Source organism: Berghia stephanieae, chromosome 6, assembly GCF_034508935.2.
Source record: "Berghia stephanieae isolate SIO BIC M18660-M18661 chromosome 6, UCSD_Bste_1.3, whole genome shotgun sequence".
Classification (NCBI taxonomy): Eukaryota; Metazoa; Mollusca; class Gastropoda; order Nudibranchia; family Aeolidiidae; genus Berghia; species Berghia stephanieae.
This window is the reverse complement of record NC_088365.1, coordinates 8,286,464-8,551,463: the sequence shown is the minus strand read 5'-3', so window position 1 is coordinate 8,551,463 and position 265,000 is coordinate 8,286,464. Positions and strand designations below refer to the sequence as shown.

The 265,000-nt window shown below is 34.8% G+C and overlaps 13 protein-coding genes and 1 long non-coding RNA gene across 27 annotated transcripts in view; 8 read left to right on the top strand and 6 right to left on the bottom strand.

Annotated features, from left to right (window-relative positions):
- Positions 1-15,511: 15,511 nt before the first annotated feature.
- Positions 15,512-21,650, bottom strand: LOC144974435 (dual specificity tyrosine-phosphorylation-regulated kinase 2-like). Its single transcript, XM_078917302.1, has one exon. The coding sequence runs from the start codon at positions 21,415-21,417 to the stop codon at positions 19,723-19,725; it is 1,695 nt and encodes a 564-aa protein (XP_078773428.1). The 5' UTR covers positions 21,418-21,650; the 3' UTR covers positions 15,512-19,722.
- Positions 21,651-29,723: 8,073 nt separating this feature from the next.
- LOC144974434 (coatomer subunit gamma-2-like) lies at positions 29,724-53,958 on the top strand. The gene is made up of 21 exons (XM_078917299.1): positions 29,724-29,929; positions 31,236-31,285; positions 32,450-32,530; positions 33,481-33,552; positions 34,016-34,095; positions 34,426-34,501; positions 35,070-35,162; positions 40,622-40,711; positions 41,054-41,170; positions 41,371-41,613; positions 42,196-42,480; positions 43,096-43,174; positions 43,965-44,129; positions 44,981-45,160; positions 46,759-46,881; positions 47,311-47,405; positions 48,227-48,352; positions 49,037-49,205; positions 50,977-51,074; positions 51,530-51,668; positions 52,658-53,958. Exons 1-21 carry the CDS (start codon positions 29,890-29,892, stop codon positions 52,888-52,890), a joined length of 2,634 nt encoding a protein of 877 aa, XP_078773425.1. The 5' UTR covers positions 29,724-29,889; the 3' UTR covers positions 52,891-53,958.
- Positions 53,959-55,402: 1,444 nt separating this feature from the next.
- On the bottom strand, positions 55,403-67,362 carry LOC144974433 (pre-mRNA-splicing factor ISY1 homolog). Its single transcript, XM_078917298.1, has 11 exons — positions 67,225-67,362; positions 65,495-65,517; positions 63,926-63,977; positions 62,620-62,728; positions 62,083-62,195; positions 60,594-60,655; positions 59,736-59,791; positions 58,343-58,465; positions 57,411-57,526; positions 56,796-56,909; positions 55,403-55,916 (listed from the first exon to the last, which is right to left on the bottom strand). The coding sequence occupies exons 1-11, from the start codon at positions 67,225-67,227 to the stop codon at positions 55,800-55,802; spliced, it is 888 nt and encodes a 295-aa protein (XP_078773424.1). The 5' UTR covers positions 67,228-67,362; the 3' UTR covers positions 55,403-55,799.
- A 10,017-nt stretch (positions 67,363-77,379) lies between these two features.
- LOC144974432 (adiponectin receptor protein-like) lies at positions 77,380-98,537 on the bottom strand. The gene is made up of 7 exons (XM_078917297.1): positions 98,427-98,537; positions 89,657-90,153; positions 86,371-86,542; positions 85,126-85,306; positions 84,535-84,722; positions 83,148-83,341; positions 77,380-82,376 (listed from the first exon to the last, which is right to left on the bottom strand). Exons 2-7 carry the CDS (start codon positions 89,972-89,974, stop codon positions 82,251-82,253), a joined length of 1,179 nt encoding a protein of 392 aa, XP_078773423.1. The 5' UTR covers positions 89,975-90,153; positions 98,427-98,537; the 3' UTR covers positions 77,380-82,250.
- A 68-nt stretch (positions 98,538-98,605) lies between these two features.
- Positions 98,606-125,527, top strand: LOC144974430 (uncharacterized). Of its 2 annotated transcripts, XM_078917295.1 has the most exons (16): positions 98,606-98,886; positions 99,700-100,078; positions 101,177-101,323; positions 102,270-102,338; positions 103,247-103,356; positions 104,408-104,515; positions 105,515-105,608; positions 106,610-106,740; positions 107,508-107,594; positions 113,192-113,307; positions 113,920-113,998; positions 114,561-114,650; positions 119,760-119,864; positions 120,927-121,085; positions 121,885-121,946; positions 122,250-125,527. In XM_078917295.1, exons 2-16 carry the CDS (start codon positions 99,766-99,768, stop codon positions 122,380-122,382), a joined length of 1,803 nt encoding a protein of 600 aa, XP_078773421.1. In that variant the 5' UTR covers positions 98,606-98,886; positions 99,700-99,765; the 3' UTR covers positions 122,383-125,527. The 2 variants fall into 2 exon arrangements, with proteins under 2 accessions (XP_078773421.1, XP_078773422.1); XM_078917296.1 differs by lacking the exon at positions 104,408-104,515 and having other exon boundaries at positions 98,610-98,886.
- An 8,503-nt stretch (positions 125,528-134,030) lies between these two features.
- Positions 134,031-142,162, bottom strand: LOC144974429 (kelch-like protein 36). 2 transcript variants are annotated; one of them, XM_078917293.1, is made up of 7 exons: positions 141,970-142,162; positions 140,030-140,143; positions 138,763-138,840; positions 138,116-138,310; positions 137,461-137,729; positions 136,466-136,659; positions 134,031-135,699 (listed from the first exon to the last, which is right to left on the bottom strand). In XM_078917293.1, exons 2-7 carry the CDS (start codon positions 140,135-140,137, stop codon positions 134,783-134,785), a joined length of 1,761 nt encoding a protein of 586 aa, XP_078773419.1. In that variant the 5' UTR covers positions 140,138-140,143; positions 141,970-142,162; the 3' UTR covers positions 134,031-134,782. The 2 variants fall into 2 exon arrangements, with proteins under 2 accessions (XP_078773419.1, XP_078773420.1); XM_078917294.1 differs by having other exon boundaries at positions 142,123-142,132.
- Positions 142,163-142,969: 807 nt separating this feature from the next.
- Positions 142,970-160,768, top strand: LOC144974428 (traB domain-containing protein-like). 4 transcript variants are annotated; one of them, XR_013645744.1, is made up of 10 exons: positions 142,970-143,158; positions 146,362-146,523; positions 147,367-147,557; positions 148,113-148,253; positions 148,800-148,910; positions 149,355-149,497; positions 149,946-150,118; positions 150,859-150,958; positions 152,189-152,392; positions 157,305-160,768. XR_013645744.1 is itself a non-coding variant. In XM_078917291.1 (9 exons), exons 2-9 carry the CDS (start codon positions 146,367-146,369, stop codon positions 152,334-152,336), a joined length of 1,164 nt encoding a protein of 387 aa, XP_078773417.1. In that variant the 5' UTR covers positions 142,970-143,158; positions 146,362-146,366; the 3' UTR covers positions 152,337-155,360. The 4 variants fall into 4 exon arrangements, 2 of the variants coding, with proteins under 2 accessions (XP_078773417.1, XP_078773418.1); XR_013645745.1 differs by having other exon boundaries at positions 142,975-143,026; positions 157,305-157,954; XM_078917291.1 differs by lacking the exon at positions 157,305-160,768 and having other exon boundaries at positions 152,189-155,360.
- A 10,415-nt stretch (positions 160,769-171,183) lies between these two features.
- LOC144975526 (uncharacterized) lies at positions 171,184-174,054 on the top strand. Its single transcript, XM_078919691.1, has one exon. The coding sequence runs from the start codon at positions 171,184-171,186 to the stop codon at positions 174,052-174,054; it is 2,871 nt and encodes a 956-aa protein (XP_078775817.1).
- A 10,384-nt stretch (positions 174,055-184,438) lies between these two features.
- LOC144974426 (AP-4 complex subunit epsilon-1-like) lies at positions 184,439-195,204 on the bottom strand. Of its 3 annotated transcripts, none has more exons than XM_078917286.1 (2): positions 194,925-195,204; positions 184,439-188,253 (listed from the first exon to the last, which is right to left on the bottom strand). In XM_078917286.1, the coding sequence occupies exon 2, from the start codon at positions 188,042-188,044 to the stop codon at positions 185,120-185,122; it is 2,925 nt and encodes a 974-aa protein (XP_078773412.1). In that variant the 5' UTR covers positions 188,045-188,253; positions 194,925-195,204; the 3' UTR covers positions 184,439-185,119. The 3 variants fall into 3 exon arrangements, with proteins under 3 accessions (XP_078773412.1, XP_078773411.1, XP_078773413.1); XM_078917285.1 differs by having other exon boundaries at positions 194,997-195,204; XM_078917287.1 differs by lacking the exon at positions 194,925-195,204 and adding an exon at positions 189,897-190,245.
- On the top strand, positions 192,365-203,412 carry LOC144974427 (N-alpha-acetyltransferase 10-like). 2 transcript variants are annotated; one of them, XM_078917290.1, is made up of 7 exons: positions 192,365-192,482; positions 197,849-197,947; positions 199,010-199,068; positions 199,586-199,634; positions 199,988-200,148; positions 201,829-201,913; positions 203,211-203,412. In XM_078917290.1, the coding sequence occupies exons 1-7, from the start codon at positions 192,462-192,464 to the stop codon at positions 203,271-203,273; spliced, it is 537 nt and encodes a 178-aa protein (XP_078773416.1). In that variant the 5' UTR covers positions 192,365-192,461; the 3' UTR covers positions 203,274-203,412. The 2 variants fall into 2 exon arrangements, with proteins under 2 accessions (XP_078773416.1, XP_078773414.1); XM_078917288.1 differs by lacking the exon at positions 192,365-192,482 and adding an exon at positions 195,419-195,549.
- A 7,321-nt stretch (positions 203,413-210,733) lies between these two features.
- On the top strand, positions 210,734-218,896 carry LOC144974424 (uncharacterized). The gene is made up of 5 exons (XM_078917284.1): positions 210,734-211,203; positions 214,514-214,836; positions 215,755-215,874; positions 216,548-216,685; positions 217,260-218,896. The coding sequence occupies exons 1-5, from the start codon at positions 210,864-210,866 to the stop codon at positions 218,793-218,795; spliced, it is 2,457 nt and encodes an 818-aa protein (XP_078773410.1). The 5' UTR covers positions 210,734-210,863; the 3' UTR covers positions 218,796-218,896.
- A 3,343-nt stretch (positions 218,897-222,239) lies between these two features.
- Positions 222,240-245,707, top strand: LOC144974423 (uncharacterized). The gene is made up of 2 exons (XR_013645743.1): positions 222,240-223,478; positions 242,330-245,707. It is a non-coding gene; the product is annotated as an uncharacterized LOC144974423 (long non-coding RNA).
- LOC144974422 (uncharacterized) lies at positions 231,087-239,524 on the top strand. 2 transcript variants are annotated; one of them, XM_078917282.1, is made up of 5 exons: positions 231,087-231,458; positions 232,925-234,270; positions 234,846-235,105; positions 235,487-235,678; positions 238,242-239,524. In XM_078917282.1, exons 2-5 carry the CDS (start codon positions 232,965-232,967, stop codon positions 239,367-239,369), a joined length of 2,886 nt encoding a protein of 961 aa, XP_078773408.1. In that variant the 5' UTR covers positions 231,087-231,458; positions 232,925-232,964; the 3' UTR covers positions 239,370-239,524. The 2 variants fall into 2 exon arrangements, with proteins under 2 accessions (XP_078773408.1, XP_078773409.1); XM_078917283.1 differs by having other exon boundaries at positions 231,103-231,315; positions 238,242-239,498.
- Positions 245,708-257,272: 11,565 nt separating the features above from the next.
- LOC144974421 (uncharacterized) overlaps positions 257,273-265,000 on the bottom strand; it is a 75,971-nt gene continuing 68,243 nt past the window's right edge. For all 5 annotated transcript variants that reach the window (XM_078917279.1, XM_078917278.1, XM_078917280.1 and 2 more), the window contains 6 exons: positions 262,237-263,066; positions 261,538-261,690; positions 260,173-260,363; positions 259,745-259,857; positions 258,944-259,062; positions 257,273-257,647 (listed from right to left, as the gene is read on the bottom strand). In XM_078917279.1, the coding sequence (XP_078773405.1) occupies positions 257,468-257,647; positions 258,944-259,062; positions 259,745-259,857; positions 260,173-260,363; positions 261,538-261,690; positions 262,237-263,066 (1,586 nt within the window). In that variant the 3' untranslated portion in view covers positions 257,273-257,467. The remainder of the gene's footprint in view (positions 257,648-258,943; positions 259,063-259,744; positions 259,858-260,172; positions 260,364-261,537; positions 261,691-262,236; positions 263,067-265,000) is intronic.

Sequence of the window (265,000 nt, the reverse complement as noted above, 5' to 3'; positions counted from 1 at the left end):
GAAGAGGAGTCGCGTCAATTTCATGCGACTTCATTTTTCCCTAACACTAATCTAGCTGCATTGTTCTGAATGACTAGCAATGTTTTTACTTTTTAATTTGATACACCCGACAGTACTAATGAAGCTATAGGGAATGAGATTAGCGGAAGAGTAGCGTCCCTTGATTCGACGTCACCCATAGTCTGTGACGTCATCGGCGGAAAAGTTATTAGAGAGAGAACGTCATCCGCGATGACGAGAGACGCATGCGCACAACCAACATGACGTTCTCTCTCTAATAACTTTTCCGCCGGTGACGTCACAGACTATGGGTGACGTCCAATCAAGGGACGCTACTCTTCCGCTAATCGCATTCCCTATAAGTTTTTGGCATGTTTCTTTTGATATGAATTTCCGAATGTTACTAATAATTTTCTTTAATTCAAATAATAGCTTCTTTTTCAGAGAGGTAACCTGGCGTCCCGTTGTAAGATCGATGTCTGGCAAGCAACACTCCAAGATGTTTTACCTGGTTAACGAAATATATAGAGCATCCATTTACATTCACTCCCCCTTCACACGCTTTTCCCCTCATTCTCTCATCGCCCACAAACAAAATTTCTGTCTTTTCATCATTCAATCTCAAACAATTTCCTTTCATCCATGCCTTGACGTCTTCAATGCATTTTTCAGATTTTTGTTTCTTGATCGATAAAGGATAAGCAATACTTAAGTCATAAATTTGAGTGTCATCTGCATAGAAGTGGTGCATTAAGCAGTGAGAGTTTACCTTATCCCCAAGTGGAAAAGTATACAGAGTGAAGAGGACAGGACCAAATACAGATCCCTGAGGAACCCCAAATAAGAGTAGTTGTTGCTCAGATTGAGCACCATCAATAGAGACAAACTGGTTATGTCCACAAGGTGCGGCTATGTGGTCTAGTGATATGACACTCGCTTTCGGGTCGGAAGGTCCTGGTTCGAGCCTCGGGCTCGGCGCATAGTTGAGTCCTTGGAAAAGGCTCTTTACTCACATTCTCTCAACGTACTCAGGTGTAAAATGAGTACCTGGCCGTTAACAGAGTTGTCTTTGTCCGAAAAATTGTAATATCGCCTAACAGGCGTCATGTCCCGTCCTACATGTTAAATACTGCTGTTCACCAGGGACCCCTTGTAAAGCGCTTTGAGCATATTTAGTGGATATTGCGCTATATAAAGCTCAAAAAGGTAGGACCGAAACCAATCGAGTGCACTGCCGGCAATACCAAATACGAACTATTGCTACTATGAACTATTGCTGCCATAGATTTAAACAGAACAGACAGAATTTATTTCAAGCTGAAAATAGATTTTAGATAAAACAAATGAATAAAACTATTGATCAACAGATCAATAAATACACGTAGAACGACTTGAGTAACCTGAATAATGATCAGTTATGATTTAATCCATCTATCAATTTTCTTTTATCAAAATGAAGTATTTTTTGAAGTAATCCTTTTTCCTCCTACACACTAACTACTAATAAACTAGGTTTTCTCTCTCTCTCTCTCTCTCTCTCTCTCTCTCTCTCTCTCTCTCTCTCTCTCTCTCTCTCTCTCTCTCTCCAACATGCCATCATTTTTGTTTTATGGCTCTTTGCCATGGATTTACCGTGCTCAATGCAACTCACAATGTTTCATTTATTCCCCTAGCAGGCCATTCGGAGCCACACTTCCATTTCATGCAGTGCCAATAGTCTGTAAGGCGTGCATTTTGTACAACGCACTTACAATATTCGTCACTGCTAATAGTCAGTTTCTCGTTTGCACCTGATTCAAGTGGGGGTAATGTATGCACAGTGCCTTACCCAAAGACAAATCGTCAAGACTAAAATTTTCGACGATCATTTACCCCATTCAGACACTGACCACTCTTAACATGATTGACTTCAAACTTTGTGACAAGACGAGAGACTGTATCTCTGGGCCATCGAGCGAAGCCATCGTTTAGTTATAGCGTGGCCTTCGTATAACGAAGGTCACGGTTATAGCCTGACACTGAAACCCAAAAAGTCTGGCCTCTGGACGTCATTATTTGGTTTTTGCACCGCTTAGTGAGTTGTTAGTAGTGCTCATTGAAACAAGTGGTCCCATTGGTTGAACTATTGAATACAACTCACGATTTGTTTTCTTTTGTGGCCAAAGACTGGCATTTTGACGTCATTTTTTGGTCAATGTCAAGCTATAAGTCAACGATGGCTACGCACCGAGCCACAGATGATAGGGAATCAATATCCAAGAATTACATACTAGTTCCAGCATCTGATGCCTGAACTTAAGCGAGATCGGGATTATTTTTGCCAAATTGGGGGTCTTTCTTGTAATAATACAATCCAACCTGTGAAAGACGGAACTTAATGGGCCCGGGGAAAAATTTCGTTCTAGTAGACAGGTTTTCGCCTTACATATGTTTTCATTTCGCTTCACGAAGACTCATTAAGTTCACATCGCATTATGTATCCATGCTCACAACCTTTGAAAACCACATTTCAGTAAGATAACGCAAACAAACGATAGAAACTTGTCTGTAATTATTTTTCTTGATAGTGCTAGAGAGAAAAAAATGTGGGTGTTTTTTTTTTTGTATTTTGTTGTTGCGTTTGTTTGTTTCTCTTTGTTTTGTTGCTGTTATTGTTGACATGAATGTTGACCCTTTCCTTCTAACGTTTTCTATGCTTGCTTATGGTGTGTTCTACCTATTTGTGAAAGGAGTCCAAATACGAGAAATACTGACACTGTTACAAAAATACAAGATCTTGCAATTGATTCTAATCTTTGATATTCAGTTACCAACCAATCGTCCGTTAATCTAGTTCCCAATAGTAGCCAACGAGCAATAAAACAGATTGAACCAATCTCCTTAATCCATTTCTTAACATGGCCTTTTTTATAGTTAAATTTTTTTATTTTTTTTTAAATTAACAAATAAAAAACTTTCTTTAGGGCGTTTGCGAGACTGGGTAATTTCAGCGCCATTAAAAGAACAGTGGTTTGATAGATTAAGGATCTGCTGTTAGAAGCACACACAAATGATAAAGACAAAAGGGACTAGATAGTTCAAATAAAGAATAAAGGTAGAAGTACATTCGAAGAGCGATCAATCAATATGTTTTAGTTTGTTATTTGTTTTGTTTGTGTTTTACGACACTTGCGATCCATCTAGGTCATTTCGGCGACAGTAAAAAAGGAAGAAAATGGGCTAGTCAAACAGTCTGGATTTACAATTGAAAGCACACGAGGTTTGCTCAAATAAGGAAAAGATGTAGATTCCAAGAGCACACTATCAATGTTCTTAGTTTGAGATCACTAAACGTCTACTCCATACACAAGCATAACATTCCACTTAGAGGAACACACTTAACGGTTTTATAATCATTATATATTTAAAACAAAAAATATATCAGTAGCATTTACAATGATAAAAAAAATATCACCTTCCAAAACTAACTCTAGACATTTGACTGTTTCCCTCTCAACCAAGGACTCCGGCATAAGCCAGGACAAAACCAAGTAATCCCATTCCAAGACAATGATAGAAGCAACTCAGAATACAGATATATGAAGGACAGAAGACACAGCAAGTGACTTCCTGCTAGTGCCGCGCTGAAGACCGGTCTAGACCGCGGTCCGACGGTCTTTTAGCTGTGAACCGAAGACCGGTCCCTTAGGGGAAGATCGGCGGCGGTCCTCATTTCTTATCACCTTTCAACTAGTGCGGGGCGGTCCTTGCAAGGACCACGGTCCTACGGTCTCGCGCCATAGCCTACTACTTCCCCAGCGCAGGGTTGCCAGATTATTTTTCAACAAAATGCCAGGGGAAGACTCAAAAAATGCCTAAAACACTCAAAAAGATGCCAAAGTCTGTTGACTCCCACCCCCACTAAGAAAACTACTCACTTTTGATAGACAATTTACTATCATATCCTGGTGGCTTGCGTGTTTTCTTTTCTTTTTCTTTTTTTTTTTTTTTTTTTTTTTGTTTTTTTTTTTTTTGAATTATACTAAATTTCCTGTTGGGGTAATTATTTACCTACTGACTACTAAGTGGAGTGCTAAACCACTACACCACGGTTGGATTTTAAGAATGAAAAAGAAATGTGAAGATGTTTGTTTTTACGCGTTTAGAAATAATTAAGAAAAGGTGTCATTTGAAGTATAATATACAAGAAAAGAAAATGCCAAATGAAAATGCCAAATGCCAAATGATTTTTCTAATGCCAAACGGTTTTCAAAAATGCCAGATTTTTGGAATCTGACATATTTAAAATGCCAAACTGGCAACCCTGCCCCAGCGATTCGTTGCTTCGGTTGCCTATCTTCCACCAATCACCACCCATCCCACTTAATTAATCGCACCCACCCCCCTTTGCCATACACTAAACGACCCAGACGACCATACAGGCAGACGACCACCAACCTCCACTCCGCAAACCGCCCTTTCGTGTGTGAGATGGGGGAACAGGAGGCGCACGCCTGGACGATTCCATTATACGGGGTAAATTTCAAAATTTACTACACCATAATGATCGCAATGACAATGATCTATGGTGAAGGCATGACCCCTCTTCTCTAATGGGTTATTGTTTGAAATGTATGTGACTACTAAAGATGTGTGTGTTTGTGTGTGTGTGTGTGTGTGTGTTTGTGTGTGTGTCGAACCTAGCAAGTAGCAAATCCGATTTTTTGTTTTCTTTTGTCCATCTCTTGTCACCACTCCTTTCTATCGCAGTGTTGTCATTTAAAATAATACAATAATATTAAAATTTCGTTGGTGTTTTTACTAATCAAATAATATGAGTTTCATTAGTTTCTTCCTTCCAAAAAACCCAGTTATAACGTCTGAATTTTAAAAAAGTCCAATAGAATATTTGGGGACCCCGATAGCTCAGTTGATAGAGCACTCTCTTTATACGCAAAGGGCCAGAGATCGATCCCGGGTGCAGTCGATTTTTTTCTGAATCCCTGTCTACTCAGCAATGAATGGGTAGCTGAGTTTGTTAGATCTGGCGAAAAGTCACCATCGACCCCTCTTATTACCTCATCCACCCCCTCTTATTATAACTTCACGTCTCTCTCTTACTCTTCAATGCTCGCTGCCCTCTAATGTGTGTGTGTGTGGGGGGGGGGGGGTAGGAGTTGCGTGTGTGTATCAACGCCACGAACAATCGATCAACGCCTTGGGCGATGCCATTATCTCCGTTAATGGGGATAAATTTCAAATTTTATTAAATTATCGAAGTAACAATGAAGTACGGTGAGCAAATAAAGAAGGCATCACCCCTCTTCTCTAATTAGGTTACAATTTGAAATGAGTGTGACTACTCCGTGTGTTTTACTCCTGTAGACCACGGTTTTCATCGTGTAGCGGTCTTTAACGGTTCAAGAATGAACGATCCCATGGTCTCAAAGGTCAAACCGGTTCGAATTTCCAACAGTCTCTCAGGAATGTTCAATGTCGAAAAGGACCGGTCCTTGCGGTCTTCATTTCCCAAGGACCGTAGGACCGTGGTCCTTAAGCTTGCCAAGGACCGCCCCGCACTACTTCCTGCCCACCATGGGAGGTCAAAAGACCCCATCCAGAGTATGTCTTACTTTGATACCTGATAGAAAGGATACTGCCTTTAGGGATATGTTATATTATTTTTAAAATAAAAAATAGTGCCCAGTACAAAATAGAAAGATTATTTAGAAAACAGGAATAATAAATAAATTGACTGCTTCCCTTTTGGATACAGATTCCAGCATGGGCTATGGCAAAACCAGGACAAGGACAGACATATGCGTGGAAAATGAGAACAGATATGTTTTTTAGCGTTTTATGGCGCTTGCAACACATTAAGGTCATATCAGCGCCAGTAAAAAGGAAGAAAATGGGATGGTAAAAAGTTCTAGAATTACAATTAGAGCACCCAAGAAAAAGGTAAGACAAAGGGGAATTGGTTAAAATAGGAAACAGAGAGCACACAATCAAAGTACTCAGTTTGAGATCACCTAAAAGTCTCATTCAGACACAAGCACAGGTCCCCACAAAGAGGAATACACTCAAATGTTAACAAAGCATATATAATATGTAAATAAAATATAACACAGTGTATAACAGATGATTTACAAGGGAAAGAAATATCATCTCCCAAAAATAACTATACATTTGACTGTTTTCCTCCCAGGTAGGGTAAGTGGCCAGTGACAGGACAAAACCAAGTAATCTCATTCCAAGACAAATACAGAAAGAATGTTGGAATACAGACATACAGAAAAGTGAGTGGAGCAGGCACTAATGTTGGTAACAACAAGATATGAAGTGAGTAGAAAAGTGCCAGAAGACAATAGAGAATAAAAATTTTTTTCGCGGCGGTGGTGGGGTTTGAACCTGCGACCTTATTGGTACGACAACTCCGCCTGGCAGGTGAGAGCGTGGCTCTACCGTGTGAGCTATCCACGAACACAAAAATATTCGTTTCAAACCCAAAGTCATTTCTAGATCCATCTCTCACCCACTTCTTGAGATCGCCGATTCGTTCACCACCATCGCGAAGTAATTTTGACCAGCAGTTAAGCTTAATAGCCAATATTCTCATCACAAACATATAACATAGAAACGATTGAGACATTGAGTATGCTCCGGTGTATGGGGTGAATTTTTAATTCAGAAAAGTGAGTGGAGCAGGCACTAATGTTGGTAACAACAAGATATGAAGTGAGTAGAAAAGTGCCAGAAGACAATAGAGAATAAAAAAATTTTTCGCGGCGGTGGTGGGGTTTGAACCTGCGACCTTATTGGTACGACAACTCCGCCTGGCAGGTGAGAGCGTGGCTCTACCGTGTGAGCTATCCACGAACACAAAAATATTCGTTTCAAACCCAAAGTCAATTCTAGATCCCTCTCTCACCCACTTCTTGAGATCGCCGACTCGTTCACCACCATCGCGAAGTAATTTTGACCAGCAGTTAAGCTTAATAGCCAATATTCTCATCACAAACATATAACATAGAAACGATTGAGACATTGAGTATGCTCCGGTGTATGGGTGAATTTTTTATTCAGAAAAGTGAGTGGAGCAGGCACTAATGTTGGTAACAACAAGATATGAAGTGAGTAGAAAAGTGCCAGAAGACAATAGAGAATAAAAAATTTTTATTCTCTATTGTCTTCTGGCACTTTTCTACTCACTTCATATCTTGTTGTTACCAACATTAGTGCCTGCTCCACTCACTTTTCTGAATTAAAAATTCACCCCATACACCGGAGCATACTCAATGTCTCAATCGTTTCTATGTTATATGTTTGTGATGAGAATATTGGCTATTAAGCTTAACTGCTGGTCAAAATTACTTCGCGATGGTGGTGAACGAATCGGCGGTCTCAAGAAGTGGTGAGAGAGGGATCTAGAAATGACTTTGGGTTTGAAACGAATATTTTTGTGTTCGTGGATAGCTCACACGGTAGAGCCACGCTCTCACCTGCCAGGCGGAGTTGTCGTACCAATAAGGTCGCAGGTTCAAACCCCACCACCGCCGCGAAAATTTTTTATTCTCTATTGTCTTCTGGCACTTTTCTACTCACTTCATATCTTGTTGTTACCAACATTAGTGCCTGCTCCACTCACTTTTCTGAATTAAAAATTCACCCCATACACCGGAGCATACTCAATGTCTCAATCGTTTCTATGTTATATGTTTGTGATGAGAATATTGGCTATTAAGCTTAACTGCTGGTCAAAATTACTTCGCGATGGTGGTGAACGAATCGGCGATCTCAAGAAGTGGGTGAGAGAGGGATCTAGAAATGACTTTGGGTTTGAAACGAATATTATTGTGTTCGTGGATAGCTCACACGGTAGAGCCACGCTCTCACCTGCCAGGCGGAGTTGTCGTACCAATAAGGTCGCAGGTTCAAACCCCACCACCGCCGCGAAAAAAATTTTTATTCTCTATTGTCTTCTGGCACTTTTCTACTCACTTCATATCTTGTTAATACAGACATAGGGGGATAGAATACACAGTATGTACCTATCTGACCACTATGGGAGGTCAGGAATCCCACCCCGGGAAAAGGTAATAAAAGGGGGAACTGGGAACAAAATATGGATCAGATATAGATTCCAAGAGCATACCAATACCATAATTGTACTTAGCCAAGTTTGAGATCACCTGTCTCATCTGGACACTAGCACAATATCCAAGAGGAATACACTCGAATGCTTACATTATACTTTCATGATAACAAATCTTACAATGCATGACAGAGAGTTGACTTACAAGGGCAAAAATACCATCTCCCAAAACAAAAACTATGCATTTGACTGTTCCCTCCCAGCCAAGGACACAGGCCCTGACAAAACCAAGTAATCTCATTCCAAGACACAGACAGAAAGCAAATTGGAAAACAGATATAAGGGGATAGAAGACAGTATCAGTAAGTGCCACCTTGCCCACTGAGGGCGAGGGAGGCCAGGAACCCCGCCCGGTTCCAACTGTCCTCCGCAGCAAAAAGGATCCAAGCCAAGACATTGGAAAAGAATGCCTTTCTTTCTTGTTTGTTTGTTTTATTCATTTTATCTATCTTTTTAAATTTTGTTTGTTTGCTTTTTAAAAAATGAGAAAGAAAAGTTAAAAAATAAAAACACAATCCAAGGCCAAAATTTTCAAACACTTTTATTGTTTTTTTGTTTAATTCATGTCCAACATACATCTCGCCAAATCATGTTATATATTTTGTAGCATTTCCACTTCTACGTTTTGAAAAAAAAATATATTGTATTTACAACTGGTACATATGAAATACAAAATATAAAATGTGCTCCTGCTTGAGTGTGTGATCGTTAGACTAAAACAAGTGACAGTACTAGGAACTAGTAGTATACAGGAGTAGAATTAGTGTTTTATTATCTAATGAATATAAAAACAATTGTCATACAAAATACCGGAAATGGTCATTACCACAAAAGTTAAAGTGCGCCAAATTATGAAATCTAAATATCGAACTGTCGAAGGAGGATCAGGTTTGATACTAAGAGGAGCAATACGATACTACTGCAGTGGTTATCAATTTTCAAAAAAGAAATAAAAATAATAATAATTAATTCGACAGCATCGACTGTAATAATAATATAAGGGTCTAATATTTATAGAACGGATCAACTAATGTAAAGACAAGACTAATAGTTGAAATTGAAAATTACTAAATCAATAACTAATTCTCCTTTTTGTGACCCTACGACATTTTACTACCCTGACGTTGGATCATGTATGGTGTGAAGACTAATACAAAAATGTTGTTTTGTGTTTTTTTTTAATACAGTAAAACCTTGTTGATTCATTGTGACCTTGTCAAAGTTGGCGATATAACGAGTGTGTGGCCTTACACTTATATGTAATAGTGAATTTTTATACAATATGGGCCCGTGACTAAAGTGGCGATAAGCTAAGCGAGAGGTTGCTGGTGTATTGGGGTTTAGCTGACACTTTTCAACAATTTTAACCTACGCACTAATATACAATAAATGCATGTTTCGGAAAACTATTGATTCGCCAATTATACTTCAATGTATCCTAAATTAACTTTGTTATATTTGTTATGTTTGGACTTAAAAATAATAATGTTCTTTCTTTTGGCTTTTACCCTGAGGAATAACAATTAATTCGTTTATTTAAAATAAACAAGTTTAAAGAATCAACTTCAACAGAAGGGTTACAGAGGTTGACAACATGATATTAAAGCGCCATTTAGTGTCTCTGCGCACGCTGTATGTGACTGATTATGAATAATTGACAACAATAAGGAACGATAAGATAATCTTTTTTTATATATCATGGCAGGAAGTAAAAAAAAATTAAAAAAAAAAAGAAGTTTGTATATCACGGCCCAGTGACCAGGTCAAATTACAATCACCGTAACATTTATGCATTTTAAAAAAGTCATACAATAAATAATTTGTGACATCTAGCCCTCGCGGTGCCGAAAGACAATAATTTTGTTTGATGAAACTGATATTTATATTTTACTTTGATACCAGACTTGAAATACTACCAACCACTAGCTGATTTTTTTTTAACGAATAAGAACAAAACAAAACAAAAATTGGACTAGGTGTTAACATAATAATCATAATTGGATTATAATGTATTTAATGCTAGTAAAAATATTCATGATATTTCGATTATGGTCACAATATGAACGCAAAACTTTAGCTTAACTTTATTTAATTAATTGAATTATGCTGTCACGACACCCTAAACAAACATTTAGATTACACAAAAGACAAGGGGACACGTATAACTTATTGCACTCTTACTATACAACCATGACATAAGAAAATAGCATAAGTTACATAAAACTTAAATAATACTTATTTATACATAACGTTCTCTTCAAAACTTGGAATGTACAAAAACAACTGCAAAACTAGAACACGATCACAATGCAGGCCCTATTATGTATAGTAGTATACTTGGGGGAAAAAGAGAACCCCCCCCCTAAAAAAAATAAAATAAATAAATGAATAAATAAATAAATGAATAAACAAATAAAAATAAACAGGAAAAAGAGGGAACGGTGGGTTTGAATAAAGAAGGGAGATAAGGAGAGCACAATTACCGCTACACTCAACTCATTAATCTGATTAGAAGGTAAGCAGCAGTTGAGCCTGGCTCTTGCCTGACTAATCAGCTTAATTATGATTATTATAACAATATACCATTTGATATACAGTACAGCTCCTGGCAATCAATGCGTGAAGTAGACGAATTTATTCTCAATGAATTGCTCCAACTCCCAGTAACAATAAAACAAATATTAAAAACAGATCAGTGCTACAGTTCTGTAGGTTTTAAAAGGGGAAGAAATGCGACAGTAGTAAAAAAGAAAACCTAGAATTACAAGTAAATGTACCTAAGAAAAAATAATACTTGGGGAACTGGCTCAAATGGGGAATAGATGTAAATTCCAAGGGCGCACTATAATAAGTGTACTTAGTTTGGGATCACCTCAACGTCTCATTCAGACACAAGCCCATGACCCCACTGAGAGGAAAACACTCAAATATTTACAGAATGTATCCAAAACAGAAAACATATCTATTAAAACATAAAAGATAGATGATTTACAAGGAAAATCAAATCACCTCCCGAAATTAAAACTAAACATTTGATTGTTTCCCTCTCAGCTAAGGATCCAGGACAAAACCAAGCAATACCATTCCAAGACATTTTTTTTTAAAAATAAAAACATATTTTTAAGTCTCTATCAATGTTTCACATTTATATGATATAGATGTTTTTTATTTTATCTTCTTTTGAGTAATAACTGAAAATGTGTCTGTCTGTTTGTTTGTGTGGTGTGTGTGTTAATGATATTATAGATTGCCATTCTTGCAACTGTGAAGCGCACAGAGCATGGCCTAGTCATGGTTATGCGCTATACAAGTGCTATACATTATTGTTATTTAAAGACAGAAAGCAAAGATGTAAGGAGATAGTAGACACAACAAAGAAGTATATGATAAGCAAAAACAAAAAATAAAAAAATAAAAAAAAGAGAATAGGGTGTAAAAATATTATTTTTATCATTAACTATACGCATGGTAACAAATTGTAGTCATTATGTTATGAAACCAACTGACAAATAAAGATTAAAAAAAAATAAAATAAAATAAAAAATAAAAAACACTGGCGATTCATTATTAATTAGGCTTATGAGACAAACTTACAGATGGTTGAAACATTTGGTTAAGTTTGTCAAATGCATTTCGTAATCTAAAGAAATTAATTTTCTTCAATAATAAATTTTCAAAAATTAAACAAAATTAAAATACAAAAACAAAAAACATTCAAAACAAATTCTCAAATGGAATTGTTTTAAAACTTATAAAATACACAATTAGACGATAGTTAAAATAATCAGTTTAATTTTAATAGTTCTAGAAAATCTGCCATATGAATTTGATTGCTTGCCCTTTTATGATTAAAAAAACTGTGTCAATGATGTGATACTGAGCTGCTTGAAGCTGTGGACTATAAAAAGTAATGAAAAAAAATAATATATATATATATATATAACAGTTTCAAAAAATAACAAAATACCAAAGTTAGAACATTTCAGGCTCAAAACTCTTCTTCGTTGTTTTGTTTTTGTTTTTAAGGGTTTTACGGCGCTTGCAACACATTTAGGTTATATCAGCGCCAGTAAAAAGGAAGAAAATGGGATAGTAAAAAGTTCTAGAATTACAATTTAAGCACCCAAGAGAAAGTAAGACAAAGGGGAATGGGAACAAATAGGGATCAGATGTAGATTCCAAGAGCATACCACCAATGTACTTAGTTTGAGATCACCTATGTCTCATCCGTACACAAGCACAAAATCCAACAAAGAGGAATACACTCAAATGCTTACATTATACATTAAAAATGACCAATATAATAATACATAACAGAGAGATGATTTACAAGGAAAAAAATATCATCTCCCAAAACAATAACTATGCATTTGACTGTTTCCCCCTCAGCCAGGACTCCGACGAGGGCCCGGAAAAAACCAAGTAATCTCATTCCAAGACAAAGACAGAAAGCTTGTTGGATAAGATATAAGGGGATAGAAGACACAGTATGTACCTCCCTGCCCGCTATGGGAGGTCAGGATCCCCACCCAGAAAACTCTTCTTCAGTCAATCACAAAAACAATTAAAACATCAATACACCACTTAAAATCCAGACAGACGGTAGAAAAGTTTCGGCACTTCTTGATCTTGTTGGCAAGTATGATCTTGAAATGTCGTTTTAAGTTGATGTATTACTGTTTTTTTATTCTTTTTGTTATTGACCGAAGAAGGGTTATAAGCCAAAAAACGTTCTGAGTTTGGTATGTTTGCTCTTTGAAGCTGCTATATCAACTTTTGTTCGTTTCTTTTCTCTGTTAAAAAAAAAAAAACGTGGAATATTATCAAAGTAAAAAATAAGAAATCCTGTTAAAAATATGGAGTAATTTTTATTTCAAAGGACAGAGCACACATTGTATCAACCCATCAAACTAAAAAAAAAAAAGAAACAAAAAGAAAACACCCATCATAATTTAAACCCAACAAAACTCATCTACATATATTTATGTTGTTTTTTTTTTTAATTATTTAATTTAAAATCGAAACAGCTGACTTTTTAAGTCCATTGGTCTTATCTCATGAATGACCTGGTGACAGATGTTGTTATTGGATCAGAAAGGGGAGCTTTTTGACAAGAAAATTCACCACAAGCTGCCTGTAGGTCAGTTAAAATATTCAGACGCTTTTCTACATAAAAGAACTCGGTGTCAATAACATAAACATGTCACATACAACAGAAACCTAACCATTACACCTGGCAGTTTTTAACCATTACCAAAAACGAAAGAATCGCTGATTAAGGTCACGAGACAATAAAACACACATATCAATTTCATAATTAATGTTAATGTTATTTGTGTGTCACTGCAATAAATTCTTATGTGACCATGAGGTACTAAGAGTGATAAATCAAGAAATATAAATTCACTAAAAATTCACAGATGTATGTGTGTATATGAAAGCGACAGCAAATAGAGATAATAAGAATTATTCCTTGGCCTTAATCTATCAATAAGTAACTTGTATCTCTTTATTTTCTTTTAATTCATTTTATTTTTTAAATTTCTTCTCTCTCTCTCTCTCTCTTTGTAAAAATATATTTATTGTCATTTAACCCTATTTGATACAATACTATTTAAGGTGTCTAATTAGGGAAATACATGTTACATAAATAGGTCACTTAACACAATGCCATGTACTAGTACTAGTATAAAACCAGTAGTCATTCATTCGACTAATGAGTATGTTAGGAGTTGCCACAACAATAACAAAAAATAAAAATAAAATGCGGACTAATTAATGAGTATGTCGAACAATAATGTTGGTACACGTTACACATAGACGTGGATACAGTGCTTGTTTATAATTAGGAATATCGTGTCACACATACTGTAAAACACATAATAATAATAATAATAATAATAATAATAATAATAATAATAATAATAATAATAATAATAATAATAATAATAATAATAATATCATTATTATTATTAATAATAAATAATAATAATAATAATAATAATAATAATAATAATAATAATAATAATAATAATAATAATAATAATAATAATAATAATAATAATAGTAATAATAACATACACGTGTATATATATCATTTTATATCTATATACAAATGTTTAAAACATACAAAGGTACTTACAACAATCAAGGAATAACAACATTTTCTATACATTATTCCTGTGTGGGTATTCAAAGGCCCAGATTCATTAACCAATGCTCATTTAATTAATATCTCTAGCTTTCTATAAGCAATAACTGTGAATCTGAGCAAAAGCATACCTTATATAAATCCAATACAAAATATATCTTTAAAAAAAACATTACAATTACAGTAATTAGCACAGAGCTGCATGCATATGTCGAACAACCTGCATTGAAATGGAATTTCTGAAATCAACTTAAGGATCTCCAGCTGGATTTTGTGTTTTCTAAGGGTACGGCTATATGACTTTGTTCGTGTTTGACAAATACATGCAGTGCTGCAACGGTTGTATTAATGGTGGGTAATCGTATGAATACCCATGTATTTTTCATAACGATAAAGGGAGGCCATTCCAGGAAAGGCTATCACAACATTGCTTCAAGAAGGAAGTAGGTAAATGGACGGCATGTCTATATTTTCTTTTGAGGCAAGAGGAAAATATAGAATTAATTAGAAGAAGATGGGGAAGAAAGGGGTGAAAAAAAAAAGAAGAGGAAGAGGAAATACAAAAGGGAAAAATCAATATTGAAATGAATTGTTCAAGAGCTAAAAAAAAAACTGCACACAAAGATGTATGATAATAGATGAAAACTCCCCTACCCTTTTTAGTAAGAAAGGACAGGGGTTTGTTACAATTATCTAACGAAAGCAAATGATTCTACTCTAATATTTATTTTAATAAAGATGGGATGAGAAAAAAAGATGAATGAATGGAGAAGGTTATGACTCTCCAAGCTATTTATCGGTGTTAAATTCAAAAAGGTAATATTTTAGATTAATTCAGTTCTTTAGATTTAAGAACTAAAATCTATAAAACTAACCTATAGGACAAGAAAAGATTCAGAGTCGAGAGCAAATTTTATCTTCCTAAGAAAAGGTAGAAAGGTAAAGACTAGAATGAATTTCAAAATTATACATCATGGCAACAAATAACAGTAACCGTCTTTCATTTTTACAAACACCAAATAGTCTAGAGTAAAATAATAATTTTAAAAATAATAATAATAATGAGCTGGGACGTAGTAAGAAGCTCTTGAGTAATTTTTTGGTATTTCATGACTTTGTTTTCAGAGTGCATTACTGCAAGTTTATTGGTTTACTGACCTTCACATGAGGAAAAACTGAAATTTGGCCATTATAAAAAACTAAATTTTATCATATGTTTTCTATCATTTTATCTATGTCTGTGGCTGGCCTCTACGTTTGTCTTAAGCTGATTTCTGATAAAAATATGAAACTTTATCAAAGAATGGGAAAAATAAAAATTTAAGATATCAAAATAGAGATTGAAATCTTTTCAAATTAAAATATAACCCTCTTCCTGCAAGTTCCAATTAGATATTGTATCAATACTGGATGGTAACAACAAGAATAAAAATAAAAGCATCACTAGAGAGCCAGTATGATTTCACTAGAGTAAACATTCAACTTTCATATAATACATCGGAGTGACATGATGATAGGACGGGTTAAAGTTTGCTCTACTAGACAAGCAACTAAAGAAATAGTACTAATAGTAGCACAAATTTCAGGAGACTTCAGCCAATTCTGAGAAAAATGCATTTAAATTGATAAATGTCGAGTATTTCATCATGCTACATAATTACTGGCTGCCCATGTATCACAGAGAGAAGAAAAAAAAAGTTACCTTACACCTTAAAATTTTAGATCATGCACTGCCTCAGTTCTGAGTCATAATGAAATATTTAGTATTTAATATATGGTATAAAGCGATCTCCATTTTCTTGCTTTCTTTCCATTTTTTTCTTCTTTTGTTTGTTTCATTGCAACGGTGATAAAACAAGTACAATTCAACATTATCATTATCAGAGCTGGAGGTGTTAATATGACACAAAGCATTATATAAGCCATGTAACTTTTTCTCCATTTTGTTTTCAGCTTCATGTAACATTAAATGTTTAAAAATAGATTGTCTTTGTCATTGAAATATTACCTGTAAAAACACAATGCACCATAATGAATGTGAAGTGACCGATGCAAAGCAGGTTCGATGATAATGATGATTAAGACAGTGAGGAATGCGACATCTTTATTGCATGTGATAGGAAAGGTTTCAATAATCAAGCATTGGAACTATGTAGCTGGAATGCAACACGAAAATAGGGCAGTCGGGTGGAAAAAGAGACAGACAGAAAATGGTTATTTAATGGAAAGTGATTCAAGAGTGTTTGGACATATAATATGTGGTAATTTTAGTTAACATCTTGCCCCTAAAAATTTCTAAGAAATATAACATAAATAACCCATCCGATGGAAGAAAATAAATTTGAGGACATCTGGTTCAACCACCATCGGGTTCAAATTAATTTTCTTCAGGAAATTTGTTTAATATGAATTCCACAATAATCCACATGACCATGCATTTCATGCTGCAGCAAACAATTTAAAATTTCTTTGATGTTTACAAAATTTGGTCCAGCAAACAAAGGAAAGATTCTTCCTTCTTTACAATATCTCTACAACTCATCTATATGAGTTAACCAAGTAATGATAGAATGACACACTAAGTTATTGTTATTACTTGGTTGTTAGTTTTATGAGTTATCATACACTAGAAACACCTGATTCCCCCCAAATGGCCAATAACAATCATCAAAAGGTGGGAAACTGAGATAATGTGTATGTTTCAAAAGTGCGAAAGGTACATGTCTATATACATATTAATAGAAATGTTATGCAATTAACTAAAAACAATGATATAACGTAATATTTTGTTCAATTCATTGTCATAGGGATTTCGATTCAGCAATATACAAAACTGTACATCTCAATCTTATCATTAACAGAGATAAAAATCATCACGCAAATGTTGCAAAACATTGGATCGTACATACTTCCCAATTGATCAATAAATAAGTTGGGTCACTTTACAGCAAAAACAAAAAAAAAATTGAGAGACATTTAGTTGCCCATAATTATTACTGTTGTCCTAGGAAACGAACTATTTTTGATAATTGCATTGTCCATAAAAAAAAAAAAAAGTCCTTTAACTAAGTCAACCATAATACCAATACCAATTTTTAAAAAACCCAAAAAAAAAACCATACAATGTAATTGTGGAAATAGGCAGTATAATTAATAATTTAAAATAGGCAGGGAATATATTGAAATTGGAATCAATAGTCAATGGAATTCTTCATTGCTTTTGCCACTCCTAACTAAAGTATATTAAAAATTATATCATATTTCATAAAGTAAATTTAATTTAGGAAGGCAAACTGTAACTAAGAAAAAGTAAAAGTAAAGCAAGCTGGGTAAGAGTCAAGTGAACAACTATTAAACCTCATTGTAGTGTATAAAAATTTTGTAGCGTTAAGATATGATCCTACTGAGGAGATTAAAGTATACTTATGTTTTATTCAGTTTTACAGAATACAATTTTAATTACAGTGTCCGCGAATGTCTTGAAAATTGTATCTTTAAAATCTCATCAGTTGGAGAATGCTATCTGTAATTATATATATTCCGTTTGCGGGGGTAAAAATGTAATAAAAATGAAGAGTGTGAATGAAATATCACTGCTCAGTAGTTGGCTATCATAACTCAATGAGTTGTTGCATTGATAAGAAGACCAGATAGCAAGGGGGAAAGAATAAAAATCAGATATCAAGTGAAAGTTGCCTAATATTAATAAAATCATTTTTTTAAAAATAGATCTGTTTGATCTTTTCAGTGCCTCACAAGAAAAGGGAAAGTGATCAGAGATTAGGATCGACCAATAAAATACTGACAAATGGCAATTTTTTGCACATTATTGCACGTCGACATATTAAAGAGTAGTTAGATAAGAATTATAGTAAGGACAAAACTAAAACAAAAAGCGGATTTACTGAAATAAACATATCTCAAACCAACAAATCAGCTTCAGCTTATAGTATGTTTAGAGATCAAAAAGTTTATAAAAGAATAAAATAATATAACCTTAATGTATTAACAAAAGGGAAAAAATGACTAAACTAAAAAATCTTATCAAACGAATCACAAAAGATTTAACGTTTACAAAAAACAAGATTGAAAACAAAGATTGATCAAAACACAAGAAACTGTACACATGTCTAATGTAATGCAAGAGAAATGGCCAAAATCAACACAATACAAAATAGAGGGCAATGGAATGATAACAGGTAGAATCAGGAATATATGTATGGGATGTGTTGATTATTTTGATTTAAATCTGAGTGATAAAAATATAATCACATTCTTAATATCTTTTAATTTATAACACACATGATTTAAAGCTTAAGTAAATGAGAATAAGACTATTGCTTTAAAAGTGTTCTAAACATCTCACCAAAGGCCATCAAATTTGTATTCAAATTTTGCATACAGCTTATAAAATATTAGTAAGCTTGAGCAGGGTTACATTTTTTTTAAAAATAAAAAACTCCACAATTAGAAAATTAGGATAATTGACTGCCTATTAAACACTGAGATTCTGAAAGAACTCATATAGATGGCAATTGGGGGGCAAACTGTTGTTTAAAGTTCACAACACCGGATAAATTAATGTATTTTTTAAAAGTTGCAATCTTCTTCAATTTCAAAACTTTGCTAACGACACACTGTTCGTCAATACAATTAAATATGATATATATGTCACAGAGAATCCCTTGAAAAAAAAAACAAAAAAAAACTTTCCTTTCTTCTATGTTAAACCAATTCAATGCAAAAATAACAATAAGCTTCTAACATTCTGTACAAATAACTAAAAATACAGAAATACTTTATAAATTGCGAGACCAGCGAAATTTCACAACTGATTTGGGTATAGTATTCGACATAAAAATGAATTATAACACAAATAACTCAATAAAATGGAGGAAAGCGTTAATAATGAGATTTTTTATCATTTTAATTCATGTCACAGTATAGCCTCACCGTTATAATCATAAAATATGCACTTTTGATTTACATCCTATATGTATATTACTTTAAAATTCTTATTGTCAAAACTTGGGATAAAACTTAAATAATAATTATCAAATAAAACAAATGAAGTAGTTTGGCGCTTATCTGAATTAAAGTAAAACTAATGAATGATCACTATCAAACAAATTGTCCCCTTTTTAAAAATCCAAATAATAGTGTCAAGAAACAATTAATCAATACCATAATAAAAATGTACACGTCACACAGAAAATATAAAATACACTATTCACTTGATAATTTTTATACACTCTTAAAAATGAAGATCTTGGTCAAGCTATAAAAACATAGCGAGTAATATTTTGGGTCTAAATATGATTGTTGTTAAAAAATAGAACAGTAACAGCAATTTTAGGTCAGATGGAAAACCTGTCTTTGATACAAATTGATCATAATGGATATACCTTGTAGTTATTACTGACACAGTCAAAGGGAATTACATTGTGGATCCAATCTGAGGAAGTTTGGTACGTGTATTCAATCCTGAGGCGAGATCATCTTGTATCGCTAGTTGACGAGTTTTACCACTTGCTGTTGTGATTGTTCCATTGGTCAGTTTTGGCATGCCACTGCTACGATTCCCTGATGAATTTCTTCTTAAAGCAGAGTCTGATTTTGCTTCACTATTGTATTGTGGCGGTCTGGGTAGTCTACGTCTCAACCAAGGGTGTCGTAGAGCTTGGGTTGGAGTTAAACGTTGTTGTGGATCCCAATCTAAAGCCCTTCTCATGAAATCCAGAAACATTGGATCGTCACAACCTTTAAGAGCTGTAACCAGATCTTTATTTCCAGGTGGACCTCGAGTTTTCCCTCTACGAGATCGACCCCCTTGTAATACTGTGCTTCCATCAGGTAAAGTATTAACAGTGCAATACCGAGGATATCCTTTTGATGAGATAAAGTTACGTGCACGTTTTGCTTGATCAAGAAGCTTTTGTGGAGGCATGCCAAGAAGTTCGATGATACATGCCAGCTGATCCCCTTCATCTTCCCCTGGAAACAAAGGGTAGCCTGTTAAAAGTTCAGCCAAAATACAACCTAAACTCCACATGTCAATTGGCAAGCCATATTTTGCCCCAACAATTACCTCAGGAGCTCTGTAAAAACGTGACTGAATATAAGTGTAAATTCGTTGATGCTCATAGCAACTGGAGCCAAAGTCAATCACTTTGATTCCACTTCTACCTTGTTGCTTGAGCAAAATGTTCTCTGGTTTGAGATCACAATGAATTATTCGATTTTTGAAGAGAGCATCGAGGCACTGCAAGATTGAATGTGCAAATTTTCGAACCAACTGCAAACTGAAACCTTGGAATTTGTTCTTTTTGATGAGTTCATACAAGTTCATGCTAAGCAATTCAAAAGTAATACAGATGTGGTTTCGGAATGAAAAGTTTTCATACATATGCACAATGTTCATATTATTGTCTTTGTCTTGTTTCTTCAAGTGTTCTAGAATACGAATTTCTTCTTGAGCCTGTCTGTGAAATCTCTTCTCGTTCCTCACCATTTTCAATGCAACATGAATTTGATTTTTATGATCATATGCTTTGACCACTTGACCAAAACTACCTTTCCCAATAACTTTTAACACCTCAAAACGATAAGATATATGGTCATGCGGTACATGCATGTAAGATCCATTTTCATCATCGTAACCATTGTTATTTGAGCCCCCAATAACCCCTTGTTTCTTCTTTGCATTTTGACCAACGAAATAAACATCCGGATAACTGAAGATTTCATGATGTTCGTACGAGCTCAATTTATGCATGTACTGCTTCATTGCTAATTCTGGACTCAGTCTGTTTCCTCTCCGAACCCCAGATCCTTTACTTCCAGCACTTCCAGCGCTAGAAGTTGGTCGAGTAGCTGCTTGGGGTGTTTGAGATTGATCCTCGGCGCCGCCATTTTGAATAATTTCTCGTTTGTCGGGAGCCGTGTGATGTTTATTATGCTCTTCAAACAATTGTTGAACCTTCACACCATGTCCACTATTTCCTCCCCCTACTGTTTGGCTCGATAGGGGCGGTAGATGATGCGAATGACTGCCTTCCATGGCGTTATACATATTGTTTCCAAACAGTCTTCGCTGCTGTTGCACGGGCAAGGGCTTTACCTTAGTTGCCATAATTCCATACTTCGAAAAATAATTATTGTACCACGAGCCTCACATATATTTGGCTTGTTTCCACTACATAATTCAACTTACTGTAGATGAAAGGTACATCAGAGTCAATAAAGGAAGATATTAAATGGAAAACAACACAAATCCTATGATTATTATCTCCTTGTGTTGGTACATAAATGAATGGCCTCCGTGGTTGCCTAGCACGACCCCTTTCCGCTAACGTCAAGACTGATGACGTCATGGAAACTGTGGTCACATGGTCAATAAACCTGTCCCATCAGCTGGAATCGGGCCCTAATGCCAAGATAAGACCTTTTTACTGTCCATCACTGCTTGGTCAGTTTCTGAATTCAATTTCAATTCAATTTGAAATAATATAAAATCAAACTCCTGCAACTTATTTTAGCACCATGTTTCAGTCTAATTTAATTTTTCGACAGCAATAAAAGATCAAAGCCTGACGCACAACAAAGCCGAATTCAAGATGCTTTCTTTTTTTCAGAATGCCCTCAACCGACGTGCATTTATTTGAAGGTCTGATAACCCTATTCATTATGGGCTCGTTGTTGTAATGGAAATCCATAAACATAAAGGCTTCTATATCTATGTGGAAATCTAAAAAAAAAATGACTCAAAATATTGTTCATTATAGCACTGTTTTAAACTAGGCCCATAATCGGGTTCGAATGTCAGACCTGCATATTTATACACATCGCCCTCAACTATTCAATCTGTATCAATAAATAATAGATACACCATAAAGTTAAAATATTGAAGACATCAATAAATTTTCACATACCTTCTCAACTTCCAGTGGCGGGGCTCTATAGGATGGGTTGGCGCCATGAACCTCTTATATTTAGAAATAAAAAGAGCATAATTAAAAATAGATATGTATTATCCTATATATATATATATATATATATATATATATATATATATATATATATATATATATATATATATACTGCCTTTTGTCAAAAGCCTGACCAATACTGCCTTTTCAATAAAACGCGCACATCAGGGGACTAATGCAATGCCGCTATGGGACTGACTACTCTCATCACCTTTTGGAACCAACAAAAAACCGCACCTCCTACACTATAATCGGCAGTCGGACGACAGCTGATTGACCCTGGAAAAGAATTCATCATTTCCATCTCAGTATCAAGAAAATAATCGTTTTGTGTTAAAACAGACAATTCCATGTTTTCACTATACGTATAATAAATGAGTTCTGTCTTATTTTGGTCTGAAATATTGGAATATATATTTTATATTTGTCACCTCTGGTATACGTAATCTTGGAAAATGTAAACAAAATGGTTGGATTTATATTATTTATATTATCTATTATCCTGTAGAGCTGAATTAAGTCTCCCCTAATTCTTTTGTATGTGAGACTAGGTAGATCGAGGAATGCTAAACGTTCGTCATATGACATGTTCTCAAGCCCGGGAAGCATTTTGTTGCTCGTCTTTGAATATTTTCAAGACCTATTGACTGCCTTAGATATATTGGGCTCCAAACATTGTTCCCGTACTCAAGAACAGGTCTTATAATTATAATAGCTTTAAATAACGAAAGAAACATGCTATTATCCAAGAAGTAAAACTCCTGTACCGTATTTGATTCCCAACATGCGATTAGCTTTTGTTGTACAATCATTGATATGCACATCGAAGTTCAAATGTGGGTCATACACAACACCAAGATCCCTTTCAAAATTTGTATCAGGCAAAAAATTTGAATTAGAGTTATCTCAGTAATAGATGTGATTAGGATTTTTCTTTCCCCCCCCCCCCCCCCTCTCTCTCTCTCTCTCTCTCTCTCTCTCTCTCTCTCACACACACACACACACACGCACAGTTACATAAGCACTTACGCACACGCACACATACACACACTCTAACACACGCACACACACACACACACAATATAATATATATATATATATATATATATATATATATATATATATATATGTGTGTGTTGGGAATCAATATATATATATATATATATATATATATATATATATATATATAATATATATATATATATATAAAACACGCACAAAACACACACGCATATTCATTTACAGAGGCCCAGGCACCCACGTTATCCTAAGTTTTTCGCGTAGATTCTTCTTTTTCCGCGGATGAACAAAAATAAGTCATTTGAACACGCAGCTCATTGTCCAACCTATCTTTCTGGGTTATTTTGTACATTTTCAATATTTTCTATTAGAGTGGCTAGGATCCCGTGCAAAGGGACAGTGGTCTTAAATAATATCTTATTGCTCAATTTAGCTACTTTTTGAGAATACGCAGAATGTAGGCTACACGTCGGATCTAGCCCATCGGTTCTCAACCACCAAACACGAAAAGAAATTCGTCCGTCCGCGTTACTAAAACAAAAAACAAAAAAACAAAAACAAAACAAAAATAAAATAATAATCCCCGTCAGCTAAGAAAAGGTGCAAAAAAAAAAAAAACAACAAACAAACAAAAAAATACCTGTTGGTTCCGCTAAATTGGCTCACGCTTGCGATGGCACGTGTACACAAAATAAAAACACTTTGAAGAAATTTTCGAGGTTGCTTTAGGTATATCTTATCCCTTCTTTGTAGAAGTATGGGCTGTTCTTTGCATATCTTTTAATATTGTCTGTGTTGATCTATGTTGAAGGGCATAATCTGTGGTCACCCAACTCAGTGTTCAGTTCATTGTCTCATTGGAGTACTTAGCTTCAATGAAACTTTCTTCTACGTTAAAGGACTAATTCACACCAAAAAAATATATATCTTTTTTAAAAATTTGAGCTTTATATAGCGCAATATCCACTAAATGTGCTCAAAGCGCTTTACAAGGGGTCCCTGGTCAACAACAACATTTAACATGTGGGACGGGACATGACCGCATGCTAGGCGATATTACAATTTTTCGGACAAAGACAATACTGTTAACGGCCAGGTACTCAATTTACACCTGAGTACGATGAGATAATGTGAGTAAAGAGCCTTTTCCAAGGACTCAACTATGCGCCGAGCGCGAGGCTCGAACCCAGGACCTTCCGATCCGAAAGCGAGTGTAATACCACTAGACCACATAGCCGCACAAGCGAAGTGAAAATTGTATTTTGCAATTCGAAGTTGACCATAAAATTCCAGACTGTTCCAGGCGTTGTGCCAAGTATGAAATTACAACATGATCACCTTCTTCACGCAGATGAGTGAGATGGTTATTTTGTAGGTGAGTTCTTTCTCGCTTTTTAAACTTATTGCCGATCGCCTCCTAATCTTCGGACTGGGACGCATTGGCAGCGTCTCTTAATACGCTTCAATAGTAATGACGTCACTTCCCTCGTAATGACGCATGGTAACTTAGTAACTAGCTCTAAACTATCGGAACAATGGCGGACGCCCTTATGAAATACTTCTCCGACGAGCATAAAAGTGTATCCAGAGGAGAAAAACATTATAAATATGATCATGTTTTGACTTTTATACATTCTGATCACATGACATATGAAAAGTTATAGCCAGCATGAAGAATAAAAAGTACCCATTTTCTTTGTTTAGAACCAGGCTGCTCGCCGTTGCTGGGCAACGTGACATCAGACTAGTGAAGTTCTTTCCATTGATGACGGTCTGCTGCGATGGATCTCAGGTATTCTAAATCATTTTCACATTTCAGTTTTGTGTGTCATCGAGGCGCTTGGGGTCATTATTTATCTTAGTACATAGATATAATATATGCTTGTTGTGGGTCTGCCTTTGTGTGTTTGTTTTGTCCGCTTGGTATAAAGAAAAACGTCATTGCCCTTTTGCTGGAATATTCCCATCTCTCCTTAAAATATGTCCAAATTGTCTCCATCTTGTTTCCAAATTTTGAATCGATAGCGGTGTTTCTTCGCATTTTGTGTACAGCAATTTGTCAACTTATTTTGATTGGGTATTGGATATTTAGAATTCTCCTGAGCTGTTTCCGATGGAAGGCATCTAGTTTATCTTCTTCACTTATTGTTAGTGTCCATATTCCACGGATGTTTAAAAAAAAGTACTCATTTAATAAGGCCCTTGTATAGCTTAATTTTTGTTTTCCTTTTCAGTTTGTAGTTTCTCAGCCATACGTGTGTTAGCTTAGAGAGATAAGACAGATGCCTTCAACGAGGCGCGAGTACTTCCGGATAATCGTTTGAAAAAGGAAGATACAGTCGTTTCCAAATTCGAACAAGTGTGTGTCTGTGTTGATATTGACCAGCAGAAGAATTATTTGGCATTGCAAGCCATCACTTAAATGCTTTAGCTGACATTTTGACCATTATTTTCCCGAGAAATAAGTTCCCCGACGAGACCTATGGATCTACGACCCGTTTATTTAGGATATTAACTCATGTGACCGCAATCAACAATGCAAATTATGGTAACAACAAAAAAACAACAACAACAAAATTCCTCTCTCATTTCTAGATATCCTTTTACAACAACTACCCGTCTCTAAGCAGAGAGAGAAAAACAGCATTAAAATTGTAAGTGATTATAATATTTTCAACCAGCTACCTGAAAGGAATTATTTTCACGTTTGGCTCTATCAAAATTAAGAGGAGAAAACAGATTAAATTAATACTAAAGTACAGCAACGACTTTCAGAAACATCTTTGTCTTCTCATCAGAAACATCTTTGTCTTTTCGTTAGTCGAAAATATTCGCAAAGAAGCAGCAACATTGGATATCGCAAAATAGGTTTATATTCTGATACCTTTTTTTGTTTTATGTTGTCTTTTTTGTTGTTGTTGTTTTGTTTGTTTTTGTCATCATTGATCGAATCGAATGATAGCGCGCGCATGTGTGTAAGCATATATATATATAATATATATATATATATATATATATATATATATATGTGTGTGTGTTGTGTGTGAGTGTGTGTGTGTGTGTGTGTGTGTGTGTTAACTAGTTACATCTAATTCGGAAGTAGTAAGAGGTCGTTTTTCGTTTTCTATGGGAATTGTGTGTTCTCCCTTGCTTATGTTTTCATTATTAGTATGCACACTTCTTTCTCTCCCTATCATTGACATTGAATTCGATTGGCCATATTGCCGGTTTTCTCTGTGTCTTTTTGTGGTTGTGATGTTAGTGCTATCGAATTATCAAGACAAGCTTTCTCATTTACACGAAACAGTTGATTTGTTGTCTCTACTCTAAAAGACAATGGTCCAGTTTGCCCCCAATTTCTATTATTACTGGTATAGTCTCTAACTAAGACATTACCATTGTCTTTAATTTCCCTTTTCTGGGCATTCTTATCATGATATGTCTTTCGGTTTTCTTGACTTTTATTTACTTTTTCAATCGCATAAGGATATAATAAATCTAAATGTGTGGGAAATTTTCACCCTAGCAGAAGCTCAGATGATGACAGATGGGTTACTAAATGAGGGATATCGCGGTAGCGAATTAAAAATCTAAAGTCTCTTTGTTCAAGGGATCCTGAAATAATTTTCTTTAAAGCATTTTGAAAAGTTTGCACTACCCTAGTTTGCACTACCCGCTCTGCTGTACCATTTAGGCACCATTATCAGTCATAATTATTTTAGGGAGGCCAAAATTAGAAAAATATCTGTCTCAAGCACAAAATAGTGGTTCTGGTTGTAATGTTTGGTAAAATTTTAACGTATATCCTCTTGGAATGCCCCGCGAAATCCAAAAATAGTCTTTCTCATGGTTCTGTAAGTCACTCCATGGGATGAAGAGGAGCTTTAGTATGTGTTTTTTGATAAGCCTGACACATTTGACATAATTGAACTAACATCTCTATTTCTTCACCAATCCTTGGCCATCATACCCAACTTCTTGCCAGGGCTTTCATCCTGACTATTCCTAAGTGTGTTTCATGTAACAATTCTAATACTTTTTTTATGCAAGGACAAGGGAATAAGTCTGTGTCCCCATAAAAGACGGGAAATTTTCAATGCTAAGCTCATTCTTTCTGTTTCGGAATCAGTGGCGGCTGGTGATAGTGGGCAGATTGGGCAAAGACCATTCTGTTTTTTTTTTTTGTTTTTTTTTATTTTTGTTTTTGTTTTTGTTTTGTTTTGTTGTTGTTTTTTGTTTTGAAAGTTACAAGATTATTACTTAATTTAAACAAGTTAAATTCAGCTGGTAAAACTTAAATTTGATTCTTCGCGCTATGATTAAGTTCGATGTGTTTCAGATGTATCGTGAATAATCACGCACTCCACAATGCAAAAAGCCGGAAACGCTCCTGCTAATTTTACCCCCACCTTCCCTTCACTTCTCCCCCGCTCTCACCTCCGTAACCGTCTCGGCGCGTAGCCATCGTAAGCCTGACACTGACCAAAAAATGACGTCAAAATGCCAGTCTTTTGCCACAAAAGAAAACAAATCGTGAGTTGTATTCAATAGTTCAACCAATGAAATAACTTGTTTCCTTGAACTCACTAGACGCTACACAAACCTAAAAAAAAATGACGTCAAACTGCCAGTCCTGGAGGGTTCCAGTGTCAGGCTATATGTTAACGATGGTTACGCTCGGCGTGACACCGTTACGATGTTATGTCTGACCGCTGTCTAAGTAGGGCTACATGTAAGAATTTCTGATATACCCGACTTCAAACCTGAACCTATGAACAATACCTAGAATGTGTTGTTTAACGGAATATAGAACTTAAATATCGCTCGGCTTGTGGTGATACTATTAAACCAAGCTGTCAAAACTTTTAAAAAAAAAAAAAAAAGGGGGGGGGGGCGAGTGAGTGAGAGAGCGCGCGCGCGCGTGTGTGCATGTGTTAGAGAGAGGGTGGGAGAGAGAGAGAGAGAGAGAGAGAGAGAGAGAGAGAGAGAGAGAGAGAGAGAGGGGGGGGAGAGAGAATAAGAAATTAAAAAAAAAATTAATAGGAAAATAAATATAATTTAAAGCTGTTTGAGGAAGGAAATAGATTGAGTTGGGCATATTTAATTGCTTTTAGAAAAATCTGTTTGTTTTTTATGTGTTTTGTTTTGTTGGGGGAGGAGGGGGGGGGGTGTTGTTGTTATTTTCTTTTTTTTTTTTTTGAATATGTAATTCAAATATAAACATTTATATGTCTTATAGCGCCTGCTGTGTATATGTTACAGTCACGTCGGTGCCGATCAGGCGCTATAAGACATATAAATGTTTATATTTGAATTGCATATTTAAAAATCAAAACAAATAACAACAACAAAACCACCCCCCCCCCCCACACACACACACCCCCACCCAACAACACAAAACACGTCCAAAAAAAAAAAAAAAACAAAAAAAAATAGATTTAAAAAAAGCAATTAAATATGCCAAACTCAATCTATTTCCTTCCTCAAAGAGCTTTAAATAATATTTATTTTCATATTATTTTTTTATATTTCTTATTCTCTCTCCCCCCCCCCCCCCCCTCTCTCTCTCTCTAACACACACACACACACACACACACACACACGCTCTCACTCACTCCCCCCCCCCCCCTCCCCTTAATTTTTTTTCTTTTAGATTTGACAGCTTGGCTCAGCGATGCGGTCTTCGCTTCCTACCCGAAAGGTACCGAGTTCAAATACCTCTGCGCTATGTGGCCTTGAGCAAGTCACCTCGCCCTCGCTCAGTTCGCGGCTTTGCACTGCGGCCGACGCCTCTTTGACTAAATACTAAAGACAAATTTCTCTTTTAGGATGAATAAAGGGAATTTTATTTATTTATTTATTTTATTTCCTTATTTATTCTTTTTGTTTTAAAGCTTACTAACTAAACTAGCCCCATAATTGGGTTCGGATGTCAGTCCTGCATATGTACACGTCGGGTTGGAGCAAAGGCGACGTGCACTTATTTGCAGGTCTGATAGCCCAATTCCTTATGGGCTCATTGTTGAAATGGAAATCTCAAAAAATGACGGAAATATTGTCCATTACAAACTAGGCCCATATGTGGGTTTGGATGTCAGACCTGGATAATGAACACGTCGAGCAAAGGGATTCAACTCTTGACATTACCGGTGTCACCGAGAATGACGTGGAGGGCTGGGCATTAGTATTAGAATGAGTTGTAATCATAAATTAGAGTATTTATTATTGTCAAGTTAACAATATTTTCTAACTTTTTAAATTTGAACCATAAAAACTGGTATCTATATCAGAATAGCTAAATATGAAAAATAAATTTACCGAGTTATTTTATTCTGAAAAATAATATGCGAATATGTGTGTCTCATGACTCTCAGTATTTGTATGTAGTCTGCGATTATATTTAGTTAAACCAGAAAATACAAATAAATACACGCCCATCCCACCCGAATTTTATTGAGTGTGTAGTTTACTGTCTATGGACTGCTGTACACCAAACACCGAACGGAATTGAACCTCAAATTCTTGTCCATTACAACCAATAGATTATTTCATTATAAATCTTCCGTTGCATAAATTCCATTTACCTCACACCCGTCATGTTGTCATTAAAAAGAGATAAGAAAGAAGAGGAAGAAGGTAAGTCAAAAGTGCTCCCAACCATCCTCTCATCATCAGTCAGTCTTCAGTAAGTATCATCAGTTCATTCTCATTCTTATCATCTGAATCTGAAGTCTGATGAGAGTCAATGAAAGTTCCATTTCCAACCTCAACACATCTCATTAATATATTATCAGTACGTGTTTATAAATATATTTTCTCGAGTATATGGAATTAAAAGCTGTAGTAAATTGCCGTGACTGCCCGAACTTTGTATTCTGGCAGTAGGTGGGTCCGTGAGCTTTGCCTGTCCTGTTCAGAATGTGAATCACTGTTCATGCTCACCCGGAGACATCATCGCAATCAATGATGGATAGGCCTAAATTCATGAATCGTAGCTAGGTTACCACTCTAGAAAAATAGGGGAGGCCTTCCGAAAGCTCATACATAATAATAATCTAATCTTTATTGTCCAAATAAAAGGCAATTCATGTGTGAGGTAAACAATGAAATGCTCAAACAGTTTGGTTCTCATGGTATGAACATCAACACATTTACAAATACAGACACAGACGTACACAAACATACACGCAAGCACATTTGTTTCTACACATGTATATACAAGAAATGAGCGTACGTACGTACATACATACATATATACACATACATACACACACAGACAGACAGACAGAACGATATGATTTATTTGCTGGGACAGCAGATAACCATATATTATAAATATTATGTCTTTTTACCTGTTCTGTGTATTTAATAGAAAAAAAAGTATTCCTTTTTTTTTATAATGTTCTAGTAGGGGGTTTGGGAGGAGGAAACCTTTTTAAAAAAAAGTCTCCCCCCTCCCAAACTAGTACTAGAACATATGTTTAAAAAAAAGAATACTGGGGATGAAGGAGCTTTCGGATGGCCTCCCAAAAATAGATTTTATTATTGTTAAGGATTCTAGTTTCAAGTTTTATTTCATGTGACCAACAAAATGAATTAAAAAGATTGGTTAGAGTTAGACATAGACTTAGCCATTTGTTGTCATCCACAATTTCTAGACATCCGACTTATTTTTAGTTTTGTCGTACAGTCTCAACAAAATTGTTGCTTCTTTTATTTCATTTAAAATTAAATTTGGGCTAAATTAAGTTCGTTTACTTGAGGCGGGGTGGGTTGAGGTTTTTGATCACAATAACATTTTAATAAAATGAATGAAATTCTGTAAATTATTTATCGTTTACTATTGCTACCCTCATCTGATTATAATTATAATTTCTCTGATTATATACCTGAATATACCTCTTGTTCATCATTTTTTTTTTCTTCTCCTACATTGCATCAGGTGGGGGAAATCCATTTAACAACTTGGAAAAGAGTTCTGTCTTACAGGAGGTATGTTTTTGCAAAGATATGATTTAAATCTCAATTACATCTTGATCCAGTAGAGCATTGCTCCCATTGCCCTCTCAGAAGGACTCTGCTACTCCATCCTGCTGGGGCCTCAGTGGTCCCTTGAACTTGAACCCAGCTTTTTGTAGTGGTGCCATGTCCAAAGCGTCCTTTCCCAATTTTCACCCACTCATTTCCCGCCCCCTCCCCTCTAAATTCACTACCTCATTTTTTGTTGTAAAGTAAAGTGTTGCAAGCAGATTGAAAAGTACTACCTCTGTGCGGCTATTATGTGGTCTTGTAACACTCTCTTTTGGATCGGAAGGTCCTGGGTTCAAGCCTTGCTAGGCGCATAGTTGAGTCCTTAGAAAAGGCTCCTTACTCACATTCTCTCACCTTGCTCAGGTGTAAAATGAGCCTGGCCGTTAACAGAGTTGTAAAATTGTAATATTGCCTAACAAGCCTCATGTCATGTCCGACATAATAAGTGTTACTGTTGGCTAGGAACCCTTTGTAAAGTGCTTTGAGCATTGAGCATGGTTAGTGGATAGTGCTCTATATAAGAGCTCAATCTTTAACTCTAAAACCATTGTAACTATATTATGCTCTTGATATTAGAGATGTCTTATTGTCTTTTAAGAATTTCTATTGTCTGATATAGTGTTCCTGGAATTTGAAGGTTTTATCATTATCAGTAGCTAAACATGTTTCTGAAATTTGAAATTGGGGGTGGGCATGCCTGTTGTTCACTTTCATCCAAAAAATTGGCTTTTGTAAGATTATAATGATGATGATAATGATAATAATAAGAAAGTTTTGGTTATTTGATTATTTTGAGATAAAGGTGAGGTTTAACCGTTAAAAAAAAAAAGTATTTATCAATTATGTGGTCATATTGATAATAACTTGTGTAGAACAATATCAAATGAAATCTGAATATTTTTTCATGAAAACCTATATAAAAGACTATCAGCAAATTGTTGGAAAAGTTTAGAATCCCAGCCAACTTTTCCTACCCTCTTTGATCGCAGTAGGTTCAACTGCTTAACCTCATATCTTGATTTAAAACACACACACACACACACACACACACATAATATACACTGGTTTTCATGGCATAGCTTAATGCTAAGTCCTTTTTATTGTAATTTTATCCTCTCTATATAGGCAAGAACCTTCAATGAAACGCCTATCAACCCCAGAAAATGTGGACACATTCTTACCAAGCTCTTGTATGTCATCAATCAGGTAATTTGCTTGTTAAATATGGAGTACCTACAGTCCATTTACATCCAAAAAGTTTATTTTGATTGATTTTATTACAGAACATTTCTTTACTGTAATTTTGTAGTTGATTTTAAATTTGTTTGGGTCCAACTTAAACAAGTTTGTTCAGCAGGTCTCATTTGATAACAATATATATGCAATTGTACATCTTTCTAGTCTCTCACACCAATCTGCTCCCATGAACACATAAACTTAACTTGAAGCAATATATCCTTGCAATTTACAAAACATAGACTGGACAAACGAGATATCACACTTTAAATATTTCTCCATCTAATGTCGATAGTCACCTTTACCAGACCTGCCTAATACCCAGAAAAATGTGCAGAATTACGAAATTTTGGCGCCAATTTCAGAACTTGATGAACATTTCCAAGTCATTGAAGCCAGAGTGCATAATTTAAATGATTTTGAAGTATTTTCTAATCATTTTGAGAATAAATTGTTGATCTGTACAGTTACCTATTATAGCGACTACAATTTTTATCTCATAAAAACTACGAATTTTGACATTTTAGGCAGGTTTGCCTTTGCTCAATTTTGACAAATACTTTTTTGCTTTTGGAACAACCTCAGGCTTCTGAGTAATATTGAGACCTTTAAAAATACACTTCAGAATATCATGGAAGTACCATAATTTATACATAAATTTATTTATTTGTTTGAAATGCACATTTATGACAATAATCAATCTGAGTCAGTATTTTTTTTTTTTTTTTGGTGTGTTTAAAAAAAATAATTTTTAGAATAATGGATGCGTCTTTTCCTTTACACATTTTTATGCACTGATTTATGTCCTTTTATTTATTTTTTGTGTGCTTTTCTTACTGTTTAGTACGCTAGGCTGACACAATTGGATTTTGATGTCATTTCTTTAATATTATTATACATCCCATGCTTTTCTTCCACAGGGAGAAGTTATTGGCACCACAGAGGCTACTGAAGCTTTCTTTGCCATGACCAAGCTTTTTCAATCCAAAGATGTAAGTTGTTTAGTATTATTAAAGTTAAATTTTCCCTTTGAAGTTTGCACCAGTTGTGTGTTGGTCTTTATTCATATTTTTTAATTAATGAATAAACGAGTGACTTTGTGAGCAAGCCAAAGGTGTTTAAGTAATTAACTCCCCTTTTGATTGAAAGTGGGAGTCTAAATCCTGTTGAGGCACTTGTATTTTTATTTCTTTATTTTTTAAATATCTTTAGGCCTTAAAACTAATTAATGAACTCTAAATAGAGTTAGTGCTTCTTTATAGCCTGTCACCGATATGTATTATTTAGCTAACTTTGAAACTTCTGTAATATCCGTTATTTGAATATAAAAAGTATTTTTGGTAACCTTTTAAAAATTCTTGTTTCCTTTATTGATTTATTTTTTTCTTACTCTCACGAATTAATTAGTTGGTATTGTTTTATATAAATTTAGAAGAAAAAATTAATTCCTTTCAGCCAATCATAAGACGCTTGGTGTATTTGGGAATCAAAGAAATGTCAAAGATTGCTCAAGATGTCATTATCGTCACCAGCAGGTAAGAGAAATTGAATAATTTGTTAATCATTACCTTCTGTTCTTTGAATGTTCCAATTCTCAGATAATTTTGTGGTTTACTGATAGCATGCCTGACTGGTAATCAGGAGTTAGATCTACAGTTAAGGAAGCTTTTTAATTAAAGTTTTCATAATAACTATTCATTTCTTGTTTACAGGTTTATTTTAAACATTAAACCAACCAAAAGTTTGCCACTTCTGAATGTCGTGCCTTGATTTTGACTCGCTATTTATTATATGTTTAGATTTATTTTATTTTTATTTACCCTCTATTTATTACACTGATATTACTGTTGGGATACTGTTTGCAGCTTGATGAAGGATATGACAGGCAAAGAGGATCAGTTTAGAGGACCTGCCATCCGTGCACTCAGCTCCATAACTGATGTAAGTTGGGTGATATCTGTTCGTAGATAATTATTTGCTCTGTTTCAAATGGCTCTATCGATGCCTATCAATTTATCTATAAATGATTATGCACCTCTAGTATTGACAATCATTTATAACACTTTAATGATTGTTAAAAATATCAGTATCTCTCTTTCTCTCGTCATTAAATTTTAATGTATCTTAACATCTTGTAACGCGTATAAGTGTATACACATCCCATTTCCCTGCAGTCACTCACACCATCTGCCTGTGTTTAATATTAAGAAATTGTGCTATGTTACTCTTATTTATAAAAACGACAGATATAAATTAAGCTTTGTAGAAAATTTTATCATGAAGTCATGGTACATGTTTCCAAAAGTTATAAATTTCATATATCTTGGAATTTTAAAAAAAAATGCCAACTTTTGACTCTCTGCTGAACACAATGACTTAATAATTTTTACTTGAGATTAGAACTTGCCATTTGATATTAAAGCGACTTAGAGCAGTTCAAAATTCAGGGGGGAAATTAACGCAAATATTTTGTATATAATGTGAAATCATTTTGTAATTCTTTAATCAGGGTAGTATGCTGCAAAGTATTGAACGTTATATGAAGCAAGCCATTGTGGACAAGGTGCCTGGTGTGTCCAGTGCTGCCCTCGTATCTGCACTGGTAAGTTGAATTGTATGGAATAATTGAATTATTATTATTATTATTATTATTATTATTATTATTATTATTATTATTATTATTATTATTATTATTGTATTTTATATTCTATTATTATTGCCATTTTAAAAAGAGATCCTTTTTTTCTTTTCCATTCTCTTTGGCATTTACCTTTATAGTAAGTCATCTAATTTGGGAGATAAAGAGACTGCCGTTGGATTGATATGATAAATGGAGGTTACTTTGTAATAGAACACTGGTAGCAGAGAAGACTAAGTTTCACTCTGGTTGTCTTGGGTTTACTTAAATTGTTGACATTTAAAAGTCAATATTTACGTTGTCAATTGTCCCCATGGAGTCTTTAAAAAATTCTGTGAAACTTTCTCTTGAATGTCATAGCAATGGCATCAGAGAGATTTTATGTTGTGAAATTCTTCAAGTACTCAAAAAAATAAATAATAATAAATAAATAAAAAAAAAACAAAACAAATATATATATACATATATTACATTTTATTCTAAAGTTTAGCTACTGATATTCAATGATTTTTTAAACTCTGCAATTGTGACCATTTGTAAACATACCAAGCCAGACGAGCCTTATGATATATACAGAGCTGCCAACCTACCGCTAACAAAGCGGAATTGTCCGCTTTTCACATGATTGTCCGCTTTTCCGCTTTTTTCCTCATTTTGTCCGCTTTTTATTCAGCCGTCGGTCTCGGATTGGCTATTTAGTCAATTGTATATTGCGTGGCTCAAAAAAATAATTTTACTCACTTCAATTCAAGTCATATAGAGCAGTAAAGTTAGGTGCCCCAAACGTAAACAATAACAAGTTGCTAGTGATTTCCGTTAGGGACCGAATAATTTACGCACAATATAGGTCTCCCAATTTTGTAGTTTGAGTTGTAGGCAATACACTTTCAGTATTGAAAACATGTTTACATAAAATCTAACAGTTGCAGAAATAATAATATAAGGCTAAATTATTATGAAAATCAGGCTCCGAATAATTCTCGTTTTGTTCACACCAGCGCAATAATTTGCTCTGGTCTAAAAATAGATAGACTGTAACTTTTGATAAATTTTAGAAAATTTTACCTTTTGTTCCATAAAATATCCATATCTAGACATTATTTGATGCATGATCGAGTATTTATGAATATGTGTTTCTTTTGCCACCTAACAGCCAAATTTTAAAGGTTATTTTTTTTCTATTATTTACATTGGAACGTGAGCTGTCAAGACAGGAACATGTGGTTTGCCACGTGCTTCTCGACCTTTGTTTACGTATGGGGCACCTAACTTTACTGCTCTATTTTATGTGCTGTGCGATTACACTAATATCTGGTATCGATACCGTATATTCCAGAATATATTACTATAGAACAGTAAAGGAAGGTGCCCGAAACGTAAACAAAGGTCGAGAAGCACGTGGCAAACCACATGTTCCTGTCTTGACAGCTCACGTTCCAATGTAAATAATAGAAAAAAAATAACCTTTAAAATTTGGCTGTTAGGTGGCAAAAGAAACACATATTCATAAATACTCGATCATGCATCAAATAATGTCTAGATATGGATATTTTATGGAACAAAAGGTAAAATTTTCTAAAATTTATCAAAAGTTACAGTCTATCTATTTTTAGACCAGAGCAAATTATTGCGCTGGTGTGAACAAAACGAGAATTATTCGGAGCCTGATTTTCATAATAATTTAGCCTTATATTATTATTTCTGCAAATGTTAGATTTTATGTAAACATATTTTCAATACTGAAAGTGTATTGCCTACTACTCAAACTACAAAATTGGGAGACCTATATTGTGCGTAAATTATTCCGGTCCCTAACGGAAATCACTAGCAACTTGTTATTGTTTACGTTTGGGGCACCTTCCTTTACTGTTCTATATACCATTACTATTCCTGTGGTATCGAATATTTAATTTTATGTAGTTGAGTAATGATTGTAACTCAATAGAACAGTAAAGTTGATGCCCCAAACGTAAACAATAACAAGTTGCTAGTGATTTCCGTTAGGGACCGGAATAATTTACGCACAATATAGGTCTCCCAATTTTGTAGTTTGAGTTGTGGGCAATACACTTTCAGTATTGAAAATATGTTTACATAAAATCTAACAGTTGCAGAAATAATAATATAAGACTAAATTATTATGAAAATCAGGCTCCGAATAATTCTCGTTTTGTTCACACCAGCGCAATAATTTGCTCTGGTCTAAAAATAGATAGACGTAACTTTTGATAAATTTTACCTTTTGTTCCATAAAATATCCATATCTAGACATTATTTGATGCATGATCGAGTATTTATGAATATGTGTTTCTTTTGCCACCTAACAGCCAAATTTTAAAGGTTATTTTCTTTCTATTATTTACATTGGAACGTGAGCTGTCAAGACAGGAACATGTGGTTTGCCATGTGCTTCTCGACCTTTGTTTACGTTTGGGGCATCAACTTTACTGTTCTATACTCACATTTACCAATGAAATCAATGTGTAAAGTGAAGCTGAACAATGATCACTTCCCTGTTTGCTCCACGTGTGTGATTCAGTCTTTGTTGCTGTTTGGACATTGGAACATCTTCCGTGCCTTAGACTTCTAGATTAGACTAACCACTCTCTCCATCTTGAAAGCTCTTCGTCTATTTTTGGGATTTTATTTCTGCATCTTGAAACATCTTCATCTACTTTTGTGATTTTATTTCTGCATCTTGAAACATCTTCATCTACTTTTGTGATTTTATTTCTGCATCTTGAAACATCTTCATCTACTTTTGTGATTTTATTTCTGCATCTTGAAACATCTTCATCTACTTTTGTGATTTTATTTCTCCATCTTGAAACATCTTCATCTACTTTTGTGATTTTATTTCTGCATCTTGAAACATCTTCATCTACTTTTGTGATTTTATTTCTGCATCTTGAAACATCTTCATCTACTTTTGTGATTTTATTTCGGCCATTGCTCATTGCATTTTTGGGATAGTTTTTAAATTCTTAGACATTTGAACTGTGTTGTGTTAATACTATTATTAATAATGGATAAGCGTGGACCTGAAGATTCTCTTGAATCACTTGAGCCTCTCTCTAAAAAAAACAAAGGTAGGCGGAAAATATTCGCAATCGTGGAAACAAGAGTATGAAAAACAGTTTAGTGGAATTCATCGTTCCGATGAGTTCAGCAATGGCATTTTGTGCATTCTGTTCCTGCCATTTCAGTTTACGTTCGGGTGGTGCTTATGACATTAAAAAACACTGTGCTACACAAAAACATATCAATGCAAGCAAGGCACCTGCCTCTACATCTTCATTGACATCATTTTTCAAAGCCAAACCGGTTGAGGAAGATTTCAGTGTCATTAGGGCGGAGGTTATGTTCACAAAGTTTCTAGTTGAAAAGAATCTTCCTCTTGCCATCGCCGATGATGCAGGTGATCTGTTTAAGTCAATGTTTCCTTCGTGTGAGGTGGCAAAAAAGTATGGGTGTGGGAGGACAAAGACAACGGCTATCCTTCATCAGATGGCCAATGAAGAAAAAGAAAAAACTGTTAAAGGGATTAATTCTTGTGGTGTGTTTTCTCTGAGTACAGATGGAGGCAATGATTCTAAGGAGAAACTGTTTCCCGTTATCGTTCAGTATGCTGATAAAGAGAAAGAAGAAGTGGTGACAGAGGTAGTTTCTGTTGATAGCTTGTCTACCAGTACAGCCACTGGCAAAGACATCTTTGAACATTTGAAAAAGACTTTGTGTGATGTTAATCTCGATTTGAATAATTGCATAAGTTTTAGTGCTGACAATGCTTCTGTCATGGTGGGTGAAAAGTTTGGTGTCTCTGCATTTCTTCGTGAGGAAAATGAGAATATCATTGTTGTTGGCTGTCCTTGCCATAGGATTAATTTAGCTGCATTGAAAGCTGCCAATACACTTCCACACAAACTGGATCAACTTCTAATAGACATTTACTTCTTCCTTGATAAGTCGTCAAAGAGAGTTGCCCGATTGAAGGAACTTCAGGAAATTCTTGGTTGTTGCAGTCACGAAGTGTTAAAACGTGTTAACACAAGATGGCTCTCTCTTGGACCTTGTATATCTCGTCTGTTAGAACTCTGGGAACCAATATCGGCCTTGTTTATGGAGTTGTCAGAAGAGACAATTTCAAAGTCAACTTCCTCTAAAGCACAAGGTATTTTGAAGAAGCTTTTGAGTGACGAGGTAAAGGCATATGCCATGTTTTTGGACAATGTTGTAGGGGTGTTTGAGAATGCTAATGTCATCAGAGCCTCTCATTCATAAAATGGCTGACATCATGAAGTCCATTATTCATGATTTATGTTTACGTTTCGTAAAACCCTCTTATCTGCAAGGTAAAGATTTGCTGCAAATTGATGTCAATGACACAAAAAATCTCCTGCAATCAAGTGAAATTGATGTTGGATATAGATGTAGGAAATTGTGAAGGAACTTGGAGACGATGCCAAAAAACAATTTTATAAGTCTGTTAGAGACTACTTGAAAACAGCTGTTGTCTATCTCCAATCAAAGTGTAATTTAGACTCAGAACCAATCATGCATGCATCTGTTGCTAATCCAGACAACAAAGTCGTGGCTAGGATGGCATCTTTAGAATATTTTGTGGAGAGATTTCCATCTTTAGTTCCCTGTGAAGAAGGCCAGTGTACTGATGAGGTCATGGATATTCTCTTCAGACAGTTTAGAGATTGGCAATCATCTGCAATGCCCCTGCTCAATGGAGAAAGAGTGGATAAATACTGGTTTCGTCTTGCTAATGCAAAAACACAAACTGGCTCTGCTAGGTTTCATTTGCTTAGTCGTTCCATGCTGGGAATACTTTCCATCTTCCATTCAAATGCAGCATGTGAAAGACTATTCAGCTTAGCCAGGAGGAATAGGACTGATTTTAGGGCCAGCATGTCGAACAAATTGCTAGAGTCCATCAGTATTTGCAAAGCAAAATGGAGTCATAAATCATTTAAGAACCCTATCTCCAAGGAGCTTCTCATCAAGGCCAAGTCTGCGACTGCAGCTTCCTTGAAAAAGGACTAAACCAGTGTCATATACTGGACTGTATATAATGTAAATATTATGTAAATATTTGAATTAAATATAAATTAAAATGAGTGAAGTGAAGACTTTAGGTGTGCATAAACATGAGAAGAACAAAGAAGTGCAACAGTAACGCTTTGAGACAATTTTACTCATAAACTGGAGTGGCTATTATAACAGACTTGGGTGTATGGACATTTATGGATAACCTGCAAATTTAGGGAATGTAAGTACTTTTGTTTGTTTGTTGTACTTGAATCTTCCTCTTTTTCCTTAAATCTTCCTCTTTTTGGCAACCAATCTTCCTCTTTCTGTCAGGAGAGGTTTCTGTATATAAGAATTTAAAACCGTTTTTATGTTTCTTTATCCAGCACTTAGGCAAGTCTGGCAGTCATGAGATTGTTAAAAGATGGATGAATGAAGCCCAGGAGGCTGTTAACAGTGATAACGTTATGGTGCAGGTAAGTCTATACACATCAGACTGTTTAATCTTCTATACTTTTGAGAAATTTATTTTGTTTTGATATTCAGAAATTGTAACCATGATAATAAGATGTTAAAAATGTGTTAAAATTTTATTTATAATGTCTTTGTTACATCAGCAGTTCTTGACTAGTTTGGTCTATTTTAGATGTCGAGATAGTAATTTGTTTTATAATTATTTACAAAAAAAAAAAGATAAAATTAAAGGAGAAAAAAATGGTATGGCTATACTTTGTATTATGTCTTTTTAAAGAATTTATAATACATCATTCTTTTGTAGTTCAGTGTTAAATTTTTGTTTTTGAATTTCCTCTCCACAGTTTCATGCCCTCGGACTGTTATATCACATTCGTAAGTCTGATAAGCTGGCTGTGAACAAGCTTGTGAGCAAATTCAGCAAGCACACCCTCAAGTCACCTTATGCTTATTGTCTTTTGGTATGTTTGTATACAATTTTATGTTCTTATTTTGTAAATGAATAAATTTACTCATGCCTTTTCGTTAATTTAAAATAAAAATACCCGATTCTTGGAAGTATTGGAGCAATTTTACTTAATTAATATTTTGTTACATTTGTTCAAATTTATTAAAATGTAATACACTTGTTGTTTAATTTAAACAATTTTTTTTCCATCAGATTCGTATAGCTTCCAAACTGATTGAGGAAGAGAACTCTGGGTCAGACAGTCCCATGTTTGATTTTATTGAGAGCTGTCTGAGACACAAATCAGAAATGGTCATCTATGAAGCAGCTCATGCTATCGTGCAGCTGAAGAACACAACTGCTAAAGATCTTGCACCTGCAGTGTCAGTTCTCCAGCTTTTCTGCAGCTCGCCAAGGCCTACTCTGAGATTTGCAGCTGTTAGAACTCTGAACAAGGTTAGAAAGTCCTCTTTTAACCTCATGATAGGAATATGAAAATCAAACCCCACATATATTGTTGCATAAAGTTTTTTTTAAAATGGGCACGTGTATTGATATTAAGTTAGATGTTCAAATAGTTGTATCGAAAGATCATTTAAAGTTAATTTTTCGAAGTTTGAAACAGAGCAAGTGAAACCTTTGCCAATTTAGCGATGAAAACAACTACCAATGTTCGGCGATGATCAATTTGATGAATTGCACATGTTTACCTATACATATGCTCTTAATAAAACAGAATATAACTAGGACTTTTCTTCTTCTGGTCATATTGAATGTTTTGAAATTATTTTTACTTTAAAGAAATTGTTAAACTTAAAGACAAAAGCACAAGTCTTGGAATAACCCAACTTACGATTTAAAAGAAGTTTTTACAATGTTCGTCATGATTATGATTAAAATCACTCTTTGATCTGGGTTCTCTATGACATCTTAAAGTTCATTTTTTTCAATAGAATAACTTATTTTCATTCACAATTGATGCACATTCAAAAATAAATGATTTACAATTTTTTTTTTTCTCTTTTCCAATTCTTTCAGGTTGCCATCAAACATCCTGCTGCTGTGACAGCTTGCAATTTGGATTTGGAAAATCTGATCACCGATGTCAACAGGAGTATTGCCACCCTGGCCATCACAACTCTGCTCAAGACTGGCAATGAAAGCAGTGTGGACCGGCTGATGAAGCAAATCTCCACATTCATGTCAGAAATTTCAGATGAATTCAAGATTGTCGTAGTCCAGGCCATCAAATCCCTGTGTGCCAAGTTCCCACGCAAGCACAATGTGCTCATGACTTTCCTGGCCCAGATGCTAAGAGATGAAGTGAGTTTTGAATTGCGTTTTTTTACCCAAAGTGGAAAATTTTTCTCTTTCAATAGCTGACAGAATGAAACGCATAACCATCAAAATTTTGTGTTGACATGTTGTTCAAATGAAAAGAAAATTGTGTTATTGGCAAAAGGTATTGTTTGTGTCATGGAGTTTTGCCTTTTTATTGGCAAGTGGCTGCTGTTAGGAAAACAATATATTGTATGTTTTAGAAAAGTAGTTGTCGTTATAGGTAACCAGAGGGTGACAAGTCTTATCACTCTGTAGGCATTGCAAAATATCTTGGGGAAAATCTGTCCAAAGTTTTGGCTCTTAAATTTTATACCAAGAATCAGAATACGGATTCCATCTCTTTAAAGCTTGTACTGATGCAAATTTTAAAAGAAGAGCCTTCATGTAATGCAACATGCGCTAAAATGTGCCAAAAGTTCTTTACAACTGAAAGTGTAGGACGAGACATGATGCCTGTAAGACCTTAATTTTATTTATTAATTTTTTTTTTCAACGGAGACAACGGCAATGAAATAAAATCATGAGAATGAATGTTTGAATATTTAGAAACTTGCTTGCTTATCACCATTTATATTATCGTTTTCTTGATTTCTTCAGGGTGGTTTTGATTACAAGAGAGAGATTGTGGATTGCATTATTTCCACCATTGAAGAGAATCCAGAAGCCAAAGAAGCTGGTGTGTGTTTTGTCATTTCATATTAATATTTAACGATTTAAAAAAAAATGTGTGTCTTATTGCCAGAAATTGTACACTTGAGTGGATCATATGGTTTTTCCAGACTTAAACTTAGCTCAAGTTTCAAGTTTTTGTTTGAATTGATTATATGACTGATAATAGGTGCTTCTATGACGATAAGTAAAACTTGTGGTGACCTGATAAAATGAGCCACATAATAAAAAAAAAATAAATTAATCTCTGAATTGTTGCAGGGCAATCTCCTCGTGTAATATGCAATTTAAATTATTAAAATGTCTTAATTAGGGATAAAGTAATTGAAGAAAAAGAAAATGTTTTAAGCGGGTGGTTGGATGGGAGCATCACCATTGAATCATATACCTATGATGTTCCCATGGGTGTACGATCCGATAGTGATGTCGTTTCTTCTTCTCTTTACTAGCCTATCCTGCTTCTTTGGTTTGTGATTGTATTTTTGACAGGGATTTTTTTTTTTTTCTGTAAATCTTCTGCCTGTTTGTTCTTGGTTATTTATAATTTAGCTTATGATATCTTTAGGTTATGATTTTGATTTACATTTGTACTATTTTTGTTAGATTGCTTGTTTTTTTGTTTCAGCAGTCTCTCATATAACCTCAATTGTGTTGGAAGAGACCTAAAGCAACAAACAAAAAATGTTTTAAAAAAACTATATTTTTGCTCTTACCCAAAAAACAGTCAACACACCTGACACCTTTTATCAACACACCTGACACATATGAGTGATGTAAACTTTATTTTTTTTTCCAAGGCCTGGCTCATCTTTGCGAGTTTATTGAGGATTGTGAGCACACTGTTCTTGCTACTAAGATTTTGCACCTTCTGGGCAAGGAAGGACCAAGGACGCCCACGCCATCTAAGTACATTCGGTTCATCTACAATCGAGTCATTCTAGAAAATGCTGCTGTGCGTGCAGGTAACTTTGCATTTTGTCTCTTAATTTTGCTGATACAAAATTTACTAAGATTCATTTAAAAAAGAAATCATGATTTTGGAGTTTTTATTAATTTTTTTTTTTCTTTTTAGGTCTCTCCAGTGCATTATCATTATTCACTTATCTAGACTTTTGATATTCTTTTTCTGTGTAAAATTATGGTTGACATGTATGATGACTTTAGAGGTACTTTTGTAATGCAGTTGTCTTATTTTCAAATTGGAAGTGTGATTATAAAGGAGTGAGGCCATGACTACTACCAAATCATCTATTATGGCGGAGTCAAATTGGAACTCCTTTTGACCATGTGGTATTTTACTGAGTCAGATGAGGAAATGTGAAAGACAGAAAGTAAAGTGCCTTTATGGGTTTGATGACGATGGTAGTTGGGTGAGAGGGGGAGGGGGGGGGGGGGGGGGGGAAGAAAGAAGAGATTGGTTTAATTTGAACACATATACATAGAAATTGCAAGTAGTTACCCAGTAGCTAAGGAATTTTACACTATCACTATTAATATGTTATTATTTCAGTTTTAATTATTTCTTTGTATTGTTGATTCAGCAATAAGTATAGAGAATTAGATACATTTAAAAAGGATCCCCCCCCCCCCACCCAGATAAATACATTTTATTTATTTTATGAATGTGCAGAATTTGATATGAACAAGAGCTACTAAAATATCAAAGAAAGTATCTGTTGTTCTTGGTCGTATTAATTAGCCTAAATAAGTTTAGCGCACCTCGACTCACAGTTTCTTACTCTGAGAATAGAATTGACTGTCCATCATCTATGTTCTAGTTAAACTAAAACAATTTATATTATTTTAATTTTAGCTGCTGTTTCTGCTATTGCCAAATTTGGAGCACACTGCGAAGATTTGGTGAACAGCTGCATTGTGTTGCTAGAAAGGTGTCAACTTGATTCTGATGATGAAGTGAGGGACAGAGCAACTTTCTACGTCAACATTCTCAAGCACAAGCAGAAGGCTCTTAACTCTGCCTTCATTCTCAACGGTAAGAAGTTAACAATGGTAGACTTGAACATAAAACAGAAAATGAAGGTGTTTTTTTTTTTAATCTTAAAAGTCTTGATCTGTTTAAAAAAGGTCTAACCATGCAATGGTATTAAATTTATTCCGAATTTAATGCATGAATTGGATTTAATCTGTTTATCATAAGTATTTACTCAAAGTGCTCAAAGTGAGCACCCAAGGATCAGTAGGTGCAGCAAAGTGTCATTTTGATCCCTTATCTTATCTACCAGTGTCTGGGTGGGGTTCCTGACCTCCCATAGTGGGCAGGGGGGTACATACAGTGTCTTCTATCCCCCTATATCTGTTTTCCAACATGCTTTCTGTCTTTGTCTTGGGATGAGATTACTTGGTTTTGTCCTGGCCGTGGCTGGAGTCCTAGCTGGGAGGGAAACAGTCAAATGCATAGTTATTGTTTTGGGAGATGATATTTTTTTCCTTGTAAATCATCTTTCAGTTATTTATTATTAAATTTGTGTGTGCGGGTGTTGGATGGGAGCATCACCCTTGAATCATATACCTATGATGTTCGCATGGGTGTACGATCCGATAGTGATGTCGTTTCTTCTTCTCTTTACTAGCCTATCCTGCTTCTTTGTTTGTGATTGTATTTTTGACAGGGATATTTTTTTTCCTGTAAATCCTCTGCCTGTTTGTTCTTGGTTATTTATAATTTAGCTTATGATATCTTTAGGTTATGATTTTGATTGACATTTGTACTATTTTTGTTAGATTGCTTGTTTTTTTGTTTCAGCGGTCTCTCATATAACCTCAATTGTGTTGGAAAGACCTAAAGCAACAAACAAAAAAAAAAAAAAAAAAAAAAAAAAAATTAAATTTGTTATTTTGAATGTATAATGTAAGCATTTGAGTGTATTCCTCTTTGTTGGATTTTGTGCTTGTGTCCGGATGAGGCTTATAGGTGATTTCAAACTAAGTACATTGCTCTTGGAATCTATATCTGATCCCTATTTGTTCTCTTTACTTTTTCTTGGGTGCTTTAATTGTAATTCTAGAACTTTTTAATATCCCATTTTCTTCCTTTTTACTGGCGCTGATATAACCTAAATGTATTGCAAGTGCAGTAAAACCCTTAAAAACAAAAACAATAATTATCTACCAATGCTGATATGTTATCAGAAGCAAGACATATATTTTGCTGATTATATTCTCTTGTTTTGAAAGTTGACAATGAAAGCGATGCGCAATTATTTAAATGAAATTCCATCTCACAAATTCCTTGTTTTGCTTGCTACTAAAAAGAGAAACTGTTGCATTTAAATACAAAAAACTTGTGGATATTATGTTATCATTGGAATTTACTTGACACTGTATATTGGGAAAAACTGTAGGGTTAATGGATTATTACCTACTAAAAGGAGTGTGAGCTTGAATCTACTCTAGATAACCTGTCAAAATGAAGGTTCTATTTTGGGGGATGATTGTTTTGTCTTAAAATATAAGCCAGTGAAATGGTTGTTGTGTTTATTTTTATAGCACTTCATTTTCGAGCAACATTTTTTTTTTTGGACACTTATAGTTTATTTATTATATCAATGCTATATATTTTTTAATCTACAGGCCTTCAAGTGTCTGTGGTTGGACTTGAGAGATCTCTTCACCAGTACACTCTTGAGCCATCAGAAACAGCATTTGACATGAAGTCGGTGCCCCTTGCCACTCAGCCCATCACCGAACAGAAAGGTGAATTTGCAGTTAATAAAACGTTTATTTCATGTACTATGTGCCTTGTCCTGTCTTTAAAAAAAAAAAAGAATTGAATTAATTTTTTCCCATTTTCATTTCATACATCAAGAGCTTCAAATATTTAATTTAATTGATTTCTGCAAAATGTCATCTCCGATCTTCTATGATAAAATAAAATTCTGACCTTTGGAAACCCCCTTAGGTAGCTTGATAGAAAATTACCATCGGTTATCTCAGCTAGGGTTTTAATCTGTGCTAAAAAAAAGAAGCTTAATGAAGAATGAGAGAAATTGTGTGAAGCAAATGATGAGGAATTGTAAAAAAGTGTTTGAGTTTATGCTTTGGTTCATTGACAAAGGACTTTCAAATTAAAGACCCTATATAACATTGTCATAATTTTATATTTTTTAAAAATCACTTCTTTAGTTCGTGAAGTACCTGGTGAGACTGCAGCTGTCAAACCATCTCAAGACAAAGTGGCAGCTACCAGACAGGATGTCTACCAGGAACAATTGGCCCAGGTAAATGGATTTAGATCCTACTTGTGTTTGTTGTGTGGTTATAGCATCTTTGGTTCTTATCATATCGATCTAGGTTAATCTAGACCCACCACTGATGCAGATAAAGTTAGTAAATACAAATATTTTTATTTGCTAAATACTATACGGCCATATTGAAATTTTTGTCTACAACAGTTAAAAGGAAAATTGTTAAAATATTTTTAAATGATATCTACCATTTTACTCTGCTTCACACATTCTTAAGTGTTAAAAGTTTAATTTGGTTTAAAAGCACTTTTTTTAAAAAATTGGATTATTGAGTATAGATATAAACTTTAAAAAAAAAAAAATGTTTTGCCTGTTATCTATGGCAGGTCTGTTGTTGTGAGAAAAATAAAATTGTGATTATATTTATTACATTATGATTTTATGAGATTATTGTAATGATACTTATATATCACTTGTAAATATTCTCGCAAAGGATAATACAGTTGTGTCTCTCTGATCCGGAACTCCACAATTCGGATCCCTCCATTATCTGGACAGGTTGCCAGAGGAAGGATTTTTTCCCCCTTTATTTGTACACTTTAGGGACTAATTCCACTATCAGGATGTCTCTGTAATTCAGACAAAATGCTGGGAACGGAGGGTTTTGGATTGGAGAGACATGACTTTTATCATAATTTTGATGATTTATCAAAAGTGAGGCTAATGTTAGGATTAGTTATATACCCATCATATGTTTTACTTTCCGAACCACTGTACCTGTATCACTTTTGTTAATGTAAGACTTAGTGTAACAGACTTATAAGAATACTGTTCTCTCCGATCCTTCACTTCAGGTGCCAGAACTGTCCAACCTGGGTCCTCTATTCAAGTCTTCAGCACCAGTGGAAGTGACCGAGTCAGAGACCGAATACTACATACAGTGTGTGAAGCACAGCTTTACCAACTACATCGTGTTTCAGGTACAGAATAGTTCCAGTATGGTTATGCTGGCTCCAGCTCCAAATCTAATTAATATATAAAGTGCTGCTATTGGTTCTTGGTTGTATATTTTTACATTTTTGTGCATTTGCATATATATATATGTAAACATTGTCGCCATAGATTCTCAACTTTGTGTTTATACATTTTTATGCATGCCACGTCTGTAAACGAATTTCCATTTTTTTTAATGAATAAAGTATATATTATATTATTATTATTATATTATTATTATTATTATTATTATTATTATTATTTTTTTATTATTATTATTATTATTATTATTATTATTATTATTATTATTATTATTATTATTATTATTATTATTATGTTCATTTTCAAATGTTGTCCTTTTTATTTATCAGTATAGAATCAAGCAGAATAGTTTATTGATATATATGACTAAGATTATCATTTAAATATATATTTTATATATTTGAAAGTGATAATTCTAATCTTAATAATAATAACATTAAAAATTTTTTTTTTGGGTATTACTTAGTTGTTATCGCAAAGCTCATATTTGTCATACCGCTAGTGTTTCAGTGATTTAATTTTTCAAAATGGACGTTGATCTAATCTATTCAATGGATCTCATCCGTGCAACAATTTCAATATTTTAACATGATTTGAAAGAATGAAATCATTATTTATTTCCCCCTTAGTTTGATTGCACCAACACGCTTAATGACCAACTACTGGAAAATGTCACTGTAGAAATGGAGCCTGCTGATGGATTTGAAGTGGTGAAATATATCCCTTGCCCCAGTCTACCTTATAACAAGCCTGGCACTTCTTACACCATGGTCAAGATGCCAGCTGAACCGACACAGGGTAAGCCTTCAAAACGACATTTATATATATTATGTTCATGAGTCTTTTGATTTAGCTGGGAGGAAGACAGATTTCCCATATGACCACTCCTGTAAAGACTGATTGCCTAAATAAGCTCAGAAGACACCAGCAAAGCATCATCTTTCAACTAAGAACACAACACATACCGCTCAACAACCATTTAAGCAAAATTACATAAGACACATCCCCTTCCTGCCCCTTATGTTAACACGCCAATGAAACAGTAACACACCGCTTGCTTGAATGTCAACCTCTTGAAGACCTGAGATGCACATTCCTCCCACCAAATCCAAGCATCAGTAACACACTTTATAGTCACCTGGAACAACTACAAAACACGTCTAACTTCTACGTCATGGCACAAGACTGAAGGACTAGAGCTCAGGTGGTCGCTGGTTTGGATAAGTAAGTAAGTAGTGAGAGATGATATTTTTTTCTCTCATAAAGCATCTCGATGTAGGATATGCTGACTTGCTGACTTCTACAAAATATAATCATAGAACTGCAAATTTTTGTTCTAACAGTAGAACCACTGAAAAATCTTTATTTTATATTACAATAAAAATTGTTTAAAAGAAAATTGGGTGTCATTCTTGACAGTGTTTAAAGTGTTTAAAAGCATTATTCAATTTTGCTGAGGACAAATTTATCATTTTAAAAAGTTGATGAAGAGTGAATTCAAACTGCAAATTTTTAAAACTTTGAGTGGACAGGTCGGTATACATATTTCCTTTCATATTGATATATGTACTTTTTAACCATCTCAGTGTAGCCCTCTTGATGAGATTTGGTGTTAATGTCTAGGTGGGAGTTTTAGGTGTGCCTTTCTAGACACACGGATGGATTGTTCTTTGACTACCTTTGCAGAGCTGCCAACCTACCGCAAAAAATGCGGAATTGTACGCATTTTCAGCGATTGTACACTTGTACCCATTTTCAGTGTACGGAGTCACTTCAGTTTTCTTTAGTTGTTATTCATATTATTACTAGCCGATTGAGAAACCTTGGTGCCAAGTGGATATTCATATATTTTTTGACCAGTTATGATCTTCATGCTGGGAGGTAGAATTCTGAAAGGATTGGATTATAGTCTTGGGAACATCATTGTTGCTGCAATTGATCTTGTGCGGTGTGACTTTATGTTTCTTACTTTCACAATGGTTAGTTTCCGTCGATTTCAGGATTGTACCCATTTTTATGAAATCTCCCCCATTTTGAGGTCCCATTGTACACATTCTCATCAGATGGGGTTGGCAGCTCTGCCTTTGTTTTGTTTTAATAACCCCCCTTTTTCTTCATTTCTCTGTTATCTTTTCAACTTTTTCTTAATATTCCTTTTCTTACTGGTGCTGAATTGACTTAAAATGTTGCAAGCACCTTAAACCTCTAAAGACAAATTAAAGGATTTCTTTTATTTTTCTTTCTCCTCTGACGACCAATTAATGGTTGGATAAATGGATCTGTTATAAGAGTTTAGAGAGTCAGTTTCAACGCTAAATGGGTCTGACCAATATAATGCCGACAACAGGAACATTTCACTTCTTATGGTAGCAGAGCTTGTCACATAAAACTCACTAAAAGTCCCCCACTTCTCGAAGTGGAAGCTGAGCTGTTCATTCACAAATGCGTGTCTTATCTAATTTTTTTGTTTGTTAATTAAATTGAAGTAAAATGTACTTAAATAGTGTTGAGTTGATTGTTTTGTTTGTTTAAACTCATTTCATTTTTTCCCATTCATATTTGTCAACAGTGGCAGGTACATTTACTTGTACCCTGAAGTTTTTAGTGAAAGACTGTGATCCACAGACTGGTGAGCCAGATGATGAGGGTTATGACGATGAATATGTGGTAAGTGATTCATCCATCTTTTAAGAATGTGTCACCTTTATTTCACATCAAAGAGAAACAGAAAAATACTGTCTGTAAAATTAAATTCAGACACCTCCTTCCACTATGTGGCATGCCCAGTTTTGAGAGACTTGAATTAAATACGTTCACGAATGCACAAGAGCAGATAAAAAGCTGTAAAAGCCTACATAAATCTGGACTTATATCATATCATATCATATCAAGTACCATCCAGTCGGCTTACATTCTTTAATGATTTTTCACTTCATTTGTTTTCAACCGAACATTCTCGACAGATTCAATTATTTTCAAAAGTAAAGAACAGTTTTGGATTGTGATTTGTGATAGCAGCATTAAAGTGATGAAAGTTTTGATATGTCTGGAAAATGCCAAAAAATGTTATGTGAGTGGCATTTAAACATCTTGAATTTTTTTTTTTTTCTTATCATCATCAGCTTGAGGATGTAGAGGTGACTGTAGCTGACCATGTCCAGAAAGTCATCAAACCAAGCTTTTCAGCTTCCTGGGAGGAAGTGGGTCCTGAGAATGAATTGGAGGATACCTATGCTTTATCTACCATGAATAGCATTGAAGGTAAGATAGGTATTTGTATCAAATACAAATTGATGAGATTACAAGTACTGTTGCAGAGCGGTTGTCTCGATCATTATGGCCACTTCTGAATTAATTTCTTGGCTGCTTTCTATACTGTGGCTTTTGTGGGTTTATCAAAGTTTTGAGGTTTTTGAGTTACAATCTTTAAATATACAACCTCACCTTAAACCACGATGCAATGGCAAACATTCTGAAAACCTTTAATAGGGTCAATGAGTTTTTATATAATTTACCAGGTTTAGAACTTCCGACTAGTGATGATGGAATACATGTAGGAAGTGGTCCATAAAATGATAGAATATATATATGTGGGACGAAATCTTCAGTGGGGGAGTTGTAATTAATAATAGCAGTCAAGAAAATTTGGTAGAAGAATTCCATGCCCCCCTCCCCTTCTCGAATATTGCATGGAGCAATAACAGTCTGAAAAGGCTTGACATCAATGATTCTTCCTTTATTTTATATTCTGTAATATTTTAAAAATATATAATTTAAATTATATTTTTCTTTTACTTGTTCCACCGACTTTATTGATGAAGAGATCAGTGGTGTCGGTCTGTTGATTCTAATTGTGAGGCAAATTTGTTTTTCATTCATTATGGGGGCAGCGTGGCTCAGCGTTACAGTCTTTGCTTCATACCCAAAAGGTACTGGGTTCTACTACCTGCCTTGTTGTGTGGCCTTGAGCAAGTCACCTCGCCCTAGCTCACTTTGCGGTGCTGCACGGCGGCTGATGCCTGGGTTATTCCAGTCTTCCCTTGGAATAGACCCTTAAGACAAATTTCCCCTCGGGAATGAATTATTTATTTATTTTATTTAAACAACGTGAGGCATGTGTGTCATGTTTATTCTTTTATAAATATTAAAAACCCTAAATTAGGTCATGAATGTCTTATTTACTTGACATTTATTTATGAATTATCCACCATGTTTTCTTATCCTTTGTTTTTCTCATTTTGTGTTTACAGAAGCTATCAAGAATATAATCCAGTACATGGGCATGCAGCCTTGTGAACGTTCTGACAAAGTTCCTGAAGGAAAGAGTTCACACACTCTTTATCTGGCTGGAGTATTCCGTGGAGGTCATGATGCCTTGGTGAGAGCCAAGCTGGCCGTTGACTCGTCTGGTGTGACCATGCAACTCACTGTCAGATCCACTGACCCCAATGTGTCGGAAGTGTTGGCCACTGCTGTTGCCTAGAGAATTATACTGGATAGTTTCAAATATAAGACCAGTGCTACAAAGAGAGATGTCAATGTTTAAATACAGAAGCTTATTTATTTATTTTTTTTACAAAAGTTATACATATTGATTGCATTTCTTAAAATGATAAGCTCAGCCTCTAATATGGACAATGATAATTGTTTCTTTTCTGTTTGTATTGAAGAGAAAGCAACATTCATTTGAAGCATTTTTTGTGTGTGTCTGTTAAGCAACTTTAGAATGCTACTAAATCTTTGTGAAAATTTATGAGGGCTCAATCTGCATTCATATATTTAAAGTGTGATTCATTTCTGATAGAATACATATTTTTAAAATATGGATGTTAATTTGCTTTTAAAGATATAAACGGTATACGTTTCAATAACATGTTTTGCCTTGTATTGTTTACAAAAATAAATATGTGCAATTAACCCTTTGGTTTGTAATTCCTTTTCCTATTTTAAAGACAGAAGGCTTTGCAAATCCCAACTCCTGGCATTCGCTTTTCAATTAAACTTAAACATTGTCATCTCTTTGTTAGTAAATCGGATTTTGTTGTCTGTATGGACATCTATTTATTCAATCTAGATATCATATTTGTATGTGTTAAAATTATTGTGTTTGCACTTTTATTTTGAAGATATTAAGGTTTAGATATTCAAATGCTAGCCTAAGTTAGGTGTAAGTAATAATATCTTATAGATATTTGCACTGTAATCCAGGGTCACTAGTTTATTATACGGTTAGTTTTGATATGAAAAGAATCCAGGATTTAAAAATAAAATTGTCTACATCAATGGTCAAGTCTGACTTTTGTTTGCAACAAAACAGAAATGATTTAAATTCAAACAAGGACACCTAATTTTTTTTCATTTTCCAACGATTCCAAGATTCACGCTGTAGACATATTGGCTTGATATGAACGGGTTGAAATGGAAATGTTATCTCAAGTTTAGAAAATCTGTAATATTCAATGCTGTTGGGGTTTTTAATGTGATATTTTAATGGAAATATTCCCCTTGAGTATAAAATACAATCTCAATAAACTTGTGTGATAAAGGTTAATTCATCGTGTGTTCCTTTTTAAAAATTAATTCAAATTATTAATCATACGCTCTTCTGGTCAGTAAAAGAGTGCTAACGGGACACCTGGGTGGGGTTCCTGACTACCCATAGTGGGCAAGGAAGCACTCACTGTGTCTTCTGTCTCTTGTCTTGGAATGAGATCTCTTGGTTTTGTCCTGGTCCTGGCCGGATACCCTGGCTGAGAGGGAAACAATCAAATGTATAGTTAGTTTTGGGAGATGTTTTTTTTTTCTCCCTTGTAAATCATCTCTCTGTTATGCACTGTATTGTTTTATTAACGTGTTATATATGATTTGTAAACATTTGAGTGTATTCCTGTTAGTGGGGACCTGTGCTTGTGTCTGGATGAGACTTTTAGATGATCTCAAACTAAGTACTTTGATAGTGTACTCTTGGAATCTACATCTGTTTCCTATTTGAACCAATCCCCCTTTGTCTTAGCTTTTCTCGGGTGCTTTAATTGTAATTCTAGAATTTTTAACTATCCCATTTTCTTCCTTTTTACTGGCGCTGTGTTGTAAGCTGCAAAAAAAAATAAAAATTGAGCTTTATATAGTGCAATATCCACTAAATGTGCTCAAAGCGCTTTACAAGGGGTCCCATGTCAACAGCAACATTTAACATTTAGGACGGAACATGCCGCCTATTAGGCGATATTACAATTTTTCGGACAAAGAGAACACTGTTAACGGCCAGGTACTCATTTTACACCTGAGTAAAAGCCTTAAAAACAAACTACTGGGCCACATTGGGAGGGTCTTGAGCTGCCTCTTATATCCTTTTATAAGCAGGGGTAGTGGTGGCGATGAAGGCGGTTTTATTCCACTCTTTATCGTGTGATTGCGTAGCTGTTCATAGATCTGAGAGATAAATCTTCTTGGTTTCACTTTGCAGAAGTAGAAGTAAACCTTAGTGGTATGACTTGAGATGGGACAAGTCAGTATAGTTAATCATTTTGTCAAGCACAGGCTGTTTACCAGTATCAGCCAAATATGCCCAAACCCTTCAAATCATAGTGTCTTCAACGTTTTTGTCAAAGTGGAAAAGACCTGAATGACTCCCAATTAAATAGTTGGTAATAAAAGTTTGCCATTAAAAGAAAACAAGATGCATCTGACTGCACATTGTCCAGTCTGAACCGTGACTCTCTCCTTCCATATAAATTTAAGGTCAAAAAGCCTTACTTAAAATAGGAGAAGAAACAAAAAAAAAAGTAGGATTGGATGGACAGAGATTCAAGGTACCTGGCGGTATTTATAGGGAGAATAAAAATTAAAAATTGAGACCAGTAAAGAGAAAATTGAAACACAAGTAAAGTGTTATTCGATTTTATTCACGTAGTTTGTAACATTGTAACAAAAATTATTGTGCTGCCTACCTTATTCAGTCTCTCTCTCTTTCTCTCTCTCTCTCTCTCTCTTTCTCTCTCTCTCTCTCTATCTTTCTCTCTCTCTCTCTCTCTCTCTCTCTCTCTCTCTCTCTCTTGCACAGATACATAAGCACTCGTATACGCGGGAAAGCATATACATCAGTTAACAAATTGAGTGACATTATTGAGAAAATGTCCTTTCCATTCTATATGCAATGCAATATCAATCAAATTTTACTTTTCCAGAGACAAAGTGGTACTCATTTACACCTCGATGAGTGAAACATTGCCTAACCCTTTCCCTGTTAAAGAAGAGAAATAAGCGAAAGAATTATGTGAGAAAAATGAAATTTGTTGAGATAAATCCATATCTGAATATGTATAATCAATGTGAAAAATGGATGGGTGAAGTAGCATTGGTAGGATAATATTTTAAATTAATGTCTTATTGTCAGTCTCCCGATGTTTCCTTTGCTTCTTCCTCTGCCTCATCACCCTCTAAAAGACTTTCACTGGCATAACGTTGTATCAACTCCATTTTCTTTCGATGAACTAGCGCTTCTTCAATCTGGAAGGAAAGAAAAAAAAAAAAAATTAAACCACAGAGTTTCTAATAAAAGCATTTTATTTCCTAAAATCTATAGTCAGTAAGTAGTAATACAATGGTCACCTCTCTAAAAACTCATTTGGTTATAGCTCTCTCCAAATAATAGCCCTCACTCTAATGAAAGAATCTCACTCATTATCACTAATATTCCTAACCGAGAAGAGACACAAGAAAAGATTTTGCAACAAGGATCCTCCATCCAGATCTGTCGGCCTCAGTTTTCTTCATAACTGTTGGGCTGTCCATCCTATGGACTACCATTCCTATATATTAACCATCCAGCACTTTGTCCTCTTTTCTGATTCCCTCCAATGACTCTTGCGTGATGATTTTTGCCAATATCTTATGGGAAGAACCGCGCCAATCCAAGACAATTTTCTTCTTTTGACCAAAGACAAGTTGGATTCCAATGATTTCAATTTGATTCATATACTGTTAAAAAAATAGCAGAAGAATCTTACTCAAAATTTATAAGGCAAAATATCCCCCCCCCCCCCCCCCCCCCCCCCCCCCTCTACCCTTTCCAACATCTTTCTGCTTAATAGTCCTTTCCAGCTGTGAATATGATATTACCCGTGTCTCAGACTATTTGGTGATATCCACTGTTCTCAGTTTGTAAGAGTTGATTTGTATGACGAATAATAATAATAATAATAATAATAATAATAATAATAATAATAATAATAATAATATCAAACTAAAGTCAGTTAGTGTTACTTTACACATGATTTTGAATGGATAAAATTTTTAATCAAGTTATACCATGATTATCTGAAAAATAATTATATAAGCTACAGTATGCAAACCATAATTGAAGCACATATTCTTTAAAAAGCTGACCTCTTTTTGTGAAGGAACAGGGACATGAGCCTTAAAGCGTTGTGTCTCAGAAAAATCTGAATCAATGTCCATTCGTATTGGAAACGAATCTTCATCGTCTATATCTCCCATAATCTGAAATTAGGAGGATATTTGTGAAAAGGTTAAAGATGTTTTCTATGAAAAAAAAATAAATAAAAAAATAAAAAAAAACCCCAACTCCTCAAAAAACAAATTATTTCAAATCAATTGTAAAATCTGATAAAAATTGAAATAAAATTTTAATCAATCAATTAGGTTATTTTAAAAGGTGAAACTTCTGTTTCTAGGTATTTATGTCAGGTGATGACTTCCGAGACGAAGAGTTTAATACGGGAGTTATGAGAGATAAAAAATCCCAGTACCCCAACTTTAAGAGGGCTTCTATTGGACAACTTGCACTATATGAAAATGAATATTTGGTTTCCTGGGAAAACAAGTGAAGCATTGCGAATCACACTGACCAGGGAAATGTGCTGCAAAAATGTGCATAATTCGATTTGATCCACAAATCAATATAATCTCTTTTACCTATTCAAAAACATTAAAAAAGAAAATGCTTCAGAGATCAAGGATCATAAAAATGATATTTCTTACATTGGATGAAGTAGAAATTCCTTCATCGGTTTCATCGCTTGCATCTTTGTCTGAGATTTGACCTGTTTTTATTTGGTTTTGTTTTTCTTTCCAATCCCTCACTTTTTCCAATATTGCTGCAAGGCAGACAAAAATGTAAAAATCATAAAATTAAAACACAACATTCCAAACATAGTCATTTGAGCTATGACACAATGATGAAAGAAAGCATGAATTGGATCTTGGTTACTTGAGTGCAAAAACAAATTTGATGATGATGATAACTGACAAGCAAATTAATCAATGAAAATAACACGAATAATGTCAAAAACTGCTGAAAGCGTGCCTTAAAATTTTTTTTAAGAAGATACACATTTTTTAAATGGTCATGGTGAATTTAATTTATGAGAGAAAACATCTCAAAATACCTTTTTTTATAATTTAAATCTACTTGATTCAAATCAAATGATCCCAGCTAATTTGTGATAACTTTTACCATTTTCATAAACTTTATCTATATATGATTTTTAAATTATTTTTCAAAGATACATTTTGTCATTCTCTCATTAATGGTACTGACAACTACAAATTGTAAAATTTCCATAAATGGATAAATAAAGTTAATATTATCTTATTTTCGAATTTTTAAAAAAATGTAAAAATGTCTGTTTGACATTTACAAATTCATAAAATTCTAAATAAATTATGAATAACAAGTTCCGTTTTGTGATATTAATGTATGACATTTGGCCACTGGATTGAAGGTCTTTGGTTCAAGTCTCACTGTTGGCAGCACAAAGTTGAGTCCCAGGAAAAAAATTCTTTACTCACAAACTGTTGCCATATTAAGGTGAAAAATAAATATACCTGATCAGTGACAGCATAGTCTCTGGTGAAAAGAATAACAGCTCAATTTTTTTTCCTGTTAAAAAAAAAAATTCCATTCACCATACCTTTTCTTTCTGCCTCTACTTCAAGAGCAAGAATTATTCCATCATCTTCATCACGATATCCATAATAATCAGCGTCAATATTTTTCATCAATTCTGCTCTTGTCTTACGTGGTGGAGGAGGAGCTGAAAATATATACATAAAAATTAATTTATCATAAAGGTTCAGGTTAGAACAGAGTCGAAGACTAATATAAAACTAGTATTCATGGTTATGGAAGGGTTTTAGTCTTTACTAAAACGTGTACTTTAAGTTTTAAAAAATCAAACTAAAATAAATAAATAAATTTCAAAACTTGAGCTCAATGCACTTTACAAAATAACCAAATAAACAAAACAAAATTCCCTTTGAGTGATATGCTTTAAGATATTATATTTAAAGATTATTTGAAGGTCAAAGTTATTTATGTAAATTTGTTTTTAGAACTGATCTGACAACCCCGATATAGTTAGGTTTCAATAATAATAATAATAATAATAATAATAATAATAATAATAATAATAATAATAATAATAATAATAATAATAATAATAATAATAATAATAATAATAATAATACTATGATCTTTATTGTCCAGAAATGGCAATTCTTGTTTGGTTCCACTGCCTTGCTAAATCAGTTACAAGGCTAATTATCTATAAAAAGACATTCTCTCTCTTTATCTTTCTCTCTTCCTCACACAAACATACACACATATATAGGCCCATAAAAGGCATGCACCCACATAAGCAAATACTACTTCTACTACAACTACAACTACTACTACTACTACTACTACTACTACTAATAATAATAATAATAATAAAAATAATAATAATAATAATAATAATAATAATAATATAATAATAATAATAATAATAATAATAATAATAATAATAATAATAATAATACACTATGATTCCGCACACAACACTAAGGAATGTGATTGCCCGAGTCCACTGGACTGGACAGTCACGACTTGTTGATTATTTTATCTATTAATCAGTGTATTGCTTTTATCTGAGATGAAAAAAAAGCAGAAAACAAACCCTTGATCAAAGAGTCGCCTCTTGGTAAAAAAGTGATCTTTAATAATGTCCATGGAACAAGAATTCATCTCGGTTTCTGTAGCCTTGAACAAATTGCAACAATTGCTTGATATCATTGAATAGGATGCTAGTCTATTGTAAATTACTTTCTTTCAGATCTAATAGACCCAGCTGTCTGATAACTGCGATGGACAGAGGGTAAGAAAAATCTCAACCTGTATTTGACACGGGTCAATTTGTTTGCAATTCAAATGCCATCCCAACTGAAATAGTGACAATCTCTAATTCTTTTAAAACAATGCGAGTACATGGATGAAAGATAATTTCTAATAGCCTGGTGAAAGTAATCAATCAATTCTTTACTTACGTTCCTGTTCAAACAGTTCCCTCACGCCCGGTAAATCTTTGGCTGCTCCAAAATATCTGAGAAATAAAAGAGGTTTTAAAATTTCAAAATAAAATATACTCAAGAAATGATTTAGAGGTAAATTATATTACTCAAACTTGTGATAACAAAAGTAAATTAAAATGGCTCTTCCCCCCCCCCCCCCCCCCAAAAAAAAAAAAATAACAAAAAAAAAAAACAAACCAAACAAACAAGTAAACAAAAACAGTTAATCAACAATGAAACAAAAAATTAAATTATTCCATTTTCCATTTAATAGGTGATCTAATAGAGTGGATGTGAAGTCTGTTGTTCAGCAATATCATATCTTCTAAATGTAAAGATAGCCTAGGGTTCAGTGATATTACAGATTTTATATGTGAAGTTAGCCTGTGGCTCAGTGATATCACATATTCCATATGTGAAATCACCCTGTGATTCAGTGATATCACATATTCCATATATGAAATCACCCTGTGATTTAGTAATATCACATATTCCATATGTGAAATCACCCTGTGATTCAGTGATATCACATATTCCATATATGAAATCACCCTGTGATTTAGTAATATCACATATTCCATATGTGAAATCACCCTGTGATTCAGTGATATCACAAATTCAATCCTGATTGAGAAACTCTTATTATTCTGCAAACATAGGATAGGTATCTCCCCAACAGTCACTCTTTGATTCCAAACAGTTTTATTGAAAATATATAATTCAAATGCTTTTAAAAAAAGAAGTTCCAGATAGAAAAGAAGCAACAGATTATCTTAAATAAACAAAATATAACAGTAAAATTAAAAAAAACAAAACAGTAATAATAATATTTACTTATAGCCTTTATTTCCCGGCACTTCCTTGCCATCGGAGTCCAACATTTTGGGACCAGATTTCTGTGGGGGAAAAAAGTGACAAATGTACGATATTACAATTTTTGTTGCTCTCTTTTTCAAAAAGAAATGTAAAATGAACTTTCATTACTCTCGTGAACAAGCAAGAAATACGTTTACCATAGAACATACAGGAGACGGAATAAAATAAAAGTTAAAACCAAACTCAAACATTTGAGCCCCCCAGCTTTAAGAAAACAAAGGAAAATTATTCTTATTCATCTTCAAATAAATCAATGGACTCAGTCAGACTGAGTATTACTGTCAATGTGCATATCCAAAAGAAAAAGAAAAAAATATTTTACTTTCCTGATAATGTGTAGGGGTCACTATAGTTATACCATTCATAGCTTTGAATGGTATAGTATTCACTTCACACACAAAGGGACTGAGATTGGTTCTGGGTGAGATTTTTTTATGACCCCCATGTCCACTCAGCAGTACATTGAGTTACAGGGTCTGTTAGATCTGGTGAAAAGTGCTTTGCGATGACAATTGTCCTGTCCAAAGGTTAGCAAGCAATTGATATTGTCCATTTCACATTATAGAAACTGGGATAAACTCCGGCTCCATGGGCCTTAAGTTATGGCTCTGAAGGACTATCTGATAGTGTATTTTTATAGGTCCCAATATTGCACAAAAGCTTTATACCAGCAAGTAGATTTTTCCCTAAGCGGATCATATTTGAGTGAATAAAGATGATTGTTAACATTAGATGGAGGAATATCAGGGATGCCACCTGGCAAATTAAAAAAAAAGCCTGAAAAATTGTGCAAATATGCCATTTATTACATTGAGCATGGATTCAAAGTATCGAAGTGGAATACTGTTATAGTGTAGCACAGCAGGTACTTTTTAATGCAGTTGAGAGTAAATAACATACAAAAAATAACAGCAGACAGATTTTAAACTTAACTGATAAAAGAAAGAGCTGACATTTTTTTTCAAAGTAACGGGTTGCTTCTGGAACTTACATTTAAAAAACTATAATGACACTTTTGCAAAATGTGCAAGAAAGTCACAATCTCATTCTTTTTCTTCTTTTTTTTATTTTTTTTTTTTTATACTAAAACATTTTATTCCATACAGATTTTTTTAAAAAGAGCATTGACTAGCTTTGTTTTCAATACTGGTCTCATTGAAGTGTTGATATCAAGTCAGGTTTGAAATAAACTTTTCTGTTGTTGTTACTGGTTGAATCCATGTTGATCCTGTTGGAGTACTTTGTTCTATTTACAATGAGAGGTTTTGAGGTCAAGGTCATAAGGTAATTTAAGTTGATAGCTTATATTTTCTTCAGTTTGCCTTTAACAAATAGGTGCACCCTTTTGACTCTGTTTTCAAAGTGTACGGTGCAATTAATACAATGATTATAGTCTTTCTAAACTCCAGACTTAACTGTTCTGACACAATTCCATTTCTGAACTTACTCTGTAGTCAGGTCCTCCGAGGTCTTTAATTCTGTCTTCCCAATGGCCCTTCTCTCGAAGCAATTTGTTGATCTCATCATTCAAATCTCGAAGCTTGAATTCCCCTAAACCAGCTGCACATACATTAAAGACGAAAAATATGACAATATTCACACAATAGTGTGACAAGACTATTGAGAATAATAATAACAATAACAACAACAACAACAACAATAATAATAATAATAATAAATAATAATAATAATAATAAATAATAATAATAGATCTTTATTGTCCATAAATATGGCAATTTGTCATTTAGTTACATTTGTTATAACGTTATATGATAACTATAACATTGAACAGAGATTTCACTCCTACTTATTCTCTCTCTCTCTCTCTCTCTCTCTCTCTCTCTCTCTCTCTCTCTCTCCCTCTCTCTCTCTCTCTCTCTCTCTCTCTCTCTCTTCCTCTCTGAAAGGAAACAGACAGAATAAAAGAAATTTTCTTTTTGAAATTATGAATATTGAAAACTATCAAGTCACTCAAGTCACATACCATTTTGAATTTGGGCAACTTTGCGAGAAATCTCCCCTAAAATCTGTCGTCGCCATTTTTCTGCTTCATGAAGATCATCACAGTCTGTGGCTAAATATGGCCGTCGTTCCTGAAAATGTTGACGGAAATTTAAAAACAATTTTAAAACAAAAATGAACGAACAACAATGATCATGAATAGTACTAGATAATGCAAAACCAAGCAAACTCAAACTACACAAAGTATGAAAAGTGAGATTGAGGAAAAAACAGATAGGGCATTGGTGGCTCAGCAATACAGTGTCTCATCTTCTCACAAAAGTCAAGCAGTGTTAATCTTAGTCAGTTACTGACTGGTGGCAATGAATCGTAAAAAAAAAATAATTCTGCTACCTGTACTCTTTGAGTAAGGAAGTTTACATAGATAACCCCATCGACTTAGGTGTGAATGAGTACCTGGCTATTGTATAGGCAGTGACAAATATTGAAGAGTGTTGGCACAAAAAAAAAGGATGCCCAAGAGGCGATTTGTACTATAAGAAATGGAACAATGCTTCCATGAGACCTGCTGGAAAAATAAATGAAACATTGAAGTCCACCAAGCATAAAAATGCCCTGAATAAATGCTCAAGGTATGGCAGCAGCAGCCTCTTATGGTTTTCACACTACTATGTTATGACGATCGACCCAATCAGCAAAGTCTGGTCCGCATTCGTGCACCTTCCCAAACCCGCCGGGTAGCATCGTCACAACACACCGTTCGACTAGATGCTCTGCCGTCTCAGGTTCTTGCCCACAGCGGGTACATGTTGGACAGGTAGAAAGACCCCACCGATGAAGCGCACTGGCCGTGAGGCAGCTCCTCGACCGAAGCCGATTTGCAGTCACCCAGTGTCTCCTCTTACTGGTATCAAAGCCTGCCAAGCTTAGAGGAGGTTACGTCCCCGCCCCCACGAGGGATTGAATTCGTCCAAACCAAGGTATGGTAAAAGATTCCTTGCATACAGTGGAGTTTGAACGGATTGGAGTTATGAAATAAAATTGATAACAATTAGATAAGTGTGGAATTTATATCCACTCTCATTCATAAGTAGAAAAAAAAAAAAGGGGGGGGGGGGGAGGGAGGAAATAGATGATTTTCAGATTGATCCAACAAAACCAGTTTAAGACTAAATAGTAAATAGTGCACCATGAACTATTCTTTTTTAAATTTCAAAAGGAAAATATACAATTGAGATAAAAGTGTGTTAATCTAAACAAATACCATTGATGGTGATAATCAGTAATTAGACCATAAGTTTAGAAGAAATGTAATTAATAAAGCTTACCTTCTCTTTGATGACCCCAACTTGAGATGCCCTCCACCTCGCCAATGTTGTCCTGTGAAAAATTGGTTTATCATTGTCAATATCCAATTGTAAAATTGGACTATTAATTAATGATTATATATTTGTCAGAATTGGGTATGGCATCAACATCTGAAAAATTGAATGTGCTTCAGTGCCAGATAAAGCACACTCCAGGAATGGTGATGTCTTTGGCTATGTGAATTTATCTATGTGGTCTTGTGGTATGACACTCGCTTTCGAATCGGAAGGTCCTGGGTTCGAGCCTCGTTTGGCGCATAGTTGAGTCCTTGGAAAAGGCTCTTTACTCACATTCTCACCATACTGTGTAAAATGAGTACCTAGCTGTTAACAGAGTTGTCTCTGTCCAAAAAAATTATAACATCGCCTAACAGGCATCATGTCCCATCCTAAATGTTAAATGTTGCTGTTGGCCAGGGACCCCATGTAAAGCGCTTTGAGCACATTTAGTGGATATTGCGCTATATAAAAGTTCAATTTATCTACCTTTTCTGGTAACTGGGAGGATCTGTAGTTTCAAATAGCTTAATCCTTTGTAACTGTCCCATAGCATATTTTTGGGAGACAAAAATGTATCCTTTGAAATCAAGAAACACCCACATGCATTGAACATTGTTGTCACAAATATATGGAAAATTTGCTTTGTTCATGTATTTTCCGGAACAGAAACTTGGAACTATTAGAAATGAAGGATCCAATTGGATTCACACTATGATACAATATACTTTAGAAAAACACTGCACTTCTTTCATGTGAAAGGTTATAAAAAATGAAAAATAAAATTCTCTTTCAAAATCATATGTCACAAGGAGCCAGAAATATCCCAGTTTCTACAGTGTTAAATAGGCAGTGACAATTCCCTGGATCGGATGCTAATCTACTGCTAATTACTTTCCACCAGAGCTAATAGTTCTAGCTACCTAATCCCCTTCTTGGTGGAAAGAGGTGTCAGAAAATAGCTTGACTTTTTCTTGGATAGATATCAAGACCGCCCTTACAGTCGAATGCATTGGTATTACCTATTTCACAAAATACATTTTTATAATTTGATAATAATTTATAAAATCAAATAATGAAAAGTGAGATATTAAATAGGGCTAAAACAAACTAACAAATGCATTCAAATGCATGTGTGTGTGTGAGTTTGTGTGTGTAATTGGATGAATGTGAGCTTTTGTTCGTATGTCCGAATCTGCAGTGTGTAATGTTTTTTACTGATGGTCAATGTGAAGCGCTTCGAAGATTCTGCATAAGCGCTATATAAATGTACATTTATTATTATTATTATTATTATTATTCATATCAACAGGTCATATTTTGATGGCCTCTATTATATCAGCATTTTTGTAAAAACTATTAATGATCTCAAAATTTTGTTTCAAATTTCAGGTTCAGGATATGAATTTACCTTGGCATTTAAACAAACATAATGCATTGCACCTGAAGACTAGACCAAAAGAGAAGTTACGAAATAATAATCTAGTGACTTTTAAATACCAAAGCAACAGCAACAACAAAACTAATACTTACATGGCCTTTTCACTATTTCTTGCCTGAAAATAATATAGAAAAGAAAGATATAACTCAAAAGGTATAGTAATGATGATGATGATATTAACCCATTGCCGCCCAAATCGCCCGCTCAGAAAACATCTGCATAAGTCCGGATCGCCCGATATCGCCCGCCAGGTACCCAGTGTCATTGAACCTGTATATTAAAAATGTGTGTAGAACCACTTCTTTTTAATTGAAAAACGAAAGTAGAGAAAGAGTAAAAGCGAAACTAGCCGTTTCCCGATTGTTTTTATCTCAATTCGTTTGTCTGCTGCGATTTTTTGAAGTTTGTCGACCAAATCGGTTGTGGTAACGTCCTTTTTTTTTTTTTTTTTCTGGAATGGCGTTTGAATTACTCAATTCTCGGGCGTGATCAACGTTTTTTAATGGATAGTGATGATGATAGTACTCATTCAGACACTGAATCAGACATTGAGGTTGAGTTGGATGCGCATTTTGATGACATTGACAATGGGTTTCATGTGTTTTAATATTATTACATATTTTTCACTTTAACATTTTTTTTTTTCAAATCAAAATATGAATCAATAGTCAAAAACAATACATCAAATTAAAGGCCATTCATTCTTCTTTCCAAAACAGCTTTTATTTTGTTTCTAGCATGCCTCACATTCTTGCAATTAATTTTTTAATGAAGTGTACTATGACATTTGGAAGAGTTATCTCCCCTCGCATGGTCAGTGAGAGACATTTTTTCAGATTATGCCCGGGCAGCAATGGGTTAAACTGTATATTAGTAATAACAATGTGTCAGTCCGTGGTAACAATAAAATCATCAACCTCAACTGTTCAATAAATCTTTCTTGATTGTGGGGTATTTATACTTGATTCCTGATTTTGGTTTCACACAATCTGTTCATAGCTCTTCTTATCACACTCAAGTATCTGGGTTTATTTTTTTCTTCTCCTTCTTGAAAATGGTTTGAATGTCAAATGAAAGACGAAACTGAGGTCTGAGATTAAAAACTGGGTGGGGTTCCTGACCTCCCATAGTGGGCAGGGAGGTAGTTACTGTGTCTTCTATCCCCCTATATCTGTTTTCCAACTAGCTTTCTGTCTTTGTCTTGGAATGAGATTACTTGGTTTTGTCCTGCCCTGACCAGATACCCTTGGTGAGAGGGAAACAGTCAAATGTAGTAGAGTTAGTTTTGGGAGATTATATTTTTTTCCTTGTAATTGTAAATCATCTCTGTGTTATGCACAGTATTATGTTTTTTGATGACTTATTTACAAGACAAAAAAATATAATCTCCCAAAACTAGCTATACAATACATTTGAATTTGACTGTTTCCCTCCCAGCTTGGATCGGCCAGGGCCAGGACAAAACCAAGTTATCTCATTCCAAGACAAAGAAATAAAGCATGTTGGAAAACAGATATTGGGGGATAGAAGACACAGTAAGGGCCTTCTTGACCACAATGGGAGGCCAGGAATCATCCCACCCAGACAGCCAAGGTGGCAACTCCGTCTCTGTGTAAACAAAGCAAGATGGTGGCTGGGACCTCTCTCCTTTACCAATGCCCAGCTGCGAATCGCCAATTTCTGTATTTTTCACCAAGACTAATACTATGAAATTTTAATTTATCAATATAAATATCAGCAGGGAAGTCTTTTCAAATTCAAAATCAAAAGTCAAAATGCGTCAGTAGACGGTCAGTGATAGTGAATAGTCTGTCAAACTCACCATTTTGTGTTCGGAACAGATGTGTTCACAGCACTATTCCTGTTGTGAGCAACTGGTCTTTGGTTTTGTCAGTTTCACTTGATTCAATAAAAGAATATAATATGATAAGCGCAGCAGACTATGATACCAGGATTTGTCTTCTTCCAGGATGAATGAATTCGCGTTCAGCTTTCGTTTTCTCGGTCAATATAATGCCAGATCTTTATACTATCCCTATTATATTTACTTTTTTTATAGAGTGAAAATGTACGTATATAATTATGATTGTAATAAATGAATAAGAACTAGATAAATGTTTAGCTTTACATCTAGAAAAAATAAATATAATTTTTATAACTATTATAATCGTGTTCAGTACTTAATTCTATAAATAATCATCTATGAATAGTGTTAAGCCAGGTCAAAATTATGAAAGGCTAATAAAAAGACAATTGGGAATTAGAATGACCTTTTCTTTACGTTACCAAAAAAGAGTTATAATTTCAACGCGGTGCTATTTCGACTTTTTGTTCTAGTTACTGAGTAACCATTTCGAAATTTTAATTATTATTGAGTCTTCGTGGTTGTTCACTGGGAAGACAGCGATATTCCAAGCATCAACCGCAGTGTAGCGCCGCAAAATGAACAAGAGTGAGCTAACTTGTTCAAGACTTCACAACGCAGCACCGTGTTCAGTACCTTAAGGTTGCAAAGCAAAGATTGTTATCGCTGTGCTGCGATGATTTCCCTATTCTCACCCACCAGATTTTATTCTGTCTCTAGTTAATTCGCAACTCCATGCATCGCAGATAGTCGCAGCTGCGAGTGTGATGAGCCTAAGCCTTCATTTTAATTTTATCGATTTCTCTGTCAAATTCTATTTGGCCATTAATCTTTTAAAATATTTTCCGACAGAGAATTCCATATAACAAGTTGTTCCTTGTTGTTGCGGTTGATGTTGTTTGAATATTTTTCTTTCATAATAAAATCTATCCATTTCTCTCACCCTCCTTCGGCTGCACCTCTCTCTCTCTCTCTCTCTCTCTCTCTCTCTCTCTCTCTCTCTCTCTCTCTCTCTCCCCCCCCCCCCCTTCTCATTTTCCCTTTTTTTTTTCTGTTCCTCATATAGCACAATAACTACCACTACTATTATCAATATCCTTATCAGGAACAACAACAACAATGTAATACTACTACTACTACTACTACTACTACTACTACTACTACTACTACTACTACTACTACTACTACTACTACTACTACTACTACTACTACTACTACTACTACTACTACTACTACTACTACTACTACTACTACTACTATTACTACTACTGCCACTACTACTACTATTACTACTACTACTACTACTACTACTACCACAACTACTACTACTACTACTACTACCACTACTACTACTACTACTACCCATAGTCTACACCCAATCGTTGCTAAAGAAAAGTCACCTCACTTCATGACCAGGACAGAAAGAAACCGGGAAAGAGTAGAATAGGATATAAACACGTGCGAACCCCCCACCCCCCACGCACACGCATACACACACACACACACAGACACACACACACACACACACACACACACACACACACATATGTATATATATTTTTAAAAAATATATTCACATTGTATCATCACTTGTTGTCAGAGGCGTTATCGTCACTAAGGTCAGTGTCAGCTCCTCGAAAAGGGGTAAAAGGCAGTTAAAGGATTAAACCGTCAACTTGAATGAATGAATTTATATAGCGCCTAGATCCACAATGTGCTCAGAGGCGCTTTACAATGCAAATAAAACACAGCAATAAATTGATAATTTAAGCATAAAATCTATCATATTGGAATAGCATTAATCAATTTGTAATTTAATTACCACGCACTGTGCTACAAGATGAAAATTTAGGATATCTATAACATGTCGGCCTAATATAAATATAAATGTTAAACATCAAATGATTTTCTAAAGAGATGTGTTTTGAGTTTCTTTTTAAAGTTTTCAAATGTCGGACATTTTTTGAGGGATGAAGGCAGGTGGTTCCATAAGACGGGTGCCGACTGGCTAAAAGATCTCTTACTAAAAGACGATCTACAGCGAGGAACCTGGAAGAGATCTTGACCACTGGATCTAAGTTCTCTCTCCGGCACATAGAGATTAACCATGTTTTGTAGGTTGATTGTCATTATGACGTGAAAGACATTTATCTAAGTCACATCTAATGTCATTTTTTGTTTGTTTTATTTTTATCCTTCTTTTTCATATTTTGCACAATACTTGTTGTTTTTCTTCCCCCTTCCAAATCTAAGTCACATCTAATGTCATTTTTTGTTTGTTTTCTTTTTATCCTTCTTTTTCATATTTTGCACAATACTTGTTGTTTTTCTTCCCCCTTCCAAGTACTGTGGTATACGTATAAATCTAATACTGCAGGACCAGAAAGATTGGTTGACTTTATCCAATATCAATGGATTAGACTTAATTAAAGGATAGACAATTTGGAATGAACAAGAAATTATGACCTTAAGCAGAATTTGACTTTAAGAGTGTTGACTTTGTTTTTGTTTGTTTTTTAACGGTTTTACGGCGCTTGCAACACAGTAAGGTCATATCAGCGCCAGTAAAAAGGAAAATAAAAGTCATATCAGCGCCAGTAAAAAAAAAGAAAATAAAAGTCATATCAGCGCCAGTAAAAAGGAAAATAAAAGGGATAGTAAAAAGTTCTAGAAGTACAATAAAAGCACACAAGAAAAGGTAAGGCAACGGGGAATTTGTTCAAATAGGAAACAGATATAGATTCCAAGAGTACACCATCACAGTACTTAGTTTGAGATCACCTAAAAGTCTCCTCCAGAAACAAGCACAGGTCCCAACTAAGAGGGATACACTCAAATGTTTACAAATCATATACAATATGCAAACAAAACAATACAGTGTATAACAGAGATGATTTACAAAACAAAAAATATCATCTCCCAAAACTCTAACTATATATTTTTTTAAAGGGTGTTACGGCGCTTGCAACACCTTTAAGTCATATCAGCGCTGGTAAAAAGGAATACAATGGGCAGTAAAAGGTTCTAGAATTACAATTAAAGCACCCAAGAATAAGCAAGACAAAGGGAAATTGGTTTTAATAGGGAACAGATGAAGATTTCAAGAGCACACTATCAGTGTACTTTGTTTGAGATTAGTAAATGTCTCATCCAGACACAAGCACGAGTCCCCACCAAGAGGAACACACTCAATTGTTTACAAATCATATAATGTAAAAGGAAAAAATAATACAGTGCAAAACAGAGAGATGATTTACAAATTACAAGGAAAAAATATCTTCTCTAAAAACTAACACTTTTGACTGTTTCCCTCCCAGCCAGGACCAGGACAAAACCTAGCATCCCATTCCAAGACAAAGACAGAAAGCAAGTTGGAAAACATATATAGGGGGATAGAAGACGCAGTATGTACCTCCCTACACTATGGCTGCCAGGTGGCCAGAGGTTCTCGTGGCCAATTTCGACCTCAAAAGTGGCAAAATAGAACCTCACGTGGTCACACTCTACTAATGCTGTGAGCCATTTGAAAAACTGATCGGTAATAGACATCACGATTTTGGCCACAAACTCGGCCATCTGGCAGCCCTGCTACACACGATGGGAGGTCGGGAATCACACCCAGGGTGTTGACTTTATACGGGTTCACCTGTACATACAATGAAATACAATCCAGACCACCAAACCCATGAAATACAATCCAGGCCATCAAACGATCTCTTGGAGGCGCTGAACATAATAAATAACAAAGAGATTCGCTCAACGTTGGATATTTTTATTTTATTTTAGAGAAGGAGGTGTTTCAGTGATAACAACAACATGTGTCTACATATAGAATTAACATTCAAATGTCATTATAAATAAACATCATATTTCAAGTATTCATTTCACCTTTCATAAATTGACATAGGAGGAAAATAAAAAGGCCTCCGTTTCTGCTTTGTGTGTGTGTGGGGGGGGGGGGGGGGGGGGGGGGTTGGGTAAAAATTACTGACAAAGGAATCTATGTCTGAAACATCTTATACTTCTGCGGTACTATCTCATTTTTGTTCGAGGCCTCTCTTCAGTTTAACTTTCTAAATGTATTTCATAATTCAAGCCAAGGTTCCAGCCGTCAGCAGTTAGCCTCTTTCTCGTTGAACACTTCATTGTTCATGAGACTCTCAAGAAAAAAACCCTCTTAAGAGGGTTTTTTTTCTTTTTCTTTAATGCTCACAGCATGTCAACTGAGAGGTCCCTCACGTGGGATGCACCCTAGAAGATATATTGAAGTAGGCTACACCGAGGGCGGGAGGCAATGTTTGTATTATGCAATCATAACTTAAAATTACAGCATAATGTTAAGAATATTAAAAATTCGGACTATCGTTTAACAATTGAGTACGAATCTTAAAATACTGTAGCTCTCCTTGATGTCATACTTTATTTGGTACTCCAAGGCAAATAATGGATTGACAATAAATATGAAAATGAAATACAGGGTCTTTATAATTCATTATGACACATAGAGAAAATAAAAAAAAATTAACAGTTGCTGATAAAATCTTGTATGTTGTTGCTTTTTTTTTTTTTTACAGCGCTTGCTAACCTTTTCAGATTATATCAGCTCAGGAGAGAAAGTAAGCTGAAAAGAAAGAAGTAAAAAAAAAAAGTATACCACATGAGCATTCTGTTTTGTTTATTTTATTACGGGTTTTACGGCACTTGCGACACATTTAGGTCATTTCAACGCCAGTACAAAGTAAGAAAATCAGACAGTCAAATAAAAAATAAAAAAACAACCAAAAAAAAACAAAAAAACCAACAAATAACCAAACAAAAACAAAATAATCTAGATTTACAATTAAAAGCACCCAAGAAAAAGTAAGATGATTAGGTCTGGTTCAAATAGGGAACAGAAGTAGATTCCAGAGCAAACTATAATTTTAGTTTGAGATCACCCAAAAGTCTCATCCAGACACAGACTCAAATCAAACCAAGGGGAATACAGTCAAATGTTTACAAAATACATTTCCAAAACAAAAACTAGAACAGTACACAATAAAGAGATGATTTATAGGAAAATAAAATATCCTCTCTCAAAACTAATACGACTATACAATTGGATGTATCCCTCTCAGCCAAGGACTCCGGCCAGGGCCTGGACAAAACCAAGTAATTTCATTCTTAGACAAGGACAGAAAGTAAACTGGAAAAGGAAAAACAGATATAGGGGGATAAAAGAAACAGCATTAATGGCTCTTCCGCCCACCATGGAAAACCAAATAATCCCATCCACATGAGCAATCTACTCAAATGCCAACCTTGAGGCCACTAAAAATCCGAACCAGACTCCCTGCCAACCGTAACACACTCAAAATGGTAAATAGGTAAATATGTCACTATCCACGGGGAAATAATTTATGATTGCCATATGTATAATACATTATATGTTATTGTTTCCCTTCCAGCAAAGAATCCTAACCAGGGACAATGCAAAACCAAGTCATCTCATTTTAGGATAGACACAGAAAGCCACTTGGAAATGGGCAAAAGATAAGGGGAATTCAAGAGACACAAATATAATCCTTCCAGCACCATTCGACAGCCTACAATTCCTTTCTGATTACACTTTTAACCCCCCCCCCCCAAAGAAAAAAAAAATAAAAATAAAAAATAAAACTAAAAAACAAAAACAAAACAAAAACAACAACAAACAAACAAAACAACCCCCCCCCACCCAAAAAAAAAAACAAAAAAAAAAAAACAACACCTTTTGTTAGTAAGGCAAATATTTGATCACATTGGAAGATAATTGAAATCACACATTTTAACAAGTAAATAGAGACAGTCATTAAAAAAAATTTACATCCGCTATTATTTGACAACTTCAACTTGTGTAATTTATTCATTCAAATAAATATTTGACAATTAAATCACCTAACTTGATTGACGATTAAATCACTTTACTCAGGGAATATAAGTCAAACATCTTGCTGACAGACAGGTGTCAAGCATATTACAGACGGAGTAGATTTTTCACCAACGTTTAAAAGGATAATCAATAAGTCTCACGGGATTGGAATTCTAGGTGAACAATACAGTGCAGGAAATGCACAACAATGTGTAAATGTGTTACAGCAACAACAAATTGAGTAAAATCTTATTTATATCTGATTTTAGGGTGAGAATTAATAATATTGGTTACATCAAAAAATATTTGGCTGCATCAAGGCAAAGAAGTGAATCAGAACTGATTGATTCCGACCAGGTTATGTTTTGTTTGTTTTTGAGGGTTTTACGGCGCTTGCAACACATTAAGGTCATATCAGCGCCAGTAAAAAGGAAGAAATGGGATAGTAAAAAGTTATAGAATTCAATTAAAGCACCCAAGAAAAGGTAAGACAAAGGGGAATTTGTTCAAATAGGAAACAGATGTAGATTCCAAGAGCACACCATCAAAGTACTTAGTTTGAGATCACCGAAAAGTCTCATCCAGACACAAGCACAGGTCCCCACTAAGAGGAATACACTCAAATGTTAACAAATCAAATATAACATGTAAATAAAACATAATACAGTACATAACAGAGAGATGATTTACAAGGAAAAAAATATCATCTCCCAAGGCAATAACTATACATTCGACTGTTTCCCTCTAGGCCAAGGACTCCGACCAAGGTCAGGACAAAACCAAGCAATCTCACTCCAAGACAAAGACAGAAGGCTATTGGAAAACAGATAAGAGGGGATAGAAGACACAGCAAGTACCTCCCTGCCCACTATGGGAGGTAGGAACTCCAACCAGCCGACCAGGTTAGATAGTTGCTTGCATGTCTGGTATTGAAAGCTAAATTACACCTGTTCTAGCTTAAGGTCATAACAATGATTAAAAAAAGAACTGCTTTGGCCCTGATATATTAGTAGTAATCCAATCTCACCATTTTGGCAAGAGATAATGGGTGCTTACAATCTATCAAGAGAGGGAATAGGGATACCCCTCTCAGGGCTGCATATATGATGGAAGTCGGTTTGCACGAATTCAATCACTGGAAGGGGTGGGGACATTGACTCCTTGAAACTGGGGGAGAAGTTGCCAGGCTTTTCCATCAGCAAGAGGAGACATTGGGTGGCAGCGAACTGACTTCGGTCAAGATCCTGCCTCATGGCACACACCCTTCATCAGTGGGGACTTGCCACCTGTCCAACATATACCCATTGTGGCCAAGAGCCCAAAACCGCAAGCATCTATTTGAACGTTGCGTTGTGACGAAGCTTCCGGGCGAGTTCGCGACGTACACAATTGTGGCGATGAGTTTGCGGTCTGGATAGATCATCAAAACATAGTAATGTGACACCATGAGAAGCTGCTGCCATCTTTCTTCAATTTTTTAAAGTGTGACTCTGTCATATGACATAATACACCACCATGCTAACCTTAATAGCTTGTAGCTGAGAATGGTGCAATGTTTTAAAAGAAGTGCAATTAGTTTTAATAAAAATGCAAAATCAATAATTAACTATAGTTTTTGAAAATCTAATTTAGCTCAATCTGACACGCAGCTACAAACTGGATATATTTAATTTGAACACAACATTGAAATCACAATAAATTATGTATACCGAATTGGAGCAATAGGGAATGAGATTAGCGGAAGAGTAGCGTCCCTTGATTGGACGTCACCTTACAGAGAGAACGTCAAAATGGTTTTGCGCATGCATCTCTCTCGTCCTCGCTTTCGGTGAAGGGTCTCACACCGCTTTCACCGGAAGCGAGGACGAGAGACGCATGTGCACAACCAACATGACGTTCTCTCTCTAATAACTTTTCCGCCGGTGATGTTCAATCAAGGGATGCTACTCTTCCGCTAATCTCATTCCCTATATTATTAGTATGAATTGTTAAAGAAGCACATTGCAGCACAGTGCAATAATAGAAATGCCCTATCTTAAAAAAATTCCTGAATGCAACAAGTTAGAGATGTGTATTTTTATTCAATCATTCATCTTATTTCGCTGAAACTACACTTGATTCACTATTAACTGCATTTGATTTCAGCTTGTCTGAAATTAGAGTCCACTCTCTACTGAAGCTACAAAAATAAGCTCTGATTTGCCACAGACCATGGCTGCTGCGATTTAAAAAAAAAAAAAAGATAACTGTGATTACCATACAATTTATAAAATAAATATAATACAAATTAAAAAAATTAAAATACACCATTTTGAAGCAATGGCAGTGATACATCTTCCATGCATTAGGTGGAAAAAAAAAAATTGTTGGAGATCGAGTTTTAACCAAAAATCAACAATGCAAAATGGAGGTGAAACTTTTTCAAAACCTAGTCAACAGGTTCCAAAATATACAACTATATATATATATATATATAAATTATTGATGGGTGTCCTGTTGTTCAGTCTAATAAACAAATAATATGAACGCCTATAGTTTTCCAGCTTCACAGGTCGGTCACCACTAAAAAAACCTCCCAAAAAAACCCCAACAAAATAACCCTTGCACCCAAAACAACGACAACAAACACCTCCAAAACACAGCTGTCATTTAAAACTGATACTACCTCTCTCTACCCGGGAGAAAAAAAAAAAAAAAAGCAAAATTAACTTTTAAACTATTATCCATTACTTTTTTTTTTTACATAATATAATACAATGAAATATATTTATCTGATATATACATAAATTATCCAAAATTTACATGCCATATTTCAGCATACAATGATAAAAACATCGCATAAATATTAACATCAACACTTTGCTCAAAATTTTCCACCATTCAAAACTATCTTTTCAACTATAGATCAAATATGACACTGATATGGGCGAAAAAAATATTTAAAAAGAAGAAGGAGAAGAAGACAAGCCCTACAAGGCTTAAGACAAAGAATAGAAACCTTTTTTTTTCGCAAAGGAATAAGAACATGTTAGGGTAATGGAATGATAGGATTTAGAGAATACTAACATCACTGAGACCATAAAATTATGTTGATAAAAACAATTTTTGATATAGTGGCTGGTCTATGTGAACAAATATTGAACATTGTGAAATAAAATCAATAATGCTTGGTAACAGAGTTGTCTTTTAAACTGTCGGATATCAATTTATGCTCGAATTGATTTTTTGCTACTGTTGTAAAGAACCAAAGAAAGAACAATTCATTATTTGGTAAAGGAAATAAAAAAAAAAAAAGATGGGTTAAGGATCCATGAATTATCCATGTACTTACCACTGTCATTGAACGGGAGTGGGTGTTTCAGAAATAAAGATTAATATTATAATAATAATAATCATCATAATCATGATCATCATTAGTGTTAGTATTATTATTATTTGAATGATATTATTACAGTGGTCTCAGTGTATAAGCATTCCAATATTAAGCACGATCCAGCAAGCTCTGGGTGCAAAACAGACTTTTTACAAAATAAATTTAACTCTTTATAAGCTGGATGTCGATATAAGCAGACTGTACTGTATTCTGGTACTCATGAGTGCCTTGAAACAGTAGGAACATAGGCGACTAGTTCAAAAAGAACATGACAACAATATATTCATAAGTCTTGTCTGAGACTACCCAAAACTCTTACCAAATTACAGATGCAGGGATCTTTCCAAAAGGGAACACATTTAGATAATTCTGCAAAATTTGTCATACATCTAGCACATTTAGAAACATACTTTGTTTCCTGTCACAAACGTGCATACATAGAATTGATTGACATACATAGGAGCAGGTTTTTCTTCAAGAAGTGCATGCGCAAATTAATGGAAAAGATCCAAACCCTTTGTTAATTGTCACAGAAAAGCAGGTTCTTTCTTTGTGGAAAAAACTGTCACACTGACTGCAGGATAATTTATTTCTAGATATCTGGCGTATATGCGGCAGCACATTATTCTCATGAAACCTGACCTCCTGAAAAATATTCAAACTATTCTATTTTCTTAGGTTTACATTCTTTGCATGGGACTTTCTCAATCTCAAACTAAAGAGGCATTTAAATAAAAGGCAGTGTCATAAATATTTTCTCCACAGATTGAAACGCAAACCTTTTCCTTAAAATATTAGTGTTTGTGCTGGTTTAGCACTCACAGGCATTTTGATCTTTTATTATTATTACTTTCTTTTTTTTTGGCATTTGATTCTTGCATTCATATCTCCCTTAAAATGTAATTTGATTAACTGAAAGACATCTGAGCAATTCATTGATTGCATGAAGATGAAAATGTTTTGTATTGCGCACAAAATACAAACAAGACAGAAAGATCTGGTATATGTGAGATTTAAATTCATTTGTACAATCGTAATTCAGCCACTCGAACAAAAAACAAAAAAACAAACAATAAAATGCCTGGTATTACATCAGGGTGAAAAAGATTCATAAAATTGAATTCAAAGTGAAAAATGGCCAAAACCACAGAATTTACAGGTGTTTTAATTTTTGGCCCTATCACAAAGATGGCCTAGTGGACAGTGTTGTAGTTACACATGAAGGACCCAAGTTTGAGTCCCTTTGTTGGTAATTTGTTTTTACACTGAGCATGGTACTTAGTCCCTTTTACTTACTTTGCAGTGTTGCGACTGGTGATTGGATTATTTTGGTCTTTTCTACGGATCGTTTCTCACAAGAATTTCATTCGAGCATGAATAAGGGGAATTTTAATCATATATATTTACTCTAATTTTAGTCAATCTAAAAATGAACAAGGGGAATTTTAATCATATATTTACTCTAATTTTAGTCAATCTAAAAATGAATAAGGGGAGTGTTAATCATATATTTACTCTAATTTTAGTCAATCTAAAAATGAATAAGGGGAATTTTAATCATATATTTACTCTAATTTTAGTCAATCTAATAATTTAAACTTTAAATTCAGAATTGAGAATTTCGCTCACCCTGATATACATAAAGCAACAAAATTGAGGCAATTAATTAGTCACATATGTGCTGGAAACATCAAAACAACAGAAAAATTCATGTAAATAAACCCAGACACACCTGTGCATACAACCACAACATCATATTTCAATAATAACCATGAAAAGAAATCTCTACTCCAGCTGTTAAATTTTCAACAATCAACACCAGTATAGGGAGAAATTAAAGGCATTCTGCATCGGTTAATACATTTGAAGAGAAACTATTTTAAAAATAACTTCAATCTTAAATACAATTTGAAAAAAAAACTAACAAAAAGAACAAAACAAATCAATAAAATGAAACAAGAAAAAGAAAAAAACAAAAAACAAAAGCAAAAACTAAATATCAACATTTCAATAATTTATAATAAGGATAATTATAACTTTCTGTGATGCTAAAGATTGGTATCCATGCAAATAATAATCGCTTTACTTAAAAACGTTTATTCAAATCATTCAGATTTTACAGCATCAACGTAAATTTTACAAGAACTGTTAAAATAAAAATAAAAATAAAAATAAAAATAAAAATAAAAATAAAGAAACAACAAATCAAGTAAAACAATTTAAATTAATCAACTAATCCTTATCAAGGAAGTAGGGATACCAGAATCCTAAATGTAAATAGTGACCCACCACCTTCTCAATGCTGTATTATGTCCAGAGAGATCAAGGTACTGAAAATTGAATTTATCGCCAAAAATATGAAACTTGGATTTATCAAATTATAAAGAAGACACAAAGTTTGTATTTCATATCATTATATAATTCTCAAAAAGTTTTTATTTCTCATCATTTTATAATTCTCACAAAGTTTGTATTTCTCATCATGTTATAATTCTCAAAAAGTTTGCATTTCTCATCATTTTATAATTCTCACAAAGTTTGTATTTCTTATCAGTTTATAATTCTCACAAAGTTTGTATTTCTTATCATTTTATAATTCTAACAAAGTTTGTATTTCTTATCATTTTATAATTCTCACAAAGTTTGTATTTCTTATCATTTTATAATTCTCACAAAGTTTGTATTTCTTATCATTTTATAATTCTCACAAAGTTTGTATTTCTTATCATTTTATAATTCTCACAAAGTTTGTATTTCTTATCATTTTATAATTCTCACAAAGTTTGTATTTCTTATCATTTTATAATTCTCACAAAGTTTGTATTTCTTATCATTTTATAATTCTCACAAAGTTTGTATTTCTTATCATTTTATAATTCTCACAAAGTTTGTATTTCTTATCATTTTATAATTCTCACAAAGTTTGTATTTCTTATCATTTTATAATTCTCACAAAGTTTGTATTTCTTATCATTTTATAATTCTCACAAAGTTTGTATTTCTTATCATTTTATAATTCTCACAAAGTTTGTATTTCTTATCATTTTATAATTCTCACAAAGTTTGTATTTCTTATCATTTTATAATTCTAACTTCACATTTCAGGATCCATTTCATCCCGACGTAATACTGTTTTGAGACGGTGTGTCAAAATTGCTAGATCACTTGACTCACATGAAAAGAAAAAAAAAAAACCCATAAAAAACAAAAAAAAAAACAAAACTTGAGCCTTAATATAGTGCAACACCTGCTAAACATGTTCAAAGTGCTTTGCAAGGGCCCCCAAGCCAACAGCAACACTTAACATGTAGGACGAGACATGACACCCGTTAGGCAATATCACATTTTTTTTTTCTGCCGGACATAGACAGCACTGTTAACAGCCAGGTGCTCATTTTATACCAGAGTACGGTGAGAGAATGTGTAAAGAGCCTTTTCCAAGGATGCACCACCACAGAGTGGGACTCGAACCTAGGACGGTCAGATCCGAAGGCCGGTGTCATATCTCCATACGACCTAGCCGCGCAAAGGGACTGCGTTCTAAATTACGTAGTCATTTTTAAAGACCTCCCTGCCCACCCAACATTGATTGATAAGTTGGGTTTGAGTCTATCAGTACTGGCAGAATGTACTTTGCAATAGACAAGCTGCTATCCAGATAAGATCCAGCTCCATGAGCCTTATGTGCGGCTATGTGGTCTAGTGGTATGACACTCGCTTTCGGATCGGAAGGTCCTGGGTTCGAGCCTCGCGCTCGGCGCATAGTTGAGTCCTTGGAAAAGGCTCTTTACTCACATTCTCTCACCGTACTCAGGTGTAAAATGAGTACCTGGCCGTTAACAGCGTTGTCTTTGTCCGAAAAATTATAATATCGCCTAATAGGCGTCATGTCCCGTCCTACATGTTAAATGTTGCTGTTGACCAGGGACCCTTTGTAAAGCTCTTTGAGCACGTTTAGTGGATATTGCGCTATATAAAAGCTCAATTTAAAAAAAAAAAAAATTTTTATGGCTCTAGTCAAATGGACTATTATTTTTTTTCACGCTGTCAAACAATAAACATTATAATCAATTGGCATTCTTTGCCTGGATTATCACTTTAACAACTACGCTTAGCCATAACTCTTTTTACCGTTTATCAAATTATAACCTCAGAACAAACCAGTTTAGAGCAGTAACAGCAATGAAACTCAGATTACATTACAACTCGAGTCAAATTGTTGTTACCTTACTGTTGTTGAAAACGGTAAAATACAGGAAAGAGTAAAATCAAATCCCATCCATGATGGATCGTTCAAAATTTGGCATTAAAAAACATCTTAAAAACGTTCTCAACAATGATTCATTCAAACAACTATATTCAGAATTCAAATAATTCTTATCAAACATTTTATAAACATACTATTACACAAAAATAAAATTCATAGCATACATGAGATTTTCATCAGATTATATTAAAGAATTACAATACACAATTTGAAGGAAAGTTGGATGAAAAAGATAAAGATCTGCAGACTTCAAAGATATAATGGGATGTTTTAATATTGTACACAACCATTAGTCCAGGCTAGCTAAACAAATTGTAGACATCACAGATGTTAAACAGCCAATACATTTATGTTTTCCAGTTGTAACCAAGGAAAAATATCAGTATTACTAATGTCATCAACCAAATATGCGGCAATTCATAAAACTTTTTTTTATGATAAAACATTTCTATGAAAAAAAAAAAAAAAAATCAAGGGTGAAGGAAAGAAAAGTGACAAGAAAAGAAAAGAAAGAAAACGTCATCCTAATCTAAGGAAATAATTCAATAAATCCATTTGTCATTGTGGTAAAAGCAATCATCATTCATTTCTAATCTTGATAAACTTCAGTACAGATAAAAGATATCAAGTCTATGAACGTATTGTGAATTAATTATTAAAGGAACCCTCAAATTTTAGAAATTATAGGCAAATGCTTCCTAAATGGATTGTAAAAAGACGAATTAAGAAATATCTGCTAAGTTTGAATTACATTGTCACAATAAATGATCAACAGTAACTACTTTCAAGTCCTAGGCCTATCTAAATCACTATTGTAGATAATATATTCAACTATTACGGTGTACTTTATCTACATAAAATTTAGACTTATTCATCCATTGCCCACCTTTTCTTATCCCAATAATTCAAAGTATCTTCTTTGTCAGACAAATGTAAAAGTAAAAATTCTGAATATTGAAAGGAAAAGGGGCTTCTGCTTCACATTAACTGAACCAAAAAACAAAACAAAAAAAAACAAAACCCACCAAAAAAATGGATAACCTAACAACGAAACGAAATAAAATAATAGGTATCGAAATTGGAATCAAATAATTTTAACCAGCAATATATTGTATATAAAATTCTATTTTTATTGCTCACTATCACAAAACAACATTACGTTGTTTTCATTATATCATAACAATTTAACAGTATTTTTTTTTCTCTAATTAAAAAAAAAAAAACATATGATAAACTTGATTTTGTATAATTCATTAAATCATAAATAATTCTTTGAAAAAAAGATCTCTTGAGATTTTCATACTGTATTGAAAAGCATAGCAATGTGATGGCATGTGATGTGAGGAAGAAGGATGAATCAAGATATCGAGATATATATTATATATATTATGAAAGTAACCAAATTCAACTGCACTTAGGAGGTGAAAAATGTTTCATAACAATATCCAATCAACTTATTCTACTTCTCTGGCTATGCAGTCTCCCAATGTGAGCCGATAATTGGCAATTTCGGAGATACCATGGTAGTGAACGAATGCAGCAGCCAGGACGAATATATGAAATATCTGATGACTTTGGAACTGGGAACAGAAATATATGAAGAAATTAATCAATTGTCAAAGATATCACAGACATTTCCAAATCGAATTATGCAATACACCATCACTTAAGGAATTTGCTTCCGATTTCATTTCAAGCATTCAAATTTAAAAACTCTATTGTAATGCATTTCAAAAGTCTTTTGTTTGCGTATTTAAAAAAAATAAGTTTGGTCTCATAATTTTCAGTTCTCTGTAGTTCTTTTTAAAAAATGGTGAGACAATTACCTCTTTTTAAATGTTTATTGGCAAACAAAGGGAAATATTTGAACCATCCTGAAATACCTGACTGACATTCCAATAAAATTCATTGATGTTTAATAGGAAAAAATTAAGATTCTTGTGTGAAGTATAAAAATATTAAAATTGATTCTTTTGGTGTCCTTATTATTTATTCACGGAGCAAAGGTAGAGTTTAAAAAGACGCTCAATTTTATGATCCATCATAATGCAAAGTTAAAATTAAAAAATAAGTAAAACTCTCTCTCGCTTGTCTCTTTTGGACACTGATAAATATAATTGTATCTTACTTTATTTCATATCCTGCCAGTTGTAGTGAAATACACTGTGTTTAAAGAATGTCACGGTCATTACCACTGATCCCACGAGATTACATTCTACACATATCACAAATTATACCTTCATTAATATAAGATAAATTAAGAAAAACATAGACTGTATTGCAACATATAAAATTATGTAAAACAATTTTAAAGGAGACACGTTGTCCAATAACCAATAAAATGAACTTACCCAGATATCGAATTTTCCAGGGAAAATCCTTTCAGGGATCCTGGCGGCATAGATGACAGCACCAACGATGTAGAGAATGGCCATGAGCACCAACCAACCCAGTGCAGCATAGTTTATGGCATTCCAGAATCCATCAGTTATCACATAATGGAGGGCAGGTACCACCCCACTCAGGCCTAGAGCAATAAATACTCCTAGAAAAAAAAAAACCCAACAAACTTTTAGTAAAGTAAAAGATTGACGGAGCCAGAGCCATCTAGTGACTAGGTGGTCTATTGGAATGACACGCTTTCAGATCAAAAGTTCCAGGGTTCGAGTCCCGCTCTGAGCAGCGTATAAGTGAGTCCTTGGAAAAGGCTCTTTACTATACATTCTCTCACTGTACTCAGGTGTAAAACAGCGTTGTTTTGTCTGAAAAAATTGTAATAATGTTTAACAGGCGTCACGTCTCGTCCTACATGTTAAGTGTTGCTGTTGGACAGGGACCCGTTGTAAAGCACTTTGAGCATGCTTTGTGGATATTGCATTATATAAAAGCTAAAAATTTGTAATCTATGTTTATGAAACATTAAATAAACAGAAATAATTGCTTGCTACCCTTTGGACTTTAGCTTCTCCATCACAATGTACTTTCTGGCAGATCTGAGATGCAGCTAACCAATCACTGCTGTGAGGACACTAGGATGAGAACCCCCACCCAACTCAATAGCCCCTGGCCCCTTTGGTTGAGTGAGTACTCTACCAATTAAACCCCGCGAGAACCCTAAGATAATAGTGCTGATACACAACTTACAATATAATGTGAAGGAGAAATATATTACATCAACAATGAAATATTGAATTCTGTCTTAAAGTCGATCAGCTTCTCCCGGCGATTAATGGGTAATTGGATCTCTTTGTATCTGGCAATAAGTAAAAGTGGAGTGGAAATGCACCTGCTACCCAACCACATTAAGATGTTAACCCAGAATATCGCCCAGCTCATACGATGAGTATGGTGTTTTGATCTATTTAATTAAAGGAAAAGTTAGGAGAAAAAAAATGTGAACACATCTGAGATTTTAGAACAAATATAAAAACAGACCCAATTTACTTTTTAAAACTATAAGTTCTCAATGAAAACTGATAACCATTTATAAATTAAGATGTTAACCCAGAACATCGCCCAGCTCATACGATGAACATGGTGTTTTGATCTATTTAATTAAAGGAAAAGTTAGGAAAAAAAATGTGAACATATCTGAGATCTTAGAACAAATATAAAAACAAACAGGCCCAAAAGTTACTTTTTAAAACTAGAATTTCTCAATGAAAACTGATAACCATCAATAAATGGACCCCCCCCCCCTTCCCCCTCGGAAGCAATGCAATACTTGGCAAGACTTACCAGCTCTGAGGGGCCGGTATTGAGGTTGAGCAAACTTATCCCACATTGAGACGACGATACAAATGGTGCCCAGAAAGAAAATAAGGGCAAGGTATGTGACTTTGGTCTCAAGGCGGCAGTAAAAGCTGTAGTAAAGCCATGGCACAAAGGATCCTATAGTCAGAAGAGCTATTCCACAATAATCCAACCTATGTTTTAAAAAAATAAAAAGTAAAATAAATATCATAAGATAAGAGATTATGCTTTAAAAAAAAAAAATACAAAGAGATTCAAATATTCATCTTTTAAAAACAACATTATATAGAAAGCAAGGTTGACAAATTGCCATATAGTAGAAAGACTTAGCAATTTATATGCAGTTTATATTTTTGACAGAGAACTTGACAAAATTTTATTAGTCGTGATTTCTATTGAAAGAAAATTATTTTTTCAAATATTTACCTTACACTTAATTTCAAGTTCATAACAAAATTTAAAAAAAAAAAAAAAAAACAATATTCAAAACTTTCATTACTGCGAAGTGTAACAAACAAACAAAAATGGCTCTCTCTAAAAGCTTGTAAAAATAATCTAGACATTCATTACACTTACTTGTTGAACAGTCGGCCGACTCTTTCAGAATGGCAGTAAACAGTGTGGAAAATCCAAGAGAACCCCAAACATAAAATGGCCCCAACAAAGAAGGCTGAGAACACAGCCTTTTCTTGCCATTGTATTTCGATGGAAGGCCGGGACAGAAAGTAAATGGCAATTCCTAAGAAAGCAATCATACCTGGAGAAAAAGTTTTAAAATGGAGAAATATTTATATATATATTATATATACACAAATAATTACAATTTGATAGAGTCAAATAATAGAGAAAAAGGATGTTTTCATCCAGCACACTGATAAATATTGGTCATATTTTTTAATTGTTTTTTATGACATGCAAAAAACTGTAATCACCATCTTCTTCTCAACAAAACAGCGCTCTCTTAACTTAAGCATTTCAAATCATCCAACTTATTGCAATTATAAACCTGGAAATAAATCATGGAAAATGATTAGTACAAACAGTACTCTCGATGTGAAATATACCATTTCAATCATTGTCATATACAGTCCACTCTGAATAATTGCAACACATTGGGATCAGCGAAAATGTTGCGATTAACCGAAGTTGAATTTCCTGTCCACTATTGCATTTTCCATCTGAGTTTACACAGGCTTGGGACCGTGCATGGCCTCATTAAAATGTGTTGTTATTTTTTGTTTTGTTTTGTTTTTATTTTTTATTTATTGTGTGTGTGTTTGAGTGCTCTTTTTTTTTTTTCTATCTTCTTTTTATGGTTGTAAATTCCATCATTTCTCTTTGTGTTTGATATCCCTCATTTCCCTAAGAAGGCATCAAGGGTCGTCTGTTTCCTTGCTGAGATCAGATATTTATAAACGTGTTGCCCAATAGTTTCAAAAAATGGAAGCAAATGGGTTAAAGAGTCTTCTTGAATGAGGCAATAGAGATTTATCATGAGGTTACATACGACCGCACAAACCCATACTGCAAAGCCCGTCCTCTTTTGTCTCTAATAGAGTGGTGACACACTACTGTAGCATTAAACCCCGCCCACTTTCGATTCTCCAACCTGTCATGATTTCACCCACAATGAAATTTAACATGACATTTTGTTTGGTTGATTTCTTGAATAACCATTTTTCGAGGTCTAAAATTTGTTGTGATTAACCAAAGTTTGTTGCAATTAATCAGTGACTTTTAAAAATGTTGATTCTGGTATTTTCTACTTGGTCGCCATTTCAGAATGGGACATGATAGAAGTATATAACACCCACCACTCACCTAATAAATGTGTCCATATGTTTCCTGTCTCTGTGTGGATACGGAAGATAGATTTGAAACAGGCCTGGAATGAGTTTGTGGGAACTCGATGCCCACGCAGAAGAAAATCATTGTCTTTGAGCCAGTCTGGCAAAGTGTGGTGGTGGGCCACATTCCAACCGGCAGCCCAGACCTGTTGACAAACACAATGGGGAAAGGATTTAGGTAAAACTCACTTATCTGTGTATGATATATAATGTTTAAATGTACAAGTTAAGTCACAGGTCAGAATAATGAATTTACAAAGCTGAAATAATACACAGAATATAAATAAAGTAGAAGAGAATATGAGAGGACGATGTCCATTTCTACTGAAATTATAAATAAGTACTTTGCATTTTCTTTAATAAAAAATATATAACCATCAAAAGATGTAAAATGTTCTAAATTCTTCATTATTTCGAATCATTTTCGACTTCGCTCAATTGGATACAATATTTTAACACACACCATCCTCCCTACATAAGAATTTGAAGAGTTGGTGGTATGATTAAACACAGAAGACTCCAAGGTTAAGTGGTATAAAAAAACAAACAACTGAAAAGGTGTGTACGTAAAAGTGCCAGACAAAGCAGAAAGAAAAATACAAGAAAAAAAATAAAACCCATCACAAAACAATCAGAGAGGATGTTATTTTCATTTATTTGTTTGTTTGTAAGGGTTTTATGGCGCTTGCAACACATTTAGGTCATATCAGCGCCAGTAAAAAGGAAGAAAATTGGATAGTAAAAACATTCTAGATGTACAATTAAAGGGACTTGAGGAATAAGTAAGACAAGGGGAAAAGGTTCAAATAGGGAACAGATGTAGATTCCGAGAGCACACTATCAAAGTACTTAGTTTGAGATCACCTAAAAGTCTCCTCAGACACCAGCATAAGTCCCCACTAAGAGGAATACACTCAAATTTTTACAAATCATATGTTAAGAATAAACCAAAATAACTACATAACAGAGAGATGATTTACAAGGAAAAAAAATATCATCTCCCAAAACAATAACTATACATTTGACTGTTTTCCTCTCAGCCAAGTCCAAGACAAAACCAAGTAATTTCATTCCAAGACTAAGACAGAAAACAAGTTAGAAAACAGATATAGGGGGATAAAAGACACAGTAAGTACCTCCCTGCCCACGATGGGAGGTCAGGAAACCCATCCAGTCATTTATTTTTCTTCCTGCTTTGTTTGGCCCTGTTCCCTTTACAATCTTAAAGATTTTTATCTCACATGCATGCCTGCTACCTAATTTGTCTCATTAAGAGGTAGAAAATAGTTAAATAATCTAAATTGTCGCCCAATTTAATTTCTTGAAAAATGACAAACAATCACATCTGCCATTAATTAGCAATTCACCTCTCATCACCAAATAATCAATATTTTATTATTTATATTTATCCAGTTTTGTATCAATAATCCTGTTTTTAAATTAAAGAATGAAGCGTTCAGTGGCTATCTTTATGTTAAAAAGAATACAAAATACATATAAGCATTTAACAATTACACCTGCAATGGAGAGATCTACAAGAAAAACACATCTATCACTTTTAACCTCTATGTGTAAAGGGCCTCAGCTCAGGCCTATGCGATGGAGATTCACATGATAATAGATATGAAGGATAACAGAGAACAGCAAAAATTGCGATCTCCTCTGGATATAAGACTGTGTAATTATTTTCTTAAATGAAACTATTTTGAGAGCCACACAAGTGTGGAGCATAATCATTTAAAAATCAAAAATATATATTTTATAACCTTACAACAAATAATGTGGATCACTTACTTTTTTAGTCATTCTCAAATAGGAACAGAGATATAATATCAAAGCGATTACTGATATATAACTTATTAACACATTATTTAAAGCCAGGCAGAAAAAATATGTTTGTTTAATTCACTGCAGCACACCATATAAATTGAATATAAAAGATTTTCATTGCAAATGAATACCTAGTTCATTGAAAGCGAAAACGAAAATCAATACGACAACTCTATTTGCATAAAAAATGCTAAGTAAACAGCCCTTAAATAATAATAAGAAAACACATCTATTCAACTCAAGCTGTTACCATTGTCATAACTACTCTAACAAATCCTTTTTTTTTTAAATTTAAAAGCAGGGCTTTTACATTTAGATTATAAATAAAACTTTATTAATTTGTAATGCATTACACAACATATTATGCTTCCTTAATTCTCATAGGCATTATAAGCACCAATTTAACCCGATTGGAAATATACATTATATGCTTCCAATCAGGTTAAATTGGTAGGTACTTATAATACATACCAAAACAAGAGATCGGGAACTGAACATTCCTTTCAGAATGATCATTTGAAAAGCTACCTTTTTCAAAATTGTTTTTATTTCTTTGATTTTATTTTACTCGATTGTGAGGAGGTTTACTCAGTTATTGTCCTGAAAATGGTACGTAATGATCACTAATTGATAGATAAATAACTTTTTTTTGTTGTAAATCGGACTTCTCAAAGAGTAGCACAATTTACTAACAAACAATCACATCATATGAGAACGACTAAACAGAAAACGTAGGCGGAGGATTTCAACTAACAAAAAACTGAACTTATATTCCATCCTTTTGAAAACCTAAGCTCCCCATTAAGATAAAATCCTGGTCAATTTTATAAACCCAAAATAATTAGTTGTGAAGGATAGAGGAGAAAATGATACTTTCATCTGAGTTATCTGATTCGAGTGAAATTTAAAAAAACAACTTTTAATTGATCCTCATGGGATCATATTTTTTCTAGGGTCCAGTCCAGGGGAAGGCTAGAATAACCTAGGAACGTCCGCAATGCAGCAAAAAAAAAAAGGTAGGGGGGGGGGGGTGGAGGTGACTTGTTAAAGACTATACAACGCAGTGTCGAATAAAAAAAACAAAAACCCAAAAACATAGCATTTTTAATGTCCTTTCGCGTGGTAGTGACAAATGTCATTGCCAATGAATTACATGAAGGAAATGTCAACAAGAACACATATTGTACAAAGTGAGCAAATTGGGGGTCTTGCCAAAAAACAAAAACTCAAGTGCCTGAAGCGGGGCTTGCACTTGACATTAAGAAAAAAGAAAAAAAAGAAAACCAACAAAACAATCCACTTATATTTCCATTTGGTGACAAAACCAACAAGTGACAAAATATTGCAAGGAGGAAGGGGGGTGTTCTTAAAAGATTGCTTCAATTATATAAAAAAAAACTTCAATTTAGAACTATCACAGTGTCACTAACCTTTTTCACAAATTCCTCAGCCTGCTCAGCACATTTACTGGGCACATTAAGCAAAGAGGCATCTAATCCATTCATATCATCATCCTCCTCATTTGAGAATCTATCCTCGTTCAAAGCATCAAGAGTACCAGGCCTAGACCTTGACCTAACGCGAGGACTCTTTCTGGAGATTTCGTCAAAGGATAAAGAATTGAAGCTGTCCACACTAGGGTCTGTTTCATAATTGACAGCCAAGCTGGCACTGTTCTGGCTTACCATGTCCTCAGACACACTGGGACGAGGCGAAGGTGCTGGGAATACTGGAATCTTAGGTAGCATTTTTGTTTAAAAGTGTAGATAAATGTAGAAAAATGGCAGTCAGTACTGCCAGGAGATAATTGGATGAGACAACTCCTCCAGATTTAATTCCCAGAAATGGGAGGTTAAGATATCTTTATCTTAACACTTAATGATCCATTCCTCGAAGAGCAAAATTTCTGTTGATGATTTATGGTGTTCTGTAGAAGAGGAAAAACAAAACAAAAACAAACTATTATTCAATCTGTAAATCATAAGTCCAAAACGTTTGAGAGAGTTGGTAATATGAGGCTTGAATTTAAACAATTAGAATACAAATGGATAAATACCAATACAGATAACAATGGTTAACAAATAAGGAGGAAGAAAAAACAAATTAAAATGGAAGAAAAAAACAACATTACATTAACACACACTCAATGAATCAAAGTGAAAAATACAATAACTAACACTTTTATACAATCATGATGAATCTACTACCGGTCATAATCTAAAAATATGATAACACGATTATAATCACAGCTTAATCTATACTTAGATATATGATGTATCTAACCATGAACTCAAATGCATATTATCTATGGTTCCACTTTTAGGTTCAAAGGTCAAGAGGACAATTGTGGGAATTCGGATTGCACTTTTGAAATTTGAAATTCAAGCCGTGTTCATAGCCTCATGTAATCTTAATAAATATATAATAGCTATCAGTCAGAACACTATCATTTTATCACTGACATTGAGATAAAAAAAATTCTGTGATGACGTAACAAACAAGGTCCTATATAGCATTTCATTTACAAGAAACTTTTCTGTAAGAGTTTGAACAAAGTCAATTAAACCACTTCACTCAGGAATAAATAAGTAATTGACTAAGGGATCTGGGGCAGGAGAGTTCTGAAAGCTCTGTTGGTAGAGCACTCCCCTCACAAGCAAAGTCCCGATGTCCACTCAGCAAAAAATGGCTAGCTGGATCTATAAGATCTGACAGAAGGTAGTTTACTATACACTAGCATCCTATCTAAAGGCTAGCAACCCATTGTTACTGTTGATGCTCCATGTGTCTCATGGCTCTGATGGTCTACTTTTTTATTTAAAAAAAATAGAACTTCATATATGACCTGACCTATTGCTATTGATATAGGAGATTGATTGGATAGCCAAGGCAGATGCAAACATAACTATTTTTTTGGATTCTTAACGCTTGGTGTAATAACTTACCCATTGCCACTAACATAATCTTTCAAGTATATTATTGACAGTAATAATAAAATACACAGAGTATTACATGAAATCCATACAGATTTTACACCCTGAATTGGATTTATGATCCTATCTTATCTAAAGTGCAGACTAACTTGAATCAAAGTGTCGAAAAATGGCCCTTTTTTTTATTATAACAAATGAAAGTTATTAAGAAATAAAAAAGCTGTAAAGAAAGCAGAAACTGTACAATTCTGAAATTTAGTTATACTGAGGTGGCTTATGCAGATTGCTCTTGGAAATGAAGACAGACGAAAATCAAAAGTTAATGAATTTGGCATAGTTGAGAGAGACTGTCTTCATGGTCAATCCTTTCTGACATGTTTAGGGTATGACATTTCCAGATCTGCCAAATTGAAAGCTTCAAATTTAGTAATTTTTATGTCAATTTTTAGTAATTTGACAGGGAAATTAGTAAATTCTGAAACCGTGTACGAACAACCACAATTTGACATCGTCCTGCTTATGAGCTGTATAAATGCTTTATTATTATTATTATTTTTATCATCATCATAATCATTAAAATTATTGTTATTAAATAATTTTTGAAGTAGCAGTTGCAGTAGTATTAGTAGTAGTAGTAGTAGTAGTAGTAGTAGTAGTAGTAGTAGTAGTAGTTCTTCTTATCAATATTATTACTATTATTATTATTGTTGTTTTTATTTGTTATTATTATTATTATTATTATTATTGTTTTTATTATTATTATTATTATTTAAGTATTACTGAGAATAAAAAAAACGTAAATTTCCATACAATTTCGTATTTTGGTAACTGGCCATGAACTTTGTCTAAAATTAGTAAAATTACGAAAAATTCGTAAGATTCAGCAGGTATGCATATCCTAATGTGAGGCAATTCACTTTCAAATCACTGGAATTTTCCAGTGACGAAAGAATGACCAAGAAACTACAAAACAAGTCTACACTTGAGCAAGGCAACTAAAGGCCTGTTAACAAGATGAATAAAAAGTAACGATGCCTCAAAAGCAAAGGGTAGCAGATAGCCCAAACTTCACAACAACAAAAAATAGCAATGCTGTTTGGAAATAGGATTAAATTAAAACTGTCTACAACCATTTTGGTCTTTTTCTACACTGACAACGGCTCTCACATCAAAGAGCAGTAATGGCAATGCATTTCGGGTTGCATTGAAGTCTTGATTTGCAATGATGTTACCGTTATCTTGTTGAAAATGGTAAAATTGCAGTTAAAACCTGGTAATTTGAAAGGAGAAATTACTAATTAAAAAAAAAAATCAGTCTTGCTGCTAAGGGGCTCTTCTTCTGCGGTTATGTGGTCTAGTGGTATGACACTCGCCTTCGGATGGGAAGGTCCTGGGTTCGAGTCTTGCGCTCAGTGCATAGGGCTCTTTACTCACATTCTCTCACCTTACTCAGGTGTAAAATGAGTACCTGGCCGTTAACAGCTTTGTCTTTGTCCGAAAAATTGTAATATAGCCTAACAGGCATCATGTCCCGTCCTACATGTTAAATGTTGCTGTTTACCAGGGACCCCTTGTAAAGCGCTTTGAGCACATTTAGTGGATATTGTGCTTGATAAAGCTCTTTTTTTTTTTTTTTTTTTTTCCTTCTTATTCCTCTACTTCTAATGTATTTCTAATTTCAACAATTTTAAAAAGTAGACACATAGGTCTTGATATCAAACCTATTGTAAATTTGATGCTGAACAAGAATCTGAATCTTGAAAATCCGAGAAAAAAAATTGTCCACTTTTTATACTGCCATGACCCCGATCCATTGTTGATCACTCAGAAAAAAAGGACCTGCTGGATTTTCGAGTGACCATTGGTCACCAAGCTTGTCCCCCCCATCCCTACCAATAGTTTTTAATCAGCCACAAATCGTATGCCAGGTGTTTTTTAAAAAATTCCCAAAGCACCAATTAAAAATATTTTTTTTTTAAAATACGAATTATGTCGCAAAGAGATGTGGAAGACAAAATTATGCGGCCTCATTTTTCAGATGCTGTGGCATTGTCCTGGAGGGACAGTAATATACATCCCTAGCCATCTATTACATATATGTTAATGTGTACATCCCATTCTGATTATCACCCCCCCCCCCCCAAAAAAAAACAAAACAAAAACAAAACAAAAAAACATTTTCACCATCGAAGTGCCGGCGTTTTGTTTCTCTTTGATCTCATATCATGGTTTCCCCTACGCCCAACACCTCGGTTGTTTGTAGGTCGCCCCCTTCCCCCTTCTCCCAACCTTTCCCCATCATTAGTTTATTTCTCTCCCTACCTGCATGCCCTATTGTCTAAATTTGAATGACACTAACCCTGCCCCACCCCTAACACATGATGGGGTGAGGCCTGAGTTAGTCTCCATTCTTCTATCCTCCGCTTCTTGTCAATTGACACTGACAGCAGTTTTTTGAAGTTCAACTGTATGCCGCAGTAGAAAATAGGAACATTAAAAAAAAAGTGAGTTTGCCTATACTACTGGTTAAATGAATCTGAGATTAGTTGGTTCGATAAGATGAAGACAAAAAAAAAAAAAGGGATGGGGGGAGGGTGTCTCTGTTCGCTGAATGTAATTCGTTCATTGAGTATGTTCACCCTCTTTACGGCCAGCACCACTAAAAGCAGTCAGAGAGAGAGAGAGATGTTTGTTTGTTTGTTTTTAAGGGTTTTACGGCACTTGCAACACATTTAGGTTATATCAGCGCCAGTAAAAAGGAAGAAAATGGGATAGTAAAAAGTTCTAGAATTACAATTAAATCACCCAAGAGAAAGGAAGACAAAGGGGAACTGGGAACAAATAGGGATCAGATGCAGATTCCAAGAGCAAACCATCAATGTACTTAGTTTGAGATCACCTATGTCTCATCCGGACACAAGCACACAATCCAACAAAGAGGAATACACTCAAATGCTTACATTATACATTAAAGATAACAAACATAATAATACATAACAGAGAGATGATTTACAAGGAAAAAAATATCATCTCCCAAAACAATAACTATGCATTTGACTGTTTCCCTCCCAGCTAGGACTCAGGCCAGGACCAGGACAAAACCAAGTAATCTCATTCCAAGACAAAGACAGAAAGCATGTTGGAAAACAGATATAAGGGGATAGAAGACACAGTGTGTACCTCCCTGTCCGCTATGGGAGAGAGAGAGAGAGAGAGAGAGAGAGAGAGAGAGAGAGAGAGAGAGAGAGAGAGAGAGAGAGAGAGAGAGAGAGAGAGAGATGATGATGATGATGATGATATAAACTTACAGATTTCCAACATGAATCCCATATCTCAAGCCCATCCAGTCTAAATTCTAAATACATGACATGTATGTTCACCCTCCTTACGCCCAGTACCACTAAAAGCAGTCACGAGAGAGATGATGATGATCGTGAGAATATCGAGAAGGGGCGGCGGCTTCTAGAGAGAGGCCTACCTGTTGGTTAATACACAGGGGTGAGAGTAGCGAGGGGCGGGGGCTAGGCTAACCCTACCTATTGGTGGTTAATACAGGGAAGAAAATAGCGAAACGGTGCCACAACCTCTCTCTATTATCACCCAGGATGAGAATAGAGAGGTGGGCCTTTGGCCGACCAACCTCCGCTGCACGTCCAACTCGCCTTGAGCATGCATTCACGTAAAATATAAAGATTTTTTAAAAAAACCTACCTCTGTTTCAAAAACTAGCATCTTTCAACTTTCTAAGAAACATTTTGATTTTTCAGAACTTTAGTTCGTTAAAAAAATACCGGCCAATCTGACCCGTTGAGTCGAATGAAAACGAAATTTTGTTGTTTACACGGTTCAAAGGAAATGTCGTAAATAAGCTTTCATGGACTTCCTGTGTTGTTTTTACAGTGTCACGTGACCTTTTTGAGAAATTTGTCGTCTGCTACAAATAATTAGACCGGTAGGGGGTAGATATTTTCGTTGGCGAAGAGAAAAAGTGAGTATTATTTCTTGGACTTGTAGAGAGGCCTAGGGTCCACCAGCAGTCAAGTTGATTGAATAAAAGAAAAAAAGGCCTTTTTTATCCGCCGCCACCACCACCGTGAGAGTGGAGGGGGGGGGGGGGGTGCATGCCGACGAGAGGGAGACGTGTCGATTGGTGACCTTGGTGACGTAGACATCTCAAGGATGCTGGCAGTTGCAGTTGCAGGTGTTCTTAACCCCTTAACACAGCGAAGCTAATTTTTTGCTATTGAGGGAGAGAGAGAGAGGGAGAGAGAGAGAGAGAGAGAGAGAGAGAGAGAGAGAGAGAGAGAGAGAGAGAGAGAGAGAGAGAGAGAGAGAGAGAGAGAGAGAGAGAGGAATGGGTAGGAGTGAGGTGTCTGTTCAATGTTATAGTTATCATATAACGTTATGACAAGTGTAACTAAATGACAAATTGCCATATTTATGGACAATAAAGATCTATTATTATTATTATTATTATTATTATTATTTTAGATAGTAGTTTGCTTTTATCTTTATTATTAACGGGGAATACAGCGTTTCCACCAAGAGAGTAGTCAGACTATCGCAACTCGGACTTCAATTGTCTATAATAGTTTTGCCGTTACTTGTCTTTTGATGATAGAAGATTTGGTGTTAGGTCAAAGATCGAATTTCGCTGCTAAAAGGTTGCATTGCTACTGGGTTTGCTCTTCCCCCCTACCCACCTTTTTTTTTCTTCTTTTTTTTTCACCTTAGTATTGTTGATTGCTGCTATTTCCTTTTTTATGATTAGCAAGTGCCGTAGGAGTCTCACTGGATGCAGGAGTACTGCAATTAACTCTTTGCCAGTGACACTGATTTTTTTTGTTTTTCAAATAATAGTCTTCATTTATATTATTTTTTAACGCAGAAAAAACAAACGTTTCCACCATAAGAGCAGTAAGAATATTGATAAAAAGCGCTTTGAGCATGTTGGGTGGATATTGCTCTATGTAAAAGCTCAAGTTTTTAAATTGTAATTTGTTTTTTGTCTTTTGATGAAAACGGTAAGATTTTATTTTTGGTCCAAGTAAGATTGATATTCGCCTTTAAAAGGTTAAGTTGTTTTGTTTTTTCAGTTTTTTTGTTGTTTTGTTTTTCAAATGCGGATACGCTGCTTCTTCCTTTTTTTTTTCCTCAACTGGCAAGCTATCGCCGTACTTACCCGCATGGCTTGCACACACAAAAGGATACATCTAAGTCACAAAACCTTACATCCAGGTCACAAAATCAGACAACTAGGCCACACATCAAGACATCTCTGTTTCGTTTGTTCCAAGATAGCAAAACAAACCAGACGTCTTGGAGTTCGAAAAAGCTTTCCATAAAATATTTGGTATTTGCAAGACCCCCAGAAACCAATTCCCTATACAGCTCTTGTGCACGGTTACTTATGACCTTGATTTCTTTCGTACCCACCCCCCAAAATCCCACTTATTGTGTGGTATAGGCAGAACATAGTAAATAGCTGGACTGCCACATGCGTGACTAAATTGGCCAAAGAGAGAATCTATACTTTGGCATTAGACACCCATTACCTGATGTCTTGGTTTTTAATCCTAGCCTAGTGAGAGAGAGAAAACAAAACAATCATACATGTATCTGCAAACAACAGAACGTTTTCATTTTACATTGAGATGGAAAGGGGAAGGGATAACATTATGACAAGAGAGAGAGAGAGAGAGAGAGAGAGAGAGAGAGAGAGAAAGAGAGAGAGAGAGAGAGAGAGAGAGAGAGAGAGAGAGAGAGAGAGAGAGAGAGAGAGAGAGAGAGAGAGAGAGAGAGAGAGAGAGAGGGTGAGAGATAGAGAGAGAGAGATGGGCGGGGGGATGGGGGGATAGTAAGGGGGAATGGGTAAAGATGAAAGAAACAATGGGTTGCCTGATGACGTAGATCAAAGGATTGGTTTACAGCGGTGTTCACGGAGCGTACTTCGTGAAATTTAACCTTTTACAGTGACACTGATTTTTTTCTCCAGATTGCTTATGCAGAATAAATCGTTTCCACATAGAGAGCAGAAGTAAGAGTATATTTCGACTCGGGCTTCAATTAAACTATAAATCGCAAAGCTTGTCTTTAATGATACATTAAGACTAAGATCTGGAGTTTGGGGAGTGTAAGATGGAATCTCGCCATTAATGGTTAAAATTGTTTTGATTTTAAAAAAACAACTCACACACACACACACACACACACACACACACACACACACACACGAGCGCGCGCGGTCACGACAGCGAGGACCATCACTGACAGAATGTTGCAACGGTAAACCGGTTTACGTGTACATAGATCCTGAGGCTAGATGCCCCGTTACCGTGTACGTAGGCACTCCCAAAAAAAAAGGAAGAAAGAAAGAGACACACACACACACACATACTCACACACACACACACACACACACACACACACAGTCTCGCATCCTCTACGAACTAATTTTGCGCACCAATTTTTACTGCACTTATGCACCAAATTGCATACCTATCTAGGGACACTTTTTTCCGTATCTTTTTCTCAATAAACTTTTTAAAAAACCTTTGTTTTGCGCGGCTATTGCGCGGCAGGCGGCTGGCACTAGGGGGCACCAACCTATGGGTCAGACGAGAAAAACACACGATTTAGCATGAAAATATTTAGGATATAATTTCAAACACAACTTTTGAAATTCATCAAGGATTGTCTAGTACCGAATGTTTTTTGATAGAAAACAAATGTATCTTCAAATCTAAACTGCTTTTGACGGTAAGCGGTAAGTTTTTATTTATTTTTCTGTCCAAACGAATTATTTGTCCTGGTTATAGAAGCTAAGTATTGGTAACACCGGCTCAGCTCTCTAGTCACTCATTAAAGTTAAAGTAAAGCCAAGCGAAGTCTTAGTTAGGCGTGTAAAAGTAAAAGTGTAAGAATGTTTATCAACAATATGACAAATGACTCAAGACATAATTATAGAGAGAATTTCTAGCTCTGGCGAAAGAAAGAATAGACTAGATTAGACGTCAATGTCTATAGACATATCTTTGAACATGAATTGTTCGACTTATAAAAGATAGACCTTAGACTAAGAGATTATATCTCTGGAGAAGTCAGTGTCAGTGACACTGAACTGAACTTCTTAGCAGGAATGAGAATAGCAGACAGCAGAGAATGACTGGTGGAGAGAGATGGTACGAGTTGTATTTCGATTATGTTGAAGAAAGCAGAAATCTAAAACAAAACGATGATTGGACTTAAGAGCATGCTTGTTACATACCTTTGTTTTTTGATTGCTAAACCCAGTTTTTGGCTTTCGTATCGAATTGATGATAAGGAGCAACAGAGTAGAGAATGTCACAGAGGTAAACACGAGAGAACTACGTCATCTAAACTTGCCCTCCCACCACTCCAAAATACACAAATTCTGATGACGTGTCCGCGGGAAGTAGAAATGTTGGTTGTCAGCCAAGCTTTATTGGATAAACATTCGCCAAGATGATTTGAGATTTAGTGTGCTCGAGTGCGTTATTCTCAGCACATGAGTTGACACGCCACTAGACCTTTTCATTGCACCCGATCCAAAGTGGCCTTGGGAAAGGATTAACAAAAAATAATTAGAGAGCTGCGTGTATCAAGTTAAGATTTTATAATATGAATACACAGCAAAGGTATTGGCTGTACTAACTCTGACGGTTGATGGTTGTTAGTTTAGCACAAATTGCCGGAGTTGACATCAGGTAATGCAGACTAGGAAAAGGTCATAAAACTTGAAAATAATTATAGTGAGTGATATTTTGTGAGTTAATTTTTTGTCATTCAATATTAGACAACAGTGCGTGAAGATCTCTGCCCTAGGTAGGGAGAGAAATAAACTGGTGAAGGCAACAGTTAAGGGGAAGCTTGATAGATATGTTGTATCCTTTTCTATGATGTTAAGGCTAAGGGGGATACATTTGATGAACAGAAGCTTTATACGAAATATTATCATATGGTCTTTACGAGAAAAAATGCCGGCTTTTAATAATTTTAATTAAGGGCATTTGTTTGATCTCTTCAAATAACATTGTTTTCTAAGCATTAGGGATTGCCCTTATCCTTTCCTCACCATTATCAAATTTGTTAACCAATTGAAGACGCAGAGTTCAATGTAAAGCCTCAGTGATGCATTATTTTGGGCCTTTTTTATATGGTGGGATATTTTTAATAGAAGATGCAGATTTCAACTTTGTAGAATCATTCTTTGTGTAAATTTTATGTGCAGATATTTCTTGGCACTTTTCTTTGTTATCATAAATGTCCACTTTAAATCCATCCGCGGGATAGTACACATGTTTCCTAACTACTTTATTTGTCATCAATGTCTGAACCATTCTCCTTGACGATACTTCAATGAGATTGTGGCTTTGTTTTGAGGACCATTTTTATAGAAGTTAGTTGAATTTAGGTTGGTTAAATAAATAAATGAAATTACTGAAAATAGTCATTTAATATATGTTGTTGTTTAAAAAATATATATAATCAACATAATTAATTAAATTATCTTCTTTCAGTCTATTGTCAATTCTCTATGAAAGATTTGACTTTCAAAAATAAAGCTGACCTTTGATGTCTACACCATGGAAAAAGAACGTGTTGCAATTAAGATGCAGAGGCATCTTAGGCCTCTTACAGCTGCACCAAAGAAAACAAAAGCTAAAGCCCCAAAATCAATAGGACTTAGACCAGTCACAGCCTCCACAACAAGAACAAGAAATTATGCCAGACCAAGCCTAGGAAAGTCACATCTTCAAGCATCATCTGGGAAAAGTTTGGATTCTGATTCACGGTCACGTCCCCCATCATCCCTTGATTTGACACCGATATATAACAGTGAAGCTGAACTTGAATTAATAAAGATTGTTGGTACCAAAGAGGATGCAGATGAAAAGTGTACGTATTTTGGGTTTTTAAAATTAAAAATGCGTCACTGATTTCTATATGAAAACACCAGTTCATATTCTCATTGATTGATATTGTATTTGAAGTGTCGTCTGTATAAAGTCAACACCTTGGGACTGTAAAAGTTTGTTGACTTAATTTAATGACTTAAAGTGCAGTTGATTATACCTTTTATTGATAAAAGACGATTCATATCGCTGTCTTGACTGTTTTGTAGATTGGAGGAACTATTAATTTATATTGTCAGTTTTAGTTCCCAATCTTGTCATCTAATTTTTAATCTGGTTTATTTTTTTTTTATTTTTTTTTTCTTTTGTTTTTGATTTGGGACCATAATGATATCATCATCATACAATCACTGTCAGTGATTATCTTAGTTTATGTGGATGATGTGCCTAACTGACACCTTCAGGTGGAGTGCCTGCTCAAGCCTCACACATCTTTCTTCCCTTCTTTCTTTCATTCTGACTTAATGTTTCCTCTTTAACGATTTCAACCAGTCGCATTTAGTTGACTTTAAATGGAATTCTCTCTATAGTTGTTGACTTCATCAGAAATTTGGTAACAATAACAATGAAGGAAAACAATTGAGACCACTGTCAGGTGTTGCTGAAGGGTAGGAGTTGATGTTTTGCAGACTGCGCTGTATTACAATATTTTTTGCAAAGATAGTATTGGTTATTTAATAGTTTAATTTAGAATAGCTTACATTTTATGCTCTTCATAATGTTTCTGATAAATTATTTTGTTTTGCATTTACACACTCTTACCATTCTTGATGCTGTGTACAAAACTTTATCTATGCCATAAGAGGACCAAATAGAAATAGCTCCATTTACAATTTCTATAGATTTTCATTATATCTTAGGATTTAGAAAATTATTCCACCCCCCCCCCCCCCTTTTTTTTTTTTCTTTTAGTATAGTATAGTATAGTCTGTCCAGCGAATTAGACTTTCAGTGACTTTGCTGATCAAGGTATGGATAATTCTTTGCAGTCATCTTTTAAAATTTTTCGTTTTCCCCTTGGGGATGCACTTACCTATCTTTTCTTATAAATATGGAAATTTTAAAAATGTTCAATTTGTAGGTGTTGGTATTCCTGATAGAGCTTTAGCTAGCGAGGAGGAGCCAGTTGGAGAAAGAAAGAGACATCCATCTTTCGATACATGGATTGCTGGTTCTCCACATTCAAGTGATGAATTTGACACAGATGTTGAAGAAGAACTTCCAGAGAGTAAGTAGTTTAAAAAACTTTTCTCTCAAGCATATTTTCACTGAATTGCTGAACATTCCATCTACTTTATAGATTAAAGCAGTATAGTAAAATCGTTTAACCAATAATTTAAACTGTAATTTATATTACAGTTTTCACGTGAGTAACGTGAATATCCTGAATATCCATTCTGCCAAAATGCCAATTTTTTTTCTCTGTTCTTGAAACATATTTTTTTTGTCTATTGAATTCATCACTCTGAGCGCCCAATCTTTTGATCTGATTTCTATTGTCTGCTCATTTTTGTTACCAATGACGAGCATGTTGTCAAAGCTTCATTCGCCTTACATTTAAGCCTCACTCTATAAACAAGTCAACTAAGTACTCAAAATGAAGGGGCAATGTAAAATGAAGCTTTGATAGCATGATCATTGATTTTCCCTCAGTCATTTAACAGATTAGGATTACATAATGCTTTATTCCAATGAGACTGCTGGAGACGGCAATACATTTACCAATGGGACATGTAACTGGATAAACTTTGAAAATGATAATAATGACAAGGAAATAAGTATAAGAACTTGATTGGAAAGAATAGACTGTTTCCAAGTGATGGGACATGATATGTCTATTTCTTTTTGATAACATTTTGAAAGGAGGGAACAAAGATGTGGTATGTTGATTGTATAGATCCGGCTAAAAAGAATAAATTAATTAATATATGATTTTTAAAGCATAAAATGAAAAATTATTTGTAATATTAGCAAATAAAGCACTTTGCAAATGAATCTGTTACAAATACTGAAGTAAAATTCTATAATTAAATGTTATTTAAAAGTTAGCCCCAAAGTTTAATCTGGCAGCCTAGTATTAACAAGAAAATGAAGATTTGATTCTTTGTCACACATTTACGATCATTTAAAAATAATAATTACTCCATTACACATATGGATTTGTTTCATTACAGCGCCAGCAAGTAGCATTACGTTGGATCCTACTGGGAAGCTGGAGTATGAGGAGCAATGTCGGAAACACGGTGTGTGTTAATTTTGTATGAATTTATTCCCCTTCAACTAAGTATTTTCTTTATAGTGACAGAATGGCAAGGTATCTACATTGTTTTGTTTAGTTATAAACCTTTGACATCTGAACCATGGATAAGCGGTTCTGAATTGAGGAAATTAAGGGTAGTTAAATTTATCCTCTGTCATGATCTGCCTAAGAATTAGGATCATGTAATCAATTTACACAGTAATGGAGGAGAGATAAATGTTCATCACTGTTTTATAAAAATGAAACTTATATTGAAATAAGAGAGATGATTCAAATTCAAAATTATTTATGTGACCAATGAACGGTTTGCAACAGTTTGCCGTAAAATGAATTGTCAAATAAAAATACATTTTGATTAAGCTTTCATTTTTCCTCAGTTTGAAGTTTAGTTAATTAGAGATTTAAGATAAAAATCTGAAAAGGTGTGTATGCTTTAGCTTTAGCTGGAAATACAGCATTTTAGAATTTTCTGGCTCTCCACTCATTTTCTTTAGATTGTATATTATATAATACAAACATTCCCAGCTAAAAAATAAAATGGATAGAAATTTCCCCAACTTCAAAACAAAAGGAAAGAACTGGTCAACAGGGAGTTGAAGAGAGCGAATAGAAGGGTTCAGAACTTTTTATTACATTTTGTTTGACAAGATTGAATTATTATCATGATTACAGTGATAATTCGTGATTAATGTGGATGTTTAGACGCTATATAAATTATTTATTTATTTATTTTTTATTTATTTATTTATTTATTTATCTATTTATTATTACTAACAAATCTTGACTGGAGAAAGAATCTCAGACCTTCTGATTACCATTCAGGAATGCTACCATTTCACCACAGAGGTTAATCGATAGATGGTGAATGAATAGGGAATTTATTTATTTCAGGATTTATACCCATTTCCTACTTGTGTCGTCACATTGGTCAGCGTAATGTCAGGATGAGGCATCGATACCTTGGTGGGAATGCAACCAAACCTTTGGCCCTGGCATTTCAAGTAAGTTGCCGGCCTTTCATTCATTGATTAATGTTTTTGAAATATCATTGTCATGCCTTGAACACCATCCTGGGACATAGGCTACCAGGGGCAGCTGGTAAGGTTCCTTCAATAGGGTGCTACAACAGACAACAAATTGGACCATGGGATGATGCCAATAAAGGTGCATATTATTTATCATGTGCACAATTTGGAACACAATAATGATATTAATAGTTTGTAAAACGCCACCTAGGCATTTTTACCATACAAAACATTCCCCTGTATGTGTATTCATTTTACACTTTGTTCTTGTGTCACAAAGGTTTTATCATTTACATTTTATTTTTTTGTTTCTATTAATGTGGAACTAATGATATTCATAAAAATTGACGACGAAGAAAAAATTGTTTTTGAGGTGGTCTTTATGCTCTCGCTTTCAAGTCAAGCAGTGATATGACTACTTGTGTGCAGTCCCTTCCATGCAAAGTTCACCAATTAGTAAAAGACAATTGATGTAGTTTAGGCTAATAATGGGCCTAGATTTTAAGACTTACAATATGTAATCGACGTCACCTAGCTCACGCTGCTTTTCTTGATGTGCTGCAATAACGTATTACTCTAAAATAGCCACGCTTGTAGGCCACCTCCATCCATCACAATCCTTGGTGAAGTTCACCAGCTGTTTTTCAGTCTTACCAATCTGGCAGTTTTGTCGCATTGTGTTCATATCTGTTGGAAAATGTATGAGGAAATGATTTTTCTTCAAATGAAGAAGACCAATAGCTATACTATGTCATTCATGTCATTTAGAATCTGAGAATGAGAGACAAGTATTCAAACAGGAAAGAATTAGAGCTCGTTTCTGAGGCTTTTAGTTGAGACTCAAATTTTATTGGGTTTTTTATGTTAATGATGTAATAAAAAATATAGGGAAAGAGTTACTTTTTAAGAATAAATAGTTAAGTTGTTTTCTGGCATCTTTTATAAAATTGAAACTAGATGGCACAGGAATGCTCGTCTACTTTGGTACATTTATTACATTTTGTTTCTTATCTTTCGTCATTCACAGCACAACACAGTTACTGAAAATTTAGATTTAGGGGACAACTATATTGAACCAGAAGGAGCAAGTTATCTTGCAACAATGTTGAAGGAAAATCACTTCATTGTGTCTCTGGTAATCAGTCACCTATCTGCTTGCTTTTTAAAAATATATATTTATTTTCCTCCCCCCTCCCTCTCTCTCTCTCTCTCTCTCTCTCTCTCTCTCTCTCTCTCTCTCTCTCTCTCTATCTATCTATCTCTCTCTCTATCTCTCTCACTCTCTCTGTCTCTCCGCATACACAGACACACACACTCACACATACAAGCATAGTTGTCCGTTCAATGATTGGTGCCCGTCCAATGAATTTGATGATAAGTTGATCAACTTAAAATTTATGATTCAAGTGTTTAATCAAATTTGATTTCAATTTCTATTGTCTTTATAGACAACACATTTTTCTACATCGTAAGAGAACTCCAGAGAGATTTTTATTTGGGCATGGAGAGATACTTTCTGATTTAGTATCTTATATATTTTGACCACTTATCATAGAATTCTTTCCCAATGTTAAGAGTGGAAAATGGTTGATATAGATTTTAAGAAATTGACTATATTCAAATATTTAAAAATAATTAGAGAAACCACCAACTGATATCGGTTCAATGCAAGTACTTCCGCCTCATTGTCATACTTGCTAACCAGAAAAGTTGACACACAACACACGTGCTAAAAGTGAAGGCGTCTGTTTTATTTGGGATTTGACATCGATACTCTTTATAAAATCATCACGATGGCTAATCAATCTCATACTACATGCAAACCATCTTCATGGCAATGGTAAAATTTGGTGACATTAGTTCAGTGGTTTTGGGGCCTTAGTGTTACCAAAAATTCAATTTGCCAAATATATAATGAGATATATATTCCTAATTACATCTACAATTACAGCATTTCTCTTTTACTTTTATCTGAGTTATGCTTGGTGGAGTTTTCTTTTCGGTTTGTTTTGCCTTTTTTTTGTTGTTGTTTGTTTTGCTTTTTAAAAACTAAACAATAAGCATCATGGATAATTTAATGTGCAGTGGGTACCTCTATTTTTTCTGAGCTTAAAATACTTGTATTTTATTTCAGAATCTGTCCAACAACTGTGTAGGTACCATGGGTATTGAGGCTATTGCCGAAATGCTAGAAGTGAACACAACCCTCAAGATGCTGTCTTTGTCTGGTGAGTATTTCTCTCCATTCTTTTCTTGCTCAGCTTAACTATTCTTAACTTCATTATAATTGCTGCGAAATATCCATTGACGAAATATCAAACATTTCAAGTTCTATTTTCAAAACTTTACATGGGAACTACAACTTTTCCTTTGAGTTGACTCTTTTTTTTAAGACTGAGTTAAGCATTCATTGGCAGATTGCTTCAAATAGCATTTTCTTTTTACTGCAAGCAATATCTCACTACCACACATGAGGTGTAAATGTGATTTGACACCCAAAACTATCTCTTTTGTCTGTCGGATAAGAGTTAGATTGCTAGATCTGATTTAGATGTGACCAAATTGAATGAGTGGCCGAATGTGATGCGAAAGTGATATATGCATAAATCAATTACTCTAATTGCAAGGGCTTAGTTTACTAATTTCATGAAACAAAATGTAGAGGGAAATCCGAGTTTTGAAATGAATCAGATGTCAGCTTGATCAAATGATGAAGACTGTGGGTCTTAGTTTCCCAGAATATTGCATAGAATGATAATGTTCTGGTTTGTTTGGGTCTATTTTGTTACCCAGATACAAAATGATAGCAGTATAAAAGTGTATAAGTACTATGAACCTTGAGATATTGCACATTGTAACATTATCCTTTTTTCGTTTCTATTTCTCCACCAATTTACACACGCATACAAAGGCAATCGTTTATGTGATAAAGACGTTCACCATCTTATCAACCCACAAAATGATAGCAGTATAAAAGTGTATAAGTACTATGAACCTTGAGATATTGCACATTGTAACATTATCCTTTTTTCGTTTCTATTTCTCCACCAATTTACACACGCATACAAAGGCAATCGCTTATGTGATAAAGACGTTCACCATCTTATCAACCCACAAAATGGTAGCAGTATAAAAGTGTATAAGTACTATGAACCTTGAGATATTGCACATTGTAACATTATCCTTTTTTCATTTCTATTTCTCCACCAATTTACACATGCATACAAAGGCAATCGTTTGTGTGATAAAGACGTTCACCATCTTATCAACCCGCTAAAGAACAACACGTCACTCACCTCCCTTGACCTGAGCCATAATGAGTTCTCTGTGATGGGCGGAATCCATTTGGGTGGTGCTTTGGTAATAATGAATACACCGATATCTTTAAAACTTCATTAATTTGTTGAAGTTAAAGTATTGTCTTAATAACTTTTTAGTGCAATAGCCTTCTAATAAATTATAATTCTGCCAGTTTCGAAGATTTTTAAAATGTAAAACATATTTTAACCTTTCTATTGCCAGAAATTGCACTTATTTCCTACAGTAAATATTCCTGTGAAAGTTGTTTTTTTTTTTTAATCAGGTACTAAAGCCAGGCCTGTTTTTAGCACTCTCTGTTAAATACTTGCTGACATTATAGGCACAATAATATGGTCAAGTATTGCATTAACATTGCTCGAACCTGGGTTTGGGCCCTGCTAATGGTGTCATGTTTTTTCCATGAGTAAAAGACTTAACTCCTTTTGCTGACTTTGTGATGCTTCACTACTATTCATGCGCTGCTATTTTAGTTTTTCTCTTTTATTTTTGGATAGAATTTGAAAAATAAACATTTCTTTGTATATTTATGAGGAGAATTTAACGTTGTCATCACCTACCAATGAATAAAGGGGCATAGGTTATTTTTGACAAGAGTGATGTTTGATAAATTATTTTATTCCATTAGCTAATAATATTACAGTTGCCTTCAGTGGAAAAGTGTCATTTATAATTAGTTATTACTTGTTGCCAAAGTATGTGATATAGATGTCATTTTTAACGTTTACAGACTTATCTTAAAAGAAAATTTCCCGTTTTGATTTTTAAAATGATTTGTCATTCTTCACATGTCAACATATTACCTACAGGGTGTAAATGAAGGCATTGTTGATCTGGATCTCAGTTGGAACTGTTTACGTAAACATGGGGCTGTTGCCATTATCAATGCTTTAAAGGTAAGTGCTTTAATAATATTAATAATAATAATGATATATACTTTATTCGTCCAAACAATGGAAATTCGTTTACAGACGTGGCATGCATAAAAATGTATAAACACAAAGTCGAGAGTCTATGGCGACAATGTATACATATATATATATATATATATATATATATTGAATCGTGTTTGATACAAATATGGTACGAACAGTGCTCGACATGTAGTAATGGAGCGAATTATTATTTTTAAAAATATTTACCACAATGTTTGAGACAGTCTACATTAATGTTTCAGGCTTAATTTGCCATCGTCAGGACTGAGTTGTTTTGTTGACTGTTGTTGTTTCTTGAAGTGGTTCCGGTTTAAAGTTAATTAACAAGAATTTCCGTCGATGTGGACACGTTCCGTACATCTCAATTTTCGTGTTGAGTGTGGCTTCATGAGGGTGTTTGATTATAGTATATTTCTCTTCCAGGCATAAGCTACATTGTTTTGATGTTGGTGTGTATCCTGTTGCTTTAGATAAAATTTTCCATGAAATGTTGTGGTCTAGTTTGTTGTCTTTTAATTTCCAAATATGTTCGCTGAGTTTTGTGGATGTTTTTTTGTTAGTGTTTCTAAATGTTGAGGTGTGGAGGTTGTATCTTGTTTTGAAATTATTTTCTGTTAGTCCTACATATTTTTCTTGCTTGTTTGTTTTAGTTTCTGTGACTGTGGCTTGGTAAATTAAACTTGATTCTAAGCATTGTTTGTTTAGCGGGCAATGTTCTTTATTTCTGCAGTTGCATTTTCTGGTGGGTGGGTTTTGCTCTTGTCGGTGGTTTATTAATATTTTTTTGTTGTGGCTTGAAATTATTTGTTCTGTGTTGCGCATACACGAGTAGCTTATTTTTATGGTATTCCTGTTGATAATTTTATGTAGCTTGTGGTTTTTTGGAAAGTGTGTATCAATTAACTTCAGGAACTGCTGTCCTATGTTTGTGCTGACGTTTTTGTCGAAAGGTGGGTTGAACCAAGTTATGTGTCGTTTTCTTGTTTTACGTTCTTCACTTGTGTGTTGGGTTTACATGAGAGGGAGGCGTCTGTGTATTCAAATGGTGTGTTGTATCCGCTTTTTGTGAGTGCTTCTTTGTAGGGGGTGGCTGCGACGTTGAATATCTCTCTGTTTTCCGAAAGTTTGCTCACCCTCAGTGCTATGTTTTTTGGTATGTTTTCAATGACGGGACGGGGGTGGTTGCTGTTTTTATTAATGTAGCTAATGGTGTTGTTTGGTTTTCTGAACGGTTGGAATGAATTGGATTTTATGTCGAATGTGATGTCGAGGAAGTCAACTGTTTTTTTGTTTGCTTCTATCGTGATTTTCAAATTGTTGTTTTGGAATATTTTACAGATTTGTTTTTTGATGTTTTCGTTCGCTCTTGGTCGTCTGTTGGTTATAGCGAGTCCGTCATCTCTATAGAGGCCGATGTATGTGTGTGTATGTTGCAGTTGTGACAGGATGTAGAGTCCAACCAGTTCGCAGGTTTCAGCACCGTTGAACGAACCCATTGTTACGTCGAAATCATTATGTCGCTTTGTCCACGGCGTGTTGTCATAGTATAGTGTGCTGTGCTTGGTGTGTTTGATGATGTGTTTTTCCTCTTCTGTGATGTTGGTGTATTTTGCTGCGAATTCCAATGCTTTGTTTAGTAAGTCTGGAGTGATGGAGGGGTAAAAATCGCAAATGTCGAAAGAGATGAAGGTGCAATTTTCTTTGTTTTGGATATTTTTAAACCATTCAATGACTTCATCGGTGTTTTTCCACTGGTTGAATTTAGTTGCTTCTTTGACGTTTTATTTATTTTTTCTAATATCTTTTTGCTGATTTTTCCAATTTCAGATTTGTATGGATTTATTAGTCTACATTTTGGATTATTTTTGAAGTCAGGTTGTGATCTTTTAATGTGATGAACGCTTCTCTTCTTGGTGCTATATCGATTCGATCGCTAAGGTCAAGTCTGTTCGCTATATTCTTATCTTCTTTTGTGATCTCTTCGGTTCTATGTGTTCTGTCTTTCTTATAGTCTTTGTTAATTTGTTTGTGTGTCATTTTATCATATTCCTCAGGTGTCATTTTGTAATAGTTGTTGGATTTGTCGGCTGGTATCAGAAGTTGTTTTTCTTTGTTTATTTTCTTCACATCGATAGTCAGTTGGTTTTGGAAGTTGTTATTTTTGTTTTTGAACTGTACACTTTGAATGAGATCTGAAAGTCCGTCTTCTAATTTTTTAAATTCAGGTATTGGGGGGGGGGGGGGGGGGGGTGAATTTGTAGAGTTGAAGCCGTACGTTTTCTTGTGGGTGGGTTCTAAATGTGGGTTCAGGAAAAAGAATGTTCTCCATCGTAGATTCTTGACAAATGTTTCTGTTCTTGCTATTAGTGATTTAATGTAAGATTTTCTGTTGCAGGTAGGAATACTCTTTGTAGAATATGGGAAAGTAGTAGGTCTAAGTTGTGGCGTAGTGTCCATTTTGTGTCTAAGAGTGCTCAACGGTGCGGAGCTGTGTATTGAATCGTGTTTGATACAAATAGGTACGAAAAGTGCTCGACATGTAGTAATGGAGCGAATTATTATTTTAAAAAATATTTACCACAATGTTTGAGACAGTCTACATTAATGTTTCAGGCTTAATTTGCCATCGTCAGGACTGAGTTGTTTTGTTGACTGTTGTTGTTTCTTGATCGAATCGATATAGCACCAAGAAGAGAAGCGTTCATCACATTAAAAGATCACAAACCTGACTTCAAAAATAATCCAAAATGTAGACTAATAAATCCATACAAATCTGAAATTGGAAAAATCAGCAAAAAGATATTAGAAAAAATAAATAAAAACGTCAAAGAAGCAACTAAATTCAACCAGTGGAAAAACACCGATGAAGCCATTGAATGGTTTAAAAATATCCAAAACAAAGAAAATTGCACCTTCATCTCTTTCGACATTTGCGATTTTTACCCCTCCATCACTCCAGACTTACTAAACAAAGCATTGGAATTCGCAGCAAAATACACCAACATCACAGAAGAGGAAAAACACTCATCAAACACACCAAGCACAGCACACTATACTACGACAACACGCCGTGGACAAAGCGACATAATGATTTCGACGTAACAATGGGTTCGTTCGACGGTGCTGAAACATGCGAACTGGTCGGACTCTACATCCTGTCACAACTGCAACATACACACACATACATCGGCCGCTATAGAGATGACGGACTCGCTATAACCAACAGACGACCAAGAGCGAACGAAAACATCAAAAAACAAATCTGTAAAATATTCCAAAACAACAATTTGAAAATCACGATAGAAGCAAACAAAAAAACAGTTGACTTCCTCGACATCACATTCGACATAAAATCCAATTCATTCCAACCGTTCAGAAAACCAAACAACACCATTAGCTACATTAATAAAAACAGCAACCACCCCCGTCCCGTCATTGAAAACATACCAAAAAACATAGCACTGAGGGTGAGCAAACTTTCGGAAAACAGAGAGATATTCAACGTCGCAGCCCCCCCCTACAAAGAAGCACTCACAAAAAGCGGATACAACACACCATTTGAATACACAGACGCCTCCCTCTCATGTAAACCCCAACACACAAGTGAAGAACGTAAAACAAGAAAACGACACATAACTTGGTTCAACCACCTTTCGACAAAACGTCAGCACAAACATAGGACAGCAGTTCCTGAAGTTAATTGATACACACTTTCCAAAAAACCACAAGCTACATAAAATTATCAACAGGAATACCATAAAAATAAGCTACTCGTGTATGCGCAACATAGAACAAATAATTTCAAGCCACAACAAAAAAATATTAATAAACCACCGACAAGGGCAAAACCCACCCACCAGAAAATGCAACTGCAGAAATAAAGAACATTGTCCGCTAAACAAACAATGCTTAGAATCAAGTTTAATTTACCAAGCCACAGTCACAGAAACTAAAACAAACAAGCAAGAAAAATATGTAGGACTAACAGAAAATAATTTCAAAACAAGATACAACCTCCACACCTCAACATTTAGAAACACTAACAAAAAAACATCCACAAAACTCAGCGAACATATTTGGAAATTAAAAGACAACAAACTAGACCACAACATTTCATGGAAAATTTTATCTAAAGCAACAGGATACACACCAACATCAAAACAATGTAGCTTATGCCTGGAAGAGAAATATACTATAATCAAACACCCTCATGAAGCCACACTCAACACGAAAAGTGAGATGTACGGAACGTGTCCACATCGGCGGAAATTCTTGTTAATTAACTTTAAACCGGAACCAATTCAAGAAACAACAACAGTCAACAAAACAACTCAGTCCTGACGATGGCAAATTAAGCCTGAAACATTAATGTAGACTGTCTCAAACATTGTGGTAAATATTTTTAAAAAAATATATATATATATGTATTATATATATATATATATATATATATATATATATTATATATATATATATATATATATATATATATATGCAAATGCAGAAAAATGTAAAAATATACAACCAAGAACCAATAGCAACACTTTATATATTAATTTAATAAATTAAAATAGGCCATACCTCTGGAAGTGTGGTTATGACTGATTTTATTCACAGCATTTTCAAATATAGATCATTGACAATTAAAAATATACTCCACATTAAGTTGTAGATGCTTCTTTATTTTCATTCTTTTTAAATAGAGGCCAGAAACTTGTTTGTTTAAAATGACAGACAGACAGTAAAGGCTAGGTAAAATATCACTTACGATTGAGAGATGGAACGTACTATTACTGTCCATATCAATCGCAGCGTAGCCTATTAAGATGACATCACTTGTGCTTTTATCACCAGTACTGCGATAGCAATATTCACCAACCAGAGATTTAAAAATATTTTTTAATTTAAAAAAAAATTAAATTTACTTTTTCTAATATCTATTAATTAGAGCCCAGAGGCTATCTATTGCCACCCACAGCTAGCTAACTCTCCAATACATTTGTACGACCCCCCACCCAACTCCCCACTTTCTTCTTATCCCTTCTTTCATTCATTCATTCACCCTCCTTTTCTTAATTCACCCATCCCCATCTCTCCACCCACCCACCTACAGACTCTTAGGACCTGCCTGGACTCCTCTCCAACTTGCTCATCTGTTCCATTACACTCTGTGCCCTCTCCTTCCCACCCTCCCACCCCTCCTTGACCATCTCCAACTCCAACACTATTTATTTCTTCTTTCGGGTTGCATAAGCCTCAGCTATTTGTGTTTTTTTTTCTCTATAATCTTGAGGATCCTCCCTAGTAAATGATTTCATACGATAAGTGTATTTTTCAAATATCTTTCTTTTTCCTTTCCATTTTTTTCTATATTGATTTTTTTCAAATTATGTTACAAACTGTAAATATTCTTTCACATTATTTCCTCCCTCTTCATCTCCTACTCCTCGTTTAGGCACCTCTAGCTTTTGGTTTTGAATTAGCGTATACCTATTTGCTTAAAATTGCTTGTTGTGCTTTTACCAACTAAACATTACATTTTTTTATTATTTGATAAGATGAACAAGACACTGGAAATTTTAGACCTTGGATGGAATGGCTTGGGTCTTGAAGGTGCTACAGCTTTGCAAAAATGTCTTCAGATGAATACAACACTCAAAGTTTTAGATTTAACGTAAGTGGTATATATTTAAATCCATCAATCAAAGTTGTTTTGGAGAACAATTGTACACTCAAAGGATACCAGTCAATAATGTGGTAGGCCACTATTTTGTCAAATAAGAAAAAGTTGTGTATTATACCAAGAGATATTATACTAAGTGGTTTGCCATCCTTGTCAAATACTACTACTACTACTACTACTACTACTACTACTACTACTACTACTACTACTACTACTACTGCTACTACTGCTACTACTACTACTACTACTACTACTACTACTACTACTACTACTACTACTACTACTACTACTACTACTACTACTACAACTACTGATAATAATAATAATAACAATGATGATGATAATGATAATGATAGTAATGATAATATTAATAATAATAATAATAATAATAATAGTAATAATAATAATAATAATAATAATAATAATAATAATAATAATAATAATAATAATAATAATAATAATAATAATGACGATGACTGTACTATAAGATATAAATTGCTTTACATTTTTTTCAAAGAAGACAATGTAAATATAGTTTACACAATTCATAGTTTAATAACCAAATTTCCTTATCTCTTTTGTTATTTTTTCATTTTATTACAGAAATAACCGACTAGAAACTAAATCTGCTGAAAAAATTGCGTTGGGACTCAAGAAAAATTTATCCTTAGAAACCATCATAGTGAGTATTGCTCTATACATCATATTTATTGTTGATTTATGTCAATTTTTACGTAATTTACCTTTTGTTTTTGTTTATTTTTTAATTTTTAAAAAATTCAATGATAACAGTGATCTAAGAAATCAATTATTAATAAAAATATGTATCAGTTTGTTTTTTTAGCAAATCCAAAGTAGATGCTTATATTTATACATATTTTTTTCCTTCTTATTGAATCAGTAAAAAATATAAATAGTCTAGGGGGTCTTCGCATCACAATTTCTAGAACACTATTCATAAGCCATTGAAAAACAAACGTGGAATATATTCTCAATAAATTACGAATGATTGCATAATTTTTCTACCAAAGTTAAAATGCCCTTGTAAGAAATATTTAATTAAGATATTTAAAGTGCACATTTTGCTTTAAAATGTTGTAAAAATATGCAGAAATTAAAAAGCTATCATATTATTGGGAAATCCCAATTATCAGTGGAAAGTCTCTCACCTCGCATATATTCCAATTCCAGACATTCGCTTCCAACGCATTTTAATGTACTCTTGTAAAACTCTCAATTCTTAGTTGAGCATGAATCCTCTAGGCGATGGTGGGATAGAATTGATACTTAAGGCTGCTGGGACACACCCATCACTTCATTTTCTGGCTTTGGAGGTAAGTAGCAAAACGAACTTTGGGAGGCCTTCCGAAAGCTCCTACATCCCCAGTTTTCTTTCTTTTTTTTTTATAATGTTCTAGTAGTGGGTTTGGGAGGGGGAAAACTTTTTTTAAAAAGTCTCCCCCCTCCCAAACCCCCTACTAGAACATAATAAAAAAAGTTTCCCCCTCCCAAACCCCCTACTAGAACATTATAAAAAAAAAAAAAGAATACTGGGGGATGTGGAGCTTTCGGAAGGTCTCCCCGAACTTTCATGGATTATTCCTTTTTTAGATGCATTTTTTTTTTCTTGTTTGAAACTTATGATCAGATTCTTACCCTTGCAGAAAGTTCTAGATAGTCAAGATTGCAAATCATATCTATTTCAGTGCGTGCATTAAATTGTAGGAAATACTTAAGAAAGGAGATTTGATCCACATAGATTCGTTTAAATGCTTTTCTTTGAGCTTTACATTCGTGAAGTTATCAGAAATTTAATTTAAGAGATTTTTCTTTCTTTCAGTTTTTTTTTTTTTTTTTTTTGTTTTTTTTTTTGTTTTCTAAGTTCTGATAAATATTTTCTATTTGTTGTCTTTTTAATTTCAAGTATTGGTCAAAGCAGTTACATTCCTGCCAATATTAAAATTATTGCATTTTATTATTTGATTTATTCTTTCCTGCATCCTACTAACTTTCAGAATTGTGCGGTAAGTTTGAGGTGCACTTCCGTTTTATGTTGAGTTTTTTTTTTCTTCTTTTTAAAGATGGAAACATCATATCATCTTTGACTTATTTAGTGATTTTTTTACAACTTTTAAACCTTAACTTTTAATATCATGAAAAAAAAGTAAAAGCTGAACATGTTACAATTTATGATTAACATTTAAAAAAAGAAAGTGTGGGGAAGATTTTATGTCACTGATTATTGTGATAGGTTTGTGTTGTTGTTGTTGTAAGTGTTTTGTTATGGTATGACTGTCGTGTCTTGATCAGGCTGTTGTGAGTAATCTTCATGTTGTGTTTGTTCACTGTCTCCCGCGTAAACGTGACGTCATCGTATCTATTCTATAAAAGCTCTCGACACCCTTCATTCTTTCTCTTGACCACAGCCTTATTTGAAATAGACATATCAACTATCTTCGCCCATCGTTGTATCTGCTACTAAGATCCGATCCGCCATACTTTTGGTATGTTATAAAAATCAGGCTAGACCGGGACGATTCCCGAAGTGCTCTAGAGCAGTTTTTAACCGCCCATATATGTCCTTTACATATATGGAGAACGCCCACTTCGGTGGAGACTTTTTCTAAACTTTTTCCTTATTTTTTACATCGTGAACGAGATTGGGAAATCCGTTCACGACAATTGGCGCTGCGACTAATTTCCGAACCCTGCCATTTTTAAAGTGTATGGTAGCACTCAGTGCACGGGAATTGACTTCTTCAAGGTAAAGAGTTCTTGTAAACAAATCAGAATTATGAATCTAAAAACTTGTTTCATCTGATTGTGTTGTAAGTATAGGGTCTTGAATTGAGTTCCCCTGGTTTAGTTGTGTTTTTCATGGGATATATATATATCCAGCCATTTACAAGTGCAGCAAGCAACCACTGATCTTGCTTTACAATTTTGATTGCTTATATCCCCAATGAAATTTAAAATATTGCATCCTTCCTAACAAGTTATCTTTTATAAATTTTGGTCCAACTTTCATAAGTACTATGTTCTGATATAGATATTTTAAGTAATGTTTTGGGACCCGACAAACTTATGCAAACATGATATCTTCCCACTTTTAATCTATATCGGGTATAACCTCAGGAGGGAAAGCATTTTAGGAGGGGGAGGAATGTGGGGAAGATTTTATGTCACTGATTATTGTGATAGGTTTGTGTTGTTGTTGTTGTAAGTGTTTTGTTATGGTATGACTGTCGTGTCTTGATCAGGCTGTTGTGAGTAATCTTCATGTTGTGTTTGTTCACTGTCTCCCGCGTAAACGTGACGTCATCGTATCTATTCTATAAAAGCTCTCGACACCCTTCATTCTTTCTCTTGACCACAGCCTTATTCAAAACAGACATACTATTCGCCTTTCGTTGAATCTTCCCACAGATCCGATCCGCCATACTTTTGGTATGTTATAAGAATCAGGCTAGACCGGGACGATTCCCGAAGTGCTCTAGAGCATTTTTTAACCGCCCATATATGTCCTCTACATATATGGAGAACGCCCACTTCGGTGGAGACTTTTTCTGAACTTTTTCCTTATTTTTTACATCGTGAACGAGATTGGGAAATCCGTTCACGACAAAAGTATGATTGATCATTTGGTCATTACAAAATGAATAACTTTTGTAAAAAAGTAATAAATGAGGAAAAAGTTGATTGGCTCTGTTGGTAGACAAGGCTGCTTGTCGTCTAGACCTCTGTCCTTTGTCTCAAGAGAATGAATAATTGTTGAAAAGATTTTACAAATAGACATGTTGCAAACAGATGACAATTCAAATTGAATTGGTTTGAATACAAGGACAAACACAATATAATGACAAATTACATGCACAAAGTGAAGATAAATCTTTATTGTTGTTGTGAATGCACTAATCTGCGTGCTTGTGCTCTTCTATATGTATGTGTGTCGTGTGTTAGTTGTTTCTCAAATGATTTCAGTCTTACCTCCCTTCCCCCTCAGCAGCAATACTTGACGTCATCATTTCAAGTCACTTTAGGGAAACAAATGCATGTTATACCTGCCAAACTGATTTGTGTCATTTGTGTAAATAATGATAAGCATAATTTAAATGCAATGTTTCTGATTAGCTAATTTTGTGCATGATTATTTTTTGTCTATAGCAATTCCTGTTTTAAAATATCTTTCATCCAATATTACGATGAACATTATTATGAATGTTGAGAAGTGAATATTTTTTTTTTTTTGGTATTAAAAGATGTTGATATTACAGAGCAGAAAAAAGTAGATCTCACATATATATATATACATTTTTTTCCCCCCTTGTGTATTTGTTTTTTATTTTTTGACATAATACAAGGGTGAGTCAAAAAGTAATGGGACAAATCTTCGACTGAGTTCATTTTTTCCCCCCATGGTTCAATTAGACGTATACATGTTCTCTCGAAGACAAAAGTTGAAATGTTTAATTCCATCAAATTTTGGCAAAATTATGGCAGTTAAAAATGGCTGCGCATATGAATGTCCATCAATGATAGAGAGCTGCCATTGAATTTCTTGTTCTCGAAGGAGAAACCTTGAGTAATATTTTCAAACGCCTCGAGAAAGTTTTTAAAACTCAGGCATTAGGTAGAAGCCGTGATTTCAGATGGGTTGAACATGAATATCATCAATTAGAATAAAATGAGAAGCAATCCAACACACACAATCTGACACCCCCTTAACCTTTTCTTTATCTGACAATCCTCGTGATGGTTGCCCTCCAAGCAGTGTCAACTCAGTAAATCAAATAAAGACAGAAGCATTGATCAAATCTGACAGAAGAATATCTCTTGATGAGATAGCAGGAGACCTTGAAATCAGACATGGAAGTGCCCATCAACTATTGAAATCCTTGGGATTCTCAAAGGTCTGAGCTCGTTGGGTACCTAGGCAGTTGACTGTGGATCGGATGCGTGAAAGAGGGAATTGCTGTGCCGAGCTACTCTGGCTAAGTGGGAGAGATGGCAGCTTTCTGAGTAGAATAATCATTGGAGATGAAACCGGAGTTCATCATTTGGAACCTGAGTCGAAGAGACAATCAATGAAATGGTGACATATAAAAAATTCAAAACTGAGAAATCATCTGGGAAACTTATGGCAACAGTGTTTTGGGACATTAGAGGTGTGATCCTCTTTGATTTCCTACCACATGGTGCCACTGTCAATTCTGAATGGTTTAGACTCTGAAGCAGCTGAAAGCAAGAATTCACTGAGTCTGACCGGATTTGGAGATGGAAAGAGTACTGTTTCTTTATGACAATGCCCATGTGCCAGAACAAAGGAGGTTTTCACATCATTTGGATGGACAACGCTGTCTCACCCTCCTTTTTCACCAGATTTGGCACCCTCAGACTTTCATCGTTTTGGTCCTCTGAAGAAGGCATTGAGGGGACATCGCCTTGAAGGTGATGAAGAAGTCAAGACAACAATGAAAAATTGTCTCAAAGCTCAGTCAACTCAGTTTTATGAGGACGGGATATACATGCCCTTACAAAAAGGTGGATTGTGGCTATTGAGCAAGGCGGAGACTATGTTGAGAAGTAGCATTCTACTCGGCTAATGCCAAGCTTTAGTTTGAGGTTTGATGCATGTTATTGATTCACTTTGTTTCAAAGTTTTAAGCAGAGTCTCATTACTTTTTGACTCACCCTTGTACTTATCGATACCAGCTTATTAGGTTTTTTGTTTGTTTTTTTCTTCAAAAGTATAATTGCACGATGTAGAATTGAAGTGAATATTCACTGTGTTATTGTTTTGTTCTTTATTTTCATACTTTCACTCTGAAACACACACAAAAACAAATACATGCACACACACACTTGTATGCACCAACACAAGCTTACACACACACACACACACACACACACACACTCACACACACACACACACACACAAACAATTCATTTCATTATTTAAATTTGAGTGCTACTTTTTGAAAGCAAGTAAGAATCTTGTTCTTATGCTTCAAATTTTTGGGATGATTTCAACAATTTACACTTATAGAATTTGAATTAGGTTTATTTATGTAAAGATATGATTCTGAACTTTGTTCATTGATTATCCGAGAACATTTTCAACATACATTCCTCACTCTAAAATATTCGAAATTAATTAAAAACCCTCTCAGAAATAGCAATTTTCATATGTAATAAAAATGATAATAGATTGTGGAATGGAAATGAAATTTGAATTGCATTTGCAACATTAAGTGCCGAATTGTACAGAAAACCCTCTTGTGTAGAATCGTATTGTGTAGCAAAGTTAAGCAACATTGTAAAGAATGTACAAAGTACAACAATTGTACAGGAAGCCTTCTTGAAGAATTAATGAAACATATTGAAGCACATCGAACATGGTATAACCGGGAAAACTGTATTTAAATGTGTTTATTTATTGTCAGGAAATGGCATTAACAAGATTGAATGCTACTTTAGCTGAAAACCTGGAAAAGGAGAGAGATATGGTGGTACTTCATGGAGGGATTGGAGGCTTTAAGAGGAACAGTGTAAGTTATCATTTTCACAGTAAAATGGTGTATCTTAATATGAGGCATTTTTAAAAAACTATAAATTCTATATATTTTAATCATAAATATCACTTACTTAACCTTTTGCGATGTTTCAAAACACATCAAGTTGACACTAAAGAGTGCCTTGAAAAAGGCTCTTTACTCACTTTCTCTCACTGTACTCAGGTATAAAATGAGTACCTGGCCGTTAAGAACGTTGTCTCTGTCCGAAAAAATTGTAACCTCGCCTAACAGGCGCCATGTCCCATCCTACATGTTAAGTGTTGCTGTTGGCCAGGGACCCCTTATAAAGCACTTTGAGCACGTTTAGTGGATATTGCGCTATATTAATGTTTTAGTTTTTTTAAAATGTTCTAGATTTTAATTGCCATTACCTGGTTGTGGTATGTGATCATTATGACCTTTTTTTATCAAATTCGATACCTTTCATTGTTGTCCAAAATCTACTGTCTAGCACAGTCTTAGACTTTGGTATACACGGTGACACAGGTGGGTTCTGAAAAAAATCCAATTGTCTTTGATGTATAGATTATGCATGAACTTAAAAAAAGATCCAACACATATTATATACTCTAATATGTTATAAGAATGCAGAAAAGATCAATTGAAGTTCTTAAATATACTGACTACATAACACTATTGTAATAGTTACCCTCTGTTACATAAAATATAATACTATCTGTGAAAGAGCTCAATGAAAATTGTGAATTAAAATTGAATGTAAAAAAAAAACCCCAAAAAACAAACAAAACTCGATATAGACAAAAAGAAACAATAAGTAGTATCTTTATTAACAATTTTAAAAAAAGAGCGAAACAGTTTGAATACTGATAGAATAACAGTGAGCAGGAACTGGGCACTATGTCAACTGATGATTATAAATTATCAATCTACTTCTACGTCATGGCACAAGACTGAAGGGCTAGAGCTCATGTGGTCGCTGGTTCGGATAACATAACACAATTATCAATCTCTTTGTTCTTTTTTATCTAAGTTTTGCCCCGCATAGCTAATTTATTTTATTTATTCCATCCTCAGGGAGTTGCAAACGTGATGAAGCTTTTCAACATATTCCTTAAAGAAAAAAGGACAGAACTCATGGGTGCTTTTCAGAGGCAAGATAAAGATAACTCAAATATTCTACAAGTCGATGACGTTAAACTTTGCCTCAGAGCTGCAGGTCTTAATCTAACAAATGTAAGCTATTGCATTTTCTAAGCCTTTGAGAAGATGTTTTTATAGAAAAGATTTATATTATTGCATGCAGTGGAGATAGGAAATTGACGGTTTTGTGCTATAACCCTGCAACTTGAAATTTTAACAAATCATATGTTTACTTAGTAAAGATAAGTCCCATTTGAAAGGCTTTTATTCATCTCAAAAGTCATACATAATAATAATGATAATAATATTAATAATAATAACAATAATAATAATAATAATAATAATAATAATAATAATAATAATAAATAATAATAATAATAATAATAATAATAAAATAATAATATTAATAATGATAATGATAATAATAATAATAATAATAATAATAATATAATAATAATAATAATAATAATAATAATAATAATAATAATAATAATAATGATGAGTGATGATGATGAGATGATGATGATGATGATGATGATGATGATGATGATGATGATGATGATAATAATAATAATAATAATAATAAGAATAATAAGGATAATGATAAAGATGATGATGATGATGATGAAGATGATGATTATTATTATGATAGTGAACATCATCACCATCATGTATTATTTGAGGTCATTACCGAACAGAATTGAAACTATATATTATGTTCTCTATGTTTATTTTAATTTTATTTACATAAACTGGAAAGTAAAAGTCAATTATTTTTTGTGACTGTTCTTGTTTATATGCTGAGAAGACGGAGAGAGAAAATGAAATTATTTGAATGCATTATGAACTTATATAAACTCAATTTTTCCTTAATTTCTTACTGTTGTTACAGCGTTACCTTGACCTCCTGGTTGATGATATGGACTCCTCGCATTCTGGTGTCATCAACTACAAGTAAGTGGAGAAACTATAAATCTTAAAATATCCCAGAATATTGATAAGAAAAAGCATTAAGCCAGAACACTTTCCTTCCACTTCCTCTGATTGTCCTAGTCCTCTGCCTAGGGGCGAGATGGTCGGGTGATTGCCATTATCATCACTGAATATTAAAAAGAATTTAGAGCTAAATTTTGTAAAAAGTTTTATATTTCAATTTTAATCTTTATCTTTGTTACCTGTCTGGATATTTCATACTGTTTTTTTTCCGCCAATTGATTATTCAGAAATTTATCAGACTATTGTTTCTCTTTCCATCAGAGACATTCTTTCAGGAGAAGCATTTTCGGAACATTCGCGACGCAGACCATCTCGTGGGTTTCAACTCTTAGGAAAGGCTAACATTTTGGATGAAGAAGATGATAGCATTTTCGAAAATGCAGATGATCTATAAAGTTTATGAGCACCGCTCAATCTTGAACAAACTGTTTTCAGTTAGTTTTTAGATGCATCTTGGGGATTATTTTGGTTTTAATGGCATGTTTTGCTTACAAATGATTAAAATCTGACCCTCGAAGAGTAGCTGAATGACAGCAACAGTTTAAAAGAGTCGACTTGTGCATGAAAAAGAAAACATTTTTCATTCATTAGACTCTTCAGTTTTAACATTTAAAAAATGAAAAGAGAATATTTTTGGGTTTGTTTTTTTTAGGGGGGGGGGGATGTTATCATGTTAATTGAATTTTATTATGAGCCATATACAATTAAATATTCATTTTTGTGCTCTACAACGTTGCAGTCGTGTCTTCCAAATATTCAACATTGAAGCTCCAATAAAAAAACTAATTGTTATAGTCATGATAATTGTAGACTTTCGTTTTAATGCTTGATGTAATGTAATAAATGACTCACATGTTATTGTATTTTATTTTTAATTCTCATAGATCTAAACTAGGATTATCAAATTGATCATATAATATTTTTCTAGATGTTAACCAAAGAAGAAGGTTACACTCAATATATTTTTAAAATGTTTTTGTGAAGCTTTGAAATCATCTTGATTATGCATCGAGAGCTTTCAAATAATGATGCCATTTATTTATTATATTATATATTTATGTACCATTTTAAATCAAAGAATCAGTCCAAAGGTATATCATAAAATCTACATTTTTCAACCTTTACGGGTCAAGAACGATCATGTGATATATTTACATTTTGCCATAGCTATCACTATTTAATGATTATACAAAACCACAAAAATCCACAAGGTTTATGTTATTAATTTATTGTCATTGTTTAAAAGAAAAACTGCTTCTTACTTTGATTAATTCTTAATGATAGTAAATTGAAGGAATTTGTCACCATACTTTACGAATATGGTTTAAAAGTGATGACATGTAAAATTAAATGCCTCGAATTCGAATTTGAAAAATTGTTGTTTGTTGTTGTTTTTTTTTAAAAATCTATAAGGTATAGAAACTGCTCATTTTAAATTCTAGTTGCAAATACTTATTAAAGTTTATTTGGCATTACTTTTGTTTATCTATAATGATTTGACATGAGAATGAGTTTGATTTAACGGACATATAGTGTTATATATTGTTATTATAACAGACTTTCAGCTGATGTCCAATGTCAGTAACGTACAAATTGATATATACATATATATACTTTATAATTTATAAGTAGACGAATTTCTGGTTTAATGATGGATGTCTTATTCTGTTCGAAGCTCTTTACAGTAATTTGTGTGATGGAATTCGTGAGACCAGGACTGTGTGAATTATTAAATAATAAAGGAGAACACAGATAAGTGAATTGATTTTAATTGAAACAATGTGAACATTGAATATTTGTTCAATAACGTTTCGAATGAGTTTGTTATTTGCTGTCGACAATTGGTAGCCTTCTCTCTTCTTTTACAATAATACGTTATCTTGTAATGAAAACCATAAACACTCAATTTCAATGACGTCATTTATCAGTATTTATTAGTCTATCTAGCTGAGAGAGGAGATGGGTGCCACCGAGCTATACAAGTCCACCGAAAGGATATGTGGAAGACAGTTAACACAACACTTGACATGGCCAGGTAGATTAATGACCGTGCTTAATGGTGGAAAGTGGTGAGATCTGCATCCCATGTATCCCCTGATGATCATTAGATCATGGGACGGATGATGATGATGATATATATATATATATTATATAAGTAAAACAAAATGAAATGCCATATCCAATTACATTTGCCATTATTTCTATGTTATTTAATTTTTAAAAGGCTACCTCTCTCTTTATTTGCTTCACTGCTTTAAAGAAACTAATTAATTAATAAACTTTGTGGTCTCCATTTCCATCCAGTCTGTTTTTACTTCATTAAACATTTTCGAAAATAAGTCTTTACAGAATCATTTGATTTATTTTGAATTTTCTGTTTTCTTTACTTTCTCTTCTTCTTCATATAAACGGACTGACTCAGACATGTTGAGATTTTTACTGTTGATGTGCATATCTACTGACTTTTTTGTATTCAAATATTAGTACCAGTCTGCATTTACGGGAGTACAGTCACGTCTCTCTAATCCTGAACTCCCAAATCTGGATGTATCCATTATCCTGACAGGTTGCCAGGGGACGGATTTTTTCTTCTTTATTTTTACACTTTCCAGATGTCTCTGTAACTGTAATCCTGACAAAATGCTGGGAACGGAGGTGTTCGGATTGGAAAGACATGACTGAATTTTGTTTTGCTAATCAGTTATTCTTTTCATGACATGTTTGTTCAAATTTACTCACTTATTTTAGATTGTAACCAAAGAACTCGATAAACCAAAGATTTTAAAGGTCTCGTATAATCCATTTATCTATCATATGTGTTTAAGTTGAGTTGGAGCAGAACTTTATTTTAACTTTATTGTTCTGAACTTCACATGTGTTTTTGAGTTTCCTTTTCATACAAAACAAGAAAGCAACTTACGTCAAAAGTCTCGAATACCAACTATGATAAAAACCAAAGATCCAAGCTTCCAATTATTATTATTATTATTATAAAATATGCTTTTATGATATTATACCTACCTCTGCTTTCATATTGCATTTACAATTTCATTGTTTCATAAATTCAACATTATTTCAGCATTATACCATGAATTGATATTGTCAAATATTTCTCACATAATATTTGATTACCTTAGTTGCATTTTAATCCGGCCACAGTAACGCGCTGTGAACAGAGGAAAATATACAACCATACTTTGAATGAAGCAATGTTGCTCTGTTTGACTCTGATAATCATTAAATCAAAAGAGATTTAAAAAAAAACTTTTATTTAATTAATTTTTCATATTTTTTTTTTATTTAAAGAAGATCATAATGTATCATATCAAGGAATAATTGATTTTATATTGACTATCGAGATTTATATATGGCTTTATTAGGAAAATGATTGACATTGTATTTACAGACGTATTTAGTCAAAAGATGATTGATTTATATTATATTTCTACAGCCCTGGTCTGTCTTTATTAATAATTAGTATAATGATGATCTATCCTCCAAAGTTAATCCTGACAATAAAATTAAAATACTACTTATGCCTTTCAACGTTTTGCTGTGCTTTTTGATCTGTGTGTGTGTGTGTGTGTTAATCATCATAATACCTACATAACACTCTTTCTCGCTGATGATAACATGTTTTGAATTATTGCATGACTTCTACCAATGCTTTGAGTTTTAGTGCGGTCTCTAATCCAAATTTAAATACTATTTATATATACAAATTATCCATGGTTTGTTACCATTCTGTGCTTCAATATTTATTTTTCCTGGACTCAAAATACATTTAACTTATAGGATGCGACAGCAGTCTTATAAGGCTTATGAGAACTTAAATTTTTTTACATCCATCTCTGATAAGACAAAAGCATTCTCGTACAGCATACTCTCAGGATGCATAGAACTGAGTGGTGGATGGCGTAGATTATAGAGCATCCCTCTCATGGGTCGCGAGTTCTCTTTTGTCTTCTGGCACTTTTCTACTCACTTCATTTCTTGCTATTATGGTTAGAGACAAGGGTCTGAACCCAGGAACCTCATGTTAAGTGAGGTCAACAACCGGAAAGAAGATTGTGTATCAATGCTATGCACTGAGTTAAAATGCTCACAACATCTGCCAGTCAGATATAACGTACCATATGCAAAACGGGTTTCTATTTTTACGAAACCTGCCGAAACCGACCAGAGTTATGGGAAGTGAACCATGGACTTAGGGAAGTGGACATCGGTGAGGAGTGAACCTGGGACTATGGGAGGAGGATATCAGAGGGAAATTAACCTGGAACTATGGGAGATGGATACCAGTAAGAATTGAAGTCAGACAATGTGAGGTAGGCACTAGAGGAGAATGAACCTGAAATTATAGGTGGGCACCAATGGGGAATGAACCTGGGCCTATGAGAGGTAGATACCAGTGAACTGTGAAGCCGTGAATATGGGAGGTGGACACCAGATTTACAAGGAAAAAAAGTATCATCTCCCAAAACAATAACTATGCATCCGACTGTTTCCCTCCCAGCCAAGACTCCGGCCAGGACAAAACCAAGTCATCTCATTCCAAGACAAAGACAGGAAGCATGATGGAAAACAGATATAAGGGGATAGAAAACATGGTATGTACCTCCCTGCCCACTATGGAAGGTCAGGAACCCCACCCAGAAAGGGGAATGGTACAAATTGGGAATTGGTGTAGATTCCAAGAGCAAACCATCAATGTACTTAGTTTGAGATCACCTAAAAGTCTCATCCAGACGCGAGCACACAACAGGTCCCCACTAAGAGGAATACATTCAAATCCTTACATTATAAATTCAAAACAACAAATATAATAATAATAATACATAACAGAGAGATGATTTACAAGGACTGTCTCCCTCTCAGCCAGGATAGGACAAAACCAAGTAATCTCATTCCAAGACAAAGACAGAAAGCAAGTTGGAAAACAGATACAGGGGGATAGAAGACACACTAAGTACCTCCCTGCCCACCATGGGAGGTCAGGAACCCCACCCACAGAATTTGATAGCATAAACTAATCATGAACACTTTTTTTTGCAAAAGATAAAATAAAAGTGTTTAAAAAAGGAGTATAATTATGATCTGATAAATTACAAATACTAATATAATGATCCACAAACATTTGGTTGAATATTCAATATTCCATAACACCACCATTAACACGGTTGATTTTCAGAGGCTTTTATTTTCATTAAAATAATGATTGGTCAAGTTTACATATATAAAATAATCTCATAATTTGGTGAGAAATAAGAGAACACTGTTTAAAAAATAAAAAAAAAATAAAATGTATATATAATGGAGACAGTTATTAAATTTTATAAATGCCTGCTTTTTGGACCTTAGTTAATACAAAAATATATAAAAATAAATAAGAAAATGAAAAATTATTTATTTTCACAAAATAACTTATATGAAGAAATGTTCATTCATAATGTCTCCACATTAAGTGAATTTTTAAGTGAGAATTGCAGGAAGGAAAAATAGAGGACATTTTGTCATATAACCTGACTGGAAACGATCCAAATCCATACTTTTCTTCTTGATATTTGAAATTAGGGATAAATAGGGATAAAAAGTAGTCATTCATAACAAATAATATCTTGAGAGTTTGAGCCTTTTCTAAGTTAGCATAATTTTTTTTTTCAATTTGCAACATAATTTGATTTATCAGTATCAGTTTAATGTTTCTTATTTTATTAATTGTGTTAAGTTTTTGTTTTGTTTGTTTTTAAGGGTTTTACGGCGCTTGCAACACATTAAGGTCATATCAGCGCCAGTAAAAAGGAAGATAGTAAAAAGGATAGTAAAAAGTTAAAGAATTACAATCAAACCATCCAAGAATACGGCAGACAAAGGGGAATTGGTTCGAATAGGGATCAGATGTAGATTCCAAGAGCACACCACCAATGTACTTAGTTTGAGATAACCTATAAGTCTCATCCGGACACAAGCACAAAATCCAACAAAGAGGAATACCCTCAAATGCTTACATTATACATTGAAAATAACAAATATAATAATACATTAATACATAACAGAGAGATGATTTACAAGGAAAAAAATATCATCTCTCAAAACAATGACTATGCATTTAACTGTTTCCCTCCCAGCTAGGACTCCGGCTAGGGCCAGGACAAAACCAAGTAATCTCATTCCAAGACAAAGACAGAAAGCAAGTTGGAAAACAGATATAGGGGGATAGAAGACGCAGTAAGTACCTCCCCGCCCACTATGGGAGGCCAGGACCCCCACCCAGAGTTGTTAAGTTTTTCAGCATGTTTGAAATCGACGACAGTGAGCAATTTGTTATACAAAATGTGCTCTGTACATAAGTACATTAAGTATTACAGTCGTTTTGTGGGAAAAGAGATCATAGTTTTGGATTACATGTAGTAAAGAAAGAAAGCAATTGAACAAGTCAGCACCACTGGGTTTGTTGGTATTTTTTTCTTGCAAATCCTAAATATCTAGAAAATATGCACAAGATAGTTTCGAACAACAGCGTATGTCCACTAAATTTAAAACTAAGTCAAATTCTTTTAAGATTTAAAATTTCGTAATTCAAAGCTTTAAAGTAAAACCTTTTCAAATGCCATTGTTGTTTTGGCATATGTAAAACATCATAATACTAATACTATTTCATTTGTAAAACATCATAATACTATTTCATTCTTAGTTTATAAAATTATAAAATATGCCATAACTCTCTCAAGTAGGCACCATAAAAGATTGGTGAGAATTTCCACTTTAGTGTGGATAGTTGAAATTGACAATGCAGGTGTCTTTTTTTTTTTTTTTTGAGGGTTTTACGGCGCTTGCAACACATTAAGGTCATATCAGCGCCAGTAAAAAGGAAGAAATGAGATAGTAAAAAGTTATAGAATCCAATTAAAGCACCCAAGAAAAAGTAAGACAAAGGGGAATTTGTTCAAATAGGAAACAGATGTAGATTCCAAGAGCACACCATCAAAGTACTTAGGTTGAGATCACCTAAAAGTCTCATCCAGACACAAGCACAGGTCCCCACTAAGAGGAATACACTCAAATGTTAACAAATCAAATATAATATGTAAATAAAACATAATACAGTACATAACATAGAGATGATTTACAAGGAAAAAATATCATCTCCCAAAGCAATAACTATACATTCGACTGTTTCCCTCTCAACCAAGGACTCTGACCAAGGTTAGGACAAAACCAAGCAATCTCACTCCAAGACAAAGACAGAAAGCAAGTTGGAAAACAGATATAAGGGGATAGAAGACACAGTATGTACCTCCCTGCCCGCTATGGGAGGTCAGGATCCCCACCCAGACAATGCAGGTGTCTTTTTGACTCAGATCCCTCTCCTTCTTCATGATTAAAAACATTAATTTAAACATTATACTTTCTTACTTCTATTGAATGAGTGAGGAGGCGTACACATTTAGATCGAAAAAAAAAAACAATGTTTTTTTTTTTTTTCTTTACTTAAACGTTTAAGTCATGAATGAAATCTGGGAAATTTAAAACTAGTCTAATGACTTTGAAGTTCTACCTGATTCACAAACAATACTAAAATATGCAAATTTCTGGATTCCATTTTCGCGGGAAACCTCTATATCGTGGGGAATTCCCATCTGTGGTAAATTGGATGATAGCAACTCAAATTACATTGTGTACATGACAGAAATAAATGCAATTATCTTTCACAACCATGACTAAAAGCATAATGTATTATAGTTTAAAAATGGAAATGTAAAAATTTGATTATTTCAGAGAATGACGACAAAATATTTAAAAAATATAATTGGATTTATTTATTCCAAAACCAGAATACAATCCATTTTCAAAAAGATGATCAAACAGATGTGAAAAGCATTTTTCCTGATATAATTATAATATATAGGTATTTGTTTTGTTTATAAGGGTTTTACAGCGCTAGCAACACGTTTATGTCATATCAGCGCCAGTAAAAAGGAAGAAAACTGGATGGTTAAAACATTCTAGATGTACAGTTAAAAGGACGAGGAAAAAGTAAGCAGAGGGGAATGGCTCAAATAGAGAACAGATGCAGATTCGAAGAGCACACTATAGTGTACTTAGTTCGAGATCACCTGAAAGTTTCACTCAGACACCAGCATAAGATCCCACCAAGAGGAATACACTCAAATGATTACAAATCATATGTTAAAAATAAAAAATAACTACACAACAGAGAGATGACTTACAAGGAAAACATATCATCTCCCAAAACTATAAATATGCATTTGACTGTTTCCCTCCCAGCCAAGGACTCCAGGCTGAGTCAGAACAAAACTAAGTAATCTCATTCCAAGACAAGGTCAGAAAGAAATTGGAAAACAGATATAGGGGGATAGAAGACACAGCAAGTACCTCCCTGCCCACTATGGGAGGTCGGGAACCCACCACAATATATAGATACAATTGAATTGTTAATGATTTGCCTAAAATTGAACTGGACCTTGTGAGCTTTTTCATTAAAAAAAAAATATAGGAAGAGTAAATATATTATAATTTTCTTTAAAAATTGTATAAAAGTAAAAACAAAAATATGAATTTAACCCAATGACAACAATCAATGCATGTATCACAAAAAGAATGTTAAAATAAAATCAATGTAACACAGTGAGATTTTCTTTCAGTGAGATTAATTCAAAATATAAAAATAATTTCAAAATCACAAGAGGTAAGAAAAATAAATAATTCAAAATATAAAAATAATTTCAAGATCACAAGAGCTAAGCAAAATAAATAAATAATGCAAATATAAACTTTCTCTTTTAAAAAGAAAAAAAGAATTTAAAGTGGAATAGCCTGAATTTTGGAGTGGAACTAAACACTACGTTTTGCTTAATTAGGATATCATAGACAGACCAGTGAAGCTAGTTTGCCTGAAAGAAGTGTTTATCTAAACTTTTTACAATCCGGAACTAGTCTTTTGAGTGCTGAGGACTAATACTTTGGTATTCCACAGCATTTAAAGTTAACATTTGATAATGCCGACAAAAGAGTCAGGCGATGATTATCATAATTGTTAAAAATAGCACTGCTGGCATATGCCGGTGAACTTTCACCCATGTGTGTAACCTAAAATATTAGGCCTAGATGGTGAGCAATCCTTTGAATTTTTGACTCCCAATTTCTGAAACTCCCTTTCTCTAAATAATCAGATGTCTGACGCTTTTCAAATATTTAAGTCTGCACTCAAATTTCCATTACTTTATAGATTCTAGATGATAATTTTATCACGATTCATGTCTATGTTGAATCATGTTCTAATAGCTGCTGTAAGGTCTTTGAGCCTATCATTGTGGGTAGAATGCATAGCATGGCTGCTATTTATTATCATTATTATGTTAAATTTAAATTTAAATTGAGCTTATATCCAATATCCACTAAATGTGCTCAAAGCGCTTTACAAGGGGTCCCTGGTCAACAGCAACATTAAACATGTAGGACGGAACATAACGCCTATTGGCGATATTACAATTTTTCGGCCAAAGACAGCGCTGTTAACAGCCAGGTACTCATTTTACATCTGAGTACGGTGAGAGAAAGTGAGTAAAGAGCCTTTTCCAAGGACTCAACTATGCGCTGAGTGCGAGGCTCGAACCCAGGACCTTCCGATCCGAAAGCGAGTGTCATACCACTAGACCACAAAGCCGTTGATAGAGCAGTTCCTCTTTTAATAATCAAAATATAATTTAAAGAAAGAATTTCATTTCGCCCCTTACTCCACAAAAAATTTACATATGAAATTAACAATAAAAATCTAATATATTTAAATAGTCTTTCTACACATGTGACTGTATCAAAATAAACATCCAACTGCATTCTTTGTGACCTTGGAATATCAACATTGCAATAGGACTCCATGAAGAAAAGTAATATAGATAGCAATGTTAATAAAATCTGGAAAAAGTATTAAAATCACGCTGAGCACAAATGAGAGTTAAATATGATATATTCTTGGTGTCATCAAAGCTGAAAGCACAACACTTATGAAAGCGGCAAAAGAAATTTTAATCAACAGATGCAACAAGAGCTATAATAGTGCTCTAGGTATAATAACAATAATAATAATTAAAATAATAATAATAATAATAACAATATGAATATAAGACCTATCTGCAAATTGCTTGGAACTTCTTTTTGGGGCATTTATACAAGTTATCAGTGGATCTTAGTCTCTGTTCATATACACTCATGATGCCAGCCAAGTAAGCATAACAATTGATATAGGAGAACAATGTCTGAATGGTAATCTGGAGGTCTGAGATTCCATCCCTGCGAGAAAGACTAATCTTTTCCTGTATTTTTCTTGCCACTTTGTCTGCCACTATTTCATACACACCTCTTCAGATTTTTTTTCTACCTTGCATGAGTACCTGTTCCCCATTTTTTCAGCTTCATCGAAAATTAATGGGAGTATAGATATTAAAATAGCGTACTCAATAAACAAGATCATAATTTTCGTATACAGCAAAATAAAAACATGCTCATATTTTAGCAAAAACCTGCATGACATATAGATTAATTAACATAAGAATGGATTTTTAAAATATTAGCATCAATAAAAGGAGCATTCAACAATATCTAAAGGATATAAGAAAAGAATAATCATTTGGAAGCACCAAACATAACAACAATAACTCTAACCTGTTGAGCTTCGTCAAGAATTAAATTGGAATGTTCATTTTCTAAACATTGTAATTGAAAAAGAGAAGAAATGGTTTTCGTGTTTAATATTATAATGTATGGACAATTTTGAAACAATGAAAGTCATTGCTTGTTTTGATTGTCTTGAGAATTAAATCTTTTGCCACAATCTAGGAGCAAGCATTATATCAAGTTCAGGGTCAAATAGGCATGTTGACTTTTAAATACCCTTTTATAGATTATCTTTAATAAATATAAATTAAAATTATAAAAATTATGGTATAAAACAATGTCACTGTAATAGGAATTTATAAATACACACTCATTTAGAGGCTTTGGGAGTTTAATGAGCATTTGCTACAATCTCGGGCGACACAACATATCAAATTAATGACAAATAGCCTTGTTGACTCAATATACCCTGTTATGGTTTATTTTTTAAAGAATAAAACGAAAATCATTCAAAATTGAAATCATTGCATAATATGTTATTGTAATAAGAATCTAAAAACATAAACTCATTTTATCCATACTTATAGTTTTAGATTAGGGATTAGGAAAAATAGATAATAGACATGAGAAATAAAAGCATCAAAATTCCCTGTATATATTGTGACTAACAATAGAATTCAACAGTCATGACGTCACTTCCCTTGTAATGACGCATACATAGCAACTAGTTCTAAACTATCGGAACAATGGCGGATGCCATTATCTCCATCACCACCCTTATGAAATACTTCTCCGACGAGCATAAAAGTGTATCCAGAGGAGAAAAACATTATAAATTAAATCTGATCATGTTTTGACTTTTATACATTCTGATCACATGACATGTGAAAAAGTTCTAGCCGGCTTGAAGAATAAAAAGTACCGATTTTCTTTGTTTAGAACCTAGCTGCTGGTTACTGGGCAGATGTGACATCAGACTATTAAATCCTATTAGAAGTGTCTTTTTGATGACACATTGAGTAAACTGTGATAGTCAAAACATCATGCCACTTGGCTACTTTTTATTGCAATAGCTCCTTACAATAAGCCTAATGTCCCGCCCAACATGTTCAGTGTTGCTAATGGCTTTGGAACCCTTGTAAAGTGCAATTGGATATTGCACAATAAAAAAGATCAAATTTCTTTTATTCTTTTTTTCATAGAAATACTAAGAAAATAAAAGAATCGTATTTCCTCATCCAACAGAAACAACTGATTTTTCAAATAAAAATAATAAAGTGACAGAGGCTGTTTTCCCCGTGATTCCAACATATTACAAGACCATAACAATCCATAAATGCCCCGATTGGACACGACATTGCCTGATATCCACTGACAGGTAGTTAACAGAGAAGGTTAACGGACAATTTGGGAGTTCTATCCACTGATAAACTTCTTTTGCTAGTTCCATATTAACTAGTGCTGATTCTACGCAATGTGGTAAACAGGTGTCCCTGATTGGTCGGTAATAAAGTTCTCATTGGGAGGGGAAAAAAACGGTTAAGAGTACGAGATGACGATGGTCGAGTATCGAGCATCAATATCAGCTGCCGATTATTGTAAAAAAGATGTCGTTAAACAGGGGTTTTACTCAAATGTATGTCGCTATTTTGGGGTTTTTATTACTAATAACAAATAGCAAAAAAAATCTGAACCAGAGGTCAATGTCACTGTACAGGGGTTGTCGTTATTCAGGGGTGTCATTATCCAGAGGTTGCACTGTGTTTTCCACCAGATCTTACATACCCAGCTATCCACAATCATTGCTGAGTGGACAAGGGGATCAGAAAAATATCTCAAACAAACTTGAGCACCTGAGATCAATCTCAGTCCCTTTGCATGTGAAGCGAGTGCTCTACCAACTGAGCTATCACATTTTTATTTAACCATGGTTATATCATCAACGTGATCTAAGTTATAATAAAGAAATTTTTTAGCATCTTTCTTTTTTGCATAATAGGAGGAAAATAACATGGTTCAAGCAGTATAAGGTAAACCAATTGGTAAGGTAGGGTAGGCCCCAACCAAATAATATGGTACATTCATTACTTTGTAAACAAAGTATTAGGGAAACCACTACCAAATAGAATGGTACCAGCAGTACATGGTAAACAAAATTTCTAGGTAGGGTAAGCCACTACCAAGCATGCAATTTTCTGAATGGACATGCCTACATAATCTCCACATTCCATTCTGTCTTCTTCTGCGTGATAAGTATGGAGTTGACCAGATCCAAAAAGGAAAAAACGACTGCCCCAAAGCCCAATGTGTTTCTGAATCCGACCGAAACTTTCTGGTATAGATGAAATCTCTGTCCATTGATTTGTCTTAATGTTGTACATTTCACAAGCGTGAAGATCGGTGAAAGTGGCCGTATACCCCCCAAATATGTAGAGATGATCGTTAAAAACCCTCATGGAGTGACTCTGTCTCTGGTACAGCATATCAGCTTTGTACTCCCACTTGTCTTCGTGTAGATTTAATCGACACAACCCTTGCGTCGGCACACTGTCCAATGGATCGTCACTAATTCCGCCGCTGACAAACAAACAATCATCATAAAAACTACAAGCATGGCTGTGAATGCCAGTTGGAAATGGTGGCAACTCTTGCCATTTATTCTCAGAAACATCACAAACTTCTACACTGCTTAGAATATTATCCTCATCACCTCTTTCCCCAATAAAGTGGTTAATCCCACCAACCACAAAGAGGTGTTTTTCTGATGAACACATACAGTGGCAAGACCGTGCCTGCCTTAAACTCGCCAGCTGGGTCCAGTCTCTGTATCTCGGATCAAACCTGAAGACCGTATCACTGCTGCACATGTCCTGATTGTATCCCCCAGACCTGTACAAGAAGTTTCCATGATTCGTAATGGAAGACGATTCAAATTGCATTTCAGTTCCTGTAAAAGCGAGCTCTTCATGGCAGCGACCACCTGTGTTGATGTTGTGGTATATTATGGTCGAATAATCAAAATTCAAATCAAACATCAAAACATTTGGCTGTGAACCCCTTTGTAAAAACCTTTCACCTGAAAAAAGAAAAGGAAAATTAAGAGTTACAAATGATGACATACAAAAAAATGTGTGTCATTTAAATACAAAATCACCAAGAAAAGAAAGTTTTATCTTAATTTTCCTTATACGTATGTACTTTATATAAGTATAATAATGGTGGCGACACCCGATGCAGCCAAACATTGTATCATCAAGCCAAATTGATGTTTTACAAAATATAATAATGTACATATTGATCATACGGATAAGTGATATTCCATAACAATAGAAGCCATTAAGAGAGAGCAAACTTTCTGTTTCTTACTTATCCCTGATAAAAAATCATATTATTTCCATAGGTTTAATTTCAATGAATCAACTCAGTTGAAATTGAACAGCAAACTTATGTGAGAACAATGAGATGATTGTAAAAATAATTTCAAATATTTCTTAAATTTATATTTAAATGATAATCTAACCACTGTACAATCCCTACCAAGAGAGGATAAAAATTTTAAAAAGAATAATATTCCAATACAACGAATTGAGCAACAATTTTAAATAACAACACTCCCAAATATAACAATAGAAATAAAACAATTATATTATACTATACCTTTATTTTTTTTCTTTATATCTTATTGGCTGAGGAACAGCCCCCCCCCCCCCCCCAAAAAAAAATAAAATAAAAAATAAATAAATAAATAAACAAAAAGACAAACTAAAACAAAAAAAACTAAACAAAGTAAAAAACAAAAAAACAAAACAAAACAAAAAAAATGAAAAGCCTCCAACCCAAACCTTTAAACAGGCTTTGTTTAGCCAAGTTGTTGTGATAATACTTGGCCTCCTCCACTACATCTTGGATTTCAGGATATCGAAGTACTGATGGGGGAATTCTCTCCAATGCATCCAGCTCCATCAGAGGAAATCGAATCAACCTTAAGAGAGGCAGGAAATAGTCCTGGCGCCGTTCACTCTCAGCAGATACCCATCTTTGAAGATAAATGAATATTTTGATATAATAATAATAATAATAATAATAATAATAATAATAATAGATCTTTATTGTCCATAAATATGGCAATTTGTCATGTAGTTACACTTGTTATAACGTTATATGATAACTATAACATTGAACAGATATTTCACTCCTACTTATTTTCTCTCTCTCTCGCTCTCTTACTTTCTTTCTTTCATGCGTGCGATATAGCAACTATTGGCATACAAGAGATTAAAAAACAAAACATTGAGAATCAATGGATAAGAAGTTAATGAAGACAAGGCTGACAATTCTACATAAACCAGCTTTGTCTGATACTGTTGCTGTACGGCTATGTGGTCTAGTGGTATGACACTCGCTTTCGGATCGGAAGGTCCTGGGTTTGAGCCTCACTCGACGCATAGTTGAGCCCTTGGAAAAGACTCTTTACTCAGATTCTCTCACCGTACTCAGGTGTAAAATGAGTAACTGGCCGTTAACAGCATTGTCTTTGTCCGAAAAATTGTAATATCGCCTAAAAGGCGGCATGTCTCGTCCTACATGTTAAATGTTGCTGTTGACCAGGGACCCCTTGTAAAGCTCTTTGAGCACATTTAGTGGATATTGCGCTCTATAAAAGCTCAATTTTTACCATAGACATCTTTTCAAATTTTGTTCCCTTTGAATGCCTTTGTCTCTTCACCTCATTCAACTCCAACATACATACATATTCATATTAGGGATTCATAGCATATCCTCACATTAACAGAAAGCAATAAAAACAAATAATATTGATAAATGAACTACCACTTACTTCAAGATCAAATTTAGAATAAACTCTTCATCTGCTTCAATGAATACGTTGTTATGACCCCTGAGAAACTGAGTCAGCAGTTCTAGATCTAAGTTGGCAAAGAAATCTTTTCCTTCAGACAGCTCTGAAATATTCAGTCCTAGAAATTGGAATATATCCCCAGAGAGGTCACCAATAAAGTACTTGTCCGAAAGGTGCAGGACGGTTTGGTAGTTGTCAACGCCCAGCCGAACTAGGTAATGGGAGCATACGTCTACCAACCAATCAACCTGAAGTAGATGAAACAGAATAAAATTGCAGGTTTTTTTCTTAAAAATAAACAGGCGAGTTTCTAAGAAATTTGGGCAGATTTTTTTCTCTCAAGGACACCCTGTAATGAGTAATGGGCCTTATTAAAATCTGGGAAATTATAGCTAGCATTGTATCAAAATGAAAGCCATAATAAGCAACCACTGGCTTGTTCTATGCAACAGAGTTGTTCAATTTTTGAATAGTTGTATTTGTGTGCATATAGGACCAGGGTACCAGGGCTTATCATTGAATTTTTGGCACAGTATAATATATTTTCAGCCCTTTAAAATTCAATGCAAAAGGCTCATCTATTAGACAGAACACAGCAAGGGCACTAACAGGAATAAATTTAAACATATATTACCTGAAAAAAGCGAGCAACCTCTAAGACATCTTCTATAGAATCGGTTTCAATGGTCACATGACCATGATAGAAGTAATCAAGGATAATGGTAAAACCCATTGGAGAAACGCCCATTATCTCGATAACATCTTGCTCCTTTTCCAACATGTCATGGCTAAACATGGCTGAAAAGTAGTCACTTGCATCAGACAAGACCTGTCCCAAAAAGTAAAAATCATATTACAAAACAAAAAATAATAAGAAGGGTACTCTCTTTTTTAGAATGGGAAACCTGTTACCAACAGTTGAAAATAAAGTCTTAAGACTCAAAAAGTTAAATTCTCAGTTGCAGTTACCTGTTCTTTACACAAATGCTAGTTGGAAAATAAATAGAAACTTGTCCCTTCCTTCACATATCAACAAAACATGATCACTAATGTCTGCACAGGATGTTGATGATAATGACTATGATGCTAATGGCCATGATGTTCAGCTGTTCCTGATATTGCAACATATGAAAACTCATCTTTTTCTTTTTTTTTACCTGTGATTATGACCTCCAATAAACTAAAACAAGGGAATAAAAAACAGGAAAAAGCATTACACTTAAGAGAAAACAATAGACAATCAATTTTATGATGAAATTTCCTTGACAATATTGAAATCACCTCTTTGTGGGCCTTGAAATTTGAATTTTCCACTCTCAATTTGATGTCGCACTGGTGATCATATATTATAGATTTAACCTGAAAACATGAAGTAGAAAATAAATTTTTTAATGCGATATTCCACATTTCATTGAAATATAAATCATAAACACATCTTGACAAATATTAAACATTAACAAAAAAAAAGGTCAATTCACAATTTAATTCACAAATAATTAAATAACCTAAAAGTGCTGCAACAGTCAGTCAATTCATGTTGGCAAGCATGTTCCCTACATTTAACTGGATAACAAATGAATAATCTTTCATATAAACTGAGTTGACTCAATGAAACAGCCCTCTGAAAAGCTACACTTGGTCAAGTGAGAAAGAAAATTGACAAAAACATAGGATGTCATTCTTAACAATACTTCAACACTTTACTTTGTTTAACTCTCTCCTCACTGATTTTTTTTTCAGGTTTTTCCCCAAATGCCATAGTTACCCAACACAAAGATTGATTTTTCAAAACTCAAACACAAAATCAAAAAGTACATACAATACCTAATTTTTTCAGCAAGTCACACTTTACAAACTAAAATTAAGTTATAGCTATGACAAAGATTTACAAATCTGATGACAAAAGATGTTCTTTGAATGGTAACAGATGTCATGATCTTCCTACAGTTGGTAATGAGAGTGTTAACTGATAAAGATTTGGATCCAAATAAAAATACTGAAAATAATCTCTTGACTGAAATCTATGTAAAAAACTATAACCTAAACACTCCTAAAGCATAAAATATTCCCACATGCAAAATGGTGTGTAAAATTATCTGGGAAAAAGAAACAACAACTTCAAAACTGGCCATCTAAAGGAAAAATTATCAAGGTAATACAGTGCACATCTCAGTTACAAAAAAATCGACGGGACTGGAGGTCAATGTTCGCTATAAGCGAGAGATTTCATTGAAACCAAGGAGTCACTTTTGATATTAACAAACCATGGCATGGATATTAGCTTGTAAGTACTTTAAATGGGTAAAATTGGTTCCATATGGCTTGCTGTTAATAGTCTTCTTTGGCATAACATAGAAACAACCCCCCCCCCCCCCTCCCACACACACACGCATGAAGAAGGATCTGTAAATATATCATTTAAAAAAAAATCATCAATATATGCACCGACTGTAATTATGGCAAGGGGCTAACACTAGGGTGATCTTGTTCATTTAAAAAAACAACTGAGCTCATACATACATGACAATTAAAATAACATTCCTCTCACCTTCTTGAATTTAGTATTGGTGTACTTGATTTTGTGAGGGGCGATGTTAATGATTTGTATTGAGCTATCATCTCCAGTAGTTTCATCATCTGAGCCTATATTTGCCATGATGAGCTGAAATTCAACAATTCAAAAAAAGTATTAATCATACCCTTTCTACAAATATGGAGGCAAATTCATCTGAATCGATAGGCAGTCAACCAAGTGCACTTTTTACAACAAAACTAAATGCCATGATTTAGCTTTGGATAATTAAAAAATGGTAAATCAAAATTTCATCATGGTATGTAGATTATAACATCTTAACTTTTAAAAATTAACGGAGTGTCTACGTACACGGTAACTTTAGGCAGTTTAGTGAGCAGCAGCAGTGGGAGTCAAATTATGACCCAACTCGCCCATAAGAAAGTTATGACTGGAAATTGCAGTTCGCTTTTGCTAAAAGTTTTAGGGGGGGTTCAATTAAAGATGCATAACTTCGTTATAAAGAGGAATATCGCAGATATTTTGGTATCATTATTTTCGTTACTAACCGGGCACCTAGCCTCAGGATCTACGTACACAGTAACATTTATACACGGTAACCTTGAATCTCGCCTTTAATTAATGGGTTAAATTGTATTGTTTTATTTTTTTTAAATAACACACACGCACACATAAGCTAACCCAACCTTGTGGTTAATACAGGGGTGAGAATAGGGAGAAGGGCGGCGGTCGAATGTTTTTCTATTCTCACCCATGATGAGAATAGAGGCAGCCAAGCTGTATACCGCATCCATGAAATTCGTTCAAGCAAAATCCTTTCTAAAATCTTAGTCTAAATGGCCATTTTTGAAATCCAAATGGCGGTTACTACCGGAAATGCAACTGTTTCAGGTCACAAAGTCCATCAGTAAATCAGTAAATAACAAAGGCAAATAAAGTAGGCTAAATAAAAGTTAGACCATTTTTCAGCTTTTAAACTATCTAACAACAATACAACAAGAGCTTAAGTGAGTAGAAAAGTGCCAGAAGACAATAGAGAATAAAAAAAATTCGCGGCGGTGATGGGGATTTGAACCAGCGACCTTTATTGAATCTGAAAACAAAACACATGACTACCATCTACAAGACTATGGTTAGATCAAAGCTGGAATATGCTAACTGCATATGGTATCCGAAGTTTGAGGGAGACAAAGAATGTTTGGAAAGAGTGCAAAGGAGAGCAACAAAACTTATCACACACCTGAAAGACAAAACCTACTGTGAGAGATTGAAAGAATTAAATCTCCCGACCTTAGATTACAGGAGAAGAAGGGGAGATATGATCCAAACATATAAAATAGTAAAGGGAATAGACAGGGTAGAGGCAGGATTCCTTAAACCAAACAAGAACATTCAGACACGAGGAAACAGCAAGAAACTGAAAAAAGAACGTTTTAAAACAAATGAAAGAAGGAACTTTTTTTCATCTAGAATTGTAAATAACTGGAATAAACTACAAGAAACCACAGTATCAGCAAAAAATTTGAATAAATTCAAAGCAGAGTTGGAGATAAGCAACACCCTAGGAAACAAGTTCAATAATAAAAATTGGTCCAATCATTAATAGATGAGGAGGAGCGAAGGAGACTACACCAAGTCTAAAAGCTCTATACAGAGGTATCCAGGTAGGTATCCAGGTACGAGAACTCCGCCTGCTTATCTGATTTTCACATTTTTTAAAATAATTAGAATCGAGTTGAAAAGCACTTTATAATTATATATCTAGACGTCTAGGTTTCATTGAGCTCAATCCAATTTGAATTTTTATTTACCAAAGTACCCTAGACTATCTACCTACTGAACTGCCTACGGATACTGACTGATAATGATAATAATAATATCATCAGCAGACCTGCAAAATAGTGCGCGTCAACCAAGGCAGTTATATTTCCATTAAAATCAAAACTACTACTTACCGAATTAAGTCAAGTGAAATGGGAGATATCTGGATAATTATGGCTGTATAATGAGGAACACTGGAGTGTATTAGAGTCGAGTGATTCACCAAAAGTTTGGCAAAAGAGAGCAAATGAAAACAACGGAAAAAACAAAAACAAAACTAAACCCACCAAGCAAGAAAGGGGAACGAGGAAACGAAAGTTGGAAGAAGATAACTTTAGAAACTTCAGAACAAAAAGAGCCGACGTTTTTGTCGTCTCCAGGGTTGCCAGTTTGGCATTTTAAATGCCAGATTCCAAAAATCTGGCATTTTTGAAAACCGTTTGGCATTAGAAAAATCATTTGGCATTGGCATTTTCATTTGGCATTTTCTTTTCCTGTATAGATAGTATGCAGATGACGTCACTCAAGCCTTTGTTATTGTTTTTGCCATCCGCGTTTGTGAAATGTTCTCACTAAACTGTATTAACTATAAAAGTTCATGGTTACACAGAGTTTGTGTGTTGGTCCGTTATACTTCCGGATGGCAATGTTGTGAACTCCTTGGCCAAGCGCATTCTATCTATATTATACTTCAAATGACACCTTTTCTTAATTAATTCTAAACGCATAAAAACAAATCTCTTCACATCGGAAAACTTTGCTATTAAAACTCACACCCTGAACTAGCCCTGCCTCCCTCAGATATTCACTCAAATTCAGCCCTCGACAAGTATCCTCGTAAGTTTTCTGTGAATCTCCTGCAAAACTCGTGTATATTTGCGTCATGGTCGCCTGTACTTAGTAGTCAGTAGGTAAAAAATTACCCCAACAGGAAATTTAGTATAATTCAAAAAAAAAAAAAAAAAAAAAAAAAAAAGACAAGAAAACACGAAAGCCACCAGGATATGATAGTAAATTGTCTATCAAAAGTGAGTAGTTTTCTTGGTGGGGGTGGGTGTCAACAGACTTTGGCATTTTTTTGAGTGTTTTGGCATTTTTTGAGTCTTCCCCTGGCATTTTGTTGAAAAATAATCTGGCAACCCTGGTCGTCTCCGTCTCTCTCTGCTGAAAAAATTCTGTTAGCACCAACCGGTAAATTTCTTTAATTCTCAACAGCGACACACCTCTATGTTTCAGTTAACGATAATTCTTAAATCTGTTCTTTCTTGTTTACCGTGTGTGCGAGGATAAAAACATTTGGTACGCAAACGTCGTTATCTTAATGTAAGTATCTACAACCTGCCACTATTTACCTTACGACTCTTCAATGCAATTTACATTACACCACCAGCACCTGTCGTCCCACAGTCCATATGTTGACACAGTCACAAAGTGCAAAGTACACATTGTATTATTTATTTACTTAGCCATGTAAACGTAATATATTAAAATTACCATGAACATTTGTTTAATGCAATGATCTATATATGACTTAATGATTGAGTTCACCATGAGTCATGAGTAAAAGATTAAATTTTTTAATGGCCCATCAGTGATTGTGATTAAAAAAAAACAAAAAAACAAACGAATCTTATATTGTGGATTTTGAATTTTGCTAACTGTTTGTACTAGACTACTTTTAAGTCAAATTAATACACATCTCTCTTTATGATATTATTATTATTATGTTGATGAATCTGGGACTGAAACTGTTGGTCATGCTGTGGGTCAATTACAGTTTTATACTTATATACATGATAGGTGGCCCTAATTTACTAAATGTGAATGATTAATATAGGGTGCGCTCAATAATAGAGTTTAATTGTTAATTTTTTGGACTCTTCGTAACTGTAGAAAATTAAATCTATGCATTGAATCATTGAACTTGAACTGGAATAGTATTGATTTTCAAAGCAAGAGTCCTTTGCCTTTGAAATTCTTCTGTCAACCATTATTGTTGAAATAATTTGCAATATAGACACCATTTTGAATCAACAATGTACTGTCATTAATTTTTTTCACAAATCCTACATATCAATTTATGAAATTAGTGGTGCTCTAGGTGTTAAATTTGTGAATTTTGCAACTGGTTTTTCGTGAGAATTTGGAGCATTGCAACAAGTGCTTAGCCCCCAATGTGTGCATGTGGATCGACAGATTCAAAAATATCACCAAAGAAAGCCACAGGATGAACTGGGTGTAACACCTTATCCTCAGACTCAGAGGAACCGATATCATTGTCCATCTCCTTTCATGTCTTTTCTTGTATCGAAAGCAAGCGACATTTATCATTATGTAAGGCACTTTTCACAACTATAACCCCTTTGTTTCACAACTATAACCCCTTTCGACTCATGTGTTGATGAGTACATGATTATCGGCAATGACAAACATTCTAAGTGTGCTGGTACAAAAGGGTGCCTAACATAAGACCCTACATCCAAACTGGTAGTTTGATATGGGCCTTCTGAAGAAAGAACTGTGACATGAACATTTTATTCATTTACCTCCAGTCCTGTTGCTTCAGTTTAACCGAGGTTCATTGTATATAAGACACTAACCCACCAGTTTCATTCTTGTCTTCTATCCCGGGTATTCCCTCCTATCTTGTCTGACTTTGGTGAATCCGTGGTAATGCTATTTTTTACCAAAGGTTAGGCAAAGGTGGCAGAAAAAGCTAAAAGGAGAAAAGAGGAAGGAGACAAGATAGGGGGTTACCTGGGATAGGGGACAAGGATGAAACGGTGGATTAGTGTCTTTATAGTGCACCTCGGTTACAATGAAGCGACAGGACGGGAGGTAAATGTCTTTATAACCAGGGTTTCATTGAATCTGAGGTATCATTTTTTACTTTATCATACAAGGGATATAACCTTGTGCGTACTTAAATTTGGTAACAATTGAAAGGCCTCCCCCCCCCCCCCACTCTCTGTCACATTGCTCGGCAAGCACCACCCCTTCTTGACTGGGCCAATGGGTTGAGATCAATAGGCCATCTCCCTTTTCATCTCCCCCCCCCCCCTCCTCCTGCTCATGGTCATTGACTCAGAAATGTAAGCCTCTCACTTTCACAAGCCTCACTCTTCTTCGCACATTGTCATTCGCAATGCCAGTTTGTAATAAAGCTCACTGAGTTTGGAAACTGGGAATTTTACAGTTTTCATTGGATCCGAGGTGCACTGTATTTAATATCTTTTAGAATTTTTGTAAAAATAATAACAAATTTTTAAACGCAATATTACTAAATATTTATGAAATTTGTTATGTCCAAGAAGCTTGTTGTATAAGGCTAGACTGGTAGAACTTTAATTCACTTTTCTGGATATTACACATTGAAAAAAAGTCTTGCGACAGATAAACCTTATAAGATTGTCAAATACTGGTGTGGACTTTTCCCTTCACATACCTTCATCAAAGTACGATTTTGAAATTGTGCTGCTAACACTGTTTTATGACTTATGAATTGTGCTTTTGTGTTTTTCCCATTGCACTCCTCTTGATTTGACCAGACATCAAATAAAATGACAAAGAAATGGTAAAAAAAAAATTTTTTTAATTACCTTTTATGTTATTCATCCGAATGGGGGTATTCATGTGTAAAATAATAAAAGAAAGGACAGATAACTTGTCATTAGCCTTAGTCAGTGAAACAATGCAAATGAGCATTTTCTTCTCGCTTAAGGATTAAAAGGAACAGGGCTTGAACCCAGTTCCTCAGGATGTTAGTGTCCTGTCTTATCCAATCAGGTGGTTTCAATAGCTCAGTTGCATTGTTATATTACTCATCTCACAAGCGAAGGGATTGATATCGATATTGGGAGCAGCTGAGTTTTTTTAAAAATAAATTTTATGACCCTGCACCTTCTCCCCTGTCGACCCAACAGTCAGCAGAGATTGGGTAGCTGGTTCTGTCAGAACTAGTGGAAAGTACTTTGCTATAGACCAGCACAAGCATCCTATCCAAATGACAGCAAGTTTAAGGCTTTAGAATCTGGGATAAAATACAGCCCCATGGACCAAGTGGCTCTGAAGAACTACTGCTATTGCTATCCACCACCTAGCTCTCTTGCCTCAAGATCCAAATCCCCCCTCCCCCCTCCTTTTTTTTTTTTAAATCGGATGCTTTCCCCTGTAAAACATTTATTGTAATGGCCTAATGAGATGTACACAACATAAAATGGGTCACACTAAACTGGAGTACATTGCCATGCAATTCAACTTTCTTTTTTAAAAGTCTTTCTCAGTTCATACATTGAAGTAATTATATCTTTCATCATGTTTAATCATCCCACAGGAAAATAGCCATTTGTCAGGGACGTGCTTTTATATAGGGCCTTTTATTTTATAGCCAATATGTATATTGCTGATGCCAAACCAATGCCTAGAAATATTATTTATTTGTTAATTTATATAATTAAGGTCAAATCACAGGTTTTGCACGAAAAGTATAGAGTTTTATTTCTTTCTTCTTTTTTTTTTTCTTTAAGCCACCATGTCACAAGGAGCTGGGTTTGAAGATGGAGATGTTATGACTACCAACAACAACAGTGGTCATATTGTTGTTGGCGATGGGGAAAACAACAATGTAGCTGGGGCTTCTCTATACAACAAAGAAGAGGATGATTACAATGACTTGGATGACTCTGAAGGTAAAGATTATAATGATAATAATGGTATAGATTTATAGTGTGCCAAACATCCTTTCATCTGGAGGGCTCTGGGCGCATAACAAAGACTAAGCCCTAACACAGTACATGAACAATGCTAATACTCTTCAACAGTCATGACATCACTTCCCTCGTAATGACGCATAGTGACTTAGCAACTGGCTCTAAACTATTGGAACAATGGCGGACACCCTTATGAAATATTTCTCTGACGAGCATAAAAGTGTATCCAGAGGAGAAAAACATTATAAATATGATCATGTTTTGACTTATATACATTCTGATCATGTTTTGACTTATATACATTCTGATCACATTACATATGAAAAGTTCTAGCCAGCAGAAGAATAAAAAGTACTGATTTTCTTTCTTTAGAACCACGCTGCTCGCCGTTGCTGGGCGACGTGACATCAGACTATTGAATCCAATTATACACATAATTAAAAGAAACCCTGTCTGAATAAAAATGGCTTCAATTGCCGCTTGAAATCCTCCAGTAAAAATGAACATATCTCATATAATATAATGGAGGATAGAGTGTGATCCATTGTTTTCAATCCAAGCCTTGGAAACCTTGAATTGCATAAATATTTCAGTACGTTATTATTTCCTGTTTGTTTTTTAAAATAATTTTTTCGTTTATTTATGTATTTATGCATATATTTGTAGAATTATTATTATTATTATTATTATTATTATTATTATTATTATTATTATTATTATTATTATTATTATTATTATTATTATTATTTTATTATTGTTGTTGTTTGTTGTTATTGTTATTATTATAATTTTTATTATTATTACTGTTATTTTTTTTTATAGAAGATGATGACAGCAATCCAGAAAATGATGATAATGAAATGACAGATGAGGAAGATTTTCTCACACAGAGGGTTCCTGTCCCTTTATCAGAGCTTCCAGCAACAGTAACTCTTCTAGAAAACAATGGCTGTTTGGTTTATTTAGTTGGCACAGCTCATTTTAGTCGAGAAAGTCAGGAGGATGTTACTAAGGTACTTAATAGATTAGTGATATGTGCAGAATAGTAATCATGATATAAATCAACATATATTAAGTTTTATTTCCGATTTAATTAACCAATGTTATTGGCCTTCTCTACTCTTGTCTTTGTACATCAACAATTTCTTGCTCAATTTTATTGAAGTCTAATTTTAAACTGCTCTCACTGATATCTACCTGTGTCTGAGTCAGTGGAGTGAAATAAAACAAAACCATATTTTTAAACTCTATCTAAGATGTAGGAGTGTTTCATGTTTGTTTCATCTCAGATATATATCACAATAATTATTTTTTCTCATATGAATGACAAGGTAGTAATTGTAATTTTTTAAACCAAAGAATATTTTGATATATAGTCACTTTTAACTTATAATACCTGCCCTGTTTATAACTCTTTAGGGAAAAAAAGGAAATAATGTAACTTCTCTTTTGTAACATCTATAGTATTCCTTATGATACTACATACTACATTGACTCTATCATTGACACTGTAATCATCTGGTGTGAAAAATACTCATGTTTTAGAATAACCTTTCATATCTATCTAGGTAATCCGTACCGTGAGGCCTCATGTAATCATGGTAGAACTCTGTCAGAGTCGTGTCAATCTGCTCAAAATGGATGAGGAGCGAATACTACACGAGGCCAAAAATATTAATGCAAGCACGATACAGCAAGTTATTAAAAGGGTATGAAGGTTCACCACTGTTTTTTTTTTGTTTCATTTGAAAAAAAAATTAATTTCAAGTTTTATGTAAAGGTCTTTTTTCCCTATTTCAATAATAATTAATATGAAATTGAATGTAAGCTTCGATTTTATTACAAGAACAGATCAAATGAAAAATAATAATAAAATAATAAAATCGAAGCTTACATTCAATTTCATATTATATATTTCTTCGAGCTCCGAGCAGCAACATTTACACTATTTCAATAAAGGTATCAATTATGAATATGTTTTATAAATCCTTAAAACTACCTGGGTAGTGATATTTTTAGAGCCATCTTTTCAAAATTTGGATGATGGAATTTTTTCCAAAAAAAATGGAAGGTTATGTGGAGAGGTGGAAGCTAATTCCCTCTGTTAAAATTTTCAACCAACTTTTCTGTGTTGGGTATTCTTTGGGCTCCCCGCTTTCAGTTTTAGACAACTTATTATCACTTTTGGGTATACTGACGTGCAGAAAATATTTTGAAAGTTTATTGACCGTGCAATTGTCTATTCCTCTCAACAGAATGGTGTCATGCAAGGTTTGCTGAACATCCTTCTTTTAAACATGTCTGCCTACATAACCAAAGAACTAGGAATGGCGCCTGGTGGGGAATTTAGGGTTGCCTTTCACGAAGTAAGTTGAGTGAAATTCCATACTGTCAACTGATACTCTAAACGCTTCCTTTAAAAAAAAACTGAAACCTAATTGTTTTTTCTTTTAAAAAAAAAAAAAGTCATTAACTTAACTAGTCGCATATATCTATGTGTTTAAGAAATATTTAACAATTTGTCTTACATTCAGAAAAGTTTATGTAGTTGTTAACTTTCATTACACCTGTTGCATTTGTATTTCCATCAAATGTTTGCCTTTCTACACTTTATTATGAAATAGAAATTTTATTGAATTTATATTTCATGGAAGCAATTTAATTTATTTTAGTCTTTTATATATATCTTTAGTTTTTGAAAACTTCATTTTTCACCCAATTGCTGCCACTTTCCGGCCTAGAAGTTGCTTTGGTTGAATTTCTATAAAGTATCGTATTCATTAATCACCACACACCTTTTTCTTCTGCAGGCCCGACATTTGAAAGGGGGTTGTAAGTTTATCTTAGGAGACAGGCCAATCCAGATAACCCTGAGAAGAGCTCTCTCTGCTCTTAGTGTCTGGCAGAGGATTAAGTTAGCCTACGCAATACTTTTTTCCAAAGAACCAATCACGTAAGTTAATACAAGTTGTTTTCTGTTTGTAAAAAAAAAAAATTCAGATTTTATCTTTATTCTTTTTCTATCAAGTTGTCAACAGTTCCTAGGTGAACAGAAAAGTTAAGATCAGCAAGAAAAGTACAAGAAGAAAATAAACACAACAAACAAAAATAATGTATGTGCCTTCTCTGGAGTTTAATCTGGGTAGTATATGTGGCTGTCTGATTTTCTGTCCTGAATTGATTAGTGAGTTGTAGATTTTTTGGATGGATTGGTAAATTGATATTTGAATTCGTCAGTGAATTTATTTTTGATTGATGTTATTATTATTATTATTATTATTATTATTATTATTATTATTATTATTATTATTATTACTACTATTATTGATATTATTATCATCATCAATATTCTCATCTTTATCATCATCAATAATACTGTTGTCATTGTTTTTGTCAATCAGGAAAGAAGATGTAGAAAAATGCAAACAGAAAGATATGCTGGAGCAAATGATAGAGGAAATGACTGGAGAGTTCCCTGCCCTTGGTCGTGTGTTTGTCAAGGAACGGGATATCTATTTGGCGCATTCGTTGCGGAAAGTGGCTCAGCCATTACCATGTCCAGATGCCCCTGAAGGTAAAACAAAAACATTTTAGTCTAAATGAAATGAAAGGTCTGTCAAAGTACAAATGCACTTAGAAATCAGAGGAAGGCAGTGTTTTATTTTGTGGGTTTTATATTTGAGAAAGGTTTTAATCTCATTAAATTTTATCTCCAAGACACACCTCTTTGTTTTATTTTTCCATTTTGTCTTTCATTGCTTACACGCCTGTGGCCCAGAATGTAACACTTAATTTTTAATCCATATATCTCCTAAATTTTAGATTACCTGAACTCAAGTTATTTTTATTTTCACCTTTCTTCCTTTTTTTTAATATTACAACCTTATCAAATGCAATGTATATTGTTGATGCTTGCAGTGAATTTTTCTACTTGTCATTGATTACAAAAATGAACTTGACTTGTCTCTAATACTTTTTCTACTCGTGTCAGAATAAAGAGTGATCTCAACAGATGCTGTTACTATCACTATCCCCTCTCCCCCCACATCAATGAAAAATTAAAAGGTTAACAATATTGCTATCAATCATTTCGACAGGTCTTAAGATTTGTTATTTTTTACAAATTAATTTATAAAAGAAAAACATTTCTAAACGCTTTTTCCTTTAATTGTCAATTTTGTCTTTTGATTTGTCAATATTTCACTCATTTGTGTTTTTTTTTTCTGTAAATACTTTAAAGAGCCACATTTCTTTTCTTCTGCTGGATAATTCATGAAATGTGTCCTGCATTAATTTTGGTTCTTGCATTTACAGGTAAGATTCCTTCTGTGGTGGTTGGTGTTGTTGGCATTGGACACGTACAAGGAATCAAGGAAAACTGGGAGAAGGAGCTTGAAATTGATCATATTTGCAAGTAAGACTCTCTGTGCCTTTTTTTTTTTTTTTCGAATTCGATAGTTCAGGACATCTTGTTAAATATTTATATTTAATGTTTATTAATACTTTATGTTTAAGATATGTATGCTGTATGGTTTTTATTTTTAAAAGATCTATAGGGAAATAGGGAATCCAATAAATTATTAAAACGGGGGGGGGGGGGGGGGGGGGGGGGGGGGGGGGGGGGGGGGGGGGGTATATACTCCCTTTCTTTTTCTTTTTCTTTTTTGTGCCTTTAAACCAACAATATCAAATAATTTCTACCTTTTGGACAGGATGCTGGTTTATTTTATTTTATTAATTAATTATTTTATTAATTTTTAAAATAAAATCTCTGCCGTAATACTTCTTTATTGTATCCCTGTAATATTTATCTTGGGGATGTAGGGATGGGAACTCTTGATCTTCCATCATGAACTGGAGCAGTCAGTCTTGTTATCTCTTATTTCCCTCTAGAATTATTGACCTGTTTATGTGGCTATCTGTCTCGGTCTTCAATTTGAGACTTTTTGGTTTTGCTAAGATCATGACAGGGTCGTTTTGTCAAATGGGATTCAATCATATTTCTGTGAGAGATTGTATCTTTTTGGAATACATATTATATAGAGATGTAGTTGTAAGCATGTATTTTGTAATCATCTGAATATAACCTTTATATAGAGACCCATGTGTCTGTGTTCCAAGGGGGACGTTTGAGAAATTTTAGACTAGAGTAGAGACTCAAATAGATTTCTCTTGGATCCCCGTCTTTTCTCTCCTTGAATCCTACTTTTTTAATTAAAGCTGAAATTACCTAAAAGTTTTGTAAACATGCAGTCCTTCAGAACCATTAGGCCCATGGGGTCAGAGTTACCATCCTGGTTTCTACAACGTGAAATGGACAATAGCAGTTGCTTGCTAGCCTTTGGATAAGACGCTAGTCTATTGCAAAGTACTTTACACCAGATCTAACAGACCCAGCTACCCAATCACTGCTTGGTGGAGAGGAGAGTCATAAAAAAATCAAAAACAAACTCAACTTCACTTGGGATCAATCTCAATCCCTTTGTATGTGAAACAAGTGCTCTACTGACTGAGCTATCGAACCTCTGCAAACATTGTAAATCTCCTAAGAACAAACGTTGAACAATGGATGTATCAAGATTTATACAGTTATTCATGAAAGAAGCATTCTGTAGCATAATTTCGTAATTTTATTTTATTCCAGAATTCCAGAAGCCACCATGCTTTCAGTTATAGTCAGATGGAGTATTAGATTATCTGCCCTTGGATTGTTGTCATATGGATGCTACAGATTATCTCGATTCTCCCTACCCCATTTTCAATGGCTATTAGCCATGATTAACTCTAGATAATAATAGCCTGGACATTCATTTATTTATAAATGTGGGGAAAGACATTTATTTACAGGGTACGTTTTTTTGTTTTATTTTGTTTCCGTTATTTTTTTAGAAAATGGTATCTTACAATGAATAAACATGTAATGGAATATTTTTAGTTTATTTCTAGTACAAATGTGGGATATTTTTTCATCATCTGATACTCTTGATTGAGCATAATTTTGATTTATTTGATGGTCACCTAAGATGAAATGTTTGCTTGTTGCAGATGATGCAAGGGAAAAATTATTTCAATTTAAGCAAATCTTGTTAAAAAGACATCTTTATATTATTAGATTGAAACAAAGTCATATGGAATTTAATGTTTCCAAGTTTCAAATTATTTGTCTATTGTTGCTTTTTGCTCACCATAACCAATGACTGTAACTGATACAGTTTTTAGAATAAACTCATGCTATACTTGTCACAACAAGCGCTGCTTAGTTTATGGAGCAAATGATAGCATTCAAAGAGATGTTGTAAACGTTACTTTGCTATGGTTTCGTTTATAACATAGTATTTCTTCCTCTCTTCCCGAAGTCTTAAGTTTTACAATATCTTTCTTTTTTTTCTTACTTTCTTTCTTTCTTTTTATTTATTTATTTATTTCATATTTTTATCACAGCCACATGAAGTTGATTAAAATATTTGTGTTTTTACTTTGTCGACGAAGAAGATCAAGAGAATACAATTAGGTCAGGGTATAATGAGGGGTTATGGCTGGTTTATGTGTGCCTTGTTGCCCATTTTTTTTTTTGGTTGTCAACTGCTTCAGAATAGTTTCACCTCTTTTGAGACGAGACAATCATTTTATTTTTAATAAAGAAAACCAATTCATGTAATTTGTTGTCAATTTGAATTTTTCATTGAGTTTGATCTCCAGGGTTAATTAGAAGGGAGTATACTCTGATTTTCTTTTGACAACTCATTATTATTCAGAAAACTTTGCATTGAAAGTTTATTTACTGATAATCAATTGAAATGGTAAGAAGATTACCTGTTAGAATGTCCGACCTCTGGAGATGAAATTGTCTTCCCACACTTTCCCATGAGTAAATATGGGTTTGTTAGGGGTCTAATTAAAAGGATACAAGATACTTTTACCCATATATATACTATCTTCTATGAGAATTTTATGATCATTTATTATAAATTAGATTTACAAGTTTGTAAATGAAAAAGAATATTCGGAATATTTAATATGATTGATGATTGCATAATGTTTTTTGATAGACTTATTCATTCAACAGATTAGTGATTCACATTATATGTTTAGAAAGAAAATAATTGATGCACTGATAACGTATACATTTCATAAATCTAGCTTCAGTGATTGGGGATAGCTTTAATTTGAGTTTTAATTATATCTACCTATCATTCACACAATAATCCAACATTTTCACACAGTTATTCAAAGGTTATTAATAGGTATCCTAAGATTATAAAAATAATACTTTTGAGGGGTAAATTCCGTTGAAAATAAATTGTAATAAATCTTATAAGTAATTCCACAGTCGCTACCAATGAACAAAAAGAAACTCTTTGTCCTTGGGAGCTATAAGACCCATCCAGTCATAATCAGAAAAAAGTAGTTCTCCAAAGCCAAAAGTCCCATGGAACCGGAGTGTATTCCATTCCAGTTTCTGTAGCTTTAAAAAGACAGTAGCAATGGCTTATCATCCTTTGGAGAGGAGCTTAGTCTATTACAAAGAACCTTCTGCCAAGTCTAACAAATCCAATCACTGCTAGGTGTCCAGGGGAGTGTCAGAAAGAATCTCGACTATTTCAGGGATTGATACGGATCCTTTTGAATACTTTGAATTGTAGGAGAGTGCTTGACCCAATAGAGCTATCGGAACCCTGATTTCTGAGGATAATACTAAAATCTGAGGCTGGATGAGAAAACCCGGGACGATGCGACAATCTTCGATTCGAGATATAAGCCAAAATCAAAGATAATGTGAATTGTTAGCATTTTTTGTTGTTGTTGCGAATAATGCTTCTTAAACCATTTAAGAATCAATTCATGATTGCGATAAAGCTTGAAAATAAAAGCAAATGTGTTTAATTTTTTTATTATGTAAGACATGTCAGTTGCTAAATTCTGATTTAAATAGCCAGAATTTTTCAGCTAAACTTCAATTTGTTTCGGATCCTACTACCGCCATATTTCCACACTCAAACCCTATCATGTTACACATCAAATGAAAGGATTATCTCACTGCTTTACATTCATACTAGGTGTGCATGTAAACAGCACACGATAAGCGAGCGCATGTCTATATTCCAGGAATTTGGGCAGACACGTCCAATCAATCGTTTTCAATGCTACTGCCAACTCCTGCTTTCGATGCAATTCTACCTATCTGAAATTATTTACAATATAAATTGAATACCCTTTACATCCTTTAAAGTATTTCATTAATCTATTCAATTATTTATTTATTACGCCGGAAGATTTACGTCTCTAAGGACAACAATATATTTAAGATGGCGACTGATGAAGTTACAGTGCACCTCAATCGGCTTGGTTCATTCAGTCTTGAGAATCTTGCTCCAGAATCTCATCACAGGGAGAAATAGTGGATTACTTCTGTCTTTTAAACAGGGAAGACAGAGATAATGATCTAGATTATTCAGATGGGCATCACTGTATCACAGCCATCTTTTTATTTTTGTTATGCTTTAACTTTCACGCGTTTCAGTTAAACTTCTTTTTCTCATCATGACGTGCATGAAATAGCATGCCAATATCTTAAAAACTTATAGAAATATTTTTCATATTTTTGTTGGATTTCTTTGCGGAACGAGGAAAAATTTGAATGTTTTAATCTAAACCTTAAGAAAAAAATAAAACTTTAAAAAAAGAAAAATACTTTATTTTTTATTACATTTCATCTAGAGTGTCTATTCTATCTGATAGTGTAAAAAAAAAGAAAGATGCAGTATCTGCTGATGGCAATCATGTATTTTCAATGGGAAATAAAAGGAAAAAGTTTCAACTCATTTTTCTCTGTTTTCCGTTTTTCCCATATCAACAAATTTTATTCAGAAATAAATTCATATCTTGGATTCTAGTAGACATAGAAAGAAAATTTAAAGTGGCAAATGATCAGAAAGATGTGGTCTACACCAGTGCATACAGAACGGATTTTCTCATCCAGCCTCACAAATATTAATCACCATTTTGTTCTCTATCTTTAAGGTAGGGCTGTTCTATCCCAAAGTATTTACAGTAGAACATGAAAGTAACGTACTCGGAAATAGCGAGAACTCGGAAATAGCGAGTAAAATCTAAATCCCCGTTTTTTCTCTTGTTTGAGTCAATAAAATTAGCATGCAAGTAGCGAGTATGAAAAAGAGGTCAACTCGGAAATAACGAGCATTTCCTGCCCCAGCCTAGGACTTCGAACGAAGTAAAGCAAAACACCAGACAAGGGCGATTTAAATATTTTTTGCCTAGCTTCTTTTCTTTTCTTATTTTTCGTTACAAGTAATATTACATAGTAGCCTAGTCTAGAGTACATAGTAGGCGAAACAAATTTGGGTGGGGGTTGGGTATGTGTGTTTGTGTGCGTGTGGGGGTCAATTATTCACCCAATGTGGTGCCACGCGACGCGCGAGGTAAGCACTGGCAGCCAACATGTCAACATGCCTCACTTCGCAGCATCGGTCAGCGAGTCGCATTCGTTTTAAGGAACGACACGATCAGCGAGAGAGGGGAGCGTGGAACCATCATTTCAGTGGGTCAGTGATTGAGTGATGCGCTTGCTTACCTCATCAAACATGCCTAGTGCATACAAACACTCGCACACACACACACACACACATACACACACACGAAATCTTTATGGAAATGGAAGGGGTGAATCAACTTCAACCTGTGGCCATCATTACGTAGTTAACTAGGCCGTGTTCAACCCCGCCCTCACCCCACTTTATCCACACACAGTCATTACACGCACGCGCGGCACACACACACACACACACACACACACACATTGTCTTTCCATCTTTTTGTACGGCCGAGTGAACTTTCCTGGCAACTCGGGAATAGCGAGAACTCGGAAATAGCGAGTAATCAGGAGTGGACCTGTCGAACTCGCTATTTCCGAGTTCTACTGTATTACATTTGGCACCCTTGCCTTCTGCTAATTAATCTTTGGGCCTAGAAAAAAAGCGTCAACCAAATAATGCAACTATAGCATCTTAAATAAGAGACATTAATTTCACATTCAAGAGTCCATATCATTTACCAGAGAAATGGCCTTATTATATCATCACTCTTTTAATTGCAATTGTGAATTTTTCGTTCTTCTAATCTTAATATCAGAACCAGACATTTTGAGGTATATTTTGATGTTATGTAATTTAATAATTAATTTATACTGCATGTAAAATCCACAAAGTTCTCTAATGCGCTACTCATACAAAGACAATGGGTGACACAAAACGCATGAACTATTACTACTCAAAAGACTTCCTGAAAAGAAATGTGTCAGTTTAAGACATAATCAGTCAGAAGGTGAAAATTTTGGATTTGCACTTTTTTGCATTTTCTGAAGGAATATTTCCCCAGAGCATTTTAATCTTTATTTGAAGTAAATCGGGTGATTTTTCATGAAGTTATGGTCAGATGTATGGGAAAGGTATCCGGCAACTTTTCTCAAATTTCATACTTTCAACCTGACTAGCTGTAAAAAAATATTTAGAAGTGAAATTAAGCTTTGTGATATTTCCTGAAGATGTACAGAAAAGGTTGATTTATTCATTTATGACAAGAACTCATTTTTTATAAATATTGACCTTCTAACTAAACTTGGCAATGTCTCAGCTCAAACCTTTTCACCATCTGACTGATTATGTCATTCACTGTAACAAATGTTTTCAAAAGTTTCCTAAATGACTTTGATTTCTCTGTCTTATTTGCTCCTTAATTTTCAGGCTATGTGGTCTAGTGTAGTGACACTCGCCTTTGGAAAGGAAGTTCCAGGATTCGAGTCCTGCTCTAAGCAGTACATTGTTGAGTCCTTGGAAAAGACTCTTTCCTCAAATTATCTCACTGTACTCAGCTGTAAAATAGGTACTTGGCTATTAACAGCGTTGTTTCTGTTGGAAAAAGAATTGTAATATCACCTCACTGTGTTGCTGATGTCTAAGGACCCCCTGTAAAGCTATTTGAGCATGTTTAGCAGATCTTACATTATATAAATGTTCAGTCTAAAATAATTTTGTGGCTCTGACAGGAAACATATTTTTCAATAGAGATAGTTTGCCTATCGGAACATTAACCAGATAATTTTTAACGGAATACTGGTTGAATAAGAGATCTGATCATGCTTGTATATAAATATTTCTTAAGGTTATTTTTTTGTTGTTGCATGTTTTACCAATCTGTTTTAATCAGTTATTCCTTTTATTTTGACTTGTTCACAGTAATCAATAGATATAATTTCTCACTGAATGAGTTTTGAGAGTGAAATATACTCAATCAGCCTGAATAACTGCCTGCCAAAACAGAGATGATGTATGTATGTGGCTTGTTATGTAGTTATATTTACATTTGCGCATCTCTGTCACTGTCATGAAAAAAATAATAATAATAATACTCGGCTTCTGACTTATAGTTCTCTAGTCCAAGTTCCACTGTGGTGCTCAAGCCTTTTACTCACATTCTCTTAATTTACTCAGGTGTAAAATGAGTTCCGAGCCAGTGACAATGTTGTCTTTGTCGGGGGAAAAATGTAATTTTGCCGTATAAATATCATGTTTCAAATATCATTTAAAGAGTTGTTGGCCAGTAACTTTACTAAAGTGCTTTGAGCACAGTTAGTGGACATTGCCTCATAGCAACACTCACAAAAATTGTGATAAAAGTTATCCATTAAAACATAGAGGAAACAGGATATCAATACTTTGTCCAGAATCACTTTGCCATGACTGACAGCTGTTTCTTCATACACTATTTTATCGTTTATATTTCATCTGTTATAATACCTAAGAGAGATGGAATGAAAGGAGGGGGTGGGGGAGAGGGTAGAGTAATAGGATGAGATTGACCCGACTTTGATATTACCAAGAAAGAGTCTGTTTGATCAATCATTGAGTTGGATGAGATTAAGGACAAATGAACTATCCCATTTTGTATGTTTATTTTCTTTCACTTTAAAAAAAAAATGTCCACGCCAAGTTTCCTTCAGCATACAATGTCAGTGTTTATTGCTTAACCTTTTTATCTTAAAAATTGCAATATCTCTAAATAAAGAGGTCTAATAATGGCAAAACCGTTTTTTATAATGCGGGAAAGCCACTTGTCCTTAGAACTCTTCAATTACAAGCACTTAACAATATTAATATTATTATCTGTTGATATTGCAATATAATTCATGTGTCATTTTCTCTGTTGTTTGATGATATATTGATATAATTGACATCTGCAATGGGCACTATCTTCAGTGCTAATTTTTTAAACTTTTTAATTCAACTAAATATTTATTTAGGTCCATTTTGCTCTCTTTCAAATTGTAGCTCTTGCTTTCACTGGCTTCAATGTTTGTGATGAAGTTGGTACATTTTTGCAACCTTTTGTAAAGTGATTTATGATGCTTTATCGCAAATTTTCAAAATAAAACAATGATGCTAAATTATTGACAAATTAAATACATAAAAGGATTAACAGGTTATAAGTAATTTTAAAAGGAGTTACTTTGATATTGTAATTTGTAAGGTTAAAAAAAAGAAAACTCAAACTAACTGGTTTGAAGTGGGCATAGCTGTGGTCGTTATCGAATGAATGATTAAATATTTTGCAGGCTGTTTGTGGAGGTCATTGCCTTTCTAATCTTGTCCAGATTGAAGTGACTGGGTTTTGCTCAGGCCTAGGCTGGAGTTTTCTTCATTGGAAGTAGATGGCATCTCTCTCTCTCTCTCTCTCTCTCTCTCTGAGAATTTGGGTGGCCTTACCCTATGGTAGAGTGTGCTGAGATCTACTTGTAAATATTATTCCCCTTTGGCTTCCTTTTTCTCAGGCGCCTGTGATCCAAGAATTTTGTTGGCCCTGAACTCAAATTCTGTTTGTCCCCTTGTGTTGTGAACAAGCTTCTTTAAGTCTTGAAATGACTTAAAAGTGTTGCAAGCACCATCGTATTGGTGTTCATACAAGATGTCAATAAAAACCATAACTTCTCACCAATCATTTATTTGTGTAATTTCTCAATAATGTTTTCTCACCATGGATTATCAACTCTATGACAAAAATGTTGCCAATACTAATATGAATACAGTTGACATTGCCTGTGCAAATCTATATTTTGTTTGCGACACCGCGTTACACAAATTACCCTGAGCTATATCACTAAACTTTCCTCATTCTCAGTCTTTGATTTGTGGTATTATGCATGAACATTATTTAACAATATATAATGTACAAGTTTTTTCGTTTGTTTAAATTTGTGTTCTATGATAATTAACGTATATATGTATTCAGTGCCTTGAAAATACAGCATTCAAATTCCAATTGAAGGGTTCACAAGTGTCTGTGTTGGCCAGAATGCTGTCTTATCCAGTAAGCCACGTGCATGGTATAATTATAATAACATACCATTTTAACTTGTTGATTCACTGCAAGTGAAATGGGATAATCATATGCTCCTCATAAATTCATTATACATGGCATCTTGCCTTATGATGGCAAATTGATTGCGATGAGTATGATGTACCAAAAACCACTGCAACTAACTAGTCTTGGACTTTAGAACGGGATTGAAGTGAAGCAAATTGAAATGTTTGTTTTTGTAAAGACTTTTTTATTGTTTAATACTAAGTTTTGCTTGTGGTTGCGAGTTATAAATTTCATTTAGGGGAAAATGAAAAATTTGTCAGTCTTAGAACCATTTTAAAAAATTGAGCCAGTATGTGATACATTGTAAGCAACATGTTTGAATTTTTTTTTTCTCCCTCTCAAATTGATGTTAGTTGTTTCATAAGTGTAATGATGTGACCATTAGAACTATTGTGATGAGTTGTAGTGATAAGTTAATATTTAGCTTTAATAATTTAATATCTTCATCATAGACATTTTTATCACAAGGACTTTGCAATTTTTTTACTGTATAGTAGACCTACCGTGGATTAATTGGAAAAACAAAAAACAAAAAAAAAAACCCCAAAAAGCGCAATTAATAGTTGTTTTGAAGGTATTGAATTATTTGTAATCATGGTAAATCAATGCTATATATATATTGTTATGTTATTGCTAGCTCTTCTTCCCCTTATAATATCATATTTTTTTACTCCATCTCTGTTCATAAAAATTGTTTTATGGACTGTTGATATCTGTCTGGTCATTTGAAATTTCATGATGTTATTAAAAGATAAATTATGAATTATATTGAATAAATTTCACAAAAGTACTTTTAAAAAAATGTTTATTTATTTATGTCGCGATTATTTTATTATTTTTTTTTTTTCGGTTTCCTTTCCCATGCTCTTTATTGCCTCTTAAGGTGATAATTTATATTGATGTAAGCTGTGGAGAGGTTTGCATTCTCGATTATTATTATATAAAAGAATGTTCTTTAAAAGCCTAATGGAACTGGCCATTAACTTCCTTTGTGGGTCGGGGGAGTCACTTGCTTTGGTTCTATCTCCCCCATGTCTTTTGCCTGACCTATGTAGTTTTGTGTCCTTGCTCTGAAATGGTAGTTGTGCAATGTTTTATCTGCAAACATCCTTATCCAAATCTTATTCTTATGCAATGCTTCATCTGGCCCTAACCAAATCGTCTCATTCAAGGGCATTACAGAGCAAAGACAGAAAGTCACATAGAAAAGAAAAGGACTGTCGTACATGGATGTAGAAATGCCTTTTACTGAGTGGGGTTTCCTGACCTCCCATAGTGGGCAGGAAGGCACTCACTGTGTCTTTTATCCCCCTATAGCTCCTTTTCCAACATGCTTTCTGTATTTGTCTTGGAATAAGATTATATTGTTTTGTCCTGGCCAGATACCCTGGCTGGGAGGGAAAGAGTCAAATGCATAGGTAGAGATTGGGAAATTATATTTTTTTGTCTCATAAATCATCTCTCTGCCAGTTACAGTTTCAACAAGAGTAAGCCTCTGCATCAGGAACTGCTGGGTAAGCCCTTAATCTGTAAAAAAAAAGTCACAGGTTACATTCCTGTCAGACTGAAAATACCTCTGAACAAGGTTGCGGGTGGTGGTTTCCCCAACACTGTTTCCAAAATTTGAATGTATCCCCTTGCCAAGACATGATTTGTCATAAGATGCGAAGGCGATGGCAGCACTGCTCACTGGATGTCAATTTTTGGCTGTAAGTTTAGCCTTTATCGCATTTTTATTTTCTTGAATATATAAAAATGTTTTATTCCATACTAATCCAGCTTTGACAGTATGTTCTGGAGATTTTGGCAACTGCCATAAGAAAAAGTCCATGATCCAGGCATCTCCCAGAAAGAATGTAGCGGATCTGCAGAACAAACTGGAACTTGTGCCATATGTCCCTGATACTGATAGACTAACAAATCTAAATAACAAATAGGGGCAATCCCTCCAAAACGTCAAACGGGGTCTTGAGATCTTGAATTTTATGTTTTGGAGAGTATTGATTTCTTTTCACTGACTTATGATCTATCTTTCTATCATTCTCTCTCTCTCTTTGTTTCTGTCTGTCTGTCTCTCTCTCTCTCTCTCTCTCTCTCTCTCTTCCCTTGCACACGCACACACATTTACAAATTTCGCCTATATTATTATGACAATCTAACATAAATATATATGTATTCTGTGTTTACTTGAAAAAGGCCAAGGGCCGAAACGTAGTTTGTTTTGTGTTGTTCATTCATGAGTCAGATTTACTTCATTTATCTTTATCTCCATCTTGAGATCTCGCATGTTCTCCTTCCAGGAGCCTGCATACAGCGCAAGCATCCAATGACGGCAGAGAGTTCGTCACTTGTAGTCAGCCAATTCTGGCCCTTCACTTCATTCTTCTCCCCTTTATGACGGTGAAAAAAAAAATAAGAATACTCACCGAAACATAAAATTCAATGCTTGAAGTGGTAGTGGTATATATATTTATAAAACAGAACTAATTTGTAACTGAGCAGAAACAGATAAGAACTATAAAATAATAAGACTGTTGTCTCTGCAAAGGTCAGAGTTATGTAACCACAGCCCCTCACTCTCACTTTATTCGCTATTGAGTTGAAACGACACTGCTTGTGGTGATCAGTATAGCAAAATATAATCTCTCTTTGCAAGTCAGCTGGTCAGAGAGGCCACGCGAGAGACAAATGGGGTAAATTTCACATTGTAGGTTGGTCAGAAAGACTCCATGGGTGACTGAGCTTGCGAATTTCACAGGGTTTTGAAAAATAATGTAATAAAATACAAAATGGATGAAAACCGAAAAACAAGTTAAGACAGAACAAAAAATGGTTGAATGAAGTATATCTATAATTTCAAGAGTGTATTTCAAAGATTGAATATTGCATGGTGGTGGACCTAAAAGACCCACGAGTAGCGGTAAAGGTTAAGGAAATAAATAATTTTCTACAAACTGTTTATTTGTATTAAGAGAGTTTATTTGCGACATTGTTGTTGAGTGATTTCAGCACCAATAGAAACGAAGATGAAGATCTGAACAAGTGTGTATGAAAGGTGCCAGACAAAGTCAAAGCAAGAAAGAAAAATAAAACATCCCAAAACATCAGTCTACCTCAACTTGTATTTTTCTTTCTTGCTTTGTCTGGTACCTTTCTTACTCATACATACTTGGTCAGATCTTTATCTTACACCGGTGCCGAATCCACAGTTTCTTAATTAGAACGAAGGTGATAGACAGAAAAGTCTAAATTTTGATCAAGTTAACAAGAATCTAGGAAATAAAGCAAGACCAAGGATCAAGTTCGACAGAGACCAGAAGTAGATCAAGAGCTCTATATTATATAATAATAATAATAATAATAATAATAATAGATCTTTATTGTCCATAAATATGGCAATTTGTCATTTAGTTACACTTGTTATAACGTTAAACGATAACTGTAACATTGAACAGATATTTCACTCTCTCTCTCTCTTTCTCTCTCTCTCTCTTCCTCTCTTTCTTTCACACGTGCGATATACACAACATAAACATATTCATTTCGTTTTCAATTTGTTACGATTGTGGCAATTCGGCACCAAAAATTATCATCATTATTAACTGGTCAGTTAATCTTACATTAAATAAATTAATTAGTTAATCAGTCAACGAATCAATCCTTAGTTTTTCTGTACCATATGAAATATTCAAAATTTTTATTGCTGATGGAACGAACGTTGATTTAAACTTGTTAGTTCGACATTTAATCTGACAAAACCTTCTCCCAGATGGTAAAAGGCTAAATTCATGGTATAAAATATGTTTTTTATTGTTGGTAATTGAGAATGCTTTCCTTTCTATTGCTTTTCCATGAATTCTTTCTACTCCATCAAGAGGATGGTTTATTATTTTTGATGCCTCTTTGATAGATTTTGAAATTTTTGATTTATCTTTAAGTCGGCATCCTCCAAACCATATGGTGCAGCCAAACGCAATTACACTTTTAATCAATGAGTCATAAACTCTTAACATGGTTTTCCTCCTTACTTGAAATGTTCTCAATTTCCTTAGGATGTATAATCTTTGGGCAACTTTCTTAGATATTATATTAATATGTTAGGAGAAATTGAGGGAACTATCAATGGTTATTCCTAAATATTTAAAATAGTCAACTATCTCAACATCATCTTTACCGATCGCCACACACTTTAAGTCGTTTTTATTTTTTACACCAAACACCTGTTCTTTCGTTTTTTCAACATTTAATTCAAGCTGATTTTGTTTACACCAATCGGTGAATATATTTATTTGTTTGAAATAATTCTTTTCGGTAACTTTATCTTTTAATAAGCCAAGAATAGCAGTATCATCTGCATATTTCACTATAAAACAATTTTCAAAGGATGGTCTGCAGTCGTTGGTGTATAAGATATACAGGATTGGGGAACTCACGCAGCCTTGGGGACATCCGTTCGTATTATTATACTATTCATATAGCTTGTCTGAAACCATCTATGAGTCCAACAATGACACTGCCGTGGAGTCTCCACATAAATGACAATATACCATAATTATTACATAAGATATATCACAGTCACAGAGATCCTAAAAATATTTAAAAGAGAGATAACTGTCAATGAAAAAAATACCATCCTTCATTTAAAAAATTAATCCATCGGTATCCCTCTCGGCAAAAGATTCCGGACAATGCAAATGTGAAACAGTTTCTTTCCAGACCAAGGACACAACCATGGAAAGGACAAATGATCTCCCATCTTTGTTTTTGTTTTTAAGGGTTTTATGGCGCTTGCAACACATTCAGGTCATATCAGCGCCTGTAAAAAGGAAGAAAATTGGATAGTGAAAAGATTCCAGAAGTACGATAAAAAAGGACTTGAGGAAAAAAGCAAGACAAAAGGGAGTGGTTCAAATCGGGAACAGATGTAGATTCCAAAAGCACACTATCAGTGTACTTAGTTTGAGATCACCTAAATGTCTCACCCATACACCAGCACAAGACCCCACTAAGAGGAATACACTCAAATGCTTACATTCTCGTACATTCAAAATAACAAACATAGCAATACATAACAGATTTACAAGGAAAAAAATATCATCTCCCAAAACAATAACTATGCATTTGACTGTTTCCCTCCCAGCCAAGCACTACGGCCAGGGCCAAGGCAAAACCAAGTAACCTCATTCCAAGACAAAGACAGAAAGCAAATTGGAAAACAGATATAGGGGGATAGAAGACACAATAAGTGCCACCCTGCCAACTATGGGAGGCCAGGAACCCCACCCAGTCTCCCATCTTTAGTGTAATTCCACCCACCAATTCAGATGAATGCATGTCCTTTTTTTCCCTTTATAGTGTGAACAATTTGTAGTTGTAGAACCCAGCAACTAAGAAGTCCTCATTCCCAACCCCATGAAAACTCACTCACTCTACCCATTACTCTATTACTATTACTATAAAAACTGAACGAATAGACAATGCTTTTTCAGAGAATTGTTTAATATTTTATAACATAATACAGGAATTAACTGATTGAATTAAACAGGATGCATTCTGAAATAAATATATTGATAAATAACTTTAAAAATTAATACAAAAGGCTTTCACATTGTTTATCAAACACTCAATATCGACACTCAAATATAAGCCAGCATGGGATTGATGAATCACTCAAATATAAGCCAGCATGGGATTGATGAATCACTCTATAGACAGTATGCGCTTGGCTAAGAAGCTCACAACATTGCCATTCGGAAGTATAACGAACAAACACACAAAACTATGTGTAACCTTAAACGTGTATAGTCGGGTTAATACAGTTAAGTAAGAGTTACTCATAAACATGGATGGCAAAAAACAATAACAAAGACCCAAGTGACGTCATCTTCATTCTATCTATAAAAGTAGGGCAGTGCAATGCTTAAGTATTAGAAATATGGAAAGGTCATGATGGGGTGTATGGAGAATAATTCATGAGACGTGCTAGATCTAATTGATTCTTGATTTTTTTTCTCTTAAAATAGGCTTTAAGTTTTAGCTCATTTAAACTGAGATGCACATTCCTCCCACCAAATCCAAGCATCAGTAACACTTTATAGATGGATGAGATGATGTGGTAGTGGCGTAGTTAAGATGAATCAAAAAAAGGACAACTGAAATGTTCATTCAACTAGTTTTAACAAAATATACGATAACTAATGTAATTTTCAAATGTCCACTACCTGTTGATTTAATGACCAGGGATTCATTCTATAAGATGATAGTAAAAAAGGTATCCATGTGAATAGTTTACCAGATAGGGCGAAAAAAGGAAATGTGATTATAAAGAAGTAGGAAGTATCAATTGTTACAGTCCATTTAATACTACAAAATCCAGGACAAACTCCACCTACGTGGGCCTTATGGCTCTGAAGCATTATTTTCTATCCCTAATTTGACTATCACCATATAAGACAATCTATAATGACAACAACAACAAAGTAATAAAATCAACGGGGTACAGGCCCATTGATCAAAGAAAGAGAACCGTATATTTTATACAACAAAAACACAAAGTTATGTCATGTCCCTTTGCTTCTGAAATCCCGATCTACATAGAATATATTTGTGACCCACCGTCTCAATTCGGTATCATGTTGGGATGAACCAGATCCACAAAATTTTATTTAAAGTGAAAGCTGATAGAATTACTAAATTTAAGACTTAAGGGGCATACAAATCTCTCTCCATTTTTTCTAAATGAGATGTATCAACCAACGTAAGGTTCATAATTTTTATTTTGGACTCAATTTTTAATGGCTTTTGCTAATCCTGACATAATACCGGATCAAGACAATGGGTCAAATTTAAAAGTTTGCTTGTTTGTTTGTTTTGTTTTTAAGGGTTTTACGGTGCTTGCAACACATTTAGGTTATATCACCACCAGTAAAAATGAAGAAAATGGGATGGACACATTCTAGAAATACAATTAAAGCACCCAAGAAAATTGTAGGACAAAGGGGAACTAGGAACAAATAGGGATCAGATGAAGATTCCAAGATCATACCAGCAATGTACAAAGTTTGAGATCACCTAAAAGTCCCATCAGGACACCAGCACAGGATCCAACCAAGAGGAATACACTCAAATGTTTACATTACAAATATTGCAATGCATAACAGAGAGATGATTTACAAGGAGAAAAAATATTATCTCCCAAAACAATAACTATACATTTGATTGTTTCCCTCCCAGCCAAGGACTCCGGCCAGGGCCAGGACAAAACCAAGTAATCTCATTCCAAGATAAAGACAGAAAGCAAATTGGAAAACAGATATAAGGGGATGGACGTTGACTTATACTTATTGACCTTATAATTCGTTCATCAATTTAATGAGTTAATTCCCTTATGCTCTGCGAGCTCTCGTTTGTAAAAATAATAAAAGGAGGTTACCAGTGATCACCTCAGTTTGTTGTGTTCCCTCCAAAAGAGAAGCAGTGTTTGTTCAGTCTTTCTACATTTATGTAAAATAAAATTACCACCATCGAACTGAAACATGGCCTCAGCAGGTTATGGGCCCAGGTACCGCCTGTATTTTGACGGTGATGAAAGAAAATTCGACCTTTGGGAGGTGAAGTTTATGGGTTATCTGAGACTACAAAAATTGCACGATACCATTACTGCCAAAGCTGATGTAAATATAGATTTAAACAAAAATGCAGAAATCTTCCCTGAGGAAGCTGGCGGGATCGACTTGGGGCGCTAGCCAAGCGCTCCTGAGAACGTCCGCCCTGGCATTATGCTATTCCACCGCAGAGTATTGCGCTCCAGTGCAGGGTAGAAGCAGAAACGTTGAGAAGGTGGATGTAAAATGTCGCAAGTCGATGCACATAGTGTCAGGAACGCTAGCAACAACTCTAGAGAATGGGGCCCGATAATGGCAATAACCAGACCCCCCATGTCCGGAGGGAGACGATTACGGGAAACTGGCTGAGTAAGATCAAAGAGAGAGGGAATGGGGATACCCCTCTGATGCGCATAATGGACGGTGCCCCTGTTTCAAGCCGAAATAGGTCCCGGCAACCCTTGTATGCAGAATCCCTAACTACGTCTAGAGCTGCACATACGAGATGGAAGTCGGTTTGGACGAATTCAATCCCTCATGGGGGCGGGGACGTACACTCCTCTAAGCTTGGTGAGAAGTTGCCAGGCTTTGATACCAGTAAGAGGAGACACTGGGTGTAACGAAACGCTTCCGTGTAGGCGTCAGTTTACGACAGGATGTACGTCGTCGTAGTATTAGTTGTTGTTGTTATTGTAATCCCTCTGGAACAACCCTTCTTTTGTTGATACAGGTCGTATCAGATCATGCACCTATGGCCCGGAAGTTTCAATTAAACTACGTAGTGTGGGTGTTATTGTGAGAAAGGCATCAATCTTGTTTTCTCCGTAAACTTATAAGCAAAGTAGGATCCCTGTATTCTACGGGAGTGACTTTGTTATGGTATGGCTTGATTGATATCTCGTAACTATGGGGCTGACGAATTTATTTATCCTTGATATGAGGATGTCCGGTATCAGGATGGGTTGTTGTTGTCCATGATTATGGAATCTGGGGGAGTTTTAAGGAATTTCAGATGTTTACGGATATGACTAACATCCGGTTGTGTGGGTAGAATTTTGCTTCGTTTGCTTGATTTTTGCCTATAAATGCCAGAGTTTTGAGCAGTTTCTTCAGACCACTCAGCGGAGTCTTTTAGGCTCATTGTCTCAAAAGAGACCAGACAGCGGAGTCTTTTAGGCTCATAGTCTCTAAGCGATAACCACAGCGGAGTCTTTTAGGCTCATTTGTTTAACTCTTGTGTAGAGTTGGATTAAAGTCTTGTGTAGACTTTGTAGTGCTCAAAGTTCGAGCTGAAACACGTTTTGTGTTAACTCTTGTGTAGAGTGTGATTTAAGTCTTGTGTAGACTTTGTGGTGCTCAAAGTTTGAGCTGAATCAAGTTGTGTTATAACTCTTGTGTAGAGTTTGATTAAAGTCTTGTGTAGACTTAATTTGTGATTTCAATAATCTGTTCGGCTCTGGTGAGATTTTGAATAATATGTTGTGATTACAATTATGATTGTGTTTTGATATCAATATCATAATATCACTTTAAATTTTGATTCTCAATTAATTAATCAGATAATGAAATTAATTGTGTAATATATTCTTGTTGTAAAGAAAATAAGCTTTTCTTGCTATAAAGCATTATTATTTCATATCTACAAAGTAAAGCAATATTAATCAACATTAATAAATTGATTTGTTAAAGTAAAATAATATTTACTCATTTAAAGTAAACATATTGAGTGAGTTCGAATATAGATAGAGTTATATTCGTATGATTATCATATTATAACAAAATCATTTTCTTTCTTTAAAGTGAATGAGCCGTTGGAGGCTGGGCTTTAACAAGCCAACTTTAGGCTATACGCTCATAGCTTGACACTAATAGAAACTGAACATTTGCCTGTTTTATAAGTTACCTGTGAAGAACCATTTGCTTATTTTAATATCAGAACATTGAGAAACAATTGATCTGTTTATGAATACTGTGAAATCAGAACAATTTCAAGAAGAGACAAATTAACAATATTAGAACAACCTTACAGTTTTTGTTGAATATCAAGGACACTCTTTTGGCTTTCTTCTACACGTCTGGATTGTGTTTAGTTAGTTAGTTAATTATTAGTTGCCTGTATGACTGTGATGGTTGCAACCTATCTGTGAGATTGTCTGATGTGGTAGCGGTTTGGTAAAGTATTCATAATTAATTGATTTAATTATATATTTTCATATCGCTTTCATATCATATTCATCATCACACATCTCCATCAATTTGTCATCCATCCATTTGATTTCATACTTATTACATCTATCATTTCATCTTTATATCTCATAATATCTTTGTTATATTGTAATAAAATATATCTTCATTTAGCTTCAAAACCTTTATCAACGTATTGTGTTTGGTTATTGATCGGTGTCGTAGCTTGAATATAGCACACATAAACAAGGTTGCAAACTGCGCTACATAAGCATACGGTTTACGTGCGCACTTTGTGACATAATTTGGTGTCAGAAGTGGGATTCTTATTGTTGTGCATTCAAGAGACATCGCGACCAAACAATTGTTGAGACAGGTTAGGGAGTTGTTTCAAACTTGAGATAGATACTATCTTTGAGCTTAAAGCAAATTGGTATCCATTTAATGGTTATAAGACTGTCATTATACGCAAGGTGTAATACAAGTTATTCTGGTAATTTTCACTTGTTCGGTTATACGTTGTCAGTCATCTGTCATAGTGATACGGATCACTGACTTAGCGCGAAAGCGGTACTCGCGCTGTGAAGCCTCCATTGTCCCCCTCTCCCTTTTGTAAGGAACGAAGGTGGTTGTTGGGGTAATTTGATTCCGTGTAGGAATCTGGGTGAAGATTGTGTTGGTCCCGTGTGAGGATCTGTATTAAATCATTTGTTTTGACTCTCTATGCACATATAGTAAGTCAAGGTATTGATTCTGTGTAAGAATCTGGGTGAAGATATTTTGTTGATTCTGTAATTGAATCTGGGTGAAGATTTGGTTGGTTCCGTGTGAGGACCTGTAATAAATCAGTAGTTTGATTCTATGTATTATCTGAGTCTATATAGATCAATGTTGGGTTCCATGTAGGGATCGGTATTAGTTGCCTGTTTTGATTCCGTGTAGGGATTTATATTGACGCGTATCGTTATAAGGTTACTTGTAGTACCACTTTATTCTACGTGAAAGTAACAATTACGGCAACAGTGTTGATAAACATATTGAAGTTTGTTTATTTGAATTTGAATTGGTTTGATTAATTGTCCTAGAGATGGATGTGGAAAGATTAATTAAACTTGGAGAAAAATTGGAGTTAAGGGGTGAAGATCTCCGTGCTTGGGTGACAGCCCAGTTACAAGAAGATGAAGAGAGAAAAGAGAAGGAGAGAGAACGTGCCAAAGAAGAGGAGGAGATAAGCAGAGCACGAGCTCAAAGACAAGAAGCTCTGATGGAGAAAGAGCTTGAACTGCTTAGGTTAAAGTCGGAGTGTCAGGCTTCCTCCAACAACGACAGTATGACAAGTGACATTCGATCATTTACTCATGCTCCTACTGTTAAGAGTCCTCGACTTCCATGTTTTGACGAAAACAAGGATCATATGGACAGCTATCTGCTCCGTTTCGAGAGATACGCTAAAGTCAACGGCTGGGAATGCAGGGATTGGGCAATCCAGTTGTCTGCACTTCTCAAAGGGAAAGCACTGGACGTCTACACTCGACTGAGTGATGAAGATGCCATCGATTATGGGGTAGTAAAAGCGGCTTTATTGAGACGTTATAATCTAACGGATGATGGATTCAATGAAAAATTTAGGAAGAGTAGACCGGAACAAGGGGAGCGTTTTAGCCAGTTTGCGACTAGATTGGAGAGTTATATGGAAAAATGGATTGAGTTGTCGGGGAAAAGGAAGGACTCAGTTGCTGACATTCTGGATATGATATTGAAGGAACAGCTTGTCAGTGTCTGCGGTCGGGATTTGACGATTTTCATAAAAGAAAGACAACCGAAGACAGCAAGGGAAGTAATAGATTTAGGAGAAAAGTACATTGAAGCGCACGGTGTCGCAGGAACATTTTCCAAAAGTGGAGTGGCTCAAGAAAAATCAAAGAACGTCAATGAAAGTAGTCGAAACAACGTAATGAAGGACACTACCCGCTTCGCTAGCCAAATGGTTTGCCACAACTGTAAACGGCCAGGACATATGGCACGAGATTGTCGACAAAAGAAGCAAGCTGCTGCTGTGGTCGAGAGTCCCTCTTGTTATTACTGTCGGCGAAAAGGACACTTAATAAAAGATTGCCGTGAGAAGAAGAGGCACGAAGACAGGAAGGCACCTACCGGTATAGAACAAGTCTCCGCGATCACAGAAGATCATGAACCACAGAAATGTTTGAGACATGACAAGGTGGAATTAAAGTGCGGATGTGAGATGCCAATGATTTATGCAGCGTGCTCAGGACATGTGCCAGTCGCACCTGTAATGCCGGTGGCCGTCGGATGGTTGAATGGGAAAAAGGTGAATGTGTTACGTGATAGCGGCAGTAGTTGTGTCATCGTCAGAAAAGGACTGATAAACAAGAGTAAGGATGACTGGAATAAAAAGGTCCTGATCTACTTGGCTAACGGAGAGGCTATTTCCGCACCACACGGTGAAGCTTATTTGGAATGCCCCTATTTTACCGGGAGATTGTCAGTCGTCGAGTTAGAATCCCCATTGCATGACGTTATACTTGGGAATATTGAAGGGGCCAAATGCCCAGGAATGCATGTAAAAACAATTACTGACGAGCAGGAATTGGGTCATGGAGATGAACTGAGCGCCGTACAAACACGAGGGCAACGTGAACGCAAGATCAAAGACTTGGTCACAGCTCCATCTATAGAGACAGGTGTAAGCGTCGACGAACTAAAGGAGAAACAAAAGCATGACATCACACTAAAAGCTGCGAGGGATGCTGCTACCAGAGGAGAGGTAAGAAACACAGGCAAGAGTAATACCAGTTGGTATGCCTATGACAGAGGTTTGCTGATCCGCTATTTTCAATCTCCAAGGGTTGAGCACGGGGATTTGGTAAAGCAAGTTGTCGTACCAAAATGCCTGCGTAATTCAGTCATGCGGTTGGCCCATGAAAGTGTACTCTCTGGACATCTCGCGGCAAAGAAAACGACAGATCGAATACTGAGTAATTTTTACTGGCCAAATATTTGGGAGGATGTCATGAGATTTTGTCAGTCTTGCGACCAGTGTCAAAGGTCAGCTCCGAGAGGAATCACCCCTAAGGTCCCTCTTACTAAAGTTCCGCTCATCGATGAACCCTTCAGTCGGGTAGCAGTGGATCTAATTGGCCCCATCATGCCGGCATCAGATAGAGGAAACCGATATATACTCACTGTGGTGGATTACTGTACGAGGTATCCAGAGGCCATTGCTCTGAAGAGTATGGAAACAGAAAGAGTAGCAGAAGGATTGGTTGACATCTTTAGCCGCACGGGAATACCTAAGGAGATGCTAAGCGACAGGGGGACGCAATTCACATCAGACCTGATGAAGGAAGTATGCAGACTGCTCTCCGTAAAACAAATCACTACTAGTCCTTATCACCCACAAGCCAATGGGCTTGTAGAGAGATTTAATGGAACTTTAAAAGGAATGCTCAAGAGGTTGGCTGCAGAGCGACCCTCAGACTGGGACAGATACATCAATGCTGCATTATTTTCATACAGGGAGGCTCCTCAGGAATCTCTTGGTTTCTCTCCGTTTGAGCTCTTATTTGGAAGGCCTGTGAGAGGACCGATGAAAATATTACGGGAACTATGGACCGAAGACATAGAAGACCCGGATGTGAAAACGACGTATCAATACGTAGTCGATTTAAGGGAAAAGATAGAGAATACTGTGAAGGCAGCACACGATAACCTGCAGTATTCATCCTCGCGTCACAAGGCACATTTTGACAAAAAGGCCAAAGTAAGGTCATTTGAAAAGGGAGATAAAGTATTGCTCTTACTGCCCACGAAACATAACAAACTGGAATTGAAGTGGCAGGGTCCTTTTGAAGTGAAAGATGTCACGGGTCCGAATAATTACGTCATTAATATAGACAACACCAGAAGGACATACCACGTCAATTTGCTGAAAAGGTACTACGTGAGAGACGTGGAGAAGGAGAATGAAGTCGGTGTTCTTCAATGTGCCGTGGCAGCGGTTATCGAAGATAACGATGGTGATGGAGAAAAGGTTCTTCCTCGGATGGAATTGCCTGCTCTGAAACAGACTGAGACCAAAGACGATGTCATCCTGCATGAAGGAATGAGTCCTCAGCAGATAGGTCAATTGCAGGGCATGCTCCAGGATTTTGATGACGTATTGACCGATGTGCCAGGACGCACGAATAATTACATCTACGACATCCGTTTGACGTCGGATTGTCCAGTCAGAAAGAAACCATATCCGTGCCTCAAGCATTAAAAACCACATTAAAAGAAGAAGTGAAGGCCATGCTTCGCGCCGGGATAATCGAGCCATCGGATAGTCCGTATTGTTCGCCATCTGTCGTTGTCAAGAAGAAGGACGGAACCATTCGTTATTGTGTGGACTTCAGATCCCTTAACAACATTACGGTGTTCGATGCGGAACCAATGCCTAGACTTGATGATCTGTTTCAAGAAATTGGGACATCATGTCACTTTGTCTCAAAGATTGATTTATCCCGTGGATTCTGGCAAATTCCATTGTCAGACAGGACCAAGGAGAAAACGGCATTTGCAACAGAGTTAGGACTGATGCAGTTTACTGTAATGCCCTTCGGACTTCAAGGGGCGCCCTCCGCGTTCTCGCGGATGATGAGAAAAGTCGTTGGTGGACTTCCCAACGTGAAAAACTACATCGACGATATTCTCATTCACACTGCAACATGGGATGAACATTTAAAAACGTTAAGGACAGTTCTTCAAAGGTTGCGTGATTGCGGCTTGACGGCGAAACCGTCAAAGTGCCTGCTTGGTTTCCCGGAGGTGGAGTTTTTAGGCCATTCTATTGGTGGAGGGAATTTAAGGCCAACCATGGACAAGGTCAAATCGATCCAAGAGGCAAACTTACCCTCGAACAAGAAACAAATGAGAAGTTTTCTTGGGCTGGCATCATTCTACCGACGTTATGTGCCAAACTTCTCAGCAGTGGCAGCTCCCCTGACAGACGCGACAAAGAAAGGCATGCCCAACAGAGTGATTTGGGACGAACCACAGAAGAGAGCCTTCCAAACGCTGAAAAATATGCTTACATCGGATCCCGTGTTGCGCCTTCCAGATTATGATAAGCCGTTTATTTTATCTACGGACGCCAGCGACACAGGATTAGGTGCTGTGCTATCTCAGGAGCATGATGGAGTCAAATATCCAGTTACCTATTTAAGCAGGAAATTGTTACCGCGGGAGCAGAGGTACTCTGTTGTTGAGAATGAATGTCTGGCCGTAGTTTGGGCTGTGAAAACACTAAATGTGTATTTCATTGGTAAAGAATTTATAATTGAAACTGATCATGCCCCACTTCTGTATCTGAACAGGGCGAAATCAGAGAATGGGAGACTGATGAGGTGGTCTCTCTTGCTTAATCAATACCGATTTGTCCTACGTTCCGTAAAAGGGAAGGATAATCATGGTCCAGATTATTTATCGAGATCGATGTGATCTTGAGGCATTTCGATGATCTAACTAAATGTTGTACCAAATTTAGTCTTAGGGGGGAGATATGTAACGAAACGCTTCCGTGTAGGCGTCAGTTTACGACAGGATGTACGTCGTCGTAGTATTAGTTGTTGTTGTTATTGTAATCCCTCTGGAACAACCCTTCTTTTGTTGATACAGGTCGTATCAGATCATGCACCTATGGCCCGGAAGTTTCAATTAAACTACGTAGTGTGGGTGTTATTGTGAGAAAGGCATCAATCTTGTTTTCTCCGTAAACTTATAAGCAAAGTAGGATCCCTGTATTCTACGGGAGTGACTTTGTTATGGTATGGCTTGATTGATATCTCGTAACTATGGGGCTGACGAATTTATTTATCCTTGATATGAGGATGTCCGGTATCAGGATGGGTTGTTGTTGTCCATGATTATGGAATCTGGGGGAGTTTTAAGGAATTTCAGATGTTTACGGATATGACTAACATCCGGTTGTGTGGGTAGAATTTTGCTTCGTTTGCTTGATTTTTGCCTATAAATGCCAGAGTTTTGAGCAGTTTCTTCAGACCACTCAGCGGAGTCTTTTAGGCTCATTGTCTCAAAAGAGACCAGACAGCGGAGTCTTTTAGGCTCATAGTCTCTAAGCGATAACCACAGCGGAGTCTTTTAGGCTCATTTGTTTAACTCTTGTGTAGAGTTGGATTAAAGTCTTGTGTAGACTTTGTAGTGCTCAAAGTTCGAGCTGAAACACGTTTTGTGTTAACTCTTGTGTAGAGTGTGATTTAAGTCTTGTGTAGACTTTGTGGTGCTCAAAGTTTGAGCTGAATCAAGTTGTGTTATAACTCTTGTGTAGAGTTTGATTAAAGTCTTGTGTAGACTTAATTTGTGATTTCAATAATCTGTTCGGCTCTGGTGAGATTTTGAATAATATGTTGTGATTACAATTATGATTGTGTTTTGATATCAATATCATAATATCACTTTAAATTTTGATTCTCAATTAATTAATCAGATAATGAAATTAATTGTGTAATATATTCTTGTTGTAAAGAAAATAAGCTTTTCTTGCTATAAAGCATTATTATTTCATATCTACAAAGTAAAGCAATATTAATCAACATTAATAAATTGATTTGTTAAAGTAAAATAATATTTACTCATTTAAAGTAAACATATTGAGTGAGTTCGAATATAGATAGAGTTATATTCGTATGATTATCATATTATAACAAAATCATTTTCTTTCTTTAAAGTGAATGAGCCGTTGGAGGCTGGGCTTTAACAAGCCAACTTTAGGCTATACGCTCATAGCTTGACACTAATAGAAACTGAACATTTGCCTGTTTTATAAGTTACCTGTGAAGAACCATTTGCTTATTTTAATATCAGAACATTGAGAAACAATTGATCTGTTTATGAATACTGTGAAATCAGAACAATTTCAAGAAGAGACAAATTAACAATATTAGAACAACCTTACAGTTTTTGTTGAATATCAAGGACACTCTTTTGGCTTTCTTCTACACGTCTGGATTGTGTTTAGTTAGTTAGTTAATTATTAGTTGCCTGTATGACTGTGATGGTTGCAACCTATCTGTGAGATTGTCTGATGTGGTAGCGGTTTGGTAAAGTATTCATAATTAATTGATTTAATTATATATTTTCATATCGCTTTCATATCATATTCATCATCACACCATCTCCATCAATTTGTCATCCATCCATTTGATTTCATACTTATTACATCTATCATTTCATCTTTATATCTCATAATATCTTTGTTATATTGTAATAAAATATATCTTCATTTAGCTTCAAAACCTTTATCAACGTATTGTGTTTGGTTATTGATCGGTGTCGTAGCTTGAATATAGCACACATAAACAAGGTTGCAAACTGCGCTACATAAGCATACGGTTTACGTGCGCACTTTGTGACACTGGGTAGCTGCGAATCGGCTTCGGTCGAGGAGCTGCCTAATGGCAAGTGCGCTACATCGGTGGGGTCTTACTACCTGTCCAATATGTACCCGCTGTGGGCAAGAACCTGAGACGGCAGAGCATCTAGTCGAAAGGTGTGTTGTGACGATGCTACCCGGCGGGTTCGCAATGGTGCACGAATGTGGACCGGACTTTGCTGATTGGGTCAATCATCATAACATAGTAGTGTGAGAACCATAAGAGGCTGCTGCTGCCAAAGATGATGTAAATATAGATTTAAACAAAAATGCAGAAATCTTCCCTGAACTAGTTCAATGTTTAGACGATCATAGTCTATCTCTGATTATCTGAGACGCACAAGATGATGGCTGGAAATCAGTGAATATTCTAAGAAACCATTATAGACCAAAAGGTAAACCACATATAATCACCCTATACACAGAACTCACTTCACTGCTAAAACAACCTGATGAAATCGAGACGGATTATATCATAAGGCCTGAAACTAACAGCATCACTCCGAGAAGCCGAAGAAAAGATTAGTGATGGATTACTGGTGGCCATGACATTGAAAGGCCTACCAGGAACCTACAAACCTTTCGTAATAGTAATTACTCAGAAAGATGTCCCTCTTACTTTCTCTGAATTTAAGACAGCATTAAGAAACTTTGAAGACACTGAGAACATTAGTGAAAATTCCAAATCTAGCTCAATTTTGGCATTTGAAAAACTTCAGATCAGAACACCTACAAGTTCAAAGAGAGAAAAGAAACATGAATCCCATCCACGTTGGTGTAGCGTATGTCGTAGTTCCACACACGATACAAAATTCTGCCGCAAAAAATAAACCAAAATCATCACATCAACAACGTTGGTGCAGACATTGTAAATCTCCATCACATGATACCGAGTTTTGTCGAAGCCATGCAAAATCGAGGAGGGACCGAGACACCCAAAATGACACAGTGTATGGACATTCATTTTCATTTAGAATATCTGAATATGTGAACTGTGAAGGTGCTGACGCATATGCACAAATAAATTCTCTCTTAGTGGATAGCGGGCATCATCCCATATTATCACCGACAAATCAAAATTTTTCCAATTCTCAGAAAAATTCAACCCTACGCAAAAGCATACTATCGAATTTGTAGATGGTAGTCGAGCTGACAACCTCGTAGAAAATATCGGTGATGCCAGCATTCTTATCGTAGATGCAATCAGAACAATGCATAAAGTCGCACTACGAAATGCCCTCTACATTCCATCGTTCAAACAGGACATTTTCTCAGTGAAAGCAGCAACGGAACACAATGCTGAGGTTATTTTCAGGAAAAGCTCCTCAAATATCTCCATAGAAGGGAATCTTTACTTCCTAAAATCAATAACCTCCAGTGACAAGAATACTCAATCGTCAGCACATACCCTTAGGGATTGGCACATCACCCTAGGTCACTGCAACGTTCGAGATTTACTTTCGCTACAGAATGTTGTTGACGGTATGAAAAATTCTGATACCAATGCTCACAAGGATATTGTTTTTATGTTTTTAAGGGTTTTACGGCGCTTGCAACACATTTAGGTTATATCAGCGCCAGTACAAAGGAAGAAAATGGGATAGTAAAAAGTTCTAGAATTACAATTAAAGCACACAAGAAAAAGTAAGACATAGGGGAACTGGGAACAAATTGGGATCAGATGTAGATTCCAAGAGCATACCACCAATGTACTTAGTTTGAGATCATCTATAAGTCTCATCCGGACACAAGCACAAAATCCAACAAAGAGGAATACACTCAAATGCTTACATTATACATTCTAAATAGCAAATATAATAATACATAACAGAGAGATGATTTACAAGGAAAAAATATCATCTCCCAAAATAATAACTAAGCATTTGACTGTTTCCCTCCCAGCTAGGACTCCGGCCAGGGTCAGGACAAAACCAAGTAATCTCATTCCAAGACAAAGACAGAAAGCATGTCGGAAAACAGATATAAGGGGATAGAAGACACAGTATGTACCCCCCTGCCTATTATGGGAGAAGGAAAAAGTGTTTAGAAGTGTTTTTCTTTTATAAATTCATTTGTAAAAAATAAAAAATTTTAAGACCTGCCCCCTTCTGTGCTCCTATGTAGTAGGAAACTGGACACATTTGGATATGTTGCATCCTCTTGTTCAACAAGATGTTTTTAAGCACCAAAATGCTCAGAAATTACACCACGACAGAACAGCTAGAGTGGGACCATTCCAAGCGGACGATAGAATGTTTGTTAGGAATTACAGTGGGGGAGAGAGATGGGTACCAGGAAAAATACTGGTCCAGTATCATTCAAAGTACAGACAAATTGAGTCAATTAGGAGACATTGATTGGGTCATCTCCCCTGTGTCAAGTAATAGAATAAGAAAGACCGAAGTTGTTGACCTAGCGATATCTGATCACAAAGCGTTATTTGTGGATATTGCATTAAAGAAAGTTGATCTCCCGAAACGAAATATAACAACAAGGAATTATAGACAAATTGATATCAGTGTTTTACAAGATAACATTCGTGACGTCATAAATGAGGTTAAAAATATAAACGACTAAAACAAAGTATTGCGGTCTATTATTGACCGTGAGGCACCGCCACAATGTCGGGTGGTATCGAATCAACCACATTCTCTGTGGTTCAATTCTGAGATAAAGGAATTAAAGAGAAAAAAGAGACAGGCTGAAAGGAAATGGCGAAAGAGTGGCCTAACGGTATTTAAGGATATCTACAAAGCAGCTAAGTCAGCACTTTATAACGCCATCATACGCGCAAAAAGAAAGGCCCACTACAACGACAAATTTCAAAACATAAAATCTTGCAAAGAACTGTTTTCTACCGCAAACGACCTTCTTGGCAGTAAGAAATCCACACTCCTTCCAGCGTCTAGAAATAACGTCAAACTAGCTCAAAATTTCGCCAACTATTTCCACGACAAGATAAAATCCATTAGGGAGAACTTAGACAATACATCATTATCGTCGTCACCAAGCTTTGGGCCATTCCATGGAACGACACCTAGATGTTTCCGATCCAGTCACTGAGGATGAAGTGAGGTCAGCCATTTTAGATAGCCCATCAAAATATTGTGACTTAGCAGACCTCATCCCAACTAGTAACTAGTATTCTTAAGACTTGTATTGAAGAACTGTTACCAACAATAACTGAACTTACAAATAATTCGTTGGTCTCTGGTAGTGTCCTCGACTCATTTAAACGTGCCATTGTTAAAGCACTATCAAAGAAGTCTGATCTAAATGTAAAAGAACTGAAAAATTACAGACCTGTCTCCAGCCTTCCATATCTATCCAAAGTGTTTGAACACATTGTGTTTCATTTATATAATAATGTCACTGTATTATTGTTGCGCGGATTGAGCATCACCCAGTGATGAAAATGCGTGTTATAAATGTCATGTATTATTATTATTATTATTATCATTATTATTATTCCAACCAACTGAGATCTGCTCTTCCAGATGTGGTTGAATCATATCCTGGAGGAGTCAGAGGGGATTTTCCACAGTTGACGGAGCCCACTCCTGGGCATACTTACTGACACTGGTGTATTGGCCTCCATTGAAGGTTCGCAACCAGTTCAGCGAGTGCAAGAACCCATATCCCAGGGGCAAAGAAAATCACTTCGGACCATAAAGTCTCCTAATAGACTTGACCTTTAAAAAGTCAGGTTGTTGCATAAAGCTATGACATACATACCATTCCTTGATTCAAATTAAAAATTAACTATCCAAGAGCTTCAAAATAAGGGAATTCCTTTGGATAATTGCATCTCAATGGGTTCAGACAATGCACCTGTGATGTTAGGCAAAAAATCAGGGGTCATTGCTCATTGAATGAGGTAAATGAAAATGTTATTGCCTTGGGATGTCCATGTCATCTGATTAATATAGCTGCCCAAAACGCAGCTAAGGCTCTTCCTGTATCTGTAGACAATTTGCTAATTGACATTTTTTATTACCTGGAGGCCAGTGTGAATAGGAAACTGAAACTGAATGAGTTTCAAGACCTGTGTGGCGTGGATGTGCAGAAAATGTTGAGACATGTACACTGTATGTACAAGATGGTTGTCTCTCGGCACATGTGTAGAAAGACTAAATAAGCAATGGCCTGCTTTGACTCTTTTTTTAAATTCTGAAATCAGTTCATCTGTGAGTAAGTCTGATCCCCAGAAATGCAGCCCCTCATGAAAAGCGTTACCATCCCCAAACTTTCTGCTTCAACTACCCATTCAAACAGTGCAAGTAGCAGTATTAGTACTAGCTCTAAATTTAAGGCTAAGAAAAGACATTTGGTGAAGAGTGATGCAGAAGAAAATCCAAAGGGAGCTAAGATTGCAAAGACAGATGACAGCACTGAGACCAGAGTGAATAGGATTCAAACTTCCCTAACATCAGATTTGACAAAGGCATTCAGTTCTTTCCTACAATTCTCCATTTCATTTTTTGAGAAGACAAATGTTGCCTTACAGACCAGAACACCTCTCTTACTCAAATTAAGATCTCTGCTTAATGAGTTTTTGAAGAGCTTGATGTCCTGCTTTGTAAAACATCTGGCCTTGAAAGACAAAGAAACAAGATATGTAAATTACAAAGAAAAAAAACAACCAAAAAGAAGATGTGGATATATGTGTTGGCAACAGTACATTAGACATCTTGGAATCCTCAATTGAAGAAGAAGACTTGATTCAATTTTACACAAGTGTCAGGCACTATTATGTCAGGGCTTGTGACTATGTTGTTTCAAATTTTCCTCTGGAGCATGAAGTGTTAAAACATGCAGAAGTAGGGGACATTTCAAAGAGAGCTCGTGCCACTTTCAGTTCAATTAGATTTTTTGTCAAGAAATTCAAGATGCTACTTCTGGTGGAAGAGGGTGAAAGTTTCAATCCAGCCATTGACTCACTGGAGTCTGAATTCAATGCTTATGCTGTAGAGGACTTTCCTTCAGACTTCCTGGTGCAGTCCTCAGATGAGCAGTGGTTTACAATGGCAAAGATTGTAGACTCTTTTGGGAAAAAGAAGTTTAAAAAGCTGACATATTTCATGCTTGGCATTCTCACAATCTCACAGAGCAATTGTGAGTGTGAGAGAATTTTCAGTCAAGTTAGGAAAAATAAGACTGATTTCAGGGGCAGCCTGGGCACAGACATGCTTTCAGGACTTCTCATTGTCAAGTCTAATAGCACTCCATGCTATGACAGTGAGTTCAGCTCAGAGTTCCAGAAGAGGGCAAAGACAGCCACAAAGGAGGCTGTTAAGCCCAAGCCTCAGTAATCTGCTTCTGTCACCACCTCCCCATCACTTATGCCTACCCAGTATGATGATAAAGGTAAGCTTCTCTTAGTATTACAGTTCTGACCATTCTAGTACTTAAGTACATTAATAAATATGCCATTTTAAGACATGAATTGGGCGTCCGCGCCGCACCGCGTATAATAATACGTTTTTGCATTTTAAAAAGTTGGCAGCTATGCTTGAACTTAACTACAATAATCTAATTTAGATACTTGTATGATACTTCTGACAACCGTACCAGATATTAACTATAATTGACCAGGCTGTTCGCCACCCTTTCTAGGTGTTTAATTATCTTATTGTTTATTTTTTTAAATCATGATTATTGACGAGTGTTTGATCTGAGGAGGGAGGAATGTAGTAAAGTATCTAATCTACTAGTCCAAGGAGGATACCACTCTTCAATGAATGGTGTTTATGTTTGGTTTGCTTTTCGTTTTCTGTTTTTTACTGGCTGTTATGAATGCTATTTTATATACCTCTTGAGCATAATAAATCTTTTGAAGCTTTGAGTTCAATCCACCTTAATCATTTATCAAGTTATTTCAGTTGTGAAAATTGTTGTTGTTGTTGTTTTTTAAAGTATAATTTAGGAAGAAATCTCCTTGGAAATATGTCCGCCATTGTCCTTGTCAGGGTATCAAACGGATTTTTGATAATTCTGGGATTTGTTACAAGGAGACTCCCCCCCCCCCCCCTCCCTATTCACTCTGAACAATAATATAAGCACAATCATAATCATAAAATAAGAAATATCTGTGAAATAGCATTCCCTGTAAAAACAGTTTACAATTGATATAAAAATAAATCTAAAAATATAAATTCATAAAATGTCATGTCTTTTTTTTGTTTTGAAGGGTTTTACGGCACTTGCAACACATCAAATATCGGCGCCAGTAAAAAGGAAGAAAATGGGATAGTAAAAAGTTCTAGAATTACATTTAAAGTACCCAAGAAAAGGTAAGACAAAGGGGAATTGGTTCAAATAAGAAACAGGTGTAGATTCCAAGAGCACACTATCAAAGTACTTAGTTTGAGATCATTAAAAGTCTCATCCAGACACAAGCACAGGTCCAACTAAGAGGAATACACTCAAATGTTTTACAAAATAATATAAAGAAAACATAATACAAAGCATTACAGAGAGATGATTTACAAGGAAAAAAATATCATCTCCCAAAACTAACTATACATTTGACTGTTTCCCCCTCAGCCAGGACCAGGACAAAACCAAGTAATCTCATTCCAAGACAAAGACAGAAAGCAAGTTGGAAAACAGATATAGGGGGATAGAAGACGCAGTAAGTACCTCCCTGCCCACTATGGGAGGTCAGGAACCCCATCCAGAAATGTCATGTCAACATTTCATTAAAAGGCTAAGTTGCTGGAACGGAGGAAGCACACTCATACTCATATAAAACAGTAATATCAAATCAGGCTAGGGACAAACACACAGCAAAATGAGGTCACACTGTTCAATTCAATACATCTTTGAAATATGCATATGGAAAGCAAAATATTTTTCTATTTCACTTAAAGGAAAGACATTGGCAACAATGAAAGCAAGAAGAAAATCAGCAAGCCGTTGCGCTGGGCGCTGACTCATTTTTCAGGATATCAAATTATTATTGCAAAAATAAAAAGTTGACCAAACATTGAAATTAACAATGGTGGAGTAGAAATTAGTTAATATGCAAAGACAAATGGTGCACACTTTGGTTTTTGTCATTGGCCATGACTTTTTATGATAGTGAAGGAGCATCGAAATTTTATTAACATACAAATACAAACAGTATATAACAATTAGGAATAGTATAAAGCTTATCTACTATAATCATAAATTTACTTGGCATAACTTTGCCAACTGCCAGTGACTAAATCTATTTATTTTTTTTTTGTTTTAGGGGTTTTATGGTGCTTGAGACACTATAATGTCACTTCAGCACAAGTAAAAAGGTAGTAAAAGAATAGTTGAAAGATTTATATCAAGCTAACAAGTAGCCAAGAAAAAAAATGTAAGTTAAAGGAGACAAGTTCAAGAAAGAGGAGAAGTAGATCCAAGAGTATGTTAAATTGTAACTTTAACACCTATCTTGGATTTGAAGTGTCTATGATACATTTTGAAATACTTATATTGTATTATTTTGTTTACATTTAAAGATGCTATATTTGGAACTTTATAGGTAAAGATAAATGTCATTATTTATGTAATGAAGAAAAATGGCGTGGTTTAATGCCATTTAGTTCAAATTTGCCAAAACTTTTCAATTTTCACTTTTTAAAAAGAAAAGGACTGGAAGGGGATGTGGAATCAAATGACAAAGTTTCGTGTTTTGTTCTTTTGGCTTAATTTAAGATGACTATGAAGACGATGATGATGATGATGATGACGATGAGTTTTCTCCACCAAAAAGTGTAATTGAAGTGAGATAATGATGCACCATAATATGAGAAAAGCAATTAATAAAGTCTTTTTACTCTTACTAAATTTACTGATGTGATTTGTTCAATGTCCATAAACAATTCTACACTCCAATGAAAAAAAAGCAAACTTCATCTAACAATCAACAGCTTGTGGTCTCTGGATCACTGTCAGTCAGTGCATCAACAGCAGACCCTGCTAAACTGTGAGGAGCAGTTTCTATTAATGGAGAATCTGAATAGATAGTAGGAGAGAATGTCTCTGGGACTGAAGACAAACTTTCTTTATGATCTGACCAAGGCTCATTTGACAATAACGAGTTAGGTAGCTCTAAAGATGAAGTATACATCGAGTCATGAAACTCATCATCATTGTTATTTATCGGATGACTCAGACTTCTTAACGGTTTGACAGGAACTCCTGCATCAGTCATATTAGAGAAACTTTGTTCGTTTTCCAAGTCCTGTGTCCATTTCATTGGTTTTGTTTTCAATTTTTTTGAAATGCCAAAGGGATTGATTTCAATATGTCCTACATTAAAAATACCATGATGTTTGCTGTGATCATTGACATCATCATCATCATCATCCCATATAGTCTTTGGCCGTTTGACCTCTGAAGATAACAGATCTTTTTTCACTGTGGTAAGTTCTGTCGATGTGTTAGTATCAAAGCCTGATTCATCTAACCCTGCAAAAAGCTCTTCAGTAGCTTTTTTCTTTTTATCGTCCTCTTCAAGCTGTCTGCCATCAGGGTCAACAAGGATAAAGTTTTCAGCTGAATCATTTACACTTGTAATATTCCAATCATCTCCAACAGCAATGTCGTCATCCCGCCATTTGCTAATTACTTTTCTCTTTGATTGACTAGTTTGGGATTCAGTCATGTCTGAATTATTGACTCTGCTCTCGTCTTCCCCTACAACTGCTAATGAGAATGAAGATGAATCATGTAACAGTTGTTGCTGCAATGCATTCATTCTTCTTATATAAGGTGGTCTATAGCAATCATTACCTCTTGACAAGTCCTCAACAACAAGAGAGTCCAAGAATGAAAGTGAAAAATCTATTTCTGGATTGTCTTGAGAAAAAATCAATGACTTTGTTTGTAAATCATTAGGATTTCGTGCTAAATCTTCAAGCTCCTGCAAATCACTTTGAATAAAAGAATTTTTAATTTTGGTTTTATAGTCAAGAGAATCGAGCCACTGTATAACAGAGGAAGGCTCAATGCTATCACACAATAACATTTTGGTTACAGTCATAACACACTGTAACTTCAATTTTATCCTTGCTTTGTCTGAATTAAAATCACAATTATTTTTATCACTAAAAAAATCAGGAGAATAAACGAAAGTACTTTTGTTTGTGTTACGCATTATCACATTTTCATCATTACAATTGCATAAACAGTCAGAAACACTATCTAAAAAGCGTGCAGATGAGAAGTTTTCTTGCAATATGGGGGCTAAAGATCCAAGGAGTTGAATAGCTAATGAAAATTCAGCTAGTAAGTAATTCCTCTTCTCTAGGACAGTGAAAAGAGTGACAGCTAGATTGCAAGCACCGGCTTTGTCCATCACTTGATCAGGTTTACTAATTACTCCCACTTTCTTTAAAACTAAATCTACTACTTTGTCCTGTTTAGTTTGAGGTAGTTCATGAGATAAAATACTAAGATTTGTACAAATGTACCAGTCAATATTTGGAGAAAACCTCTCAGCCAAGTCACTAATCATCATTAGAATCTCCTGTTGAAAATTTTGTTTTGTTGTACTTTCGAGCTGTTCAAACAATTTGGAGCATATTGCTTTCACATTAGCCCTATTTGCCATAGCATGAAGAAGTAAGGTTGTCCTGGATTGAATGGTGTGATCCTCATTGGTGAGACACTCCACAATGGCCATTTGATGTTGAGACACAAATGACTGTTTGATTCTTGACAATGCAATCAACAGACCAAGACCTTGATATTGCATATCCTCATTTGAATCGGATGAAAGAAGTTTTGAAATGCAACGAGAGCACAACTGAAGAAGTGCTTCGTTTGGATGGATTTTGGTTGCTGTCAGAATGCATTCCACAAGCACAGCCAATGAAATTGGCACGCTTACCTTTGTTTTTTCAATTAGATTTTTCAACAGCGGGCAAATTTGATCGCTTAAATGAGAATCCACATGACCTATATTAGCCAACACTTTAAGGAGAGAAATCTGAAGCCATGGCAGTGGAGTCATATGATAATAGTAATTGGATCCAAATCCCCTATTGTTGATTTGATCTAAGATGTGATGGAAAGATGATCCTAGTCCAATGAATCGAGATGGGTTTTCTGACGTTAAGGTTACAAAAATATTCATCACAGCCATAAGAATGCCTGGATCTCGAGAAGTGAGGAAAACGTTTAATTTTTCTAGGTCTGAATGAAGAAGGTCAGGGCAGTGATTGTAAAAATTACTGAAACAGTGTAAAGCTTTTTCTTTCACTAAATCATGTTGATGTTTAAACTTTGATACGACGTCTGGAAGGAAAAGCGATATAGTGTCATCCTTCACCACCAATTCACCTGCGACTTTTAGAGCAATACAGTTATCCATCATGTTAGAACTGTTAATGTCTTTAAGAATTGTTGACATCATCAACAAGGTGATATCACTGTGAGGGCCTAGAATTAGACATGACATAAGATAGCCCAGGCATTTGTCAAAGCCGCGGCCCTGGTTAGCAAATTTGATGGTTTCAATTCCAATAAAATGAACATCATATCCCAAAAGATGACAAAACAAGACTTTAGTAAAACTTGTACGTACAATACTAGATTTTGTTACGAGGTCAATCTGTTTCAATTTTTGCTTGATATTTGACAATTCCGAATTTACAATATGGGCTTCATGGGACTTTGAGCGGGCACGATGAACATTTTTCATAAAATTTTGAACCTCCACTGGTGGAGCTTGTCGTTCAGACATCTTTGTACCACCACCACCACTTGCACCGCTTCCTCCGATAAGGCTCTGGGTCAGTAATTTAGGTATTGAAGCCAAAGTTTTTTCCATTATATGACTCATAGTAACAGAGTTGGATTTGTCTGCACAGATGAAATAATGCTAATGGTAGATGACAATGCTTTCTTCATGATCATATGGCCATTAAAGCCAGACTCTTTTTACTTCTTCTACTATAAATCATTGCTCCATGATCAAGAATGATTCTTTTGTATAATAAGAATTACTCAATCAGTTCCGAGGTGATTCAGATCAAAGTTTCATTCAATATCCTGTCAAAAAGAGGAGAAAAAACAAGGCAAATAAGTAAAAGAATAATTGATCATTTATTAAAGAGCATGAAGAGCATGGAAGAAAAAAATTACACCAGTATCAAGTGATGAAAATAAAATAAATAAATATTTTTAAAAACAAACAAAAAACCCCAATTTTGTCTACATTTAGGCGGCTACAAAATCTTCTAATAATAACACGAAGAGAGATTTTCGGCATAATCCTGGCGTAGCATAGAAGGACCTGATACCAACTTTTATCAGTACCAAGTACCTACTAACTTTAATACAGACACCAATGTCTTGTGATTTCCACATCACATGAAATGAAATAAAGATATGAGATAGAAGGATGGGGGGAGGGGAAGGGGAGGGGTGGTGGTGGTTGTGTATAGTGAAAGTAAAATACAGTACTTCCTTCCCTCCAACCCCCTCTTTAGGACAGGGGGTTGGTCAGAGGGGGTGACTTCCTCCCCTGAAAACAACAATTAAATTAAGACTCAGATCCCTCTACCCATTCTCCCCTCTCAAATATCAACATTTACATTGCACATTTATACAGATTTACTATAATTAATGCCTTTCACAACGTTTTCATTTACGCCTAGCTATAGATAGAAAAATTTGAACATTTAAATCAAACATTTTCATGGATTTACAACGCTCAATGTGGTTATTTGTTTTCATTTATTCTCCCAGCAGGCCATAATGAACCATATTTCAATTTCATGAGTACCAGTTGCCAGTTAAGCATCTTTTTTTTTCGGTATGGTGAAGATTGTGCAAATCTGTTGATTCCAAGCTTTGAGAATACTCTCTCTCTCTCTCTCTCTCTCTCTCTCTCTCTCTCTCTCTCTCTCTCTCTCTCTCTCTCTCTCTCTTTCTCTCCCTGAGTATGTCTAGGAACGAGACTTGAATGGCTCAAAATGTGTGGGGGCATGATGAGTTGGTGGCATGGCCGACTGGAGTACTATAGTAGGGCTATGGTTGGTGGGGATAGGGGTGAGTCTGAAGTTCATATAATAAATTGCATTACTCCAGATTTAACACCGCCAACCTTTATCAACTCTTCTTCCTTCTTTGCCATTAGTAATTATAATTAATTACATTTATTACATTGTGAAGCCGAACCAGGTGTTATAGTTATAATATTAGGGAAACCAGAAAAAAAAATCACTTTTTTCATCCCTACAGGGAAATTTTTCTTTAGGATCTATTCCAAGGAAAGACTGAAATAACCCAGGCATGAGCCGCAGTGCAGCCCCGCAAAGTGAGCTAAGGCTGATCGGCGCGCACTGGCTCCGCTCTAGCTCATCTCTCTAGTCTAGTCCAATGAAACATGTGAGCAGAAATTAGTAGTGTACTTTATAAGTAGACTAAATAATCGTGTGTAATCATAACAATAACATATTCGGTGTTAAAGTTGAAGATTATCCTAGATTTTTAACCTTAATAGAGTTAGAGTTAGACTTGGTAAAAATCTAGACTAGTGCGGTTGTCGTCATAACCATCGTCAATGTCAACAGAATTTGGACATCTACTACTATCTATCTATCTAGAGAGGTGCGCCGGTGTTACCAATTCTTAGCTTCTATACCAGGACAAATCATTCGTTTGGACAGAAAAATAAATAAAAAACTTACCGCTTACCGTCAAAAGCAGTTTAGATTTGAAGATACATTCGTTTTCTATCAAAAAACATTCGGTACTAGACAATCCTTGATGAATATCAAAAGTTGTGTTTGAAATTATATCCTAAATCTTTTCATGATTCATTCCTCGCTAAATCGTGTGTGTTTTTCGTCTGATTCAATGGTTGGTGCCCCCTAGTGCCTGCCGCCTGCCGCGCAAAACAAAGGTTTTTTAAAAAGGTTATTGAGAAAAAGATACGGAAAAAAAGTGTCCCTAGATAGGTATGCAATTTGGTGCATAAGTGCAGTAAAAATTGGTGCGCAAAATTAGTTCGTAGAGGATGCGAGACTGTGTGTGTGTGGTGTGTGTGTGTGTGTGTGTGTGTGTGTGTGTGTGTGTTTGTGTGTGTCTCTTTCTTTCTTCCTTTTTTTTTTGGGAGTGCCTACGTACACGGTAACGGGGCATCTAGCCTCAGGATCTATGTACACGTAAACCGGTTTACCGTTGCAACATTCTGTCAGTGATGGTCCTCGCTGTCGTGACCGCGCGCGCTCGTGTGTGTGTGTGTGTGTGTGTGTGAGTTGTTTTTGTTTAATCAAAACAATTTTAACCATTAATGGCGAGATTCCATCTTACACTCCCCAAACTCCAGATCTTAGTCTTAATGTTATCATTAAAAGACAAGCTTTGCGATTTATAGTTTAATTGAAGCCCGAGTCGAAATATACTCTTACTACTGCTCTCTTGGTGGAAACGATTTATTCTGCATAAGCAATCTGGAGAAAAAAATCAGTGTCACTGTAAAAGGTTAAAATTTCACGAAGTACGCTCCGTGAACACCGCTGTAACAATCCTTTGATCTACGTCATCAGGCAACCCATTGTTTCTTTCATCTTTTCCCATTCCCCCTTACTATCCCCCCATCCCCCGCCCATCTCTCTCTCTCTCTCTCTTCTCTCCTCTCTCTCTCTCTCTCTCTCTCTCTCTCTCTCTCTCTCTCTCTCTCTCTCTCTCTCTCTTCTTATCATATTTTTCTTCTATCTATGTATCCTTCCCATCTCAATGTAAAATGAAAACGTTCTGCTGTTTGCAGATACATGTATGATTGTTTTGTTTGGGATTTTGGGGGTGGGTACGAAAGAAATCAAGGTCATAAGTAACCGTGCACAAGAGCTGTATAGGGAATTGGTTTCTGGGGGTCTTGCAAATACCAAATATTTTATGGAAAGCTCTTTCGAACTCCAAGACGTCTGGTTTGTTTTGCTATCTTGGAACAAACGAAACAGAGATGTCTTGAGGTGTGACCTAGTTGTCTGATTTTGTGACCTGGATGTAAGGTTTTGTGACCTAGATGTATCCTTCTGTGTGTGCAAGCCATGCGGGTAAGTACAGCGATAGCTTGCCAGTTGAGGAAAAAAAAAAGAAGAAGCAGCGTATCCGCATTTGAAAAACAAAACAAAAAAATCCTGAAAAAACAAAACAACTTAACCTTTTAAAGGCGAATATCAATCTTACTTGGACCAAAAATAAAAAATTACCGTTTTCATCAAAAGACAAAAAACAAATTACAATTTAAAAACTTGAGCTTTTATATAGGGCAATATCCACCCAACGTGCTCAAAGCGCTTTTTACCAATATTCTTACTGCTCTTATGGTGGAAACGTTTTTTTTTTTCTGCGTTAAAAAATAATATAAATGACGACTATTATTTGAAAACAAAAAAATCAATGTCACTGGCAAAGGGTTAATTGCAGTACTCCTGCATCCTGTGAGACTCCTACGGCACTTGCTAATCATAAAAAAGGAAATAGCAATCAACAATACTAAGTTGAAAAAAAAAGAAGAAAAAAGAGGAGGGGGGGGGGGGAAGAGCAAACCCAGTAGCAATGCAACCTTTAGCGGCCAAATTCGATCTTTGATCTAACACCAAATCCTCTTTCATCAAAAGACAAGTAACGGCAAAACGATTATAGACATTGAAGTCCGAGTTGCGATAGTCTGACTGCTCTCTTGGTGGAAAAGCTGTATTCTCCGTTAACAATAATAAAGATAAAAGCAAACTTTTATCTGAAAGCAAAAAATTTGCTTCGCTGTTAAGGGGTTAAGAACATCTGCCAGCATCGTTGACAAGCTCTACGTCACCAGGCCACACGTCTCCCTTTCGTCTTCATCATGCAACCCCCCCCCCCCCCCCCCCCCCCCTCTCACTCTCACGGTGGTGGTGGCGGCGGATAAAAAAGGCCTTTTTTTCTTTTATTCAATCAACTTGACTGCTGGTGGACCCTAGGCCTCTCTACAAGTCCAAGAAATAATACTCACTTTTTCTCTGCTCCAACGAAAATATCTACCCCCTACTGGTCTAATTATTTGTAGCAGACGACAAATTTCTCAAAACGGTCACGTGACACTATAAAAACAACACAGGAAGTCCATGAAAGCTTATTTACGGCATTTCCTTTGAACCGTGTAAACAACAAAATTTCGTTTTCATTCGACTCAACGGGTCAGATTGGCCGGTATTTTTTTAACGAACTAAAGTTCTGAAAAATCAAAATGTTTCTTAGAAAGCTGAAAGATGCTAGTTTTTGAAACAGAGGTAGGTTTAAAAAAAAAATCTTTATATTTTACGTGAATGCATGCTCAAGGCGAGTTGGACGTCCAGCGGAGGTTGGTAGGCCAAAGGCCCACCTCTCTAGATATAAATAACGCTGTGATTATCCCCAGACACCTGTCTGGGGATAATAAAAATTTGTTATCCCCAGACACCCGTCTGGGGATAACGAATTTTCATTATCCCCAGACGCATATATGAAACTCCGCTCTTTTAAACAATTATCCACATTCCAGAATATGGAATGTTTCCAGATGCACATAGAAATAAGGAAAGTTAATAAAATATCTATAAAAACATAAAATTAACCAACATTAAAATCAGTTGTTACTACATATACACAATATGCGTCGACTTCGAAGTGGGTGTCATGGCCGAATGGTTTAGTCGTCTGCCCTGGAAGTTTGACCATAATCGACGTTGTGGGTTCGAATCCTGGTAACGTCACTTTTTTTTTTTTTTAAATTCCGTCTTCTTTTTACAGAACGTTGAAAGGGATAAATGTCCCATCCATCCTCCCCCCACCTCTTTTTTTTATTATTAAACTCTCTCTCTCTCTCTCTCTCTCTCTCTCTCTCTCTCTCTCTCTCTCTCTCTCTCTCTCTCTCTCTTGTTTTTTTCTAGTTTCTAGCAAATATATTCGTCCCCACTCCGATCTCAAATAGTGTCTAAAAAGAATAAATAATTAAAAAGCAAACAAACAGAAATATTCAGAGAGCGACCAAATGGTCAGATAGAGGAGAGAAAAAAACAATAATTGTTTTAAAAATAAAAACAATTTAAGAAATTCATGCTCAGAAACGGAACATTTACATAAAGGTTTAGCAAACAAAAAACTCTAAGGTTTAGGTCAAAATATAAAAAAAAAAAGAAAAAGAGAGATTTCCCTCGGAGCAGGGAATAGTGTTAACAATAATAATAATAATAATAATAATAATAATAATAATAATAATAATAATAATAACAATAATAATAATAATAACAATAACAATTATAATAATAATAATAATAATAATAATAAATAATAATAATATAATATATATAATAATAGTAATAATAATAATAGTAATATATGATAATAAGAGTATTAATAATAAAACTAATATATTATTGTAATATAATAATAATGATTATGATGTAATTAGTAATTATAATATCAAATATTCAATTATTATTATTATTATTATTATTATTATTATTATTATTATTATTATTATTATTATTATCATTGACCAAAACAAAAAAACAAAACAATAATAGATCTAGAGCAAATTAAATAATGAAATAATATTATCGGAGAAATAAAAAATTCAACTGATTAAAAAAAAACTCTTGCTCGGAACTCGGAACAAAAGTGAAAACAATGAAAATCAATTGGGAAGAAAGAAAGAAAAGTAAAAAAAATTTTTATAATGAGTGGGGGGGGGGGGGGGGGGGGGCGGTCGCGACTGGGTCGAATCTGTGCAGCTAAAAGGAGTAAAATGAAAGGTGGCCTTACCCACTGAGCTGCCTATCCACACCGCTATCGGAATATTTTAAATTCATATATGAGCTAAACATATTTCCACCATTTTTGCTTCCTTGTTTTGGTAGTTTTTTCATCTCTGATTCGAATAAAAATATGTTGTTGGATCTAGTTTTGTGGACGTGTGATACTAAATTGTATTGTCTTGTGCGAAGCAGACAGGAAAATAACAGGTGTGGGTTTTGGGCTTTGGGGCGAACAACACCATGGCCTAGGAATTCGTCCGCGACATAAAAATTATTCCCGGTCGTCCCCAAAATTGTGGCCAGAATGAGCAAATTATAGAAACAAGAGATGATCAATAAAGTTAACAGGTAGGTTGGTAATGAAAATTTAAATGGTTGGTGGACTATGAACAGATTTGATGATTAACAACTTTCTTCCTGGTTGAAAATAAAAAGTCGAATTGCCAGTTTGACGTTTTCAGATCAAAGTAACAAAAGAAATTTCATTGATCCATTTGCTTTAAAATATTTTTTTTTAAAAGAGCTGGATTTGACATTTGATCACTATTTACTTTCATCTTGTGTTAAATATCACTTGATATAGTCTATTAACTGTTTTGGGACACAACCACTAGTATTTTTCCCAGAATATTTGGTATTTTTCACGCCTAGTTTGGCATTTTGCATAAAATCTTTCTGCCCACTTGCTACATGCGTCTGGGGATAGTATCCTCAGACAGGTGTCTGGGGATAACAAAAATTGGTTATCCCCAGACACCTGTCTGGGGATAACGAATTTTTATTATCCCCAAACAGGCGTCTGGGAATAATGACAGCCTATAAATAACTATAAAACTTTTCTTCAATTCTTATTGGTTTTCTTAATGGGGAAAAGGATAACCCTTTACTTTTATTTAAAACTGAAGAGACGTTTTTCAATTATCATAATTGGTTGACCTGGTGGATGATGGCAACTGCTGACTGCTGGCTGCTGGTGACAGTGACTGACTGAACTGACTGGCAACTTACAATGGTCGTATCCACCGGCAGCTAGATACTCTCTGAGCTAGAAACAAATACTGTCCTTACGTTGACTTAAGTAAGCGGCCAATTTCATATCTGACAGTTGTCTATCACGATGAAAATGACTCAATTAACATAAGAAAGCGTACAGTACGGTTATCAGTGTTGGCCAATATCCTCATCTTCTTATGCAGTTGTTTTTGTTGACTGAATTAATAATGCTCTCCCTTGATCTAGAAAATGTAAATTATTGTCGTGATATTTTCATTAAAACTAAAACACCAAAATAAAAGGATTTAATTAATTTGTAAAATTTATAGAAGCTAATAGTTTGAACATTTTTAGAAATTTCACATAATATGAAATACAGTGCAGAAAATCGAAAGTAGATTTTACGCTAACAATTTCTGTTTCTGACATTCTTCCGTGGTTTGTAGTAGTTTGTAGTTTATCAGCCGTGCTTGCTTACTTACTTATAAGCTTGGATTGCCTTTTATTTTTGTGATCTTGAGAGGGGTGATTGCAGAAGAACTGAAAGATGAATATACGATGTGCTGTTGTAAGTTACCTACCGATTGTACCGTAAAGATTGGGCCCCTCCTTCCATCGATCGTAGTTATTTTGTTAAACTTAACGCCAGACTTGACCAAATTATTGGCAGACCTTCACTGAACCGGCACCACTAACGATGGACAGTTGTTTTTCTCAGACAGACACTTTTTTGAAACTCCGCTCTTTTTAAACATTTATCCACATTCCAGAATATGGAGAGTTGGGAGACCTTCCATAAGCTACTACATCCCAAGTATTCTTGTTCTAGTAGGGGGTTTGGGAGTTTCTAAACTAAACGAACAAAGAAATAAGTAAAGTTAAAGTTAATAAAATCTCAATCAAAACATTTTAAAAATTAACCAACAATTAAATCAGTCATTGGATAGCCATCATCATTATCATTTTGCCTTTTTCACCCTATACTATTACTATAGTCTATAGGCCACAGACAAAGAGTTTCCATCCTTCTCTATTCTGAGCTAACTTTTTTTATCTCGTTCCATGTCCTATCACTTGTCTTTATATCAGTTTCTTTAATTATGCGGCTATGTGGTCTAGTGGTATGACACTCGCTTTCGGATCAGAAGGTCCTGGGTTCGAGCCTTGCGCTCAGCGCATATTGGAAAAGGCTATTTACTCAAATTCTCTCACTGTACTCAGATGTAAAATGAGTACCTGGCCGTTAACAGCGTTGTCTTTGTCCGAAAAAATGGTAATATCGCCTAACACAGGCGTCGTGTCCCGTCCTACATGTTAAATGTTGCTGTTGACCAGGGACCCCTTGTAAAGCGCTTTGAGCACATTTAGTGGATATTGCGCTATATGGTATGGAAGCTGTGGAACAAAAGAAAAATCCAAACTACATAGAACCCTCAGAGAAGCTTCAAAAATAATTAACACCGACCTTAGAAGCCTTGACACAACTTATATTTATGCAGTTGAGAAGAAAGCTTTTAACATTATCAACGAAAAGAGGCATCCGCTGAGCAAAAAATTCCAACTTCTGCGCTCTAGAAGCAATATGTAGGACAAATCGACATAAGGCAACCTTCATTCCAACCGCCATAAAATTAATTAACAAATATTCTGTGGGAAAATGAGACAACCAATGAAAATAATGAGCAGCAGTGGCGTGAATCATCATCATCGACATTGCCGCCTTCGTTATCATCATCATCGACATTATCATCATTATTGTAGTCATCATCATCATCATCATCACAATCATCGCCATCTTCTTCTTAATATAAGACACTATATTTATAATATGGTTATCTGCTGTCCCAGCAAATATATCGTATCGTTCTGTCTGTCTGTCTGTGTGTATGTATAGATGTATGTGTGTGTGTATTATGTATGTATGTATGTATGTAGGCATGCATGTACGATGGTATGCTGGTCTGTATGTATGTCTGCATGTATATATATATATATATATATATATATATATGTATGTGTGTGTGTATGTATGTACGCTCATTTCTTTTGTAAACATGTGTAGCAACAATGTGCAAGCGTGTATGTTCGTGTATGACTGTGTCTGTAATGTAAACGTGTTGATGTTCATACCATGAACCAAACTGAGCATTGTTTACCTCACATGTATTGCCTTTAATTTGGACAATTCCACGAAGCAATTCGAAGCTGCTTGTTTGGCGAAGACGTCATCGGGTCAGCAGAGTCCTTTGCTATATTATGTACACAAATTGCGTTGACATTCATGTGGGTGTCATGGCTGAATGGTTAAGTCGTCTGCCTTAAAGTTAAAGGCTTGTCGGAATTGACGCTGTGTGTTCGAATCCTATTGTAAGAGAAATTGAAATAAGAACAGTGGGCATACAGCGCACTAAAAGATTGTTTGGATTGTCACAAGGTCATAGGTCGGGTCAACTGTCTCCACACTCTAGTAAGGGAAGAGTATGCGTAGTTGATTGAGTTGTTCATTAATTATCCTTTCATTTAAACGACACTTTATTTTATCTTATTGAAGAATAAAGAGTGACTTTTATTCATAATAAAAGCCAAAAGGAAGCTACACCCAGAATATTGATTAAGCGCCAAAAAGTATTGAGTACTCACTGATTTCAATCTTAATGAGTAGTATTGAATAAGGCCCGTCCCTAGTTGTATGGACTCAATGGGAAATGGCGCTTATGATAGGGTCACAGTCACAGTGGATAATAGCGCTGGGTAAATTAAGTTTGTGACACCCCTTCAAACCTACTTGATGTGTTTGTTTCTTGAAGCTCTTGAGGATATAAGACTGAAGATATTAATGTAAATTTTATTTATTTATTTTCTCCCAGCCTGATGACTTAATGAACATGCAACACTGCAACCTTCTATGTTTACCTGAAAACTACCAGATGAAGTATTACTTTTACCATGGCTTGTCGTGGCCTCAGGTGAGTAGATGTTTCTTAACCATTTACATGCAGTTTCTGGCCAACACTAGACTGACACCATATATTGCCATTAGGTCTGAAAAGATAGTAAGTACAGCAGTTTCCATGACAGTTTTGCAGCCTGAGTGCCCACTCCATCTAAGTGTCTGCTCTTTTAGACAGCTAATAAGCTAATAGATTTTGAAGTGTCTCATTCAAAATGAACTGATTTTGTGATAAAGTCAAGCATTGTTTTGAAATAGTCTCATATTACAATTACGTCCATGTTTGGATTTGATATGAATTTCGATGGCCAGTTTTGTAGCCTGTTTAGTTACACCTGCAGCTAAAAAGATCAGAAGGATTAATATAAATTGTAATTTATCAAATGAAAATCAAGTACGCGGGGTGATTTATGAAGCACAGATAAGGTGTATGTAATGAATCATTAAGATATAATCTAAAGGTCAGACAATGTGGCATATGAAATTTTTTGTCTTTTTGGTGCGCCATCGAGCATTATGCCTTTATGCCTTTTCAACCACTTGACTCTTAGGTCAGACCTGCCCACTTGGAAATAAAAAATTCGTAGTTTTTAAAAGATAAAAATTGTCGTCATCATAGTCAACTTTACTGATTAATAATTTGCCCTCACGATGATTAGATATCACTTCAAAATCCAATTATGCACTCTGGCATCAAATTTTATTTTCAATAAGTTTTAATGACTCGGGAATGTTCATGGAGTTCTGAAATTAGAGCCAAAATTTTGTAATTCTACGACTTTTTCATAGTGGTAGGCAGGTCTGTCTTAGGTGGACATCGTTATATATTTCAGTGCATTTTGCAGTATACCAACATTGCTGAATGACTTGATATCCATAGGTAGGTTTTTCCAAACACAAAATGTGATTTGGGAGAAAGAGTAAATATAGCTATATAGATCCTTGCATCTAGTTAGTATCTTTTTCATTTTATGTTGGTTCATCTTATTCCATTTATTGAGAGTACCTCATTAATTGAATTTGCTTTATTGTTTTCTGCTTTTAAGGTGATTATTAATTTTTATTTTTTATTTTACAGCTTTCATATGTAGCAGAGGATGAGGGTGGAAAAATTGTTGGCTATGTCTTGGCTAAGATGTAAGTAATCCTTATGCACTTCTTTTTTTTGTTTGTTTTTTTTCTGGTTTTTTAGCCTTTTCCTTGAGTGAGACTTCTTGTTTTTTCCTAGGTCTTGATTTTGATCGTCCCTTAAGAGGAAGGCAGTTGGATGTGAAAGTATGTTAATTTTCATATTTGGGAGATTTTTGTAAATCTCGATGCTATTGTTTATAGGTGTATGTTAGAAACTCTCTGGTGGAGATGACACTTTTCTGATAATATCTGGAATTCTAATATTTATTATGTTTTTCATTTCCAGAATGGCATCAGTCACAAACCATTCAGCCCCAAAATTATATGATTTTTCTATTTTTAGGCCAAGATCACTCCTCAACCAGTGTTAATCACACCATTTAAATATAGGATAAAGCTATCCTGTGAAAATGCTTTAATTTTTCCATATCATGAACTTAGTCAGGATCTTCATGTTTACATACTCATTTTACTTTATTTTCATTTTGTCACAATTTCTTTCTTTCCTGAAATCGAAAAATAGGGAGGAAGATCCAGAAGATTCTGTTCCACATGGGCACATCACATCTCTGGTAAGTCAAATCAAACATTGGTAACGTTTTTGTTTTTTTCATGTTGTTCATTAGACTTGTCAACTTTCTCAAATTTATTTATAAATTTCTCATATTTGCTCTAATATTTTAAGATCCCAAATTGATTTATATTTTCCAAATTTTTTCGTTTGTTTTACAAATTAGTTCAGAGAAAAAATTACCACGTCATTATCATCATCTTTATTATAATTACCACTACAGTCACTCACTTCAACTCTACCACATCTACCAATAACAACATTGTTTACACCACCTTGATCATCATCATCATAATCATCGTTTCTTTTCTTTTAATTTCTGTATATTTCATAAAACCTATTTGTTTTTCCAAGGCTGTTAAACGGTCTCATCGTCGTTTAGGCCTTGCACAGAAATTGATGGATCAGGCATCACGAGCCATGGTAGAAAACTTTAATGCGCAATATGTATCTCTTCATGTGAGGAAAAGTAATAGAGCAGCACTTCATCTTTACACAGAGACACTGAAGTTCACGTAAGTGATTTTATTTTTCTTTGGTTCTTTTATTTAAAGCCTCTATAAGATATTCTTGCTAAGTAAGTAGTTGTTGTTATTATTATTATTAATATTACTAAAACTATTACTACTACCACTACTACTGTGAATAGTGGAGACCCTGCAATATTTGCGGAGACACAAAGGCTGTTATGAACAGGCACTCATAAATTTCAATTATTATACTACTGTATTTTGAGACAAATCTTCAACGATCAAATGATCGATCATATTGCCCCAGCAAAGGTAGATACATTTTCTACGTTCTCTCACATTGTTTAATTATTATTAGTATTGTTATTATTTCTAGTAAAAATGTGTTCTACGATCTGAAGTTGTTCTCTTTTCCACTTTTATTTATGACCTAGGTCATAATCTATCATCACATTTTCACTTAAGGTCATAGAGAGTAAGAAAGACTACAAGAGGACAGTACAATATCAGGAAATAGGAGTTTAAAATACCACACTGAAATCTTCTTTTCTTCTTCATTCGACTCAATATTCCTTGGGTTTGTATTTTCAGTAAAGTTCATTAGCCACTCTGCAGGATTTCAAAACATTCCGAACACATCTATTATCAATACCATCACAAACACCACACCCACTTCTGCCATTATCAATGACACTGGAACAAAAAAAAAAAAGAGCTCTTGAAACCCCATTGTTAGAATCATCATCATAATCGTCATTAATTAAGAATAAATCACCCCCTTAATCAGAATCATGCCTGTTTATTCCCCCATCTTCATCTGAATCCATCTGTAAGAGTTGCAATGTAAACAATTTCACATTACAAAGTGTCAATGAGACCGTCATTGTGCACTGACAGCCTCAGTAAAGGTCTTCTAAGAAAGTGCTTGCAGTCACAGCAGTACAAGTTTTATACTTGTAGGCTTCGTACTTCACTCATTTATTACAACGTTATGAGTGGCGTCTTTTGTGTATCTAGAAACCCAGCCGTGCTTAAACTTACAGGCCTACTCCTTCCGGCTTATGTAACAACTAAGGAGTTAAGAGAAATAGATAAATATTAGTAGTGGGGATAAGAGGTTTCAGTCCAATTTACTGACACTCAGTCGGTTTGGTTCAAGACTGAGACCATGGGATTGGTTCGCAGCTTGCAAAGACAGGTAGACAGTCTCGTACAGAGTAGGTGATTCTGGGGAGTATTTCTCGTTCGCCTATAATTTGTTGAAAGCCCAATAATTTCAGGAATACTCTTCAACAGTCGTAACGTCACTTCCTTCCTAATGACGCATGGTAACTTAGTAACACTGGCTCTAAACCATCGGAACAATGGCGGACGCCTGTATGAAATATTTCTCTGGCGAGCATAAAGGGTATCCAGAGGAAAAAAACACATAAATTTGATCATGTTTTGACTTTACACATTCTGATCACAAGGCATATGAAAAGTTCTAGCCAGCATGAAAAATAAAAAGTAATGATTTTCTTTGTTTAGAACCAAGATGGCCGCCGTTGCCGGGCGTGTGACATCAGACTATTGAATCGTATTCCCGGAACCGGCATTTAAAAAAAAATATTTTTTCATTTATTAAAATTTAGGATAGTATTGGTTTGCAAAGGGATAAATCTTAGAGTTAGAGGTTTATAATGCCTTGCTTGATATATTATAATATTTATTATTTTGTTGCAGAATAAGTGAAGTGGAACCAAAGTACTATGCTGATGGAGAAGATGCCTATGCCATGAGAAGGGACTTGATTGAAATGAGGGACAAGGTAAACTTGCTTGTTATTTTTTTACAATAAAAGCACAACAAGCCTTTTCATCCATAGCTCCACGCCTATGGAACACACTCAGTCCTCGGACAAAGTCCTGTGAAAATTTATCATCTTTCAGGAAATGTCTGAAGACTGAGTTGTTCCTTGAGGCTTATTTTTTATGAGATAGATGTTGCTTAGATTTTGTTTTTGTATTCATCCTTATTATGTAGTGTCGTGATTTTAAAAAAGATAATTCTATTTTTTTTTTTTTCATATTATGTAAAGCGCCGTAGAGCACGATTAACGTGGATGTTTAGGTGCTATATAAATTCATTATTTACTAACAAAGGGAACAAATATTTCAAATCACATAAACTGGCCATGCATCTTCTGAGACAGTTGAGAAGAATGATTTTCAGGGCAGTATCTCCTCTTGAATCAAAGTTATTGAGCATTGTCACTAACTGGATGGGTGATTATGAATGCAAATATTTGATAAAGACATTTTATGCACACTGTTTAATTGGGAATATGTTTTATAATTCTGAATATTTACAAGAAGCGGCTGCTAATCATCCTGCTCTTTTAGGAAAGACGTCCGATCGCAGTAGCCCTTTTTGTAATTGGACTTTCGGCAAGCAATCTTATTGACAACAGGCACTGAGCTCTAAAACTGTCAAACTGCCTGTCTGTCACCACTGTTATATACCTAGGAATATTCCAAGCCTCTTAAAACATCTCTCAAACTAAACTTACCAGCATTATGAAAAATAGAATCTTGAAGGATCTTGCTGATTTATCTCTCAGTGAGAGTACAAGAGCTCTTCTATAAGCTTTTTTTCTTTTCTTTTTTTTTGGATCTACTTCTGTTCTCTTGGAGCCTTTCTGACCTTAGAGTAATTGTAACATTCAAGTTGGTAAAAGCAATCTTAGATATTGATTCGTTGCCAGTACTTAAATATCGGCTTTCTGGTCTTGTGGTATGACACTCGCGTTCGGATTGGAAGGTCCTTGGTGCGTGCCCGGTTGGCACATAGTTGAGTCCTTGGAAAAGGCTCTTTACTCACATTCTGTCATCATACTCAGGTGTAAAATGAGTACCTGGACTTTAACAGTGTTGTCTCTGTCGAAAAAGTTGTAATAACGCCTAACAGGCGTCATGTCTCATTCTACATGTTACATGTTGCTGTTGGTCAGGGACCCTCTCTATATAAAATCTCACTTAATTATTAGTTAATAAAAGTTGTATGTTATGATATTTTTGATGTTATTTATTCTAGATTTTGCTTACTTTGCTTTCATTTTCTTACAGTTTGGATTAAAGAGAGATGATGAATCTGGAAATGAAAATTCTTCAAAGTCAAGGAAATCATAATATCCAATGTGCGTGAAGGTGTCACTCTGGCTGTGGGGTGCTTCGTGTGTGTGTGTGTGTGTGTGTGTGTGTGTGTGTGTGTGTGTGTGTGTGTGTGTGTGTGTGGAGTGCGGGATCTAGGATAATGTCATGAAAGAGAGAGAGAGTGTGATTCGAGGATGATGATGAAAGGCAAGAAATGGTGAAAGCAAAATGAGCTGTCAGAGAGAGGGAGTGAGATGGGGGGGGGGGGGGGGGCGGCAGGCTTTTTTCATATTTCAAGTGTTATTATTGTATTATTTTAAAAATTGACTTTAACAGACTTTGAGTATGAGTTGTTTTTTTAATTTTTTTAAATCATCCTTTTCAGTGTTGAATGTGAATGTTCACATAATAAAGATTTGAATTTTAAATGAATTGAGATCCATATGAAATGTTTTTACAACATTGATGAAATAAAACTTCCCTTTTTTCTATGCTTAAAAATATTTTATTGCATCTTTTGTTTTTTTTAAACTTTATATATTTAACATTCATGTGCAGAAATGTTGAGTGCTTTACAATTGATTTTTTTTTTAAATCAAAAGTAATAAGAACTAAATCGTCGTCCTCATTTTATTCAAATTATTTCTGTTCAACATTTGTTCATACTGTGCAACCTCTGGATACGACAATTCCCAGATAACCACATTGACCTCTGTTCCCGTTTTTTTTTGCTATGTGTTATAAGTAATAAAAAGCCCAAAATAGCGACATACATTTTAATAAAACTCCTGTAGAGCAAGTTCGTATAACAATCATCAACAATTGATACCGCCGATGCTGACCATTGTTATCTCTTACTCTAAGCCAATAAAAAATGATTTTTCCCTCCCAGTGAGATTGCTTGTCACCAAATAATCAGGACACGTGTTTACGACACTGTGGAATCAGTGCTAGTTCACAGCAAAAGAAGTTTATCAGTGGATGGAACTCTCAAGGGTCTATTAACCTTCCCTGTTAGTGTTAGCTACCTGTCTGAGGTCAGTGGAGGTTAACTGATATCAGGTAATGGTGTGTCCAATAGGGGCAATTGGGTTCAACAGTCGTGATGTCACTTCCTTCGTAATGATGAAAAGTAACTTAGTAACTGGTTCTAAACTATCGGAACAATGGCAGTTGCCCTTATGAAATACTTCTCCGACGAGCATTAAAGTGTATCCAGAGGAGAAAATCATTATAAATCTGATCATGTTTTGACTTTTATACATTCTGATCACATGACATGTAAAAAGTTCTAACCAGCATGAAGAATAAAAAGTACCAAATTTCTTTGATTAGAACCAAGCTGCTCGTTGCTGGGCTGACATGACATCAGACTACTGAAATCTATTATGGATATTTATGGTCTCATAATATGTTGAAATAGCAGGGAAAACAATAACAGACTCTTTCACTTGATTATTTTTATTTGAAAAATCAGTTGTTTTTCTGTTTTTCTCAACATCAGTCCAAATTTGATATCAGCGTGGTGGTTGGATGGGAGCATCACCCTTGAATCATATACCTATGATGTTTGCATGGGTGTACGATCCGATAGTGATGTCGTTTCTTCTTCTCTTTACTAGCCTATCCTGCTTCTTTGGTTTGTGATTGTATTTTTGACAGGGGATATTTTTTTTTCTGTAAATCTTCTGCCTGTTTGTTCTTGGTTATTTATAATTTAGCTTATGATATCTTTAGGTTATGATTTTGATTTACATTTGTACTATTTTTGTTAAATTGCTTGTTTTTTTGTTTCAGCGGTCTCTCATATAACCTCAATTGTGTTGGAAGAGACCTAGAGAAGCAACAAACAAACAAACAAAAAAAAGATATCAGCGTGTTTGTTTATATTTTGTTGGGTTGGGGTTTTTTTTTCCTTTTTTTTTAGGGGGGGGGGGTTGATATCGCAAGATGTAAACCTACTAATTTGGGATGTATCATCTCTCAGGCACTAGTCTGCGCGTCGTACTTATGTATGTATTCACGGATCTCACCACACCCCCTTTTTCAGCCATCTTGAAAACCCCGGAATAGCGACACCCCAGGATAACGACATACAGTAAAATTACTTTAAACCGAAAGAAGCTAAACCGAAAAATACCTTAAACCGCAAAGAATTTAATAAATTGTACTAGTTTCTTCATTATCTTTGTACTAATTCTTACGATGAACCGAAATACTTCTAAGCAGGACTTTCTTTAAACCGAAACAACTTGAGAGCACCTTCCCTTTTTCTCTCGATATTTTTCTTCAAAAATTCGGGAAGGAGGCCACACGTAATAATGCCTGGCGGTCCTGTTGGCGATATTAAACAGAGCCTAAGTATAAGATGAGGGTGATGGGTGGGGGGGGGGGGGGGGGGCAAACACTTCAATCACTGCACTTGGGCTTGGCCAACACCACAATCGCACAGACTGGAAAAGGAAGACAGCGGGTGACTGGCGGCGAAAAATGAGGAAAGAGGGGGAGTTGGTGTGTAGAATAACGCAAGCGAGATGTTCTCGCTCGTGTGTTGATGCTTTGGAACTGACTGGATTTTCAGCACGACGATGAGGGGGGGGGGGGGGGGGGTAGACAATTTGCCATTGAAATGCCATTTTATTTCCACTTTGTTTAAATGTGTGTGTGAGGGAAGGGGGGGGGGGTTCTATGTAATTAGGCCTTGAACCTAATGGCTTTTCAACAAAAGAGGGATGTGTAGTAGACAGCTTAGCATTGACACGCCTTTTCATTTCCATTTCACTTCACCTCTGAGTAGCTCTGCGCATCATTCATTATTATCAATTATCGCAAAAGAACTTTATAGCTTTGCATTTTACTAAAAGATGTCTAAAAGAAAGCACTGTGCTTACACGTTTGAGTTTAAAATCAAAATACTATGTGAAGTCGATGAAAAAAAAGTTGATCAAGACGGAGATATGTAAATTACACTGCATCCCGAACTCAACTCTTTCAACAATTTTGAATTGAAAACGAAAACCACCAAAAATATTTTTAAAACACACAAAAATTGTTTTTTAAAAATTAATGGTTACGAAGACGGCATTTATTCAACAACTCCATTTAACGGGAAACCCATGATACGATTAAATGAGCAAATTCCTTACTTAAATAGGTACTACCCTTGAAAAACATTGCAACACGGGAGCTTACTTTAAACCGAAATGGTTTAGAAGGTCCCCAAAATTTCGGTTTAAAGTAATTCTATTGTATTTTCACAGGCGATGTCTGTGTTATCCAGGATTTGCACTGTATTTTTTAATAATACTTGAAATTAAGAGAGGGGGGAGGTTGACTAGAAGTCAGAATGTTGAGTTGTATGGTCTGCACCTCATTCATAACTTGGACATACCAAGATTCTATCACACATTTTGATATATGACCCACCAGCCAGCCACTGATCATCAGTGATGGTTGATTTTTAACCCATCAAGAATTAGGATAGAATTTGATTTATTAGATATATTCATATATTCTGGGGGCAGCCTGGCTCAGTGGTACGGTCTTTGCTTCTTACCTGAAAGGTACAGAGTTCAATCATCCGCCGCTGCATTGTGTGGCCTTGGGCAAGTCACCTCACCCTAGCTCACTTTGCAGCCCTGCTCTGCAGCTGATGCCTGGGTTATTCCAGTCTTCCCTTGGAATAGACCCTCTAAAGACAAATTTCCCCTTGGGGATGAATAAAAGGAGTTTTATTTTATTTATTTTTATTCTATATTTGTTTATTCAGGACAGTGAATTAGAGCACCTGAAACTGTGAAAGAAAAATAAATACATGTTTTAAAACTTAAGAAATTTTGTAATTCTCATCTTTTGACTTTGATATTCAATTTTTGGTGTCTGGATAATCCCCACATAATGCCACGTTAAATTGGGTCATATTGAGGGATATAATAATATTACATAGTAATAATTTTTGTTTAAATTTCCTTTATTCATCCCCAATGGGAAATTTGTCTTTAGGGTCTATTCGAAGTCCAAGGGAAGACTGGAATAACCCAGGCGTCAGCCGCAAAGTGAGTTAGAGAGAGGTGACTTGCTCAAGGCCACACAACGCAGCGGCGGGTGATTGAACTCGGTACCTTTCGGGAAGGAAGCAAAGACCGTACCATTGAGCCACGCTGCCCCTAGTGCCTATTTTGTGTATTACTGTGGCATCTTGAGCTACAAAATTGAACTCACTACAAAACCTAAATTAGATTGAGAGTATGAGCCAGCGATACGTCCATAGGCAAGGAACATTGCATTCATTTTTATGATCCTATGGAAGATGTACTGGAATTCAGCCTAGTGTAAAGCACGTGCATTGTGTTAGTGCATAACATACTGCATGGCTCACACTTTATAAATAGAAATGAAGTGAGTAGGAAAGTGCCAGTGCCAGAAGACAACAGAGAATAAAAACTTTGCAGCGGCGCTGGGGGCTCAGGTAGAATATGCGTGATTTAATGGATAATTGTAATAATAATAGCAAATTATGGGTTGAGATCCTCATCAGATTCCCGTACCGAGAAGAAATACAAAACTTGGTGAGAAAGCCTTCTCTTGTTTTTTTTTTTTTTTTTTTTTTTTTTTTTTTGGGGGGGGGGGGGGGGTGGTTTGTTTGTTTTTAAGTTGGTCCACAAACTTGAAACGCTAACCCGCGGGAATTGAGGAAATCAGGCAGTTTAGTAGTTGTTTAATCTTTATAATAATAAAAAAAAAACACACACAACCCCCCCCCCCCCTGCTTTTCAGGGAGTAATGTCCATAACTTAAAAAGTTTTTATTATAAATGGAACGTATTTGTGTGTTTGTACGGACTTTTTGAGCCTATAATATATCATATTATGATTAAGCTCTATATTGATGTGCATTAAGTTAAATACTCATAACATTTGCCAGCCGGATATAGCATACCAACACACAAAACTATAATGTGTAACCTTAAACTTAAATGTTTATAATCTGATTGATAAAATTTAGTGAGAACATCATAAAATGGCTGGAGACAATAACAAAGAACTGAGTGGCGTCAATTTCGTTCCTTCTATAGGTGCTTGTATTATAACAATAATATTAATAATATTTATTACTATTATTATTATTATTATTATTATATTATTATTTATTATTATTATTATTATTATTATTATAATTGTTATCATGATTGTCATTATTATCATTACTACTACTACTACTACTACTACTACTACTACTACTACTACTACTACTACTACTACTACTACTACTGCTACTACTACTAACACAACTACTACCACTACTACTACTACTACTACTACTACTACTACTACTACTACTACTACTACTACTACTTCTACTACTATAACTACGTGAATAGTAGTTGTAGTAGTAGTAGTAGTAGTCGTAGTAGTAGTAGTAATGATAATTAGTAATAGTAGTACCTAGCAGTAGTAGTAGTAGTAGTAGTAGTAGTAGTAGTAGTAGTAATAGTAGTAATAGTAGTAGTAGCAGTAGTAGAAGAAGAAGAAATCATTTTCCATTATATTGTCGACACTGGACTCTACGTGCTTGAGCATGAGAAAGAAATAGGAGAGATCAGTCATTTCGTCACACCTTCTACTCTTCTGGTTCCAAACTCCTTGTGTGTATGTAACCAGTCTTTAGAAAGACAACCAGTGATGCCAAAACTCCGGTCTGGAGCAAAAAAAAAAATCCGAGTTACGGCAACTTCCGTCAAATTCCGGTGAGGTCGAATTGTTCCAAGGATACCCCCTCCCAATCACTACTACTACAACCACCATCACTACCACTACTAATACAACCACCACAATCACATCATCATCATCATCACTACCACTGCTACTACCATAACCACCACCGCCACGTCATCATCATTACCACTACTACTACAACCATCATCACTACCAAAACTGCTACAACCGCATCATCACTACCACTACTAATGCTACAACCACCACCACATCATCATCACTAGCACTACTACAACCGCCACCGCATCATCATCATCACTACCATTACCACTACATCATCATCATTACCACTACTACTACTACAACCACCCCTACAATCACATCATCATCACGACCACTACTATTACAACCACCACCACCACATCATCATCACTATCACTACTACTTCAACCACCACCACCACCACCACCACCACATCATCATCAGAAGATCAGTTACATTCATAAGGCATGTGTACAAGTCCACTGGAAGAGTGGTTTGGAACCAATTTGTTGACATCACACTTTTGTTCCCTATTAAATGACTCATTGCGGCTTAACTATTGGTCAAGTTGTATGACACTCTCATTCGGACCGGTACGTCCCTGGTTTGAGTTCGTTCTTGCGGCGCAAAGTTGAATTCTTGGAAAAGGCTCTCTACTCACATTATTTCACCATACTCACGTGTGAAATGAGTACCTATATGGCCGGTAACAGCGTTGTTTTTGTTGAAACTTTTGTAAATGCGTCATGCAGACACCATGTATCGTCTTCTTATCTTATCTTATCTTATCTTATCTTACTAAAGGCTTAATAGGAATTCTCCTTTAAATGCCTTATACAATAGTTTATAATTACAGAATCTCATATAGCTTGCATTGTATCGTTCACAGACAGTTTTACATAACTTTAAATGTCAGGAAAAATGTATCAGTACGGCAATGTAAAATCGAAATGAATCATAAATTTACAAAGTTCATAGTACAATGATTTATTAATGACAAAAATAATCATGAAAGCAACAATGATAATAACCATACATACGTCTCTGATAAATTATGATTTTACATTGTTTCAGATGCCATGCATTTTACTGGTCAACATTTACAAACCAGTCTAAAAAATCATGAAATTAATGGAAACAATTACATCCACATGACAATTTAAAGTTTAAAAGATAAATAAATAACTGAAGAAACAAACAAACAAATAAATGAATAGATAAATAAATAAATAAAAATTAATAAGATCAAATTAAATTACATGATACATTTTTCGTTAGTTCGGGACCCATTGTTAAGCGCTTTGAGTACTTTTATAAACAAATGCTATACAAAATCTCAGTTTAAAAAATAATTAAAGAATATTTTTGAACCAGAGAGGTGTAAAGAATAGTAGAAGGTTGAAGCTGTTGATTTATGATCACATGTAATCTAATTATGTACTGAGACGTATTATTATTGTATTTCCTGTTTTTAACGTGTTCGAGAGTTGAAAATTGGCGCGATTTTCACGTTTATGTGGCAACTTTTCTCAAAAATTAGGCTATTAAAAAACAAAAAACAAACAATAAGTGGGACTTAAATGCTGATATTCTAAGTTTTCTAAGTTTCAAAATATCTCAACTTATTCAAAAGAAAATATATTATGTGTCACTGTGACAATAGGGAATTCCTGTATTTTTTGACAAACTATTTTCTTAAAGTTGGTAGATGTTAAAATTATTTAGTTCTAAAGAACTGAAGTACATCTGACAGGATTCCTTTTCTACTCTTGTCTATCATCGATGTAAGAAGTATAAATCAAAATCCACCAAGATTTTCAAATACAACCAACCCTCTGACTCTGTAAAAGTGAAAGTCAACGTTACAACGATGTTAAATTCGTTATTCAGGATTGCCTTGTTGTCTGTGATAGTTTCATATCCAGTCAAATGTGAAACTGATTCAAAACTCGATGAGACATCGTGCGCCCCATGTGAATGTGTAATGGTGGATAGGCAGGCGAGGGCAGATTGTTCCAACAGAAATCTAGAGAATATACCAATCAACTTACCCCCTAGTATTGTTGAAATTTATCTGGATGATAATATTATAGACAACTCAGACAAGAAGGATGGTATTTGTGACATATATAAAGATCTAAAAAGAATAACTCTCGCTCAAAGTCGAAGCCAAGAGTTCAACTCCAAGGCAGCAATTTCGATTTTCAAAGGTAACGGTAATGTCTTTATTATTTAGCAGATTGCGCCCTTCCACCACGGCATCATTTAGATACCGTCACCTAGGCATTCCATGAAGGAATATCGATAATCCGTCAAACAAGATGTTTGATGTCAACAGGACATGTCATGTCCAAAGTGAGCGGGGATTAATAATCTGGTATCTACTAGATACTACCGCAAACTCGGGGACCCAAATAATTTTTGGGTTTTGGGAGGAGGGAAACTTAAAAAAAAAAATTTTGGAGGGTTTGGGAAGGGGGAAACTTTTATTGTTTTTTTTTTAAGTCTCTCCCCTCCCAAACCCCCTACTAGACTTTTTTTTAAAGATAAAGTTTCCCCCCTCCCAAACCCCCAAAATTATTTGGGTCCCCGAGTTTGCGTACCAATAATCTTGCCTTAGAAGAAAAAACAAAAAACGAAAGTGCCTGAAGTAAGGGCTAGAACCAGGACCGTCCGGGTCACAGTTCAATGTCTTAACCAATCGGTCACTTTGACATTTATTCACCATTTAAATTCCATCATAGGCCTTGCCTATCTTATGGAGCCAGAAGAGAGTCAAAGTCAGTGTAATGGAATCATAATGTATTGCTGATTTATTCCAATTTTAATTTAAGGAGTAGGCCCATGAACAATGCCACTTATTTTGTAGAAAGCAAGGACAATTCATGAACCATAGTCATCAAATAGTAAGGCTAATCAATGATTCATGGAACCATTATATGTCATGATACAGAATATCAAGCGATCTGCTCTATAATATGCATTAAAAAAAAAGAAAGTAAAATAACATTCACTGTCATTCATTCCCGCCAGATAAATCGTACCAACACACAGCTATGACTATGTGTAACCTCAATAGAAAGAATTTTGTGAGATGTAATCACCCAACTGGTGGTTTAAAACAATTAATTAACAAAGAGCTGATTGGCGTCATCTTCCTTCAGTCTTGAGACATCAAAAATTGTTATTTTTATCATTATTTGATAGCTGTATACATGTGATAAGTTTAAAGTTGGTCTTTTTCCTCTGTGTTTAAGTTGTTCTTTTTTCTCTTTATTTATGTATCTAATAATATTTTTTTAAATATTTTTTTTTTTTTTTTTGTATTTACAAGTTTACGTCTTGACTTGTCATACCATGCAGTGTGATAGGAAGAAAATCGGTACTGCAAGAAAAAGGTTGTACTTCTGTACTGACAAATGTCAGATTTGTCACTAAAGGCTTTTTTTTTAAGCTTTAAAACAATTTTGAACTTATCAAATGATACATTACACTCTGATTCTTTTTGTTTCACTGTGTGATTACCTTTTTTAAAAGATGTTTTTCTTTGACATATGTAGGGGAACCTGGGGTAATTCCACCCACTTATTTTATGTGGTGATGGCGTTATCTACAGTATTTCCTTTTCATTAACTCACATTCAAGGAAACAGTATTATTATTTAAGCTTTAAAACAATTTTGAACTTATCAAATGATACATTACACTCTGATTCTTTTTGTTTCACTGTGTGATTACCTTTTTTAAAAGATGTTTTTCTTTGACATATGTAGGGGAACCTGGGGTAATTCCACCCACTTATTTTATGTGGTGATGGCGTTATCTACAGTATTTCCTTTTCATTAACTCACATTCAAGGAAACAGTATTATTATTATACAGGATCTCAATGATGGCTATCAGAATGGGGAAATATTGGAACATTTTTATTAATTTATTTATAAATTTTCAATGTTAACAGTAACAGTGGAATGCTAAAACGCAATAGATAACACAATAAACACCTGGGAATATGGAGCATTTTGCTAAGCTCTAAAGCAAATTTTAAAGCTCTTTAAAAATATAAATGTTTATCTGAGAAGTGGAACAGTAGAGGAACCAAAAGAAGTGAAAAAAGATGATCTTTGTTTAAAAAGAATTATATCTACTGCTGTGAGAGTTACAGTGTCCTGATGATGAATGGTTATCTGATTATAATTTTATGACAACATAATTCCTGAAATTTGACTTACAATTCCTATAGCAAAAGTTGGTCAAAATGATTGGAGTCCATCATGGAATGAAATTAAGTTTTCATATCGAAAACTTTTAAATGGATGTATCAGATTATTGTTCAAGTTCCAAGTTCAATTCAATAAGGAGTAAAATGCATTTAGGGCCCACTATGTAAATATTATTACAAATGAAGCATATAACATCGAGGACTCATCACATTTTTCTAACGACGTTACGATGGAATTATAGACATTTAAAATAGACTATAGAGTTGACTTAAAAGAATTGGAATGTTTGATAGTTGTTCAATCCTGGGTGAGAGAATTCCAGCCTGAAATCGTTTTTGAAGAAAGCTATGCTGAAAAGAGTTTATTGTTTAAAGAGGCTGGTAGAATTTTGAAGAATGATTGTGGGCAGCTAGCTAGCTGATGATTTATCGCATATGATTTTATGGAATAGTTCAATGGGGCATAGTTGTCGTCTTGTTCGAAATGTTTGCCAATTCAACGCCTCTGTCCGTTCACCACAAATCGTGCCGCTCTTCGTTCGATCTGTTCCAGTGTTATGATGCTTTGTTGGTGTGGATCCCATACTGTACAAGAGTACTCCAGTATTGAACTCATGTACTTGTTCCTTAACATTCTGGGGGCAATCATGAAGGTAGCGACAGGGAGAGCCTATATGCAAGTTTTGTTTACTTTTGCAGCTATGTGTTTGACATGATCATCCCCGTGAAGCATGTTGTTTAAGTGTACTCCTAGATATTGAATGCTCTTTTCATGTTATAATTGCTAGTTGAGCATTGTGTCGTCACTAGTTATTGGTCATTTTTTATTTGTAATTGTCAAGACAAAACATGTGGCATATTGAAAATTCCTTTGCCATGTATTGGCCCACAAGTTATTAAATTCAAAAGAATTTCTTCTAAAACAAATACATTATTCATAAAAAATATGAAAAAAAAATAATTAGCTTTTATATAGAGCAATATACACTATACGTTCTTTAAGCGCTTTACAATGGGTCCCTGGCCAACATCAACATTTAACATTTAGGATAGGACATGACGCCTGTTAGGCAATATTACAATTCTTTTGGACATAGACAGTGCTGTTAACGGTCAGGTGCTTGTTTTACACCTGAGTATGGTGAGAGAATGTGAGTAAAGAGCCTTCTCCAAGGACTCAACTATGCTTCGAGCCAGATTGAACCCAGGATCCGATCCGAAAGTGAATATCATACCACTAGACCAAATAACTGCATTTTTCTTTTTAATAATTCAAGTTTTTTCTTTCTTTCCTATATAGGGTGTGAATCACTGGAAAAGATTGTCTTGACAGGAAACAGAATGGCATCAGATTCATTGGATATAGTTTTACCACATCTCAAAGGCTTGCTTTCATTGAAAGGACTTTCTGTGACAGGCCCGTTGAAAAGGGGATCATTCAGTCCTCTAAAGAAGTTAAAATATTTGGAGCTGACATACAATGAGCTAAATTTTCCTGTAGACTTATTTGCAGATCTGCCACAGTTAGGAAAACTTCATCTCAATTTGGTTAATGTTGTCGAAATAAGTGATGCTGCATTGGAAATTAATGACTTGATTGAGTTGTCTCTCAATGGACCTAAGGTAAGTATCTTTTTAAAAGAACACTGACAAAATGTAATTGCTATAGATGAAATTAGAATGGTTAGAAATGTGCATCACATGTCTCTATTTAATGATTTTGATACTTGCACAAGTTGCACTGTAAAGTGTAGGAAAGATTGAGTGCATTTATCAACTCAAGACAGAGCAATAAGATATTTTTACAATATTATTATTCAATAGGGAATTATATTTTAAATGTTATCCACGAATAAAGATATATTACACCTTCAAATAAAATGCCATCACCAAGGAATTCCATTAGATTAAACTATCAAACAAGCAGGAATGATTGTCAAAAGGAATAAAATTTCCTCCATCCTTTTCATTTTGGTTTGTTCAATATCTAGTTGTCTTTGTTGAAAAATTCATTTGCTTACGTGTTGCATGAGATGATATCTTACCTAATGAAGCGAAAGGAAGTACTTGAATTCAAGCTAGAAAATCTTTATGATCCGTGCTGATTTTATTTTTAATCACAACTTTCTTTATTTTTGAGTGTACAGTCACAAACAATTTATTAATATCGTTTTGATATTAATCAGTCTTATGTGCTGATCAATCACCAAGAGGATAAGTAAGTAAGATTTGATATTAAAAGAGTAGGATATTGTTTTGAATTATTTACCAGTAATACGACTTTATCAAAATCCTGATGATTTGCACAAGGTGATAGTCAATCTTTACATTATAGATTTTTTTAAATAAAAGAAAGAAAATTAGCACTTTTTTAAAAAGGGCTTTATTTTTATATATATTTTCCTTCCCAAACTTTTGAAATCAATGTTTGATTTTTAAAAAGATTTATCAAATCATTTATAATCAGCATAATCAGGGCATCATAGCATGAAGCAAATCTCAATATTTCAAATACATACAATCTTTTTTTTATTATTATAGATAATGGAACTTCCACCTTCTTTTTTCTCCAATTTGGATAATCTGGTAACTCTGGACTTGGAACTACCTCAACTGAGCCGTCTGAAATGGCCAGAACATCATTTGTTTTCTTCTCTCAAGGTGATGCATTTTCTTATTATGATTTCATGAAAATATCAAGCATTCAAGCCCTTGTAAGAAGTGAATATTATAAGTATGGTCGATTATTGTTTGTTGTGACTTCCCATGGTGCTGAGTTCTAATCTTCAAATTTCATTTTACATTTTCATAAAAATGTTAACGATAATGTTCCTGGAATCAAAACTGTCGACCAACAATGAAGAAGAAAACTAGGATCTGTCCTCTGACGTCACCACACGTCGTCGGGTGCTGGAGTTGTTAACATACACTCATTGTATAAGCTCTCAAGTGATATTCAGCATCGAAACCGCCAACCTAAGCACTGTGCTAAAGATAGCGTTTGTTGCTGGTCAATAAAATGTGTAATTCTTATCTCTACCTAACATACACTTATTCACTCGCTCTTTTGTTTACAAGCCATTATGGATGTGCAGACAATGTGAATCGATCGTTACGAGAGATTGAAAATGAGATTCTGCTCATGTCACTTCAATGAGTGGCCATGTGTGATTTAAAATTCACGTTTGCAATACTCGACAATCTAACATACTTATTCGTTTACTCACCATTAATGGCATACAGCACTGTATCAAAATCCAGTTTTCTTTTTCTCTGATACTAAAACCATGCTCTGATGAATCATAACAGATAATCTTGTATCTCTTGTTTTCAGCACTTATCTCTTAAAAGAATTTGGCAAGTGGATGCTAGCACGCTATCTGGTATGACATCACTTCAAACTCTCCAGCTGTCAGGTATAGAAGATATTCTAGTGGATATGGATATGTTTGCTGAACTCGGAAAGCTTGAGGTACTTTTGTTATCGTATTCTTCTGTATTTTTCTTTGTGTGACAATTTAATTAGCTATTTATTCTTTGATGTCAAACCTCTGAATTAGACCAAATACGTCAGGTTCTTAGTTTTTAGAGAGCGCCTTTTTGCAGACAAAACAAGGAATAATTGAAGACAATATCAACTGAAAGAGGGCTTAGCAAAACAAGAGATTTGGGAGAATCCTTTCAATTTTTATCATCATCCTCATGGTTAAAGTAAAACCAAAATCGTAGAGAAAATCACACATCACGTACATAACAATGGTTTGTCCGAGATGTACAATTTTACCTAATTTTTTTTTTTAAAAAGCAGTTCCGATAGCTCAGTTGGTAGAGCACTCGTTTCAAATTCAAAGGGACCAAAATTGATCCCGTGTACAGTTAAGATTTTTTTCTGCCCCCCCCCCCCCCCTGTAGATTAGAAATTAAAACAAAAAAGATAGTATTTTGTTAGATTTCTTCTTAATTTTATACATTTTTAAAATTTTGATTTCTGCTGCTTTCCTGTTTCTTTCAGAATCTAATTTGTTTTTGATTATCAAATTTTACAGGTTTTGGACATCATTAGCTGTCAATTGAAACACCTTCAGTCATCGTGGTTTTCCAAGCTGGACTCTTTGTATGATTTGAATCTGACTGACAACAAGCTGGGAGAACTAGACGTGGATGCTCTCAATGGCTTATCCAAATTGCAAAACATTGATTTGTCCTACAACAAAATTGTGAAAATTCCTCAAGGCTTTCTAAATCCTGTTGTTGAAAATTTAGAAAACCTCTCCTTGAACGGAAATATGTTGCGGTGTGTGAAGAAAGAAGATTTTCCTCTTATGAAAAAGCTTATGGCTTTGGATGTAAGTAAGAACTCTTTGTCAGAATTTGATTTGAACATTTCTCAACAAATGCCAAATCTCATTTATCTCCAACTTCAGGAAAATCTTATCACAAATCTGACAGGATATTTAAGTTCTAAGACGCAACGAGTGAATGTTTCAGACAACTTGTTTGAAAGTTTTCCAAGCGGACTGTTGGTGGAATCTCTAATAGACCTTGACATATCTGGCAGTTTCATATCTTTGCCTGTAGACGAAATCATGAACCATGAAAATCTCAAGGAATTGACCATCAGGAACATGATTGTGAAGTGTGATTGCGCAATGCAGAACCTAATCAAGACAAAGACAGTTCATGGTGGGAATTGTGAGGGTGATGATGACAATAAAGTGAGTTACAGAAATGTATATGATATTTTGAATGAGTTAATGTGCAATGAGAATCCATTGGTCACGGTTAGTTCTAATGATACCACTGTTGATCCAAAAAACACTTTCATGCAATCCACATCTCCCAGTAATAATGCTAATGCACCTACTGAAATGGATATTCCCATTAAGAACAACTCTTTCCACAATGTAACCATTCTGGTTTTAAATGGTAATGAGGATAGTAACAAAACGATTAAAAAAGTTTTAAATGGGGTTGAGAACATAACTCCGTTTGAAGATCTTCGTGTTACTGACCTAGTTAATACAACTTTATCTGGTGCAGCTGTCAAAGACATTGAAATTTCAACTGAAGTTGACAGTATTGAAACAATTTCCCAAAATCTTAAATGGAATGTTACCAAAGGAAAAAACAAAACAGATTACAAAGATGAACTTAACACAAGTAAGATGTCCATAAGTAAAGACAATGAAACTTCCAATGCGTTTATTAAAGACACTCCCGTTGAAGAAACTGCTAATTACAAAGAGCAAAACCAGACACGTGCTCAGATAGTTTCCAAAACTTCCTCCTCACATTATAATGCATCCAAAACTTCAGTCCCCTCAGGCAAGGAACATGTGAAAGGAACACACAAGCAGGAAACTGATGTCAACATTGATCTCATAGTTTTCCCCATCGTTACCATTCTCATCATCATTGTTATTGTAGCTGTTGTTTTGATGGTTTGGCATGTTCGTCGAACTGGTTCCCACAATTTGGATCATGACAGGAGGAACATTACTGACAGGGAATCAGAACACTGTAAAATGGTGATGACGGAATTGGGTAAAACCCATCCTGGTCGAGAGGTTATCATAATGTAAAGGTGACAACAATCCCTCTTCTTCTTCCCCCCCCCCCTCTCTCTCTCTCTTTCTCTCTCTCTCTCTCTCTCTCTCTCTCTCTCTCTCTCTCTCTCTCTCTCTCTCTCTCTCTCTCTCTCTTCTTTCTTTTCTGTTTTATTTTTGTTTTGTATTTTTTGTCATTCCCTATTATTGTCTGGCACGGCACTGCAGTTTTATTAAACAATTTTTTCTTGCTCTATCGAATCATATATGCGATTTAAAGTTATAACGTGGAAACTCCATACATTTAATCACATCTGGCTGGAATAATGAAATTTATATGGATATACACTGACTGTGTTATTAAAAAATTGGAGACAGAATGATTAAGAAATGAGTGTAATTGTGCTCAAAAGCAATTCGGGCAATTCTACATTACCCTAATCATGTTTGTTCCCTGCACCCGTCTCCTTCATGATATAAGAAATCCTGCAGTGGAAGCTTTCTGATCAAATATTATTGTAAAAATTATTCTGATGGACCCATTTCAAATTACCTTTAATTTGTCCAGAGACCATGCTTTATTGTTTGGGAGAATAAAATTGCTCCTACATTAAAAATTAGTACAAATGAATGAAATCTAAAACTTGAAGGGTTGTCCTCAATCAGTACCACTGCAGTTGTCTGTCTACTTAATTGTGTCAAATAATGGTAAACCTTGTTGTATTGTAGTACTTATATGCTGCTGTCCATTATACCTGTTGGCATGTAGGGAAGAACTGAATGACCTCCATCTTTATCTGTCCGTGGCCATCATCTTCAGAGAGCTCCAGGTATTTCTTCTCCACCCTCCTCTCTGTCTCATCTCTTCCTCCACTGATCTCCTCCAAGTTGTCTGTAGGCTTCCACTTCCTCTTCTTTTCTCTCCTGATGTACAATGTAGAGCAATTTTGCTTGTTTCTTTCCTCCTTTCTCATAACATTCCCTATCCACCTCCACTTTCTCATGATGATGTTCTTCATGTCATCCATCCATTTCAAATTGATTTAGCAGACTTTCATTTTTAATTCTATTCGGCTAGTAAACTGTTCATGATCTTTCTGAGGCACTGTATGAAATACAGATAGTTTGTTCATGTTGTCGTGTCATCCTCCATCATTCGGATCCATTCAGAAGTGTTGAAATAATACAACATTAGTAAATTTTAATATTTTTTTGGGTGTTTTTTACTGTGGTCGTGACACACAATTATAATTATGGTTATTAAACAATGATTTGCCTTTGAAATAAAGGAAAAAAGAATAAAAATATTTGCTGTGTTAACAGTAAATGAGAACCATTTGTAAAAGGTTAAGAGGTATGGATTAATATTTCTGAATTATGGTGATATTGTTAACAAACACACAAAAAATAAATTTAATAACACTTCATCTGTTTTGTCGTTTCAACCTTCCCGGTTTAACTGGTTTTCATTGTATATTGAAGTTGTGTTTTTTTATATATCTGTAACCTTATATTTCAATCATTTGGCTATTTGGATTTTTTTCTGGATATATTAGTATTAGGATACGGATTTAACTCAAAACGTTGTGTTTCATAATTTTCATTACAGGTAATGACTTGCAGTATACTCTTTGTGCGGCTATGTGGTCTAGTGGTATGACACTCACTTTCGGATCGGAAGGTCCTGGGTTCAAGCCTCGCGCTCGGCGCATAGTTGAGTCCTTGGAAAAGGCTCTTTACTCACATTCTCTCACCATACTCAGGTGTAAAATGGGTACCTGGCCGTAAACAGCTTTGTCTTTGTCCGAGAAATTGTAATATCACCTAACAGGCGTCATGTCCCGTCCTACATGTTAAGTCTGCTGTTGACCAGGGGCCCCTTGTAAAGCGCTTTGAGCACATTTAGTGGATATGCGCTATATAAAGCTCAATTATTACTTTGCAATGACTCAAATAGAAACTGAAAATATTAACAAAGGAAAGAATATTTTACAAGAACATCAATTAATGACTAATCCTTTTAAAATGTTAATGTATGATCTGTACAATGTGTTCAAGTTTAAGGATTGTGATGCTATTCCATGATTTTCCTTTTCACCATTTCCATGTGCCATCTTATAATGAGTATGTGTCACTTAGTCGTAAAATGAATTGCATTGGGTGCTCAAGATCTAAGGATTTGTTATGACTTAGGAATCGATCACCATCAGCCTTTCTTATTATGCATTGTGTATATTTTGTATCTATTTTCTTACAGAATGTTATTACCACTACGTTGTGAATGTTTCCTCAAAGTTCATATTTGAAACAGTATGTTGTGGCTTGAAGATTTCTTGCATCTTATTTTCATCCAAATAGTCAGTCCTTGTCATTGTCTTTACAGTTTATAAAAAATGTAAGAGGTGTGACTAATACAGTGCGTTAAAAAGAATGAAAATAATAAATCAGTCTCCCTCGACATGGATCGAACCTCAAACTTCTTCATTCTCCGTCAAACTTTTGAGGAAGCCTATTTTTGTGTTGATTTTTTTCTTGTATCAGGGATGGGGATTTTTCGGATTTAAAAAAGAGATTGTTTGGGGAGAGAGGAATTGTTAGATGAAATTTTTGTTTTTTTATTTATATTTTCTCACCTTTGCCATTTAATTTTCCCTCAGTGTGCCTTTAGGAATAACCACTCTTTGACATTACTTTATTATTAATGTAATCAAGGCATGGTATATGGGAACAATGTACATGCCGTATACACCTTGCTGATTTTTTTAAAATAAAGTTAGTCCTCATCCCTGTTTGTATTTGTTTTCTTCTTTGTCTTGCAATCTCTTCAGATTTATATATTACGCCAGTGCTTGGTCCCAAAGTTTTCACTTAACTTATATATGATTTGTTAAAATGTAAGAGAGATTTCTGAAAAAGCCACACAATTCATCATTTATCTTTGTTGATCAAATTCGAACTTAAATTCACATTAATTATTGTTTGTTTGTTTTTTTACCTTATTGAAATTTTTCATATCCTTTTAAAAGTTTTGTTAAGCATGAACTGTTTTCCTCACTATTTACACACAAACTGAATGAAAAAAGAACTTTATTTTTACAATTAGATATTGTGATATATATTGCTGACCAGCCAACATATCTGATCAATTTTAAAGTTATGTGGTTTTAATTTCTCCTTTTTTCCCCCATTATTTATTTATTTATTCATTTATTTATTATAACTATTATGATTTTTAAAATTATTAGTATTTTTAAAAACATTTTTTTCAAAGTTCATTGTTTTTTCATCCATATTCAGATTTTAAAAATAAAAAATGAGAAAATTTGATAAAATATTTTTGTCGCACTAGGGGCTCTACTTCTAACTTGAAACTACCACATCACCAGACCTGCCAGTCATACAGATGTTAGTGGTATGGTGTTTGTTTTTTGTTTTGTGGGTGGGGGGGGGGGGGGGGTAATTGGATTTTTTTCTACTAATTTGGAGGTCAACATAAATAAAAATCTAACACATTTGTTTGCAAGAGAGATTTTAGAGAAGAATTGTTGAAAAATATATTTTGTTTTACTAAGAAATAATATGTATTGAACTAAATTTCATATTTTAACGTGATCATTCATATAAATAATGATAGATGTCATGTATTTTAGGTCAAAACGAATGTTTTCTTTTGAAATTTTGACATTTATCTTTAAACAGTGTTTTTGGTATTTATTTCTGGCCTTTGAACAATTATTGCTTCACATTAGTTATAAAGAATGAACGCCAATTTATGTCAAAGCGAAGTGGGACCATTCATATATCCTAGTTGGGTCAAGTTTTTGCTGAGAAGATACAGATTTTTGTCCTTGTTAATTTGGTAGCTCTATATTTTGTTAATCTATGCTGATTCACTATTTTGTAAAGCTAATATTTGGGTTAATTTTCTCAGTAAGAGTATCAGCAATGAAATTGTATTCTTGGAGGTATAATATATGTTTTGTTTTTTTATTTTTGGCTTTGTCATAGAGGGTATCATTTAATTTTTTTTTAACAGAACATTTTATATACCATTCTCTTAATGGTTTTTTTTTTCAAAAACATGTCAATTTATGTATAACATACGTAATTTGCTTTATTTTAATTTTAATTTAATATTTCTTTTAATCCTTGTTTTTTATTGGGGTTTTTCTTAAAATAGAAAAATTTTAGTAATTTTATATTCCCAAAAGAAATGTGTTATTTATTTCTATCAAATTAAATTTTGTAAATGTTTGTATATAATGTTCAATTTTAATGCATAAAATCGGGTCATCAGCCCATATATTTTGCATAGATCTGATCCAGTTTATGCCTGTAATTAACCGATTATTCAGACTCAGTCTGAATAGTCTCCTGTGGCAGTATACTTTTTGCTTGTTTGTTAGTTTTGATTTTTTTAAATATTTTAATTATTTATGATTGTATCAAGTTAATGCAAATCAAAATTATGATTATAGTAACTATCAACAGGCAGCTTAAACCTGCTTTATTTGAGGAGAAAGATAAAATCATGGATCAATTGGAAGTCTGATAGAAGTAAAAAGAAAAGAGTTAAAACTCGTCAAAAGTAACAAAGATTAAGATTAGTCAAAGTAACTGATATACAAGGAAAGCTTTTCTAACAACATAAAACAATGTCCAAATAAAATCAGGACAAAAATAAATAATTTTAAAATGACATATTCTGATCCCTCTACAGTACAATGCAGGGGTCTGAGCTGAGTCGGTGTGATATGGGCAAAACAGAATTTCTTCTGAGCTCATTTTCTATGTTTTTATCACTCCCACCCTATGCCTACTGCCTACATTGTGTCGTCCCCTCTGTATGCGCACGAACACAAGAGCTTGAGTCAAAATAGCCATGGGAGACTATTCAGACTCCGAGTACAAATTGCCACTTCGGACTTATTTACTTACATCAACTACGGCTTGTTTTGATTTGTTGTATTTTAAAATTATGTTTTATTAAATGAACAGAAAGTTTCCGAAGACAAGAAACAATGATGTAATGTGTTTTCTAAAACATTCTATCAATTTTTTGTTGATTTTTATGAAATGCAATCAGTTGTGTGTTTGAGTGTTGTTTTTTAGGGGGTTTTTTTGGGTTTTTTTTTGGCAGAAGGGGTGAGGAGAGAGATAGGATGGGGGTGGGGGTCGATTTTCATTTTGAACTTTTTTATTTCAGAGCTTTTATTTTTTTAAAATTGTGTGTGTGTGTTTATTAATTGACGGTTTTAGGCCTGATACATTGGTTTTAGCTGAAATTAAAGTCCCCACATCTATTTTTTTTTTTTTGGTATTTATTTACCAGATTATTAAACATACATGAAGAAAGTTAAAAAATAGTTTTATACCAGAAACTAAGCTTGAGGCCTTGAGTCAAGTTTAGAGTCCCGTCCACTTTTATTATTCTAGACAGATGTTTTATCTCAAAAGCATCAACTGTATTATTTGACTCAATAAAAAATAGATAAAGGAAGAAAATTAATTAGATATTTGTGATGATATGGAGACGATAATCAATCGAATTCACCCTTGAATCATATACCTATGATGTTCGCATGGGTATACGATCCGATAGTGATGTCGTTTCTTCTTCTCTTTACTAGCCTATCCTGCTTCTTTGGTTTGTGATTGTATTTTTGACAGGGGATATTTTTTTTTTCTGTAAATCTTCTGCCTGTTTGTTTCTTGGTTTATTTACTTAATTTTTAGGCTTATTGATGCATTGCATTTTTTTTTTTCACAATACTTTTAAAGCAGAGTTTATTTGTTTTTGACCTTTAGATACCATATTGTGCCCAACTTATTTTTATAATGCAGATTTTAAAAAGATTTTCGATTGCTTGGGTTTGACCAGTAAGTTTGTTGTGATTCAATTTTTTTCAATATTGCACAATGTCTAATTTCTCATTCGCCATATTCATTCAATATTGCACAATGTCTAATTTCTCATTCGCCATATTCGTTCAATATTGCACAATGTCTACTTTCTCATTCGCCATATTCGTTCACTATTGCACAATGTCTAATTTCTCATTCGCCATTTCCGTCTCTTGCAAGAATGCAAGCAAGGTTCTCTTTTGTTTATTTGTTTTATTTGAAGTTGTTTCTGTAAGTTTTTACCATGTTATTTGAATTTATTCACAAATTCATATTGTTGGAGTTCCAGTTGAAATAAAATTTAATAGTTACTTTTATTCATGTTTCGTCAGTTTTTAATGTCATTCACACCTATTAGATGAGTTTACATCCCCTTGGAGATGATCGCACGTTCACGGTCATAAAACGAAAAACCTTACTGTCATTGTCCATTCCACACAATAGGAACCATGATAAATGATCCCCGCGCCTCAAAGCGGTATTATATTGGGATGAACTAGGCGGTGTTGGAAATTGAGTTTGTAGCAACAGATATATACTGGGTGGGGTTCCTGGCCTCCCATAGTGGGCAGGGTGGCACTTACTGTGTCTTCTATCTCCTTATACTATCTGTTTTCCATCATGCTTTCTGTCTTTGTCTTGGAATGATATTACTTGGTCTTGTCCTGGCCGCAGTGCTTGGCTCTGAGGGAAACAGTCAAATGCATAGTTATTGTTTTTGTTTTGGGAGATGGTAATTTTTTCCTTGTAAATCATCTCTCCGTTGTGTAGTGTTATTTTGAATGTATATTGTAAGCATTTGAGTGTATTCTTCTTAGTGGGATCTTGTCCTGGTGTCTGGGTGAGACATTTAGGTGATCTCAAACTAAGTACATTCATTGTGTGTTCTTGGAATCTACATCTGTTGCCTTTTTGAACAATTCCCCTTTGTCTTAATTTTTCCTCAAGTCCTTTTAATTGTACATCTAGAATTTTTTCACGATTCAATTTTCTTCTTTTTTACTGGCGCTGATATGTCCTAAATGTGTTGCTAGCGCCGTAAAACCCTTTAAAACAAATAACAGATATATAAAACTTTGGGTTAATTTCTACTCTCCATAGTGGAGAAGAAATACAATTTAATACATTGCAAAAGTCACAAAGTTCGTATTTCTTATCATTTTCGTTCTAAATTCACTTTTCAGGGTCTAAGCGGAGCCATCGTAAAGTTATAGCCTGACACTGAAACCCAAAAAGACTGGCATTTTGACGTCATTATTTGGTTTTTTGCACCGCCTTGTGAGTTGTTAGTAGTGCTCATGGAAACAAGTGGTCCCATTGGTTGAACTATTGAATACAACTCACAATTTGTTTTCTTTTGTGGCCAAAGACTGGCATTTTGACGTCATTTTTTGATCAGTGTCAGGCTATAAGTTAACGATGGCTACGGTCTAAGACATGCCAACATGGTTCCATTTTGAGACGGTGGATCAGAAATCGGTTCTTTATGATGGGGGAATATTGGAATGATACAATGGGCATGATCTGTATTAACTTTCCAAGTGCTCGAGGTCATTGGTCACATTGCAAAATGTGCTCAAAGTGACCTACATAGTGAAAAGTGTTCACAGATTTTGAACTATCTAACATTACGATTGGCCATTGTGTTCAGCTTGACACATGGGTATGTTTACAACTTTCATAAACAAAGCAGCGTGTTTACACGTTCAGAGATGGCTGGAGTCATTTTTGGTTGGGGAGCCAGTTGGACACTTATGCATCGACATTATAATTTATAATATACCAAGTCTCTGCTATTATTATGTGGTTTTGTGTGTGTGTGTGTGTGGGGGGGGGGGGGTTGTTTCTTTGAAAATCACCTCTCTGAGTGAGTGTGTATTGGCAACACTGTATCTCTCGTTGTGACACTTTGGTTGGACTCGGGCAGGGTATAAAGGTAGATAGTTGCTGAGATTTGGTTTTACGAATTATTATCCATTTGCCGTATTTTCCATGAACGGTCTTTTGACCTCCCATTGTGGACAAGGGGTCACTTGCTGTTTCTTCTAATCCCCTATATCTGTTTTCTGAATTGCTCTTTGTTTTTGTTTTTTGTCTTGGAATGGAAGTACTTGGTTTTGCCCTGGCCCTTATCAGAGGCTTTTGCTGAGAGGGAAACAGTCAAAATGTATAATGTTAGTTTTGGGAGGTAATATTTTTTTTCCTTGTAAATCATCTCTCTGTTATATCCTGATCGTTATATTTTTGTTTTGAACATATCTTGTAAACACTTGAGTGTGTCCCTCTTTATGGGATCCTGTGCTGGTGTCTTAGGCGTTATTTTTACACACTTCAGCACGGTTTCCTAGAACACACGGTCTCATCAAACACATTCGAATGTCACACGAAGTTTTTCATTAATATATTTATTTATTTATCCTAAATATATTTAATCATTCCATTCCTTCCTCGAATTAAATTTTACCTGCGGCTATGTGGTCTAGTGGTATGACACAAGCTTTCGGATCGGAAGGTCCTGGGTTCTAGCCTCGCCCGGCGCATAGTTGAGTCCTTGGAAAAGGCTCTTTACTCACATTCTCTCACCGTACTCAGGTGTAAAATGAGTACCTGGTCGTTAACAGCGTTGTCTGTCCGAAAAATTGTAATATCGGCTAACAGGCGTCATGTCTCGTTATAAATGTAACGCGTTGCTGTTCGTCAGGGACCCTTTGTAAAGCGCTTTGAGCACGTTTAGTGGATATTGCGCTATATAAAAGCTCAAGTTAACAAATTTTGTTACCTGGAGCTAATTTCACACAGCCAACGTAAAAAAGGATAATTTTTTTTTTAATGCTTCCGGTGATTTTGACCACTGATGATTTACTGTGGACAGAACTTTTATGATGAAATTAGGGCTCGTGTAAAATGTTATATCATGGTAGGCTCCACCCTCTCTTTCTATTCTGGCGTAGATGTGGACGGCGATAGCATTTCGGATGTCATTATGACAAGTGGGCAGAGTTAAAGCTTCCAAAAAATTCCAATCGTCGTCTATCTCTAATCGGCCCCGTTCACGCAATCTATCTATTGACAGTTATAAATGGGTGCATTATGTGTATCTACCAGGGCATACACACAGCTTTGGTATCTACCTACACTGCATGTGTACCTATGTATACAGTGTGATACCCATGCAGACACTCCATCGTCGGTTCGCATAACCGACACATCTCTGCATATTCTTATCACTTCGCCATTCTTTATAATTTATTTCAATGCCACGCGCCATGATTTGCTAATAGTAGTTGCCTACGTCAGTAAATGAATGTTGTGACACAACCCCTCCCCCTCCCCAACACACACACACACACACACACTAACCTCATGTAACATGTCATTACATAATATCAATAAAGTAAATAAATATTAACGAGTTCCATCATCAAGCGGAAATTTGTCTTAGGGTCTACTCCAACTCCAAGGAGAGACTGAAATAACCCAAGTGTCGGCCGCAGAGCAGCGCCGCAAATTGAGCTAGGGAGAGGTGGCTTGCTGAAGGCCACATAACACTGGATATTCGAACTAGGTATCTTTCGGGTAGAAGCAAAGACCATACCGCTGAGCCACACTGCACCTCCTCCTCCCCACAAGTCGTTATGTTGAGGCACGGTTTCCTCGAACTTTTTTTTTTTTTTGCATGTCCCGAGGATCTGGAGAAAGCCGTGCTGGAGTGTATTAAAAAAAAAAAAAATTAGACCAGATACGCAAATTTCACCAGGATATGATGCAAAAAGATGATTAAAAAGCCTTTTTTAATCACTCAACTTTGCGTTGTCAATAGCGCGTAACTTGGACAGAGAAGTGTTTAATGACTATATTATATCCAGAGTCAAGAGACAGTTTTTCTAAGTCTTGGGCTAGTAGTGCTCATTTCTTTTAGGTCCTAGGAATATATTATTTAGAATAATGGCAAGAATTAATTATTTGTCTATTAGATTTAAGTAACGGACATCGATCCTGCACATGCATAGTCATCCCCTGGTGTAGGACATGATTATAACAAACGTGTATTTATTTGCATATAATATGTCCACGTCGATTATTATTATTATTATTATTATTATTATTATTATTATTATTATTATTATTATTATTATTATTATTATTATTATTATTATTATTATTATCATTATTATTATTATTATTGTTATTATTATTATTATTATCATTATTATTATTATCATTATTATTTATTATTATTATTATTATTATTATTATTATTATTATTATTATTATTTTTATTATTATTATTATTATTATTATTATTATTATTATTATTATTATTATTATTATTATTATTATTATTATTATTATTATTATTATTATTATTATTATTATTTAATAGAATTATTTCATTTATTTAGTTATTTTTCGTTGACAATTTCATTTCATAATGAAATAGAAGTTCTTGAATCATCATCGTTATCTTCATTATAGATTCGTTTTCATTTTCCATGTTGTAAACAAGCAGTCAGAAACGCGGAGAAAAAAAATCATTTATTGAGATGACGTCATATCTACACATCCAATCACGATTGAATAAAGATTTCTCGCCCGAACTCGTGTGCCGTGTGCCCGAGCGAGTGCCGAGTCGACACAACGAGCGACTGACGCTTTTGTTTCCGTGTAGTGGCTTGATTGAGGTCACAAGTCAGGGTTGCCATTTTGGCCCTTTTTAGGACCAAATTCGAGATTTTTGGTCCTTTTCAAACACAGTTGGCCCCCCCATATATCAGTTGGCCCTTTGGCCCTTTTTTGGCCCCTTTTGGATAGTGATTGCCCCAAACGAACCCAACTACATAGCCTTTAGTTCAAAATGAATTTTGTTCAATTTATCCACATCAAGAAAACTGATATGTGCATGCACACATCGATATCCGTAGTATTACTGATTTGAGTGTTTGAGACATTGATCTGGCACCAAAACCCTCCTCGACCTGTCTCTGCAAGTGCTGAGTGCTGATTAATTCCACGAGGCAAGGAATCTGACAACGGACGGCGATGACTTGGAGTTCGGAAATTGAGAGGGGGGTTGCGTCCGGTCGGCACTTAACACCGCGCCCTCCCACTCCCCAAATGCCTTTATGATTGAAAAACAATGGAACTGCCTAGTTCGTGGAATTTGGGTACAAGTTCACAAATGAGTGTAGTAAATATGTACTGGAATTTGTAGCCAATGAACAGCAACGCCAAAGTGTGGAGGAAAGGGTGCGTCACACAAAAGAAAGATGCCTGTCCATGTTAGAGGTTGCTTGTGAGCAAGTCAAACTAAGACTTCCATCGACAAAGGATATGTTCAAAGGACTCAGTCAGCTTAGTCCAACAAAAGTCCTTAACCAAGTGGACAAACCTGCATTCAGCAGCCTACCGTTCCTTCATTTGGTTAAATCAGATTTGGTAGAGGATCAATACAGACGTCTCACTTTTATTGACTGGTCAGATGTGGAAGCCTTCAAAACCACAGGACTCCCAAGTGACACCCATAAATTTTGGTTTGGAGTTATGAAAACACCTGGATTTGAAGAGCTAGGTCAATATGTGATGAATTGCCTCATTGTTCCGAGCAGCAATGAAGTCATCGAGCGTGTCTTCTCATTGGTAACGGCCACAAAAACAAAGCCCCGCAACCGAATGGGAGCACTTTGTCTTGATGCAATAATCAGGATCAAATCTCATCTTCAGCAACGATCCAAATGCTGTAAAGATTTTGTGGCCACAAGCAAGATGATTGCACTCCATAACACAAAGGTGTTGTACACCCAATCAGATGAGAAGGACGAGGAACAGCAGGAAGAGTGCATTCAGCAATTCCTGTAGATTGGATAACGAATATTTAAGTTAAATGTAATTTTCTTTTCCACTTTGAATGTATTTAAACGTAAATAGAACTTTATTTCAGAATTATTCGTTCATTCATATAAGTTGTGATTAATTGGAATGACATGCCGTGAAAATATACAAAATTAGTATCATTGAGCTATGGAAACCCACAATGTCGTCGAAAAGTACAGGATCACTCAGGTCTGTGATAAGGAAAATGTGTCCCAAGTTGAAACAATGGAAGTAATCACTTCAAAATTTTGTATGGCAAAACTGTACACTTTGTGGACCAAGGCCACCCACCCACCAACCATCCTTCACCAAGAGCAGTTATGGCAACCCTTTGGCTATGTACAATCTGAGTCTGGCAACATGCATACGACCCCCCTTTGCACGTAAGCTCACTCCTCTTTATTGTTCACACATGTTTGTATGATTATCTGTATTCGGATATACATTCTGTAACGTTTAGTAAACATTTTCCGTATTTTGGCCCCAAACCGTCTCATTTGGTCCTTTTCTTGTCAAAATCTGGCCCCACGACAAAAAATCACCTGGCAACCCCGTCACAAGTCCCGCAACCCACATCAACTAAACTCGACTAAACTAGAACCACTAACCAACATACCAAGTATCAACAACTTGCAACTTGTTGTTTGGCCAGTCTGTCAACCATCTATTTTAATTGTGATTATCAAACTTGACTATCAAAATTTGCTTACTTCAGTTAAATATAGATCAATAACTGCTGTCTACTATATTTTGAAAGGAAACAGTAATAATAGTAACTTAGGTGAGTGCGGAGAGATTGAAACTTGTTTTTAGCCTTCTACTAACTTCTACTTCTACATAGGCAGAAGTCGGATGACAACCAGTAGAACACATCTATCTAGTTCTAGAGACGACTATCGTGAATGTGAGGAGGCACCTCAACAAGTAAGTAAAGGGAACGGATTTAATTGCATTCTATTGCTTGACAACCAAAATTCAAATGTATTGAGACATGATCATGAATATGTTTGGTTTACAAGTACAAGTCGCAAGCCAAAAAAAAAAAAGTTGATGCTTCTGTCGTTCTTCTCTCGTACCTAACACCCAATCCTTCATACTTCATAGCGTCATAGGCATAATAACTGCAGTCGAACTTGGAACAGACGTGGACACATTTACAGGTCTGAGTCTGCATTACAACAATGGTTTGGGTTATTAGATCAACAAAGTATAGATCGACTTGTGAAACAGAAGAATACAGTGACAGTACAGTACAGTAGTACAGCTCTTCTTACTCTTACAATACAACTTACGGACGTCAAGGAATTAATTCATTATTTGCCGTGGTGGTTTTCGGGGACTGCATATTATATTGTCTATATGATTATTATTACTGAATTACCATTGGTAGCGTCAATTGTCAAGGACCTTGACAAATCGTCAATTGTCAAGGACAGTGTCAGTTCTTGTCAACTGCCACAGAGTAACTTTGACTTTAGTGTCACAAAGTGACATTATTGCCAAAGAGTGATATTAATATTGATATTTTCATTTTCTCTTCTCTCTCTGTCATCATATGCCCTCTTTTTGTCATGGACCGTGCCAATTGGTACATCATCAACTATTTATTATTTACTATTCATTACTAACTGTCACAGACTGATGTCGTTGCACAATTCTTTTATGTGAATCGTTCCTTATTCTGACAATGTGCAGTATACATTTTCCTTGAAAGCAAATGGAATCCCACTTTTTAATTTAAAAATTCTATCCTATTTGGCAGGGATTCTTCGTACTTCTGTTTGTTTTTTCCACTGAATCTAAAGTTTGGGTCCGAAAACAACAGTAATTTTTGTTTTGATATGATGTGAAAAGACTTTTAATAATTAAAAACAAATGCCAATGTGTGTAGACACAAAACTTTCCACCACGATTGACAACAAATGAATGATTGGAAGAAAGTGACGAGTTGCAGATTTGAGATTCATGTGTGCACAAATTGAGGTTCGACTGAAATCACCCAAGGACTCGCTCCTTGGCAATTGACACTTCCATATAATAATAACAAATTTGTGATCATTGTGGAGGGTAAGTTCTGAATGACACAACATAAAATTGTCTTACTTTTTCCTAATTTCTGACAATAAAATGAAATAATGTTTGATAAGTCACACACTTCTTACATTCATTCTGTAAACAAATCATATTAAATTATAACATACTATAATACTAAAGATGAAGTTTGAACACGACCACCCAGTTAGGCAGATTTCTAAGAGTGCCTATTTTTATGGATGGTCATTTTTTTATTTAAAAAAAAGATCTTCTTATGGCTGTAGTCTATTCCTTTTACTTTCAAATGAGACGATTCAGAGTTTTAAATTTTACATTCTTTAACTCTCATTCAACAGATTTCATTAGGACAAGGGTGTAAAATTCTTCCTCTTTAAAATGAAGCGGAAGGCTTCCCTTATCTCCGGTGGCCAAACTCCTGCAAAGCTCTCAAAACAAGCAACAAACATTAAACTGGACCAGAAGTTAACATCTTCCAAGCGTCAAAATACAATAGAGCCAGTACGAGAGACATCTTTCAGACAGAGAAAAGCCCCATCATGGCTCTCATCATATGTTACCAACAGCATACAAGAAAAGGAGGTGAAGAAAACTGGTACAGAAAAACCAAAATTAAAAATGCCAAGATTCCCTACTTTAGTTCCACCTAGTAAGAGAGGAAAGGAAGATAAGAAATTGGAAAGTAAAAAAGAAGTTGTACCACCATTACTTCGCAAGAAATCTACTCTGAAACTTGAATCATCCTCTCCTCCAATTTCTAGTGCAAAAAATAAACAGAAGCCTAATCTTGTCCCAACCCCTTCATTGATGAAGAAACCAACCAAAATCATTTCCACATCAGATGTCAGTTCTCCTGAAATAGATTCTAAGTCTAAACCTTCTTTGAATGGTAAATTAAAACCTTCCTTGAATGGCAAGAAAAAATCATCTGTTTCGGGTAAAGATTTATCAACATCTTTAATGAAACGTGAGAAGTTGAAAGTTTCTAAAACTACAGCACCATCTTGTTCACCCTCAGCTTTATCATTATCATCATCATCATCCAAACCTGGTAAAAAATCCTCGATCTCCCGACTCTCATCATCATTGAAAAAAATCAAAGAGGACACCATACCCGATTCAAAGGTTGTTGAACTTTGTGACGATCCCTTCAATGCTTCAACCTTGCCACTCTCTGATGAAGAGAAAGACAATGATACAGATAATGTGTCCAATTGTTCAGATGTTACACCTCCAGTAAAAGATGATTCTATTTTTAAACTTCCAGTGAAAAATAAAACTTCCTTGAGCACCAATTCCAAAACCATTCCAACAAAAAGCAGCCCGCCTCCATTGTCTTACTCTCGTAATAAAGCAATCGACCAAACCATTTTACTTCCAGAACAGAGTCGGCCTAGCATGCTTGAAATTGTTCTGTGTATCAGTACATCGGGATCCTTGCGTGAATATCTACATGATTTACAGGGACACATTCGTGAAATAATCTGGCGATTGCAATCACTCGTTCCAAATCTTCGGATTGGAGTGATGGCTCACACTCAGGGTGGTATCCACGATGATCCATCTCAAGGGACTTACAGAACTAGCGACCACAACTATAATCGGGCTGGTGGTCACAGTGGAACGAAGTGGTTGGATCTTGGAGCCACTCTGTCACAAATCTGTGCCTTTGTTGATAGTTTAGGTAGGTGAAAGATGTCACAGTCACAATATCTTCATTTCATTTCTTTATTTGAAAAAGAAAATCTACTTGATATCTATTATCGCCCTACTTTTTTTTTTCTTTTCTTTTAAAAAAAAACATTTTCTGTTGCTTTGCTTTAAAAGATATTTCTGAATTCTTGACATATCATCACTTTGATTATTCTGTAATGAAGTTCATTTTTTGTGGTTTTGATTTCTAGCAAGAAAGTTTTTTGTTTTTTTCTTTGTTTTTACGATGAAAAAATATAATTCTGATTTTATATTTTTCATTAGCTTTTTGCTCAGTTTTCAATATTTGTTTTTTAGAATTATCGAAGAATAAGAGAATATTTGTTCTTTCTCATTTTATCTATTCATTTTGTAATTATCAATTTAGACAATTTTAATTGCAGCCTTTCTTCTAGTGCACAAAAATAAATTCTTATATTGACTCAAGGGCTTAAGTTTTATTCCTCTTCAGTTTAAGTTTTTATCAGAATTTTTAGATTGAGACATTTTCTCAGAAAGAATTTTCTTTCAATAGTTGCTTCATCAATTTTCCTTCTTTTAAAATAGAATCCGAACCAACAGTTTATCCCGACTATGTACAAGACAACCTGGAGATGGCTTTGTGGAAACTTCAGCGATGCATGTCCTGGAGTTCTTGCAGTTACAGATCCGTGATCATGATTGGCAGGGGTCGGCCCAATCGCACAACTTTCTATCATCAGAAGGAGCACTGGAGGGGTTGGATCAGATCAGCATTGGAACTGCCTTTGAGTGTCGACATACCGGTTATTGATTGGGAGCTGGAGGCAAAGCTGTTGGCAGAAATGGTGTGTATAAGTATAATTCAGTTATTTCATTCAATTATTACCAACCGCTTGCATCTGGTGTCATGTTGGGGTGAAATTTAGTTTTAGATTTAAATTGTGAAATAGACTTTTATTGAGAAGGATGAAGGGGGGTGGGGGGGGGGGGGGGGGGGGGGGGGGGGGGGGGGGGGGGGGGGGGGGGGGGGGGGGGGGGGGGGGGGGGGGGGGGGGGGGGGGGGGGGGGGGGGGGGAGACAAATGTAAATAAGATCTATCTTAATTCTAATAGAATTTAAGAAGGTATAGATCTTACATATCAAAAGTTCTATGGTCGTTACTTTTTGCATGATTAGATTTACAGTTATAACTGCATTGACTTATCCTCTTTTCTTTTCTCCACTAGGGTATACATGTTTTTACCATACAAGCTGTGTCACCTGAGAATGTTGCCAGTACAGATGATGAAGGTACTTGTTTCTTCCGTCGTGTGGCGGAAATTACACAGAGTCAACATGTTCGTATTATTGATGCGTCTAAATTGCCAGAAATCATCATTGGTATCTGCTGTGCTTGTCATGGTTCTGACTTACTTTTGGTAAGTTTTAAAAATGAGTTCTTTTTCTTTTTCTTTTTTTTTTGGGGGGGGGGGGGGGGGGGGGGGGGGGGGGCTCATGTTTACCTTACGAAAGTATGAAATGTGATGTTTCCTATAATGAAGTATGGAAGGGAGTGTATATTGTAGTATGGAATATAGTGTTTACCATAGGTGCGAATAAATAAAATAAGCGTATACCATGTAAAAGTATAGAATGGAATGTTTACCATAATATAGAAGTGTGAACAGTGGTGTAAACCATCCAAATTTATGAAGTAGAATATTAACCCATACAGATGTATGAAATGGAGTTTTTTTACCAAACAGAAGTATGAAATGGTTCATTACAACTAAAAAAGTTTGAAATCGTTTGAAATCATATTTTTTGGGGGGGTTTTTTTTTGTTTTTGTTTTTTTGTAACTGAAGTGCATAGTCATGATCAGGAGTGAAACTTGTCTTGATTTTTTTCTTGTCTTTTTTTTTCCTATCATTTTCAGTCTGTATTTTTTTTTTTTTTTTTAAATTTATTTGTTTTGTTTTTCAAATTCAAGCTTATTTGTTTTGGTTAGAAAATATGAAAATTAGGAACGTGATCAGTTTCAGGATTTTATTAAAAAGGACTCATTCCACCAATTTGTCATAACCTGGACTAAGAATTATTCTTTTGGTCATTCTCAAGCACATTGTGTGCATGTCTGACTGTTGCAATTATGTTTGACCTTACTTGGATTTCAAATCAAATGAGGAACAGTAGCATTGAATTGTCAGCATGTGCCAACAGCTTTTTAAAGTCATCAATTTAGATATCCAGGGCTTTAAAATAATAAGTTCCCTAAAGGTAGTAAAGCTGTGGTGAAATTTTACTTAGCCGAGATTGGTTGAAATGGGCCTTTACACTGGTACACTGCAGCGCTTAAGATAAACTTTTGGGGCCCAGAAAAAAAGTTATCCAAAACTCAAGGGGAACAACCTATCAGTGACAAAAACAGTTGTTTAATCTATTTGTTATCTTCCTTTAATAAATACGTATCCCCAGAAAGACAGCTCAGCTTCCTGTTAAGCTTGGCTATACTAAGAGTGACTCTTGGAAATGCTGAGTGAGAATGAAAAAAAAAATGCATGATGAGTGCCAGTCGTCTTGTTCTGATTACCAATGGGTAAACCCATGAAAATAGTATGGGGGAGTGGGGGGGGGGTAGGCAGGCAACCACAAGGTGTCCACTTCGCAGTGGAAGATGTGCATAGCGTCGATGGGACAATCGGAAGGGAAGGACAGGGATGATAGACAAAGGTCTTGGCCCCTATACCCATAGTCCCTAGTGTGCTATGACAAAGGCACAAAGCCATATGTTCATGTGCGCCATGTGGTGACATGCTTGTGTATTTCAGTGAATCTTTACACACGCTACACACTTGAATAACATTATAGTCGGCCGGTGTTGTCTCTTGATTGCGGCGGCAAGTGAATATATTGCGCAATGAGGTGACTGTAAGTTGGGGGGGGGGGGGTGAAGGGATGATTGAGAGACTGTTCGTCTCAGTCCCCATCGTGCAGATCCAGATTGATGAGTTTATCTTATCCGGACTAGCTCACGGGTGGAGTTTATCTCACACATTTTCAATTACTTGTGACTAAGAGCAAAAAAATTGGGACCAGCCTCAGTTTATCTTAAGCAGACTGCAGTGTATATAATGTCACAATTGGACGCTTTTAAGGACAGGTAGGCTATCCCAGATTTTACTGTTTTGAGAAAATCAACATTGAAGATTTCGATTCCCATAAAATGTCCAATTACTCAAATACTATTCAATATTTTTTTTCAAAACTTTCTGTGTCGAATGATAATTGTACTTGACGATGATAGTCATAAAAGAAAGCAACAAATACATCACAGAATTCTCTTATTTTATTAAACAAATGGGTTGGCCCAGTTGTCCATATTCAAAACAACATCACTGAGTCACTGAGCAAAGAATTTACATTATATCCATGGGCTATCCCACCCAACTTGCACATCGGGCCTTCCCTAGTTAAATGGGCTATCCCATCTTACACATGGACATGTGTGTTACGAAATAATGGGCTGTCCCTCTCACGCATGCAGTCAATTTAATCAATTTTCCTACATTAAACTCATATTTAATTCCTTAAATTATATTTTTTTACGCGTCTAAGCACATTACACTGACAATTGAAATGCAAAACATTACCTGATATGACGGCATTGTTGTTTGGTGGGGAGTTTTCTTCATTCAGTCATGAATTCGACATGTCTCGTGTTGAAGCCATGTTTGAAGGTACACTTATGTACATATTATGTTTTCGGTTAAAACACAAGGCAGTTTATACCGATAACGAAGCAAATAAACGAAATTGATGATCGAAACCTTTTCAGGGGGTTGGGCAACGCCCACTTTTGACCCCTGTGTAATTATTTAAAAAACGGAAAAATCTGGGATAGCCCAGTGTCCAATTATGATCATAATTAAATTTTTAATCATATCTGATATAATTGAACGATTTTGATTAAGTATCTCTTTTTTTCCCCTTTAATTGTTCAGGATCATCGAGACTCAGTGCGGGATGAAAATGATGGTGTACTTCCCACACAGTTGACGGAGGTCTTTGTCGGCCTCCAACTGCACAGCAAAAGTAATTCACTCACGGCCCTGCCCAGCATGCTGAGGAATCTAGACATCACCAGCATGAGGCAGAGGCTGAACGGATATGGGTCAAGGGGGGAGAAATCCATGGATACAAACACTGCCTTAGAAAATTGCATGGATTACAACAGTTTAAGAATAGAAAGTTCAATGGAACTTGGGTCAATTCAAGAAGAGGAGGAGATGGAAACTAAGTTGTCTCGTGCCAAGACGATAAAGAAGATGAAGACAGTGAGAGGTAGTGACAGTAATCAAAAAGTGTCCGGAAGCAAGGCCATTAAGAAAGTGAATGGAAGTAAGGTTGATATTAAAAAAGTGAATGGTTTAAATGAAAGAGGAAATTCTGGGAAGTCACAGAACAGATCAACGAAACCTTACGAGGTCGGGAAAGGAAGGTCAGGGGTAAAAAATCCCAAAGCTGCAGGGGGACTGGTTGATAAGTTTGTTAAAAAGTTGGATTCAAAAGCAAAGGAGATAGTAAGAAAGGGGGGTAAAGCTATTAGAGAAATGAACAGGAGCTCGAGTTCCAATGATATTAGTAGCAATAATTTGAATAGAAGACCGGCTGGGAAGAGACAAATAAAATTGTCTCCAAAATTAAAAGAAAGTCTTATGAGTGTTAAGAATGGAGGACTGACTAAAGTCAAGAATAGAAAGACGCCTGTCTTTACTGAGTTGAAGAAGAAGGCTGTCAGAGCTGTGATAACGTCTGAAATAAAAAGTAGAAACAGAATGCCAGCAAGAAATGGCTCAATAACACCGAGTAGGACTACAACAATGTCTGCAAATGCTCAAAGAGATCAGAGTAATACAGGGAAAAGAAAGCCACCAGTGGTCAATGGTATGATTGAACCAGTTATTGGTAAAAGGATGAAAAGGAATGAAGTGATGGCAAAGAAAAAAGAAAAATTGAGTAAAGTATCGCCCTTAAACAGAAATACTTCAGCTGGTAGGTCCTCTGTTACTAAAGTATCGACTAGGAAACAGCAAACTGTTAGAAACATGAGACAAAGATCCATCAAATAGCGGACGTTTTAAATCCTTTTGTTATGAAATTAGTCACATTGCTCTACCATCTAGATTACTCACATTACAAAGAGAGTATTTTCAAGATAATGAATAAACCTTTGTCTTACTTTGAAGAATAATGTTTAAGTTAAGAATATATATAGGTATTATATACATATATTTACATATATATATATATATATATATATATATAATATATATATATATATATATATATATATATATATATATATATATATATATATATATATATATATATAAATAAATTTTTTTATGCTTTGCAATTTGAAATTTAAAAAAAAAGCGATGTGTAAATGTTTGGATGATGATGACAAGTGGTGATGCTGATTTTGTTCGTAAAACTTTTCGTTTTCCCTTTCCTACGTTATTTATCAACTCCTTCCATGTGCCTTTTTTATTTATGGAATTGTGAAATCAAATGTTTCTCTATGAATCTAAGAGACAACTGAAATTATATTAATGAAAAATTGTGACTATTCACTGGAAAATTGAATTTGAAATGATAATGATTTGAGTTAAGATAATTTATTTTTTTGTGATTGAAGAAACCTTTTTCGTATCAATTGTCGAAATGATTTTAAGCTGCATTCATTACCCTTTCTTCAGCCAATAAAAACATTGGATACATCACTTAAAATACAGACTCAGACAGACTGTCTGGATTTTAAGTGATGTATAAATATAAATTTCATTATTTTTGTTTTTGGCTGAAGAAAGGTTTTGAGCCTGAAACGTTCCATGTTCGGTAGTTGTTCTTTTTTTCGAAGCTGTTATATTTATTTTTGTTCATTACTTCTTCTCAATAGAAGCATATACAGTTATGTCAAATTGTGTTGCCGTTTGGTCTAGTGGTATGATATGACAGTGTTTGTGACCTGTGTGTCCTGAGTTCAAATCATGCTGTGAGATGCACACAGTTCAGTCCTTTACTTGTATTATTTCACAGATCTCAGGTGTTAAATTAGTACTTTTGGTTGACAAGTCGATAACAATCAAAAGACAAAAGCATTTTTTAAAACTTACCAGGTGCATGTTTTATTTTACATGTTCAGTGCTGCCTTGGGCTCAGCACATCGTGTAAAGTACTTTGAGCAAATTCGATGGATTGTGAGTGCACTACTATATAACAGCTCCCACTGCTCATGTGTGAATTCAATTATCAATTTAGTAAGTGGGTCACAATTTTTGTGTGTAGTTCGTTAAGACTGTTTTATTTATTCATTTTCAACTTTAACACTTTGCTTAATTTCCATGACACTTTACAGGTGGGATTTGATTTTACTTTGTGCTGACTGAACGTCTTAACATCTTCGATTTAAAGCCCCAGTTGCATCGCTGTTATAACATATTATCAGTTTAAAGTAAAATTGAAACTCATCTATTGGTGGTTAAAGTTTGGTCCATTGATGAAAGAATAAATGGGTGGAAACATATTTTACATGATTCTTAATGTATTACCAATTTGGCAATCTGGTGCAAACTTTTTAAAAAAGGAAATTGGATTGTTAAGTATATATGTATGTATTTAAATGACTCTCTTGCATGTCTCTGGATTATACTTTTCGGACTTGCAAATTTAAACAAGAAACAGAAAAGGCTCTAAATCTATATTATATTATATTATATTATATTATATAATAGTAATAATAATAGTCCAAATATACGTCTGTTTTGGGTCATGGCAGTATTGTGCATAAAGGTGTCCCAATTTAGCTCTTTGTAAAATTGGCCACTATGTATTAATCCTGAGATGTGAAAAGTGAATGCAATGTACCGTTAAACATTTTGTGACAAAGCTCTTCACTTATTCCATGTCCTCTAGGATGAAAATCATTATTCATTTTATAAGCAGTATATATAATTTCTGTAGATGACATACAATATTCAGCAATGTTGTTTGATGTGACATTGGACTATTCTATAATATGGCGTATGAATTTCTATTCATGTTTGATACCGTCCTTGTGATTATATAGTTGGTTCATGACTTTTAATCACGACTGTGTTTTTTTTTATCAATTACATAATTTAGAATATTCACCCGGCCTATACGACGTGTGATTGTTGCTGAAATTGATTCCCGTGTAATTGTGTGAAAATTAAATTTTCTGGGTGGGGATCCTGAACTCCCATAGTGGGTAGGGAGGTACATGCTGTGTCTTCTATCCCCCCATACCCGTTTCCCAATTGTTTCCTGTCATTGTCGTGGAATGAGATTACTTAGTTTTGTCCTGATCCTTGTCGGAGTCCTTGGCTGGGAGTAAAACAGTTGAATGTATAGTTATAGTTTTGAGTTTTGGGAGATATATATGATATTTTTTTCCTTGTAAATCATCTCTCTGTTATGCATTGATATTATATGATTGGTAAAACATTTGAGTGTATTCCTCTTAGTTGGGACCTGTGCTTGTGTCTGGATGAGACTGTCAGGTGATCTCAAACTACGTACTTTGACGGTGTGCTCTTGGAATCTACATCTGTTCCCTATTTGAACCAATTCCCCTTTGTCTTACCTTTTCTTTTGTGCTTTAATTTAAATTCTAGAACTTTTTACTATCCCATTTTCTTCCTTTTTACTGGCGCTGATATGACCTTAATGTGTTGCAAGCGCTGTAAAACCCTTAAAAACAAAAACAAACGATTCCCGTGTAATTGTGTGAAAATTAAATTTTGAAAATTATTCTTTGACAATAAATTTAATCAACTGATAATCTGACGTCAAATATATTTTCTCACTTACAATATTATCCTTAATAAGGGCACTGACTCTAATGAGCAACCCCCTCCATTGCACCTCCCATAAGCATCACTACGCACCACTACACACTTGATGGCACAGCTTTAGTGATGTCTATCGATACTCATAGTAGAGTGTGATGTGTGTGACCAGTCAATAAAATATGTATTTGTATCAGCTAGTCATCATACCTGCCAAGCGGGTGGTTGGATGGGAGCATCACCCTTGAATCATATACCTATGATGTTCGCATGGGTGTACGATCCGATAGTGATGTCGTTTCTTCTTCTCTTTACTAGCCTATCCTGCTTCTTTGGTTTGTGATTGTATTTTTGACAGGGGATATTTTTTTTTCTGTAAATCTTCTGCCTGTTTGTTCTTGGTTATTTATAATTTAGCTTATATCTTTAGGTTATGATTTTGATTTACATTTGTACTATTTTTGTTAGATTGCTTGTTTTTTTGTTTCAGCGGTCTCTCATATAACCTCATTTGTGTTGGAAGAGACCTAAAGCAATAAACAAACAAAAAAAATACCTGCCAAATCTTATAAATTTTGCGTAATTTTACGAATTTTAGACAAATTTCATGGCCAATTACGAAATTTTATGGAAAATTACGAATTTTTAATTCTTAGTAGCTAATAATGATAAAAAGAATAATAATGATGACAATAATAAAGCATTTCTACAGCGCATAAGCATGACCAAAATGGTCAAATTACTAAAAATTGACATAAAAATGACTAAATTTGAAGTTTTCAATTTGGCAGGTCTGCCTAGTGCCATTTGGTGCTCACCATAGATAGATGCCACACATGAGAGAGTTCCCTTCCTTTTGTCTTTACTTTGATAGGGCCAAGATCATTGGCAAGTTTCAGTACATAATTCATTCATTTCCTCGTTTGTCTATAACAAACAAGTGTACTCTTTTGACCCAAATTTTCCAAGTGCATGGTGCACTTAATAAGGATAATACTTGAATTCATTTATTATAATTTATAAGCCTTTGTTCCACTCCTTAACTCACTCAACCCTAACACCGACTATAACCGTTGTATACACGGGGTGGAGTTACTTTTACCCCATGCTTATTTATTATATTTTTCTGAGACAAGTTATAGGCATAGTAATATCAAGGCTAATGTTTATTTTCATTTTTACATGGTAATGGTAGTTGAATAAAACTATCTATGTCCATGCGCATTTTTAATACATGTTTTTTTTCTATTTTTGAAAAGTAGCAAAAATCTATAGGAGTGAGTGAGTGTGAGTTAAACATTGCCCTCTCATTTCAGCCAATTTTATGACTTATTCTTTTCTACAAAACTTCTGGCTCCCGTGGCAATAAGTTATAATGGTTAGTATTAACACTCTTAAGATACAATTCTTATTTAACAAATTGACAGAAAGAACCCGAGTTCCAGGTGTCAGTCAGTTGTCAATAAATTTATATTTATTTTGCATACAATGGCATAAGTATTTATTTATATGTTTCCATGTATTTCCAAGTGTTTAATTTTTAATTGTTTTTATATGTCAGGAAAGTTGCATACCAGCAGCAGAAATATTTTATTTAATGATTTAAAGTGTAAGTGCAAGTTTTGAATGTTGTCTCAAATCAAATTACATGGTTTAAGTTTAATCTAATGTCATGGCCATATCTTGGTTCAAGATTGTCGATTATTTAAGTTTTAAAATGTTTGTTCTTAACTTCATACAGTTGAGACATTTTTATGTTGGTGTATTTCACTATAAGCTTTTAATCAGACATTTTTAATGATCGTTTTGGTTTGAGTCAAATATGAAATTTTCCCCCCCCCCCCCCCCCCCCCTCTCTCTCCCCTCATCAGCCTTGTTCATGGTATATATTGTGTGTTATTCTTAATTGTCTGTTTTTATCCCTATTTTATTTGTTTTAAAATTATGACATGTTGACTTACGTTTTGTTTTGTTTTGTTTTTAAAAGTATTATTTATATATACCAGTCCTTTGGAGCTATGAAGCAACAGTAATGGTTATGTCAATGTCAATTAATTGTCATTTAGTGTCAAGAATTTAATTTTTATCTATTCATCAATAAAAATGTTTTTGTTGTTTTATGTTTTATTTTTCGCTAATATATGTGACCCTCTGTCTCAAAGTAGTTTTAGGGCTAGGCACTGAAAATTGAATTGAATGGTTGGCCCTAGACATTAACCTTGGGTATAATTTCTATTTTTTGTTGTCGAGAATAAGGATGATTTCTTACATTGCAACCAACACTAATTTCCTATTTCTTATCTATTTAACTCTAAATGCACTTCCAGAGGTTTGGTTTATCCCGACGTAAAACCATTTTGAGACGGTGGGTCACATATGTTTAATTGGAAGAAATTGACAGAAATAATAATGTTGCATTAATTTATTTTATCTTGTGAATGTGAAAGAGAGAGGGAGAGAGACAGGAATGAATTATGATGTTCTAGTAATAGCTTGGACTTCAACAGTTCAATTGTAAATAATGTAAATTGGTATGAGGGAAGTGTTTGTATTAAATTGTTGGTTTCACACTTTGCTAGAACTAAACGGTGTAAAGAATTTGATTTCTGAAGTCAATACATTGTTAAAAGTGGCATATGTTTCCGAAAAGAAAAAAAGAAGATTAATTCTTTGCTTCATGGATGAATATCGTGTTTTTGTTTTTTTAATGTAGCAGGGAAGACATGGGTGCCAGTTTTCCAGTTCATGCCGGAATTCCGGTTTCGCGATATCTTGAAGTCAAATACCTCCGGTTTCAGTGTTTTGAGGAAAATAACCTAATAGCATCGGTAAAAATTCTCTGGTACTCTCTGTTCTTTGGCTCCTTTAGAGAGAGACAACTGCACTGTGAGTATTTCACTATGTATTATTAGTTGGTTTTAAAATCAAATTAATTTCCTCGTTGTGTCAATATGTTTGCTGTGTAATCATTTAATAATGGTATAAAAACGGTGATGAAATAAGAGTAAAGTTTAGGCCGCATTATCAGAAGGAATATTTTCAGGTTTGGCAAAGTGTCGAGATTTTAGTTTCAGGTTTCAGCACTTCTTCCTGCTGGCACCCATGGGGGAAAATTACCAATGTCTATTGTGTGGCTGAACAGAGCTCAGTATTGTTGTCCATTGTAATGAATTGATCGAATGCTTCAGCCGAAAAGTTGTGTGGAACAGGAACAACATCGTTGATTTCATGTCGCTGTGTTCACTGTCTGGTTGTACGATCATGGTGTAGCGATTAAGCGGAGCAATTATATAGAAATAATTCAGTTTTTCGGGAATGTGTAGCGTGTATGTGGAGTGTGCGATTAAGCGGAGTGAACTGTGCTATTAGTATTATTAATGTTATTGTTAATTCTGATTTCTTATTCTTTTTTTTTTTGTTTACAGACTTTATATTTATTGATAACCAATATGATATTTGTCATATTTCATTTCCCAACAATTATGATTTCAAAAATTATTTATTTAACATGAAAGTGAAAGAAATACATTGTCATCCACATGTTGCTAATTTTACTATCAATGTTTTCAATTTGAATAAAAGGTATTTTTTTGGAAGCTGAGATACTCCTTTATTTTTATTTTGGCTGCACCGACACCACTCCTTGTAGCTCAGATCATGGCTCGGATCTTTTGTTGAAAGGGAAACAGTCAGATTCTTTTATGTTTGTGGAAGATTTTGTATTTGGTAAACCATTCCTTTGATAAAATAAAAAATGATGTAGTTAAATAATTGTAGGCATTTTAAACATTGGATGTAAGGGTCTTTTCACTGCCCATAGTGGATGGACATGTCACTCTTGCTGCTTCTAGGGTGGGGTTTCTGACCTCTTATAGTGGGCTGGGAGGTACTTGCTGTGTCTTCTAACTTCTATCCCCCTGTATCTGTTTTCCAATTGCTTCATGTCTTTGTCTTGGAATGAGATTACTTGGTTTTGTCCTGACCCTGTCTGGGAAGGAAACAGTCGAATGTATAGTTATTGTTTTGGGAGATATTTTTTTTTTCCTTGTAAATCCTCTCTCTGTTATTTACTATTTTTTCATTTTTAACATGTAAACATTTGAGTGTATTCCTCTTAGTGGGATCTTGTGCTGGTGTCTGGGTGAGACTTTTAAGTGGTTTCAAACCAAGTACACTGTGCTATTGGAATCTAAATCTTTTCCCCAATTTGAACCATTCCCCTTCGTCTCACTTTTTCCTCAACTCCTTTAATTGTACATCTAGAGTGTCTTTACTATCCAATTTTCTTCCTTTTTACTGGCGCTGATATGACCTCAATGTGTTGCAACCGCCGTAAAACCCTTAAAAAGAAGCATAACAAAACTCTTGCTGCTGCTTCCTTCCTTCTGTATCTGTTTTCCAGGTTGCTTTCTGTCATTGTCTACTGGGTGGGGTTCCTGACCTCCCATAGTGGGCAGGAAGGTACACTCTGTGTCTTCTATCTCCTTATATCTGTTATCCAACATGCTTTCTGTCTTTGTCTCGGAATGAGATTACTTGGTTTTGTCCTGGCACTGGCCGGAATCCTAGCTGGAGGGAAACAGTCAAATGCATAGTTATTGTTTTGGGAGATGATATTTTTTTCCTTGTAAATCATCTCTCTGTTATGTATTATTATATTTGTTATTTTTAATGTATAATGTAAGCATTTGAGTGTTCCTCTTTGTTGGATTTTGTGCTTGTGTCTGGATGAGACTTGTAGGTGATTACAAACTAAGTACATTGGTGGTATGCTCTTGGAATCTACATCTGGTCCCTATTTGTTCAAGTTCCCCTATGTCTTACGTTCTCTTGGGTGTTTTAATTGTAATTCTAGAACTTTTTACTTTCCCATTTTCTTCCTTTTTACTGCGCTGATATAACCTAAATGTGTTGCAAGCGCCGTAAAAACAAAAAACAATCACTTTTTCCTCAACTCCTTTAATTGTACATCTAGAGTGTCTTTACTATCCAATTTTCTTCCTTTTTACTGGCGCTGATATGACCTCAATGTTACCAAGCGCTACTGAGCACATTGATAGTTTACCTTTGGAATCTACTTCTGTTCCCTATTTGAACCAGTCCCCTTTGTCTTACTTTTTCCTAGGTGCTTTTACACGTAAATCTAGAAATTTTGGACTATCCCATTTCTTCATTTTTATGGCGCTTTTAGACCTAAATATGTTGCAAGCCTCTTAAAATAAAACATCCAATCCCCCCCCCCCCCCCCCCCAAAAAAAAAAAAAAATAAAACCCAAAAAAAAATCATATGTAGTCAAGATTTGAATCACTCCTGATGACGGATTTGTGAAATATTTTAATACAGGCTTCTTTGCGTCAGCTATTGAGGGGTCTCCATTTGAGACTTTGAAGACTAATCAGTTGCAATATGTGACCAAGCACTCTGTAGTCATCATATTATGATAAATGGGTCTTCATGTTTGTTATTGCAAGAATGTCAAATGTCCGGATTTCCTGTCTTGTTTTGGGATATTCACACCTCAGCAGCTTTTTCTGTCTACAGGAAGAAAGCCTCTGAATGTCCTTCTTCTCAAGACTGAAATAATACTGTATTGGCATTGATGCCACAAAGGCCCAATACCCTTGCAAAGGAAAGGGGAGAGTTAAGTTACAGATATGTAACTGGTTGGGGTTCCTGGCCTCCCATAGTGGGCAGGGAGGTACTGGCTGTGTCTTCTATCCCCATATATCTGTTTTCCAATTGCTTTCTGTCTTTGTCTTGGAATGAGATTATTTAGTTTTGTCCTGACCCTGGCTGGAGGGAAACAGTCGAATGTATAAAGTTTTGGGAGATGATATTTTTTTTCCTTGTAAATCATCTCTCTGTTATGTACTGTTATTTTTTTATATTTAACAAATGATTTGTAAAGTGTTGGTCTCTGGGTGAGACTTTTAGGTGATCTCAAACTAATTGAACTAATTCCCCCTTTGTCTTACTTTTTCTTGGATGCTTTGATTGTAATTCTATAACTTTCTACTATCCCATCTTCTTGCTTTTTACTGGCGCTGATATGACCTTAATGCGTAAAACCCTTTAAAGCAAAGTAAAAGCAAAAGCTCAGATATGGAATCGTTTACTCATTTACAAGGTCAGTTTTAGATGAGATTTGATGCTCCGTCAGACCTGCCTACAACTATGAAAAATTCGTAGAATGACTAAATTTTTGGCTGAAACTTCAAAACTTCATGAGCATCTCTAAGTGTTATTTAATCATTGTGAGGGTAAATTGTTGATCTATAAGGTTAACTATAGCGATGACTATTTCTTTCTCCTACAACCTACAAATTTTTCAATTTTCAACTAGGCAGGTCTGTGCACCGCTCATTTTCATTTTTTTTTTCTTTCTTTCTCAGAAATCACTTGGCATTCCTGTTATTGTCATCAAGAGGCATTTGGACGGGTGGAATTTCATATGCCACGTATTTAACCATGTTCGCAGAGTCCAGATCTGTCTGAAGCACATAATACAATTATAGATATGCATCTCTGATGTCTTCCGTATTTCTGAACTTGCAGCCTGTCATTGGCGAACAGTTTTATTTTTGTTTCTGGGTGGGGTCTTTTGACCTCCCAATCCCATTCCAAGAGAAAAGACAGAAAGCAACTCTGAAAACAGATATAAAGGGATAGAGGAGACAGCAAAGTGACCTGCCCAACATGGGAGACAAGTTCAGTGTGAAGAAAGATCTGGTCTTCAGTCAAGAGAGCGTCTCCACTACTGCAAATAGCAGATTCACCACGGACATGATAGTCAGGATACATAAACAGACAGCAGAGCTACAATGAAAAAAAAAAAATCATTTCTCAAAAAACAATGTACTAATGTACTACATAATATTATGACTGTCTACATTCCAGCTAAGAATCTCCACAAGGACCAGGAAAAATTCAGAGCGATCTCAATCCAGAACGGAGTCTTTTGTTTTTAAGGGTTTTACGGCGCTTGCAACACATTTAGGTTATATCAGCGCCAGTAAAAAGGAAGAAAATGGGAAAGAAAAAGTTATAGAATTACAATTAAAGAGAAAGGAAGACAAAGGGGAACTGGGAACAAATAGGGATCAGATGCAGATTCCAAGAGCAAACCATCAATGTACTTAGTTTGAGATCACCTATAAGTCTCATCCGGACACAAGCACAAAAATCCAACAAAGAGGAATAACAAACATAATAATACATAACAGAGAGATGATTTACAAGGAAAAAAATATCATCTCCCAAAACAATAACTATGCATTTGACTGTTTCCCTCCCAGCTAGGACTCAGGCCAGGGCCAGGACAAAACCAAGTACACGTAATCTCATTCCAAGACAAAGACAGAAAGCAAGATGGAAAACAGATATAGGAGATAGAAGACACAGCAAGTACCTCCCTGCCCACTATGGGAGGTCAGGAACCCCACCCAGCAGAACGGAGTCAAGAGAGCAACATGGAAAGGGAACATAGATATGGAGGAGAAAAGACCCAAAAATGACCTCCCTGAAGGTCAGAATATCCCACCTCGGTTTCTGGCAAATAAGAAATTACACCAAATTTTTAAATTTTATTTATTTGTTGTTTTTTTTTTGTTGTCAATTCATTTCAATTATATAATTGAAGAAAATCCAATTTATTTTGTTGTTTTTTTCAAATTGTAAGTTTTATAATTTATTAATTCATTTGGGTCATGACATACCTGCAATTCACAGAATTGTTTTCATAAATATTACATAATCATTATCATGAAAAGAATCAGTCGTAATGATTCGTTACTCTGATGATGTTGCACCAGACCAGGTTTTAATCCTTTCTCTTGATGGTTCAAATCCTTTTCGGGCATTATTGTAAAATAATATTAAAAAAAGAGAGACAAAATTTAAAACAAAACAAACCAAAAACAAAACACACACCGTATGTGCTAATTCAAAATATGACGGTATTGAATGGATTTGTGAACAGATTCAATAAGGGATTTTACAAAGCAACATTTAAAATAAAAAATACCATACATATATATAAATACAGTAAGATTTTCAAAAAACAAAAAAAACAAAACCTGATTTCTATGGCTAACACGTATTTGTATTTTGATGTATACGTAAAGAGTTTTTTAAAAAGTGTCATTTGTAAGTTGTGCTGAACTGGAAATGTTAAAGATCTAAGAAGATAAGAAACAAAATGATAATGTAACTGCAAAGGTGAAGATATGAATCTGAATGTGATTAAGTAAATAAACCTGATGACAAGATGAGGTCGTGAATATTCAAATTTGAAAAAAAATTGGGAGTGGCACGCTGGTGAAAGTTACTTTTGTTTGATTTTTTAAGAGTTTTACGGTGGTTGCGACACTTGCATGTCATTTCAGCACCAGTCAAAAGTAAGAAGATAATATAGTACAGTATACAAAATTCTAGATTTACCAATTAAAAGCACATGAGAAAAAGTAAGACAAAGGAGACCAGTTTTGAAATAGGAAACAGAAGATTAGGTGTAATACATTATCAGGCAAAGCAGAGATTTTTAAAAAATCACCCAAAAAGCTAATAACCTTCCTCGACAGGGGATCTTAGACCTTTTGTCTGTCAGACATGATTGTCACAGTAGTATTTCTGTCACACAATCAAAGGTTCTGAATTAAGGAAGCTTATTATTTTTATTTTTGCTTGTTTTTTTTCTACTTCTGCTTTGTGTGACATAGTATCATCACAAATAACTTTTTCATATTTTAATTTTAATTTGAATATCCAATTATTCGATCAAATTTCATATTTTAATTTGAATATCCAATTATTCGATCAAATTTCATATTTTAATTTGAATATCCAATTATTCGATCAAATTTCATATTTTAATTTGAATATCCAATTATTCGATCAAATTTCATATTTTAATTTGAATATCCAATTATTCGATCAAATTTCATATTTTAATTTGAATATCCAATTATTCGATCAAATTTCATAATTTAATTTGAATATCCAATTATTCGATCAAATTTCATAATTTAATTTGAATATCCAATTATTCGATCAAAGACCTTTTGCCAGAGAATTTGGTTAAACACTTTCACTACGGGGTTGACAACAATATAAATGCAGATCAAAGGACTAGTTCCATCCATCATGGGATGTTTCAAATAAATTGAAGTCTACGTTTTTATCACTTGCAGAATTGTCAAAATAATATATTATAAATGATGAATAAAGAAAAACGTTGACAACTTTGGTGTATTTGCTATTATCAAAATAGCATTGTTTTAACACAGCTCAGGAGGAAACTCAAAATCAATGTTTACAAATTATCAGTAGGTATGCGAGTTAAAAAAAAAATAAAGTTGTGAAATCCCATTGAAAAGAATTCACTTTTTGTAAAAAAAAATAATTAATTTTTTAATCTGTCATTCAGTATATTATTCATTAAATCACAATGATAAAAAATGAATAAACCACAAACAAATTCATTAAAATCTGTAAGGATACACACAACAAAATGTAGTGATAAAACAAAATAGATGTGACTTAATGTGGATTCCAATGTGAGAAAATCAAATTTGTGAGAGCCAAACTGATGGATGAAGACTAGATATGGTTCGGAATACATTAGTGATTATGAAAACAATTTTTGTGATGAAAATAAAAAGATAGCAAGTTAGAACATTCAAGCATCTAAATGCATTTTTTAAATAATCCTGATTTGAGTTTAAGAAAGAAAAAAAATCTGATGTCTCAAATGAAGAAATGTAAAGCTTGTGTATTAAGGAAAAATAATTATAAATTGACTATGGCAGAAAATGACAAATAGTACACAAATGAGATGTAACAATTAATCAATATGGAAACAAAACAGCTCTGTCTTTTCCTTGTCTAAGTAAAAGTGACCATAAAATAGCCCTATGTATGAATGGAAGAGGTAAATCAAATGAAACAAATCTCTTGGATATGGATAAATAATTCTTATTGTGATAGCAATCGTCAGACATAAATTTCTCTCACAAATCGATACTATAAATGACATCAGTATGTATACGGTGACATATAATTACTGAATTAGGGTCCCACACCATATTTTAATGACAAAATATTTTTTTCAGACCATAGGTATCCCACCCCATTAACATAATTTATCTTTTAGGCCTCTTTCGTTTCAAGAATGAAACAGGGCTTTATAAAATAGACTAAATGAGCAAATCTTATTTTAAAAAATGAAACAGGCCTTTATAAAATGTTGACTAAATGAGCAAATATTTATTTTTCTGAAACAATCAAAATCATTTTGAGTTAGACAAATGAAATGGCGTCTTACGTTTAAAAGTTAAATATAAATCAATCTTTACACATTTTCAAAGTTGAAAATTTCACTTCCTTAGAGCAAGACTTTAATCTTAAATTACTTATCTAATTTCACACTAGTCTGCTTCTGTAAGCCTTTTAGAAAATGTTAGTTTGTACTAGCTTCGCTAAAATGAGATTTTAAATATACTACATCAAAGCTTGGTAATCAATTGAAGCACTTCATTAAGTTAATTATTTAGGAAAACGATTGCATTCCACTTGAAAAATGATTCACTCTATTCTTTTGATAAAACAAAATCACCCGATAAATTTCTATTCCCCCCCCCCCGTAAAATATTCAATCTTACTTTCATCACAAAGAAAAAAAGATCCTATTAGATGCACCTACATTTTATGTATTCATTTTGCTCCATAACGCACAATATATGTTTTTAAAGAGAAAAAATGATATAGGATAGATGTTTCAGTTTGTTTGTTGTTTTCATTTTGAAGTGGGGAGGAAAAAAAATATAATACTACAAAAAGCACAAAAACAACTTGGATGTCCAAAGACAAACGTGCCATTTGGGATTCATAAAAACCAAACACCCTTGGGTTGGAAACCTTTTTTCACAAACACTTTCTACTGGTTTCTAACTCTATGGATCCCAAATGATCATAAATGAAATCGGAAATAAGAAAGTGAAAAATTATAACAAGCTGGAAAAGACTGTTTGTCCTTGGACATGAGAATTGTTGTCACACAATCCTATTCTCACAGGAAAGTAACAAACCCTGTGTACAATACAATAGTCTTACCAAAAAAAAAAATATAGCGTTTATTTCATACTTTTCGTATAAATCACATTTTCTAAAAATTGCTTTCTTCTTTTCTTTTTTTTTTTTCTAATCCGTGATCTCCTTGGCAGCATAAATAGCAATCTTTTAGTGGTCCACTCAATCAACCATTTCCAAATAAAGGCACCATTACGGTAAAACACAGAGTCAAAGAAATTGCTTTCATATATTCAGGAATCACATTTTACCAACAGTCTTGCCACTTTGTCAGATAATCTCAAATGTTAGAATAGAAGGAATATAAAACGTCAATTTTTATCCCTTAATCGTATGAAAAGATGAGTATTACAAACTGTCAAGTAAATCGAAAAAATAATATATTTGCTTTATTATATATTTTTTTGTTTTTTATTTTTTCCTTTGCTTTAGTTGACACTGTATAATACATTACTTTTCATTTATTTTATTATTTTAAAATCTTATCTCATTCTCTGTTCCATTTTTTTTTTTTACTTCTGTCCCTTCTGAACCATCTAACATTTGGTAAAATCAGACACCATAGCCAGACAATAAGACATTATTTTAACGATCATCATACCATGATCCGATATTTTTTCTTTTGAGGATGAATAAATCTTCTCAGCCCACAATACAAACGTACACTAAAAAAAAAAAGGGGGGGAAAAATTCACACATCACAAAAAAATAAACAAAAAAATGAGACTATATTTACAGATACAACTGTACAAAAGAGACATGCAGATCTTTAAATATAAGTTATAATACACCAAGAAAGACATTTACACTTGATTTATCATATTGGCCCACAATGTACTGGTTGTATTCCAATCAGATCTTAGCACAGGGGATTATCCTATGCCGTATAAAAAATGGAGCAATCCTAAATCAAATCACTGCTATTTAATTAAAAAAGACAAAGTCGATTTTTAAAAATTATATAGGCTCAGTTGATTTTTATTCAGTACAGTTAGGAAAAAACTTTGAAAAATCAGATTGAAAAATATGTTTGTGAAATGTCAACCAATTTAATTCACTTTACCATGAAAAATTTAGTTAAATAACGCATTACCCATGTTAGGTCATGCAAAGTTATCAGAATAATTTTTACATAAAAAATGAATAAATTGAAATATAATTTAATAATACATTAAAAAAAAAACAATGGCCGTATCTAATATGTTTGTGTTTTATAATGACAAAATATTATGGTGTGTATATGATCTTGATTATTATTATTATCATTTACACAACAAATGTACATCAAAAATCACAGAAAAACGATTCAGTAGTTCAGGCATACTCTTAGAAAAACGTCTTACAAATTTAACTGGATTTTATTTAATGCAATATACATTTGAGACCTGAGAAGGATTAAATAACTTTGAAGAAAACAAGTAACAACAAGTCGTACTCATTCATCTCTCAGAGAAATAGAGTCACTGACATATGACATTGCAATACTCGGCAATAATTTACAACATGCCATTCGAAATCCTGGCTTTATTAAAAAACGAGAGGAAGACACAAACAAGAGGAGCAAGAAGTAAATGGCATATTCTGAAAAATGATTAAAATTTTTTTGTTTTTCAAACATGATAAATCTTGATTAAAAAATAATGGTAAACCAAAAATTGTTTTAAAACATATACAGGAGATCCGTATTAAAATAAACGAATAACAACATATTCTTAACTAAAATTTCATAATGATAAGAATTTCAAGAAAATCTGTGTTCTCTTGTTTAAGTTTACAGATGTGCTGCCATGGATATTACAGTGATATTGAATCCCATCAACTTTACCAAGCATGACAGGTTACTCTGAATCATGCATCCTGCACTGCTTGGTAAAGTTGAGTTCAATAAAGACACTGTGATGACTGATAATAACATAATGATTGTTTCTTATGGGAAATGCTTATTATTTCACTAAACAATAAAGCTAGATCAACAAAGTCAAGAATTTAAATCAAGAACTACAAAACCTTATTAACTATAAACCTGAATTTACAACAATTGTAATGACAATTTCATTATATATTCACTCCTGAAAAAGTTAATTTTAAACAAACCATTCTTTTCAACGCTTGAGTCAAATTTAACTCCTATACATTACAAATATTTTTTAGCTGACTAAATAGATAACCCATTCCTTTGTAACTGTTTACAAATATTGACAGACTGGTTTTATAAAAAAACTCTCTCTCTCCCTCTTTTTTTTTTTTTTTTTTTAAATATGTTTTTATTCTTTAAATAATAATACAACTTTCCAGCTCAATTCTCGTTTTCCATCAGCTTGGGTTGACACAATCTTTACAATGACGAAGTGTGAATGAAATCTTTGTATGTACAGAAGAAAAAAAAGGGGAATATAATGTGTACTGGACAATTAATTCGTACAGAGCAATAGATTTCAATTGAAAATACTTAACCCCAAACGTGTGGATAACATGCTTAATCCCAATGATCCCAAAAGCATGGATAACATGGCTAATCCCAAACTTATGGATAACATGCTTCATCCAACACCCACAGATTGCGTATTTTATCAAAATCTCATGGATGCCATGAATGAAAGAGACAAAGAAAGTTTCAGTGCATCATCACATTCTTCCTCGGTTTGCCTTCCAAAGAAATATGGCTCAAAGCAATTAAATGACAAGCTCTGTGTCAAACAATGAATGGACATAAAAAAAAAAAACCCCACTCATATAGTCTTACGGGGCAATTCTTGAATTTACAAGAAGGTTATGAGCTCAATAAGAATATATGGACATTTCTCACAGTTTCCACTATGTTCAACTCGTGTCTATGCAATTTCCATTTTCAGTTTCAAAATGTTGCTCTGTCCTGTCTATGTACACAAAATAATATAGGCAACTGTACAAGTTCAAAAGGGTGGAAAATTCAAAGAATCAAACACAAACTCACAGTAAATTTTTTTGGTTAAATTATACAAAGAGTGATGGCAACAACAAAAATATGACCACTATTGACCGACAAAGAGAGACACAAGTTGCTCTGTCCATAACATTTAAAAAATATGTCCCCATTTTCAGTAAATGGTATTTGCCTTCCAAAAGGTAGAACTGATTTACTTTCTGATGTTCATCTGAGATTTGAAAAAAAAAATTGATTTGATTTGAGAGATCAGCTGAGAAAAAAAGAGGTCAGTGCTTCCATTCTTTAAAATCTTTTTGGATTTTATTATTGGATATTGTAAATTCAATTTTTAAAAATCAATTCATAAATTAATTGACCAAGTAGGTCAAAAATATATTCTATTTGACCTCTCTTTGTACCCAATGTAAAAAGTATGTAAAATATCCTGATTTTTCTCAACGTCTGATAAAGTCTCCAATTCATTCCAGTAGGAAACCATCTAAGTAGTGGCAAATTCCCACCTCTATGATTATTCCAAACATAAATCTTAACAAAAGAAATTATGTCAACTGTGCTCCAAAGACATTTAATCTCTCGAGTTCATATGAATGGAAAAATCAAACAAATTTGTTTGATTCTCAATTCAAAGTGAACTCAAAAGAATTCAATTTTATGAAGTAAATCAACAAGTGTCACTCTTATCGGTACGTATTGCGAGCCACCTGTGTGCCAAATCTGTACAACACCCAATGACAAAATACAAAACAAAGAGTCAAATTTTTCCAACTGTCCAATCTTATCATTCACTAAAATTGTAAGAGATTAGATTCAATTATCAGATTTTATCTAAAACAATGGAAACTCCTGTTTTTACAGACAACAACCATTCACCATCTAATAATTTCTCATAACTTGTCAAATTTATCTACCATTCCATTCATTTATGGACAAACGCAGTCTGAATATAAATATATAAGAAGAAAATATATTTGTGCCTGATCTTATATAAAATGTTCTTGTTATTAATCACTAAAAATAGACCTAATCAGTGAACCATACTTTCTTCTTGAGTTTTCCTCACACATAACAAGGCATATTCCCTTCGATGTAACTATTTAAAAACTGAAGTCTTTACAATCTGGAACATAAGAGGCAAAAAGAAAGAAAAGGTTTGTTTTTTTTTTAATTTGAGGTAATACGCATTTTCTCTTCTTTTTTTTTAAAAATCTAGAAACCCACCACATTAGCAGGTTAATTTTGTTTCTTTCATAAACATTTCCCTTTACATGTGGAGGAACCCCAAGCAGCTTGTAGGTTCCCTGTTTACAAAATATAATTAAATATCTAACTAAAACTATAAAACAATTAACAATCTGTTGATTTGCTTTTGGCTAAAATTTTCCCGTTTTTGAATTCAGCCAGTCTTTTCTCCATGATCTGACGCATGTAAGTGTACTTGTGCTTCAATTCTAGTATAGTCTCCCTCTCTTCTCTGTCCAATACTTTCAAGAAGTTGCCTAATTCCGGCAAACTGAAGGCATCCCACTGCAAGAAAGAGAGAGAAAAAAAAACATAAATGGAATTGACAAACGCACATTAGAATATTAGAAATGTAAATTGCATTAATGAAATTACGAGTTAACTCACTCAATCCTAACGATTTTTGCATTTTTTCAAAATTGGAAAAAATTGTATTAAAAATGAGCATGTGCATATATAGTTTTATTCAACTACCATTACCATGTAAAAATTAAAAACATTAGCTTTGATAATACGCCTATAATTTGCCTCATAAAAATGTAATAATAAATAAGTATGGGGTAAAAAAAGTAACCCGGGTAAATAATGGATATAATCAGTGTTAGGGTTGAGCGAGTTAAAGGAGAAAAAAAGGAATGAACACAAAGCAAAACAAAGAACATTCAGTAAAGATCAACTCTTGTATCTAAAAGAATTTTAAAAATAAAATGTTTAATTGCAAGTGATTAGAATCATTGCCTTGAACTTGAAGGCGATTCAAGCTCAACATTAAAGTTGGATCTTATCCATGACTTGGTATAATGAATCTAAGATTAGTGAATCATCATCACACCTGCCTTCTACTACGAAAAAATTTTGTAGAACTACAAATTTTTGGCTCCAACCAGAGAACTATATAAAGATGTTTAATTCAATAAAATTTCTTGGAGACCATGGTCTGGTGCAAGAGCTAGTGTGTAAAGGAGTTAAAAGGACTTTTTTTTTACATGTTTTAAGGACATGGGGATTTTTAAGGGTAGGGAAAATGTCTACTATATTTACCCCTACTACCCCTGTAAACTACAAATCTTTCCTATTTCAATTATGTAGGTCTGTATCAGACAGGAATTAAGAAAAAAAAAAGGAGTCGTTTAAAGAAAATAATGATATAGATCACTTAATCCCACAAGAGGGCTTCAAGCACAATAATCTGACTTTCATGTAACGCCAACAAAGTAGAAATAACTTCCGATCATAAAAAAAATAAAAAGACAAAACCCTTGCTGAGCCCCAGCGGCGGACATGAATTAAATGAAGCTCATTTAGTCTTTTTTCTGATCCCATTTCAGAAAGAAACGAGGTGAAAAACACATACAAACTAAAATACAACCCATTTCTCCAATTACTTAATAAAAGGGGTTTGAGATTGATAATGAATAAATTAAAGAACCACCACCACCTAGGAAATGACTTCTCTCGTAGTTGTATCACTGAAAAAAGAAAGTTTTAAAATAGTACCAAATCAATTCTTTCTACAATTATGGTTTGCTGTAATAATCACTAATAACAGACATATAAAGAACCACCACCACCACCACCTACCACTATTTCTCCAGTCTCATTTTCCTGTAGCACCATTCTATAATTTTTGATACGCTCAGGGTCCCAAGCCAAGGCTGCCTCTAGCGGATGGGTTTTGTCAGCAAGTCTTCGTAATCGAACTGTGGAAAAGATATAATGATAACCTAATAATGCTTACAAAAATATAAGATTCCCTGTTTATCTTGATCATAATAATAATAATAATAATAATAATAATAATAATAATAATAATAATAATAATAATAATAATAATAATAATAATAATAACAATAATAATAAAAATAATAATAATAAATGTACATTTATATAGCGCTAATGCCGAAGCTTCGAAGCGCTTCACATTGACCATCAGTAAAAAACATTACATATAGCAGATTCGGGCATACGAACTAAAGCTCACACCCATCCAATTACACACACACACACACTCACATCCAGATATACACACTGTACATAAATATATTAATGCATTTTATAATGCATTAAGGATAATGTATGAGATGTCAGATCGACATAACAACAAAGATATATTATATAAAACTACATAAGTCTTGAACTGTAGTTTATGTTAACCATAAACAATTACTAGTTTTTGCTTCAACTTCAATCAAACTACTATGTAGAGTTAATCTTAAAATAAAAAAATAAAATTTCATAAAATCTTAGTGTAACTTTTCTTTTATTAATCTAAGCATTTGATAAGAGTTCTTAATTCCAATAAATAAACAAGTATTTTAAAACATCAGAGAAGAAACACCCTACGAATCATTGGTGAATAAAGTAAAATTACACTTCACATACCCAGCTTATTTTTGTCATTAAACTCTTGCTCATACATAGCAAACTTGCGAGGATGGTCCAGGATGTGGAATTTTTTGAGCAATGAGGAAATGACTTCTCTCGTAGTTGTATCACTGAAAAAATAAAGTTTTAAAATAGTACCAAATCAATTCTTTCTACAATTATGGTTTGCTGTAGTAATCACAGATAACAGACATATAAAATTTAAAACATCAAGCCATTTACATTTACAGTACCAGGTGAAGCAGAGAGAAAATATACGGCAGTGTTATCTTTCAAAACATCAGCCGTTCTATGAAGGGACAATCATACAACATTTTTTCCGATTTTTTCACTTGAAAGTAAACAAAATAGACGTTCCCAAGCAACTGTCACAGATAATAGAAAATATTTAACAATAAAGAAGTGGAAAATATAGCTTAACTTACTTGTCGATATGCAAAGACTTGTGAGTATCCCTGGGCATGTAGAAAGCCACCTGCTGTGTATTCTCCTCAATGATATGCTCACGAGTCAACAGCTCATAAATGGATGGAGGACGAGCCCCAAGTTCCATGGTGATTGGTCGAATCAGGTTCATGGTGACTTTGATGAACCCTTGGAATGAATTTTTGCCAGTCTGTGGAGGAGAAATAAAGAGAGATTTGTCCACAATGGGTGACCATTATTGAAGGCCGGTTAACCAAAAATCGTTATACGTCCATTTTTCTACTTTTTGAGATTTTCCATCCATGATATAAATTGAAACATAAACTTTATTTTAAACATCAAATGGAACAAGAATTTCCTTAGATTTGTGTAAATTTGAAGTTTAAATATGATTAAAATTATAGACTGAATGAGAAATGTAGGGGAAATAATCCTCAATATCTCAAAACAGAATTAGGAAGTTTTGGAAAACCACTCTCCCAAATTATTGTCAAGATACATTACATAATTATCTTATTCTCATTACCATTATAAAGGTCTTCTCTAAATATTCCACAATGTAAATGATTATTTTAATTTCATTGCTTGTTAATCAGCTCTCTGGTCAAACTGTTTCTCATAAAATACAGGAACTGGTCCTTTAGAGCTGCAAAGTTGGCTTTTATTCCAGCTTGTAAAGTTTGAAATTAACATTAGTAATTTTTGTGGTACTCTCTGAATGGATTGCTAGTCTATTGCAAAGATCCTCCTACTACACTGGAATAAGTTACAGCTTTGTATTGGTACGATGTGATCTTTGGATGAAGGAAAGTCTTAATAATAATAATAATATATACTTTATTCATCCAAAAAAAAAATGGAAATTCGTTTACAGACGTGGCATGCATAAAAATGTATAAACACAAAGTTGAGAATCTATGGCAATAATGTCAAATGCACAAAAATGTAAAAAATATACAACGAAGAACCAATAGCGACACTTTATATATTAATTTGATAAATTGAGATAGACCATACCTCTGGCCTCTAGTCCGAACTTGTGTGTGTATATTTAAAAAATAGTATTTAATTTAAATCAAAGTTGCACGTCAAAAATTCACAAACACCTTATTAGATGTATACATAACAAATTCAACATACCGATTTTTAGGCTACTTGGAACCATGTTCTATGAAGTAAATACTGCATAATAATAATGATTTAAAGTAAAGCATGGAAGGCTTTTTGCATAAAAAATTTCTATAAAGCAAAGAGTCTCCTCCCCCTCAAATATGAAGCAACTTGAAAAATTATAATTTTGAAGTTTAAAAAAAAAAGAAATCAATTTGACATGACATAAATGATGACGAAAAAACCCCACAAACCATTTCAAAACTAGCTGCTGGTACAAAATGGTTGTATTTGGTAATTTTACGCTTGAGCTCCTGTCTATCCAGGGTAGCTTGGCTTGGCACTTGGGGGAGTTTGTCGTCGGGGATGGTGCCTGAACGGTAACCACTATCTGTCTCATCTTTTTCCTGAAAGCAACACGTTTAAATAAATGTAAGATAAAAGGGAATTGACTGTAACGACTTTATGGCTCTGTTGATTGTAAACTTATAATAACAAGTTTAGGGCTAATTGAAAAAAAAAAGATATTTAAAAATGTTAAATGAAGCTCTGAAATCGTTTTGATTAATCAGCATACAATCTGATTGATCTGTAGGAATTATATATTTAAAAAATAACTATAACTATCTATCCACTTCTATCGTATAACTATTAACTATAAATCCACTTCTATCGTATAACTATAACTATTTATCCACTTCTATCGTATAACTATAACTATAAATCCACTTCTATCGTATAACTATAACTATTTATCCACTTCTATCGTATAACTATAACTATCTATCCACTTCTATCGTATAACTATAACTATATATCCACTTCTATCATATAACTATAACTATTTATCCACTTCTATCGTAAAACTATAACTATTTATCCACTTCTATCATATAACTATAACTATCTAAAATGTTATTGGGTTGCAAACTGATTCAATCCTGATCTCTTACCTCTGCTTCACCTTCCAATTTGACGGAGAGAGATGAAGCTGGAGTGACATCGTCTGAGACATGGGGTAGCGACGTTTGAGCAGGCGGAGGATGGGCAGGTGGTGAACAAGGTGGACTCTCTTGTATCGTGGGAGGTATAGAGGGTGTCTGTTGTTGGGTGGGGTGGGAGGGGGATGAGGCGATGGTGGCAGTCGAAGGGGGAGGAGGGGGAGTGTGATAATATTGTTGGTGAGAGGAGGTGATAAATCTGGCATCGTCATTACCCTGTGTTAACTCGTCAATGGCCGAGGGGGGAGGAGGTAACCCTTGTAGACACGGAGACGATGAATGCCGTGGGTAGTTGTAGTTACCTCCCTTGGAACATCCTCCCTGGGGAACCACTGCTGCTGCTGCTGCTGAGACTGTTTGGTGTTGGTGGTGCTGTTGTAGGGGGTGATGGTGTACAGACTGGTCTTGGTGATGGTGATGGTGGTGGTGATACTCGGGAAGGCTCTGTGTTCTCGACATCACTTGTAATTTTGGTGCCGAGTGTTGCTGATATTGATGAACCTGTTGTTGTTGTCGTTGATGTGCAGCATTTGCAGCGACGGTGTTTGCAGTTGCGGTGGTCGTGGCAGTGCTGTCTGAAATAGTGGCCATCACACTTCTGGCACACCCTGGCCGGGCGTGGCCCAGGGACACAGAAGTGTCTACGGAGGCTTTGGAGTCTGCTGGGCCGGGGGCCTGCTGTACTCCACTCGAACTGCCACCTGCTTCTCCATCCTCAGACACGGTAATGCAGTCAAGGGTGACAGATGGAACGCAATGATCATGGCTGGTGAAGTGACAATCTGAAATAAAAATGGAAAATGGTTGTAAAATTACCAGCCAATCACCTTTTTAAAAACAATATTTTATAAAGTAAAAAGACAATAATAATAATAATATGTACCATTTACACATCTCTTCATCCAATCAAAATTGGATTAGAAGATTAATGATGTAGATTTTATAATACTCCATCCATAGATTGATAAAGAAACAATCTAAAATCAATCAAAATATGCCCAAAAAAAGAAGAAGAGAAAAATGTATCTAATTTTATAGCTTTCTGTGGTGGATTTGCATTATCTATCTTAAGGAGATTAATGATGTAGATTTGATAATACTCCAACTATCCATATATTGATAAAGAAACAATCTAAAATCAATCAAAATCTAGCCAAAATAAAAAAGAGAGAGAAATGTATCTAATTTTATAGCTTTATGTGATCGATTTGCGTCAACTTTCTTAACAAACCAAATTCGTTTACGTCATGGTCATAAGCAAGAAAATTACTTTAAAAAAAGAAGATCTAGTTAAAAAACAATCTACACTAACATCTAACAGTAACCTATCCATAACAGCTCAACAATACAACCAGAATCTGCAAGGATAGGCAACAATCTCTCAAACGGATGTTGTAATAAAATATACCACAACTGTAAGTCAGTCAAGGGATTATAGGTGGCATTGCTTGTAAAGTGTTGTATGAACCTATCGCCTTTACTCTCTTCCTTTATTTACTAGAATTGGGTGAATTCCAGTGGTCAGTGCTTAAACCGCAGACCCTCTCTCAGAGAGATAGCAGTAGAGTCTAAATTATGGAAATATTATTTCACCTTCATTCTCCTGTCGGCAAGATGGGCAGACATGCGTTTAATTACGTCAAATATGCTCAGTAGATTTGGCAAAGGGGGATAACTTGTACTACAGCTCACTGCCAAAACACTTTCTTTTGTCCATTTGGTCTGATTATTATTATTATTATTATTATTATTATTATTATTATTATTATTATTATTATTATTATTATTATTATTATTATTATTATTATTATTATTATTATTATTATCATTATTATTATTATTGTTATCATTATTATTATCATTATTATTATTATTATTATCATTATTATTATTATTGTTATCATTATTATTATCATTATTATTATTATTGTTATCAATTATTATTATCATTATTATTATTGTTATCATTATTATTATCATTATTATTATTATTATTATTATTATCATTATTATTATTATTGTTATCATTATTATTATCATTATTATTATTATTATTATTATTATTATTATTATCATTATTATTATTATTGTTATCATTATTATTATCATTATTATTATTTACTTCCAAAAATCCATTCTGATGACTCTCCCACAATTGAGACTAACTTTTTTTTTTTCAAGTTTGAGGTTTGAGACGTTTTGGCAAGTTAGGGCTAATTATTCTATATTTCAATATATGTCAGGTATATTACGTTTTCTGGCCAAAACAAAGAGAATCGGTGTTAAGTCAGAAAACGGCAGTATAATAATATAAGTCTTAATAGAGAAATGGTTCGATTTCAGTTTGTGATGGGAGTGCCATGACTGACCAACCCTTGTGTGCAAACATTATAGGGAATGAGATTAGCGAAAGAGTAGCGTCCCTTGATTGGACGTTCCCCCATAGTCTGTGACGTCACAGGCGGAAAGGTTATTTGCGTCTTTCGTCCTCGCTGATCTGCGAGGACGAGAGACGCATGCGCACAACCAACATGACGTTCTCTCTCTAATAACTTTTCAGCCGGTGACCTCACAGACTATGGGTCACGTCCAATCAAGGGACGCTACTCTTCCGCAAATCTCATTTCCTATAGTAATCTGTTGGAGGTGTTGGTTCATTATGAGGCTTTGGGTGTGGGAGGCTTGTGGGGGTTAAATATACAATTAAAGAAATCGA

Bases quoted from the DNA above. Each gene is read 5' to 3' on its own strand.
- LOC144974424 (XM_078917284.1), top strand. From the start codon at position 210,864: ATGTTAAATTCGTTATTCAGGATTGCCTTGTTGTCTGTGATAGTTTCA. The intron at 214,837-215,754 runs GTAAGTATCTTT...TTATTATTATAG, and splicing joins TGTCTCTCAATGGACCTAAG to ATAATGGAACTTCCACCTTC. The intron at 215,875-216,547 runs GTGATGCATTTT...TCTTGTTTTCAG, and splicing joins ATTTGTTTTCTTCTCTCAAG to CACTTATCTCTTAAAAGAAT.
- LOC144974433 (XM_078917298.1), bottom strand. The intron at 62,729-63,925 runs GTAAGCTTTATT...CAACATTTTCAG, and splicing joins TTGGGGTCATCAAAGAGAAG to GAACGACGGCCATATTTAGC. The intron at 59,792-60,593 runs GTAAATATTATT...TTTATTTCTCAG, and splicing joins CCGGGAAATAAAGGCTATAA to ATATTTTGGAGCAGCCAAAG.
- LOC144974426 (XM_078917286.1), bottom strand. From the start codon at position 188,044: ATGAGTCATATAATGGAAAAAACTTTGGCTTCAATACCTAAATTACTG.
- LOC144974429 (XM_078917293.1), bottom strand. From the start codon at position 140,137: ATGGCAAATATAGGCTCAGATGATGAAACTACTGGAGATGATAGCTCA. The intron at 138,841-140,029 runs GTGAGAGGAATG...TCATGTTTTCAG, and splicing joins CCAATACTAAATTCAAGAAG to GTTAAATCTATAATATATGA. The intron at 138,311-138,762 runs GTGATTTCAATA...TTTTTGGGACAG, and splicing joins ATTTCAAGGCCCACAAAGAG to GTCTTGTCTGATGCAAGTGA.
- LOC144974427 (XM_078917290.1), top strand. From the start codon at position 192,462: ATGCTAGTTTTTGAAACAGAG. The intron at 199,635-199,987 runs GTAAGTCAAATC...TGTTTTTCCAAG, and splicing joins ATGGGCACATCACATCTCTG to GCTGTTAAACGGTCTCATCG. The intron at 201,914-203,210 runs GTAAACTTGCTT...ATTTTCTTACAG, and splicing joins TGATTGAAATGAGGGACAAG to TTTGGATTAAAGAGAGATGA.
- LOC144974422 (XM_078917282.1), top strand. From the start codon at position 232,965: ATGAAGCGGAAGGCTTCCCTTATCTCCGGTGGCCAAACTCCTGCAAAG. The intron at 234,271-234,845 runs GTAGGTGAAAGA...CTTTTAAAATAG, and splicing joins TGCCTTTGTTGATAGTTTAG to AATCCGAACCAACAGTTTAT. The intron at 235,106-235,486 runs GTGTGTATAAGT...TTTCTCCACTAG, and splicing joins CAAAGCTGTTGGCAGAAATG to GGTATACATGTTTTTACCAT.
- LOC144974434 (XM_078917299.1), top strand. From the start codon at position 29,890: ATGTTGTCATTAAAAAGAGATAAGAAAGAAGAGGAAGAAG. The intron at 29,930-31,235 runs GTAAGTCAAAAG...ACATTGCATCAG, and splicing joins TAAGAAAGAAGAGGAAGAAG to GTGGGGGAAATCCATTTAAC. The intron at 44,130-44,980 runs GTAACTTTGCAT...TTTTAATTTTAG, and splicing joins AAATGCTGCTGTGCGTGCAG to CTGCTGTTTCTGCTATTGCC.
- LOC144974432 (XM_078917297.1), bottom strand. From the start codon at position 89,974: ATGCTACCTAAGATTCCAGTATTCCCAGCACCTTCGCCTCGTCCCAGT. The intron at 84,723-85,125 runs GTAAGTGTAATG...TTTAAAACATAG, and splicing joins GTCGGCCGACTGTTCAACAA to GTTGGATTATTGTGGAATAG. The intron at 83,342-84,534 runs GTAAGTCTTGCC...TTTTTTTTCTAG, and splicing joins ATACCGGCCCCTCAGAGCTG to GAGTATTTATTGCTCTAGGC.
- LOC144974430 (XM_078917295.1), top strand. From the start codon at position 99,766: ATGGAAAAAGAACGTGTTGCAATTAAGATGCAGAGGCATCTTAGGCCT. The intron at 106,741-107,507 runs GTAATAATGAAT...TATTACCTACAG, and splicing joins TCCATTTGGGTGGTGCTTTG to GGTGTAAATGAAGGCATTGT. The intron at 113,999-114,560 runs GTGAGTATTGCT...CTCAATTCTTAG, and splicing joins TATCCTTAGAAACCATCATA to TTGAGCATGAATCCTCTAGG.
- LOC144974428 (XM_078917291.1), top strand. From the start codon at position 146,367: ATGTCACAAGGAGCTGGGTTTGAAGATGGAGATGTTATGACTACCAAC. The intron at 147,558-148,112 runs GTACTTAATAGA...ATATCTATCTAG, and splicing joins GTCAGGAGGATGTTACTAAG to GTAATCCGTACCGTGAGGCC. The intron at 149,498-149,945 runs GTAAGTTAATAC...TTTGTCAATCAG, and splicing joins TTTTCCAAAGAACCAATCAC to GAAAGAAGATGTAGAAAAAT.
- LOC144975526 (XM_078919691.1), top strand. From the start codon at position 171,184: ATGGACAGCTATCTGCTCCGTTTCGAGAGATACGCTAAAGTCAACGGC.
- LOC144974435 (XM_078917302.1), bottom strand. From the start codon at position 21,417: ATGGCAACTAAGGTAAAGCCCTTGCCCGTGCAACAGCAGCGAAGACTG.